The sequence below is a fragment of the Polistes fuscatus genome, unplaced genomic scaffold, assembly GCF_010416935.1.
Source record: "Polistes fuscatus isolate 324 unplaced genomic scaffold, CU_Pfus_HIC Scaffold11, whole genome shotgun sequence".
Lineage (NCBI taxonomy): Eukaryota > Metazoa > Arthropoda > Insecta > Hymenoptera > Vespidae > Polistes > Polistes fuscatus.
In genome coordinates this window covers 6,214,089-6,485,200 of record NW_025113009.1, presented here as the reverse complement: position 1 = coordinate 6,485,200, position 271,112 = coordinate 6,214,089, and the positions used below count along the sequence as shown (strand labels likewise).

Below are 271,112 nucleotides of genomic sequence, written 5' to 3'. Positions count from 1 at the left end.
AAAGACGAAAAGCCAATGAGAGTTAAGACGAGAAAACAGAGAGAGAGAGAGAAAGAGAGAGATTGTATACCCTTAGGGGATGAAAGATAGACAGAATAAGAGAGATAGAGACAGAGATAGAAATCTAGTTCTAGTGAAGTCTAGTCTTGCGAGTAGTTCGAAGGTGGTTTCGAATCCAAATTCTCAAGAGTTAAGCCAAACCGTCTTCTCAACCGGAACGTACTCTCGTTCTCTCCGCAGAGTCTGTTCTTCGGCAAGTCTGAAATGAGATCTGCCAGCTCGTACTGTCCTTGATTCTCGCATGCAAACGATCATGAATGCTCACTCAATATCCGCCAAGTTGCGAACCTCTTCGATAATCCTCGAATCAGTCAACAAACGTACGAGCGACTCGAGCTACGTATGTAAGAATGAAGAGAAGGGTTGAAAATTCAAGAGGGGAGCTAAAGTAGGATAGGATAAATCACGCGTTTCCGAGTTCTCTCCGCGATTTTCTCACCATTTTCCGGCTATTTCTTACCACGGTTACACTTTACATCGGTTATTCTATAGAAATATACGAGGAAGATGTTATCTACAAAATTGGAATGGGAAATTCAATTCTTGTGTTTTCTTCGTGATCACTTTCAAAATGATATATGTTATATTATCTTTCGACAAGGCTCATCGATAAGAAAATTATCCCGCAATTATATTTCATCGTTTATTTATTGATTTTCTTTTATTTTCTTTAATTTCATTTTGAACATCGTAGAAAGATCCGACGTATGAAAGAAAGAAAGAACAACAGTAAAAGATTTCTAACAATCGGTATAATCGAAATATGAAAAATTCATAGTAGCACAAGTCTCGGAAGACATTCGAAGAAAGTTTAACAATAATTGTTTTATTTGTTAGAAGTTTCCTTGCAATATCGATTAATAATTATCCGCGCGTGAAGAAGAACTTGTGTATGGTGTTTGTTTTTTGTAAATTTTAAATTAAGATGATATTTTCTTACTAAAACGAGTTTATCTCGTAGCAGAATATGTATAAGAAAGAATAACAATCCGGAAAACAAGACAACATCTTCCAGTTTGTTCTTTTTCATCCGCGTTTACATTAAAAATACAATGTGCTAATTGGATCATAACGGACTCACATAGATAGAACTTGTTATTTTTCTTTTTTAAAGCATTTATCTCATCGCGTAATAGCTATTCTCTCGTGTCCGCGAACGCATTGCTCGATATTGCGCGAGTTTATTTGTTCTCTGCGTTTAGTGATTTATTTCCGGTCTCGAAAAGCGTATACCGAAGTTAACCGAAGAAGGAAAACGATACTGCAATGCGGTGGTTAGTAATGCCAAATTTAAGTGGAATGTTAGCATGATACACATGGACCAGAAACGTATGAGAAGATAGAACAGAACGGGGTCTTTATCATTTTCCACCAAGCTAAATGCATTTACCACGCTCGAATGATTTTTTTTATACGCTCTCCCCTTGACTCGTACCTTCAGTTTTACGCTTGATTTGACAAAATCCAAATAAATAATTTATTACATTATCACCTTTTCTTTCTTTTCTTTTGTTCTTTTTTTTTTTTCTTGCTTTTAGTTGCATTATTTTTCGTATTAAAGAGTTACATTCGTTTCTCTGTAAATATATCTATGATGTTTATGAAGAAAATAATTAGTCAGAATAATTATCAATCAAGACTACTCGTTTACACCTGACTTCTATTGATTAATTCAACTCACGGTCGTGCAACCCATGCTTCTACCTATTGAAACGGAATGAGCTTGAATGAAAAGGAAAGCGTCAAGTAACATCGAATCTCGTGAGAATGTTGGAAAGTCGAGCGGAATGCAAATGTCGATCTTCGTTTCGCATACAGGATCCCTTTGTCCTTGATAGAAGCGTGTCGAGCTGGCGGAGGAGCACGTCGTAAAACGAGATTATTTGAGCCTAGACGAGACGATCGATGGAATGGATAGTAAAGTCTCTTCTATATGTTACCTACAAAAGCTAGAACTGCCCCTTCCTGCATATTGCAGTAGAAGCCTCAAAATTACTTTCCAACTCGATAGCTAATGCTTCAGCCCTTTAAATATTCCAATTCGTTACTCACCATCCCTATTTTCGATCCTTAACTTTCTCTCCCTATCTCTCTCCCTCTCTCTCTCTCTCTCTCTCTCTCTCTCTATCTCTCTCTCGTTCAAATAGCCGAACACCAAATCGAGATCAATTCTTCTACCTTTTCCCCCTTTTTAAATATTTCTACGATAGCTTATCTTTTTCTTGTTTTTATTTAACCCAATCCTGCCAATCTCTTTTCAACTTTGTCCCTTCTTCTTTCTATTTTTGCCATACGACGCGAAAAAGTTTTAACCTATATTTTCTTAATCATTTTATCCATCCTTTATTATTTACTTTAATATAATTCTATATTGTTTGTTTTAATCCTAATTTTACCGACCAATTAATATTTGATTAAGTTTATTATTAATCCAGTTGAATCATTTGAAAATTGTGGCATATGTCATCTCGTTGTGGTTTTATAAATAATACGACATTAAAATGAAGAACGACAGGCAGCATGGATATTAAAAACTTTCGATAAAATATTCTCAACGCGAAAGGTGTTCGCGTGCCTTTAAAGAAAAAAAGAGAAAAGAATATAAAAAAAAGGAGAGGTAATGAGAAAAAAGTAAAAAACAAGAAAAGGTAAAAAGAGAAAAAAGAAAGGAAACAGAAACTTTGAGAGTTGGAATTAGTCCGTTCTTTATGGCCACGTTTCTTCTGCACGACGAGAGCTAGTGAACGTCGTAAAGCTTATAGATACAGAAAAAACTTCCCGTTGGTCCATCGCAACATTTTTGCGTTCTCATTCCGACTAATGTCCGTGATATTTTACGTTAGCGATCGCTTAATAAAAAAGTTTTCCCTTACGATATGGAAAGTCATGTCGACTTTTTACGCGCGTTTATACTTGAATATATTCCGAGTTAAAAAGATTTCATCTTTCGATTCGCGAATAAAAATTTAAAAAAAAAGGGACCAGAGATATATGGCACCCACACGTAATAGCCCTTTTACGATAATGACTGAAGAATATTTAGGACAAAAATGTAATTACATTTAATATTTTCCTATAGTTTTATATTATAAAAAGAAAAAAAGAAAGAAGACACTCTTGAATATGCATGCTTGTATACTCGTATTTTTATAAAATATATGTAGATGCATTATATTATATTATATTTATTCCCTTTCTCTCTCATTTTCCTCGATACACCATTAATCTAATTAGTATCATTTATTCTAATTAATATCGTTCATTCTAATTAGTTAAAAAGGGTATACCTAAGTACATTGTTAAGTACAAGCTTCAAAATTCTTAAGGAACATCAAGGTACATCGAGGAACATCAAAGAACATCAAGGACAAAAGATAGATGAGCTTTAGGTATAGTAAATCTATCGAAGCAAATCGAATCGATTTAACGTTAATATTTGCAAACTATATTATATGTTACATCCGTTCCAACGTTGGTTGGCTCTTCATGAAAACAAAACGTAATTCTGGAAGCTTTCCATCTAAACATAATTTTCAGTAGATATCTAACGAGATACGAACACAGCTTTCGGATATCCATGTAATATGATCAAGATTAACGTTCATTTCGTTCGAATCTCTCTCGGATCAACTACAAACGCTAGAATCGATTCTAATAGTCAAGCAAGATTGAATTATCCTCAGGCTAAACACTGTTCCTGACAAAAGAATTCACGTGACTCTTCAGTGCATCCAGAGATTAATTCATCGATCGATCGATGCAACTATTTATTATTCGTTAGAAATTCACCAAATCAAATCGTATTCGATAGATATTTAAACATTGCTCATATATAATTAATACATTTTCTATTCGTTTGAAAATAAGCTTATTTTAGAAAAATAAAAAGATTCCTTTTTATCGCGTTCACTGATAAGAGAACTAAGTGCATAAAAATTAATTATGAGATAAATCTGTCGTATCGTGCTTTCTCACGTCCTAGTTCAACCGATTATAGGAAGGACGACAATATGAAATCATTCGGTCGGCGAATAATATCGTTAATTAGTCTGTAATACAGGTACGAGGTAATTAGATAGATGGCATTCAGGATGTGTTCCAATATAGAACGTGATACCTACGTGGTAATAACGAACGATACGTTCTCATTCGTCATATCATCTGTTCGAATCTATATTCAGGTAGCACAAATTTAATTTCTTTCTTTTTTTTAGTATAATTTAATTTATCATATCATAAAATATACTTAAAATGATCGATAATCCTTTCGTCAAAAAATATCGTTGGTAAATTTGTCGAGAGAGAATTTTCGTTTTCTATTACAAAATTATGGTTAAATTTATCATCCAATGTTTTCTCATTAAATTGAATAATTAAGATCTCCTGTTGTACGATAAAATATCAAAGTTTACGATGTCGTGGTCTTGCATATGCATCTTCCCAATTGATATTCCCTCTCGTGGGATTTACTCAAAATGAATTGGTAATGTAAAGTAATTAACATATATAGAAATATTTTTAATATTTGGTCAAAAATCGAAAATTCGATTTAATTCTAATCTTTGCAACATCTTTTGAGGAATGTACTCTAAAAATGGATGATCATCGTATAAGTAATCACAGTATTTTTATAGACATGTAACAAATATCATTAATATATGTAACACATTCCTATGCAATCCGATTATATTAGTTAGGTTCATTTGCATGTGCATGAACATTTTCAATCCATTATCTCGGAAATACAGTGGAGCTCATGCTGTCAGCGATGTTACGATTCAGCAATGTGGTATACTAGTGTAAATGCTAATGATATCTGCGCCATCGGAACAAGATAATAGCCAACGGGTTGACCGAAACGAAGGCGCTAATTAGTAAACGTTTCACGTTTATGGTTCAAACGAGAACATTAAATGTCGACGTTGCTTATTTGTAATAACAAGAAACGAACTAACATAATATATTTGTATATAGTTACCTATCCCTGTATTTTGCATAGAACGCTTTAAAATCGAACAAATATCCTAAACTTTACTCATAAGCTGTTTATTTGGTTTCGTTTGAAACGAATCTAAATAATTGTCTGCAAATGAAGAAAACTTTATTTTCCCCTGTGCTCTAAACACAGCCAACTGAAGCATATATTGCAGATTGACCGAGACCCTCTGGGCATTCTATAAAATGTCCGGATTTTCTATATTGTCCGTAACATATATAGATAAAAAAGATGCATCAAACTCGTCGTAGTTAGAAAGGTAACGTTTACGAATGCAAATTAACTTGACCAACAATTCTTTGAGATTCAAATCCATGCAAATGGATCCTCCTTGCGTCCTTCTGATGTGTTACAGCCGTGACGAACGTTCGAGAAGTTCAGAGGACACGAGTAGGAGTAAGGAAAAGAGAGATAGCATGGTAGTAGAAAGGGTAGGTATAAGTAAATAAAAAGCAGAAAGGACGACGCCAGACGTCCTTTCATTGACGTTTCTTTGGCGCCGAGGACTCGCGTCGATGACGCCAAAAGGATGGCGTCAATACGACGCCGTCTCTCTTGCCCTAGAAATATAGAAGTACAGATCGAGAGGGAAATGAAGGTCGTAACATATGACTCAATTCTTTTTTTCTTTCCCTTCAAAAATGTATAACGATAAAATCATCAAATTTATCATTTATAACAATTATTGCTATTAGATTTATGGATATTTTTAATTTTGCAAATTTTCGGCCCAAGTAAAAGACAGAATTTGTCCCTTTAGTATTTTGAAACGCGAACAGTTAGAAACAGAAGCGTATTCTCGAATCCTAGATCAACAACCGCATCCACAAACGGTGCGATACTCGCCTGAGATTCGGCTTACCGTCATGATTTCAAGCACTGTTGAATACCGCATCTGACAGATCGGAGCTGACGGACAGACCACGTTTCGCAGGCTACAAGCGTGTTCATCGAAACGCGTCATTTTCGAAACCAATTCAGCATAAGTTCGAGTAAAAGGTTCAATAGGATTGCCAGATATAATGTTGCGTCAAGTAAGAAACCAAATTTCCTATAGAATTACTAAGAAATATTACATGATACTATTACATTTATTCATATTTTTCAATGAATTATATAAAATATATTTTTCATCGAAAAATGTTTCATCATCAATTTCTCTTTCGGAAAAAAATCGATCCATCGAAGCATCATAAATTGCTAGATATCAAATTTATAATTTTATAGTCTTCCAAATTCTTGACGTGCATTTGGCTCTAAGAAATTGCCATGTCATCTATAGGTACGCGATCGTATCGGAACGATCGTATTAAAAGCGCGCGATAAAAATATCACACACACACATACAGACACACACGCTACTAATCAACAAATACGTGAGACTAACAATTTTCAATGTTTTAGATTTGTTAAAAGATCGTAGAAGTATGTGTATACATAATATCGGATAAATAAAACATAGGACAAAATGAATTGTCACTTGATCATACATTATTAAGTAGTCTACTTTTCCACGACTTAAATACAACAACGTAAAGCATTCGTAATCGAACGATTATCGTACGATCATCGTACGATATTTCAAGCAACTAAGCATGACCGTACGAATTGTACAATTCCAGTTATAGAAATAAAAACGTAACTCGATTTATACGTAACACGCATAAATATTTATTTATTGTATCTAAATAATGATAGGTAATGAAATGTTTTAATAGAAATGATTTATTTAATATATTGCAGTTTAAATTGAAAGCTTATTTGAACGTTTGAAATATAGTTTTGATTATTTCACACATTGTATAAACTTTATATAGACATTTCTGTTATAAATTAAAGCGATTTTCTTGACACGTAGCGACTTATCACAAGTCATAAGAAGAGTCCTGCAAAGGGATTCGAAATTTTCTTACTTCCATCGTATGCGCTGGTCTCGCGAGAGTGCATTAATATGCATTATTTCGCGGAGCTTATGAATGCAGCATAAATAAGAGCCGTAATAGTCGACAGTGTAAATTCTCGCGAGATCGCTCGTGGCAAAAATAGTCTGGCTTTGAGATTGCACCCGTCTTTTCAAATTACGTGTTTCTCAGACCGCTTTTGCGCTCGTCTCTTCAATTCTTCGCGAGTTCTCGCGAGTTTTCGCGAATTTTCGCAAATTTTCCCCGAATTCTCACGCTCCTAAGATCGGAAATAATTAATATTTCTTTCCCATTGTGTATAACTAAGGAAGTTCAAATTGAATTCGCGCAAAAAACACAATATTCGATTTGTTGGTTCGTTTACAATACGTAGATTTTATTGACGTAATAAACGGATAAACGATTAGAATATAATCTTATCTTCCGTTTATTTTTGTTTTGCACTTTTCGAAGAAACATAGCAATCGTCATATTTCGTACTAAATCGATAAGAAATTCTACGATTTTATTACGAAACGCATCCCGTAATCGACTAAAATTACATAAAACGTATCGATTTTTTAGGAATACAAATTCCTCTAAACTTTCTTCGATTATGTTATACGTGCTAGTTTATCATATACGTACGACTAGAAATCAAACTGGAATATTGAAATGTATAGATAAAAGATGTTATCTCTGTTGAAAATTATTTGTTGAAAAAGTTTCGGAATATATTTAAACTGTCTGATCTTACAGGTTCGATCGGTTATTTCGTCGATGATGTTCGTGCAAGAAACGTAACGTAGAAGGAGTATCTCTCTACTTGAAGCATTTTTCGTAGATAAGAGGTCCTTTTGCGCGGATGAGGCAAAACTCCACGGCAGCTCGTAAAACTTTACGAGTTTCGTTTTCTACGTCGAAAGAGTCGCTTGGGAGAAAGGCCTGCCTTCGGTTCCCGATGGCTTTTCGGCGTAAAAGCATTGCTATTTCGGACTTGCAACGTTTATAGTTATTTGTTTCATTTAATTCTTTCCTAGATATTCTTTTTTGGTATATAGATATATACAGGAATATATATACAAGTACATATACGACCAAGTATATTTAAGTTTCAAACTTTTTCATAGACAAATACAGAAATGGTAAATGTATAAACACAAATATGATATATGATCTAACCACGTTTATATACGTTCACGTTTGATATATAAACTCAAACAGATACATGATAGATTTATCGGAAATACTTGAAACTAAAACATACATTTCGAAGATAGTTTCATCGCAGAATTTTATTGCAAACTCGTTTATTCTTGTTTCCATCATTATTGGTAACAATTCTTTCTTTTCGGGTTTATATTATCGTAACAGATTTTTCTTTACCATCGAGTACTCTCGATATTAAAGGAACCGTGTGCTAATTTTTTTATCGGTTACATTTAATAGATAGACGTTTGTTAATGGACGTTGTAAAAAAGAAAAAACAAGGAAAAATGGATTTTATTTAGGGCATCGTTCGTCGTAAGAATTTTTCCGTGTCATAACCAGAAGACAAGACGTAGTTTCTTATTCGCAAATAGACAAAACATGTCTGGTTTAGGCAGTCGTTCAATAGATACCGTGCGTTCCTACAACTTGCTAGCTTTTTAAAATTCACTCTTCGAGCACTCCTGAATCTCATTCATACGAAAATAAGTTCGCGATGTCCTTGGAAAGCTTGTTCGGGAAAACGAATGGAAGTGGTTCGCGAAAATAAGAATAATGGAAAAGGGTGAGGAAAGCTGAATGACTTCCGAGAAATTATTATTCCCTTTAAGCGAACCTAATTTTATAATCTGTGATTATTGATTATAACTTTTGGTGTTCTGTTTGGTGGTGTAGGTGTTGCCTGTACGATGAATTCAAATCATTAAAAATATTGAAAACATAAATAAATATAATAAATTTGTTTAAAAGAAACATCGAATTAATTGCTGTGCCTAATACATATGGATGCAAACTGCACGTGCGATCAATTATCTTTAGTAAAGAAGCATCTTTCTCTCACTCTGTTAAGTCAGATACGGCATACTCGCGTTTCCGTGACAAACATAATCTACTTACGAGACAAATCCTCTTATCGTGTCACCGTTAGAATCTCTATTTGCCATATCACGTATCAACTCGAATAAAGTAATCGATTCGCAAGTGGTCGAATTTCAGAGATCTTTACTCCATCCAGATGTTTGCTAGCCAAAAAATAGAAAGAACGGAAACGAATTTAGTATGCTCGTTTGTTTGAAAAGGATTCACGTGTCAGGATTAAAATTTTAATACATTGTTAATATTATATCTATCATGTTTTTTGTAAGACCGACAATCTGCCATAATTTTAAATCGATGTATCATTTATATCATTTATCTTAACTCTTGTTTCATGACTTTTTATAAATACATATAATGTTAACAATATATTTATACTCGTACAAGTGTCGATGCTTTTTCAATATCGAAGAACTAAATCGACGGAAACTCATGTCACGTTGGAAGATGTGCTTTATATTATTTTGATTTGGATTTTTTGGTCAGTTCTTGCACTTTTATCACTTTTTCATAGCTCACGTTCGCGAGTAGCGACATAAATGGATAACAGAAACTCCTATTTCGACTTGATTTTCGAACTGAACTGAAATGGAACGGTGGATTTGCTTGCAGTACAGATACAGAGATCGATTGATAAAAGTCTACATACGTTTGTATCTACGTACGAATATATGTACACACATAATCGAATCGTATGCAGAGAAGAGCAAAGTAACGAGAAGTTTTCGTTAAACAAACGAGGCGAAAATCGATAGAAAACTTCAACTTACATTAGTTAAACTTTTAGTTAGATCATCTCTATTTCTTCCTTTTCCTTTTTTATGTTCTTTTTTCTTCTTCTATTTTCTTCTTTCTCCTCTTTTTGAAGTAAAGAGCCCGTAAAAATCGATCCACCGATGTTAATCGGTCGCGATCGTTTACTCGTAACGGTAGTCGTTACTATTCAAGTTAAATGAGATTTTCCCGTCGAAACTGGCGAGCTTCCATTTGAGAAAACGTCCCTGCTGCACCAGACGAAGACCGAACTAACGCTTTTTTATGTCAACAGAAAAGGATATTTTTGAAGGAGCGCATTGTGAGCTGTTCGATCAGCTCGTAAATCGCGTTAGGATAAGACCTCGCTGAATATCGATGAAAAGGTATTACGATTCTTTCCAACGATCTAACTCAATCCCCCTCTCGGTCCCCCTCACCCACCCCATCTCTCTCTTTCTCTCTCTTTCTCTGTGTGCCGAGTATGTGCCTACGTTCTTCAAACGTTTGAACTTTATTTCGAATCGCGACGTCGAACTTGGCACTCGACAACCGTCCCCGTTCGAGCAGCGAATCCGAGTAGCCGAGATATTCAAGGTTACGCGACGAAATTCGTCTTATCATCAGACTTAAATGCATTTATCTTTCAGGAAGTTTATCGTCATATAATTAGTTTATTAAATGTTATCTCCGTATTGTTAGTCGCGTAAACAACTAATTGAGGCTATGATTAAATTTAATTTATCGAACGTTTAACTGCGATTCTTTTATCTGTATTTTTGTTTAACAATAGCACGCGTTTAAATTGATTAAGGAAATTAACGTTCATTAAGTAAAAGCAATTACTTCGTTCGAAACGTAATTAAGAACGGATCGTTAAACCAGTAACAGTTACTCTTTTAATTTTCTTTTTTTTTCTTTTTTCAACAGAGCACGATGTTTTTGGTGGTGGCTTTTCGGCTAACATCAATTTATTATTCCATATGTTTTCAATTTGAGAAGGTAATATCACTGGGAATAGCATAATATAAGAGAAAAGTTAGTTGAAGTGGTACAGCAGCTGGTACGAATGCGTTAAAAATGACACTTAAAGCGTAACAGTACGATAATCGGCGTTCGTTCTCTTTGCATCTTATCTTACATTGCATGCTCCACATAAATTTTTATTATAATATTGTAACGAAATATCCTTATTTACGATGTCACATTTTAGTCATCCTATAGTCGTATCAAATATTTTTAGCAAATATTATTCATTAATTTTATTTCTCATTATAATATAAACGATCGAAAATATTGTATTATACGTAGAAAAATAAATTTCAACTAATATGAGCAGAATGAAAATAACAGATATTTTTTGTATCTTTCAAAATATCATCTACCCAATAACAACGTATTCAATCAGAGTTCATAGCTGAAGAACTTCTCATTAGTTTCTATACGAATTCGTGCATTTGTGTAGAAAGCATTATTCACGCATATATGATAATGATACACGGATATATATATAATATATGTATAAACGTCACTCCACACTATCGATTTGGGCAATCGATAATCATCGAAACTTCTGTACTAATTAACGCCGACTAATTCCATTCATTATAACGTGTTTACAATTAACAAGTATGCATTTTCTTTTCATACGTGTAAGCATATTATTTTTTTATATGTAATATGCATATACCTAAATACATGAGAATCGTATGATCTTCTTGACGCATGTTTATGCATCACGAGATTAACAAATCAGTATATTTATTTGCAACTGTATATAATACTTACGTGTAAACATTTCATTGCGCGCACGTTTCATAACTTTTCTTATGATCAATTACAAGGATAAATCTGACTCTCTCTCTCCCTCTCTCCTCTCAGCCCCTCTTTCTCTATATTAACAATAAAAGAAAAGGAATGTGTATGTAAATTCTTCCGAGAGATTTGAAAGTATTTTTATTTTTTAATATTATAATATAATCTTATAAATTGATTGAAATTCAAATACCAATAAATATATTATATTTGATAAGTTTTATATAATTAGTAATTAAATCGTTATTAAATACATCGAAAATGATTGCTACTTTCAATTATATTTATATACATGTGTGTGTATGTATGTGAATTATCCTCTTTTCTCTCTCTCTCTCCCCTCAGCCCCTCTTTCTCTATATTAACAATAATAGAAAAGGAATGTGTAAATTCTCCCGAGAGATGTGAAAGTATTTTTATTTTTTAATATTATAATATAATCTTATAAATTGATCGAAATTCAAATACCAATAAATATATTATATTCGATGAGTTTTATATCATTAGTAATTAAATCGTTATTAAATACATCGAAAATGATTGCTACTTTCAATTATATTTATATACATGTATGTATGTGAATTATCCACCTCTCGCTCTCTCTCTCTCTCTCTCCTCTCTCTATCCATTTCTCGAACCGAATCCACTCAACTTTGATTTGTATTATTCATCTCATTTAACTCGTAGATTCGTTCTTGTCAATGAAGAATTTTCACTTCGTTGAAATTATCCGACAGAATATATCCGAGTGTACCAATAACAGGTTGAATAATTATCGTTGCAAAGATGGGATTGACGAGTGTATCGAATTAATATTCCGAACATAGTATATGTACTCTAATGGAAAAGATATTCAGTATTTGAAGTGATAATAAATGAAGCTTGGATTCTGATATTACTTTGATATTTTATTATTCTATTATTAAATATTTAATCTATTTAAGTGATGATTATATCAATAAATTGAATAACAGCAGAAAGATCTAACGATCGAAATATGTTATCAAATATCAGATGTTCTTGACATTAAAGGAAACAGATACAACTATCGAAAGATTACTCATAAGAAAAAAAAAAGGAGAGAAAACAAAAAGAAAAATCAAATTTAAATTCCTAATTGAGTTTTAAAGCGACATGCAAATAAAAGATAAGTTCTTTGAAGGCTCGCAAATTGTGAAATGATTTCTCAAAGACGTAGTAAGTTTCGTTTCGATAAAGACTGATATCTCGTTCTTAAGGTAAACCGTAAATGATAGTGGCACCAGCATGTTTCGTTGAAATAAAAATAAAAGAAAAAAAAAAAGAAAAACAAGGATAGAGAGAGAGAGAGAGAGAGAGAGAGAGAGAGAGAGTGAAATAGCAAGAGCAAGAGCAGGAGCAAGAGAGAGAGGGAACGATAAAGTTAGAATCCAAGAGAGTAAACTAGAGAACGCGAGAGAAGAATGTAGGAGAGAGAGAGACAACAAAAGGGTGAAGAGGTAAGGAAAGAGACGGAAAGAGAGTGTTTGCCCCTTCCAAAGAAGTCCGGTGGCGTGAGCGATCGGCGCAAGCGCATTCGATCGGCTTCAAAGCTTCATGCCGCCAAAATGCATTCGCTACTCAGTCGTGCACGGCCGGTTGCAAAGTACGGAACTTAAAAGGTGCTTTTCAATTTCATAATACAATTCATATTAAACGTTTACCTATTTATTATAATCATTTGCGTTAATCGTTATTTATAATACGTACGAATCGTATAAGATTTCGATATATACAATCGCTAAATATATCGATCTTGTCAACACACTTGTTGTTTTTAGTTTTAAAAGAAGAAACATTTAAATAAACTCTTTTTCTATTTCTTTTTTATAAATTTGAAAAGAGTGACACGTACGGAGGAAAAACATTGAAAGACAAAGGGAAAAATAAAATCCAAAAGTCGTCAATTTAATTTCGACGAGTGTCATCACGTTTATTCGTGAGAGAAGATAAGGACTACGAGTATTTAAGAAAAGGAATCTAGAAATGAGAACACTTATGGAACACCAACTGTCCTGGTTCGCCTTGTTAATGACTGCAATCTATTCTCGTAAGTATCTCTCTTATTATTCTTTTTACGAGTGTCAAGGGTAATTTTATTTCTAGTATGGATGTATCTGAGGACAAGGGACTATAGGGGGATGATACCTTTTTAAATGATTCACTTTATTTCGATACGTGCGTTATTCGTATTCTCGTCTGTGATTGGCTTTATGCCCACGTGCTTTTCATCTCTCTTTCTCTTTAACTCGCTTCGTGCTTTCTTTCCATTTCTACCTTTTCGAATCGATGATTTTTTAATCCGATCAAACAGGAATACTGGAAAAAATTACCTAGGAATCAAGAAACTGCCGTTCGTATTACGGAGAAGATAAAAAATACATTTTCCCTTTAGCAGATTTCGTTCTCGCGCCCTTTTTACCTTACAGCTGGCTCGACCTTTAACGGTTCAACGCACTAACGAACGAATTAAGGTATCTCCTCGATTTTTCTCTAAGATAAAATTCGATTTGTCACGTGAAAATCATATTACTAGAATCTTCAAATTCGATCATATTTTTCTCTCTTTTACTCTTTTTTTTTTCTTCTTCTTCTACTTCTTCGAACATTCAACTCTTATTCTCGGATTATTATTTTTCGTTACCTTAGGGGAAAAAAGATTTCACGATATCGTAACTATCCCTTGAGAATTAATTCGTGACACTTTGAGATTGAAAAATAGAATGAAAGATAGATAGATAGACATAGACAAAGGTAAGATGAAAAGATCGAAGAGAAGGAAATGGATTCCCAAAGCGGACACGAATCCGAATCTTCCTTCCTTCTTTCCTTCCATAGATGAAGGAAAATTTCATTCTTTCGTTCATTGCTCCGAACCGAAACTCGCCGGTAATTAGGTTTGCCTCAGATCAGGACATTTAATTAACGGACGTGATTGATATCGCTGCGAGATAAGCGAATTTTATACGTGAATTTTCTTCTCTTCCCCCCCTTCACTCTATCTATCATCTTTAATTTTCTTTTTATATATATATATACATGTATATAACATCGTTTAACAAAAAACACAGATGAAAGTGATGATTCGATTTTGAAATTTATTGTAAATGAAAAAAAGAAGATAAAAATATCTGAAATAATATCATCCATTCGTTCGTTTCAATTAATCTCAATCATCTTTATGTTTCTTTCATACATATGCTAATAGATTATTTGTATAAATGGCAATGTCATAGAGTTTAAACGAGAACAATCATACGAAACTAGAGAGAACGCGTAACTTTGAAAACGTAACTCGAAAAAATATCTTCCGCATACGCAGCTAGACGAAAGCTGACGATAGTAGTTACGCGTTCGACTATTTTAGTCTCCTATCTTGTTGATCATCTTATTTCAACGATCGCCAAGGAATTCGTTGAAAGTATCCATATATATGTTTAAAGTATACCTGTATATAGCATAAACATACGAGAAATTTACGTGCGCACATCTCCGTTTTGTATATTTTTCCAATCTAAATTGCGACGAGGAAAACTTGTTTACGATTTTAATCAATTGACATCGTGTTTAATGTAGCCAACGTGTATTTATCTATATCTCTTTTCCGATCATAGAAAATGACCCTATCCTCACGTTGCATCGGGCTCATCCTTGAATGCAATCTCAATGAAATTATGATTAACGTTAGCAATTTTACAATCACACGATGAATGCTGTAAACAACTCATTTAATACTTGAGAAAAACGTACGCGACGTATTATTTTATTCAAATAAAAATAATTCATTGTATAGAAACGCGACGAGGGGGTTTAATAAATTTGCGTTAGAAAGTGTTTCCTCTTTCGCGATGAAATTTTAGCGCGAAAAAATTGAGAAGAATAAGTTTGACTTACCATTTTAATAAATATAATTAATTGTAGGGCGGAGAAAACGAATAATGTGTCGTGTTTGAGAGTTGAGTAAACAAAACGTTGATAAGTAAAAAGTAGTACCAGTAATTGTAAGAACAAAATATATTTCTCTTGCAATCCGCCGAAATAATCGCGCTCGCAACAAGTATTTCTTTTTATTCCGCCCACCGGATGCAGTTATTTCGCGTGGTAATATTTGCGAATTCCGCTTGTAAAACTTTACGCTTCTTATAATTACCACGGATTATCCTTCTAATTCGGATGTCTCTTACGACCATGTATATTCTTCATTCATTATGGAAAATATTATATATTCTCTCTCTCTCTCTTCGCGAAAATTGTATTTCCGGTCCGTATGAGGAATGAATTCATTTCATTCTGTCACTAAAGTACTGAAAAATCTCGACATTTTTCATTCGTCTACGAAAATTCCTAAATTACGGAAGCGTAACAGCTGGACGCGAGATCTTTTTAAAAAATCGCGTGTCAGGGAAATGTCAAAAAATTAAAAAAAAAAAGAATCAAAATGAAGAAGAAGAAGAAGAAAAGTGAAGATACACGACAGAGAATAGTTTGAAAACGAAAGGAAGTAGGGGAATGGGGGAGGAAACAAATCGCTTAACGATCATGCCAAACGTGGAAGAAAAATCCTTACCTTTAGTAGATATATTTCCTTGGAAGATATCAAGAAAAAAAAAAAAGAAAAAAGAGAAGAAAAGTAATCACGCGCGTCCTTAGAAATGCGATTCGCGTCTGGTGCAACGACCCATTTTCCACGTACGTAGTCTCGTATTGGGTATAATAAAAAAGTAATAAAAAAAAAAAAAGAAAAAAGAAAAGCAGGAGCAGAAGAAGCAGAGAAGACGAGTTAGCGAAATACTTTTCCTTATAAATCGCGTCAAGTTCGACGACGATAGTAACTAGATTGAGAAGGAAGAGAAGAAGATGGGGAGGGGGGAGGGTGGTAAGTAGAGGGTAAAGTAAAAAGTAAGAAGTCGCTAAGAAGTAAGTAAGTAAGTAAGTAAGTGAGTAAGTGAGTAAGTGAATAAGTAAGTATGATAGTATAAAAGAACAACGAAAGAGAAACGAGAAAGTTAAAAGAATGAGCTAGAGAGAGAGACAGAGAGAGGGGGAGGGGGAGAGGGAGAAGAAAAGAGAAGGGGAAAGGCACAGCCCTTGGTAGATCGTTCTAGAAGGATCGTTTTAGAACGATCTCGCGATTTTCTCGAGGAGCGATCTCGAAATAGCGCGGCGCTTAGGCCACGTGGGTGAGTCTCTCCGTTACATCGTACGAGATGACGTAGCAAGCTCCGATTGGACGATAGAATGGGCGTGCGCGCGCTCGTGTGTGTGTGCGACGGCGAAAGGCACGTCGCACGTATGTGCGTGTGTGTGTGCGCGCGCGCGCGTACACGAGTTGGCGCGGCTTTAATGTGTCCTCGCTGGCACGTACCTCCTCTGGTATCAAACTTTTTTTCCTTCTTCGACTTAATCTTTTTATTTCTCTTTCTCCCTCCTTCTTTCCTTCGTGCTCATCTTCTTCTTGTCGGTTACAAGGACTCATCGGAGGCCAGTTTCTCCCGAGGCACATTCCTTGCGGAGTTTAGGTCGAGCCCCCCCACCCTCCAGCTCTTCAATCACAATTTCTCTCTCTCTCTCTTTTTTCTTTCTTCATCTAACCGGTTTGAGGTAACTCCCAGACGGACGTCCGGCCAGCCGACCAATCGTTCCTCGTCCCCGACGAATTCCTCTCTGACGAGTAAACGTCGTTTGACGCCATTGACCACGCGTCGTCGTACTTCACGTATAATTGGATACTTGTTACGTGTACGCGCATATCCACATACTACATGTGTGAGAAGGATCGATGAAAAATCGATCCCTTTCTTCCCTCTATTTTTTATTTGTTTGTTTGTTCTTTTTTTTTACGAGCAAGTCAACACGTTCGGAAGTATATACTTGGGCATACCAAGGGGGATGCCTTGGAAAGTCGGCTTTCATGGGATATCAAGTGGAATATATACCTACTATCCCGAGGGAATTCCCTTGCACGGAGCGAATTAGTTGGCTCCGAAGCCACGAATCCTCTTTGGACCGACCAACCGAACGTTGGCACAGGTCAGTTCATCGGGAAACAGGGAGAAAGAAATAGAGTTCTTACTCTCTTTCAAACCAAACAGTTAACCGAGTTCGTAAAATACATTCGGAACTTTCGGTAGCGGATTTTCTCTTACGTAAGTAGTTGCGCTTAATTAAGCCTCTAAACAACAACGTTAAGAAAGTATACGAGTTAGCGAGTGAGATCGAGAGAGAGAGAGAGAGAAAGAGAGAGATAGATTGACTTCAACGAGTGTTTGCCAGTATAAGATAAGAAAGAAAAAGCTATAGCGAATTTAGATTTTATTTCTATCCGACAATAAAACCTATCCGTTTTCATTTATTCGATCTTCTCTTCCTATTGTTCTTACTTTTTGTTTAAATGTTATTACCGAAAAGAAAGGAAAATAAAATCATGAAAAATATCGCATCGTTGTGTAGCTCTGTTACTATTTTAAAACATAAAACTAAAAACTAGAATGATAATATAATAAGTATATCTGTATTTTTATTTCTTTTTGAATTTATAGACATAATAGATAAGAAAAAAGATTAGATACGATAAAAGAATAAGAAACATATTGTATATGCATATGGTAATATAATATTCAGAATAATCAATCGCGCGCGTAAAGTTTCATAAGAAAATGATATATACTCGGGAATGAAATAACAGTGATATTAAAATATAATAAGAAAAAATACTTACTGCAATTATAATTATATGCATTATTTGATACGATAAGGAAAATGATTGTGAAATCGTGGTCGTTGACGAACCATTAGTTAAATCGATACGCGTTGATATGCAATGATTTACATCGTGCACAGGGTGGTCCGCGTTTTCGAGGAGGAGGAGGAGGAGGAGGAGGAGAAGGAGGAGACCGCAAGCTTGTTCGATGTATTACGAATATATATTTTCTCAAATTCGTTCTCTGCAAACGAGATAGAGAAAAGCGGAAATCGATGGATCTTCCGGATATATCGCGGTTATTCCTCTCTTTCGACTATACGCTTTAGCAAATGCGACTTTAGCTGTGTATATAGCTGTACCACCTACCCACCTATGCATGTTTGTATGTATATAGAGATATGTGCATATACATATAACCATAAATCGCGAATGGCGTTGAAACTAGCGGCAACGAAGCGGCAGGATTTTGGAAAAACGTTATCGACGATCTCTCTCTTCCTCTCTCTCCCTCTCTCTTTCTATTTCTCTATCTTTCTCTTTCACTTGAATGTGCTAAAACATGTAACCAGGCACGAACTGTAACCCCGCAGCAGGAAAAGTTTATCGAGTTTTCGCATACGCTCGCGGCGAATTATCTTCGTTAGCGTGAACGTCATCGAGAGAGAGTGCAGTTTTGGCGAATATCAAAAGCTCGTTTTTTTTTTATTCTCTTCTCTCTATCCCTCTTTCTCCCTTTCCGTATTTCGATATGTCATAGTTCAAAGGATACGAGAACACTCGGAATGTAGTACGCTAAAATCAACGTTTATTATCACCGTTGTTTAATTTATCATTTACTATTAGATAATACTCAAAGAGAGAGAGATAACGCTTAGAGCGTTTCGTTTGTAAAATGATATAATACCAATCATCGTACTAAAATAATCGAGAGATCAAATTAACATTGGATGCGATACTTTCGCATCTCTCTTTCTCTCTCTCTCTTTTTATCGAGTACCGTTATGCTTTCTGATAGTAAAACTCGTAAAGTTTGATTCGTAAGAAATAAAAAATGATCTTTGAAAAGCATCGAGTTTTGAAGGATTTCATTAACGTTAAAAAAGCCATGAATAAAATTCGATTTTCTTTCTCTCCTAAAAGAGAGAAAACAAGAACGAGTAATAGAAAATAAAAGGAGAGAGAGAGAGAGAGAAAGGGGGGAAGAAAGAAAGAAGGAGAAATAAAGAAACTGGAGAACGATCCTTCGTAGTTGAGAAACGTCAAAGGAAAGCAGCTTCCTTTAACGTTATAAGATGGTGGAAAGGAAGAGAACATATCTACCTTCCGGTTTTCACACCTCTATCTTTCTTTCCATCTTTCTTTCTATCCTTCACTCTTTCATAGTCCTTTTGGAATCTCCCTTGGAAATATCTAGCAATCCCTAGGAAAAGTAACTTGATATGACGTCGTCGTCCTAGTCCTAGTTATATCGTCGTATCGTTCAAAAGCGTCGAACTGAAACGAAGATGACGTCGTTAGTTTCTTCATCTCTCTCTCTATTATTTCTTCTTATTTTCTTATCTATCTTATTATTATATATTTTACGTTATCTTATCTTATAACTTTATATTGTAGTAGTTTTTTTCTTTTACATATTTTATCTTTTTTTTTTTTCTACGTAAGTGAAGTATAATAAAAATATTTGTTATCTCGTTTCATTATTCATTAATTCCCATTCGTTAAATCAATATTTTTCATTTTCTACTTGTTATTTGGTAATTTTTTTCGTCCGTCCAAAAGCTCCGACGATCATAATTTTCATTTGGTTAAAATTCTTTCGTGTGTGTGTGTGTATATAGAGGGTAAATATTTATTAGATATATGAATTTGAAATGATTTGAAGGAATGAAACGTTCCTTTCTACCTTATTCCTTTTGCTTTCAACGTAACGTAGAAAGATTCGTAGAATATTAAGTGTCCGTGGCGTGATATGACGTGGCGCATCGTACGATATGACGTTATTCATGACACACATACACACAGACACAGACACACGCACACACCCACGTGCTCGTACACACAGATTTACACATACATTTATTTATAGATGCACGCGCATATTAAATATTTGTGATACAATTGAAACATATTAGTATTTCATTAAGTTCCCACTATGGGTACTAAGTATTATCATAATAAATATTAAATAGTAAAATAGGAATATGCTTTCTGCTACGAATAACGATAACTTGTTAAACAACAAATGAATATATATAATTACGAATGAAATTATCGGTTATGAGTAACAAGTTTATCTATAATATAAACGTCAATTTTATCAGTAATTCCTAGATAATTATATCTAGAAGACATCCCATTCTGTTAATGCAATATATCTGAATTATGGATAATTTATTTAATAAACAAGTAAACGTTAATGCACATATATCTACGTCAATATTTACAAATCTAATATACAGTAGTAACAATAAATGCAAATAAAATTGGAACAGGAAGAAATAAAACAAAAAATACAAAAATAAAGCAATCAACGTAAATGTTAAACTCTTATTATATAATACAAATACATAATATTGTCTTTTTAAAAATACACACCTAATTATAGACAGTTGTTAATTTTGACTTAAAACGATACGTGAATTCCAAGGTGCACGAAAAAGGTATATATACAGGTCTATGCGCGTGCACGTTCCTCTTAATCTTATTTCTCTCTCTCTCTCTCTCTCTCTCTCTCACACATGCAACATGACGCATACGCACGCGCGCACACAAATGCAAACTCTCGTTTTGCGTAAGCAAAGCACGCTTGAATGTATGTGCACAAGTCCAGTCTCTGGTTGACCGCGTGCAAAGGTGTGCAAAAGAGAAAAAAGAGCGAGAGAGAGAGAGAGAGAGAAGGGAGGGGAGAAGCTGGGAGAAAGAGAGAAAGGTGTAGCACCGCAAACTACGAGGGGAAAGACGCGTATTTATAACGAGACGGGAACATCGTACGATGCCGGTACGACCAATCGGAAAGCATTTCGTGGTCTGGCCTTGCGGCTCGCTTCCCTCACACGCAACACACCTTTGCGTGTGAACGAGCTCAAACGAACAGACGCACCTGGAAACGTAAAAAGTTCCTATTACAGTATTCATAAAGTTATTCATTTAGAAATTACTGATCTCCTTTTTTCCTTTACACGTGAAATCACTTTTTCTCGTATAAGCATCTGAAACGTGTATGCACATTACGTACATTACGTATGCATGTACGTACATTAAATATGACAGACGTCATAAGGATAAAGTGATTTATCGAATTGATAATTATGATTATTTTCAAAAGTGCAGGCACGCGTGCACGATAATTCAGATTTGCTTGATAATTAAAATGCATATCGATGACATTACCATGATTATTTTATAGCTATATCATTTTAGCGATAGTTATATAACATACAAAATATTTAAGTATGCTGAAAATAAGTATTTTTGAATTAGTTATTAATTTAGCGTATATATTAGAATAAATTATTTGAATAAATTTATCGATAAAAGAGTCGCGTGGATTCGAGAATGGGAATGACATATGTATAACTTCGGGTTCAAGTTCAAGAGGTTAATGGATATCGTTTAATCGAAACAATTAAATTCGCATTTATTTTATACTCCGATAACGATGTTTTGATATGTGAAAAAAATAATTTCAATCGTTATCGAAGCTCTAATAACAAATACGCGTAACTAGTTTTAAGAAACGATAATTAATTTTGACGTATACGATATTTTTGTGAAAATTTCAAAGCAGATAGTCCAAGAGCCCGTGAGTGCCAGACCTTCGGATTTTCATAAAAGCTGAAAATTTTTCTATGTGTGTCCCTAATACAGGTAAAAATGATCCCCACCCATGAAGCTGAGGCAGCGGTGGCTTTGGCAGGTAACAGGTAACAAAGGTGTATAAAATTCCATCTCAAATTTATCATAAAATAAAACTGAATTTTTTTATATTTGATTCATAATAATATCAAAACTCGCGTTGCGAGATTATAGAGAGATAATTAAAGAGAGGAAAAAAAAAAAAAAAAAAAAAAAAAAAAAAAAAAAAAAAAAAAAAAAAAAAAAAAAAAAAATAAATAAATTAATATTTAATTCAGTTTTATTTTATGATAAATTTGAGATGGAATTTTATACACCTTTGTTACCTGTTACCTGCCAAAGCCATCGCTGCCTCAGCTTCATGGGTGGGGATCATTTTTACCTGTATTAGGGACACACATAGAAAAATTTTCAGCTTTTATGAAAATTCGAAGGTCTGGCACTCACGGGCTCTCGTGCTAAGAGAATTAAATGGAGAATTAAAAAGGATTATTTTCAAATAAAAATAATATAAATGTGTGAAACCATAGAGAGAGAGAGAGAGCAAACTGTAATATCGTTTAAAATCCTATAAAAATGTTGTTCTTCTTTTTCTCTCTCTTTCCTTTTGTCTTGAAACTTTGGCCAAGGAATTTAGCTCGCTTTATTTCCAAATATCGTACGATAGTCTCGTGCATAGTTTCGTTATAAATTTTTTACCACGAGTAAAACTATTCGAGCAGATATATCTCGCGGCAATATAGGAAGAGACACGAAATTTAATCGAGCACGTTAGCCACCGGACTTCGTCGCTTCGGGCTGACGAACTTTGAGTTATTTTAGATCCTAGCTGGAAATCGAAAAAGCTTTAAGGAAACAACGAAAAATTGTTATTTCCAAGAAATTTCTTTCCGAACGTGAAATTTGCTACGTAGGAAGAAATCTAAAGAAATCACAATCCATCGAAATGTATCTTTGCGATATTGTTATTGAACAACAATTCCTTGTAAGTTTTTATAAATATAATTAAATTGATAAGAAGAAATATTGCAACTTAGACGAAGCCACGCAATATATCCTTTAAAGAAAATTGACTCTTCTTTTCCACAAAGTTATTAGCCAAACTCTTGAGTAGTATTTCCATTTTAAGCCAAGTCTAAACCCCTTGAGAACCCCTTCCACCATAACCCTTTCATAACCCCTTCATGCATCGCTTTACTTTGATCCATAAAACGTTCTGAAGCGTTTTCTTAAATCTCCCGAAGTCTTATACATTTTTCTTAGTTTTATAAAATCTTGGTAATAGTCGAGTATACGAGTCTACTATATAACGATGGGATTCTCGTTAAAACGAAGAACATTTTAAAAGTTCGAATTGTTCCTACTTTTTACAGACTTATAGTGAAACTTTTCGGAGAGACCAATAAACGTAGCGTGTGTGGTACGTTTATTAAATCTATCGTAGAGTAGGAGGAAATATAAAAGGAGAAGAAAATAAAGACTCGTAGAGGAAGGACCGTGACTATAAGTAAGAGAGAAAGGAAGAAATTTCTTCTTTCAAGTTAGACGAACACACATAACAAGCATCTCCGATTGTCCTCGCTGAAGGAAAAAGCGAGAAAATGAAAGAGTCTATCTATCGACTCGTAGATTCTACGAGTCGAGAAATAGGTTTACAGGTTGGCTCACATTGATGCTCCGGGTCACGATCTAGTGATTCCCTCGTGAACGGATCATCCTGCGTCAGCTTCCAAAAGGACTCCAGGAGTCGTTCTCTCTTCGTTCAGGAGATAACACAAAAATAACAATGCGATCGTTCTTCTCTTTTCGAGCGAATCGATGAATTTGCAGCACCGAATCATAGAATAAGAGAAAAACAACGGACGAGAATAAAATAGAAATGAATAAATGAAGTTTCATCGAAGTATTTCTCTGCGTGTCTATAAATAGGATGTCCAAAAATATTGGATCCAAATGTGTACCACGTATTACTGAATTCAAATAAATGAACAAAAAATGTGTATATCCTGGTATAATTTTGTAGAACGAATCTCGACAAGAATTTTGCTCGTAAATCTGTCGATGCTCGTATCTTTCCAATTAAATATTTTCGAGCATAAGTTCGTATAAACTTATAATCTCAACAATACGCGGTATAAATTTGGTTGCAACTTTTTTGGTTACCCTATATATGTATATGTATCAAGCCTTTGGCACCTATCTGCGAATTGACGCGTTATCAACGCGTTGATTAACGACCCGAATGTTTCTATGATCGAATACGTTCTCACGATTTTGATAACCGTAGGTATAGCGTGGAACAAAAAAAAAACATTTGCAACGTATATAGGGTGTGCCGATTTAACTTTAATATCGTATACTATACGTCCGTATCAATTTTTTTCCCATAGAATTTTTCACCAAGAATATATGGTTAAAGAAAGTCTTTTGAAATCTGAGAAAATATGATCTCGAAGAAAATGTTTCGCCTTTCGTAAGATTTATCATCCCTATTCGAACAGCTTCTTTTCGAGACAATTTTTTATAATATTAAGAGCACAGGAGGTATCAGGATAGTCAAGATAAATGGGACACCTCGTGTATACGCGTAGAAAAAGAGCAAGAGAGAGTTTTAAATAGAGAGAGAGAGAGAGAAATGAGAGGGAGAACAAATCACGTTCGGTCTCTTGTTTATTAAACGCAATCTTTCTTGCAGTAAAATTTCTAACTATCACGGGTATATAAATATGTATGTTAGATTCGAAGAATCGTAGTTGTTTTTTAAGCATCTAGTCCTCGATACAGAAAATAAATGTATTTTTGTTCACCGATATTCGATATACCAGTCATCCGATAATTATAAATCGTGAAATAAGCCGATTGACAAATTCGTAATACTTTCGCAGAGGTTTTCAAATGCAGGTTCTATTAATATTACATACAGTCTAACATATCGAGAATCCGTAGGTGAAGGAAACTTAACGGGCCAGAGAAAACGGCAGGGATGCAATATATTTGATGCGATGCACTTTTATGCGCTCTTTTCCATCACAATGGACGAACTAAATTTTCTGAGAATATAGTCGGAAGATTTCTCTACGTAATACAGATAACGCGGTTGCGATATATCATTCCGTTGGAACGATTTGCCAAAGGTACGATGTTGGAAAATACCAAGCATCTAAGTATATGTAAAAATGTCGGAGTTGGTGTTGCTGACGCTGTCGGTGGTGGTCTCGCATAAATAATGATCCTTCGGCATGGTTGATCCATTTACCTATGGTCTTCTTGTAATAGCTAAGATATAATATACTTTATTGTTGAAAAGTACAAAATAGTACGCCAAAGAGAGAGAGAGAGAGAGAAAGAAAAAGAGACGAAATAATTCCAATCAATTGCATTTCATTTTTTTTTCTTCCTATCTTCGTTCTATTTTATATCAATCATTCCTCCTATTTAGCATATTTGAACGAGTTCAATAAAGATTAGCATAAAGTAAATATTTAGAACAAATTAACAATTAATGTCACCTGAATTAGAAATCATATTAATAGGTATCACTATGTAATATGACTTTAAATTTATTAATTACAGGGAGTAATAATCTTCGAATTTAACATTATTAATGCAGATGTCATAGAGCTGTCGGTAAATTAATATTAATCCTTTAATGCGAAATTAATTGTTCATAAAAATCATGAAATAATGATCTCGATTGAAGTGAATATAAAGTAAAATGTATTAATTAACATTAAATCGATCTGGCTGAAAAGAAAATATTGGAAATAAATTTATAAACGAGTTGGGATAACATGTAAATAATTTTTCTAACTAATGTAAGATAAATAAATAACATTTTATCTTGCATATTTACGTAATATTAATTGAGCTATTAATCGTGTACGCAAAAATGAAATATCTTGGTGTTAAACGTAGAAAAGGGATCGAAATACAGTGGGCACAGGTCGTCGAAATCAAAAGGCGGACCTGTGTTGTAGAAGGACGTAGCCGGGACGTAGCATAGATGCAAGCGTTGAGAATTAACTAATGCCCAGTCGCATAATGCGCTCGTAATTTCGCCTTCCTCGGGAGAGTCATAACGTTGCCAAGGGATGCACTTTAAAATGGTGCTCGACTTTATGGACCTGTCGACGAAGTGTTATATTCACATATACATACGTATATACCTGTGCACGTGTATGCGTGTAAAAGTAATATCGTGAGGGAGAGAGAGAGAGAGAGAGTGAGTGTGATGCGCACCAGCGCACCCACCCCTACGAAAAGAGAATATGCACGCGCGCTTGCAACAAAAGCGCAACTACCGACTCGTCCAACCGTTACTCCTGCAATTAACGCGCGAATGAAGATGAAACGGACAATTGTTCGCATTTTCCTGCTGCTTCCGTTCTTTCTTTCTTTCTTTCTTTCTTGCTTGTTCTTCCTTTTTTTCTTTCATTTTGTCCCCAGCAACCCTCCTCCCCCTACTTTTCCTTACACTCAGATATTATCCCACTTTTGTCATCTACTTTTTTCTCTACCTCTTCTTCTTTCCTCCGTTATTTCCCTTTCCATAGCACCACCGATATAGACAAGCACCTTTCGTCTTTTAATTCTCATCCTCGATGTGTTTTCTTCGATATCTCATCGTCTACCACAATCTTTGCGTTCCCTTGCCGCGAAACCATTACGTTTCTCTATCTCTTTCTCTTTTTATCTCGTATCCACGCCAACGGAAATGCATTACGGATCGAGTATCGGTAATATCTCTTTCGTGATGACTTGCATGAGAAACTCTTTGCTCGAGAGTGATAAGAGAGAAGAAGAGAGAGAGAGAGAGGGAGAGAGATCGTTCGTCGAAATGCTTTTCGAATTGATCGTTGCCGTTGTAATGCGATATCTCAGTCATCCTTTTATAGAAATGTGATTATATCGAAGTTTCAGCGAATAACATACATGTCTCTCTTGGTAAGAAATGGTATTTAAGCAAAGTTGCCCATGTTTTTAGTTATTTACATGTAACGTCTACGTTGAAATTTCTTAGATGCATTCCTTAAAATTGAAATGTTTCCTTTATTACTGACAATGAAATTCACTCGGTAGGACGAGTCAGCGAGTTACAAGTAGCTACTACTTAACTATGTATTGTATTCATTTACAATCTCAAGATGAGACGATGTTCCCGAGCAGAAATATCTTGTACGTTACGTTTCGAATTCTCTTCTCCATTTCTCTTCTCCATTTCTCTTCTCCATTTCTCTCTCTCTCTCTCTCTCTATCTTTCATTCTAGGTTGTTCGCTCGTTAGACAACCACAGTTTCCGCACGAAATCCTTTAGCTTGTTATAGTGTCGTAAGCAAAACTAACACGCCGGACGAGTAACGTTTCAACGTTAATCATCTTCAAAAGGAAGATGAGTTTATAATATGCTCTTTAAAAAAAAAAACAAACAAACATATGTGAGGTTTTTTGATCAAGGTTTCTTGATTTTTAATCCTTTCGTTTGGATCAAATTAAGAAAAACACATACTACCCATACACAAACACATATATATATAGGAAATTATTTCGTAACAGTTGCGTTTAATATTCACCCTAGTCTTTATTAATAGACATCATGGCCATCGAATTTTCGAATTGCGAATTCACCTGGAAATACAGTCGACAGACGCGAGAATAATTCATGCCCATTCGCGCGAACCTCGCTTTCGTATAAGTCAGCTATATTTGTTCGCTTTTTATTGGGGTGCCAAGCTAAACTTTCCAATAATATGGAGATTTCTATGATTTTCTGACAAAATGAATTCCCATTTACATTTGGTCGGGAATAAAAATAGATTTCCCTTGATTAACGAATGCCTGGCTTATCGTGAATTAAAAATTGTTACTTCGTCGCAAAGATTTAATCGTAATATGTGCTTATTAATCGAATTGTTTATAAACTAAATTTATAAAAATGACATTTTATAAATACGCGAAAGTTTTACTTACAAATTGTAGATTACAATTTTTCTATATTCAAAGATTAATTATTCGATCTCGATTGTATGTACAACAAGTTCTTCCGAGGATTATGATTTTTCCGATGGTACAATACATATTATAACGTGATAGAGAGAGCATGAAACAAATATCGTTTTACGATATTGTTAGCCCGGGTACACGGGGACCAGAATAAAAACGAGAAAAATTGGAGGACAGAAGAAAGAAAAGGAAAGATATATATAAATAGAGAAACAGAGAGAGAGAGAGAGAGAGAGAAATAAAAAAGCTGGCAAAGAAGATAGTACTTTTGAAAATCGACGATAAAAGCACTCGATGAGTTCTTGATGATAAAGAAAAGGGGGAGTGACGGACAGGTCGTCGACTAGAAAATCCACCTTTATTTTTCCTTTTCCACCTTCTTTCCTTTTTATTCTTCTCCTTTTCTACTCTTCTCGATCGACGATCAATCTCTTTTATTTTCCACGGATCCTTTGTCTCTCTTTGGACATAATCCTCTTCCTTTCTAAGCTTACCATTGTACCTACGTCCTCGGCAAACATTAATTCCGTTCGTTCCGTGCTTGGAGAGACGAGGTTCGTGAGGTCGAGACGATCATTAAGATAACGAGACTTTTTTCCTCGATCGCTTGATAAAACTTCCCAAGATTTATTCGATACAGGTCCTACACGAAATAAAGATAGTGAAGGAAAGACACGAAGAGAGAGAGAGAGTGCGAGCGAGAAACGGAGAAATAAGGGAATAGTAATTAAAAAAAAAGCTAAAAAATTCGCTGGAAAAACAATTAATTCTAAGCCAAAGTAAAAAAAACTATAATAAAAGAGAAAACAAATAAGGAAGGAAATAAAGGATTCATCTTGAAAAGTAAATTCCAATGATCGAGTATTTTCTAAATACACTACCGAGCAAATACGAAGAGTAAACTTATCAGTTGATGAAATCGTGGAAGGAAATTGATGCGAGTTTCGCCTCTTATGACGATTAACTGATAAAACGAGAACATGGGAGAGATTAAACGAATCTATATTATAACCTACTGACTCGAGTATGGATTGCTTTCTCGTGTAGTCAAAGTCAGAAGTTTTGAAATAAAAAAGTCAAGAGGAGGAGAATAATAATCCTCTCGAAGTTGTTTTTTCCTCATTTTTCCTCTCCTCTAAATGATCTAGATCTAGATCTATGTTCCGCGTGTTTAAACAGTTTCAAGAATACACCGGACTCGAGAGCAAGAGTATGCGAAGATGTTTCGCACGAATAGCTGCTGCTGCTGCTGCTGTTGCTGCTGCATTTGCTTCTCGTAATTTCAAGTTGTTGTGCGTTAGTGTGTAGATGTGTATGTGTGTGGGATGATATCCTATCCGAACCATCAGAACCGTTCGAGAATCGATTGAACGATCATCGCTTGCTGATCGTCATCGCTTGCTCTAGGAGTTCTCTAACACACACGCACACACTCAAGCGCACAGATCATCCAATATATAGATTCTGTCTATCTCTCTTACACCATTGCCAATCTATCCCGACACGGTCACAACCACCCGCGTTTCGACCCTCTCCAATAATTTAGATAGTTTGTAATTAAATTTAATGACGCTCGTCGTTGAAGCCTCGAGGGACCAACCAAGCCCCGTTCGTACTCGAATTTCCCTCGAAATTCGTCCTACTAAAAGCGCGTTGTCCTACGTATCCGTCATTGTTCCCTTTCTTTTTCTATTTTCAATCTAACGATATATTATTTATTTATACGAACAACTTTCCTCTTTCTTAACTAAAATAATATTATATTAATAGGGTATTTTTTAAATTGCGTTAATGAATGCAATTGAAAAATGAGTAGACTGCATGGAATGTAGCTGGAAATTGGCAACTTGGTAAATTATTCTAACCATCTGTGGTTACTGTACGTGTCAAGGTTAGTGTTAATTGAAACATTTATTATGTAATCCTAGTAGTTTGTTCTTCTACAAGAATTATTTGCTCTTAACTGGCTACGTTTTTTTTTATAGATTGAATGTTAATGACAAAATTAAATTCTAATCGCGTATAGATAAATGATTTCTCGGTCAATCGAATGTACAACATTATTTTGTATATTTTACTTATTAAAATGATTAATTTTTCATCTCGAATAACGTCATTAGTTTAACGACGGTTTCGATCATTTTGTGTAAAGAAATATGTAGGAAAACATTTGCGTTACGTGTAGCAAAGTTTAATACAAAAGGAATACGGTGTCGATTAATTATAAAGCATAATTCGTAAGACTAATTAGTAACGAGCGTTACGTAAAACGTGCGATAGAAATTTTTGAATGGTTTTGCGATAGACACCTAACTTGGCTAGGTAGGTAGTTGGTAAATTATGCAACACGCTAATGTATGTGTCGGTAAAATTAGACGATATTATGTAAAGTTCGCGTTTGATAATGATCGCTTGGAAATAAATTAATCGTCGGTCGGAGAGTTCATCATCCATACGGATCTAAAAGAGTAGACGTACGCACTCCGCTTAATTTATTTAATTGGGGAAAATGGTCGGCGGTCGCTGTGAAAAGAGAATCGTGTGACCGTATTCGATGGGATGACAGGCACCGTTTTCAACCCTTTTATAGCGTTTAATTTAACTCTCCTTCAACGTGAAATACTAAATTGCTATGTCGATTTCACGGACAAAAATTGTTCTTTTTACAAATAATTCTAAGTAACGCGATCTTTGATATTTACAACAGAATTATTCTTAAATTCTAAAAGCTACTCGTCGTGCTTTCTTTTTCCCCAAAAATATTCAATAAAGTTTTACTCTATAAATATATGTAAAATATTACTAAATTTATTAATTTCATTTTTTATTCGCTTTAAAAAGAAATAACGTAAATAATATCGATCTCGCTTAACTCGATATTTAATCGTAAATTAAAATATACCGGAAAGATATCAATATAAAGAGCTTTGGGGAGGAATTAAAAAGTATCATTTAAAAGGAAAACGTTCAACATATTACACAAAAAGCGGATGATTCATTGCAATGTGTTCGCAATTCAATTATAAACCCAATCCTGTCGTTTACGAGATTCCCTCGAGTATTATGTTATGTATTATATTATATTTAAATGCAACGAGGGAAAAAAAGAGAGAGAGAAATGCTTGATAGCAATGAAAATAAAAAATAAAGAAGAAAATAGAAAAAAAAAAGTTTGGAAAACAAGACAAACAAGAACAGAGTTGTGGGTAACGCGCCGGAAAGGTTTCACACGTTTCTGTATTGGTAAAGAGGAGATGAAAACACAGGAAATGCATTCGTGGAACGCTAACGATGACAAATGAACGCTTATTATCATGCCGGACAGTACTAGCGTAGGACAAAAAACCATTCGTTCAAATTAAGAAGTTGATTTGAATTTAATGATGCTTTGTTTACTCATTTTCATGCATTTTTCGCACTTTCCGCATATTCGTCACTTTAATTCTGCCCCCGCTCCCACGAGACCAATCTTCTGACGAGTAAGAATTATGTATAGATTAGTATTTAAAAGACAGTTTTTAACAACCTTTCTTCTACCCAATATTTTCGTAACGTTCCAAGTTTCCATTCGATTTCTTTTCCTTTCCTTTTTCCAAAGAGAGAGAGAGTGAGAGAAAGAGAAAAAGTTTCGGAGAACGACGGAAAAGTTCGCAACGATACCATCGACCAGACGAAGAATGGCCAATCATAATTTGACGAGACAAATGGACCAGACGTTGAAACAAATGTTTCTTAGAGTACCGGCCATCTTTTTACTATGATCGATGTTTTATATGGGTCTGCCAAAAAAAAAGAAAAAGAAATTCGGGCGTAGGAGATTTGTCGTAGGTCAGGGAAAATAATTTCGAAAATTAATATCAATTTAAGTTTGTAGAAAATTCATGCATTTATCAATTCTTTCTTTTTCATTTGAGAATAGGTTGCGCGCGTGTGTAATTTTTTTCCCCAATTGATAATATCAATTAATTGACAAAATGATTCTATCGATCGTAAAGAAAATTGGTCTAGGAAAAAAGAAATAAAAGAAAAGGACAATAATTGTATTTATGAAATAATTGCCCGGTCGTCCGAGTTTCGTTGCATGGGGGGAAAAAAGGTTGTAAATGTTGTTCGTGTGTAGAAAAGACACTTGTTAAATACGCGTCACGTTAGCAAACCGTAAGAACGTGCGTTGTACATTAACGGGAAGGAAGGAAGGAAAGAAGGAAGGCTCGTTACACTCGGTTGGTAGAACCGGTCGCACGTAATCCGATTTAATCCTCGCAAAAAGGTGAGTCGAGGAGGGCTCAAGTGGATAAAGCCCGCCTGGTGTGTTGTACGGCCTGTGTAATAGTAATAGTAAGTAGTAGTACGTCTCGACGTGCACTCCTCCAAAGACCCTACGTAAAGACCTTGGCGCTTCGAGTGCCGCCGAACCATAGACTTTTGTAGAAAAGAATGAATGGTTCTCCTTGAAAAGCATTCTTTTCACCTCTTATCTTAAATTGCGAAATTTCTACAAGCAAATAATTGCTCCACTTACTGTCTATTTAATTCAACGTAAAGTACATTTAAAGTAATAACTTAACAAAAATGACAACAACAAAAATAGAGAAAACAAAAATTAAATCTTGAAAAAAAAAGACAGGATAGATAGAAAAATGGTTGTACAATTTATCATAGAAATTCGACATAAAAAAGGATTATATTTTACATACAATTTTTCTTCGTATATTTTTCCTTATTTTGAAAACTTCAAATTGCGATAAATATCTGTTTAAACCCTGTTTAATATACTCGTCCACTCGATTACTGTATTATTCCTATTCTATGAAGATCGGCATAATAATTTTGTCTACTCTTATAAAGTAGGTGTACGTTCAATTTATACTTTTATTGAATTAGAAAATGGTACGTTTCAGCAGCGTACCTGCTTCGAAAGATCGATGGGAAAAAAAGTAAGACGAAGTAAGACGACGTTCCCGTGCTCTTCTGGAAGGGTAATTGCGAGGGGTGGAAGCGAAGGTCTGTTGAGAAAAATTAATTTTTATCTACTTAAAAGTCGTCTCACGTAAACGTGTCTTCCTTAGCGAAGGGGTGGGTTGAGAAAGGTTCGCAAAGGGGTGATTCGATCAGAAGTCTATAGGATTAACCGGTAGTTTGCTTAGAACGAGGTCAAGATCGACTTTTCCCTCGACATCTTTGCCTCTCAAAACAAACTTATAACAAAAAGGTAGGAGGAGGAGGGAAGGGAGGCGACGATGGAGCTTACCCGGAAGTATCACTTCCTGGATTAACAAACAGAAACTCTACCGGTAAACTAATTTCTATCTCTATCGGGAATTTTTTCCTCGCAAAAATTTTCTTATTTTTGTTTCCTCCTTCTATTATTTTCTTGATCTTTCTTACGATATTCTCGTTTCGCTGCAATACTTGGGGGTTGGCTCTCGCAAACTCGCAGTTCATAATCCAGTTAGTCGACTGAACTCGGTTATATATTTCTTCCCTCTAGTGACTTTTGAATAAAATAAAAGAGGTTATAAAAAGAACAAGAAAAAGTTGAAAAGAGATACGCTTCTCTAATATCGACACAAAATTTCTAACTTGATTTTATATTATTTTTCTTTTTTCCCTTTTGTTTCTCATAGTTCTCGCAAGTTGCCGAGGTGAGGAGTGCGGGCACGAAGAACTTACGAGGTGCGCCAGACCTCTCAAGAAGATCAGCAACAACAACGATCTTAGTTTCGTCACGAAGAAAGAGGATCTTCAAGAGTTATGCCCGTAAGTTTCTTAACTTTATTCGATCGAGTTAACCACAGAAATTGGTTAATTGGCATCTAATTAAATGAGCTTGTTACTCTTACTAATAAGATAAGTTCAATATTTACTCGAGTATCTCGAATATTCGCATTTCTCTATACATTAGAAGTACCTACGTTTCGTATCAATTTATTAAATACACAAGTTATTTGAATTTGAACACAAGAAAAAACAAAGGTATATAAATACTGAAAAGAAATACAAATTTGTATTTCTTTTCTCTTTTTTTTTTCTTTTTTTGTTTTCGCGTTTTTCAACATCGTTTATTCAAAGCTTGCGATTAATATCGGCGCGTATATTGATATTTCACTTGAATAATTCGACCTATCGTCGATTAATTTATTAAATTGACTCGTTAGCTTGTTACTCTACACGCCAACGATACTTCTCATTAACATTGACCGTTATTGCTAACGAGTACATTCTAAACAAAGTAAACGTAATCGAGACTGATTAGACAAAACTGGAAATTTCCATGCGTATCGTTAACCGTTGAAAATCCATTGAATTATACGCGAAAAATAAAATAAATATCGTCATTTATTATATCGAACAGTGGCACCTTCTGTAGCTAAAAAATCGATACTCTTCTCTAGTCCCATAAGTTATGGCTTTAACGTTGGACAATATCTTGTCGAAGCAGCATACGTATATAGGAGGAAGCTTACATCGAAACGTCTTAAATCTAATTCTTTAAAAGCGACCTTTCCTTATGAGACGGTTTTCTCACGAAAAATGCTCGATTTTCTTTTCCTGCTTTTTCCACGGTAGTTGTTGATTCGTACCGCGAATTTTCTATTCGCATGAAACTTATCTTTGTGGAAATCGTCTTTCGAAGATTTTCCTTCTTATCCGGAAACTTTATTTTCATTTCTTCTTCCCCTTTCTATTTTATTTTCATTTATTATTATCATCTTTAACGGAGAAGAGAAAGGATTTCAATCGGATTATCTCGTACACATTTTCAGCACTTAAATGTGCCAGAAAGGTCCTTTAACCGCACCATCGATAATTTCATTAAAAAGTGAGAACACGTGGCTTGTTTGGCATTATAACTCGTAATCCGAGTACGCTCGAACCATTCCAGAGTATAATGGACCAACTCCGATGTCACACGAGTCCTCGGACCGCAATGAAAATCGCGTTAACGGACCGGACCTAGGCGATTATAGAGAATAAAATAGGAGAACGGCTAAATGGCGTCGACTATTTTTCGATTTTTATTCTCTTTTTTTGGATTATTCTTTTTTTTTCCGATTCCGTTGTGCCCATCTTTATTCAAAAAGAGAAATTTGTTAACGACATTGCAAACAATAAAAATAAATAAAAACGTAAAAATATATAAAGGAAGACCGAAAAAATTATACGTAACCGTACATCCTACGTAATCCCCGAATAACGTTCAAAAACACGAAAAAGAATTTTATTCTGAAAAATAAAATATCGTTCGAAATATTAGTTTCAATGAATATCAATGATAGGATTTGCATCTTTAAAATGAATATAGCCCTTAGGAAAATTGACTTATTGTTGAGAGAAGCTGACAAAGCATCGATGATATTTAATCGTTGTAAATGAAAATTTACTAAGATTATTTTTGTTCTTGTATAAAATTATAAACGACCTAATATAGAATGAAAAAATCAAATATTAATAATCGTTGTTTTTATTTATTTACACATGACTTTAATACGTAATATTTCAATTAAAATCATTGGCTGGTACGTTCGTTGAATTGAACGAACAATAAATTATAAATAAAAGTACTTACATACGGCATTTTCTTTTCTCAATGCCTCGGGTGGTAAGTCGAGTTTCGACGATTTTCTCGCGTGCGCGGAGGATTGAAATTGAAATCTGAAATTTAGATGCCTTTTCCAGCCCTTGGCAAGGTAACGGTTTGCTGCAAAGCCTAAGCTATTTTTCGCGCTATAGAGAAATGTAAGAGAAAGCACGTAGAATATTCCTTTTCAACGTATAACCTCGACTTGTGCAGTATTGTTCAAGGTCGTGCAACTACTTCGATACTCTCGACATGAAGTAGGTACCTAGTTATATTGAAAGTTCGAAAGAAGATGTAGATTGAATGGATGCAAGAGAAAAAAGAAACGAAAGAAAAAAAGAAATAAAGAAAGGCCCAATTCGTAAGAGAGAAAGGAGAGGAGCAAGTATACAAGCCTTTTGATGCACATTTTTCCATCCCTCTTCTCTCGAGCTTGCTTCTTATCTTATATCACAAGGAACACGATTTCCTTGATATTTTATTTTCTTTCATTTTCCTCCACAAATTCTACGAAACATTCATCGACGCCAAGATTAAAGAAACAAATCGATAGTGAATCGGAAAAATAAAATGAAAATATATAGATATTCGAAAGGAATGTATATAATCGTATCGTATCACCTGAAAAAAAAATAATAATAATAATAATAATAGAATTAATCAAAATATTCTCATTCAAATGACAATAAAATTGTCGATATCCATTTAAACTAAATTACTAAATTGTCTAATTTCATTTCTAGACGTTCTTTCGAATTCTTCAAATTCCAAGTTTAATACCTGGGTATTAGATTTTCTTAGTGGTTGTTCGTAACTGACCCTACGTTACACATACGTATCTACATATGTACAATTAAATAGAATAGGAGTATCCCGAGGAACCGAGTATAATGATACGGTTTCAATTAGACGGAAGATAATTAGTCGAATGAAATCGAGCGAATCTGAGAGTATTCTCCCTCAGAATATTAACCATATATATTCTATTTCCTTTTCTCTTTCTGTCGATATTTCTAGAGATATCCAGGCTGGCATGAAGTGCATCAAAACGTACACCGTCAAGTGCATGGAGGCCGACCAGAGGGAACACTTTAACTCTTTGTACACGGGGACAAACCAAGCGATTATGGAACTTTGCCAAGATGGTCCTTACCAAGACGGTAAGTGCGCTGGACCGTCTTAACGTTTGACTCTCGCGGCCGTGCAATTTCCACTGGAAAATCGATAAATTCAAGACGCATTCGAGATAGCCATTTTGCTGCTTACTGCGTCCTGTCCTTTACAGAATCGACCGAAATCCTTCCTTCCTTCCTTCCTTCCTCTCCCTCGGTCTCTCGTTTTCACCAATCTACCTTTGTACATGCCTACATACATACGCATGCTCGCGTATCTATGTATGTGTGTGTGTGTGTGTGTATGAGGAAGACGATACACGCGCAATATTCCCGTAATCTCGAGAGTGCCGAATGCATTATTGAGTCGAGTGCCGGTCGCTATCTCTGACCGTGCCGTATCCCTCTAATCTCGAAACACAGAGATAACTCGAAACTAGTCGCGTGATCTCTCCCCCATTCCCTTCTTCTCTACCTTATCGAAGATCTTATTGGATCGCATCGGTTTCGCACGAACAATGACCTAACCCTTTACGATATAATTTAATATACCACATTACTTCGCGTTTTCTTCTCTGCTATAATAATTTTATTTAAACTCGTTCCCTTATAATTATTCAATAGTTCGGTTGCATTAATTCTTCTTGCATTAATTTCTTTGAATATCGTTTTAACCACGCGACCTATTTAATATTTATCGATTCACAATGCGATCGCAATACTTATGCTCATTTGCATTCGATTTATTTGTGCTTTCAGAGTATCTACGACACGCACCATGCATGCACCATGCCAAGAAAGACTACGATCGCTGTTACAAGAGATACGAGAGAACCACTCAAGAAATCGAGAGAGAAAATCGTACGTCGGGTCCTAACGATTCTCTCAAATCGGTTTGTTGGTAAGTGCGAGAATCTATTAACGAAGATAAAGAAATGGAAGGAGGAAAATTTTCTCTAGAGTATGCGCATTATTATTTATTTAACTAATAATTAGAATATTTCAATTTTCCCTTTTTCATTTCTTCTTCTTCTTCTTTTTTTCTTTTCGTCGAGTTTTTTCTATCGTCTTGAAATTCATTTATCTTTTCATTCCTCGTATTTCGCGGGGAAAGAGATCGATAAATTAAAGTAGCCACCTCGTCGTTGACTCCTATTGCAATTTTTCTCTCTTCTCTTTTCTTCTCTTCTCCATTTCTTTCACGTCGAAAGTTTCACTTTATCAAACGCGATACGTTCTTCGAATCGAAATTCAATGACGTTTAATGTCGAAACACTTGTAAGATATCGCGCATGCACGTGCTCACATTTCTATGAAATTCAATCTTTAATTTATTTCGATGCAATCGTTCGTACATCATCACTGTTGTTTGTACTTAACTCTCTTTACCTTTGCTAAAATTTAACGAAAATATAATACTACTCGAAACGAGATTGTGCATTTCAATGATTCAAGCATGCACGTTTATTTGTAATTGAATATTTAACAAATATTTTTCGATCGAAAAGTTAATTACATTCCGTACGTTTTCAAATGTTCGTATATAACAATTATTTGTTCATCGATAACGTTTGCACAAAACGAATTTACCTTTTAATGTTATTGCATTCGAATAGATATTAAATTTCAACGATTATTCGAGAATGAACGGTCGAATTTACATTCGTATTACGAATCTCGTACGATACATTTTTCATCAATTTACTAACTTTGGAGAACATACATACCTACTATTCTATATAATATCTACATCAAATGACGTCGCGATGATGTTACGAAAAATTTGATTAAACGTAACAAACATAAACAATTGTCGAGTGATAAAATACGCGATCTATCCAATCGAAGGGCGCGTATACTTACTGACCATTTGGTCACGATAATCCTCTCTCTCTTTTTATTTTCTCCTAACCAAACACAAATTATTTCTAAGCTATTTCATTCACTACAAACAGGACGATTATTATCATGAAATATTACAAATATTATCTTCGGAATAACTGGATCATCTATTGAACGATCGAAAAGCAAATATCAATTTAAATAAATTTCATTCTATTATAAAGTCATATAATTCTTCTTTTTCTTTTTTTTTTGTGGTTCAACTCACGTCAGACCGGCCTTGACATCGTCTCAATGTCTTAATCGCAGTCGTGCATGGATTTCCATACGCAATGAATGGAAAAGAAACTTACGACGTCAATTAATTCGCGAGAATAAATTGATCGATAATAAATACCTCTGTCATCGTATATTTTGTCTTTCGAAAGTTAATTTTTCAACGTTTCCGGTTTACGCACGCGCACTCGCACAAACGATATTTCCACTTCCTCGGATCTTCTCTTTCTCTTTCTCTCTCTTTCTCCCAGAGGATGCGCGAGTTCAAAAGCTGCAACAGACCGTGTTAGAGATAGGCTAATGACATTACACTCTATGTACATCCATCAACCTGAAAACCTGCCTTGTGTATTTACACGCGGTTGTTCGAGAGATCACAACGCGACGGGAAAACTGAGATGGTCCGTTTTCTCCCTTTGACCAGGAAAATACATTTTTCCTCTTCGTATTCATCATCTATCATTTCAAACATTTTATGATCAAACTATAATATATATATGAGCCGTGTTTATTTTGAAAGTAGCCTAACTCCATTTGTCAATTATTTCCATTTACCCACGGTAACATGTACAGCTTCAGATTATCTATCAATAAAGCATTTAAGATTTTTTATATTCCGAGTAATTACGGTAATTCTGGACACATAAGTTTTCAGAGTTAGTTGAATTACTGAACCGTTTATTTTGAAAGTGGCCTAACTCCATTTATACTTACGAAGAAGAAGAAAGAAAGAATATATTTGAGAAGTTTTGGAATTTGGGAGATTTTAATAAACAAAATATATTGCTTTACGAAGCTATCGAGCGCAAAATTGTGAAACGAAGACGTCAAAAGAACGGAAAAGGCTCGCCAAGAAATTGGAGTTTTAGATATTTGTTAAATACTAAAAACGGAAAAGTTACCGTTTGTAAAAAGTTCTTTTTCGATACATTTAAATATGTTGGATGCGTTTTGTCAAAAATGAACCATATAAAATTTTCTATAAGACATCAATGAATGAGAACGAAAATTTTAAAGTCCTGAATTTAATACCACGTCGGGGTAGACAAGAAAGTTCGAAAATATTGTATTGACTGTATAAAACTATAAGACAAATTACAACCGCAAAATTCAAGGACATAATTGACTTATTACGATATATACCACCGGAACATCATGATTTCTTTAAACCCCTTTCACATAAACAAAATGAAAAAAAATAAAAAATTGTTTTGTAATTTATGTTTGTAAAAAATGTTTTGAATCGCATAATTTATGTTTTTAAAGTGTTATAAAGATATGTAAAATAAAATAAGTATTGTTTTTTCGCAATTTGAAGCATCTTAAATTATGTTGAATGGACTTCGGTTCCTTCAAATTTTATAACGAATCTGGTTGTTAATTTTGAAAGTGGCCTAACTCCATTCTTGGTAAGAAAACGCATATTATTCACTTAATAATTGCCATTATTTTAATAGGAACTGTAAATTGAACACCTTTAGATACACTTAAGCAACATAACTCATTGTTATTCTTTACGTATATTTTTAATTGCATTGAAACGCAAACCTTTAAATATCTCAATTTAAGGTTACATGGAGTTAGGCCACTTTCAAAATAAACGGCTCATATATGTCTCTAGTTTCTCGATTCTACGATAAGCGATCGATTTCAATCATTTGCAATATTATTATATATCTTATTGCTCGTTTTAAAACGAATTGTTAATAATTTTTTATTGTTCTTTTTTTGAATCTGTCTGTTGCAGTGCCTTCAAGGAATATCTAGAGTGTTCGCATCATACGGTACGTCGACAGTGTGGCGATGACACGGCGCGATTCACAAAGGAATTCCTCGACAGGATGTCAAATTCGCTTTTGAAGGTAAATATTTGCTACTTTTATCCTGGCGTGGAAAACTTGTCGCTAGAGTAGCTTCGTTTTACTGCATCAACCTCGCGTCATTTATTCTTCATCTTTTCTCTGTTTCTTTTTCGTCAATCTTTTGTCGCGCGCGAATCGATTAGTTGCAAAACACCGAGAGAGGTGACCTAAATTTCAACGATTCGAACGTTTTCTCTTATCTACGTCCAACGATCAACATATTTTTTCCCTTTTATCGCAATAATTTCTTATCTCTTAACCCTCCCTTTTTACGAGTTCGAATCCCTTCTCTGCTAACCCTTTCTTACGCTTATTCAACACTATCAAAAAGGTCGTATCTTTTTACTCCCTCTCTGGTGAAATCAACAGCCAACTTTTTGTCTTCCGTTTTATTCATCACGTTTTAAATAAAAAAAACTGGTAATCCAACGTGGCTTAATAATTTATTAATTGCAAAAGAAAAAAAAACAGAAAAGCAAATAAATGTATTTTAATTTTGTAGTTTAAACGAAATCATCAATTTTTCACGTAGAAACGAGCCCTTTTAAAACATTGTCCCGATCGATTTCGAGAGGGCCGCGCAAATAACGAGAGATAGTGGATAACGAAGCATTTTTGTTTTTCCTTTTTCGGTTTCAGATGCACTGTGCATCGTTCAGCCATGAAGAGTGTATAGCAATCTATAGCGGAGCCGGTAGAACGTGGAGTAATGTCGAGTTGATCGTGCCGGTGGTGGTGTTTGTTTTTCTCGCGAGGTATTTCACGTAAATGTCGCGATAGGTTTCAGCTTTGGTGGCCGTCACCTACGATGCCGGGGAAAAAAGGGCAATTTCCTTGCCTGCAAGGCCCCTTTTTTTCGATACGAACGAAAAGGGCTATCTTTTCGAAAGAAACGATATCAGTTTAGGGGATGCAAGATGATGCTGGAAGAAAGACCAACAACAATATCATTTGTTTTCTTACCTTTTATTCTTCTTTTTTTGGAAGATCAACAAGAGTAAAAGGAAATAATAATAAGAAGAAGAAGAAGCAGAAGAAGAAGAAAGAGAGAAAGAAAGAAAGAAAGAAAGAGAGAAGAATGATGACGAGATGAAAGAGACGAGCTGGAAGATTCTCTTCGTTACGAGAAAACGTCTCTCGTTTCTGCTCCGATACGCGTACTTGATGCGACTCGACGAATTTTTCCCGTGTAAAAAGTAAGAGAGAGATAAAAGTCGTGAAGAATAAGAAGAAGAAAAACTCTTCGCTAGCTAGAATAAAAACTAAAAGAGAAAGATAAAATCCACTTGTTCTTCTGGTTGCGTATTCCTTTCATTTCGTCCCGAACCGCGAAAAAGCGCGTTACGCGTTTGTTCCTTCGCGAGATGTTATCCTAATCTTTATCGTATATAATATTAAATATTATATAATCGTCATCGTCCTCTCGTCCATGAAAAATCAATGGGATATATTTCTGGACACTTTCCGTGATATCTTCCAATTTATTATAATTAAATAAGCAAACTAGTAAATCTCTCCAAGTTATTTCAAAATGTATTCGTCGCCGTTATAATCGTGTTAGATTAGATTAACCGTTTGACATACGGAACAACGAAAGGACCAGAAAGCCGATGATTAACTGCACACTGCCGATGATCAACTACCGATTGGTTCGATCGGCTAGCGCACAGATCGATTAAAATTTTTCTTTTCTTTTTTTTTTCCTTGCGATAAGAAAGAAACGTATTTGAAGATAAGATAGAGTGAAGAAGAATAAGAAGAAGAAGAAGAAGAAGAACTCGCACATCTTTTTGAAGAAAAATGTTAGCTACTCTACTTCGTTACCGAAAAGCCGATTCTTTCAAAAAGATCGTGAGTGGGAGAGAAATACAGATGTATATACCTAAATACATTTACCTCTCTCTTTATATATATATATATATACATATGTGTGTGTGTGTGTGTGTGTGTGTGTGTGTGTGTGTGTACACACATATACAACTATGTAATAGAAGGAGAAGAAAAGAAATACGTTCCGGCGTCGAAGCACGTGCCGTTTCCGTAGAAGGAAGAAGTAGCAAGGGGGTGGTGGAGGGAGGGTAGTGAAAAGGGAAAGGGGGCTAGACGAGTACGAAGAGGAATACTGATCTTTCTTCGGGAAGTAGCAAGTTTTCCACTAGGAACGATAGAAAAAGCGACGTATCACTCGAGCAAGAGTACTGGTATTGGTCCATTCGGGGTTATTCATCGAAACGACATCTTCTTCTTCTTCTTCTGCTTCTTCTTCTTCTTCGCGAGAACATAGATGGGTTGAAGGAAGGAAGAAAAAGAAATAGAAGGAGGAGAAGGAAGAACGAAGTTTTCTTTTTACAAATGTTCTTTCTTTCGATCTTTATTCTTTTTTTTCTTTTCTTTTTTTTCTTACGTAAGCAGATAAAGTCTCCCCTAACACTCGTCTTCCATTACCGTGCTTTTCATTCTCTCTTTCATTTTTATTCATCACCCTGATAGGAGAAAGAAAAAAGGAGACACGAAAACTGCGTACAAGAAGAATAAGAAGAATCGTTAATAGGAAACGTTTCTCCTGTCTCGATCACGATCCTAAATGCTTTTCTTCGATGAGATCTTTCTTTCCTTCCTTCCTTCCTTCCTTCCTTTTTTCGGATTCACTTACACGAACGTTTGAAAAACTAGTCGTCGTCTCGTTGTCATCGTCGTCGTCGTCGTCGTCGTCGTTTTCTCGTCTTACCGAAAATTCAAACTACTCGTTTTTCCTATAATCTCGCTCTCTTTTCTCTTTAAAATTCTACACGCGTAGAAATCTTTCGATCTCATTCATATATTTCCCATTTCGCTTGGATTTTGAAGAAGCTTTATGATCCTATGCTTTTGTACTTAACGAAAATGATTAATGCTCTTCTTTCGAGAATACTCATATCTAAAGAAATTTCTTACAAACTTTCCAAATAATTCTTTTATTATTAAATTAGAAATAAAATTAAAAGAGAAAAGACGGGGGAGGGGGAAGAGAGAGACGGAGGAAGAAAACGGCGACGATTTGAAATGGAAATATACGTATAACTGGACTCGAATTTTGTGGATTACGTCAATAAAACGAATTAATCTTCGTCTTGCTTTGTCTTTTTTTATGTTTTCTTATTTTTTTTTTTTAATTATTCATAGGATCTAGTCGAAAGTGAGAATGAATTAGAATGCGAGAAAGAGTAAAAGAAATGGAAAGTCGTATCTAAACGATATTTAAGCATGATCGCGTCTAATGCGCATGCATAAATGCACTGCGTTGCATCGTAATAGGGAAATTCGCGATGCTTTGTCGAGTGTACTTTCATGTGTATCCATGCGTAATGTCATTTAACGATGGTCATTCACAATCGGATTTTAAATCCCTCGTGACATCCCGCCTTTGCTCGAAGTCATTTTAAACACACACACACACGCGCGCGCGAATACGGGCTCAATCGGATACATATATTATAATCATTCTCGCGAAACGTTCGATATTTGACTATATTCATTTTCTAAAATCGACGTTCATCATCTAGACAAAAAGAAAGATTAAAAATCGCATAGATTATAATACATTTATAAAACAATAATTAAATAATCTAATCAACGAAGAGAATAACTATTGTCTTGTATTATTTCCTAGAAAATTCGTCCAAGGAATACTTTTCTCTACAATTACAATTTTCTACAATTTCTACCCCAACAACTATTTATTAAAATAATTTATGTCGTCGTCGATATCGAACAAATTTAATGAAAATTCTCAAATACGTTTTCAAATTTTTCTATCATTTTCTTCTGTTATTTATTAATGTATTATTTTCGTATAAATTTCCTCGTTGTATTATTATGCACGTCTGTCGGTTTTAAAAAAATTATTGTTCCGAGTAACATGATTTTTGTTTAACAAAAAAAAGCAATCGTGAAGTATAGAGAACATAAGTATGCGTGTCTTTAGGCATCCCACCGATTGGTCTTTATCCTATGATGGAGAGACCATACAAATAAATAAATAAATATATATATACATGTAATATAAATTGAGGAAAAATTCCATGTGAATGAAAAAAATAAAATAAAATAAAATAAAATAAAATAAAAAATGCTCTGTTACATAAGTATATAACGTATTTCTTTGGCAATATAAAAAAAAAAAAGATTAAACAATTTAATACTTCGTATTTGATCGTTCTCTCGAAAAACTTTTTCCTACGACGGATGCCCAACGTTTGTTCCTTCGTAGAAATCTTCACGACAAAGATAAAATGCTGACTCGAATAAAATGGGATGGGGGAGGGGGAGGTAAAGTGGGATGGTTACTCGAAGAAGATCATCGAAGAAATATTTAAAGTAAATGGGATCGTTCGAGAGAGAAATGTTTTATACGATATAATGCATATGTATGAATGTTATGTATGCACTTACGTACATTTACGTACGTTTACGTATATGAATGAATGTTATGTTGTGTGCGTGTATTAGCTAAATTATGATTGGAAAAAGGCAGAATTTTCTTTGCTCCTAACTTATATGATATGCATCTACGAGTGTAAGTGTAAGTGTAAGTGTGTTGTAAATATATTCTACGATGATGTGTATTTACCAATATTTTAGATCATAAGCCTTATAAAAAGAAAAAAGAGATTTAGATTCGTAGAAATACGTTATACGTCCTAGATTTCTGTAGATTTTAACTATAAGGAATAGTATTATCGCAAACGAAAAGCCTCGTAATAAGAAATAAAAAGAAAAAATGTACCTTTTACCTTAAAGTATGCGAATGCGAATGCGAATGCGTGAGTTAGATGAAAACAGATTTAGAAAGAGAGAGAAAGAGAGAGAGAGAGAGTAAACGTTGCTTTGATTTCCGGATATAAGAGATAGTATGAAGAGGTACTACAGCAATATGATAGGTGGAAAGCGAAGAACACCAACGATGTTCTCCTTTCCTATTTATTTATATTATGTATATCTAGATAAAAAGGGAGCATTCACTTCGAATGCGAAAGAGAGTATTTATTTGTAATATAAATAAATATATATATATTATGTATAAATATAGTATAAAATTGCTATGTACATACAACATAGAACAAACTCGTCTATGAGTCGATATAATTGTAAGATAACTTAATACATTAATACGTTCTCAATAAAAATCGATTATTTTTCGTTAATAAAGCTAATAGATTATTATTCCATCCTCTAATAAAATATCCAATAATATCTCTCGAACAAATTGAAATATATTAATCTATGCACCCACGAGTAATGGAAAATGTTCGAGTTAAGGATATAATAAAGAATTTTTATTTCATAAATATAATAATACTCGAGCAAAAATGCAAATGTTACAAAAATGTTCGTACAAAATCGCGAAGAAAAATTCGATTTTTCAACGAACATGTCGAAAGAGTTAGTATAGGGGATAGCTGACTCATTTTGATCTTTTTCGAAAAGAAGGAACGTACCGATGGGATAAGATAACTTAGACTAGAGAGAGAAAAATACTGCTCTCGCGTGTATACTTGAATCGTTTCACATCCTTACCTACTATACACTCGTATCCAGTACCTTTGGATATCCCTTTGGATTTTGATGGGAACCGAACAGGTAGATATATTCATGTATATTTATAAACGTATATGTAGATACATGTTCATCATATAAAACATATATGCGTATGTGGATAGGTATGGATGGGTATGTACCGAGAATGTATCGACTGAAATTTAGTGCGGTTCAAGGGACCAGTGTATTATTCTGTTCGATCGAGAAACGAAAAGCATCGAAGCACGCGTCGAATTTCACGCTTATGGTAATCGTGTCGAAAACGTGTCTCCTAGATTCGATGCTACAAAGTCGAGTTAATCGTTATAGAGTATGCTGAACCTGCGAAACGAACTGACAGAGAAACAGAGGTGGAAAGAAAAGGGTGGAGGGTGGAGGGTGTAATTTATCGAGAATACGTTACATTGGTCTATTCGAAACCAACTATGGTAAAAGCGACGAGTCGAATTACTGCGGAACGAGTGATGTATAGACGTATGTAGGAACGTTAGTAGTTTCATTTCTACAACAGGTAAACCATCTATCCTATAAACGGTACAAATTTCGTCTGTAGTTGTCCTCCTTTGTCCTACTACCTTTTTTAAAGCAATGAAACATAACATGCCGCACATGCTTCTTTTGACTATCCATATTAGAATTTATGGGACAACCTAATATTTCAAACAGTTCGTCTATATCGATATTTCTTTCTTTACGTTGGTTAACTTGGTTTTTAATAGATCAAACATATCATCAATTTGTATCGGAATGTTAGGTAATTATCGAAAATTATCCCCAGAGAAGAAACTTATTTTGCAATCCAAAGTTGCAAATAAAAATTCATTTCTATTTATTCGCCTTTTTTCTTTTTTTTGTTGTTGAAATAATTGTAGAACAAGATCGATGCAATTTTTTGTTCTCACAGCAATAAAAATGTCTTTACGTTGTACTTTCCATTACGTTCTGCTGGTCATATCAGTAAAATCGTTCTAGCATCAAAAGCTATCGTAACCAGCAAGGAAGACAGTTATATGTAATTTAAATTTAAATTAAATCCGTTCGATGTATGCTTTCCTGTCCAACCATTCGTACGGTCACCGTCAAGTACAACTTTTTAAAGGTTCAAAGAACAGCGCGTTCCAATTACTCGTTTCGAACACAAGCAAATAGTAGAAGGCAGGAAAGTTTGAAACGATGCTCGGTTCTCCCTTCTTCTTCTCTCGCGCGATAACGACGGTGACAACGAAATGCTATTGGAAAAGATCGATCTCTGACCGAATTCGATATATGACCGCAATTTTCAACGAAATTCTCATCGCGAGAATCTGTTAGGAAATATCCAAGAGATAGACGTCCCTCGCTATTTCCAGAATTTCGCTTAAACTTCACCACAAAGGTATTGTTTTACATCGATTTGGTACCGCGGTGGTTCGGATGGTATAAACGAAAGAGGGTGAAAGATAAGAGCTATATCACTAGGGTTGATTATAGGGGCTGGAACTCTAGGGAGAGCGAAAGGTAGGTCGATGAGCACACACACGTTATATTATATTCTCTTTCTTTTTTCCATTGTATTATAATTTATCAAACAAAATATATGAATCCATATTAAATCATTGTATTATACGTTGTATGGATAGTATACATTTTTCATTTGCAATATATATTTCTTTTATCTATAGATTTTACTCCCGGTACGCGATAAATAAGTTCACTTTATGTTTATATTATAATATTTAATAGCTATGTAGGGACTATAAAGGGGATAAATGAGAGATCGATAAGCATACATTTTATCTACCCTCCTTTTTTCCCGTGCAGTGAGTTATCAAAAAGGTATATTACGAATTCATACTAAACCGTTGTAATCGCATATAATGAAACTTTTTACACAATACGAAACATGCATTTTTTATATGTTACATAAACGTCCAATGCGTGTTACGTTTATAATATTTAACGGGAACCTTTCCTCTATGATTTCAAGAGTATCTGAAATTTTTTATGAACGGTATACGTTCTCGTCCCACGTGTTTCGTTTGCTACCTACGAAAATGATCTCTCGGGAATTTGATATTTCGACACTTCTAGTAGCAAAGAACTGCACAACCTACCGTAATTCAAATCTCTACGCGTAGTTTCCTTCCTCCTTTGAAACTATCCTTTCCTTTATAACGAAGAAAATCTTTCTAATATTCTCCGGCTAGAAAATATCGAGCTTGCTTGTTTATGTTATAATAATCATTATTTCTCATGATAAAAAATAACTCGATGCTAAAATGTTAATATTTATTTTAGCAATTTTCTGAAAATTTTAATATTAAAATTATGGAACAATGGTACCGTGAAAATGTATATTTTATATTACTTAAATTAAATACATACAAAGTTATTGAAGTTATTAAATAAATGAAATACATACAAATGTACTTATTCAAATCTCTTCTTCTCCGCACGAATAGTATATATTTTATATAGACTCGAATGGACGAGTAATATAGTACACATATGTACTTATATAGGTATTCCATGTGAGTTGGTTTCCCTCGCATATTCGCATTTACGCGAAAGCTGCTTTTAGCTTCTGGACATTTCCCCGCACGAATTAACCAATTATCGGGCCAGGTGAACGCGATCCAGTACGATGGCAATTAGCGCATTTCGAACACCGAAATCCTAGCATATAGAACAAAATCCTCTTTTGCGATGAACGAGGTCAGCATAGATCCGAAAACTGATAAACAAACGTTCCTCGGAGATTCTTGTCGCACGAATATACACGTACTGGGTATATAACCAAAGAATGTTATCACATTTGTTGGAAATGCACAAAATTTTTACACGCTTCAATCAATTTCCCTGCTGAACGATTCATTTGTTTTATTTTATTTTATTTCACTTTTGTATTTTGTTCAATCAACGATAAGCATTCGCATTATATTAAACCGGACTATTTACTAATTAAATACCACACTCCTCGATATTTTATTTACCAGTATCCAATTCCTAAAACACAAAAATAACTCGACAAATATACCACCTGTCAATTTATTCAAATGCAAATATGTGATAGATATTTGCTCGATCCTAAGTCGGGCATTAAAAAATATAATGAAGTAAAAATAAAGATATAAAAACATATAATTTAAAAATACGAACGAAAAAGTGCACTTTATACGACATACATAAATAAATTCCAAGACTTTGTATAGATCAAGAACATTTCTATATATTATGTGGAAAAAGAAAAACATGTTTATCAGCGTCTCGTCGAGAGAGAGAGAGAGAGAATGGACAGTTTCCGAATTAAAAATAGATGATCGTCTACCATAAATGTTTCGTCTAAAAAAGTGAACTCGTTTAATCCTTGTCTGCTCGAGGTCACCAAAATGCGCTTTTATTTATAGGTATTTAATTATTCAGACAGATCGGATGTTTATTACACATTTTACATTGCATCGTTCGAGCTCTGATAAATAAATAATTGCATAGACACAATTTTCGATTCTCTTCTTTGACATAAAATGAATATACAATTGTTAATAGAAATAGAAAATTTGATAAGCTACGTAAGGACTATAAAATGATTCTCTGATGAGAAATAAGTCCCCAAAGCGTTTGCCTATTCTAGTTTACTCGGCTTAGGAAATACGACATCGTTGCTTAAAACTAAATGGACTCTCTCTCTCTCTCTCTCTCTCTCTAGGCGAGGCAACGAAGCGAATCAGCGAACACGTCGACAACGAACAATGTCGTTACTTCCTTCCTAAAAATCTCTCTGTGCTGGAGGACTTTGAAAATTTGCCAAAATCAATGTAAGAGCCGAAGGACTAAAAAGGGCTTGGGGAGGGTGGAGGGTGGGGGGCTGGTTGTCGCGACAACTTGTGGAATTTGGCGCGAGTCCTCGACTCTCCTGAGTCATCTTCAATTTCATTCTATTTTAAATAGATAAGCTCGATCTCGGTCAAGGTAAAACTGCACAATAATAGGGAACATCAAAAATGAAGGAAAAAATGGAAGAAGGAAGAGGATTCTTTTTCCTGTTTGCAAAGGAAATCGCTGACACGAGGTCGAAAGTCGAAAGCGACTCACGTCCTTCCAACATATTCGCTTTTATCGTACTACCCTCGACGCTGATAACTGCCATATAAACCGCTTTATGCGAGCCGCATATATCCTCGATCGTCCTAGATACATGCATGCATAGACGATGGTATAAAGTGCCGCTTCTACGCAACCCAATTTTATCCTGACGCGAAATCAACCCCCTACGATTTTCGTCAACGCGATTTTTTTATTTTTCCTTCTTCTTCTTCTTCTTCATCTACTTTTTTTTTTTGTTAAATCTCTTTTTGTTTCGGTTTACCTCCGGTCCTCGCGGAGTTAGTAAAAGCAAAATCTGTAATCCATCTCTCTCTCTCTCTCTCTCTTTCTCTTTCTCTGCTAATCCTTCGTGATTTTTGTCTCTATTCTTTTTTCAATATTTATCTACGTATATTTTATATTTACATTCCTATTTATATTTATATTTATATCTATGCGTTGTTTACTCCGATATGATTTTCTTTCTATTTTATTACGTAAAATATAAAAATAATCCAAATAAAACTAAATATTTAAAAAAAAAAAAGAAAAAAACAGATACCACGGGTATGAATATTCCTGTGTTTTAATTTGTTTATTTAAATTGCTGGTAAATGTCTATCTTAGAGAATATCTATGATGAGTGAATTGTAAGCAAATTAGGCAGGTGTAACTTTAGAGTCTCGTCAATAAATGCAGAGTCAATTAAGGAAGTAAAATGTAATTAGACGATTATCCAATTAGAAACGAATAGAAAATTATCGGAGGATCGAGGAAACGGTTAAGTTTAAATGAAATTCAATGGTAAATGATATTACCGATTCGTTTGAAAAGAAAATCCTTATTAAAGTGAATCCTTCGTGTTTGGTTAGTTGCCTATCAAAGGAAATTCTTCTGCATCAATTTTGATGCGTAAGAATGTTGAAAAGATAGAGAGGGTACTTTATGAAAAATAATTTGCATCTCTTTTGGTGGAAGCAGCAGCAGCAGCAGCAGCAACCAACGTTGCTACTTCTTTATCGAGAGGATAAGGTTCAAAACGAACTTCTTAACTCGCATAATTGGAGAAAATTAATCGTTTTTATCCCTCGTCTAATGAGCACCGGCCAAGTATTCGGTGCCGTTAAGTTAACTCGAACTCTCGACTCTTCCTACTTTCTTTCAACTCTTTTTTTCGACACTTTCTTTCAAAATGATTGAAGATCTAAAGATCTTTTAATAAATATATATTTTTTTTCCTTTTGTAAATTTTATCATTACTGATATTGATGATATTTTGATAAATTTTACTTTTCTTCGCGATGAGACGAAATGTTTTCATTTATGACAGATATATGGAAAATTTGTACGTTTGAATATTTGATAAAAGAAAAAATCAATTCTTATAAGATAGTATTGAAATAATTGTATAATACTTCTGTTAAGAATTAACGAGGATAAAATAATTACTGATTGATTAATTAGTATATTTTAGAAACTACAAGTTCACTTTCGCTATTCCTAGAGGAAAGATACTTAGCTATTCTAAGAAATGTCGATACGAATAACGTTGCCTTCGGAGTTCAGTTGCGATCAATTTTATCAACACGGTTCGTTAACTTCTTCTTTAAGTTACTTAGTAGATTCAAAATTTATATTGGAAACTTAAATAATTTGCAACTCAGAATTCAAGACTTCCGATACTTATTGTTAGTATTAATTCGTCGTTTTATTGGACTCTTAACGTACTCTTTTAATTAAAACATTATATTATTTATCGTTCATCGAAACCTTACGATCGTTTTCGGTAATGTTAGTTAACGAAAATAATTCGTACTTTCTTGAACCAAAGTTGTATTTCTATTTCACATCTACGAACTTGTCGAACGTTAAAAAAAAACCATATAAAAAACGAAAGAGAAAGTAGAGAATTAAAAGGGTGAAAGAAATAAAGTAAGTATCAAAAGAATGATAGGTAGGAAGTTGGTGGGTCGACGTAAACTAATTGGTTTCTCTCTTAACTGGCTAAAATCCAGCTTGTTACGTGGTTTCCCTCGTCCAAAGTTCTAGGAAAGAAGAATATTTTCATGAAAATACCACTAACTACGACGAGGTTCTTTAAGTAAAATGCAGAACAAGATGTGAGAAAGAAATACCGAAATATAATCAAGAAAATAAATTCATTTAATGAATTATTAAAGAGACAATTTATTTTATTTACGGATTACCATAATGTAAACGTTGATATAATATAAGGAAATCGAAGAAAACTTTGCCAGTTAGATATTTCGGTGATTCGTAATGTTGGATAGAGTTATCCTAAATAAATTTGAAATCCAACGAAAATATTGATAGGTAAAAATTGGTAAAGGAAAAATGTTGAAATGAATAAAAGGGATCTGAAGTAGAAAAATAAAAATATAAGTCTTAATAATCGAAATACTCGATTCTTTCTATCCTCTTTCGGTCGTCTTCCAATAATACAAAAGAAAAAAAAAAGAAAGAATGAAAGAAAGAAAGAATAGAGGAAAGAAGGTTTAAAGAGGTTAGAAGCATCGACTTCCGACTGATCGATTCTCGTGGCCGGATGCTATTTCATCCCTCTGACCCCGGTATCCCCTGGCAAACTCTTTACCAAAAGACCCTCGTAAACTGCTTACGATCTTGTCGCCGTTATTAAGAGGAAAAAACAGGTACGAGAATACTCGTTCGTTCGCTTGTAAGCGCTAGATCCAGGTTAAACGATGGATCCTCGAGTACAAGTGGGAAAAGAAAGACTCGAGAATGAGGATACCAATATAAACTCTAAGAATTCGTCAGATTTTTATTATCTTGAGGAGAAAAAAAAAAAAAAGAAAAAAAAGATGACAGAATAATTCACCTCACCGCGAGAATCAATTAAGATTTACCTTTTGCTTCGATAATCTTTCGACGACCACTTAAATATGTATATCAACAGATTCATCCTTTTAAAAAGCGCCGATTAAATGGCAACCAATGATACTTATTTAACAACGTATACCTTCTTTATCGGAAGAAATTAAATCTCTTTAAGAAAGCTTATTGTTAAATAATAATCGAGGTATTGATTTACTATCGGAAGAACAAAAACCTAATATTTTCTTTATTTATCTTTGAAACTAATATCAATTAAAACGTTTACAGTATAATACAATTTTCTTTAGGTTTTATCTTTCGTATTATATTGTTTATTGAAATATGTATGCACTTATTATTTATATGGTAATATCGTAGATTGTAAAAAAAAAAGAACAAAAAAAGAAAGTTTAGAGTAATTAAAATTATTGTTAAATAATAATCGAAGTATTGATTTACTATCGGAAAAAAACTTAGTATTTTCTTTATTTATCTTTGAAACTAATATCAATTTAAACGTTTACAGTATAATACAATATGTTCTTTAGGTTTTATCTTTCGTATTATATTGTTTATTGAAATATGTATGCACTTATTATTTATATGGTAATATCGTATATAGTAAACAAAAAAAGAAAAAAAAGAAAGTTTAGAGTAATTAAAATTATTGTTAAATAATAATTGAAGTATTGATTTACTATCGGAAAAAACTTAGTATTTTCTTTATTTATCTTTGAAATTAATATCAATTTAAACGTTTACAGTATAATACAATTTTCTTTTGGTTTTATCTTTCGTATTATATTGTTTATTGAAACATGTATGCACTTATTATTTATATGGTAATATCGTATATTGTAAAAAGAAAATTTAGAGTAAGTAAAATTATTGTTAAATAATAATCGAGGTATTGATTTACTATCGAAAAAAAAAACTTAGTATTTTCTTTAGGTTTTATCTTTCGTATTATATTGTTTATTGAAACATATATGCACTTATTATTTATATGGTAATATCGTATATTGTAAACAAAAAAAAAACAAAAAAAGAAAGTTTAGAGTAATTAAAATTATTGTTAAATAATAATCGAGGTATTGATTTACTATCGGAAAAAATAAACTTAGTATTGTCTTTATTTATCTTTGAAACTAATATCAATTAAAACGTTTACAGTATAATACAATTTTTTTTAGGTTTTATCTTTCGTGTTATATTGTTTATTGAAACATGTATGCACTTATTATTTATATGGTAATATTGTATATTGTAAAAAACAAAAAAAAAACAAAAAAAGAAAGTTTAGAGTAAGTAAAATTGCGAATAATTACATTCCGCGTCGTCGTTACTATGTAAAAATCGACGGAGTTATCCTTCGAGTAGAATTTCGACAAGTTTTTCCGAACTTGGAGAATAGAGAGAGAGAGAGAGAGAAAGAGAAAGTCTAACTTGTTTTAACTTCTTTACGCTCGTTATCCACGTAGTCGGAGAAGTTCAAGTAATTAGGTAAAAAAGAAAAAAGCTTTTCGTGAGACATTTTAAGATTTTATCTGTCGCGTTAGGTAATTGTCAAAACCTTTCGTCGAATAGTCCAAAATAATATTTTTGTATCCCTAAATTTATCTTTTTTTACGTGTACTCGCACATATATATCACGTTTAATTTTGGATAAATAATTTTTAAGCGACGTATAAACGAAATAAGAGAGAGAGAGAGAGAGAGGGAGAAAGAGATTGCTAATGAAATTATTCGATCTTCTCTGTGACAACGTGTGGTTTCAGTCATAGATTACTTTAAAATTTCATAAAGTGAAAGTTATAATATAATCCGTTTTGCTTCGTCAACGTTAACGTATTTATACTAAGTAAATTATCTCTTTTTTATCCATAGCAAAAGCCGAGGGACTCATGCGACGAAAATATTATCAGGATATTTAATTATCTCAAGCACTTTTCAAAGTTTCCACTTTGAAAAATGTTGATTTGATTTACGTATACCGCTAAGTAGGTTAATTATTATTTCCAAATGAAAAATAAGGGACGAGAAAAAGGAAGTAAAAAGTTGTAAATGTTTTAAAATCATTAGAAACTTGTCTAGGTTTCTCTCTTCGATAAGGTCGATTTCGTATAACACAAAGGAGTTTACCAAAACAAACTATGAAACAGTTCGTTGCATAAAAAACTATCCAACGGGAAATACATGGCGAACTTAAAATATACACGGTCCGTTTGGCAGCTGTCGAATACATTTTATACGGAGTGTATCTACTAACCATTTGGCAAAACTACCGAATGTACAAAATATACTCATAAATTCGAAATTTCATTTTAAAAGGGGAAAATAAATACGTTGCTGTGATCTCGTAAGCGTATAAAACGATGTGATTATATTTTATCGATTATTCTTCGCTTAAATAAAATAGGCAGCAATGCTTAATAAAAAAGAAAAAAAAAACACAAGAAAAGGAAATTAAAAGAAAAACATTTTCTATATAAAATGTTATTGTTCAAATTTTACGAAACATTAAAATAAAGTAGAAATTTCAGCGACCTGTATAACATTTAAACAAGATCTTGCATTATCATATCATGTTACAGACTACTAAAACGAAACATTTATATTATACGTTTATATTTTTTGTTTAATTATTCAAAAAAAAAAAAGAAAAAGAAGAAAGAAGTAAAATATTTTTAAAAGATAATTATCGATAAAATAATATTCGTTCGGTCTTCGTAAATCTTCTTTCTACTTGGCTGTCAAGTAGAATATATCAACCGTAATTCGGAACATTTAAAAAGATTCTATTTTCCAAAGTAAAGACTGCTACGTCCAATATCGGCAAGTTATCGGTAATATGAATATTTTAACGTTGTTCTTAAAGTTTGTTAATTGAAGAAGAAAGAAAGAACATTTTCTTATAGTTAGCCTTTAGCTTTCGTGTAGACTTTCTTAAAAAGCTCATCCCAAGTTGCTATAATTAAAGCCAACCTTTTCGTTCTTTGAGATCGTACGAAATTGTAGTTTGCAATATATACGCGTAAGAAATTTTCTTTTCTCTGACAATTAAATCGTCGTAAAGAAAAAGAAAAATATAACTGGAAACGTTAACACTCGAAACTGAAATACGTAATAGTTTAAACGAAGATATTACCAAGAATAAGTTTTTTCTTTCTCTTTATCTTCTTCATTTTTTGCTCGTCTTATTTTCATAGAAATTAAGAGAAGGAGGAAGAAGCGGAGCTGTAAAAAGAGGAAAGTATAACGACATCAAATGAATATAATGAAATACAAATAAAACTGATGGAAGGAGGTGGAGAAAATTACGTTAAATTCTCGTAGAACGAGCTTCTGGATCGCAAACGCAAACTTTGACTTCCGGATGAATCGAAAATTACAACGGTCTAGGTTCATTTTTACTCGAGACAACGATCATTCATATCGTTAGTATTATCCAAATTGTGTTTGCTACTTTAACTTAATATACATAGATACGTCTATAGATGTAAAATGAAGTACTTACTTTTAATCGGTATATGTAAATATGTTTTTGTCTTTTACGAATAAACGAGATAAATCGTTCAAAATATATATTTTCTTGGAATATTAAACAATTTTGATCGAATATTTTTATTAAATGAAAATCTTCAACTCGAAGTCATAACTGAAACGTTCAAACAAATGTATTTAATCCTAAATATAATAGAAAAAAATATATATAAAATATAACACACGCAAATATATAAAAATAAAATAATAAAATAAAAAATATATAAATTATAAATAATCGTTAGTATTATATTATCCAAATTGTGTTTGCTGCTTTATTTTAATATACATAGATACGTCTATAGATGTAAAATGAAGTATTTACTTTTAATCGGTATATGTAAATATGTTTTTGTCTTTTACGAATAAACGAGATAAATCGTTCAAAAACATATATTTTCTTGGAATATTAAACAATTTTGATCGGATATTTTTTATTAAATGAAAATCTTCGACTCGAAGTCATAACTGAAACGTTCAAACAAATGTATTTTATCCTAAATATAAATAGAAAAAAATATATATAAAATATAACACACGCAAATGTATAAAAATAAAATAATAAAATAAAAAATATATAAATTATAAATTATCGTTAGTATTATCCAAATTGTGTTTGCTGCTTTAACTTAATATACATAGATACGTCTATAGATGTAAAATGAAGTACTTACTTTTAATCGGTATATGTAAATATGTTTTTGTCTTTTACGAATAAACGAGATAAATCGTTCGAAAATATATATTTTCTTGGAATATTAAACAATTTTGATCGAATATTTTTTATTAAATGAAAATCTTTAACTCGAAGTCATAACTGAAACGTTCAAACAAATGTATTTTATCCTAAATATGAATAGAAAAAAATATATATAAAATATAACACACACAAATATATAAAAATAAAATAATAAAATAAAAAATATATAAATTATAAATAGAATGCATTAGAGTATTAAAATAATTGTTAATTAATCGAAAGAAATATATATTGTTAATTAAAAGCACGGGGTATATGTCCTGTGTATCGTCTTCCTCGAAATTTCCCTTCAGACTGGCACATTGTCCTCTATGAAATTTCTTTTATTAAATGTTGTTTATATGACTTTTCTAAGAATATTATCGTTATCCATATATGGAGTGTTCGGAGAATCATATAAATAACAATCAATAAAAGAAATTTAATCGATCTTAATAGGTGAGAAAAAGTCAATCCAACGATTATCTCACATCCCTTACTTATTTTTTCATAAACAAACGTATTTTGCAATAACTATTGATCGACGTTTCTGATATATACAGCACATCTAACACTAGAACCTTCTATAATCTCATTCAACTGTCGATCGAGTGTAGATTTTATTTCGCTCTCTCTCTCTCTCATCAAATTTGATCGTTACCGTCGTCTGAGAAGTTTCGCACTTCGAAAAAGAAAAGTCTCGTTTCGTTCTCGGAGAGAAAAATGTTATTCTTAGAAATCTACGAATTGACATAATTCATTTTGGAGCAAAAATTGGAAACCTCAAAATACCACCGAGTATAACATCGAAACGTTAAATTTGTTTCTGCTTTGTATTACAAAAATAAACGAGGATAGAAGGGAGAAGAAAATATTTAAAAAAAAAACAAGGAAAAAATAAAACGCCAGGTTGGTCAAACAATACAAAACGAATTGAAACGCGTGTATTATACATGCAACGTCGACGCATTCTCGTTCATTCGGAATCACGTTGTTACCAAAACGCGATTAAACATTTTTAATACGCGTTATGATAATATGCATGGATGTTATTTTCTTTTTGAATTATCAATCTGACCGCGAATTGTACTAACGATTATTTACCTATATGGAAAACAGGAATCCGACGAAAAAGCGAAACATAATGAAAATAACGTGAACGATTGAAAGGCAGTTCAAAGGGGATAAATATAGAGAAAGATAAAGAGAACAAAAAGATTCGAAATAGGATGAGAGGACAAAATCAAAAGACCAGGAAATGTATTTCACTTAACAGAAATGTTTAAACGAACGCGAACGAATTGAATTTCGTGCGTGGAATCTCGTTCCTATATGTAGTTTTCACCATATATATATATACATATAATATGTATGTATATCTTTCTCTTTTGTACACGATGCGTCGAAATAATCGAAACACGTGTAAAAAGCCGAATGCAAAGTCGATCGCAAGTCATTAATTTACTTTGAGTTCGTTTCAATCTACCGATAAACCGATCGAACGAATGATCAGGAATGAAAGGAGACGTGAGTTTGGAAAAAAGAAACAAAGCTATAAAGAGCACGCACGCCCGCACGAAAATAAGGAAAAAAATAAAGGAAAAAATAAAGGAAAGGGATCAGAGGAGAGGTAAAATATAGGACTGCTGGTGACAGTTCGGTGATCCGAAAAATCTCTTCTATCGGATGTCCCTTTTGCCCCCTTTTGTCGTAGCTTCCTTTTACCCAGTCGAATAGGGTCTCTCTTTCTCTTTCTATTTTTCTCTTTAGGAAGACGCGATTGGTGATCGACGTTTTCGCTCCCTGTCAAGCTCGTTGTCGTCGGTTCGAACGCCGATTCGAACGCCGATTCGAACGCCGATCGGCAATCGTTTACGCGCGTCACTTCGAACGCCTCATTTCAATTAAATCGTTCGCTCTCTAGCGCGATATTAATCGACCGAATAGAATTTGCATTCGTTTACTTGTCAACTCGACCTATTTTCTTATTCGAAAATTCTATTCGACGAATCTTACCTGATCAAATATTTATCTTCTCCTCTTTTGTTTTTATCTCTATTATAAAATAATCTAGATAAATAAACGGAGAAATGAAAAAAATAAAACGTAGTATGAAAAAAAAAAGGAAGTATGAAAAAGTATAGATTAATTGAAACAGCGTTTCCCTTTGATCTACTTCGAAAAATTGTCAAAGATAAGTCAACAATTCTCGGTGCGATATGAATTCGAACGAAATTGAACGATGCGCTCCAACGAAACATTGATGGGCTTTCCAATGGAATGATTGAATGAAATAACGAAGGGTCCGAGATAAAAATGTACGACGCTTCTACTATGCTTCTTTCCATCGTTTAATCAATGCTACGAGATACTAAATAACAGAAATCTTCTTTCCATCTCCATTCGAAAAAGCAAATACGAGGAAGACGAAATTGAGAATTGAGAGGAAGAGAGAAAGAGAGAAAGAAAAATGATGGAAAAACTATCAAACATAAGCTTTTCAATGGCAGTCAAATTTTACACGCCACCGAACCGTCGTTTATTGAATTATTTCTTCATTTCGTGAACGTAATTTTCTGTTCATTTTCCGTGTAGCATCTACAACGCGAGAAATAGTAATCCTTCTCAGCAAGCAAACTCATTATCGATTACTTTATTACAACGTTGTTGAATGTCATGTTAGGATATAATTTGACTTTTTACGGTACACCTATTTGCATTTATATATTCTTTAATAATTAATATAAGAAAATATATCTTAGTTATCTGGAGCTCAATTAAATGTAATTATTTCACTGTACTTTTTACGACATACCTATTTCCATTTAAACACAGGTTAAATAATAATTGACATAAGAAAAGGAGGTTAATTTAAATAAAATTTATTTTATTTTCATATCACACACACACGGCAAAGAATAATAATCGACAAAAGTAATAATCTTTCTCGATAATTTAAATTTTCTTCTAATATAATTAACATTAATCTCGATTGGTATTACTTTTTCCTATTAATTTTCGATTTATTTTATTTATTTGCAACCCTAACGCAAACGAAAAGTTCATTAATCTCGTATTTTCAAAAGAACGAAGGACTAAAGGGAACAATCCTATGGCATTGTTTACAGGAATGCGAGCTAGCAACGAGGAGACAGGTAGACAGCTCGCACAAACGATCTATCTATATCCATGGCTTTTGAATAAAAGAGAGAAAGAGAGAGAGAGAAAGAGAGAAAGAGAAAGACAGAGAGAGAGAGGGAGAGAGAGAGAAGCGAACTATTAATTTTTTATATTTCGAAAAAGGGGCTCATCAATTCATTCTGTTTTGTCGATTCGCAGTGATGTTGGCCGCGCCTCGATCTATCATAAATATCGTTTTTCCCAAACATATCTATCATCGTTAATTATAGGTATATGATTGTTGTTTCTCATACGAAATATACGTATGGTATAGAAAGTTCGCATAAAATGGAGATGCGCGCGTGGAACTATTCTGCCATAAATTGGCTAGCAACAAGACCGCGGAGATGCGGGGACCGATTGAAAATTCACGATCGACTATGCTTTGAAATCGCATGAATTCGCTTTTGCCTTTCTCTATCGTGGAATCATATTCCGCGTGTGTTTGCGGGTATATTTACGTAAATATAAATGAGAATACGTGCGTTGGATGTATTGCAAACGTTCATCCCATTCTAATCGACCCTAACAAATATCACGAACGTTAATAGCGATATCCGCGCAGTTTTGGCTAGGGCTGTTTTAAATGATATAAATAAAACCATGTCAAAAGTTGGGGAGAGGGGGGCAAAGGAAAAGGAAGAAATAATGTGTGCTGGGCTTACGGTGCTACGGATAATCGTGGTATAAATTGTATTTCATATAATAATAAATCGTATTTTATATAAAAAAAAAAAAGCATAAATGAGATGGCTGCTCTGAAGAAGTGTAACTATATACATGCATGTATGCGTGTGTGTGTGTATGTGTATAAGTATACTGCTGACGCGTCGACAGAACCCCTCGTAAATCCTAAATTAGCCGGTGTGCTACCGTGGGATTCATTTATCTTCATTCATAGTTATCGCAACTACATACTTTTAGAGATAGGATAAAACGAGGTATAGACTATATAAGACCTCGCTCGCGTCTTTCCAACGACGTTCTTTCAAGCCACGTTCATATCGGAATATCTTTAATATTTTCTAGCAAAATTCGAGCTGACGGGGATTTTGAATAGTGTCCTTCTATATCGATAAGTTATTTTATTATAATATTATATTATTACTTATTATTTGATTCGTTCTTTATTACTAAGAAATTCGATAAATTTGTAATGAAAATGTTCACTAGGGTAACGTGTTTTTCGTATAAAAGTATCGTAACGTTCGTAACGAGAAGAAAGAAGTGATCTACCTAACGCGTCCCCCGGAAAGAAAGCAGTTTACGTAGCGCACGCGAAAACCTTCGTAGCTCGTATATTGTATCTAATCTATAAATCGATATACGAGGTACACAGAGAAAAGAACGAAAGAATCGCGTGCACTTCGTATAACGAAGCACGTAAATAGTACGTACCTATAATACTACGAAATGACTGCCATTCGTTTCTTTCCAAACAAAAATTTCATTCCCTTGCGAAAAGGAAAATAAAAGAATTAAGACATTACAAAAAATATGTCATTTAGATTAAATCGATCGACCTTTGCAAAACGAAATTCGTTCATTTAGTTCGAATAATCTACGAAGCATAGGGTAAAAAGTTAAATCCAACGTACGAAAATTATTTCTGAAATGTGTTCTCGCGTACGTTGAAATAAATCGTTTGAAATATTTTGTGAAGATTATAAAAAAACATGCTAGAAATGAAATTTGTCTGTTATACGATGCGTTCTTTTAAAGGATTTCATAGAAAAATTTGTGGAAATTTTTGTTCGAAAAGAATAATTACGATAAGCGCGCTGATTGATGAAGAAGAACGCGGGAAATAATCTAACGAGAGATTAAAAATTATTTCAATGTAAAATAGTAGTTATCTTCGCATACCCGTTCGAATAAAATTTAGCTCGCGTGCGGTAGATACTCGAAAAAGGGAAAGAGAGAAGAACGGGGGAAAAGAAATAATATTCCATGAGTTGTAACACGAGGAAGCGAAATAAAAGCAAACGAGAAAAGAAGAAAATAAAAGAGCTCGGTAAAGTTCTTACGATTCTCCGACTGTCGGCCGACATGCAAATCTACGAGTTGTTACGTCGTTCTAAAATTTCTTAGTTTTGACGATATAGTTCGCCAGTTGAAAAGTATAGGCTTTTTCGAGTGACGAATCGACACGCGAATAAAATACGTGATGTAAGCTGAAGGATCGGAGCTCGTTATTCGTGGATAACGAACGACGTACTTAAAATATCCTACACTTTAAAAAGAAAATTAAAAATCAAAGGTAGCCGAAAACACTGTTTACTGCATTCTGTCTCATTCTCTCGCAGACTAAATCCTATAGATGTATATGTTTGTATATGTTGAATACTAGAGAAGTATTCACTTTAATAAATCAAATGTCAAAGTATTAATCCTAAAATGTTAGTATCATTTTAATTAAATATTCCAAATTGTGTCGAGGTACTCTATTTCTGTATAAATTGTAAGGATAACATTGCAAGAATCTTAAGGTTTTCGTGGAAACATAGGAAAGATCTTTAATCCCTAATGAAATGTATCAAGAAAGAGAAATCCTAGGTAATACGAAGAGCAGTATCCGAGCAGTATCCGATTTAAAAGGCAGATCGAGTTTTCGCCGAGACGGTGCTCGAACGACTAAAGAAAAAGGGATTTCTTCTGTTAGGCGAAAGGAAGGGACATGTAGAGACTACTAGTCTAAGGAAATTCCGTATACGTGTTTACCGCGGTTGGATGCGCGATACGTGCTGTCGATCGTCGTTGAGAGCTAAGAAAAAGAAAAAGACGGAAAAAGATAGGACGTATTGAGCCACGTAGAGAAATTGAACGGTAGGAAGAGAAAGAGAGAGAGAGAGAGAGAGAAAAATATAGAGACCGACAGAAACGATGGGGTATCGGATGGGGTACAGAAATCGAGAGAGAAAGAGAGGATTCACCAACGTAAGCAACAAACGCACGTCGATTCTTGAGGATTCGCACAAAGATGGAATCCAAATTTAGTTTTCCACTCCGAGTTGGACCGACTCGCCGCCGTTCGACCGACCACCAGCTTTCTTCTCCATCGGTAAACCCTGACGCAACTACCCAACCTTCTTCTCTTCCCTCTATCTTTTCTTTCTTTTTCTTTCTAAAACCCTTACAACTCTTCCCATCTTTCTCTCTTTCACTCTCTATGATTTACGAGCGTAGTCGTGGAAATCACCATTTTCTTCCATCGCCGAGAAACTTGGCTCCTTCTTTCGTTATATCCTCTTTCACTACCTTTTTTCAACTACAACGAACAAAGAGAGAGAGAGAGAGAGGGAAAAAAAGAAAAAGATAGAAAAAGACTTTTGAAATCATGGTCGACAAAGCTCTTTTCGTGATGCCCGTATGCGGCGGTTGTCTTCTCAACGAGAGTGTTCTAGATGTTATCGTCTTGATTTTAACGAAAAGCTCGCCCGCACAAGCCTTTACCAACAAATGAGAAGACCAAGGGAGAATAAGAAGCAGGATTGAAGAGAAACTCGAAAGCGGACGAGATTAAACCGTCCACTTCGGAGATGTCAACTTTATGGATCCTATGCATCCTAGAATTGCGAGATGAATTCGATGACTATCTGTACGCCTTTATCTCTTTCTCTCTCTCTCTCTCTCTCTATCTTTCTACCTCCTGTCCTTCTCTTTTTGAATTACCAACAGAGAACGGTAGATCGAATTTAGCTCTTTATACGAGCGGTCTGTGGTAACAGGATACGAATGTAACGCAATATTTCCTGCATTTCTCTCGTTTCTCGCATTTTTCGCATTCTCGAATGGTCCTATGTATACGTGTGTCTGTGTATGTAGATATACAAGTCTATATAGTATATGTACTTACTACGTACCCCCTTTCAACCCCCTTTCGTATACGTAGTTCCAGCTATGAGAGAAACTTACTGGTAATAGGTTCAATGTAAAGCATATAAGCATATAATATTTCCAGTCTATGTACCGAAGTAACATGTTGTATCAAAAAGATGAGGTAAATTGCATGTATATACATGTACGACGAATTCTATCTCGTACCACCACTGTCAATGTAAAACAATTAATATTTTTGTCTAATACATGATTATTTTCAAATTCTTATGCGCAGAAACATATTTTCTCGGTTTACTTTCTTCTCTTCTTTTTTTTTCTTCTTCTTCTTCTTCTTTTTCTTTCGGTTTTTAATTTAAATCGCACTATTACACGCGATCGTCGTAGCGTCAAACACGTTCATTGATTTTGTACACAAAGATTTTACGAAAGAATCATCGTGCATACAGGTACTAGCGCTCATGCATATGCAATCGTTGGCGTATAGCTAACAGGAGATAAAAAGAATACATTGAGCGGACGAATGTTAAACATTTCATTACCTTTTTCTAGAATTTTCGTGAACAATGAAAATTCACGGTACGGTCGTTTTACTTGTCGAAAGCTCAACATATGCAGATATTTCATATAAACTCTGTTAATCTCGTTTACTGTTTATTACTCTTTTTTTAATTAATCCAATAGAAACAAAAAAATCCAATTTTTTTCCTATTCTTACAACGTATCAAAAGAGGAAAAGTGCTCGGTTTAAATAGAAATGTGCGCGCAAATTTTGCAACAATAATTTCTATTGAAATTCAATTTTCTACACGACAAATATGTCGAACTAATCTACATGAAATTCTATTATAATAACAATATCCTTTTAATGTTTATTTTTTAAATTGCATCCGGTAAATATAAGATCGTTTTATCGAAGATTTAATTAAAAAAAAAAAAGATTCACCGTTATCGATGATCGGATAACAAGAACGACTTATTTTCTCTATCGAAAAATCTTTTCTTTCGAATAAACAAAATCGTTAATCGTGTAGCTCTTGTCTTATCTTATCCCTCGAGCATAAAACAAGCACTTCAAGGTTGAATCTTGGCTCTCTTTCTCTCCCGATAATATTTCTCTTGGATAATAAGATTGATAGAGTATAAAGAACTGGGGTTGGTTTATTCAACACAAGAGTAAATTTCTTTCCCTCTCTTCTATTCCAAACAATTCTCTTTGTTTTTCAAAAATCCCTTGAAATTCAACTAATAGCAAGGTCCTTTTCCATTCTCATTCTCATTCCCTTCTGAATAGTTAGCCCTGAGTCCATTATTAAAGCACGCTGGCAACGAGTACGCGTTTCAAAGCACGCATCTAAAGATCCTAAGAAAACGCTTTTTTCTCTTTGGCTTCCTGAAAAGGCGGTGAAAGCAAAATTAGCCCTATGTTCGGCCTCCGAGCCCGAACTTTATCGAATCCTTACGGGTAACTTGGCATGGTAGTGAAAAAAGAAATGGAAAAGGAAAAAAAACATTAAAAGAAAGAGAAAAAGAGAGGGAGAAAAGAATAAAAGTAACCATTCGTCCTTTTGAACCACCTAGAAATATCGATTTCATGCTACATCGATGTTCACTAATTCGATAGCAAGGCGACTTTTTCGAAGGGTACAAGCGAGAAAGTAAGTTACGTTCATGAAGGAAAACGAGAAGGAAGATAGAATTCGAGTAAGATTGACGTTCATTCACACTTCGATCTCCTTTTTTTTATGTTTCTTTTTTATCCTTTTCTTCCTTTTCCATTCCCGCTAGATACAGCAACGCTTTTCGTTTTCTACTCTATCGACTCGAGTCCTATTTCGAACTTTCCGAAAAAGAACCTAAACTCTCAAGAACCTTACGACTACTCCTTAAGAGATTTCGTTGATTCATGTAGACACACACCTTGTCCAGGACTTCGAATTCATCGTAAATATTGTTACACGTTTTTTCCAACTTCCTCTGATATTAATTCTACCTTCTCTGGGCTTGTTTTCTTTTTATTTTCTTCGATAATGGTGAACAAGATTTTTTTTTATATCCTCCCCTTTTTCGCGTGCATTGATCTTGTAATACATTGGCACGATATGTTGTATCATTTGTCAAAGACAAACCTTCCAGAGACAGACGATCTTACAGGAGAGAGTATCGACATTGTTTGATGCATGCTTCGTTTGATCATAAATCATACGTATATTCGAGTACAGGACGTTATCGAGTGTAATGCTGTTGGTTATGATCGAGTAAGTATCGAGACAACTCGATAATTATCATTCATTTATATACTTCATGATTTATTTACAACTTGTCGATTGTAAAGAAAAAATTAATTATTGTATAATACAAAAATAAATATTCGACAATCTCTCGAAAGATTTTCATTTATTCGCAAACTTTTATTTGAAATCACTTAATCGTATTAAAATGATTACAAAGTCATCTACCTGCAATACGTTCGAGTGATCAAACTTCAAACTTATTACTTAATATATACACGTATTAAATTGATATAAATCCTTTTCTATATACTTTAATCTCGTAATAGTTTCATTGATATCTTTACATTAAGCGAAGCTTAAATTGTCAGGATAAAATTCTATCTTTTTCCATTTCTTATCTTGTTCTCCTCTTATTTATCCACTGAGACATAGAAAATCCTGACAAATACAACGATATAACGACGGTGCAAGAACTTATAACAGGCCGTGTGATATAATAAAATATTCCGAGTACGCTTTTCGAGAAATAGAGAGAAGAAGAAATTGAGAAAGAGAAATAAAGAAAGAGAGAGGGAACACGGAGACGGACAAAATGCGTGTATGTGTGGAAAAAAGAGACGTGCATCGAGAAAAAGAGAGAGAAAGAGAAAGAGAGAGAGAGATTGATGCGCGGTAGAAACTCAAGCTTTTTATACAACCATCCTGTTGTGTAGAAAGCGTTACGAGACACGTGAATAAGAGAAAGAGAGAAAGAGAGAACAAAAAGAGATATCTAAAGTTAGAAAAACAGAAGGAGAAAAGTGGAAAATAGAAAGACACTCGTGGGATCTATGTAGATAGGACAAAAGCCCTAAAAGGTCGCAAACTTATATACGGCGAGGGTAAAGAAGATTTTGGCGAGAGGACTGATTTCAAGACTTTCGCCAAATTCACTTTGAAATCTACAAAAGTACTGTAGAAACTAACCGCAAGAGCTTTTATTGGCCACGTACTCTAGCGAATAATCCCGTCAAAAGTTGATATTTTATCCGTTGCCACGAGGCTACAATACAAATACTAACGGGGAATGCTTTAAGTTACCTTCGAAATGAAACGATAAGGATTAGTATTAAACCTTATTGATACTCGGAGATATTAAGGTTTTATCGATTAGAGATAGAAATATTATTTTATATTATTTTTCTATATAATGGTAATGTTGAAAATGATCGAATCTGTTCAGGAATGACGTCAGTCAAGTTTCGGGTTCAAAAAATTGACGAATTTCTATATGTATTTGATAATAAATTATTATACTTCCTCGAGATTAGATTTAAAAAGTCAAAAGCTCGTTGCGTCGTTTCGAGAGTCTCCTGAAAAGATCTCGAGAGTTCTTCGTCGTATATTTTTTCTCTCTTTTTATATTTTTCCTTTTCTTTTTTTTTCCTTTAATTTTATCTTAACACCGCCGTGCCAAAAGTTTAACTTCCTCTGACAATAATTTTATAACGAAAGACGTAATGACGTAAGAGTCTCCTTATCGCGACGACAAAAAGAAGGACAAGAAAGATTATATTTTACGATTTAAATAACGAGAAAAGCTAACTTCCTTATATATTTTTCTCTCATTAAAAAATGATTCTTCTCTCGTCCTCAGAAATCTCTAATACTACGTGTTTCTTAACGATGTATTCTTTAAACGTGATGTTGCGTTTTTTAAAACGAGGAGGAGAAATGGAAGAAAGAAAAAAAATATAGATAAGATTGAAAGAAAAGTGGAAATAAAAGTGATAGAATTAAGTTAATAATGAAAGATGACACGTCCAGGAATATCATTCTTTTTGTGTCATATTCTATATTGTCCATAATTAAATATAAATCTATTACGATTTAACGATGTCAAAAGTCAGATAGTCTTAATAATATAATCAAGAAAAATAAGCAAATATTATCTTTGTCGTGATGTATAAAAAATTGTAGGTCATAATATAAAAGGAAAGAAACGCTTATATACGCTTTTCATCATTAATACTATGTCCTCCTATTTCGCGTTAGCACGTTCGAGTTAGGCGAGCACGTATAATAACCAGCGATAAATTAAATATAATGATGCGCAAGGATGAGTAGAAGATGGTTATCGAGAAGAGTAAAAGAGGGCTTTTCCCGTACGACCATAAATTCACGAAAGTGCTACCGCGTGAGAACAGAAATGCGACGTTACAGGGACTTCCGGTCGATCTGAGGTAGATTGCCTGTACTCGATCTCTGCTGCGGTCACAAATGAAATATGGCCGCGGCAACTGCAGCCATGGTGACATAGGGTGAGGCCGAGGGAAAGGGAGAAAGGGAGAAAGGGAGAAAGAGAGAAAGTGAAAGAGAAATTTCGTCCAACAAAATCGCACGGTTCATCTGTCCCGATACAAAAGTAATCACATTTATCGTATTTTCCATTGTGCCGTGTTTGTACTTTTCGATAAAAGCGTCAAATGTAGTTAAAGTATTTGAAAATTGTCATTGTACGCATTACCAATATTACCGGACGTTATCTAATCTTCACCGTTATTCGAACAAAAATAAAAAGAACGAGTTATTGAAATAAATGCATCGAGAAACGTAAAAACGAGGGAAAAAAAAAACTGTGTAAGAAATATTCAAGGGAATAATTGTAATATCGATCTAACGTCAATTTTATTAGCAATTTTTCTTACGTTATTTCCATGGAGATGTAGGTGAATTGATATATATCGAAGATATAGTTGTATTAGAATAATATGAATTGATGTGGGAACGAATAGAAGCTTCGGTGATACAAATGTAAAGTGAAAGCGAAACGAGAAGGTCGACGTTCCAGCTTAGGTTCCATCGTAAATTTCTTGGAAACGCGTTCGCGTTGGAACAGAGGTGTAAGGTAACGTCAACTTCCGCTCGATTCAAGACCAGACCACTCATACTCGATCTCTGTTATAGTCGCGTTACGTAAAATACGATCGTCCTGGCTCGGTTAGGATCCAAATATAGGAAGGTATCTTTGAATCTATGTACTATTACTCGTCTTCTCTAACTGCAATTTGAGAATCACGTCGCGTAACTAGGAATTCTCGCCAAGTTTCTCAGCTTTTCAGTTTTCTTATCGATGCGAATTACACGTGAATTTTGTCGATTAATAATCCGATTGGCAGGGTGAATCAATTCGACTAGTTATTATTTTTTTAATATCATTTCTAACGAGAGATCTAATTTTTCCTTTAATTCGTCGTCGTCGTAGTCGTCGTCGTCGTCGTCGTAAATGGAGAAAAAGCTAGGAAAAGTAGAAAGTATTTGACGAGAGGCAAAGCTCATTTGCGTAATGGAAGGTTGCACCGTTCGGTAGGTAGGTACCTATCTATATCACGAAGAAAAGAAAACGCAAATACACTCCGTGGAAAATCAATGAAATTGTAAAGTTAGGTCGATGGGAAATTCTCGTTGAAATGAGAAAGCCAATGCTCGGCCAACGTTTTAAATGCTCTTGCAAATGCTTCGACCACCTTTTCAAATACAACATTCGTGAGATATTATATATTTTTAATGTTACGTTTTAATTCATTTTTCCTATGGATCGAAAATTATTTTATACAATGATAATCAAACTTTTAAGGTTACCGAGTAAGTTTGTCTATGTGTATTTCTATAAATAAATGTATATAATTCTCATTACTTGGAAAGGCGTCTCTAAGCCGGCTGACTATCCTTAGAAAAGATAAAGAGGATCCAAGAGGCAAAAGTAATCTCACGAGATTACGATTTTACTTGGATTGAAAGTTGTTAGCCACCGCGAAAAACCTAGCACGTACAGTAGTAGAGATTCGTTATAAAGCAGACCGAGAAAAGGAGGACAGAACGTTCGTGGGCAAAGCAAGCGTTCAGTAGTATTACTCCTTTACAGATCAGACATATCCACATACGAGAAATTGTACACTTTCAATTACTCTTTGTGTTATCTTTTTTTACAAATATTCAGTACATTTGAAAAATATAAATATTTCCCAAGGAAAAAATTTATCCATCCATAGAGTTTGTTCTTCTTTTAACATTATTTTTGAAGATAACGAATCGAAAAACTTGCTTGGGGGAAAAGACAAAAATAAAAAAAGACAAGAGAAGTAGGCTAAACATTACGTTCCACGCTCGATGCGTACTTTTAATATTTGACTCTATTCGAGTTTTATTCATTTGTAGCGCACCCTGTCCGATACATGCTTTTCTTCTTCTTCTTCTTTTTTCTTTCTTCTTCCCTTCGTACCCTTTGCTCATTAATTATACAAAAATCTCATTAACGAGTCAGCCATATTGCCTGACATCACGAGGCAGATAAAAAATGAGGGAGAAGAATTGCGTCAAAATGTATCAAAGGCGTTTTTCCAACGAAAGCTTCGCTGCAGACGAAGAAACTCGATGTATAAAATAATGGATGATCGCAAGAATTCTACCGTACAGTCTCTCTCTCCTACCTCCCAGTTTATACGAATACACAATTCGCTATGTGTATATCTTGGCTACATCACATCGGTCTCTCGAAAAATAATAATTACGGTTATATTTTTTATTCTGCTTATCTCTACCTTAATCCCGCGTAGTTGTATTATCACGAGTTTCGTTTCGATGAGCTAAATTAATAACCAAAAAAAAATAATAAAAATAATTTAATAAACTTCCACGAATGGGAAAAAAAAAGAAACGTTAACAAAAACATTGTAATACCTTGATATTTCGAAAAGTATTATACCGTACGTTTCCACAAACAAATTTAATCAATATTATCAAATACATATACGCATTTACAAATGATAATACAGTTCGCATAACAAATGTGAATTTGGTTTTAATAAATAACGTAATGAATTATAAAAATACGATTGGTACGAGCATATCGAAAGCGAATGAATAAGTTGAGCGTAGAAAATCGGCTTGAAATAATGAAACAATATCGCGTTCGCGCTATTAAATATTCAAATATTTTAAATTAAAAGCAAAACAATTGATCGAGCGTGAAACGTGTATAGGTAGTGGATTTATAATCGAACGATCAACTCAACGATTTCGAAATTCTATTGATGATGTTAGAAAGAAGAACTAACGGGAAAAGTATAAGTAGATACTTTTTCCTATTAAAACTTTTGAAAGAGAAAATAGTAAAAATGTCTTGTACATACGAGGGAGAGAGAGAGAGAGAGCGAGAGCGAGAGAGAGAGGGAGGGGAGAAATAGAACGTTCTCTTGAATCGATTTATTGATCGAATGAAACATCTATACCTTGGTTTGATAAATGAACGATTATAAACGCGTATTCCAGGCACGAGTTTAATACTAATTGTAAGAAATATTAGAATTAATAAGCGCAGCGCTTTAATTTACGAGCGTTACGTAGAACGAAGGCAAATATTTGAAAACAGAACGACGCTAACGACGTGATCGTATCGCCATTGTTTCGGCCACCATTTCAAGCATTTCTCGTCTCTCTCTCTCAGCACTTCTGTGACAACAAGGGAGACCAGAGAACGAGTCTTCGAATCGTTGCAAGAGTGAACTAGCTCGCAGTGAAATGTCGTAATTAAATCGACATTAATTGAATCGACGCGGCCGTTCTCGTTGAAGAAGAAGTCTGAACGATAGAATGGAAAAAGAAACAAAAAGAGATAGACGGCACCGGAACCGATACGATTGTTACTTTTATTTGTTCCGAAATCCTTTTTTGTCTCGTTCGTTTTAAATCTATCAGGCCCTCCTGCCACTCTCTTTTCCATTACCGTCTTTTTCCCTTCACCTTTTTTACATCACGAAAATACTTCAGTCCCAATATAACTATTTATTTTGTTCCTTCTAACACAATGTTAAGTGATAAATAAAACATTACGCTCAACAATGATACAACTATATTCATCTTTTCAGTGTCAAGACCCCTTTAACATTTTGACAGGTGCACGTTTCGGTGAAAAAATATTCCCAACCACGCAAATTGTCTCTTGCATAATCGCAAATGTCTTTTTTTTTAGCTCGCTCGTTCGTTCGAAATAATCTTGGAAACGTATATATTTTTCAATTAAATATTACAGGCTTTCTCGTTTCTCATAATTCTACCGAATACGGGTAGCTAGTAATCTCCGCTAAAGCGTATTAACAAAACAAAGAAATAACAGTAAAATATGAGTGTAGGCATAATTAAAAACGTTAATGCTTCGACTCTTTTCGATTTTGTTCAAAGAAAGCATTTAAATATTTATTGAATTGTGTAAAAAGTTTCTTCATATTGTCTCGAAAAATAACTTTGGAGTAATTAAAAAGAAATGAATTGTGAAAAATGGGTCTTCAAAATGAGTGAAAATAAAAAAGAATTTCGATAGATTTTGACATTTTATTACAAAAAAAAAGGGCAGAGTGCAATTCAGGTTGGTAAAAAAATTTGTGATGACAGTATCAGTAGGCGTGTCAAAAAAATTGATTCGAACGTTTTCAATCTGTAAATTTGTATGTGAAAAATGTATCTCGTTTTTAGTCGAGCAATTATTGAAAAAAAAATAAAGAAAAAATTGAACAAAACCTGCATAGTTTCAATTAAAAGTATTTAGAAGAGGTTGTTGTGTATCTAAAATATAAAGAAAAATAAACTTGTATTAGTTTTGCATTGAAATAAGAAGAAACTTTTTCCTCGAATGAATACTTGCATGCAATGCATGCATACATGTGCATATATATATATATATAGTTATAGTTACGTTGGTAGATCGCTCGAATTTCATTCGGTAGAAGATTTCTGTGGGCTAACACGTGTAGGTAAGTAGAAGAAAAGTAAAGAGCGTATGTACAAAATCCAAAACGGAATGCGATCAGGAAAGCTTACGTCGACGAGCTGGTCGGTCTCAGATATTGGATTCATAAAGCCGTTACAGCAAAGCAAGAGAACACCATAAACGGCATACAGATCGAACAGGAGATGGGATTTCGAAGAAGAGAGGGCAAAGATCAGCCGTTCGGATTTGATATACGACGCTGGAACTCCTTTCTATATTCCTATGTGCCCTTATCGTGCACGATTTCAATCGTAGAAACGCTACCTTACCCAAGGATTCTCTACCCTCACATCTACGAAATCTACTTTCTCTCCTCTTCAAAGTCAGAGAAACTTACGATGACGAGAGAAGTTAACGATCACTTATTGCGTCCTCGAGAATATTTTCCCTTCGATGTTGACTCGATTTTATTCGAGAAATATATTCTCCCGGTCCTTTTTTCCCAACCTTTGATATATCATTTATTGTCGAATGATTATACTGCAAGAAATTTCTCTCACTTTTTTGATAATATATTTTATATCAACAGCAACAGCAACAACAACAACGATAAATATAGAACACTTTTCTATTCATACTTTTTTCCTACTCATCTCGTAAATGTATGCACATTATAATGAAATTACTTTTCTCTCATTATTTTGTTACACCTTTGTTTTTCTCATAGCATTTAATCTAGGTAAAAGTTATATGAATACAAATTTTTATATTAAAAAATAATCAAAGGAACGCTAAAAGAGAGAAAGTTTTTTTGAGATACATATTACGAAATACGAGACAGGGATAAAAAAGCCTACGGCTTAATGAAAGACATTAAATATTTTTATGGGAATGGATGAAGTGTAAGGAAGAAAAACAGAGAGTTTAAAAAAGATACAGGAAAAAGAATTGGAGAGCCAAAATAAGTACAAAAAAGGAAGCAAACTAATGCTGCTTGTATCGACATATTTACGCCTAGTTTTCTTGAAAAACAGAAACGCTTTTTCATGAACCATAAAGAAAAAGAGTACATATAACAAATCGATGAAAAGTTCCGTTACAAGATGGGAAGAAAGAGATAGAGAGAAGGGGAAGAAAAATTTTGTGATAACGATGTCACCAAATTCGAATGGATACGACATAGTGGATCTATCCTTCTGGAAACTTTACGATTTTCCTATTTCTAAGAACTTTTGGAAGGATCACGCAAGACATCTTCTGGTTGGTTCTCGTTGATCTTTCTCTCTCTCACTCTCTCTTTCTTATTCTCAAACGAGATTCGTTCGAATACGAGCAAAGTTCTCGAACAAAGACCAAAAGAATCGATGGAGATTCGTTCGGACGATTTTTCTTTCAATTCAATGTAAGGTAATTGTTAGAAAGATATCTACCACGTTTGTTATATTTCACTTGCTAACAAAAGAATCGTATTCTTCGTTCTTACTTTCGGGATAAAAATCAAATCATAAATCTTTCATTAATTATATTGATTTTCATTTGTCCAATGTAACGAGAATTATATTACGTATTTCCTTTTTTTTTTTTTTAAGAAAATAAAATAATGAATTGAAACTAAAATCATAAGGAAATTCTCGTAGCAATACATCATCGTAAAATTTCCATAATTCGTCTTCTATTACTTTTGACGTCTTACCAACACTACGGTTACAACATCTCCACACAACACGTAACTTCGCTAATTATTTCCGAAGCTTTAAACGGAACCGGTCTAAACGTACGTAGAAATAAATTAGCAAACAGTTTAACGAATAATTTAATGAACAACTTTACCAATACGCGTATAGAATTATCTTTAAAAAAAACTATATAGCTAGAAAATATCGATTTTGAATATCCATAAACTTATCAGAGTTCAATATTACAAATAAAAAACAATATAAGAAAAATATGTTAAAATCCAATATTACGTTAGATTGCATCTTAATTCGTTCGTTATCGGTATTGATATTTGAATAAGGTTATCCCTTTTTATTCGTTTCTTTTTAAACACAGTCACACGTTCGGTCGATCGAATATCACGAGACACCGCAAAATACAATACCTAGAATACTTGCTTAACGTGGAAAAATAGGTAAAACGAAAGAGTTGGTGGTGCACGGGAGGTAAAACTGGTGTTAGCCCGAGGCCGGATTTGTCATAGGAAATGCACGAGATAAGGAGGGAGCAGAAAGAGAAAGAGAAAGAGAGAGAGAGAGAGAATGAGAGGGAGAATCAGAGAGAAGGAAAAGAGGGAGGCCGAGCACGTAGCTTGTTACCACTTGTTTATCCTCTACCGTAGCTACCTCACTCTTGCCAACCTTAGAAAAGCAAGACTGTTCAACCCTATTCCAGTTTATGTCTTTACTCCCGGATGCCGACGACATACTAAACGTACGTTCTACGTGCACTCATTAGGCTTTCCCGAAGACTCTTTCTTTCTCTCTTTTTTTTTTCTTTCTCTCTCGCACTCTTTTCTTTACTAGCAACGCATGTATATATATATAGATATATATGTATATACCTATGTACCTCTTCGATTTTATTTCCTCTTCGGTAACTCTCCTTCCACCATTTTCCGTATAAAATCACGGTGAAAGGGGTCAGCCTCATTTACTTTTTCAACGGATCGACCGCGTTTCTATGACGTCCGAGGAATAACGCGAAACTTCCTTCCTGATTGCCAACCTATATATGGGCCTGCGAATATGTGACATTGAAGGACGACAATGCGTGAATGAAACAGACAAGTGATAAATCAACTACGCGATCCAAACTAGATTTTCTCTTTAGGAAAATAACGATTGTTAATCGCAAAAGTGCTATTTTGATTCATCTTTATTTTCTTTCCTTAAACAAAATATATACGCGATTATTGTTATCGCGATTCGTTCATACTAATTTAATATATAAACAATTTTTTTGATTAATCGGTGATTAGTATCGATTAATTTTATGGGAAACAAAAAAAAATGAAAACGAGAGAACAAATATTCTTCACTGCGTTCTATGCAATTTTGTATAAATTATGTCATTTTAAAAGCAACGAGTAAAAAGTTACTTTAGCAAGTAATAGTTATTGACTCGTTCTGTATATAAGAGGGTGATTCACGTTGTTATACGTAGATACACGAAACCCATTATACGTATATACGCTATAAATATATAGGGTGTGTGATTAATGTGACTTGTTACAAGCAAATAATTCGATCCTCGATAAAAATATGTACCAAATAATAATTAAAAATATTTGCAAAATAACACCGAACGTTTAAATAATAATTTGATAAATCAAATATATAAAATTTCATTGAAAGTGACAGATATCGAATCATAAAGGATTATTCGACTCACCCTGTACATACTCGTCCGCGTTAGAATAACGTAACGTCGGATTGTTGAACGTAACCGCCCGACATTAATTAAGACTTACGACTTTCGGACGACCGTTCCGTTTCTCGTTCGTCGTTAAACGACTCGTAAAAGGGAGAACAAGCTTTCCCGCCTTTTTGTTTTACGCCGATAGGGCAGGTGGCATAACACATACATATGTATATATTCTACGTGACTGGGCAAAGACAAACAGTACTAACAATTAAATATTTCCAACGATACGATTATTTCTAATCCAATTTCTAATCCGATATATCCCGTATTTATATTTAACAAACAAATTATTAGTGTTTTTATCTCGATTCGCGTTTGATGTTACAATCCAATAATACACGTAAGAGATATGTGGAAAAGTTCGTAATAAAAAAATAAAAGAAATTACAAATATTCGCGAAACAATCGAAGCAATATTAAACGTTTCGTTATAAAATGGTCGAGAGGAGCAACGTGAATACGATCTCCTCGTCGTCGTCGTCGTCGTCGTCGTCGTTAATAATTCCAGGTTACCGAGAGAACTCGACTATAAACGTGAAACGTCGTTATCGATCATACGAAGCATGCTATGAAAAGTTCCACCTATTTTTTCTCGCACGAGGACACAGATGTGGACTAGGATGAGCTTGCTCTTCCCTCCCTCCCTCTCTCTCTCACTCTCTCTTTCTCATCAACTTTCTAGAAAGATGTCGTTTTACGTCGACCAAACGACCAATACAAACTGTCGTAACGTTTTAAACCTTTACTCTGTTGCAGTCTGGCTCGGGAAAAAGCAAGGAGGAAGGACAGGTGAATGTGGGAGTGTGTAGGAAAGAAAAAGAGAAAAAGAATATATATATATATATATATATATATATATATATATATATATATATATATATATCCGAAGAAGTACTCGTGAAGCCAGTCGGGAGCAGCTAAACGATGATCTACGAGCATTTTTTCTCGCCACACCCGTTAAAAGTCACGAATAAAGCCACGCAGCACACACCAACTAGTTGGACAAAAAGCAGGATCGTACTGGGATGAAAAAGAGAATGAAAGAGGGAAAGAGAAAGAGAGAGAGAGAGAGAAAGAGGGTTAACAGGGTGAAAGCACGCCAGTTATTACTGTATTACCGATGGTAACTTGGTTTTGTGACCCATGGGGAGCATTCGAGGTTCCAGAAACGAACGCGTATAGCAGCCAACTAAGTACGAGCTAGCTAACGTGTTCGAGGTAACACGGCTGTTCAGCTCCTACCCTCTAAATACCAGTCGCGACTCGTTTATAAAATTCGCCTTTCCCAACTTGGTCGTTAGCGAGAGACCCCCGATGCACCGATAAATTCCTAAAGATATCGCTTTTACTAACACAACCACCACCACCACCGTTTCTACGCAAACCTTTTCGACTGTTAAGGTTCCTACTACCTACTCGACAAAGTTATGCGTTGCTTTACTAGTTACCAAAATATCCGACTCCTTTAAACGTGCAGTTTTATTATTACAAAGTTTTCTATGTCTCATTAATAAAATATAATCATTTTGATACATTTAAACGAACATGTGAGAATTTTAATTAAATTATTTTAATGAAATATTTATTTTCCATTTATTTAATCGATCATATAAATTTTTAACAAGTTCCTTGATCCTTGTTAATTAGATGTTAAACATTTTTCTTACAGCTGTATTAATCAAACAATTAATGATACGACACTTGTATAATATTTTTGGCATCACAAATGTATAGTGTTGAAATAAAAAAAAATACAAATATATATATATATAATAGATATAGATAATATTTAACGACAAACAAGATTGTTGACCCAATTTTTCAACGGAATGAAAAGCTCGAATCGTATCGAAGAATAATCCGATTCTCCAATTTAATGATACCTATATTTGTTCCGTAACGCTATTATTTCCTGTCTCTTTTTCTTTCCCTCTCTCTCTCTTTCTATCGAGAGCACGTTCTCTGTCGAAAAAAAGTGGGAGCGTTTTTATCGTTTGAATAAAACGCTCTGTTCCCGGGGCGACTATGAAATTATGATCGATTCGTTGGATCGATTTTTCAAGCGATACCGTTCTTCTAAAAATTGTTACATTTTTTTCGGAGTTTTGAAGATCTCTACAAACAATTAAAATTATTCTCTAATAAAAAAAAAGAACATACATAAATATATATTAATTATCTTTTTACGTAGTTGCAATGATTTATGTGTACAGCTAAATAAAAATGATAAACATCGTGTTACTTTCGTACATGCATACTTTCGTCGAAAATACTTTTTTCAAAAAATAAAGTAAAAATAGAAGAATAACCCCTTGTTATAACACGGCCACTCGTATACTTTACGAGTCACCTTCTGCTGCACGATGCGCTAGCGCAAATATTTATTGTTATATAAATTCACTTAAACGGACGCATACGTATCTCTCGTTCATTTATTTTACTCGGGATACGCATACGTTGAAAAACATGTTGGCTTTGACCGAATCCAAAAGCAAAAAATAAAATCTGTATAAATATTTCGTGATATCATATGAATACGTCTATCAAAGCAACAAATTATTTATTCCTACTGCAACGCGCGTGCATTCACACGGATGCACTTTTGATACTCTGAGATAGCTTATATTTATAACTAGCAAAAAAATAATAGAAAAAAAAAAATTTATATTAGCTTTCTCTTTTCTATACCGATAAATGCCAGTAGTTTAATGATAAATTGTAGATTCAATTAAAATGATAGCATAGAATTTTTGCATACAATAACAGCGAGTATAAGGCTCAACTCGTTTCCAACGATTATCGTTCACTTGCAAGGCAAGCTTTCGCGTTATCAAGAATTTGTCCTACTAACAGCCCTTTCGTATTTTACGCTAGTACGATTCGTCGGCATGCTTATGTCATAAATACGTGGGTATATAATATTCTTGATGCGGACTAACTCTGCGTGACGTTTATCGCGTGTTAAGCAGAAACATTCTACCTTGCCGATTCTTATATACAAACCTATTCTACAAACATTGCTCGAATCAAAAATCCAGTTATTTTATAACTTGCAAAAAGTTAATAAAAGTCTATTTGCATAAGAATAATTTTCAGATAAAGGGCACGCCACAAAAGAGCATAGAAATGATTAATAAATCATAGATAATAAACATGACTACGATTTATTTCAAACTATGATGTGTGTAACAATCGCGATTCGAGAGAAAGGAAAAATGTTCTTCTTTATTTCTTGGTATTTTTTTATTACTTACTTTTCCAGTTTCAAATAACGTTATAACAGATGACTGTAAAGAGAAATAATAAAAATTTTTAATATCGAACGTAAGAGATGAATGGACCAAGCGAATAGATCACTACATATATTGTAGATATATTAGATCTGTCTATAAAGATGCATCGACAATAAAAGATCCTGGAAAAACGTGGTATCGTCGAATCGAAAAATCAGATAAGACGATATCTCGATATCGTATATTTCCAACGAAAGCTTTATTTTTTATTTTCAAAAGTAGCACAGAATAAATCAAAAAGATTGGAAAAAATCCATAATCCTTCCAACTATATTTTTTACGGAAATTCACCTATTACTCTAATCTTTAATTTTCTTCTTAATCGTTTAAACAAAACATCGACGTCTCCAACGTTCTCGTTTTCTTTCCTTCGCGTCAAAGCTAAATAAGTTTCGTTTCATCTGATCTTTTTCCTTATTTTTACTACCGTATAACTTTTCCCTCATTAGCTCGTTCCTCTTTATTTTCTCTCTCTTTCTCTTTCTCTTTCCGTTCTATTTTTTTTTCCCTTTTACTTTTCACCCTTTCGCGGCTAACACTCATTATGTAGACACACACACACACACATATATTATGTACATAAGTATATATATGTAATCTCAAGCCGAAAGTGAGCTCGGCTCTTCACCTACAAGCACGTACACAGATTTAAGGCGAGAATCGGTGGGCGACCACGTACAAGGAGACGCTAATTTAAAGTTTAACGAGCTCCTTCAAGAGGCATTAATTACCCGTGTAAGGATGCTCTCGACATTTCTATGGAATCTCTCATGTCGGCTACACACCTTCTAGGATCACTACAATGTTCGAGTAAAGAGAAACAAGTTCTGCTTTAACGCTTAAACAATGTCATTATGCTTTTTAAATTCTAACGCTCGGACATGCGAAATTAATTCTATTTAACGCACGTGTGTGTATATTTTACACGTCGACACTCATTAATCATATCTATTATTAACTTTAATAAATTATAAAATCATTAAGAAATGATCGATTGAACGTATAATGAAACATTTCTATAAAATATGTTTAAATAAATGTTATTAAAAGAAATTATTTTCCTTCTTTTTTCTTCGAATCAAAATCGAATAAACCTCGTGTTGGAAGTTATCAGGTCTTAACAAATCCGAGCAGCAGTTCCTTAGAATATCCGATAGTTTCTTCCCGTAGTTAAATACCCGTCAGGACTTAGACCTTTTGAAAAATGACGCTTTTCGATGGCTAAAGTTTGGAAAGTTCGATGAAGGAGACTCTCATGAAAAGTTATATCCTCAGAATTCTCAACGTTATTTGTGTACTTTGAATACGTTCGACGAATATTTTGATCGTTCTTTGCTTGCGTTGCACCAGAAAATTCCTCCAGTATCATTTTTGAAATCGAATCTTTCACTCTTTGTCGAAGAGAGACGAACGTTTCTCCCCCTTTCTCTCGTAATGAAAAAAAAAGAAAAAGAGGGGGAGTAGAAAATAAAGAGAAAAAATAGGTCATTGCGGTACGTAAAGCAGGCTTTTCGTTTAGAACACATCGTCCCAAAGAGAAGCTTAGAAATGTGTACCTACATTCGATGATTAAACCTTTAGATCGCGAGAGTTTTCATTCGTTCTATTTTTCTCTTTTTTTTTTTCTTTTTTTACTTCCCCTTCTCCACGCTCTCTCTCTCTCTCTTTCGTTCATACGATAAAGAGAAGAAACTCACGAATATAACGATAATAATACACGGTACTTTGGAAACGTCCAGATTGTGTCGAATGTTGTGTCGGAAGAAGATTACGATGAAGTTCGATAAGAGTATGCGATTTTAGTCTATAATCCCTTACCCGTATCGAACGAAACACGAGAAACTATGGTTAAAATGAATCTGCCCCAGGGACGAAGATAAAAGGAAAAAAAGGGAAAAAAAAAAGAAGGAGAAGAAATAAGAGGAAAAGAAAAGGAAAGAGAAAGGAGAGGAGAAGGAGAAGGAAAAGAGGATAGGAAGAGTGGATGAGAAAGGAGGATTTACAATGGGGGTTCGCGGAAAAAGATAATAATTTATGATCACTTCGTAGCGATGATAACGGAAATCCGGCTGAGATATACTTATACGAAGGACGAGAGCGGAAGGGAAAGAAAGAATTTCAATTCCTTCTTCGAGAGGATCGAAGGGGGACGGATAAACGAGAACTCTTGCGAAAAGAGTTACAGAGAGAGAGAGAGAGAGAGAGAAAGAGAGAGAGAACATTTTCCAACGATAGTAGCTCAGATGCTAGAAATCGTAGTTCTCAATAAAATGGAGAACTCGGAGCGAGAGTGCACCGATCGATCCTTCTCTCGCAAATAATTAGTCGTGCCGATAACAATGATATCAACTGTGGAAAGAACAAAAAGAAAGAGATAAAAGAAAAAAAATAAAATGGAGAAAAAGAAATTATCGTCGATTCGGTTATTGGACACATCGTTGGACACGTCGTTGGACACAAAGCTTTTCGTCAGTCCGTTTCGTTTCTCCTTTTCTCTCCACATTTTTGTTCGTTTCCATTCACTCTTCTCTATTTCCTTTTTCTACGCGTATTTTTTTTTTATTTTTTCTTTTTTTTTTTATTTTATTTTATTCGCATTCCCCTCTTTCCCATCAAAAAACAAAAAAAAAACAAAAACAAATATAGAGAAAAGAAGATTAACCGTCAATCTTTTTCTACGAATCCAATAATTAATTTGTCAAAATCGAAAAGATAAAAAGCGTTTTGAAACGGCTCGCTCGTATGCTCGTCGGGAAACCAAAGCATTTAATACGCAGCGAGTGCCACCGGATCGAATTAGTTATTCATGGTTGTCGAGCGACTTTCTTGTCGACAAGGGGCTTATGTCAACTAAAGCTTTCGTAGACGTAGAATGGAGGAAGCTCGAATCGTGAATAATCTAGGAACGAGTGAACAAGCTCCTAAGCTTCTTATCGCAGTGGTGGAACCCCTCTCTCCCCTATCCCCTTTCTCGGACTCGACAACGAGTCACTTTACGACTTTTCGAACAAACATCTGTATGCGGCTAAAAGAAAGAACGAAAAAATAAACATCAAGAAAGAAGAAACAGTACAATTCTTCTACGATTGATATCTTTCATATCGAGCGAGTACGCTTATTGAACGTGAACGAATATTTATGAGAGCAAGAGCTTTTTCATCTATGTGATTTCATCGATATCTTACGATGTACCATTAATAAGAGTATGATTGCGTGTCGAAGATATCCATACGTTTATTAAAAATGTTATTCGAATTGAGTAAAAATATGTTTTCTTTTTATAACAATCTATTATTAATTGTTAACAATATTTGTTTTAAAGTTCTCTACGACTTTTAGTTTCAGAAATATCTTCATTCGAGTAAAAGGTGACACCCGTTGACCTACATAATTTTTTGGAAATAGATCATTGACTCACTGACCTAAATAAATACATCAAAGAATTTACGTGACCTTTAAAAAGTTTTCGTTACTACTACTGTGTTTACTAGGTTACTACGAACACGTGTACTATACGAATTATGAATGGCAATATTAAATCGATGATATCTTGAAAAAAAGAAGATCGATTTCAATCAATTTTCGTTGAAAATATCTTACGATATAAGGGTGAAATTTGTGAGATATCTTTTTAAATAAATTTTGCATTGATCTAGAACGGCAAGAATTATCTTACTTCATCGAACGATTGTAGAATAATTTATAAGCGACTATTAACCAGAGATAACAAAACTTGAAAAAAGTATATATACGTATCCAGGTCTCTAAAACTGCTTGCGAATTCGTCTGGGATCCGTCGAGAGAAATTTAGCATTCTAACAACTTGGTGTAGCGTTTGCGTTTCAACGAGCTTTACGAGAGAATTAAGTGAGAGAGAATGAAAGGGAAAGAGATAAAGAAGAAAAAAGAGAACAAATTAGCGTACATCAGCTTAGTAGCCTAATAAACGTAGCGACAAGAGAGAGGACGAACTGCAACGTCACAACTTCTCTCGTGTTTCGATTGAAAACTTTTGCTTGTTGAATAAACAAAATGGAGAGAGAAAGAGAGAGAGAGAGAGAAAGAGAGAGATAGAAAGAGAGAGAGAAGAAGAATTATTCCGTTCCCCCTTCCCCCAAGCCTCGAGTTGAAACCTGTAGAAGGAAAAGAGGGCCGACGCGATGGCGTTGCATCAAAACGTGCTCGTGTATTGGAAACGAAGAGACGCGAAAGAACAAAAGCGATACGTACGTATCAGGAGCTTGCTGTCATCTCTTTTTCTCGTCCTCCCTCTTGTTCCCTTCTACACCCTGTTTGACCCCAACATCCTTCCTTTTGGCCACGAATCGATACCGATATTCAACGTCAAAGGCGATAGGATCCCCGAAGCTCTCTCCCGAGAGAGAATGTCATTCAAGCTCGGCACACAAAATCAGTTTTTCCTTTCTCTTTCTATCCATCTACCTACCTTCCTTCCTTCCTACCTATCTATCTATCTATCTATCTACCTTTATCTCTCTTTCTCCTTCATCCATTCTCTCGTTCGCTCGTTCGTTCGTTCGTTTTTTCTTTCTCCCTCTATCTATTTTTCACCTTTTATTTTCCTCACTCTCGTTGATAAAGCAAGCGAATCTAGAGCAGAATTTAATGTCTCGTTTTCAGCGTGTTTACATCGTCCAGGGAAATGACGAGCTTCTTCTTACCATGAAAAGGCATAAAAAGACGCGGATGTTCGAGAGAAAGGGAGATTCTCTTAGCTCGTGTACTTCGACGTTGGTAACATTTCGAAATTGCTTCGACTATAGTTTTCGTTCGATATATCCCACAATGGAACTTTAGTACAATGTATTGTTCAATTTATAAATTAAATCAAAAAAAAGAAAAATATATATATATAAATCGCAATCCCCCGCATAAATTGAATACAATTCATTTATCGATATATCGAATGAAATCAACAAGGCATCAAATTATTTCCTTCTTTTCTTTCTCTCTATCTATCTATCTTTCCTGACTTATGTGACAAAAATTAAATTATCGTACAATTTAATACTCGAGAAAAATGAATTTCCATGAAAATATCTTCTTCGGAAATTCGCTAAACTTGTGTAAGTGTTACATCAAGCACCATCATTGTTTTACTAAAACGTTAATATGTATACGAAGACACGAAACGAATGAGCACGTTCTGCCAATTTACATTTTACGAGTTCAGGGTGATTCAAGCGTTTACAAACTTCTACAACGATCGTGAAACGTTCAACAAAGTTTGTTAAATGATTCGAAAGTTAAGTTTTAAGTGCGATTTTTGTTATTTCGAGAATACACAAAGAACGATCTTTTTAGATTTTCGAGCAGAAAGCATTCTAGAAAATAATATGAACGATCTAATTCTAATAGCATTATTAAAATAGATGGAAGGAGAATGATCGATCATGCTGGAACGACGGAACAACGAATTACGTTCGAGTGAACGAACATTCTGATTTGAAAAAGAAAAAAAAACGAAAAGAAATTCTCGCTAAAAATAGATCTCATTACTGCGATTGGTCGAAGAAACGAATAAATCTAGAATAATGATACCTTTTAAATACATGCGTATCCGAACATTTTTAAATTGTGTCATCGTTCTAACATTTTGATTAAAATAAAAAATAGAAATAAAAAATCTCAAAAAATGTATTCATAAGATGGTACAACAATTGTTTCTAGGATAAATTCGTAACGATAATTAATGAAATTGTAGAATCGAACTGATTCATTTCTCTCTAGATCGAATAACATAAGGCACGAATAACGCGTTATAATTTCGAGATCTCCATGAATTATATGTACGGTTATTTTCATATAAAAATGATGTCATTTAATAAAAAAGAAATTTCAACGTCAATTTATTTCTTGGGTAAATTCACATTTTTCCCTTTTTTTTTTTCACCCGTCATAGTTCTCCGTTCATCGTCGACATCGTAAAACGTTCGATCATCGTCGAAGTTGACCCTTAGACTTTATTTTCAACGATCGGTCGTACTCTTTGAAAGGCAGATGCATTCAGCGAGCGATAAAACTCTAGGAAACTGATTAAGTAAACGGAGGTTCGGTGTTAGATCGAAAAGTAGTCGGTATCAACGTAATAGAAAGTTCGTCATTTTATCTCCCGGCAAGTTGGCACGTCCTTTTTCAGAAGGGGAGGAAGTGAGAGAGAGAGAGAGAGACAGAGATAGCTTCGAAAGGGTCATTGGCACGTATTCACCCTTTTCACCCATAAGATCCTTACGATTCCATCAACAATTTCCTTTAGTTTGCGATCGTGGCTTTGGATCTCTGAGGAATAAAAATATTTCAAGAAAAAAGAAGGAACAAAAACAAACTACTCGATCGTTTTAAGCGATCATTAAATATGAATGATCGATGCACTTATGTATGCATTTAGATGATGACAGATTTGTATCGATCCTGTATTGAATATGAAATCCACGATGAAAGCAATAATACGATTAAAAAGCTTGCATAGACATAAATACAACTAGAGAGAAAGAGAGAGACCAATCTGGGAATAAATATTTTCTTCGAACTTAGATAGAAGTGCATATGCCGATCGATAAATTCGATGAATGTTATTTCGGATGACCTATATTCGAAAAATGATAAATATTTACTTACCCTCCTCCTTCTCACGAATTTATAAAATATTTTTGGATCTCTCTCTCTCTCTCTCGCTCTTTCTCTTTACCGAACTTAAACTATGTCGTGTGTTTCTCTACGACTGATAATAGAATAACAGGTCGAATTAAATGAATATGATATTAATGAGTTTATTGCGAGATTGTTATTTTACAAACATCCCACGCGATTTCGTTATAATTATGAATACTCGTCCCCAAGTTCAGGTTAGAAGTATAATAGAAAGGGCGTGATATTAAACTTTTCCCATCGTAGCAAGTTCGAGGTTTATCATCAAACTTTCTACGTTTATTAACGTCCTCGAGCTTTTTAACAAATTATTTTTTAAAAGAAAATCCAGATGAGATATTACTTACTTAGTTACCGATAAACACGAAAACAAATAATTAGATTATTTTAATATTACATGATATCGTACTATTAACTATTTTTCAAAGACGAGAATTTATATATCAGAATTTACTTAGAGTGCAATAAAGTCGTACGAATCGATACCGAAGTAATGGCAATAGTAGAATACTCGAAGCTTCGATTGAATTGCGATTAAATTAGGCAAATAGCGGGAAGGTATGCTAGCAAAGTTGTACCTACGTAGTAAATCTATTAACAGAGAGTAACATTCGCTTTGAGTTACGATCTCGTCGATCACGACTGCCCAAGTGAAACTTTTACTTACCATTACTACATTTTAATCTGATCGTACTATTACCTTTTACTTCACCACGTTAATAAAAAGAAAAGAAGGTTAGTACATTTAATTAACGTCATATTCATACGTATAACTTACGATATATATTATACGAGATTAAAGAAAATGATCCAAAACCTTTTCTCTTAGAGATATTAAAATATGACATTTGTTAAAAAAGGAATGACTATATTTTCAAATTATATAATTTTAATAAATCCGCACACGCGTACATAGTTACATATAACTGATGAATCAATTAAAAAAACTTGAAAGCGATATTCATTCAAACGTTTGAACGATTGTTTCATTGAGAGATATGAAGGGTTAAATAAAAAGAAGGATGAGCTTTCGGTAAAGTGCATCATCAAGATACATTTTCGTCGAAACGATACGTACGCAACAGGTACTTGGAGGACGCGGCAGAAGATACTCGTGCAAACGGCCATGGCGTATGAGTACTTTGTCCTGCAAACTGCCTCTTGCTTTTCGTACCCTGTCTGCATAGAGAAGTTTCGATTGCAGCCATTACTGCGAAAGTTTCTCCAGTACGTTACACAACAAGTAGCATTATTATGTTGAGAAAGTTAAAAAATGTCAAGTGTAAGAAGAACAAAGAGAACGATAACTTCAACGAGTATATACTTCCATTTTTTAATTACGAATGTATTAAACTACGGCTAAAGTAAAGGTACGATTTAATTAATCTTTGTGAGGTTTCATTGCTCTGTCGACATTTCAAAGCGGAACCATAACTTTTTTTTCTCCTCTCTCTCTCTTTCTCTCTTGCTCCTATTTTTTATTATCCTTTTTTTTTTCATCATCGTTCGCATCTCGTTCGAACTATCACGTAAGTCAGAGTTCCCAAGCGTACTTTTCTCTAGTTATTTCTCAAAGAAAAAAACTGAAAGTAGTGGATAGTCGTAGTGGTAGAAACGAAATGGCGAAATAAAACGAGAGAAAAAGCAAGAAGTAGAGAAAACGTGACACCCTTTCCGTGAATCTACGTTTAATTAAAACACGTTAATGAGATTGATGACTTTTTCTATGGCTTCTTTCAGAACGTTTTTAAGTACCATATTCACTGGGCTCGAATAACTTGACTGTTTCAGAAGGTTTTCACATTTGTACGTACTCTATTTATCTCACGTAATTTGCATGAGTATCTACCTGTGTCAAATTAATTGCGGTATATTTTTTCTAAGGTAACAATTAGCTACACCTAGAAGTATCATTTTGGGAAGAAAAGAAAAATTATCGCGAAAATGAAGATTTCATTCAGAATAACCGAATGGTTAGATTCATCAAATAATTACTAAATAAATTACATTCTACAACATTTGTTGAAATGTTAATTTTTTGTTTTGTGCTTTTTTCAAACGTTAAATGTTTAATTTAGCGCGCTTTCATTATTCCTCTCATACGTGCAAAATTAATTATAGTACAAATTCGAGTTAAAAAGGAGGAAGTAGATACGTGACGCGCGTTTATAAAAGCGTCACAATTTTGGACGTATACAAAACAAATGAATATACAATTTTTATACGACAATTATAGACGATGAATATAACGTGTGACATATTGTAAAAAAAAAAAAAATTTAAAAAAAACATAATAATTTTACGAACGAAAATGGAAAATATTAATAAGGACGTGAAGCAATTAAATTGTATACATTAATAAATGAATTTCATTTTCTTCTAATGCATTAATTTCCTCAAGCGGATCCACCTAATCTCGTGGGATAGAAATTAATCAACTTTGATGTGAGATAATCATGAGTCGCTTTGTACTCGGGTCGTTGCATGCTACGGAAGTTATGCGAACGATGTAGTACGAAGAGAAAAGCTATCCGCGTTGTAAGGTAATCGATCCTTCCGAAAAGTAATTCAATATACCATCTATTCTCGAAGACCATAAACGAGTTTGGATATAACGTTCATGACCACCATACAATAGACGAATGCTTCTCCGATAGATAATCAAGTTTCTATTGTAAGTAAAGTATAATGTGTTGATCAACTATTAATCAAAAAGAAATTTTCCTTTATTCTTTCAATCACGTGACAAATTATTTTACGTAGTACTAAATAATAATCAAATCAATCATTCTCGATTTATAACAATCATAATCGATAAGATTCGCGTTGATTTGATCACAGAAATAAAAAAATTTACTGATAAATCTTTTTAAAGAAGAAAAAAGAAATAAAAAAAATACTTCTCTAATGTGTGAAAGAAAAAAAGAAAAACTAAAAAAAAAATACTTGAGGAAAATGATGATTTTTTTTCACTCTCTAAAGCCTTCACATAAATAACACTAAGACGACGTATTATTCCAACCCTTGAAGTGTACACCTTGCCTTATTCGTTCGGTACCGGGTGACATATAAATTCAGCAGTTGCTCTCCATTATAATACGTTGGATGCGTGTTAGTAACAGGCTCGAGATACGACCGACATCGTTGGTTCGCGCTGGTGTAACGTGCTCTACGTGATGATGCATGGCAAGCATTAGGAAGATTTAGCATATATGCATAGACATCCTATGTACCACGAAATGGCATAGTATCCTAACATAAGAGATGAAGGGTTTCGGCCAATTTCTAAGATCAGAGTGTTCTCTTATGAAACTACTTGGCATCTTAACGAGCACGAGACTTCGTCTCTCGTGTACTTTGAAAGGCCGGATCATCTGTACTTTTATTTCAATTAGTCATGAATTCATTAATAAAGTGTCTACTTTTCTTTATCACTTTTTTCCTCATCCTTTTCTTTTACAAATTTCTTTGACAAAACTATACAATATATACTTTTAATCTTTATTTATTTATTCATTTATTATATATTTAATTATATCAAACAATTTATTAAATATAATTCATAAGCAAAGAGAGAGAGAGAGAGAGAGAGAGAGAGAGAAAGTAAAAGATAAGAATAATAATCAAGCGTTTCCATTTAAATGCTCCATCTTATATAAACGTGCTACTTCACTGAAAAACGACGAGGAAGTTGGCAGGTGTAATGTCGCAGAAGAACAAACAGTCGGTAGAGAAGAACAAAGGTAAAAAAATAATAAGCGGCAAAAGGATGACACTGGATAAAAAAATACAGAAGTAGAGACGAGAAAAGGAACAAAAAAGAAAGCAGAGATGGGATCGAGGAGGAGGAGGAGGAGGAGGAGAAGTTTGAAGAGGATGAAGATGAGAATGAGAGCATGGTAAGCACGAAAAATGAAATATTTCTCCTTTTCTCTCTTTCTCTCTCATTCTTTTTCTCACAATTTCTTTCATTTTAAGAAAGAAGGAAGAGAATGATATTCTAGGATCAACTAAAGGAGAGAATATCAACGAAGCAATGAAAAAGGAAAAAACACGTACAATCGAGAAAGACAGAAAGGGACAGAGAGGGAAGGAAGAAATGCAGAAAATGGTGAAAATGAGAGAAATGGTGGTGGAAGGGAAGATAGTATAGAAAGAGAAGTACCTAAAGGGTGAAAGAGGAAGAGAGAGAGAGAGAGAGAGACAGTAACGGTGGATACTAGCGGCTTTGGTAAAGTTATGCCTTGTGGGAATTAGACGGCGACGACTAATCAGAGTCTCGAGGGAATTTGCGCAAGACAAGATAGACTGAATACTCTCCCTCTCTCTCTCTCTCTCTCTCTCTCTCTCTCTCTTCCACCATTACACTATCGTAGACATCTCTTCGATGTAAAATATTTCGTTACAACGGTCCTCGTACGTTACTCGGAAGCACAAATGGGACTTACGACGCGAGGACAACGATTCTGTCGGCAATGGCGGCAAGCAGGCTTCTTCGTCGTTGTAAACCTCGGATCAACTAGCATTGAACATTCCACTACATATATGCGAAGGTATACGTATAGATACACCTACACGCGAACGCAGAATTCTCACATTTCCTGTGAGAGATACACGCACATAATATGATAATTAGTGACGTCGTTGTTCTCCCATACACATGTCAAATAACATTTACGTCATTTAACGAATCTTCCTTGTTGTTTTCCCATTCTCGAATTATCTATCTCGTATCTAATGATTATTCGATCATGATTATATATTAATATCCCGAGTGATATTCTCGTATTAATATATAAGTAATTTCATTATAAAAAAGAAAATGTTTACACACATATGCGCATGCATTATAAATATTTATGTACTTAAGCTTATTCGAAGTTAATTTCGGTTTGAAAATGATGCAGTTTGCGCGATAACAACAAGGAAAGTTGGAAATTTCTATTCTATCTAGGATCTAAGAGAAAGGTATTTCCGCGTCGATACACGTTCGATATTAAGCTGGCAAATATTCTTGGCAAAGTTAGGTGCACACGTACCTAGAACGATGCATATGCACGTATCGCGATGCATATATCGTAACGTTGAACGTGCAGTTTGCACGTGGAGATCTACATAGTTGTGCTGTTGTTGTTGTTGTTGTCTTTCTCGAATAAAAACGTACACAACGAACGCGATGATTTAAGAGCCGAAGAGAGGCTCGGCCTCGGCAAACCATTTCATTGGTCGAAACATATATCGTACGATCGTCACGAATACTTGACACCACTTGACATCGTCAAATGTTAGTGGGAATTAACCCGATGAAAGGAGGACACGGTCGGCCATACTAAACTTCGAGAATTCTCCTATACATATGCATGCATATATGTATGTATATAAGTACTAAATATTTAATACTTAAGTAAGTCGATTGAAATGAGTAAAATGATAATATTTTTTGATCCGATTAACATAATCTATGCTTTATCGATTTTAATGTAATTTATTATTCAAAACGAGTTCGGTATGTTTATTATATTTTTGATTAATGATGTTAATATGTAAAGATAAGTTATAATTATCAAGTAGCATTATTGAGAATTGATTTAATACTAATATTTCATGATTGGTTCTTTTTATATGCGAAATATGAAACTTTTTGTGAATATAAAAGATCCGATATATAGAATGGAATATATTAATAATACAATATTAATAACAATCTCGTTGATTCGCGAAGAGTTGATATTGTTTTTGAATTTCAAATGAACGAAAAACAAGGAAAAATCGATTCTCATCTTTCTCTAGTAAACTTGACCGTATGAATAAACTTCAAGGTAAAAATTGCAAAATCAAAGTACTCTCAAGAACGCGATATGAAGTGGTTTTATAATCATACAAGCAGACCACTTACAACTCCTTTGCATCTCTTATTAAAGTGAGCTTCAGAAAATAATTGTCAGGTATTTTCTTCCTTTTTTTTCTCTCTCTCTATCTCTTTTCCTTGAAAAGTAGTCATTTTTTCAATTCACTAAAACAACCAACCGCTTAACATCATTTTGTTAGAAAACATTTAATAGTGAAAAATAAATGATGAAGAAAAACCAACTTGAGTAGCGAAAAAAGAAAAGTTTTCTTTCTACGTTTGATTGCTCTACTTAAAATCGAGAGCTTAACAATTAGGAATTTAATTACGGTTCATTTAAATATAAATTACGAAAGACACGCAGCAGTATTCCGTGAAACACATAAGAGATACATTTATAGAAGAAAATGCAAAATAACATTTCATATCGATGACATGAAAATTACAAGAAACCTTTTAATTTATCATTGTAAACCATACTCCAATAAATGTATAGCAATAAATTTAAATAAAAATGTAAATTTATTCGAGCAAAAAATTATTTCCTACTTGACAAAAGTTACTTTTTCCCTTGATAAACAAAGAAACCAATTTGCAACAAATTACACGACTCAATCACCATCTTATTTATCTAGAAACTTCTAAAATAAAACGGAATGCGTACCAAAGGAAAATAATATCTGAACTTCAAGACATTTGATTCATTAGGAAGAAAAAGAAAGTTATTCAATCTGAAAAAAAAAAGGGAAAATAATTTCTTTACGTTTGTTCGAAAGAGAGACTGCAAAAGATTGGCCAGAGAAATGAAGAAATGAAGAAATCACTGAGGAGATGATACTCTTTCGCGAAGTTCGACTTAAGGAAAAGGAAAGCTCGTTTCCTGTGGCGTATCTTTTCTTCTAGCAGTCTATTCCGGATGCTATGTAGCCCGAGTGAACAAGTGAGCGAGCGAAGAAGCAAGCTTGCAAGCTTGCAAACTTGCTAGCAAGCAAGCAAGCAAGCAAGCAAGCAAGGGAGCGAGTGAGTGATTATTCGCGCGTGTATATATGCCAAAGCAAAGGATGCTAAAAGGCGTCAAGGGGGTGGGCTCAAGCTTTTTCCTCGTTTACCGTTGCCCGTAAAACGAGCTTGAGATTGTACTAGAAGGGAGTTAGAATATTTTCGTTGGAGGGGATAGTGCTACTGCTGGTGGCGACGGTAAAAGCCAAAAGAGCGAGCTCGATCTCTCTTAGTTGGCTGTTCAAGCTCGTTAGCTGAGCGAGTTCTTTCCTCTTTTGCCGACTGCTAATTATCCCTTCGCCTTACGGAATACTCGCTAAAGCAGAAGAAGAGAAAAAGAAAGGAACAAAAAAATGAATAAGAGTAAAAGAGATGGAACCATCGATGTTACCGGTTCATCCTCAGCCATTTTCACCCTTTTTCTATTTTTTTTTCTCACTTTTCTTCTGTTTTTTTTCTTTGAATACTCGTGAAATTCGCGATGATGATCATTTCGTTAAACAACTACTAGAGATTCATCGACCCGTGATACCGAAGAATGCAAATTATTTTTTTTTTCTTAATTTTGTCGAATAATAACAATTAACTTTTTCTTTTTATTTCCTTTTCTTTTCTTTAATTCTCTAAAGACGTTTAAAAAACGCTTTATAAAGGTAGCTTTTAAATGGCCCTGCAATAGCCCGGATTTTGGCCTTTTAATTAAAACTTGCAGACGTCGCACGCAGATTGGATTAGTGAATAGAGGAAAGAATATAACCGGATCGTTAAACGTTTAACCAATGTGATAATACAATAGATCGGAGACATTCGTGATTCACTTTTAAATGGTTACTCATGTTACTCCTGTAATTTACGATAGATTCGATCTATCTCTTTTAATACCTTTAATGTTAAATTATAGCATTCTCTAATACTAAGTATTTTTAAGCTATACATTAGTCAGAAGAAATTTGATAAAAAAGAAACGATGAGAAGTAATGAAATATTCGATAAAAATTTTAATGAGATTCAATTAACATTTATACTAGAATATAATACGATTACTGTAGTTAAAGTTGCTTCAATCGACCTAATTGAATTTAAACGAATTAATTCGGGAAATATTAAATAATAAGTAAATTAATTTGAAATTCGTATATCCTAATAAATAATCAACTCAATTTGTTTATAAAATATCCTGGTTCTTTTATAAAAGGTATATTCGTACATGTAAGATTAATTTGTTCTTCTGAGAGTATATTGTATTTAGATATCCTGTATATGTAATTTATTGCCTATTTTCTGACGCTGTCGGATATACAAATTAATTAAATTGTATAATTCAATTAATTCATGAAATAACTGAGCATTTTAGGGGAAATATACAAAAATAATATTATTATTCACTTATTTGCTTTTCTTTCTACAATAATGCTTGTAATTATCCGTTCTTATCTTTTGGGAAAATAATTAGGAAAATCAATGTTCCGTTAATCATGCTCTTCTATCGGATCTAAAATATGGATCAAATATCAATTTCACCCTTAAACTACGCGCCTCTCGTGAATTCATTTATTACTTAATTGAAGTATTTAATTCTACTTTTTTGTTATTTCCCGTAAAAGCTAGTTATTTCATGAATTAACGTTAACATATGCATATGTGTATTTTATAACAAACGTTATATTATCATTCGTGATATTGACGTGTATCGAATTCTTGAGCGATGCTCTGCATCACACCAGATTTCCATGTTAAACTTCAGATAGAATCCGCGACGAGTGGGTGCATAAAGCCGCGGTTACATCGTCGATTTATTTACACACTCTCATCGTATTTGCGTCAGCATACGTGCTTGCTTGCTTGCGTGCGTGCATAAGTGCATGCATACGTGCGTAGAACACATTTGATTCTCGAATTTCGACTCACGCTCGATAACGTGCATAATGCTTCATGTTTAACGAGTTGTCATCTTTTGTGTTATTCAATATTTGGTATATATACTTTGAATGTAATATGATAAATTAATACTGTTTGATCTATGAAATATCGAAAAAAATTGTTAACAACATTATTAAAAATATTTATTAATGAACAATACAACTAATTTACGTTCTCCGAGATGAGCGATTGCTATGCTAACACACAGTACTTTACAAAATAATAATATAATCTATATGGACATATAGCATTTCCGATTATATGGTACAATAGCAAACAACCACACCTACAAAACGATATTTATACTATTAATGATACTTTGAGCAATTGCGAATGCACTGTGGTGCATACAAAAAAAAAGTCACGAAAAGATCTATAATTTTGTACAATATCGGAAGAAATGTAAAGCAAGAATATAAATCATCCAAACGCGCTAGCCAATATCCCTTACCAAAAACACGACTAGATGATTAAAGAAAAAAAAACAAGATTAACATCTAATGATACAAGTCTAACAAGTGAGACAATTTCCATTACTTAAAAACTTTAATAATTTCACCACTACTAACACGACCAAAACACGAAGTGCAAAAGAAAGTGCATTAATAAATTGCATTTAATGAATTTTATATCACCTACATTTCTTGTTTCAGTACTGCTTTGCATACTCTCGGCATTCCAAATAACAAATTTTGTAATCTTGTAGAAGTAATTTGTTCGAGAAAATAATTAAAATCAAATTATATAGACGGGATCCAAAAATATGTAATCTACGCGTTAAAAAAAACAAAATTTTATTACCAAATGACACAATCAAATTGAACGTAATTATTAATTATTAGAACAAACAATCGATTTCCTATAGAAACACTAGCAAAAAGAAAAGTTGAAGACAACTTTCTACCGTTTTGTAAGGTGATAAAATAATTCTGACCGGAAGTGTATCGAAAAAAAAATTAAAAAAAAATTATAAAATAGAAGCTGATGAAAAAAATATGTTTCCACAATTCCCACGTCAGAAGAAGCATCCGCCTACGTATGTACATCTTGATCAAATACGAACTCATTACAGTGTATATATATATATAGTAGTATATATATATATATTAAACTATTTCGTTCGACATTTTTATCAAGTTTCAATAATATATGGTTAAATTATTAGTTAATCAAAGTATGGGTAAATAGATTTATGCTTTATGCATTATGCTATTTAAGTAGCGGCTCGCGAAGTAGATCAACTTTCTTATAATTCCAGAAATGGAATTATATATACTCATGTGCTCGTCAATAATTGGTTTAAATAAATACAATTAGTAGCTAATGCCGATTAGGACCTATCATCCTCGAAATGATTGAGCACCGGAAGAACTTTAAATTTTTGTACTCACACGTTACCAACTGTTATATCAGACATATGTGGCTCCAAAAAACGTCTATTTCGCAGCAAGTATTGCAGACTAATGATCAGAGAGCACCTCGAAATGCTGTTGAAGATGATCCATCGAAGGTCCTCCAAAAATCCATCGTCATATCTATCATATAAAATAGAACATAACGATAAGTTATCTGCAATATAATCCAAAATCATATAAAATAAAATCGAATGAAATATAAATAATAATAGATACTTACAATGCATTCCAATGGGATGAAATTCAATTGCACCATGGCGATGCACCTCGCGTGAATCTAATAACGCGGTGTAAACGAGAATAAGAAACTATAGATGAGTTTCTTATCGCAAAAACCGAAATTTTATTATACGGCGAACAACACTGATTCTAATTCGCGATTGATTTTAATTTATTATGCGCCCGATCACTGATTCTACAACTGCTTCCAAAGACTGCTTTGCACACAGTCAATGCAAATAAAAAAATCTTCATTGATGCACTGACTCTAATACGCGAACAGTCTGTGCGACTGTTTTAAAATAAAAATACAACTTTACTCGAACAAACTCTAATGCAATTACTGCTTTGGTCGCAGTTAATTTAATATGAAAAATTTCTAATACAATCGCGTAACACGAACGAATTGAAATAAGTGAACGAACGTGCTTCTAATCCGTGATTTTAATTATATTCAATCGATACAACACTCCCGTATATTGCTTCGCGCACGATTGCAATCTGAAATAGAAATAAAAAACAATACTATTAATATCATTACTATTACTGAAAACAATTAAAATGTTTGTTGAATTATTAAATACAAAAATATACTCACCTTGTATCTCCATCGATGAATGCACGATGGGTCTCCTACCCTTAGGATGACGATGACGATGACAATGCACCAACACTGATTCTACAACTGCATTACATGCAGTTAATTCAATTAACACTAGATTAATGAACTAACAATAAACCAATTGGACTCATATCAAATTTCTTTGCTACATATGCTACATATATATAAAATTTTAATATTATTATTTTAAAATATACGTTGATTTTTAATACCATAATGAAATATATGTAAATATTAATTCCTCCCCTCTATCCATTTCTTCATGCAAACAATTTTTGTAAGTTTTTAAAAAATAGTAAACGAAACAATAATGAAAAAATCTAGTGTTAAACGAATTTCCAAATGAATTTAATTAATAAATTGTAACACTATTCCAACGATGATCTGAAACAAAAATAAAACAAGATTATATAGACCATTGATATAAAAACATTATTATAAGTATTGAGAAAATGTTTTATATAAAAATTGACTTACATTTATTCTTCAGTGATGAATGCACGATGGGTATCCTACCCTTAGGATGACGATGAGCACACGTTTAAACCGAATAAAAGAAACTTACGGAGTTTCTTAACCGAGCAAACGAAATTTTTACACACGGCGAACAACACTGATTCTACTTTCCGATTCTTTTATATTTTATTTTATCGATGCAACACACGAATACTTCATTGCCTACGCACTCGATTGCAATGATGTTCTGAAACAGAAAAAGAAAAAGAACAATTAATATCATCTTTTCAATAAAAATCCATTAAAGTTATCACAGAAATGTTTGATAGAAAAATATACTTACTTTTAGTCTTCAGTGATGACTGCAGGATGGGTATCCTACCCTTAGGATGACGATGAATAAAATAAAATTAAATAAAACTCTGAAAAGCTGAAACATACTAAAGATTATATTATAGTACAATATTTCCTGTAAATCATTCCTGAAGGCAAGGCACACTTTAAAAAATATTCTATCATAAAGAATTGAAATTATTAAAGTAAAAGTTAAACAATATTTATGGAATTTATCAAAGTATGCAACTATTTGTTTGATAGTGCTTGCTTTGTATTTCAATATACAAACCCAAGCAATATCAGTTGCCTAAATCTCATTACTTGCATTAAATTGCATATAAAATATAAAATATTATTATTAATTATTAATAAAAATCTTTAAAGAAGTCTAAAGAAGACAATAACTGTAGTAGTAAACTCGATAAAGAATAACCTAACAAGTGTATCAATTGTTATACTATCCAATGTTATAATAAACTTTTTAAACGATTAATTCAATAATGATGAGATTAGAAATAAAATCAATACATAGTTTAATACGTCACGTTCGTTAGATCTTTACTCGTCGAAGGACGGAAGGGGAATGAGATACGTTACTACTTATCCTTGAGAGTGTCTAACGTTCGCTGCTTGGCTGTTTACGTTTTGTTTTCGGTTGTCTTTCTTCTGTTTTCACCTCGAGAAATTCATATATAGACAATTACGAATGTGTATGTATATTTGTATGAATTTCTCGAGGTGAAAACAGAAGAAAGACAACCGAAAACAAAACGTAAACAGCCAAGCAGCGAACGTTAGACACTCTCAAGGATAAGTAGTAACGTATCTCATTCCCCTTCCGTCCTTCGACGAGTAAAGATCTAACGAACGTGACGTATTAAACTATGTATTGATTTTATTTCTAATCTCATCATTATTGAATTAATCGTTTAAAAAGTTTATTATAACATTGGATAGTATAACAATTGATACACTTGTTAGGTTATTCTTTATCGAGTTTACTACTACAGTTATTGTCTTCTTTAGACTTCTTTAAAGATTTTTATTAATAATTAATAATAATATTTTATATTTTATATGCAATTTAATGCAAGTAATGAGATTTAGGCAACTGATATTGCTTGGGTTTGTATATTGAAATACAAAGCAAGCACTATCAAACAAATAGTTGCATACTTTGATAAATTCCATAAATATTGTTTAACTTTTACTTTAATAATTTCAATTCTTTATGATAGAATATTTTTTAAAGTGTGCCCTGCCTTCAGGAATGATTTACAGGGAATATTGTACTATAATATAATCTTTAGTATGTTTCAGCTTTTCAGAGTTTTATTTAATTTTATTTTATTCATCGTCATCCTAAGGGTAGGATACCCATCCTGCAGTCATCAATGAAGACTAAAAGTAAGTATATTTTTCTATCAAACATTTCTGTGATAACTTTAATGGATTTTTATTGAAAAGATGATATTAATTGTTCTTTTTCTTTTTCTGTTTCAGAACATCATTGCAATCGAGCGCGTAAGCAATGAAGTATTCGTGTGTTGCATCGATAAAATAAAATATAAAAGAATCGGAAAGTAGAATCAGTGTTGTTCGCCGTGTGTAAAAATTTTGTTTGCTCGGTTAAGAAACTCCGTAAGTTCCTTTTATTCGGTTTAAACGTGTGCTCATCGTCATCCTAAGGGTAGGATACCCACCGTGCATTCATCACTGAAGAATAAATGTAAGTCAATTTTTATATAAAACATTTTCTCAATACTTATAATAATGTTTTTATATCAATGGTCTATATAATCTTGTTTTATTTTTGTTTCAGATCATCGTTGGAATAGTGTTACAATTTATTAATTAAATTCATTTGGAAATTCGTTTAACACTAGATTTTTTCATTATTGTTTCGTTTACTATTTTTTAAAAACTTACAAAAATTGTTTGCATGAAGAAATGGATAGAGGGGAGGAATTAATATTTACATATATTTCATTATAGTATTAAAAATCAACGTATATTTTAAAATAATAATATTAAAATTTTATATATATGTAGCATATGTAGCAAAGAAATTTGATATGAGTCCAATTGGTTTATTGTTAGTTCATTAATCTAGTGTTAATTGAACTAACTGCATGTAATGCAGTTGTAGAATCAGTGTTGGTGCATTGTCATCGTCATCGTCATCCTAAGGGTAGGAGACCCATCGTGCATTCATCGATGGAGATACAAGGTGAGTATATTTTTGTATTTAATAATTCAACAAACATTTTAATTGTTTTCAGTAATAGTAATGGTATTAATAGTATTGTTTTTTATTTCTATTTCAGATTGCAATCGTGCGCGAAACAATATACGGGAGTGTTGTATCGATTGAATATAATTAAAATCACGGATTAGAAGCACGTTCGTTCACTTATTTCAATTCGTTCGTGTTACGCGATTGTATTAGAAATTTTTCATATTAAATTAACTGCGACCAAAGCAGTAATTGCATTAGAGTTTGTTCGAGTAAAGTTGTATTTTTATTTTAAAACAGTCGCACAGACTGTTCGCGTATTAGAGTCAGTGCATCAATGAAGATTTTTTTACTTGCATTGACTGTGTGCAAAGCAGTCTTTGGAAGCAGTTGTAGAATCAGTGATCGAGCGCATAATAAATTAAAATCATACGCGAATTAGAGCCAGTGTTGTTCGGCGTATAATAAAATTTCGGTTTCGCGATAAGAAACTCATCTATAGTTTCTTATTTTCGTTTATACCGCGTTTTTAGATTCACGCGAGGTGCATCGCCATGGTGCAATTGAATTTCATCCCATTGGAATGCATTGTAAGTATCTATTATTATTTATATTTCATTCGATTTTATTTTATATGATTTTGGATTATATTGCAGATAACTTATCGTTATGTTCTATTTTATATGATAGATATGACGATGGATCTTTGGTGGACCTTCGATGGATCATCTTCAACAGCATTTCGTGGTGCTCTCTGATCGTTAGTCTGCAATACTTGCTGCGAAATAGAAGTTTTTTGGAGCCACATATGTCTGATATAACAGCTGGTAACGTGTGAGTACAAAAATTTAAAGTCCCTCCGGTGCTCAATCATTTCGAGGATGATAGGTCCTAATCGGCATTAGCTACTAATTGTAATTATTAAAACCAATTATTGACTGACACATGAGAAATTCCTTCTTTGGTAAAATTATTGTCCAAGACGTTGATCGAAAGGCAATATTAGAATAGATCTCATCGAAATAGGGTACAAGGATCGCGAATGGGGGGATTTTGTGCAGGAACGGGAATATTAACGGGATTTGGTATTTGTGGCTATGAACTTTCGAGTTCCTAATGCCAGCAAATTATAATAATAATAATATATGTATAATTATGTAATATAAACCATAAAATACCCACAATTTACAATACATTATTCGGTTTATTCTATAACTTTGTAATCTATAACCGAATGATCAGTTATGTTACGGTTTAATATTATTTAATACTGCTGAATAGATTTTTTTATTATTTTGTTTTTCTATAATGATTGCATTTTATTTGAAACTCTTATTTCGAATTTGCGAATTTCCAATAGATATCAATTTATCCAATTAGTTTGAATCATTAATGAGGTTTGATTTTAATTATAATTTGACAAATCTAATGAGATTAATTCAGTGCGTTTTATATACACGTTTTTCTGACCGAAATAAATTAATTAGAAATGATTAGAAAGTAAAAAAAAATATAGAAAATTTTATTGCAATTTTTCTTTTATATTTTTTAAAAGTAATTTTTAACTTTATATAATCATTTTTATTTATATATTATTAAATATTAAATGGGTTTTCCTAAAGAGACAAACATTTCCATTTTCAAATTCGCAACACAACTATAAGGTGAATATACGATGCGGAAACACTTGCTGACGCTTGATATAAGCCAAAGCAAGACTCCATACAGGCTCATTCTTTGCTGTAACACCTGCTACATGGAACAACACGACATTTCTTGTTCTATCGCGACAGTTGCGAATTTGTACGACACTAAAAGCGACTGTTACCTTTTCACCAATTTAAATTTAACTAAAATATTCTTTCCAAAAGTTTACAATATCTTGTGATCTAAAAATATTTTTTGATTTTTCTTTCGATATTAAAATCGACTTACAATCAGTTTCATAAAAATGAATAATGATCGGATAATAATTATGAAAATGAATAACATTAACGAAATGAAGGACATAGAAAAAGAAAGACTTACGGGATACGGTAGAAAAATAAAAAAATAAAACCGTTCTTATGTGATAATCTAACGCGAGAGGACAATTTCTTGTCTATGCATTTATAATATATTTTATAAACTCGAGCGTAGGAATTTGACGCTTGGATTATCTCGAGAAGTAAATCCAATAAATCATTCAAAATTTATCTCACAACACGTTCTATCTGCATATTTTTTGGAAAGGAAAAAAATATGAAGAAAAATGAAAGAAAAATTGAAATGAAAAGAAAGAAAAAGAGAGAAAGAAATTTAAGAAAGTACGATGATAATACTACTGCATATTTCGAGAAATTGGTGGTAAACAAGAAGAGAGGAAAAGGAGGAGAGGGTGGAATAAGAGGGTGGAGAAGAAACGAGTAAGAAGAGAATAAATCTAGAAGGAAAGTGGAAATGATAGCACAACGATGAGAAAAAGAGATAAATAAGAGTATTTCAACAATGAGCAATTCAGTGTCGTCTAATTTTCTCTTTCAATGTTGTTCCAGATATCTGTATTTCTTAGAATCTTTCTCTCTCTTTCTTTCTTTCTCTCTCTCTCTCTCTCTCCATATATATATATATATATATATATTTCTAGCTCTCTTATTCTCAGTAGACGACGCGTATTCTATCAATTTTTATGATTTACCCTTCCACGGAATGAATGTGGCTCATTTGCGTGAAATTCTAACGAGATATCTTTGCTGTCGAAAACGATGTTATATTTGCATCGGTATATTCACGTTATAGTTCGAATAATTTGAAAAATCTCGAGAGGATACTTCTCAAAAGTTTATTTTCTTCATCTTTATTTTTCTTATGTATATAAATCGTGCATTATTATATCTTATGTATATTGTATTATATTTATACTATAACGAATAAATAATACGGACAATAAGAGGAAACCTCAAATAAAATTAAAAAAATAAAAAGGAACGTAAAATGAAGATAAATTAATTATCTAATGAAAATTAATTAAAATTATAATTGAATCAATGAGATCAAAGGAAGAATACAATATGTTTAATATAATATCTCAATGGGGGGGAGAGTTGGGGGAGGAAAAGGCACAACAGAGAATTAGTAATAAAAGTGACAAAATAAAATACGAAGATAATAAAGCGAAATTCTAATAAAAGGGTAATAACAATGAGTCGCCGGTAGAGATTAATTAAATTTTAATCAACGGAACAAAACTAAGAAAATGAACGATATTACGATTAAAGTTTGAAATTCTTATTTTATATATAGTCGTTCCAGCATCGATGTCGATAATTTTAACAACAATAAGAGAACCGAAACGAACTTCTTCATTAGCTTTGGAATCGAAAATATAATGGAGAAAACGATCTAAGATCGAGGATCGAAAGTTATAGACGCAGGAGTAGAGTTTGTACAATGAGAAACGTCTTCGTATTTCATTCTCTTCGATATTTTTGTCAATCGTGACATCGAGTTCTTACTCGACGGAATAATAATTTGAAGCGTGCAGGAGTAGTCGGTAGGAACGCGATAGGAAACGTCGGCCCCAGAAGGCCGGATTTGCACTTGGCAGGAACCGAGAGACAACTTCCTGAGAAACTTCCTCGAGTGCTCGAGTCTCCATCTATCTTTCGTCCTTTCTTTGTACCCCCGTTAGTACCCCCACTACTTCAACCTCGTTCCCAGCCCCCAAACCCCCATCTTCTATCTCTCTTTCATTTCTCTCCTTTCCCTCTTTCTATTTCTATCTTACCACTTGGTCTCTCACGAAGAACTCAAAGAGTAAAAGCCGTAGGAAACGGACGTGTTCGGAAAAATGTTCTCGAGATGGTGCATTAAAGTAAAGGATTCCATGGAAAACTTTAAGGACTGACTAGGACTCCCTTTGAACCTTCAATTCATTCTTCGGATAAAATACTAATGCCTTTTAACGATTTCTATAATCTTTGCATTCAACGACGATTTCTTTCTTTCATTTATTTTTTTCTTTTCCTTTCCTTTCTAACGTAGAGATATCTTTTGATGCTAAGTCAACGGATTATTATGCGTAAAGAAATTTAGATAGAGAACTACTCTGGAACGATATAAATGATCCCTCGAGACGTTTCTTCCATGCTTTGAGGAGACTTTAATTGACTCGAGAAAAAAAAATTAAAAAATAAAACAAAAATAAGAAGAACCAAAGAAATAGGGCTTCCGGTTTTTAATTCACTACGAAATGCTTCCGGTGAATCTTATCTCAGACGAAATGCTTTACTCTGTTTTCCGGTATCATAATTAGCGGAAGAAACTTGCCAGGCAACGGCTGTAGATGAATTTGCCTACCTTAACATCTACCATCATCTATATGTACCTATCCTTTAGGTTGAGAACTCGGAAGGAACCAAATATTGAAGAGAAACTAAATACTCGCTTCGTACGAATTTTTATATATAAATATTTTTAATTAAAGAGATAAGTGTGTATCTGTGTGTGTGTGCAAGAAAAAAAAGAGAGGAAGAAAAGAGAGAGGTCGAGAAACCTCACAGAGTACCCTATCAACTTGTACAATATGCTTTTATTCGACATATGTCACAATAAACGACCGAGGAAAAGACTAATCTTTTTTCTTCCCCTAAAAATATAAAAGGCGAGTCAGTAAAAACTATTATTTACTAATGACACCTCATCTATTATCAATTCTATCAAAACTGAATTTTAATTTGAAAATTTTCATAGCTATACCAAAAAGATCTTTTCTTATTTGAAAGAGTTCGCATATTCTTTACATTAAGTAAAAGAAGAAGAAGAAATAAAACAATAAGAAATAGTTTGAAAAAAAAAAAACAAATAATTCGTATTGAACTTTTCTCGAAGTTAGAAACAGGAGAATTTATATAATTTTTCTAAATGTTTCTCCCCATCCCCATCCTCTTCCTTGTTCGTTTGTTTAAATAATTTCTTGTTTAATCAAAGTTTCTTTCGATTTTTCGAATAAACGTAGGAATAAAGTATAATTAAGAACAATTAGGGAATCTATCGACATACGTACGTACCTGAGACCTCCTCCCATTTCCCACCCTCCGTTTTCCAATTCGTTATTTATATTTCATTCAATAACGAACATATTTCAATAGAATATTTTTGAAAAGTGTTTCGTCGTTAAATCTCTGGCAAGATTAGCGTAATTTGTTGCTACGAGCATCGTACCGTTAGAGACGATTTAATGATTTCATAAAATGAACGTTGCAAAATAGGTCGACAAAGAAACATGTATGTTTCTCTTTTTTAGAAATCAAAATAGATAATAACGAACGCGATGATTCATATAGGTTTATAAACTTAAAGTTTATTATTTTTCGAAATAAATTGTTTAATGGTCTTGATAATTTTCACATTTGCCTTTAAAAAATGATTTCTCTCATAAGAGAAATTCTTCAATCGTTTTTAACGTTTAATAATAATTAAATGACATTAGGATATAATATTGAAATCTAACAAAATGAAAAAGGATTGAAAAGATCATTTCAGTCAGTTATTTTTTTCTTTTTCATTCACGATTCAACTCGATTATGATAGCTATTGATTTCTATAACACGATAATGCGTGGCCTATTTTCGGAATATACTGCGAGCCAATTCTACTTCTCGTAACGAACATCGACGCGTAATTGAGCGCGCTGGTTTAAGTGTCATTACGTTGGTTCGCGATATAAGCCGATAAAATTCATTCGCGTAATATCGGAAACATTGGCGTGTACAGCACGTCGAATACGTTCCTCCTATCCTAACGACAACAAAATGACCAATATCGTTTAGCGTGGTCACTTATAGGTAATCGTACTTTAATTATTTTTCTCATATCTACAGTTGAACGTCATGAAATATGATATATTTTAAATAAAAGATTTAATTGCATTATATTATATGGCTTAATTAATTTAACCGGTAAAATTAATTAGATTCATTAATTATTTATATCGATGATCATTGTAGTAGAGTAAAAAAAAAGAAATAACAAATATGACGTATAATTTATTTTCAATAAAAGATGTGATTTATAAGAGGTTCGACTCGCTCGCGAGAGAATTGATGTATATATTTAAATGATATTTAAATCGATAATACATGCATACAGATATATAAATGTTACGGCATACGTCAGGTCGTCGAGGAAAAATACAAAAACGGGGGTTGGAGAAAGATAGCGGATAACCAAGTCAATGAAGTTTCCCGAGAGAGCGGATATAGGAGAAATGTTTGTTGAGAAAGAAACGAAGGTAATCCCGATGGAAGATTTAACTGTCGCTAGAATTTCTCGCCCGAGCTACACGGAAACGTAGCCGCGCCAAGTTTCCGGCCGGTTTTCCTCCTACAGGCAACCCCCTAAGGAAATTATAAATTGGACGGCGTACTCGACGCGTTTCTAACAAGTAAACGACAACCAAACGAACGAAAGTCGTACCGCGATATCGAGAATCCTGTAAGAATCAAACACGACGATCGTCGCGTAATCCTCCAACTTCGTTTCAATTTCTTCCTCAACTTTAACGCGAATTTCGATATATTCCAATGATATTCCTCTCATACGTATCGGTTCGTAATATATTTTCATGAAAGAAATATCAAAAAACGAACAATTTTGTTATTTACTTATTCTTAAATATCATAATTTATTTTATTTCAGATTAGATTTATTTTTGACATGGAAGAGACGATATATAAAGTATATGATACACAATTTAGCAAAGTATTTGTAATACAGGAAACGATATATTATGAAATCTAGCGAATTTATGATATCAAGTATCGTTCCCGATTTTATAACTAATTTTGAAGCATCGATGAATCTCTTGTCCATCTCTGCATTGGTTAACATCGCCTATATTTCGAACATCGAAAACTCATCCATTATATCGCTTATTATGAGTAGCAATTAATTCTCCAATCGAACGTATTTAACACGACGATAGCGTTTCTTTGACCGATTAACTAGAAATTAAAAAGTGCGGTTTAACTATTATCGAGTATGATTAATCGAGATGGTTGGTGATACATATTCTGTAATAATATGAATGCGTACGGTTATTATCGTTACTTTATTATACTCGATCTTCCGCATGGTCAGTGACGGATTTTCTTTATTCGAGATATGAAAGATTATTTAAAAAGAGAGAAATTTATTTTTAAAATGCATAAATAACAATCGCCAACGAATAATGTTAATTTACATTTGTTTAAAATACAATCGATATTTATATTATTGACATCCAGTAACAATTTCATAATAAGCTAATAATTATCATGCGAGATGACTAGATATCGTATTACGTATACGTTCGCAGCATTATCATCGTCCATTGTCCTATCAGTATCACGTTAATCATTATTTGTATCGATCGGACCAATGGACTTCTAATCGTTCAGACTTTACTCTAACGAAAAATTCGATTCAAAAGGTATGTTATATGATATAACGAATGAATGAATCTAATAATAGGAAAGCTTTGCTGTAGTTTCGATATATCCTTCCAATATTTATACACGTCCAGTATTCATTCAACCGATGAGGAAGGCACGTACAATTCGTTTCTAATAGATTCTCGATGAATAATGGTCTACCAAGCGAGAACGAACGCTTTCAAACAAAATTCGTTTCGTCGATCATTAATAGAAAACGGATAAAATACAACAAAAAAAATGATTGAATATAAATATTAGCGTAAATAGAATCATTTTTATACAATAAATAATACAAAAAAAAAAAGTTAAAAGATAAGCCAGACGTTGTCTTCTTTTTTATATGGAAAAAAGCATGATTGGTCGATAGATTTTTTGATCGGCAAATGAAAAAAAAAAAGAGAGACACGAGTTTCGAGCGAGGATTTAATGGGTGTAGGACGTGTCAAATGCGACGTATTGTTTCAGGTTCCGAAACATTCTGTTGGCCGTGTTCCGTTGGATTGACGACAAGTGGAGGCCTAGCAATTAAATCAACGCTTTACCACTACAACTCTCTTCCATCTCTCTTTCTCTATCTTTCTCTATCTTTCTCATACAGTCGTGCTCTCATCAATAGTACGTTGATCTACGAACGTACACTTTTAATTGAAGTGCGATTTTTTATCACCGATTAAAAAAAAAATAACACCCACACACACACTCAGCACTTTGTTCTTAACATCGTCACCGTTTCATCCTGCGAATTGGATCTTTCTTTCTTTCCTTCTAGATTCTCTCCTCGTTTTTCTCACTATTCTTCTTCTTTAACAAATCGTTCCCTAAAACTCGTTCAACGTTGATATACCTTTCAAAAGTTACACCTTTCCTTCCCATACGAAGTTTTTCTACGAAATCAAACTCAAACTTCTCGTTAACCTACGATAAGTTATCTTGATTTTGAGATAACAGACCCGTGTTCATACTTGTATTTTTCTTTCTTGGAAAAATCAGAAAAAAACTTTTATTTATTCTTATCCGTATTCCTGTATTTAATAAATCGGATTGATCTTTCATTCATATTTGAATTCGGTTCTGAAATCTGTTCGCGAACTTTTAGATTAGGGGTAAAACAACACATTTATAGAATCCTTAAGGCTATACGTGTTAAGAAATGAGAGGTTTATCGTAATAAATATATTTTACCATTCACTTATGGGATCATTTTAAGTAATATTCTATATATATTTCACACTTCATTTCTATAGATTACATTAATATTTAGGGATACAATGCACATTCAGTCTTATTACATACCCGGCCATCTTAAAACTCACTTCCGTTTTTTTCTTCTTTTCTTTCTATCGCTGCAACTATTGCGCACGCATTCCCACACACACACTCAACACACATTACTTATTACTTAGTTTGAGTAGCATACAAATTACCGTTCTCTTAACAATACGTTTGTATTAGGTTGTCCCATAAGTTCTTTCCGCGCCACGCTATGTATGATTTCGAGCCGGTTATGTTTGTAATAATGCAGGCTTATCTTTTGTCCGTTTATGACATCAATTTCAGTCGTCTCACACGTCTCACATCTTCCACACATCTATCGAAGTAGCATTAAAAAAAAGGAAGGAACTTATGGGACAACCTAATACCTATTTGTGTGGACACTTTTTATTTCTCGAATTATTGGTATTTTACGAATAATAAAATGAATAAAAAAATAGAATTTTATTCGTGATTTGTATGCATCCATAACATACGTATGTATGTATAGATTTAAAATACCTAAAAGAAGTAACGAGAAGGAACGTCACGTCTTTGAATGCCTGCTCGAGCCTGCCAAGTTATTCGACTTGCGTTTATGATATACGTGAATATATATATACTATAATATGAGCTTACGTGCTTACGTATGATGATACATATATACATACGCATAGAGATCTCTTCTATCACGGCTACCGCGTTCTATTCTCTTCTCATTGTCCCATACCGATAAGCGTTTGTAAGCTAGAACGTTATTCTCTATTTCTCATCCTAACCCTGAATAAGCGAAACGAAGGAACCAAAGGAGCAACGTAGTCAGCGATTTAAATTTTTAAAGTAGCTGCGAGATTCCCCATCGGAAATCTCGTTTCGTTCGATAAAAGAACCGATTTTAACTTATATGAGAAAAATGAATATATTTTCTATCGTAGACACCCAAATAATCGGTACGATCTATTATTCAAAATGTTCAACACTATTATACGTTTATTCCATTCCACCTGACCTCACAGATTCGATATATTGATTACCATAGAAAACTCCTGCCGATTTATAGATGGTTAATATATTTTTTTTTATTAACGATAATATATTATTATTTAACACAAATTTATATTCAATATATATATTACTTTATAAATTGAAACGAACATACCGGGCAACCCATTACATCATATGTTATGTCGGAGAGAAAATTTCTTTAAATTTTAATGCAAAAGTGTAACAAGTCTTTTTCCCCTTTTTGTAATAAATTTCTATTTTTCAATTTTTTTTGTAAATGATTCAATTAATATTACGGGAGTTATACGATCGTAAGATCTTCATCTATCGAGAAAATACGAAGAAACTTTTTCCCCGATCAAATATTTCTACGCATAAAAATATTTGATATATTTACATACATATGTATACATATGTGTATAAATATATATATTACGGGATAATAAAATATTTCGTAGAGTTTAAAGAAGAGGTTAGCAACGAGCAAAGATTTATTCACTTTTTGATGGTGAAAAATAACTTTGTACTTTGCTCCGTTCAAAGGGTGAGAATTAATTACAGTCGACGAAGCGAAATCTTAATTTGCCAGACCGCAGACGCTGCGAGCGGTTTGTCACGGTTGGTTCTGTGCTCTATAACGATACCCAGTGAGAAACTTGTAAGGAAAAGATAGAAGAGAATAGAATAGAAGAAGAAAGAGAAAAATGAAACTGAGAGAAAAGTTGACGAATATTCGTGGCTTTCAAAGAAAGAAAGAAAGAAAGAAAGAAAAAAAAAAGATAAAAAAGAAAGAAAGGAAGGAAGAATACCGAATTGCCGCGAAACATTGTGTAACGGTAGTAGACAAAGCGTTTATTATGGACGTCGAGCGTGTTAGAATAAACGAAAAATAGGTAAAAAATTGTAAACGCTAGAAAAATGGCAAAACGTGTCGCCGCTTGGATTATTTTATGAAAAAGAACAAAATACATATAAAACGTATCTAAATCAGTATAAAAAGTACATATATTCTCTCTCTTTTCGTTAACTCTTTTCTTTCCACATTCAACGAGAGACATAAATTTGTTTAATTGTTATATATATATATATACACAATTGTTTTTCTATGTGAAACTAATTAGTATATAAAGATGCACGTTGAAATTTATCCTTTCGTTGTCGTGCAAAAGGGTTGAGTTTATTGTTTGTACAATGTATTTTCCTAATAGACACGTACAACTGTGTAGAATTTAAAAACAAAAAATAGATTTTTTTGTAAGATCTAACAGGTAGGTTCTTTGTATATTAGCATCAAGTTTATCATACTAACGTAACAATATCTAGAAGAAGTTCAAGATTCAATATGGCGCAAACCACAAGCTCCGACCTTTTGAAGACTCTCTTGCGAAAGAGAATAACGACGTTGAGTTGGCTCGTTTGAGAGATGCGTGTGTGTCGAATATTTCATGCATAAATCGTGCAATCTGGTAATGTCGTGCAATTCACATGTCGCTAGATTTTACGTGAAAATTTCTCTATCTTTCTCTCTCACTCTCTCTCTCTCCCTCTCCCTCCTCTTCTATTTCTACCTCTATCTATTTATTTATGTTTCTCTATCCACCTATCTCACTTTCTCTATCGCACACGCGTACCTCATTTCAAAGAAGCCGTTTTCGATGGATGCACACAAACGTTCCGAACGTTAATATCTGTACATTAACGACCCTTCGACGAAGTCGAGTCTCTAAGCACAAGGTAGGAAAGCACACTGTAATAACACAACTACGAACTACGATTTCATCTTGAAATTCACCTCATTACGTTCTCTAATATATTATATTATTACACGAACGTGTCTCGTCAATGCTATCTTAATAATAGTGCTTCTCTTTAACCCCTTTCAATAGTTAGTTTTCATAATTATACTAAACTAATTTCCAAGGTTTTATCGAAATAAGAATCACGTCTATACGTGTAATAAATTAATATGTAATCCATGGCGTATTTAAATATCCAAATTAGTAAAGGATCATGATTACCTCTATTATGAAAAGTTTCAAATAACATATCAAATTCATCTGAATAATTATTAATTAAATTATATGCAGATTGTATATCTGACAAGGGTGATATAATCCCGGATGGTGGAGATAATTTTACGTGAAAAATAAATTTTTAAAAGTAGGATTTAATATGTTTTTATTCGAGGCTCAATTTATACGAGAAAATCGAAATAATACTATTTTTTTTCCTTCATTTAGTTATGTACATTATGAATGCAGGTTGTACGTCATATTAAACAGAAACCAAAAATTGATTTCCCTATTATTTGCGATGAAAAACTTTCTATTATATAGATAAATAGATAATCAGATAGATAAAGAAAAAGATTTAACATGAATCACAGATTTGGAATGATTTCTTTTTCTCGCGATCATTGACACGTAATGTTTTTTTGAAAAAAAGAAAAAAAAACAAAGACAAAAGGAAAGAAAAAGAACTTCACGGTTGTACGTGAAGTGTAAAATTCGAAGGGATGAATCATTGGTGGCTGGTGGAGGCACAGAAAACAGAAAAGAAAAAGAAGAACAAAAATAGAAAGAAAGAGTGAGAGAGAGAGAGAGACAGAGAAAAAAAACGAATGGAACGGAAGCGAAGGGTGTTTGAACGCGAACCGAAGTTCCCTTTACGCGAATTCCATTGTGATACGGAATATAATGGGGATTCAACACGGAAATGTAGCTCCGCTGGAAAATAATGGCATGCTATCGAAGAAACCAGCTCTAAAGCCAGATTATTTTCAGAATTGTGCGAAAGATGGCCGAGTTCTCTGCGTGTCTCTGATCGTTTCACCGAGAACGATTTTTATCATCGATCAAGGAAAGAACACGTTCAACTAAGAAACCGTATCCCTTAAAACTTTTCTTCTTCTACTTTTTTTGTCTTTTCAATTCTATTATCAGAGAACATGTAGGTCAATGATCGATCATCGTCTATTAAAAAAAACATCGTTATTACCATTAATTAATAAGATTATCAAATTGTACGATATAACGAAAATAACGTACTATTTTATCGGTTATCGTGTTCCAAAAAAAAAAAATATCACAGTTATGTTCAATCTTGAAAAGGATTATCCCAATAACTCCGACTGTTCGTATTATTTTGTGCAAGAGTGCAGGCTATTAATTCGAAATAATTTTATTGAAAATTGTACTCCGTTAATTGAAAATTTTCGACGCAAAATAATAATAATAATAATTTGCAATATTATTGTTGTTATTATTATTATTATTATTATTACCATTTTCATTTTGAAAACGTGTAACGCTGACAGTTCTACTACATTTACATATTATATGCGTATATACCTGCCTATCCATGTACTATATATATTCTCGACCTAGAAAATTTGTGGATAACTGTAATTTTAAACTATAGTTCGAGAGAACAAGATCTTGTTAGTTATCTAAAAGTACGTAAGGGAATCTAGAAACTAGGATAAAGTTATATATACATATACGAACTGTATCAAATATTATGAGAGATCAACAAAATTTATAAATCCCTTATGTAATCGAAATATCATTATAGAGTTCCTTTTTTTTTTTTTTGACCGTAACCGTAAGGATTCTTTATAAGACGCAAAGAAAAAAGACTTAACAGAGCTACAGATAAAGAGACAGAGACAGAGAGAGAGAGAGAAAAAGGGGGGAAAAAATAAAAAGAGAAAGGTAAAGATGAAGGGAATAAGAATAAGGAAAAGAAAAAGATAGAAAAGTCGAAGACGGAGATACTTGGGGATGTAATCATGGGCTCTTATCCATCCGGCTTCACCGACGAAGCTTAAAATTTCACTAAAGCTGAAATCCCGCAACTATCGTAGACGCCGTGGCGGAACTTATACCCGGCTTAACTGCCAGGCTTCGATGGAGGAACGGAGCTGCTTAACTAAAATAGAACAGAATTTAAGCTGAAGGTGGAAAATACATATGGAGTGCAGTGATATATCATAAAGTAATCGATAACTGCTAACTCCACGTACATCTCTATTCCGAGAATATACTTGCCAACTTATGGTCTTCCTCATCCACTTTTTCCTATAATTATTTAATAAGTCAGAACCTATTCGAAGGTCTTCATTTTTTTAAATCGGATGATCTATTTTTTTACCTCTTCGTATAGTCGACGTTAAGACGGTTTTAGCAAACTATTAATCGAATATCGGTCAAGTTTAAATGCGGTAGTATCGTAAAATAAATGTTTTTTAAAACGGAAAATGATTGAACTTGTATAAAGTTTATATTTCAATGTAAGATTAAAAGCATATTTTGAAATTTCTCTCGAATATCCATTTCGCAGAATAGGTTTTGAAAAAGTCAAGAAATCGTTTGAATATAGATTAATAATAGTAAGTAGGTGAAGAAATTGTACGTGCCATATGTAAGTAGAAAAAGAACGCAAAGCTAAGGGAAACGTTATATAAGGCAAGCAAAGGTTGAATATCTTTTGGGAGAATCTTCTTTCTTCGACTTCGACAATGGAATATCCGTATGTGCATATGTCCTGAAAAGAGCATAAAGATTTAGAAGGACAGTCGTTAAAAAAGGCCGAATCTCAAAGGACATTTCTTTGAGTCAAATTTATACGATCTTTTTTAACACAGAAATATATACACATACAATATTTATTTCCCTCTCTCTCTCTCTCTTTCCTTTTTCTTTTAGCTACATATTCATATATAATAAAAAATAGAAAAAAAAGAAAGAGAGGGAAGATGAATATAATGAGATAAATGAGGACACAAAAATCGATAACGAAAGATATTTCAGAATCTGATAAGAATCATAGGTGGATATATTTATGATCCTTGCTTTCAAATTATTTATTACTATTATTATGTTATTTTTATAATATAAATTTGAACGATCGATCCGATTCTAAAACCAACACATAAATGTTTGTTACGCGCGATCTGTAGAAAACTATAAGCACGACTCTACTTTTAACCATAATCCTCACATAGAATAAAATTTAATGAAACGCGCGTCTATGGGATTTGGAAAAGATATCTACCTTACTTACTCGAGTATAAGCAACATAAAAGTAAATTTCCTTCGAAAAGACCCAATTTCTACTTTTCTTTCTTTCTCTATTTCTTTATTTGTTTTCTTATTTTTATAAAATTTAACAAGTTTCGGTAACTCTTCCAACTTTTCTCGAGATAAAGTAAATGTAGAAAGTAAAATAGCGACAATTTTGATACCAAAAGGTGATAGATCATTTAATATATTTGTTAAAACTTATACTCACATTTTCTATTTATATTAATTACAATTTTATGACAATAAATGTTTTATGTATTTTAAACGATAATAATTCAAATAAAATACTAGTTGTAAAGTTTTACGACGCAAATCGAGGAGGGAAGTTCAAAAACAGAATAAATATCGGTAGGGAACAGAAACTAATTAACCGAAAGTAGTTAAACTGTGGTCATCGACAATTGTGTAGGTGAATTTCGACAAAGCAACACGATACGACACTGATGGGCTGGTATGTACGATTCGGAAAACTTAAAAAGACTGTGTACTATGATAACAATTTACGACCAACGAGATCAAAATGTCCAACCATTATGTGAAAGCTTCCGTTTACTATGAACTTCCATTTCAATAGACCGCACACCAAAGTTTAATGACTATACAAACAACCTGTAATTATCGATACCACGATTATTTCATCTTTTATTTGTAACAATAATAACAAAAAATGATTATTATTAATTTCACGAAGCATCGTAAAAAATTTCACTCATCTTTTTAACGGAACAATACTTTTAGATAATCTATCGTTAACGAGCGTAAAACATTTCTTTTTTAACGTTATATTTATTAATAAATAAGGACGTGAAAAATAATCGCACGCATGGGAAATTGCAATGGACACGCTCGAATGCATATAAAAGCATGTTCAAGCTAATTAGTTAGACTTGTGCTATTCGCTTTTACATCTTTCCTATCATCTTTACATATTTTCTCGCGTTGGGACGAAGAAATGAAAATATGAAAAAAAAAAATAAAGAAAAATTTTTCAAGCATATCTAAATATTTTTCAAACGATCGCGAATGAACGACGGAAAGAGGAAAGGAAGCTCCAACTTTCCAAACTAATTATTATTTTCTCTCACGAAAACTCTACTGCATAATAATATTAGTAATAATAATAATAATAATGCAAATATTACTAATAATAAGTATAATTCTGTTCTTATCATGTTAAGACCAAGTTATAGAAGGCAAAGAAAGTTAAAATCAATGGCAAACAAGGGAGGAATACTAAAAAGTAAATTGGCCATTCCTTTACGAGTCGATCAAAGAAAACTTTTACGAAACTTCATTCGTACGGAACAATTGTGAATCGTTGAAGGAAATAAATTGAAAACCAAGGAAGAACATTTTGCAAATAAAAATAGAACTTTTAATTTTCAGCTTGAACAATCGAATATGAAAGGGCAAGTACTTTAATAATGATTCTATTTGAGTGATTCGGTAATTAACGATAAATTCGAAAGAATGGAAAGGAAATGAAAAAAAGAAAGAAAGAAAGAGAAAAAAAATGAAAAAAAAAAGTAGAAGAAGAGGTAGAGTAATATATAGATATGTTCGTGTCAATGAACCATTTAAAGAGACCTATCGAAGTGGTGCAAATCGTTCTACGCTTACGGATAGCCGGGATCGAGTGAATACTCAACAAAATGACGGGGACCTATGAACTGCCTCGAGAAGAGATTCGGTCGAACGTTCGATGCCGAATATGAAACCAATTCTCTCTTTCTCTCATCCTATCTTTCTCTTTTTCTCTTTTAGCATTGACCCTTCGATCACATGCAAGCCCCCTTTTTCCTACCACCCAACCACTTCTATCCTCATCCCTTTATACCTTTTCTCTCACTCTTTTCCATGGTCGCGCTCACGATGCAGAAAGTTATTGCTTCAAATTGGATTCGAATTTAACTCGGTTACAAACAACATACGATATCTCACCCGCACGCGTACGCACGTACCAACTACAAACTAGATTCCCATCACATACGAACGGGATAATTGAGCGTCCACGAGTTTAAATGGACTTCGAATGGAAAACGAATTCACCTTTTTATCTCGATCTCCTCCTCCTCCTCCTCCTCCTCCTCCTCCTCCAACTTTCCTTCTCTCCTTTTCGTTTCATCCCCGAAAACGTCAAGGTCTCTTTCTCTCGTCCAATCAATTTTCCAATCCGTATTTTCTTCCGTTTCTGCCAAAATAATGATACTAAATAATAAATAACCGTTTTTTCGACGTACGAATAGAAACGTCAAACTGCTAGTGAAATTATTCATCGCGTAATACATTCGATCCATATTTATATTAATATTTCTACAAATATATACGATCTTAACGCAAAAATAAAAAGGAATATTATTCTTAAATATTATTTTTCCTTCTTATATATATGATTATTTTGAATTATTTCAAGAGAGAAAAAAAAAGAGATATAGAAAAACCGTCGACATATCAGACGGAGGTATTAAAAGGATCAGATGGGATGAAAAAGAAAATAATACGATGATACAAGGGAAAATCTTCGAACAATCTTATTGTTAGAACGAAAGGAGATGAAAAGCTTGCCATTTCCGTTGAGACGTAGTAAAAAGAAAAAAACCAAAGGGAAAGAAAGAAAAAAGGGGAGAAAAAAAAATACGCAAAAAGGATAAAGGATCGTTTCGTCCTGGAGAAAAAAGAAAAAAAATGAACGAACGTATGGGTGGGTTGACGCATGCTTTCAAAACGTCTCACCAACACATTTATCTAATATGCACTTTATTGTTGGCCAAGTACTTAGCTGACAGAAATAAACAAGAATGTGTACTTTTTCATTCGTCTTTTTTTCATGTGAGACGGCCCTGTTATTTTTTCTCTCTCTCTCTCTCTCACTCTCTCTGCATTAGACGTCACTCCGTTGAATACACGCGTATTTACAGGTGTAATATCGTGTTCTTACCCGTTCGATGCTTTACGCCTGTATATGTATATGTATGTATGTATGTATGTATGTTTTTTTATGTGTAGATGTTTTTGCTTGTATTTACGGATAGATGTGGATAGCGTTAATAGGTGTCTCTTTTTATGTATATATGTCCTGTTCTTTCTTGTACATAATTGTATATTGAGAGAAACGTGTGTGTGCGCGTTAGTCTGCGACTGATAAAAGTATTTAGATTGTATTATAGACAGATTAATTCGATAACTAATTAATCATTAATCAATCATTAACGTTAAGACAATGGATATATGTAATCGTAACGCTATTTATTACGCTGACTGACTTTTCTAGAAGCATAATACGAAATACGTTAAATCTCTTGTAACATTTTATTTTTCTTTTCTCCTCTCTCTCTCTCTCTCTCTCTCTTTGTCTCACACAAACACACACTCAATCTCTTATTCTTTCTCTCTCTCTCTCTCTCTCTCTCTCTTTCTTTAATTCATTCGCTTTCTCATACTTATTCTTTCTTTCATTCTCTTTCGTTCTCTCATTCTAATTCTCTCTTACTTTCTTTTATACACTTTCTTGCTCTCTTTTCATACTGAATTTTTTGTCAACATTCACGCGCACTCGTACGCACGGCACACTGATCTCCGTCGTTATTAAAGTAAGTAGCAAGGAAATATCTTAAAACGCAGAAATCTCTGTATATTCGATGGCCCTTTTTTGTAGAAAGATTAAAGCTTTCTCGTTTTTCGTTTATATATATATATATCTCTTTCTTTCTCTTTTTCTTTCTTTTTCTTTTAGAAAGAAAACAACCCTTTAGACGAGCTGACATTCCTTCTTTTCAAAGTGTCCAACATTATTAAGTGTTTCCCCTATATTATTCCACAGTTTGAACTTATCCGAAAATGGTGTTGCTTCGTAAACTTTCTTCTCGTCCTTCTCTTTCGCGTGTTTAATCGTTATCGATAAAATCTAACCGAACTTTACCTCTCATCGTTGAAACATTGAATTCATTAAAGGGCGATCGAACGATCGATCGATCAGTCTTAGGACGCACAAGCTCGTTTCGAGCCATGCAAACAACGCTCATTCATTTTACACAAAATTCAGGTGTAGAGTTTCCTTCAAGTATACCGACATATAACTGTGTGAGAGTGTAAATGTATAGGTATATACTGTAGAATTATTCTCTTCTTATTATTTTCTGCTTCTTTTTATTTTCTTCTTCTTCTTCTTCATCTTCTTCTTCTTTTTCTTTTTCTTTTTCTTTTTCTTTTTCTTTTCTCTTTTTTATATCTTTATCTTTATCTTTTTTATTCGCAAAAATATGCTACATGCCAACGTGATATAAGCGCCTTCAAAATAAACTACACGCGCAAATATGTGTGTATGTGTACGTTGTCAGGTCATTATTATTGCATTGATCATTATTCATCTATCTTACGACTATGACAAACGATAAGTTGATCATTCGATTCATTTTAAAAATAATAATAAGAAAATTTGTATAACGACAATATTCTAAGAAACCAACCAATCGGTTTCAAATTCGTTTCCTAGAAGATTGAGTATATGTAATCAACGATACCATCATTAGCTGTCTGATCTTTTTTGACATTGAATAATTGAATAATTTAAGATGACGAACAAGTCCGAGACCTGACAACGCGTTCCAGAATATTTTTCTCGATTTTTATTACGTTGTCACGTTTTCTTTCCTATATTCTTCTTTTAAACACATAGTTTTCTTTTTAATATTTTTTATTCTTATATTTATTATATTATTTGTATTATAATTATTATTATTATTCTTCTTATTATTATTATTTATTATATTATTAATATTAATATTATTATTATTATTATTATTATTATTATTATAATTATTATTATTATTATTATTATTATTATTATTATTATTATTATTATTATTATTATTATTATTAATATTATGGATCACTAAAAGGGCTAAACCCTTTCTTTTTCTTTCTCATTTTTTTTCCTTTTTTTCTCATTTTTTTGTATTATTTTTCTTTTTTTGTAATTATTTTTGCCTTTTTTTATAAACAAACTTCAGTCTGGCTGTCATCTTGCACTCACATACGCGCACACACCCCCGCCGATTACCTTACAAAAATCGCGTAGGAAAATATAAACGAAATTCTGCAGTATCTCTCTCTTTCTTTTTTTTATTTTTTTTTTTTATCAATTTTTTTTGTTTGCTTAAATCTTTTTGTCGCTTTTTTAGTTTTTTAGCTCTGAAATTATTTTCTCAGACTTTTGGATTCGAAACAGTCATGTGTCCTTTATTTGTTTCTTTTTTTGTCTCTCTCTCTCTCTCTCTCTCTCTCTCTCTCTATCTTCTCTTTTTTTTGTCACTTTTTTAAGTATCTCCTTTTCTCGAACTATTTGTTTAATCTGACTACGCGCGCGTGCGTTTTATCGATTAATAAAATATAATAATTTCAAACTTTCTAAGATAAAATATATTATTATTATCCGTTTCTTTCTTATCTCTTTCCATCTCTCAATCTTTCTTTATCTCTTTTTCACCGTTTCATTTGTTGTTGTTCTCCTCGAGTGTCGTCCTAATTTTGTTTTAATTTCGCAAAATGTACACGTTCGGTATACATATATATATATATATATATATTATCACGTTAATCCTAAGATTCACATGCGTTTTATATATTATCTTATTTTTTTTTTCTTTTTTGTTACCGCCTTATACCGCTCGCACGATCATCTCTCTGTAATATTATAACAAAAGTACTTAACTAGCACGTATATACTTATGCAAAAATTACGTAATATCTATGTTTTATAAAATAAGACGAATGCTTATTCTTGTCTCTCTTTCTCTCTCACTCACTCACTCACTCACTCTCTCACTCACCCAATTTTTCTCTCTCCCATTTACTTTTTTATTTTTCATTTTTCATTTACACGAGTAACGAGTTAAGAAAAAATTGCAATGGGGCAGCAGTTTTCTCGAGTTCGAGAAAAAGAACGCGCAACTTTATTATTACCGAGCATTCATTTGTTTTCCTTCCCTATTTCTATTTAGCGTATAGTCATGTTATGAAATTATAGAAAAATCTATATCGAGATGGGAACAAAAAATATATCATCGCCGAAATAAAAGATTTGGAAGTTTGGATCCACCCATTACGTGATCACACTTATAAACTATTACCCTTACGTGACAATATCTAGACTATTACCGAACGGTAATATTTCCTTCACGTTCGAACAGACCCCATCCTAATCCTCAATCTACCCCAAACTCACAGCCCTCACTCATATTATCATTTGATCTCTTAAAAATACGAATTAACGATCCCCATCCAATATTCGCGATTTAAACGCACGGAGAAAAGTATGGCTTTTCACCTTCGCGACTATCACTCCGTTTGATAATCATGTATTCTCATTCTTTCTATCTCTCGTTCTCTCATTCGTTCCCCCTTTCTCTCCCATTCGTTCTCTTCTCTCTCTCATTTTCTCATTCCATCTTTCACACTCGTTCGTCAATTGCCATATATACGTCTCTCTCGCTCTCTTTCTCAATATTCCATTCCTCAATTCCATGTAAATTCGAAGAAAGAGGAGTGCCAATAGGAAATGTCGATATCTTTTTAACGAACGTCCGTACAATGTGACAGCATCAATTGAGGTCTACTTTTTAATTCATATATACAAGGTTTTCTTTGACGTTGGACCAAGAATATTATATGTGTATATACATATAAGCATGGATTTTTGTCTTGTCGATTTGAAAAATGAAAAAACAACCCTTCCTTATTTACAAATTCGTTGAAAAACGTTTACCTTTTTTCCCCCCTTTTAATCCGTCGAAAAATATGAAAAATCCCTTATTATTTTATCGAACGTCGAAGACACCGACATTTCTTTTCTCATTGTCTCTAACGGTATATATGTATATTTTACGTACATACATATTTACAAATCTACAAATAAAATCTTGTTCTCTTTCTCTCTCTCTCTCTCTCTCTCTCTCAAAAAACCACTTTCTTTCTTTATCTCCCATCCTTTCCTTATTCCGTTTCTTGATTTCTTATTTTTTTGTTAACGTTAGATCGAATAAAAAACCATGGATTTTCCGAGGAGACGTAGAGAACAGCAGAAAAATTCGTGGAAAATCCTTGCGATCATCGATTCGATCTGATAATACACGCATACATACTGTAAGAATTTTTTATCTTTTTTTTTTTTTTCATCTATCTTATCTTTTTCACTTGTACTCTAATCCGTCTTTGTCTCTTGAAAGCTAGCTTAAACGACTGCATCTCTTTCTTTTTATGGAAAAATACTATGTAATATACATGTACGAATACATCTATACATAAATGTATGTATACAATGACACATAAATGTATGTATTATATATATATTGCATACGGATGCTACTCGTTCAAAGTAATCTAATCGATTCTGTTTTTATATTCGGCCATCTTCACACGCTCTATCTCTCTCTCTTTCTCTCTCTTTTTCTCTCCCTCTCTATCACTGCACTCTCTTTCGCACTGTATAATATTATCTGTACACAGCTATAAAGGATAACTCTTCGAAAATATTTTCAAAACGTATCGCGAAGATGGAAAAGACCACCAAGTACGAGATATATTTACATACATAGACTGTAAGTTTTGAATAACATTTCGTTTCACTTTTTCCTTCCCTCCTCTCGTGCTCCCTCTTCCCAACGTAATAGTGATAAACTATATATACGATCATAATTTGTAACCGTACAAATAATATGAACTCGTCTCAGTGTATTTTCTCTCTCTTTTCTTTTCTTTTCTTCTTCTTTTTCATCTTATGTACAGTGTACAGCTGTACTATTTATTTATTTACATGAAAAATTTACGTTTTCCGAGCTATAAGTACTTTATCTTTTCTTTTACTTTTTCTTTTTACTGTCTCTCTCCCTCTCTCTCTCTCTCTTTCTCTTTCATCAATCTTTCGTTCGATCTTTCATACCATTGCATCGTACGTATACTACATTCATACATATCATCAAACAAGTAAACACCTATACACTCATATACTCAACTCACCGACATTATCGTGTTATAATTCGTGTTTGTACTAAATCGTACGCTTGTTTAGCCTCGCTTTTGAAATAGGTAGTAGACAAGTCCGCATAATAATAAGATAATCTACGGAGATAATTAAAGTATGGTACCATTATTCGTCAGCATCGATCGCAATGTCCGATTACATTTTACACCACCTAACGTCTCCAACGTCACTTCCTGTTTATTCTTTCATTCCTTTGATTTCTTTTCTGTCTTTTCTTTTCCTTTTTTTTTTCTTTTTTTTTTTTTTTTTATTGTTTTCTCTTATTTTCGTTCGTTCCTTCGCAGGTATTAAATATAATATGTATAATAGTAAAAGTATGCCTTTTACACGCATGAAATTGAGTAAAGATAGGCTCTTGGAATTGTCTTAGCAAGTGTCTCATTTTTTCTCTCTCATTCATTCGATCATTCATTCTTCCATTCACTTTTTATCTCTCTCTCTCTCTCTCTCTTTCTTTCTTTCTTTTTTTTCGTTCGTTCGTTCGTTCTTTTTTTCTCAATACATTTTCATTGATAATGATATAAGTATAAAAAAGAACACTCGCTTAATCGTCTAACAAACTTGTACAAATATACGTGCGAATCAGAGAGAATTCGAAAGTATACATATAATCAAATCATTTCTATTTGAGCGTTTCTCAATAATCGCAATAATACTTTACGTACTTTTTACGGTCGTTTCTTACACTTTTATTTTACTTTTCTCTTCTGTTGGTTCGTTAACTTAGAAAGACTCAACACGTTGATAAGAACAACGATCATTGCACTATACATAATAGTAATGATAATAATTATAATTCTAATAACAAATAATAATAATAATAATAATTAATAATAATAATAATATAGTAATAATAATAATAATAATAATAATATTAATAATAATAATAATAATAATAATATAATAATAATAAAAATAATAATAATAATAATAATTAATAGTTAATGAAAAGAGAAGGAGAAGAAGTAGAAGAAGAAGAAAACGGAAAAGCAACTGGCAAGCATTTCGCACACACTGCAGAATGATATCACGTATATTGGGCAATAGTAAATAGTAATTAGTATTAATGAGTCATCAATAATGACAAATAACGATAGATATATGTATGTATGTATAGTAATAAGTAATAACGGACGTTGGTCCTCGAATGAATAAGAAACTCGCGTTTCTACAGGTGCGATTGTTAGATAATACAAAAATGATATATCTGCATTTTGTTCACTCTCTATTTTTTATCTCTCTCTCTCTCCATAAAAAAATTACTTAACACTAAACAGCTAATATATACGATCAAATACTAGTAGTAGCAGCGTGCTCGCGAGTTGCAACTCGGAGTCAATAACGGAAGCATATTTAAGCTTGCATACTTGAATAAAAACCTAATATTTAAGTATAATGTAACTTTTTTCTCTCTTATTCTCTTTTTTTTTTTTATTCCTTTTCCTTCTTTCTTTTCTCTAATTGTAAATCTTCATCTTTGTCAATCTCTGTCAACAAAAACAGTAACTCGAGCGCAAAAAAGAAAACAAATATTGCGATAGCACCTTCTTAGCTGTTTTTTCGTTTGTGTTTCTTGTTTTGTTTATAATTAATTTAATCTTTTTTTTTTTCATTCTCTCGCTCTCTTTCTTTTTTTTCTTTCTTTCTCACACAACACACACACAAATACTTTTGCTCACACTATTCACTCTCTCTCTCTCTCTCTTCTGTCTGTATATCTGTCTCTCTGTCTATCTGTCTTTCTTTCTTTCTTTTCTCGTTTTTCTTTTTATCTTTCTATTATCTTTTCATAGGAACGACACGAACGAACAGATTTATTATCCCTTAAATTCTAAGTACGCTTTCGTTTAACGTTAGCAGACACTTTCAGGTTTATCGTCGACGTTTTCAATGAGTATGTGTCTCATAAAATTGTTTTAAGCCAAGATTCGAAAAAAAAAAGGATATCCGCCTGAGCGTAGATTAATTCATTCTCGATCAATAATATTTACAATTACAAATTCTCTCTCTCTCTCTCTCTTTCTCTCTCTCTCTTTCAATTATATTAACCAATTTATACAACACACGTACTCGCGAAGCCACTGTTTGCGCATATATTTATATCTATGTATATTCAGGCAACTAGATCCACTGAGGATTTCTACTTTTTGTCTTTTGCTCTTTTTTTTAATATATATATATATATATCTTTCATACACACACATATACACACACTCGTCTTCGAAATATTCTCATCAAAATCGTCTCTCTTTTATCTAGATGATCGTCGTCGTGCCAAGCGCGACACATATTATTTATATTTTAGTCATATTTATATTATTATTATCATTTAAACGTTTCTTTAAAACTATATACAATATTTACACACACAAAAGAACGAAAATTTCTTATTAACGAAAAATGAATTTGCATTGTAACGTCCCTGTCACTCGTTTATTGCAACTTTCCTTTCGTTATTATGTATGAGTGATAAGTGATCAGGGCCGTAGTATCAGATCGGCTACAAAAATATCTACAAGAAGGATCTTTTTCTTTTTTTTCTTTTCTTCCTACGTATGTAAATACATTCATTTTCTCGAAGAAATACAAGACACAAACTCCTCCGATTAATATCGATTAGTTTTTTTTTATTTTTTCTATCGATTTCTCCCGTATCTTATACGTTTTTTAATATAAATTTATCCGATGGAAATGAGATTGAGTAATCTCAAGCGAATCATTCCCACCCTATATACAAATATGCTTTTTTGTTTTTCACACGTGAGATTAGATCGATGACACTGTCGAAGATAAGAATCTATTAGAATTCTAAAAAAGAGTTTATATCAGAATAAAGCTTCGCCAAACTCGTGAAGTACACTTTGGTCAACCTTTTTTTTTTGTTTTCTATAAGATAGCAGGTATACTGTATATATGTATATATATAACTATGAGACGTAATATAATGTGAATGCATATACGTATATTACATACACATACATACATCACATACGTAGAGAAATTAGTTGAAATATTTCATCATTAATTTGTTCTATCAATCGAATCGTTTAAAACGATCTAAAGAAGGATTAACCATCTTTGTTAATATATCTTTGAAATGGACATTATCTCGGACAGATAAAATTGTATTATCGAGAAATGAACGATACATCTACACGTAGATTTCAATTTCATCTTTCGTTCGTCTATTATTATACCGTCCGTTAAATTTTTTATCTCGAGCAAGCGCTATCACAAAACACTTCAGAAAATACACTAAATTAATAAATAACTAACATTTTGAGTTAATCAACGACGTACGTAGCACATCAATATTGAAACTGTTTCTCATTAGCTGACGTACGAGTTTAAAGAAGCAAGTATCGAGTTAGTAAGAGACTTATTTTTATTTATGCACGATAAAGAAAATAATCATGTTATTCGAATAACATTTAATAAGTTTCTTTTTATCGTTTAATGTAGCTGATTGATTAACAAGATTATTTAAGAACTTTTTCGCATAATTCTTTTTATTTTTTATTTTCTTTTTTTTTTTTCTTTCTCAATCATGTTCAATAAGATAATAGAGAGAAAAATTGGAAAGCGTTTATTGCTACAATACGTAGTTTTGAATTACTATTGGATAATACGAATTCCTTTTAAATTTGTTCAAGTTCGTGCACTTCGTGAATATTTTGTGATAAAACTTGCAAATATAGTGTGCAAAGATTACGGGAAAAATAGTCTTTTTTTTGTTTTTGTTTTTTAAAATACAACGCTTGTGCCTTGCATGAAATAATGAGACTTCTTTGGATACCTGCAACAACGGGATCCAATTCGCAATGTGTTAATGAATAAGATATATCGCAAAAGATTCTGCACAGCAGATTTCTTTAGACTTCTTTATGTAAGTTTTTAGATGGTAAAAATGAACTCTATTAAACATCGTTCTCATTAATAAATATCAAGAAGGCGTACAATGGGAATGCAATTGTCTTGCATTCTATCCTTTATTGCATTATGACTTCTGTGTTAGGAACATGATTCCTAAACCCAGTGTTTTGTTTTCCTCATTGTCGTTTAACACCAACGACAAGGTATACGAAGCTTTGTTAATTGTTATTAAAAACATTAGCTTATTGTAATTGAATTTCGCAAAATTTTTGGCTGACTACGATTAAGTGAAACCAGTCAACTTAATCGTCAGCTTTAGCTGTTCTCAAACAACCCCTGGTTGCATACGTAAAAGGTACGTGGTGGGATCGTAATATCCAGCCAAGTAGTAGATATCGTTGTTATCATAGATGGTAAGATATCTGTGAGGTTCTTTTCCAAGTTTTTCTGTATACTCGTCCAATGGTAGTACTTCGCATTTGTGTGAAATAGTTTGTACATCGTTTTCATCCATATGAGGTGATTCGAACAGAGCACCCTATACACAAAATATATATTAGAGAAATATATAATAAATTATAGAGAAAGAGATAATAATTGAAAGAGAAAAATTTCTTACCGGATATTTTAGATTGGTCGGACATCTTGCTGTCTCTTCGGGATGATAAAACCACTTAACTTTAACTATCATATTAGAACTGGATGTTTCCCACATAGATTTAATACGTCCAATGTATGGTCTATCTGGTCTACCAGTAGAAAGAAAAACTGCACTATCACCAATCTGGATAGTTTCGTTTCCCCTTTGAATGGCTCGGAAAAATTGCTTCTTAGCTCTTCCTTTTGCACCAGGTCTCCTGTAACCTCTGCCAGACCATCCCCATAATTGTCTCGCAGGCAGAAATGCAGCCATTTTACTTCGACTTTCAACAGATTCCTGTCTCTCTCGTACTTTCCCTTTTTTATCAGATTTTTTCGGCTTTTCTCTCTTCTCTTCCCTTACTATTTCTGCAATTGGTTCTTGAACTGGTTCGATTGGCTCTTCTTCAACTACGGCCATTTCTTCGCTTTCCTCCTCTTCCTCTTCCTCCGCTTCTTCTTCAATCTTAGCTGGAGCTTCTTTATTAGGTTCGTCTTCGCTTTTTTGACCGCAACAACTTTCCCCGCTGCTAAGAAACGTTCCAAGTATTAGATTAATGAAAGCTTATTAGTAATATATTATTATTATTATTTTAATTTCTTATGCATTGTGCAATTAAACTTAGAAACCAAACCTTATTTGACTTCCTTCGCTGTGGTTGCAGTGATGACTATGCTTGTGTTTGTGTTTCCTATGTTTCCTGTGCTTATGCTTTCTGTGTTCTTCGCAACCCTTATGCCTCTTATGTTTTTTTTTTCCTTCTTGAGCTTCGTGCTGTCTCTTCAACTTATCCTTTCTTCTCTTTTTCAAACGTTTACGCTCGCGATAATCATCCAATACTTTAGCACTGGTATCATCCGTTTTATGTCGTTTCACGGACGTTCCATCGAAAGATGAAACGAGAGAGGAAGTTGTCGAGGAAACTGTAGATGTTAAACTATTGATATTCGATGTCGTACCAGATATAGTATTAACAGACGATCTTTTATCGTCTATCGACACTGATGTTTGTCGACGACGTTTACACAAAGATGAAAGAGGATTTGGATCATATTCTATAAAGGAATATAAACGCGCATACATTTGATTATATTAACAAAGAAGTAGAATGTAAAAACATGAAGAAATATTACATACCAACAACAGGATAATCAGGTTGCAGTAGTCTGATGTCGTCCAAAGCGATTCTACCGCTGTCGCCGTCATCAAATTCAACGCTGACAAATTTCTCGTCGAGTTCGGGATCTGGTTCGGTAGGTTCGACCGATGTTCCCGGGTAAAAACATCTGTACTGTTCGCTCCAATGAGCGCAAAGTCTCGTACCCGGTGGTAACTCTTTTGTCGAGCTTGGACATACCTCTACGATCTGTAGTAAATCGATATTTAAATTGACAATCTAGAGACCGTAAAATATAATAATATTATATTTGCGAAATAAAATGATACCATACCGAGTCTTTTAAAATCTCTTCCCTGGAATGAATATGAGGTCTATTGCCTCGTTCGCCATCAAGAGTAATAGCATAAACATCAGGAGCTTCAACGGCACTAAGTCTGCCGGCATAAAAGAGCCCACCCATTGCCAGAAGAACTCTTAGTTGATCAATAGCCAAGTGAGCCGACGTTAGCTTACATCTATTAATAATGCTTTCTGTTCTTTCCGCTTTAGCAACCTTCGCACATTCCTTACAATCTTTACAATCGGAAGATTTTCGACGTTTGGATTCCTTCTTAGCGCGATCGTTCGATTTATGTCGACCTGGCGAGGACGAGATAGACTTTTGTTTCCTCTTTCTCGGTTTATCGTGCCTATTCCTTTCCACCTCTCTTTCCACTTTTTCCCTCTCGACCTCCACCTCTTTTTCTTTCTCTTCTATCTTTTCCTCTTGCTCTTCCTCTTCGACTTCCACTTCATTTTTCTCCTCTACTTCTACTTCTTCCTCTTCTTCTTCTTCTTCCTCCCCCTCCCCCTTCTCTACCTCCTCCCCCTCTTCCTCCTCTTCCTCTTCTTCTTCTTCTTCTCCTTCTTCTCCTTCTTCTTCTTCTCTTCCTCTTCCTCTTCTCTTCCTCCTCTGCCTCTTCCGGCTGGACAAGATTTTTATCCTGTAAACGGAATATCTTTAGAGATTCGTACGAAAGATTAGATTGAATATTTTTACAATAAGAATTTGAACCAATTTAAACCGCCAAAGGGTCCGTTTAATACAATAATAATTAATACTGAACGTGATTACCTCAAGAATTTCCTGGCTAATGGCATCCGTCGATATATTTGCAACTATTGTATTCTCGTCATCTTCCCAGGTTTTAACTTTTGCCTCAGCTTTTAGTTTTGGTCTTACCTTACTGCTGTGTTTATCCAACTTAACTTCATGGCTAAGTTTAGCCTTCTCCGCTATAATCGAACTGATGACGTTCTTATTGTGCAGCGGAGTTTGTTTCGCTGGTTTCGTCTTCGCCTTGACTGATTTGTGATTCTTGGAAGAAGCTTTTAAGGACAACATTCCGGTTTTAAAGGGTAGGGGAGTATAACCAGACTTGGCGATGTACTGCGGGGAGAGGAATACGTTTTACGTCGAACAAAAATCAGATATGACTGTCTACTACGCGTCTATTTATTATTTGTTTCGATTTATCAAAATCGTTTTCAATGTAATTTTACCTTTGTTTGAAGATGCCTATTTTTCGGTGACAGCAAATAACCCACGAGGGAACTTTTGCTTTTTGGTTTTTTAGCTACTATTGTTTCTGTAAAGTGTCTGGTATTTCCGGAAGTGCACATTAGTTTTCTGGGACGGCCGAATTTACGTTTTTTTGATGCTGAACTTGAACTTGCTATGGTTGGTGCTGGCGAAGATGTGTCATATTCCATCTAAAAAAAAACAAGGAAAGATGAAACTTGCTTCTACAGATTCGCTATTATCCCCACGCGGTGACTTGTTAAAAGGACAAGAAAATAATTACCCTTCCAGTACTTTTGTCGTCATCTTCTGATTGTATCTTGCTAGTAGGTAAGACCGTGATAGGCGAAGCAACCGGTGGTACTGGTATAGGTATACTAGGTATACTGTCCAAAAGTTTAATATGACTTCGAGGTTCGCCGAGTTTCACAAGATTCACGTTACATCTTGGCATGGCCAAGACTGCTGACGTTAACGGCGGTGGAGCTCCGTCAGGAGAATGTGACGGAGACTTTTGACATGGGACTACTGGTTCCAAAATGGGAGGAGAAGAGAGAATACTGTGTTCGGAACTAACAAAAATATATAATCGTATATACACACGTACATATATATAAATATATATATATTATTTCAATAAAATATAATGAATATCTTACCTCGAAGAATGACTCTTCTTTCTCGGTCTACCCGGACTCCTCTTGTCCTCTTTTTTCGGCGTTAACCTCGAAAGTTCCTTTTGTTTTTCTCTATACTGTCTTTGGATATCAGCTAATCTAACTCTCATATTCAACTCCATAGCATCCATATTTGGCCAATCCCCGTCTCCCTCCATATTAACTTTTTTACCAGCGATTATTTTGTTATCTAATTTTGCTTCTCTGTTTCTTTCCTCTGTAGATTCTCGTCTCCTTTGCATATTTACGTCGAGTTCGTCTTCCTCTAATCTCGTTGGAGAGGAAGTTGTCTTGTCGTTTTCGGTTTCAGAATCTGTCAAGGCATTTTCTTTAGAAACATCACGGTAACACCTATCGTTAGTGCAAAATCTTTCGTACTGAGGCTCGTAATGTTTCAAGGTTTCCTTATTTTCAACATAATTCAAATCGTTATTGTCCTTGTCGATTTTAGGAACGCATTCTCGTTCTCGTACGAATCTATCAGCCAAGGAAGAAGTTTCCTCATCGTCGATACAATTGTCCTCGGGGAGATCAATACTTCTCCTTGGTTTTTCTTTCACTCTGAAGACCATATCTTCTTGCAATCTAGCTCCGTGTTTCCTACTCTTACCACTTTGCTCGTAATAATATACCGATGAATTTTTAACATCGTTTTCTTCGTAGACAATGTCGGTCTTGAGTCGTTTAGATTTTTCGTAATTTTCATCGTCTCCTTCGGTACTTTTTCTTTTATCCAATCTTCTTCTTTCCTTCTCCAAACTCGTCCTTCCAAGATTTAACAACAGCTTACTGGCTCGAGATATTTCTTCGGAATTTTCGATATTGGGCTTAGTCGGCATTTTGTCTCCTTCGACCTCTTCGTTAAATCTCATCGCAGCCAAAGCACAGAGCAAATTGAGCCGACTATTCAGCCGATTATTATTACTCTCATCCGGAGGAGATATCAGTTTTCCTTCCTCGAGGTCCGGTGTCGTACAATTCTGTGCCTCGGGTTTCAAATGTTCTAACTGTTCGATGCTGTTCGAGAGTAATTCTAAGCCACTGAGATCAACGTTAAATTTTGGTTTCGCCGAAATGGCCAATTTCAATTTCGTACTTTGATTGTCGACAATGGCAGCTGATAAAATAACGGTGTCTTCATCGACATTTGATGTTCTATCGAGAAGACGACTCTTTTTCGCAAGACTCGCGTTTACCTTCGGCAATGCATTGTACTTGACCCTGGAATCGATTGAATCCACTGCCGACCTTTTCCTGCTGACATGTTCTTTATCGTCGATATTCTTGATATTATTATTGTTACTCCTACTATCGTTATTATTGTCATTATGCAGGTAATCCCTAGCACAAGCTAAACTGCAAGGATCTTTCTCGGAAGATCCTTCGATCTCCGATCGTTCATAATTTTCACGTTTCTCGTTCATCAATTGTTCATTCTCACAGGATCTCAATATGTGTTTCTTCAGTCCATTCTCTAACTTTCTCGGCATCGTTTCCGGATGCCTTCTAGAACGTAAATTATCGCCGTTACGTTCTTTAGACTCATCGATCTTTTGTAATGGACAGGACGATTCTTGCATAGCGGCAGCTGCATTTTTCTTCAATTTCTCAACAACGTTCTCGATACACGGATGAGATCGTTCTACCGAATGCCTCTTCGTCGAATCCTTTGGCTTATCCATAGACGATGGATTATCGAATTTAGAATTTTGTTCGTCGAAGGAACCGTCATCGGCTTCCTGCTTGATCACGACCGTTTCCACTTCTTGATCGTCGCAATCGATGTTGGGCATGTCGAAAGATTTCACACTGATCTGAGGTTTCACTTCGGAATTTTGCTGAACGACGACCACTTGCGGACGGATATCTCGATTTTTCCCGCAACTCTCGCAATCGTTGATATTTTGCGGAGTTGTCGTAGTCGTCGTAGTCGTCATCGTAGTTGTCATCGTAGACGTCATCGTAGTCGTCATAATAGTCGTCATAGTAGTCGTCATCGTCGTTGTAGTCGTTGTTATAGAAATCGATTGTGCTGCGTTATTCGACGTCGAATCGACTATTACTTTAGAATCCTCGTACATTTCTTCTTTCGTCTGTGACTCGCAGTAAGACGTTTCCGGTGGTACTTTAGCAATAACTTGATGTATAACTGTACCCCTCGATTCTTCAGCGATCCGATTAATCGCGGGCTAAAACGGAAATATTATTTATCGATCGTGTCAATAAGTTTATCATTTGATTTACTTTCTAGTTGTAGAAAAGATGAGGAGGATGTCTGTTACTGATTCGAAGAGGATGTAACTTCTTTGTCCATTTTTATTTATGAAAAAAGGAAAATATTTGTTTATATTGAAAATCGATGTCCTATAATAATATATTTATCATTTTAAAATAGATGCAAAACTATTTTTACGAGGAAAAGAAAAATAATAAAAAGAAGACAAATATCTGGAAAATCTTACCTCTTCTACAAGGACTTTTTTCTCTTCCTCGTGACTCTGTTGAGGTTGTTCCTGCGTAGTATCGACCGCGTAACTTCTCCTGCGATCTCGAATACGATCGGTCGAACGATCTCGTCTCCTCGCAAAGAAATCCAAATTCTCGTGAAAACTGTCACAGTTTTCCTCGGTGATTTCGATGATCCTGGGGCCAGTTCTCGCGTCTCGGCAGATCGGTGACTTGCCGTTGTCGTAACAATCGTCATCGTCGTTGATCGTTGACCGATCCTGCCTGGAATCTTCTTCCTCGTCGTGTTCCAAATCATCCTGACGACTCACGACGCGTTCGATCGTCCTGTCGATCGACGTGACGCTTCTGCACTCCCTCGTGATCGAATATTTCGGGCAATCAGCCATATTGATGATCGTGTTTTCTGCTTTATCGACCTTGCCGACGATACCGCAAACGGTCGGATTGACCGTAGTCGTAGTCGTTGTTATCCTGACGACGTTGCACATCTTTTCCGGGGCCGCAGCGACGATCTCAAAGTTCGTCAAATTCGTCAAATTCGTCGTGGTAGTTGTAGTAGTGAGATTCGTCGCAGTACTCGCGCATTGAAGCTGACACGGACTCAGATTCTGCTCCTGTTTCACCTGCGTCTCCATTGGTACCATTGCCGGAACATCCTGTTCCTGTTCAGTTTCCGGTGCTTCTGTTTGATTCGAAGCATCCTGAACACCGACCATCGGTGTCATCTGTGGTGGCTCGATTGCATGGATCGACGTAACTTCTGGTGGGGGCGTCAGACAGGATACCGGCGAGGTTGCCTTCGAAATAAACGCATTTCGCTGCTTTTCGCAGGATTTTCGATCGTCAAATACGGGCGTGCTTTGCGATTGAACGGATCAAGAGAGAGAGAGAGACAGAGAAAGGGGGACTGGTAGCATAATCCTATATATGATCGATCGTAAGTTTTGAAAACTCGACAATTCTTGTATGCTCTTTTGAACACTTGAACACGTATGCAGTTAAAATTTCGTCGAGAATAGTACTCGAACAAAATTCTCAATCTCGAATGTAGAAATTTGATTTGAATATTTTATTAACGTTAAGAGTAGGAAAATGAACGACGTTCGCTTGATAGTACTGGATGATAATGATCGAGAAGACAACAATGATAGTCACGATGAACATGTGGAAGATGGAGAAATTGCATTGGGAAGAAGCGAAGGGAACGAGTAGCTAAAGAAGGAAAACGAAAGAGAAAAAAAAAGGACGATGCAACAGCATCCAAGTCGGAGAGAGCGCGTTCCAGCGCCGACACGGATATTACGTAGCGCGGCGTGCTGGTGGAGCGAGCGCAATATCTATGCAGATAGCAATGCAAATCGGTGGACGGGTTTGCGCATGATTAATACAATGTGCCAGAACGTTTCCACGTTATGCGAATTGCTGAACCGCGCCCTGAGCGTGGCATAATTATTCCTAGCATTACGAGTTCCTGCCCCTTCTCCTTTTCCCGTTCTCCTCCACCTCCTTTCCCTCCCCCTTCCTTCCCTTCTCTCTTCATCGTTCTTCGAGAAGTCGAGATATCGATCGATAAACGATCGCTTTTCTATGCACGCCCTTGGAAATGATTATTTTGTTTCTCGCCTTGAAAAATCTCTAACGAGAAACGTTCGACCTACCTGCGACCTACAATGCGTGGGCTCCGTTTGACTAATCTGCACCAACGCTGGTGCATGTGGGTAGTAATGAAGAGTCGTTACGAGCGGTGCATCTGGCACGAGAGTGCCCGTCACCGATGTCACGCTCTGCAATGCCTTCGTTGATTCCGTCGATGCTGCAAAAATCGACGAAGGTGTTTACCACGATGATTATCGAACTACCGATTCTATCGTATATTAACTCTTTGAAGCATGCCAGAGTTTCAACATTTCCTAATTATATTTGCATTGTATGATATTTTGTATATTACCTCGACAAATGATTAGGTTTAAGAGTACAGAGCAATATTTAGAAATTGTTTTTGTATTTCTTACCTATAATTATTGAATATCGAAATATATAACTTTGTTTTAGATTTCTTCCTTTAATGTTATATAAAATATTCCGATAACGAAAATAAATCTACTGTGTTAAATTGTCTAATAACGGGCCATTTTATTTTTTTTTTTTAAATTCGGTGCTTCAAAGAATTAAGAAACATGGGTTAGTAGATTGCGGTCGTGATTAGGTCATTCTTGTCAATTCAGTCGTTGCCGTAATGTTTCTGAATGGAAAGATAGATCAATAGAAAATTAACATAAAGCGTTCTTATTTGTAATTTCCTTTCTAACTTATTTCTAGATCACATCGATCTAACTTACTGATTATGGTTGTCGGACTTGTACCGCAATCCGCCTCGATCTTTACGATCGGTAAAGTGTTCTGTTGTTTTCTTTTACTCTCGGTAAGGACCAATCTAGCACCGCCTATGTCGCCTAAAAGTTGAAGGGACGGTGGTGGCGGTGGTAACAAAAGGGACGGGGGCGCTACGTTTCCGCCATTGTGATTTGGATAATTCGGCCAGACCACAGCCTGCTGCATTTGTTCTGTCAAAAAACCACATTCGTTTCTTACCTCTCTTTCGCCTTCTTTTCTTTTCCCCTATTATTTTTTTTCCTTCTCTTTTTATTTTCTTTTACATATTACAGAGAGACTTACGCGCACACGTTGCGATATATTTTCTGAGACATCAAAATGATAATAAAAGAAAAAAAACGATTTAAGAAAAAATATTTAAGAAACTATAATAAAACGAAAATGAAAAAGATAAATAAAAAGAAAACGGAAGAGAAATCAAAGGAGAAATCAGAAATAAAATGAGCTATTAACGTACCGGCTGCGTGAATTAAAAGAAGATGACCGCTGGATGGATCTCTGACCAACTGCAGACCGCCCTGCACACCGACGCCCATCTGTGGGAACCCTACGGGTTCCATGGGCATCGCTATAAAACAAAATACAAATCATTCTACGCGCAACGCAAAAGGTCCGCTTCGAATGAGAGACCTTTTTAAAGTCGGTAACGATCGAGTTAGAATTCGACGAGATAAAGGTAAACACGGGTCTCGCGAGGCTTATGAATTTTTCAGCCCAGACGACAGCACCAGCGAATAGAAGTGATAGAGGGAAAAGACTACTGTTTTCAAATGTCAGTCGGTCAACGAAGGGTTGTGTCGTCGATTTAAGAGGGTAAGAAAAGTTCGTGACGAAGAAACGAAAAAAAGAATATTGCTAAACGTAGCAGAGCCAAATATTCCACTTACTATTATTATCTTTCGGTCAAGCGTCAAAATCTACAACGATTTTTCATCGGATTAGATATATATACTATATTATTGAAATGTCATCTGACAAAGGACAATTAATCTTCGTAAGAAAAAAATATTCGGCTTTGCTAAAAGCGAGATCGTACTAATTGGCACGAAATAATAAATAAGCGAGAAGGAAAGAAAGATAGATAAATAGATAAAAAAAAAAAATATATATATATATATAGACGAATATTAGACGAATGTTAGACGAATATAGACGATGGTCCGTTAATAATTCGTATAGTTTAGCGGAATAATCACTAAACTATATTAATTATTAGCAGATGGTAGGTGTATAAAATAAGAATGTAAAATAATTGAGGAAGTTGAAAGTTTACCTGCGGCTGCGGCGGCAGCAGCAGCGGCAGCGGCCGCGGCCGAGGCCGGATACTGCCAAAGCGTGGGAGGCCAAGCGGTAGTGGCCGCGGCCGTTGCGGTACTACCGAGCGTGGAATTCAAGCTGGAATTCAAAGTGGAATTCAGGCCGGAGCCAAGACTCGGACCGAGATTCGGACCGAGGCTCGAACCAAGGCTCGAACCAAGACTCGAACCGAGGGCCGCGTTCAACGAGGGCGCCAAAGCACCCGAAGGAATGGCGAGGTGGGCCGGACGTTCCTCCCCACCACCGCCGCCGCAGTGGACGAGCGTAGCGCCGCCTACCGTCATGGCCGTGCTCGATGAACCTGACGACAGGGCCCAAACTAACGATCAAACTAATTCCATTACTATTTCCATTACTATTTTTCAATTTTTTTTCATTATTTTGGAAAGATAGATGCATTATAATGCAGAAAAAAAGAAAGCAAACACAGAACGACTCGAACTTATCTAAAATATCTCTTTGATCTTGAAACACTTTAAAGTATCTTCGTTAAATGTGTACTATTGTATAAAGTACTTGTCAAATTTAAAGGAAATCAATGAAACGTCGCTATACTCTCTTTCTCTCTTCGAAGCGTCTCGAATATCTCTAAGCACAACTATATCTAATTATTGTCTGTCGATGAAATTCCCGTTCCGATCTCTCGGTGTTGCTCGCTATTTAGTACGGAACATCAATCATTGGCATCGAGTCGTAAGGCTGCTTCGATTATCGATATTTGCATATGCAATCGGCGACAGTCAATTACCACGGAGACGTGCGCACTCTGAAAATTACCCGGCTCGTGCAAATTACTGTCATTCTACCGCGCCGGCACGGAGGAAACGAAAAACGAGCGCCTCGGAGAAACGATACAATATCGACCACAAGAATTGTGATTATACGGTATGAATGACTCTTTTAATTCCTTCTTTACGATAGCCTTTCTTCTTTTTTTTTTCTTTTTTCCTTCTTTTCTTTTTTACTCATACTTCCTCCTCTTTTTCTTCGCTTCCGACCTTACTACTACTACAACCCTACTCTGATATTTCTCTTCGTAGATATTTTTTATTCGAATATTTTTTTCATTGAGGATCATTAAGATATAATTATTCGTTAGGTTCACTTACTTACCGCGTCTATATACCTTTTTTCTTTATTTTTAAATCAACGTTTGCAAGAAATTTCTACTATTAAATGTTATTAAAATATTCGAGTTTTATATTTTCTTTTTATCATTTTTTCTTTATTCCAACTTATCGAAGGTATGTTCATATTTTTTTTTCTTTTTACATATAATCAAATCATAATTATATATTTTTTTTGTGTCCCAATGCAATGCACGTACATTTAAAATATATATGTTTGTACAAATTTGAACTATAAAGTTGATTTTATTATCGTAACTGTCCTACGTTGACTCTCACTAGATATTTCTGGAGAATTCGAATAAAACGTCGGAATGAAAATTTGCCGGATGATTTGATATCGCGCAATCGGTTTTACCCTTCGCGGAACGGAAGAGGCATTTCGAAAGAATGTCCGCATCCCCCTCTTCGTCGTTCCTCGTTAATATTCCGCCCAGATGTTCGAGCCGCTTCTCGAATACCGATGCCTCTGCACATTGGCTCAAATGAAAACAGCCGCGTATCCGATAACGCTTATCCGTTCTATACGAGCGCGTACTAACGCATTGTACTCGCGAATACTCTTTTTTTTTTGTCCAACGAACGAACTAACGAACCTACTTAATTTAATATTTTCTCCTAATTACATTTATTCTATAATCGATCATCTATACAAATTTTAAAAGCATTTCTATTACTTTTATTAAAAATTCGGCGTTTAAAAAGATACAGCAACTAAAAGATTCGAAAAGAGAGAAAGAGATACACGACGGTACGAAATTGAGACACCTAAGTTTCATACAAATTTTATCATGTGTGTGAAAATATTCTTTCATATATTATATATATTTATTTATTTATTTATTGCAGTATATGTATCTGTTTGTTCGCATTTATTCTGTACGAGTTCTTCCTTCCAATGCATTTTTCATTCGATTCATGTTCAAGAGATATTTTAATTTACAATAACACAACGAATTCATATTTAACATTTCCAATTATTAGAAAGTTACAACATTGGAAAGTACTACTGACTATCATTATGGCAGAAAATCAATTGATTTCAAACATGTTTGTATTATTATCTATATTATATTAGACATAAATTGTGAAATGTATGTATAAACATACGTAACGGATATGTACTCTATACAAGATATACAATATATACGTGTAATACAGATACTCACCAAGATTGTCAGGTTGAAAGTGATGATAACTTGCGTGATGCGACGTATGATGACTGAGGGAGACATTCCGCATGGACGCCGAGGTTTCCTGATGCTGTGATCTCTGTCTTGCCATAGCAATTCCAACTGGTATTCCACCTGCGTTAGTATTCGATACCAGTATACCTAAAATGAAAAAGATTAAAGAGAAATATTAATAATAATAATCGAACGATATCACTCCACGCTGCTGCTTCGTGTGGGATTTAAATAAAATTACATTTATAACGAATCATTTTAAACGATAACAAATTTCTACACCGCATATTTGATGTAATCAAAAATTTTATCTAAATTAACTTTGCTTTTCAAATCTATTACCATAATCGAATATTCTCGATTAACGATATTTGACGAAATTATCCAAAAAGAAAAAAAAAAGAGGGGAAAAAACGAGAATTATATTTATCGATTTTACCAAAGTTTCAAATTTAATCGTATTATTATAATAATTCATTTTTTTTTTTTCATTCGGTGACTTCCTAAAAAAAAACCTTTTGACGGGGTAGATAAAATCAAAGGACAAATTTAATCAAAATAAGAAGAAATTTTTTAATTCAACCATAAACGAGTGTATCTAAAAAATATTTTCTCTCTGTTTTTCTCGTGCATTCGCACAAGCACAGAGCACAAGCACACTTTACTTTGATTAAATTCGCAATAAGGGGGTGTTCGTAGGCTGGCTAGCTGATAGGCCAAAGTTTTCACGTACATTGTCGCGGTTCGTCGACTAAGATACACGTATTATATACATCGTGGGTGTAGTTGTGAACGAAAGGGATAGACTCGTAGGGTCGAGACTCTTTCGAGCCACGCCTTGTGTTTGCGTCGCCATGCGTGCCACGCACCTCCTACTTAACCTTTTGCTGCTGCTACTACAGCCACGATTATATTTCTACGCTACGAAAAATGCTCAATTACTTTAATTGATATATATATATATATATAATAAAAATAAAATTTTGTTTATATATATATATATATGATTGTGTAATGTAAAAATTGTACGTGTAAACGTCGAAGTTTTCTTTTCAGGAAAACCGCGTTGTTATTTGTTTTTCTTTTCAGCTTAATTTTGAACACCCTGCATATATATACCAGATTGCTACTACAGCCACGATTATATTTCTACGCTACGAAAAATGCTCAATTACTATAATCGATATATATATATAATTGTGTAATGTAAAAATTGTACATGTAAACGTCGAAGTTTTTTTTTCAGGAAAACCGCGTTGTTATTTGTTTTTCTTTTCAGCTTAATTTTGAACACCCTGCATATATACCAGATAATATATATTTGTTCTATTTTATTCTTCTTTTACATTTTTATTACTATGATTTTGATTATTATTAATGATAACAATAGAATTGTGTTACAATATTGGTTTCGACTTTTGGAGCAGTGATGATGAGAGCCGAAAAAAAATATTTCAACTGCAATTGATTTAACGGTTCTGACTCGTATCGGTTTCGGTCCTTTCAAACCGATTTTATATCGGTTCCGTATTGGTTCTTTAACATTAAAACGGTCCTGTATCAGTTACGGTTCGGCTTAATACAGAACCGAAAAATAACAATTATAAAACCGATTTTAAACTGACGTGTGTGTATATATACATAGAAAATAAAACCAATAACAGTTCGAACATTTCCTAAAAGTTTGAAACAGTAATTATCAACACAAAGTTTCGTTCGACAGTATCGTAAAACGAAAAATAATCAAACAAATTAATAATATAAAAAATACAAAAAGAAAAACAAAACATTTGATTATTCGTAAGATCGAAAGTATAATAATACATCGATGAACTAAAGTGAGATGGGGTGGGGTGAGGGTTATGAGAATGTCGACTCCATTTTTGCTTCTTCTTTTTCTTCTTTTTTTCTTCATGGTAAAAGCAACGTACATAAGCTTTGATCGTCGAGACTGGCGTATTTCGGTGGCTCGATTAATTTCTTTTCGTGACAGAGTAGGGGAAGGAAAAGCCACGGATCGGGGGTTGAATGTTGGCGTGCTCGACCAATGGGAGGGCAACTTCGAGGGGAGTCTTTTCTCGAGTGTAATACGACATCGCATCGAAAGTGTGTGAAGGAGAATAAGAACAAGAAGAAGCTTGAAACGTAGCAGCGCTACGTACACTATTACAAGAATTTGTATGCACGTGTATACGCGTATTGCATATAGAAAAGTGTGTATATGTGTGTGTATACACACATAGAAAAACGTCTAACGTCGTGGATAAAGGGGTTACACGCGTATTGTACGTACTTACTTTAAGCAAGGAGAGAAGGGACTCGAGAAGAGAAATCGTTGGTTAACATCTTAGAACTCTCTTAGGAGCCTTTGTTTCGTCTATCGAGACAAGCGCTCGGATGGAAGCACGCGAGTGCCTTTCTAAGAAGAAAAGAGAACGAGAGATTTCCTTTCAAAAACACCTATCTCGGAAATTGTTAATTCAAACGTAATTAAACATGTAAATTCTAGAATTTGTTGAACGTTTAACGAAAGTAATTATCCAGACGATCAAATGAAATTGTATTTCTTGATTAAATCTCTAAGAATAAGAAAAAGAATTCGAGTATTCTTTCGCAAAGGTATTTCATTATTTCATTATTTCATTATTATGTTAATTATTATTATTATTATTATTATATTATGTGTTGGTAAAATATGTGCAAGCTAAGAACGAAGAAATTATATTTTATTATAAAGCATTTAGTGTTTGTTGTTTCCGTAAGAATTAAGGGGAATGGTTTTAACTTAATTATCTTTAGTATCATTGATCGCAAATTAAGTTTGGATAAATAAAAAAGAAAAGAAGAAAAAAAAAGATAGATTTCATAATTAATGGAATATCTTACAATTAGTTGTGGATATCGTATCAAAGTAAAATGAAAGCAATTTGAATCTTTGCCCGCAATTACTCGGTTGCGTTTGCTCATCTGCAGGAATACGATGATGAAACAGAGGAGAAACGCATCGAACTGAATTCTCGTGGTTCCTCTAACGTTCCAAGGACGCATCCGTCCATGCTTCAAGCGTGACGATGCATCAAGGAAGGATGGTTGGTTGGTTGGTTGGTTGGTTGGTTGGTTGGTTGGATGGATGGATGGATGGACGAATGTCATCGAGCTGGAGGTCGAGACGAATCGAGAGAAAATCGATTTTCGAAGAAAGGAGATGGGTGAAGAAACTCGATTACGTTTCCTTCTACTCATCCTTTTTCAACCATCTACTTTTACAGTCCTTTGGCAGATGTGATATTACGTCGCATACTTTTATGAAAGAAAGAAAACGATAGAAAAACTTTGTGTGTTCCGTGTACGCGTGAATGATTTTGAAAAGGAAAAAGGGTTATTATAGGGAGAAAATTAACTTTTTTAATAATAATTCGAATTTTTAATTTTAGTAATAGCAAAGAGAGATACTTTTCTTTTTTTTTATTTATTTATTTATTTATTTTATTCACGATTAAATACGGAAAATGAAATAGCATTTACCTTTGCGATCCATTAGGATTTATTTTGCAATTAGAAAATGTAGTGAAAAATTGTGAAAAAAGAAAAGATTAGATGATGGATAATTTGATATGGATTCTGATTAATAAAAGAGACGTAAGGAGAAAGAATAAAGAAAATTTTGTAGAATATTGAATAAAATAAAATATAAAGAATATTTGGTGAAAAGAAAGCTCTCGTCGATTGTTCTTCCCGTCTATCTATTTTTCGTAGGACGTTAACGTCACCATCATAATTTTCATTCGCACAACGTATTCCTATCCCCGTAAAATAACTTACTAATGCACCATGCATACGGTGCATCCGATAGGAGAGTAAACCAAGCGACTAATTGTAAGCCAAGCGTATAAGTTATTCCGGGCGTTTCTTTTTTAAATGACAGATCCGCAATCCCTCGGGAAAACGTCCGGCGTGGTAAACACACCGAAGAGAGAAAGAGAGAGAGAGAGAGAGAGAACAGTTTCCGGGGAACAAATGCATAACGAATAGGACACATCCTACTCCACGGTGTCGCTTGTCTCTTTCCTCAACCACGAATTCTCTACAATTATCTTGCATTTTCCTCCATTTCGCTATTTAACTTACAACGCACTGCTTAACGCGTTTATCACACCTTGTCAACGTCTTTCCTCAGGATCAAAATATCCTACCGATTAACTCATAATCGCGAATTCTCGTTTAAAAGGATATCTTCTTTTCTTTCTTTGTTTTTTTTTTTTTTAATTAAAAAAATTTCCTAATTCGTCTCACAGTATTTTAAAATCATCGGTGAAAAATATTTTCCATACACAATTCGACGTTCGTATTTTTGGGGGATCCGTTAAATTTGATCGTAACGATCGGAGATTAATTGTTTTTTTTCTGGAACATTTAGAACGAGCTTTTACACGAACGGTGATGATTCGCGCGCGCGATTTGAACGATAAACGAGAAGGAATAAATGCATGGATATTGGGATATTGGCCAATTAGTACTTTCTACGTTGCAGGATTCGTGGAAAGGATTATGGCCAATCGGATGGTCCTAGGTATAAAGGCACGGTTTAAGTCCTCGCGATATTCACCGATAAGCAGTATCAATGGGATTTTGCTCTCTCTCTCTCTCTCTCTTTATCTCTCTCCCTCTTTTCGATTACTGTATCGTCTGAGAGAAAGAAAGAGACTTTTTTCCCTCTTGCAGCCGGATAGTTACGGAACTGTGATTTTTGCATTAATTGCATATCGATGAAAATCGTGCCTCTCTATAGTAAGCTCCAATTCTTCGACTACCTGACCTCTCTTTTCCATTCGATCCCCCAGCAAAGAACTCACCCCATTAAAATCTATATAATAAAAAGGCCGGACGATGGAAATGAATTTTGTATTGGACCGTACGAGATAATCAATATTTCACGAATACCTCTTCTACTCATACAAAGCCACGCGCACCAAATGTAATAACCGGAGCTCTCGATATTCCAAACCAAATTTATCAAGGAAGGAACACACACTCGAATTTCTTTACAAATTTCTTTCCAATCGAAATATTATCTATTTCGATTCGGACATTACTTTTTTTTCTCCCCAATTTTTATAAAATACGAAAATTTCATTTTATATATTATGTACTTATATATATTTTTTGTTATTCGCTATGATAGCATGATATTTCGTAACACTCGGATACAGAAAGAACGTAGTTTACTAACATAACGCGAGTGCCGTCGTTAAAGTAAGTTTTCAAGCACAGATCGTACATAAGATAATTCCCGGTTCTACCCTGCGGAACTCTTTTTACGCGTTTAACGACCGAGAAAAGCTGATTTTCAAGGGAAACTTTTTGTTTCCCCTCCCCCCACCCATCCCATCACCGAAAGAACGTTGAAAAACCACTTCTCAGTAGCGCAATTCGAGAAAAATTTGTCGAATATTTTTCCTTGATAATATGGTAATTATTTCATAACTTTGACAGGGAATTTTTTTTGTTTTTCCTCCATGGAAGTATCAACGAAAGGTACGTCGTTGATGCGAGACAAAAGCTTCTAGGTATCTGCGTGGAAGCCAACAAAATTTCTCTCATTCGATCGATTTTGTCGTTAACGACATCGGGTGAAACGAAGAAAAAAAAAAAGAAAAAAAAAAAAGAGAGAAAATAAAAAAGGAAAATAAGGGAAAGAAAAAAGAAGGGGAAAAAAATGAAGGATCAAAGCGGTAAAATGGTAATGGCAATTAATCGTTCACGTAAATGTTTTAAAAATAATCGAAATTCATTAATTCATTCTTTCACTCGGTTCAAAGGTTCAATAACGAGCCGGTGAATGCATTCGCGCCTGTCTGACGCATACACGAAAACAAACCGTATATGACGAAATTAACTTTCGAATGGTAATTAAAAAAAAATTCGCAAATAACAAACCGGCGATAATGAACAACCTCGTAATCGCGACCGTTAATTGAAGTCAGATGTTTTAATAAAATCGATATAAAATATATGACGTTTGTCTGGTACATACAAAAAGAAAAGTAAAAACCAAAAAAAATATTTCAAATATCCTCTAACGATTTTATTATTTTCATCGTTACGATTATCAGATCTAATAATTAATATCTTTTAAAAGAATCTTCAAGAATACATATATTATTTTGATCAGGATTGCATGTACAGAAATAATCATACGTGGGCGAGTTGAAAAGTTTTCAGTCCAACGTAGAAACAATTTCCTTTTCAAGCAACACCCTCTCCCCCACCCACCCCCGTCCTATGAAACAACCAATTGCAAACCGAACGTTAAAAAAAATATCACATCCTTATCGATGAACTTTCATTAAAATTGTTACCTAACATAATTAGTAAGAAATTCGTAGTTCGTACGATTAACTCTGTATATTCATTTCTGAAAATGAAATAAAAAGAAAAATGGAATGCTGGTAAGCTCACCATTTTCCGATTTCGGGGGAACCGGCTCGATCTTAACGGAGGTAGTGGTTGCGTGAAGAGAGGTTGAAACCTCGGCAACCTGACAAGGTACAGAGGCCAAGGGTTCTCTCTTCACTAGGTTGTTATTATTATTCGTATTAGAATTAACGCCATTATTCGCATCCTGTCCATTCCAGGACGATGCGACGGGCAACGTCCTGCTGCAGCCAGCATCCGAATGGACCACTTTCGTTTTACCTATAAAATTAATCACATTATCGCCACTTAACACATTATTAATCTATATCGATTGAAATATCATTAACGAAGAAGTATTATCGATAAAACGAAAACTATCGATACATCTTTTTATTAAACCTAAGCCCCTCGTTTGAGTATGAAAAATAATCGGCCGTATTCATACGAGTAATAGGATTAATAATTTTACTTTCAAAATTTCTTCAATAATTTTGAATGCTTCATTTTTAATATTAACAGTACCAGCAAAAAAGTGTTTGCGAGAGAGAGAAGTTGAATAATACGAATATAACTCAATTCAGTTTCCACTTTTAGATTATAGGATATTAATCGATTTGCCGTAGGAACGACTCGCGTAATAATCAAATCAATGTTTCTTCCTGAACAAGAACTATATCCAATGATTAAAGCATAGTTTTTTTTCAACGGAGAACTTATTTCACCGATTCGATCTTAACTCTTTACCTGTCAATGTGGAGTAGAAAATAAAAAAAGAGGAAAAAAAAGAAAAGAAAAGGAAAGGAAAGGAAAAGAAGAGGAAGAAAAAGGTAGAGAAAAGAAAAAATTTCAGGACCTCTTCCACAAAAGTCTCTTTGCCGAGTTTCTACGAAGGTAAGGACTGGTTTTCGTGGGAAGTATCGACGTCACTTGGTGGCCAAGGAATGATTCATGGAAACGAAGCGTAAAACTGGCGTCGGAGACACCAAGGAGAAACGCGTAGAAAGAGAGAAAGAGAAAGAGAGAAAAAAGAGAGAGAGAGAGGGGGGGAGGGAGAGACGAGTCGTTTCTCGCATAGTAAATATAGAAGCGAGAGAATCTTGCGTAAGACTTGCTATCTCTTTCTGTTCCACTACTTCATATATCTATCTCTATCTGTCTCTCTCTCTTATACACATACACCGAGTTCCTTTCTTTTTTATTTTTCTTTTTCCGCGCCTCGTCTCTTTTTCTCCCCTCTTCTACTCTTTCGTTTCCCTTTTTATTTATTTTTTCCTCTCTCTCTCTCATTCTTTCTTCTTTCCTTCGTTCCTTTCTTTCTTTCTCCATCTCCGTCTCCTCCGTCCGTATTTCTTCTTCTCGTAGTAGTATTATAGTTGACGTGGACTTAGAGTAGAAGACTCCCGGAGGGAGTTGGTTTCAAGGTCGTCAATTGCATCAACAACGATGGCTAACTCCCAGCCCGTAGAAGTCTCGTCTTCCTGCTCCTCTCTTCTTAGCGTAACAGGTTCGTCGATAACGCCTTCGGGCCATCGACTAATACGTACGTATGTTGGTACACATGTGTGTTTCTACGTGTTCCAATTGAAAATTTCGATTGAAATCTAACGAGTTATTTGTACGTGATAACAGACAATCGTAACATTCAGTCTCCTCGCTAATATTTGCTTTTCGCGTAAATCTAACTACGTTTGTATATGGTGTGTGTGTGTGTGTGCATGTGCACGTGTATGTGTCTCGTTCAGAAAAATAAGAAAATTCGATGCGATCGAAGTCAACGATTCTCGCAAATGCATACAACACAACGCGTAATTCTTTTTCTATGCGTTGAGTTTGGAATGACGTCAGTGGTGGTTTAGGATGTGTCAGTAACTATTTCCAGGTGAAATAACTTTTTGTTCGTCTATAGTAACTCTCTGTGATTAAACGATTTCCGACTAAACGTTTAAATAGAAAATTGCTGATCAATTTTAGTGCGGTTTCTTTATTTCATCGCGTATAAAGAAGGAAGACAGTTTATTGCCAGTATAAATGTTATCTATCTTTATCGTTTTCTTTTCTTTTCTTTTCTTTTCTTTTATTTTATTTTTTGAGCAACGTTACTAAGATGCCTATGTCTTAACATGATGGACATAATTGTAGAACAATTGGATCGTGATAACTTTGTACAAACTACATTAGTACTCGAGACGTATCTATCAAATGAAGTATGGAAGGGAAGTAAAGAAAGAAAGAAAGAAAGAAAGAAAGGAAGGTTTACGTACCGTTGCTGTTCCTGCAAACGCAGGGCTGCCTCGTCGACTTGTTCTCCAGTTTCACCGGTTGACCTTGACTCGAGAGGAAGGCTTCTCGTTTCTTCGCGGTAGTCTGGACAACCTGGTTGCCACCCTGGACGACCATCGTGGTACTCGTCGAACTCGTTGGACATGAAGAACCGTTCACTGCGACGGAACAACCGGTGCCCGTCGAGCCTGTCGGTGACTGATACTCCTGGAGCAACACTCCTGTCGTCGGCACGACATTACCCGTCGAATTTGGGGAAAAACTATTGATCGTCAATGTCGGCGCGTTACCGGTCACCAGGGAGAGTTGGGGCGAAAAAGTGTTCTGATGTAAACCTTCTTTCGCGGAGAATGAAAGAAGACAAATCGAAAGAAATACGATTTAATCTTCTCGACTAAATCTCATATATACTTTTTATCAACTTATAACTATAAATGATTATCGCTAGATTCAATTATTTATACATAGGATAGATCATAATGATCATAATTGTATCAGTAATGCAACCCCTTTGCACTATGAGGTCATCACTGACGCGACACAACAGTATTTTTCCCTACAATTCTCGTGAGTCATCTCTCTGTGACACGACACAAATTACAAATAGAAGATTTATAGTTTATAATTATATTTGAAAAGTATCAATTTATATTATTAAAAAATTCGAATTGCGATGACTCTCTCAATCGACAAATAAATTCTAACGATTGGAATTAAGAGAAAAATATTATTTATATATCTATCCGTCTTATAATATTGATTAGAATTTAAACCATACCCTTGTGAAAGATGTTACCTACTTGCGATCAATAATGTCGTTTGCTCACCATGGTGCAGATGATGAAGTCCAGCGAGATTGAGGGTGTGCTGCGTGTGCTGAGTGTGCTGCGCATGATGAAGACTGCCGACATTAACGCCGACACCCTGAAGGCTCAACGCCTGTTGGGCGGGAGGCCCCAAACTCGCCAAATTCTTGGCGAGTAGTTCGAGCTGAGTCACGGGGACAGGGCTGTAGGGTGATCCTGGGGGTGGCGTGGGAGCACCCCAGGTGTACCCACCAACGCCAACTCCGACAGCGGCAGAGAACACGCTCTCTGAAACTGAAGAATTTCTCTATTTAATCGATCTTTCGAGTATACACCTTGAATTCCTTATTTTATTTATGTCGTCGATTTCTCTCCATTGTGTCAGAGTAAAACGTCACTAACGATGATTTTCTTTATCTTTCTTATTAAAAATTTCCATTATTAGTCATGTGTTTGTTAACGTTAAAACGATCCATAAATGATTTGAGTATTGTGTTAACTAAAATTACGAAATATCAATTTTGTTTGGCTACAGTTTGGAAAAAGTCAATGGTTAATAACGCGTTAAATAAAAATGTTCACGCGCGTTTGTTGTATTATTCTTTGAATTTTCTCGCGACTACCGAGAGATCGAAGAAGGTCGAACGATAAACGATAAACCTCAAGGAAAAGTCGCGTAAAATCGTATTGCGTGCGCGCGAATGCAGTCAGAATCAACCAACCAGCAACTAGAAAGAGAATCGTATAAATATTAAATCCCGTCGTCCGCGTCGGCTTCGGCCGATGGGCGAATTGAAATTTATCGCCGTTAGTTTCTCACTGGTTTCGATAAATATGCAATAAACGGACCGCTGGATAAATAAATGGAAAGTCTATGCAAATTCATTTTAATCGTACTTCATGTCCGAGAGAGAGAGAGAGAGAGAGAGAGAAAGAGAGACAGACAGACAGAATAAAGAAAAAAACAAAATAAAAGTAAAAGAAGTTCGAGGAAAACGAAGTGCGGGGGGAACGAAAAGTGTTGTCGATTTCCGTGGACTCGCATTCGCGCTTCGCGTTATCCTATCTCGTGCGAAAGACACTTAAACTGCTATTCGATACGAACAAAATGTAACTAAACGATGATTTTTCTTTCCACCGTACATATCGGCAAAAATATACAAAGCGTCGCAAAAGACCCTTTACGGTCCCTGTTAAATTTATACATTTGTTTTCTTTTTATTTTTCTTTTTTTTTTGACAGATATTTGCAATGGCAGATTCATATCTTTAAATGAAAAACAATGAAAAAAATGGATTCCAAGTTTCCGTCAGGAAATTAGAATGATCTAACGATCGATTAGAATGAAGATCTTTATAACAAATCGAAGGTGAAACTTTATCAATATTAGTTATATAAATCGCAGTACATATTCGATCATACGTCAAAACATATCGACAGGCTTACGAATGTTATTTGACATTTTGTGATGATCGATAAGATTAGTACTTAAAGTTGTACGATAAAGTTTGGATTGAACACTTTAGAAAAACACCTCGACGACTAAATTAAACTAAACTGTATTACGCTTATATCAGCAGACGACCAATAGAAACGTCAATTTCAAATCTGATCCACTCGATATCTGTCAAAAGCATTATCTTTTTATTTAACAACTATTTTCCATTCTCTAACCCACCTGTTCGTTCTGCGGCCAACATTCGACGCAGCGTGAAAAAAGAAAAAAAAAGGAAAAACAAGGATGAATTTGAAAATTAGTCATAGGTGCGTAAAAGCGTGTGGAGTTCGATCGAACAACTCGATGGAGAACTCGGTCATTCGACGAATATTCGTTCGGACGATTAATAGAGAAATACACGTACGTATATCTATATATATACACGCACGCGCATATATATATATAGACATATAGTTATTCATTAAAATCGATTTTGTGTCCGTGTAACGCCAAAATCATTTCGGTAAGCATTCGAGCGTGTAAATCGTGAAAGAAAAGCCGAGGAAATTTCTCACGGCAAGCTCAAATTCTCTAAACTAATATTAATAATTATAATATTAACAACAATACATGACTTATCAAACAACTAAGTCCTCGGTCTGTAACTTTGTACCTTTTGACAGATAGAAAAGAATTCTTCTAAGAAAAATGTGAGTTGCACATTTATGCAGTTGCATCAATACACTCTCTTACTTATTAACTAATACTAACAATTTATCTACATTTAGTTGAGGATATAATTGAAATCTCGTTCAAGTAGATTCGATTTTATACAAAGAGAGTAAAAGAGTTTGAGTAAAACAGGGGAAAAAATTTCCTCGACTTTCTCGTGGGTGGATAAATCGATTTTCTCTCTCTCTCTCTCTTTCTCTCTTAAAAAAAAAAAAATAAAGAAAAATAGCGTCTTCTTCTTTTTCTTGTTATTCCGGTGATGGTTGTGGTGGTGGTGCTTTTGTTTCTCTCTTTCCTACCTCAACGCAAATCCTCTTTTTCAGCGTCAGTACCTCGAACGTGGTCCTCGCGAGCGGTGCGGCGTTTAGGATTACACCTTGGACAATAAGGTCGTTAAGAGGGAGAGAGGAAACGAGAGGAAACGAGAGGTAAACGGGGCATATACCTGAACACGAGGCAACCGAGAACAGGAGAGAAGACGGGACACTCAAATTAATGCAAGCCGAGAAAAAATTCTATTTGACCGAAAGCATTTTCTCTCTCTCTCTCTCTCTCTTTATTTTTCTATCTATCTCTTTCTTACTCTCGCATACACAACACGCGGGGAAGACCGACCCCCGTCCCCTAGTTCACCGCTTTAATTGCATAATTGCGCCTTTGTGCCCTTTGCTCGCGACTGGGCCCACGTGAAAGGACAGATCGGAGAGGAATGGGGGAGGAAAAAAAAAGAAGAAGAAGAAAAAAAGAAAAAAGTAGCCAAGAAGGTACGGGGGTGCGCGCCTATTTGTGTATGTGATTGTAGTAGGGTCTTCAAAAGTCGTTCTTTAATTTTTTAGTTCTTATTTTGTATAATTGTCAAAATTAAACAAAACAACAAAAAATGGAATATAATTTTCTTCTACCGTATTTTGTGGAGTTTGTTTCGAATGGAGAAGCATATTACAAATTCTGATCGTTCAATTTGTAAGATCTCGAGAATGTAGGAATGTTGGTTGAATGAAATTTCGAGAAGAAAAGTACGCGAAAATCTTGATGCACAATTTTCCTTTGAAATGTTCATTCTTAATGACTTTAGTATTTCGATCTCGGCCATTACCACCCGCCTAACGTTTTAGAAACGCCTACATAAAACCTAAAAATCCCGAAATATCCAGACGAACTGACCTCCTCTAGAATAACTTGGCCTTTCGACGCTCTTAAATGATGATGCGAGAGTGGGCTCCGTACGTTTGAAATAACTTGCATAAAATGGACGGTAGTAATAATAACGTTTCGTTAAAATGATCTCCGTATTTACACAATGGGTGCGTGGATGTGGATAAATAAAAAAAAAACATTAGAGAAAAAAACAAAGAAAAAACTACAAAAATAGCAAAGAAACAGAGAAGAAGAAGAAGAAAAATGAAGGAGGTAGAAATTCACGTTGAAATTGTATACCTCCGCTAGATGTATTATTTATGATTTAAATCGATTAAGCGAGAAGGAGAAGTATTATTTCCTAATCGATATCTCGATCTTTTGCAAAGAGAAATTCTAAGAAGTTTTTTATTTTTTCCTTTTCCGTTCGACAAAATACTCCTTTCGTTTCTTACGATAGTAACTTCTTACGATATCTTAATGTTAAATCACCACGAGAGATTCCTTATTGTTGGCACAATTTCGCGAGTTGGAAAGAGTTACTTACAGCACGACGGCAATGTACAAATATTTCCAATTTTTTCGAAAGCAGCTGCAGCAGGTGGCGCACAAAACGTAATATACAATCGATGTCGCGAAGTGCGTATTATTTCATTTAGATTACATCTCAGCGATGCCAATTATAAACGATCGCGTGTTTACCCATACGCACGTGCTTCCAAAGTACCGAATTCAAATTACCTGGACATGTACATATATTCGGACATGTACAAGGTGTCCTGTAACTGGTGTTACAACCGAACGTAAACTAACTTTACATGAAAAACTAACTATGTCGAAAATGTGTAATCAAATTTATTCACACGAGGTTTTGTTTTTTCTTTTTTTTCTTGAGAAAAATATGTTGGAAAATATTTGTCAAGCTTTAACGTTACAATATTTCCATACGAAAAACCGAAATTAATTCTATATTCTTATCGTCTCGATCGTATCGTGATCGTTATTATACGAAAATAATCGAAATCATCTGCGTATCAAACATTGTAGTCGTGGTAAATCGATGAAAATTTTTTTACCTCCTTTTCTTTTTTTTCTTTTTTTTTTTCAAAACGATCTGTCGATGCAAACAGGTTTATAAGTACATAGAGGTGTACAACGAATAAGTATTTTAATTCGTAATAAAAAAAAGAAATAAAAAGTCTAATGTGAAAAATCATATTCATTTGAGAGAACAAAATAGCAATGGTCAAGGTAAAATAGGAATAGAATAAAATAAAACAAAATAGAACTGAATTAAAAGCAGAAAGAAAGAAAGAAAAAGAGAAAGAGAAAGAGAGAGAGAGAGAGTGGGATAAGACCCGATCCTAGGTATAAAAGTTAATGGACGATGCTATTTCGTCCGGTGATTTGCAAGACGTATGCACTTGAAAGAGAGAAACGTTCGCAGTCTGTCACAGATTTTCCGGGAACGAATAAATCTAATCTGAACGACGGGAGAAGCGTGGAGGCGAAGTATAGAATGAGAAATGGAGACAAGCGAACATTTGTGTTGGGAGGGTGGGGTGGGGGAGGGGGGAGTGGGTGAGTTGGGAATGGAAAGAGTAAGAGATAGATGTAGACAAAGACAGAGAGATTGAAAGAAAGATAAAAAAAGAGAGAGAAAGTCGACGTTGTCGACGAGTTGTTTAAGAGATGATGAGACGAGAACGAGACTAAAAGAAGGTGAAAGTTTTTATAAACTTACCCTTATGCGTTGTTGCGTGATAAGCGCGCGCGGGGGTGGGTGGCCCTGGGGTGGCGGGAGTGGCCGCGACGTAACTACCTCCGCCACCCCCGGGAAATAACGAGTATAACCCGTAACGGCTCACACCTGAAACATTAATAAAAATAATAGTAATAATAATAATAATAATAATAATAATAATAATAATAGTCGTCTACATCGTCGTCGTCTGCGTCATCAGTTTTACATCGTACAAACAATCGTCTAACCAACCGAAAACATTTCGCAAATATACGATACACGTGTTATTCATATTTCATTGACGAATCAACTTCTTCTTACATTTTTCATATTGCCAAGAGAATGGTTGTAATTTATTAAACATGCATTTCCGTTCACGAACAAGATTATAAAACGAAAGTTGAGAATTATTGAAAGAATTGTAGTTCGATATAATTTGAATACGTTGATCTTCTATAACGCAAGTTTTATCAAGTAAAAAAAATTTAGATATTTTCAATTAGAGATTCTAAGCTTCTTTTGATTAAAGAACAAGCAACGCGAGTTTGAAATATCTTTCTTTCAGTTTGAACAATCCTTTCCTTTCGCTTGTAACTTTGAATTTATTAATCTGTTTATACCAAACACGGAAACCTTGTTTGCGCATGCTCTTTGTAAAGCGTTGCAATATCCGGTGTATATTTAATCCTAATCACGTGTATACGGTGAATAACAATGCAATGATTTGACGTATGTAGGCCCCATTGTAGAAATATTTCATGTTTAAGATCGGAACGACTTTAAAAGAAAGTACCGATGATATTGCTGGTTTAATGAAATGTATTACGATTGCCTCAAGTTACAGTAGAGACTTTTACATTTACACTTGCGTCAGGTAGGTATCGCGTGAGGCACGCGATTATAACGCATGATGCATCGTAATATAAATGTGCACAACGAGATTTTAATGCGGTTCCGCGAATGAGACATATATTCGCATAAACTCGTTTACATCTTCTCCTTCCTCGCAAGATTCGATCGATTTCAGATATACGCGCAGGTAATTACGACAGTCGGTAAAATAAGAAAATTGAACGGAATTGATTTTACGATTTATATTATATCATCATTGCTAAAGTTATAAAATAAATCATCGAATAAATTTCGTCCATTTCTTGACTCGGTTTAGCTGTCACGATTATCGACACGTATAAATTATTTATAAAATAATTTAAAAATTTATAAAATAATATTATTCGTGAAGTATAATGGTTGGATATTGTAAAATAGAAGAAAAAAAAAAAAAAAAAAAAAAAAAAACCATTTGCCGAAACCCGGGATTGAACCGGGGACATTTAGATCTTCAGTCTAACGCTCTCCCAACTGAGCTATTTCGGCTACGAGATATACGCGTTTAGATAACTTTCATACAACGCAGTAAAACTTTATTAATACTTTTATAATTAAGAAACTTTTGCTACGTTTATAAACGTGTTTGATATTAGATAAATAAATTAAAAAAAAAACGCGATTTTATCGATATTACATATTAATTAAAACTATATTATACAATAAAATTTTCAACTTAGAAAACGTTACTTTCCAATACTAATATCGAAGTTTGTATTTCGTACCTTGTAAATAAATTTTCTAATCTCGCATTTCACAATTTAATTTTCCAATTGTACGAGTGTTTTGTAATTAGAACGAATTCCATGATATTTTGAAAAGGTGAGGGTATCGGAAAACACGAAAAAAAGAAAAAAGACAGAGATTGTTGCAATGAAGACAACAATGTAATGCTCAATTAATGTAAATTGAATTTTTAAATGAGGGAAATTCCCGCGTTTTATCATGTACCGTGTTGTAGAAAAAAAATCGGGTTACACGAAAACGGTTGCCGCAATATCCTTAGCGCGTTGTAAGAATTCGCATTGTAAAAACTCGTGGTATATGGGAGTCTAGTGTGTACTTTAACTGCCAGTAGATTTAATATTTACTTTTTAATTGAATAATTCATTTACCAAAAGAACTAATATTTTCTGTAATAACAGTAAATAATTAAAGTATAACGATATGCGTTTTATTCGATTATAAAATAATATGAAACCCAAACATATATTTTTCAGTAATAAAAACAAAAAGTATTGAATTTCAATTAACTTGCAACGTCATTCGCGTGCAAAGTACCTTGACGAGTAAGCTCAGCATCCCTAATTAAAAGATTAAACGATATCGAATATAAAATATAAGTATTTGATGTACCTTGATTGTGTGCCGGTGCAGGGGTAGCAGCCAAGGGTGGTATTCCTTGAGATTGTTGATTTGGAACTTGATTGGGCTGCGCTGGTGCGAGAGGCCATAGGGTTGCTGTCCCGGCAGGGCCGGACGACTGCTGGGCCCTACCACTCGCGTCACCAACGGGACGATCGCCCGTCCCGCCTTGGGCCACGGGAGGGACCAACATCGAACCACCCCCTCCCGAGGCTATACGAAACAAATAACAAAAAATACAAGCCTATTAATGATTGCAATAACAATTGATCAAACGATCTATCTATTCTTACGCTCTAATAAATAATTACCAACGTAATAATTAAATAACGCGAAGAAAATTCGGAAGAAATCAACTTTTCCCGTTTGATTTCGTAGTAGACTCGTAAAAATAAAAAAAAAGCGAGCAAGGGTCAAAGGTCAGATCGAGAAGGGATTATATTAGTCGTACCTGGGGGAACTACTACGATTGCTAACGACAAGGGTGAAAGTTACTAGGAGAAGAAGAGCTGAAGTGAGGAAGGAGAGAGAGAGTGAGATGGGACGAGAGATAAATAGGCGGATAGACCATATGCGATACGTAGATAGGAGGAGTAAGATGAAACGAGAAGGAAATAGTGATTCTAGAAAGAGAAGAGTATAGAAACTTTGTATATGTGTTATATGTATGTATGTGTAGAGAGAGAGAATAGGAGGCTTTCAATGAGGCGAAGAGAGCACGAACGCTCCATTTGGTGGTACACAGGGGGTTGGGCGAATGTTCGACGAGGTGAGGAGGGGTAGCAACAGGTCGGAAGGCATAATGTAGTCTCTTATATATACACATAGACGTCACGACGTCACGATGTTCGACTCGCTCTTCCTCCAACGACCTCGAGCGATCCTACCTATCCGCGAGCTACAACCTTCCTGTACCTTCTCTCATTCTCTCTCTTTCTCTTTCTCTTTCTCTTTCTCTTTCTCTTTCTCTTTCCCTTTCCCTTTCTCTCCCTCTATCTCTCGCTAAATACGTATGTACTACAACTTTGATACTCTGTCTTTACACGGTTACGACTAACGCTCAATCTTCTCTCTCTCTTAAACTGTATTTCTATCTCTCTCACTCTATCTTTTTCTCTGTCTCTCTCTCTCTTTCTCTTTCGGCAATGTCACACATAAATTCTGACAATTTCCTCGTGAAAACTTTATAACTAACAAACCACCTCGTTATCAAATATAAGCTAAATATATTTCCTAGTTTTATAAAGTATTATTTCATTATACAGCGTTTGATAAATAGATCTAATTTTACGGCGGTCGTAGAAAACTGCGTGTATAATAAATTTTTGTCTTTTTCTTTTTCTTTTATGCGATATATAATATAAGAAATTTAATGAAAGTTAATCTCTAGGCTGTTATATTGTAAATCTTTGAAAATTATTTTGGAACAATAATTAAAGTTTAATGAGTAATTTTCAGTTTCCGTTGTAACAACAATCATTCGAATCGATTATACGAAAAATAAGATCAAACCATTTCGATGGTTTACGATCGAAATGATCGCGTGCAATGGTTCCGTATAACTTCGTGCATCCTGTGCGTGTATGCGTGGCTCGTAGTTTCGTATAATCGTATATAATACGTAAGTATATATATATATGCATATATATATATACATATAATATATAAGCCTAAGGTGATGCTGTTGTCTTAAGTACATGGCGTAACAGCCGCCAATAAGCTGTCAATCGACGAGTAGGCAGACATTTGTCAGAAATCGTGTATGTGTAATACCTACGAGAAACGAACCGAATAAATTATAATAATTAGATATTCTGCGATCTTGAACCGGGTTCTCTTTTTTTCACGGCTTTTTGCTTAATTCTACGTACAAAGTATAAGTTCACGAATGTATAATTACAAGACCCACCTATATATACGCTACCTTTAAGTTATGTAAAATATATACACACGCACATATTCACATCTACGATACAAATACGTGTATAGTATTAAACAGTATGAGTGGGAGTCAATAATTATTATTATCTAAAATCACTGTATAACACAGTGATTTAAATCACAAAAAGTCTCTTCTCTGATACTTTTCTTACGATAAAAATGAGGACTATTACAAATATATCATCCTATTCCCTTCCCCCCCTCTCTCTCTCTATCTCTCTCTCTCACACACTTTCGTATTATTCGTTGAAAATACGAAATATTAAAATTCCCCGCAAGTTTTGGGCCGCGAGTAATCGCATCATTTGCGACGTAGGAATTTTTCCCTTGGGTATTTAGGATACAACCTCCGCGCGTATCCTCGTGCCCTACTATTTTCGGAGATATTGAAATATTTATACGCGACCCAGAGAGAAACACGTTCCTACGAAAAAGTGTCAGCCCATCGGTGAATTCGATTTTAAATAAAGATTTTATTAACGCGAAATATCAAACCAAAAGATGCTCTCGACTAAAATTCATCTATTCGAGTGAACTCATTTATGTATGGGAAAGGGGGGGGGATAGAAAGCGAGAGAAAACTATTTTCGTTTTTTAAAGGATAATATTTTTATATATATAATCGTACCTTAAATAATAAATTAACATTATTTTATGTCCGATCTTGATTGCGACCGATCGTTTGTAATTCTTCTCACGACAGTGAACGAAAAGAGATATAAGAAACAGGAAGAAAAAGGGAGGGAGGGAGAGAGAGAAGGAGAGAGACAGAGGTAAGAAAAGTTGGAGGCGTCGAGTTTTTAGGGACACCTGTTCACCATTTTCCAAGCTTAAAAAGAGGCCAGGCCACATCGTCAAGTAGTCACGCTTCGTAGGGCCCCTCTCGCATCCTACCGACCTGAAAACCTGTTCCTACTATCCCTTCACCCCTCTCTCTCTTTCTCTCCCTCTGTGTCCCTTGTCCAAGTACGGCTATCCTGCCACCGGCAAAAGCAATGGAAATTAAAAATTAGGACCTCGTTCGTACCTTGCTCTCTATTCCGTTATACATTCCAAAATTAGCCAGGATCCAAACTTGATTGTAAAATATCGAAATAGTAATAATAATATTCAACGAAATATCATTTACGTTATATAACAATTATGTATTATATTATTATTAGGTATTATTATTACTATTAATCATGGTGAATTAGAATCTATTTCAAATGCAACTGACGTTACGTAATAAATTGATAAACGTAACTACGATCGGTATGCAATCCTTGGCATAATGAAAAGAAGAATATTTGAATAAATTATTGCGCTCGCGCGAGAATTAGAAAATTTTACATTCGAAAAGTTTTTTTTCCGAGAAATCAAATAAACGTACCGAAGCTTCGACGTAATGTTGGAAAACTCGACTCGACTCGACTCGACTCAACTCAACTCAACTCAACTCAACTCAACTCGAAAGTCGTAGGTGTAGCTCGCGACATACTCGCTCACGCGTGCATTACGCGTTCGTTCTGGGTTCGTTCTGGGTTCGTTCTACGTTCTCTGCCGTGTGTGTTCCCTTTGCGGTTTGACTGGCCGCGAACGCGCGACATACGAATCTATAGAAAAATATATATACCTACACATACACATATACGTACGCATTTTATGTATTACTCGTGTATACGTGAGCGTATCTCATCTGTGGCGTAGCAGAGCGTACGCACGCGCGCGCACGTGTACGTCGGACGCAACAATTTATGTAGACGCAAACGTGAATGGCGTAGTAAATTCAAGTACATAAGGGTGCGGCCGGAATACGAGAAATAGAAAGAGAAAGACCGAGGGCAAAACGACGCGTAGAAGTTAGGGGGAAGCGTGAAGAAGGAAGTGGGATAGGATGGCGGGATGATAAAAGGGGTGAAGGTGAAAGGGGGATAGAGAAGATACAGGAAAGCCGAGTAAGTAGGAGAGAATCTCGGGTTATCTGTGGCGAATTCGTGGCTTTTTGCGTTCTTCTCTCTTTTTCCCCCTTTTCTTTTCTTTTCTTCTTCTCTTCTCTTCCCTTCTTTCTCGTATGCCTCTCTCCAGGACACACGGTAGCATTTTAAACGAAATTCTACAACGTTCTCTCTATGTATATGCATACGTATGTATGTGTGTACGTACGTAAAGTTAATCCCAAAGATACTTTTGCCAGCTGCGCAAAATGCATCTCGTTTTTGGCAAGCCCCGAAATTACGATAGGCAAGAAAAGTCAGAAGAGAGAAAGAGAGAGAGAGAGGAATAGAGAAGGAAAAGAATAGAATGGGTGATACTACTCTTAAAACGTTTATCTGTGCTATGCACCTAAGTATTAATGTGCTTGCATTATTATACCGATATTATAGAAGTTTGCAAGCTCGTATAAATCTTTGAAAGAGGATGTTGGCTAAAGTTTTAGACTACAGTTAGTTATGGTCAAAGTTTTTATTTGGGTTTCGTCTTGTTTTTTCTTTCAACTTTCTTTTGAAAAAAGTTTTCTTAAATATACACGACGATCGACGATTATTTTTGCTTTATATAGAACTGTTAATCGCAAGCAAATTCGTGACATAGAGATTCGATAAATCTATTTATATTTATTTTTAAAAATCTACGAATACGATCGAAGAAAATGTGGAGAGAAAAATTTAAGTCGAAGAAGCGGTGTGAGGGGGGAGGAGAAAAGAAGAAACGGAATCTAAGAAAGAAATTTCGCAAAGTACGGTAGATTTTCTATGAAAGAGAAATGCATATTAAGTTCTCGACACAACAATGGCCTCGCTTAGACAGTAGCCTTTTCCTCCTCCTAAAGAACAGCGGCAGAATCAGCAGCAGCATCACTACTACTACTACTACTACTACTACTACTATTATTATTATTATTATTATTACTACTACTACTATCAAAAGAGTAGTCTCTTGAACGACCTCTACTTCTCGCAAGGACCACCACGTTCTCATTTATTCTTTTTCTTTTATTTGCTTTATCATTTTTTCCGTTCATCTTTTTAATTTTCTTCTTCTTCCTATAATTTTTCACCATCTTCAATAACGCGTCATTTTTATCATATTCATTTTCATCCATTTCTTCTTTTACGAATCTCACGCACCGAGACGTAATGTAACACGTTAGTGTGTGTGTGTGTCTGTGTGTATGTTGGACGCAAAAAGAAAAGGTACTAACAATAAGAAGAAGTATAAGTAGAGAGGTGGTCGAGACTCTCTACGGTGGACGGTTCCGACACGCGCCTTCCTCTTTGCTGTGCTCCTCCTCGTTTCCCCCTTTTACTTCCCCCGTCAGTTCCCCCCTTACTTCCCTCCCACTCAGCAAGTTCTCGCTCATCTCCGCCTTCCTGGCGTCGTCGCCGCTGGCGGCGCCGCAAGAGTACGCGTTTTCCAATATAAACACTAGCCACCCACGAAACATCATGATATTCCTCTCTCTTCTATTTCTTTCGTTCTTTCTTTCTTTCTTTCACTCTCTTTTGCCCCTTTTTTCCTTTTTTTTCCAATTCACCTACTTGAAATTCCATTTGAATTATTAATAACTTCGAATATACTCTCTTTAGCATACATTAACGAAATGATTATTTTACCAATAATAATTAATACCTCGTCGTTTCGTTAATTTATTTAAAAAAAAAAAATAAATCAATCATAATAATAACAACGTCTCCGTGTATTATACTCTAAAAATATCATAAATTTATTATATATAAGAACAGGTCTTCGTGGCTCAAGTGGTAGAGCGTTCTTTCGGTATGCGAAAGATCCTGGGTTCGAATCCCGGGCCTTCTCGATTTGTTAAACAATTGAGCTCGAATTTATTGGGAGAGTTCTTCGAACGAACAAATGCGTCACTAAATATATTATATATAAGATAATTGTATCAGTTAATCATTAATCGTTCGGTCCATCTCATTCTATTTTATATATTTCAATGAAGTATATTTAATTAAAGGCTATACCAGTATACCTAATAATAAGTAAACTGTTCATTAACAGTAATTATACATAAAGGGTGTTTAACACAGACACCAATCGATGATTCAATATTTCATACTCGTCGAACAGAAAAATGTCGAAGAGATCTTTTCAAATCGTCGCATTTCGTATTCGAAATCAATTATCAAACGATGATCCAAATTCTTCAATTCTCGTTGCTCTCTCTCTCTCCAAAAAATTATTTATATCTCGCAGATAGGAGAGAAGAAAATCTATTTATTATTTATCATCTTTTTCTTCTTCATCTATTCGTCTTCATCCACTTAATCCACATCATCAAGATCATCTTCATCTTCATATTTTGTTTATCAACGACGAAGAAAAAACTGTGACCAAAGTTTCGATCGTATAAAAGAATAAAAAAGTGTCGACGTTTTTACACGAACTTTTCCACTTTTATATACTTCGACGATACATAGAACGTTTAACCTCTTTTCCCAGACATCTCCACTCCATCCACAAAACCCGAATACAGCACCGACACCCTTTGAACTTTCATGATACGACGGTTAACCGGATTTCGTTGATCGTTTCAAAGACTCCGACGGTAAAACGACTCAACCATTTTCGCATGTAATTAATCTTGAATGAGCGAACATAAACCGTGTCTACGCCGTGGAAAATGAAATCTTACAAAATACAAAAATAAATAAATAAATAAATACATATTATTCGTTCTTGAGCATAGCTAGGGGGTGCTCTTTTAGACAAATCATCTTTTATCTAGACTTCAAAGAAACAGTTCGAGGAAAGACATACATACGTGTGATTATTAATATTATTTAACGAGAAATTTCAATAATAATTGTATAACGCATAACAGTTGGGTTGAAAGTTCCTAGATGATTTTAAAATATCAACTACGCTATTTAGAAACTTTTCAGGTTAATCTTTTCTTTTCCAGATTGTTAAATTACGAGCCTAATTACAAGCTTAAAAAAGTTTCGATAAAGGGTCATTTATTTGTAAAATTACTCAAGAAGTTTTTACTCGGCTGTACTTATACTTACAGTATGTTATTATATATTTGTAGATAATTAAAATAATATTTAAAAACTTGTGTGTGTGCGTGTGTGTCTGTAATCTACTTGTACTTATACTGCACGTATAATACTTTAATAATTCATTCGATTATATCGTTCAAATGAATCAGAAAACTATACTTTTTAAAAAAAACATTACAAATTCGTTTCAATATGATTCGCAGATACGAAATCGCAAAGTCACAGTTAATTTCGAGGATAAAGAATTAGGATTTACCTGGTGAAGGATTTAAAATCTCTGAAGAACGACCACCGAAGGTTTATACGACCGAAAGCGAATATATTTAAGAACACTGAGAGATCGTTTGCTCCTCCTAAAATAACGAACGTAACCCAGTTTCTACGATAAAATTATTATCAGGTTCGTACAGACGAAAACATAAAACTGTATGCGAGTTAAAGTTGTTGATGATTGTGTTGGCGATGGCAATGGTGATGGTGGTAGTAGAAAGGCATGGATTAATGTCGCTAATACCGTCTCTATGAATGAATAATGTGATTTAGGGACTTGGTACACTTCTCTCTCTCTCTCTCTCTCTCTCTTTCTTTCTTTACTAAAAGATTAGAACGAAATCGTTCGTTGAGTTTCAACGAAAAGCGATTTCATTTCCCTAGATATAAGTTGAAGAGAACTAAAAGTTTCGTCTACGAGAATTAATCTAGAGTTCCTTTCATTGCCAACATTTTAACGATAGAAAAGTTTCACGGGAAGAGTTGTTAGAACGATCCTTGATATTTATCGAAGTGAGATTAACAACAAAAAAAAAAAAAGAAATTTTAAATCAACGTCACAAAAAAGTAACACATTTGTTCGTACCAAAAATATTGGAAATCTGAATATAAAAACGAAATACACGTAATTATCAACTTTTTCTAAATTCGATGAAACAAATACAAGATATACATGACACTTGGTGGATAGAAATTTGGAGAATTTTCCAATTACTATTGATTTTATTGAAAATAATTGCAGAAGTTAGAGGAAAAGTTAAAAACGAGCGTTAGTTATTGGCTTTCCTAACGAGTTTCATTACAAACAAATGAAAAATATTGCGTTCGAGCATTGACAATACCTACACGAAGTAGATACCTACATCTATCCTTCCATCTATCCATCTACATACACATACATACATATATACATACATACATACCTACAAACATGCATGCATATATACGTAAATACGTACTTAAGTGTACTCGTAAATGCTTGCGAAGAGGTTCAGCGAAGCCATGCAACGCGTTCAAAGCGTGCATCGGACTGTTCGTTTCGCGGTAATATTTCAGGAACATAATATCGCGCGCCTGCCCGTAGCAATGGAAAGGTGGTGGTGATGGCGATGATGGTGGTAGTGGTGGTAGAACTTGGCTGGTATAATGATAGAGTATATGTTTGTATATACGTATGAGCGCGGGCGCGTATGTATGTATGTATGTATGTATGTATGTATGTATGTATGTATGTGCGTGTGTGTGCACGTTACGGGGGTTTCCAGAGAAGGGAGAGCTTGAGTTTTCAGAGGGGTGGATCATTCTAGTAGTGGGAGAGAAGAGGGGTGGCACCCTCTCGTGTTCTCTCTCTCTCAATCTCTCTCAATTTCTCTGTCTTACTCACTCGAACCGGGTAGAACTGGGTGGAAATGACAGCCAGTTTGGCTATCCCCACTCCTAGGGGCCACACGCAAACCCTGAGCCACCCTGTGGGCCGGCTCCGTATATCGACCCATTTGCCGCGACACACCGAGCGTATGCGACCTCTGACACGCGTACAACCGAGTGTAAGTGTGAGTGCGAGTGCGAATGTGAGTGCGTGTACGCGCGACCTAAGAGAGAGAGAGAGAGAGAGAAGCAATCCTGCAGTTTCTTAATTCGAGAAAGAAAGGGACAAAGAGATCCAATAAACTTTCAGTCTTCGTATGACACGCGAAGTATAAAAGTGATCGGAGAGGATGATGATGATGATGTGAATTTCTTTTCCATTTTTTTTTTTATATATATATATATATATAACGAAACAAGCATGTCACTTCGTATTCTGTATTGTAGATAACACGATAGATAATAAAAATAACAGATATACTTAGGTATAGTGGTATCTAAAGATAAACGTGGAATACTTTCAAGCTCTTATCGTCTGGGTTGAAAAGAGTGAGGTCAGTAATATGTTATTCCATATACGATATTAATATGATAACACATTAAAACATGAGACTCGTATAACAAGAAAAATACAAATTCGAAATGTTGTTATTTCAATGAGATCGTAATAACTGACCACCCGCAGAGAATTATTCATATTTCGTTTGGAAAATCAGGATAATCGTATCACTTGTCTGTTATGTGCGTATGATTGAGAGAAGAAGATAAAAAATTAAAGAGAGAGAGAAGAAAACAGAAATAGTAGAAATAATAGGAGAGAAAATCAAAGGAAGAAATAAAGAAGAGCTTCTTTTTTAAGTGGGTTCAGTTCTCTCAATCTCTCTCTCTCTCTCTCTTCCTCTGACACACTCTTACTTTCATTCTCTTTCTCTCTTTGTCGCGGGCGCGTCTTCGAAGCTTTTTATCGCACGCGGTATGAATTTCTATCGGCGTCGCGCGACATGTCGGTAGTTCGAGCACGTGCGCGTTTAACGTCAGACAAAGAAAGAGAAAGAAAGAAAGAAAGAAAGAAAAAGAAAGATAGAGAGGGACGACGAAAAAAAAAGAAAGAAGAAAAAAAAAGAGAGATTTTATAACGCGGCACGAAACTGATGCTGCTGCTGTGGACCAATTTTTTTGCTCAATTTAAAATCACGTATTTCCTAATGCATATATACGTTTTTCATTATTATTATTATTATTATTATTATTATTATTATTATTATTAAATAAAACACAATTATGAGGTATACGTACGTGCACTTGTGTGCGCAATCGATAGGATTTTATTAAACGTATCATTTAAATTTATTGTAGACTAGAATTTAAAAAATACGTACAATTGAAGCACTTATTGTACAGTATATAAATAGATATGCGCGTGTATGTGTGCAAATGTGTGTATATGTGTATGTAAAGGGGAGAATGAGGAGTAACATCGGCCCCGTCAAAGCGACTCATGTTACGCGCCCCAACAACGAATTCTCGGAAAATGGTCGGAACTGTTCGGATGAATTGAGAACTGCGTTTCTCCCCCCACCATCCTACCAATTATTTTCCCTTGTTCATAAAAGGAAAGGTCGAGGAATCGAGATAAGGTATAGTCGAGATAATAATTCGGAGGGTAATCCGATAATAACGTGGAAGGAACTCGAGTTTCCCTTTAAGAATTTATTTTCGATCTGCCGGTAACCTTTTTCTCTTTCTCTTCCACATTTGTACTCCTTTAATTCCGTCGATTTATTCCGTTAATTCGACGACTCGTCGATACTTTCAATAGATTAAAAAAAAGAAAAAAAGAAAAGAAAAGAAAAGAAAAGGATAACGAATATTCGTTGCCAACGAAATTCGACAAAAAAGAAGGAAATATTTTCCAAGTAAATCCAACGTTCATTCGGGTTAAAACATTTGGATCAATTATCGAAATCGCGTGAATAATTAAAATGTGTTTAAAAAAAATGTTTGGAATGGATAGGGAAGAGAGTGAGTCATTATTGAATAATAAAAAAAAAGGCAAAGGAAAAATTGAAAGTGCGATGAACTTTGAAGAAGCTCTCTTAAATATCAGTAAAGTAAGTTTGCAAAGTTTTTAACGCATAGACTGTTGTGCTATTGCTATTAGAGTTGTTAGTAGATTACAAAATGCTCTTTCATTATCGAAGAAGTTGCAAGCAAAGAACGCGAGCGTTAAACAGTTCTACTACGGTCGAACGATATTATCGTGACACCGTGATGGTAGCGGCGGTGCAGCTTTTGAAATATAATTGGCGATTGGGACTCGCTTGTTATTCGATCGTGCAACTTCCCCCATTTCCTACTTCTTCGTTCTTTCGTTACGGAATCGAACGGGCTTTATAGAACCTGCCCCCATATACACACGCAACACACAACAAAACATATAAACGTATTTGTACATGTATACGTACGTACGAGCTTACTTACACATCATAACACACACCACACACACACACGCAAGCGCGCGCATACAAAACATACATATGGGCGATTTTAATCGAAATTGCCAACGGCTTGAACGAGAACGTCAACCCGATTTCTGTTGCAGCATTTCGTGCCCAAGCATATTTTGCTAATATTCGCCGAAAGGGAGTTTAAGCTGACGCTTTTTGTCCCGGAAAATAATTGGGTTACGTAGATTTCAAGGAATTTTTTGCCAACTCAAAAGAGCAAAAACGTTAAAGGTCTCTTCATTTTTCCTCCGTCCATCCTAATGGACGAAAAAGCGCATACATGTATTTACTTTCTGACGTGGAAATGCTGTTATGTTATTTGATTTCTTCATTCTTCGTATGAAAGTTCTTACTTATCCTTACCGAAGAATTTTACCAATTATAAAAACGAAAGAAGAATAAGAAGAAGAAGATTGCAACGAAGTAAATGAAATTGATCTAATATAACGAATAAATATTTGAATAAAACACGATAAACTTGATCCCGTGTTAGACAATATTATTATATCGAAATATTCTCTCTCTCTCTCTCTCTCCGAAAGTTTAATTAAAAATTCTGAGGAATTTCATGAACGGAGCCCAATAAATCCAAGCGTAAAAGCTTAGAATGTAATCATCGACACACGATCGTTTCACGATAAGCTGCTATCGATGAAATTCCAATTTCCGGGTAAAATCCCGAAGGAAGATGACGTTTGTTCCTATAGACGAAAAGAAAAAAAAAAGGTCCAAAGATGAAAGAGTACAGCGAGAGAAAGAGAAAGGGAAAGGGAAAGAGAGGGGAAGGAAAGGAAGAAATGTCTCTTTCGGGGCGAAAAATCGCACCGTTCGGTGATCGATTCGAACCTTCTATTAATGCGATCCATCGTAAGGGGGTGTAGTAGGCAGTGACGGAGCCCGAGGACACGATGCTTCTTCTTCAGGGCCGTAGACAATCTTTCGGAATAGTAGGGGGCTTTGGATGCCGGGGCACGCACGAGTTTCATTCGTGCTTCTGGCAACAGGACAAAGAATCTTGTCAAAGTAAAAGATAGAGAGAGATAGAGAGAGAGAGAGAGAGAGAGACAGAGAAATTAAGAGCATGAGAGTGAGAAAGAGAAAGAGAGAAAACAGAGTTTCCCTGCTACTCTGGTGCTACACTGCTGCTGCTGCTGCTGCTGCTAGTGGTTGGATCGATGTTTGCCCCGCTCTGCTAGAATTTCTATTTCATAGAGGGACGGCCCTGTGTGTACCCATCTGCTATTCCCCTTAATTCGAACGATCGTTACACCCGCAACGCCGGGGTGCCTCGGCTTACTCTCAGACCTCCAGAGACATCGTTTTCGAACGTTCGCGTTAAATATTTTTGTCTCGAAAATTCTTCAGAAAATAACACAGAGAAAGAGAGAGAGAGAGAGAGCTACGATAGAAGGGAGACGAATGATGTACAAAAGATAAAAGCGGTTGATAAGTAATATCGATATTCGTTTTATCTAATAGCTTAATACCAACGAAAGTATTTGAAAATCTTAACGTTGCTTTTCATTCTTCTTATATTTTTCATGGGATTACAATATTGGTGTATATGTAGAAGAAAATTAGTTGGACGAATTATGCGCTCGAAAGAAATATTCGATAAAAGTTTCGGAGTTTGGATCTAAGGTATATTACATTGGTTGTAACGTCTTGCCAATTACAGGAGCGCGCGACTCCGACTAATTAATTTGATGGCGTTCTCGCGCGCTTATTCTCGAGGAAAAGGCCACCCGGCGAAATAATCTCGCTCGTAATGCATCATCGATGGTGAACCGGGGTGTTGAACCGGTGCTGAACCGGGTGCTGAGTTCAGGAACGAAAGAGGAGAAAGGAAGTGGAGGAGGGAAGTTATAAGAGTAGTCGGTGGGATTGAACTAATGACGAAGTCGAATTAATTACGCATAGTTACGAAAATGAGCGTCCCCGTTATTAGACGGTGTAATTTTCGATAAGCAACCTAACTGTGTATTATATATATGCGTGAATCTATGCATGTAAGTACATATATACTTACAATAATACTTACAAAGTCTCACGGAAGTCGATACGAATTTACACTCGATTCGGCAAAGCCGATTAAACGTCAAACACTGAGACAAAAGACAAGGAGAGAGGAAGAGAACTAACTGGCTACTCGTAAACGTTGTTTCTCTTTCTCACCCAATCGTATTAATAACGGCCATTATGATCGTAATTACGCGTACTTTGCACATTCGTCAGCGGAAGTGAGTAATGGTCATACGAAACTGTAAATCGAGATACCCAACTAATTCGCTTTCAAAGGCTATCCTTTTTCCTTTTGTCTATTTATTTTCGACACATTAATTGTGTCTTTTTTACTTTCCCTTTTACAGGCTCGCTCGAGATAGTTCTCACACCTATCCAATACTACCTAAAGAGGTCGGATCATTTTTACCATCTCTTTGAATTCAACGGCGTACGGGTTTTTGTTTTTCCTGACGGGTCACCCATCTATTTTATTAACCGTATCCACGTTGCTTGACTTTAGGAACCTGACGGAAAATTTTATTGCGGTAAATCGACGCATTAATAATATTCGTAAATTATACGATAAGTATAGATAAAAAATACGTTGATATTTTTATAAACGTTAATTCTAAAATATTTTCTCTTTTGCTTATAATGTTTTTTTTTTATTTCTTTTTTTCTTTTTTATAATATAGCTCGATCACGGTAATAAAAAGAATAATGTTAAAACACGCGAGAATTTTCAACTTCATAAGCCCGAGAACGAGACGGCTATCAGAAAACAGCTATACCCTTATCAGGCTTATCGGTACAAGCAACGTTCTCTCGCTGTCTCTCGATGATAAACGCTCGTAGAATCAGCAGGCTTCTCTATTTATTCTTACAACACACGGAGACGCAATCGGACTAAATCGTTGGACATTTACCGATCTTTCTTTTTTTTTTTTACTTTCTTTAGAGTTAACCCCTCTCTTACCTTCAATTCTTTTCTCATTTACTCATTTCATCGTTTCAATCTAACATTGATATTATATAAAAAAATATCATATCAACAATTGTAACGTTCGTTTGGGAAAAAAATTCGAAAAATTTACGCGATATTTATGATTGCAATCTAATTTGATCTTTTTATTACGGAACACAAAAAAAAGCAAAGAATAGAATTAAACGGCTCATATAATAATCGCATGTTGAGAACATATTATATACTTTGTAACAAAAAAAAAAAAAAAGAAAAAAACAATTAAAAATTCACGCATGCACAGACACACACATACACACACACACGTAAAAAGGAAAAAAAATATACAGGTATATGCACTAGAGTACTATTTAATGTGCATACATTTCTCTAATCATACTTTATTCCCGCGATGAGCAACGTTGATAACTTTGTCTCGATCGCATCCTAATCGAGGTTTCGCAGAGTTACAGGATTTTATCTCTCGCCGACATCTCATGAAATTCACTCCACCTAACTCGTACCGATGAATCGAACGAGAAAATTTACATCTTCTATAAGACATCATTCTTCCAAACGGCGCATAGCAGTTTCTCCTCTTTTCTATCCAACCTCGATATCTAATACTCCTTTTACTACGCAGATAGGTTTTTCAATCCTATTCGATCATAAATCTTTCTACTAATAATACATTATTTTACAGGCGCAAACGTTACGTGCATTGTATATTACGAATCAAAATTAAATAAATACGGAATCAATGTAGAAAAAGTGTTTCACGAATTTCCATTGGATTCGTCCTCGAAAAGAATTAATAGACCGGAATGATATTTAAAAAAAAAAAAAAAAAAAAAAAGAATAAGGATAAAATCAAAACAACTACGTAAGTAAAAAACTTACGTAATAAAACATAAACACTTACGTTAAAAAAAAAGAGAAAAAGAAAAAAAGAAAAAAGAAAAGATTTATAATACTTAATTTTATCGATTGAATAAATTGATTGTCATAATCCATCTGAATATCTACTTACCATCTTGATTACGTAATGCACGGCAAGCACAAAAAATAACATATGGGAATTTTGAGAAAGGAAGAGAGAGAAAAGAAAAAGGAAAATATTGTATAAAATTCGAGTGACAATTCTCCGAAGTATGCGATATCGTCGATGACGTGCCAATTCTTGTTTCCCTTCTTCTTCTTCTTCTTCTTCTTCCCTAGCATGGATATAGCTGGTACGCATCAAAACTTCTTTATTTTTCCATCCCGGAAAACGCCTCGAGGGAGCTCTAGAAAGGAGGAAGGGGGAAAAGAGGGAAAAGGGGAACGTCTATCTCGATACGCTTAGGAGTCCCGTTCTCGTAGGAGTTACTACGAAAGGAAACACGCGTTCTCCTCTCTTTCTCTAGTTTTTAATCTTGAAAAAAAGGATAGCAAGAGAGAGAGGAGGCAGCACCCATCTTGCTATCATTTCCGTCCAGTTTATATCCTTACGTTCTTGTTCGCCACCGTTACTATCGGTTCCACCTTTCCCATCTCTCAAACCTATGATTTACTTATGTAGAACAAGGAAGAAAGAAACGGTGCAAGAGAAAAATATTTAAAAAAAAAAGGAGAGAGAAAGAGAGAGAGAGAGAGAGAGAGAGAGAATGAAAGAGCACAAAAAATCTAGATAGCTTAGCTAGCAAGGCTAGATAGATAGATAAAAAGGAAAAGAGACAAGTTGTGAAAGATAAAGAGAAAAAAATGAGACAGGTAGAAAAAGATAGTAACAGAGATTGAGAGAGGAAAGGGAGGGGTAAGGCTCACCCCATGGATACCGTTACCCGCTAATTGAGCGTCTGGGGGATTTCGCAATTTTCGTACCTTCCTCTTTCTCTCTCTCTCCTTCTCTTTTTAACACACGCATATACTAAATATACACATACTATCTCGGTCGCGTACACTCTCATCGTAGAACTCGCGCAAAATCTGTTCTCGCAAAGCACGCGTAACATCCGAACCTCGCGTTTCGATATCACTCTCTCTCTCTCACTCTCTCTCTCTCACTCTCTTTCCCTTGGTACCCTTTTTCGCAACGAAAAACAGAAGCTGTAGCAACATCAGACAACGAGGGTGATATGCGTCCATTTAACGCATTGCCCGTCGTCCAACCTTTGTACACGAGTTACACGTTTAAACCGATATATTTCCTCTTCACTTATATGCGAAAAGAGATTTCTACTTTGCTTTTACATTTACGTATATATATATACGTAAAATAATAACAATAAAACAATTACGTTTAAATAAACGTTTTAAGTAAAAACAATTACATAAAAATTGAAAGAATATTCAAAGGAGAACGTTATTTTATCTTAAATTTTATTGATTAGGTTGATCATTCCTTTTATACACATGCTTAACGTTCGGAAAATCATATAAACAACATTTAATCAAAGTAATTTGATAGATAACAATGTTTGATTTCAACGGAGAATTTCGAAGAAATGTCTTTTCTGAATAGTTCGCGTCAATATTTTTTATACTAAGAGTGAATAGATTTTAATGACTTTTATATTAAATTAAAGTACACTCTTTTGTCTACGCGTAGAGTACATTATCGAGTTATAAACTGATTTGCAAAGGTTCATAAAATAGAATAGAAAAGTTGGCGGGTCAGGCATTGTTCACATTACCTGGCGGAGGAGCCAAATCCCCCACTGACAATGCTAACAATGCCTGGCATCAGGCAATGTGAACAATACCTGACCGGGCAACTTTTCTTTGCCATTTTATGAACCTTTGCAAATCGATTTATAACTCGATAAGGTACTCTATGCGTAGACAAAAGAGTGTACTTTAATTTAATAATAATAAATAATGGTACAATTTACAGCATTGCATTTTCTGAAATTTTATGAACCTTTGCAGATCGATTTATAACTCGATAAGGTACTCTACGCGTAGACAAAAGAGTGTACTTTAATTTAATATAAGAAGAGTCATTAAAATCTATTCACTCTTAGTATAAAAAATATTTATCAAAACTTTTCAAAGAAACGGCAAAGTTGGTACAATTTATAGCATTTCATTCAGTGACATTTTCTGAACTTTACATGCTAAATTTATAACTCGACGAATTATTCTACGCGTAGAAAAAGGAATGATTCGTATATATATGTATGTACTACTGCATTTTAGCTAAATAATTTATTAAATTAGATCTCGAAAACACTTATTCCCCATTCTTTAAGTTTGGAGAGATATTTAATAGAAAAAAAGAGTAGAAATGAGAGTATAGATCTACTTGTACATATAATAAAATATTTAAAAACACGTATTATATATTTGATTATACAGGTAAACGTATATTTAAGCAACAAATTCGACGAAGAAAAAAAATACCCGCTTAAGATATTTTCTAAGGGATGGAAGATATTTTTTCTTTGATATACCATTCCTCTCCCCCCCACCCACTCTCCTGTTCTTGTTCGATGAAGATGCGAAATCATTGAAAGCTCTTAAGAAAAAACGATGAAGGAGCTCGGAGAAGGAAAAGAGGAATTGGAGAAGTGGGAGGAGAAGAAGTGGAGGAGAAAACTCGTGGCCGGAGTCGATCGATTTCGTTTCGTTCTCGTCGTGAGTCATCCGCAGAATGGAAGGAAGGTTCTTCCTCCTCGTAAGCAGCCGACCTTTCCTTAACCAAGGTCCCCTCTAACCGCAACAATACAGAGACAGATAAAAAGAGAAAAAAAGAGAAAAAGAGAGAGAGACTTGAGTACACAATCGCATACCTTCAAGTTCTCTTCTCGGTTTGGTCACTGCCAATGTGAACGAGGAAGGAAAATATTTTCCAAGTGTCCAATCGAAAAGGGAATTCTTAATCGGTTAACAGTAATAATCTTTCTCTCTAAACGTAGTAGAAATCATTTCTTAAAACATCGTCTCGTGTAATTCTCTCCTACATTACCTAAATATCTAAATATGATTGTCCATGTATAATAACGTCTATGTATAAGTACGTACGTATTGGTGATTATGAAAGTGGTTTCTTCTCGGTGAAAAAAAAAAAAAATTAGTTCATTGCGTGATTCTTATAATCAGGCCACTGCCATATAAATTGCGAAATAAAACGAACTTCTTTTTACGTTATTTTTCACTCGTACTACTTTCATTATCAATGAAATTTTATTACAACTTCGTTCCCACACAGTTCTATCTTCAAATATCATAGAAAAGAAATTTGAAATTTCTCGCATGAACTTTATCGAGACTATGAAAATTCTAGACGAGCTAGTGATCGAACAATAGAACGATTGTCATGTCGATCGACTAATATTTTATTCCAACCAAATTTCATTACACACTCTTTTTAGTAAAATAAAAAAAAAAAGAAATTGCAATTGCAAAGATGAAATAAATCAGATGTAAGATCGAAGATACTAAAGGGAGTTTACGACAATGGAACAATCGCACGGTTGTCTTTGAACCCTGTTCTCGGGCGTGATCATGCTCGATTATTATTGTAGACCCGCGACAGAGCAACAGCAGCAGCAGCAGCAATCCTCCGAGCAACGAGCAAGGAAAAAGAGGTATATAACGTGTCGGGAAGAGAACGAGGGGGATAGGAGGGGGATAGCAGTGGGATAGCAGTGGGATAGCAATGGGATAGCAGGGGAAGGTGGGGAGTAAAAGAAAAACGGTAGGATGGACGAGCGCAGCGTGGCGAGTTGTCCCGCGCTTTGCTACGTTCACCGCGTTAGCGATGTCTCGCTAACAGTCCACTTGAGTCAACAGACGACTGATTGTTAGGGCAAACACGCACACGTAAGTACGCGAGGAAGACGAGGAAAACGACGAGGACAACGACGAAGACTACGACGACAACGACGAAGACGACGACGACTGCGACTGCGAGTCTCACAACCCGTTCCTCGTTCTTTCATTTTCTTTCTCTCTCTCTTTCTACCTTTTATCTAGAAACCTTTATCGTGACGTACCACTCGACCAGGAGAGAATACCCAGCTAAGAGAGACCTTTCCTGTTCTTTCTTTTAATAAACAACCAAATTTCGTCTTAAATTCAACGCGTGAGTTTGCTACCTGACCTACCTGCCCGTGGTCTTCGTTTTTGATAAGGAATTTAGGCAACCATTGAGACTCGGAACAATCTATTCTTAATACGTTATTGGAAATAATTATTGGATAATTGTTAATCATCGCTATTCTCGCGTGTTATCGATTCGATTATTCTATCGAGGAAATTCTTCAATTTGTTCATTAATAATCAGGAATATTCGAAATATTCTCTGATACAATTCGTATTTTGTTTCTACGTAGTACGAGTAGACATTTGCATCTCTTTCCACAGCTTCAAAGGTCTTCGAGCCTTTCATTATACGAATGCCGACCACGGAGTGCTCTTCTTGCTTGAAGGTGAAAGCTGAATTTCTCGCGAATAAAGGGTAATGCTTACGTACGTGTACACCACCTACACGTATTGTATTTATGCATACTACACACAATGTAGGTATATATAGTATATACATGCACACACACACATACACATACATAAATACATATATGCGTGCCATAGTCATTTTTCTACGCTACCGACCAGAAGTTAGGAATCATTTTGCTGATGAGAGAATATCACAAGGCACGACAACTGTTCGTGCTTCCAACCAACGAAATAAATCCAATAATAATTATCGGTTTGGCCCTGTCAAGAAAATAAGAATTCTCCGCGTTCATTTTCATTTCCTCCAAGTCGAAGGAAAAAATGATCCCTTCTACCATTCCTTTCCACCGTAACTTATTTCGGTACCTTTGTCTAGGTTTTAGCCTAACTCCGTAAATTTTAAGAGTCCACACAGTTTGGGGTCTAGACCATCATCTTCTTCTTCTTTGGCCCTTTGGACCGCCTGGGCTCTTTATTCTTTTCAGGGACGTACGAAGCACGTGCTCTTTCCTTACAGAATTTTTCACGAGGAAAATCCATTGTTCTCCTCCCCCTGTATATATATCGTCTTCGATGACTCGACTTTTCTTATTTTTTTTCAAACGATTACTCTTATTTGCGAACGTCATTAATATTCTAGTTTCCTATGTCAAAATGTATCTTTAAATAGGTTTTTTTTTATTTTTTTTTAAAGCATATATTTCCACCATTTTTATAAAACATTAATTTTAAATATTTATTCGTTATGAGATAAATCGAGTAAAGAATGAAAATTTGTAAAGAACGTGTCACGAATAATGAAGAGTTTAAAGAAAAAGAATATGTAATACGGTAATTAACTCAGAAAATAATAATAATAATAATAATAATAATGGTAATAATAATAAAGGTTTGGGCCCTGAAAGCGGCTGCTCGATTTGAGCCTGATGGAAGAAAGATATGCCGTTAAAATGGACGGCCCTTAAGCCGATGGTGCCTCGTCAGGCCCGTAGGGAATACGAAGGCCCTTGGTTACGGGGATGTTAAGAAGAAGAGGGAGGCTTTACACACCGAAACACTATTCTCGCTCTCTTACTCTTTCTCTTTCTATCATCCCTCGTTGCTTCGACTCTCTTTCTCTCTCTCTCTCTCTCTTTTTCTCTCCGTCACGGATCATGTATCTACCAGTGACACTCATTTCATCGTAAAACATGAAACATAAACCTCGCGTATACATTCTCCCCTATTCTAACAAATTTCATTGTTACTCGAATTTAAGTTAAAACGAAACGAAAGATTAATAAACGTTATTACTTATAAATATAATATCTTTTCCACGAATAATACATCGTTGTCTAACAAAAAGAAAATAAAGATTTGGTAGTTCGTAGAACGGATACATTTGCGAGAAAATAAAAATAAGAAAAAATCCGATAAGAATGGGGTTGTACGAATAATAAAAGTTGCGTGCACAAGTGGTGACACAGTGTTCATTTATTTCTTGCAATTCGTGGAGATAAAGGAAAAGGGAGAAAAAATCATTTGTAAATAAAATGAGAACCTTATTCTTGGGATCGGAGAGTGAAGAGGCAGCAGCAGGATTCGAGAGAGGAAGAGAGATGGAAGTTGAAAGAGAGAGAGAGAGAGAGAGAGAAAGAAAGAGGTGGAGGCACGTAAAACCTTGGCTCAGGGGGACGAAGGTAGAGGATAAATAAACCTGATGAGAAAGAAAGAGAGAGAAAATAAGTTGAAAAGAGTGGGAAGAAGGTTAGAGTGGTGGGAGTGTTCCTGAGTGAAACAGAGAAGGGGGAACAAAGGGAAGGAAGTAGAATGAGATAGATAGATAGATATATATGTAGATAGGTAGAAAGAGAAAGAGAGTATGGCTTTGAGCTAGGCATAGCATTCCAGAACCCAGTCTTCTGTATTCATCCCCTTGCTAGTATCGGGATCAGAAACTCCTTGATAGGTAATGGGGTCTCTGAACATCCCTTCGCTAACTTGAATCACTTGAACTATATGTGGGCCAAATTGCATTTTTCAATAGTTTAAGTGTTACGAGAAAAAAAATCTCATCCTTCATTGCTTCCCCCAGATTTTCACAACTCCAAAGATATTTTTTATCTTAAATATGAAGTTTTTTTTCTATATAAGTGCATCAAAAATACATTTACATCTGATACATTTCATTGATGTCTAATAAACTCATAAGAATGCTTGTATTAATAATTTCGAATAAATTGAATGTATGTGTATTGATATGTACGTGAATGAAGAGTTATTTCACCTGAGCATAGTTCTAGATCGTTATATCGACTTACGTACTATGTCTCTGTGTGCTTTTAATAAATTCTAGGGTACGTAAATAGTTACGTAGCGTAGAATACAACAAAAATCGATAGACGAAGAAACCGAGTCGTAGAAACAATTGTATTTTGTTTTTTTGTTTCGAAAAAAAATGACAAATGTCATTTTTCGATGCAGTTTGAGAAAAACTTGTTAAAAACAATAGGCTCAGAATTTGTACAATTAAAGGAAAAAATCCTAAATAAATTCGATATTTGTATATGATATGATCGTGTATATGTGTTGCGTGTATGTGAAAGAACACGGTCGAAGGAACGATCGCGTTATAGGTATCAACGATAATCGTTCAGAACCATAGATGATAATAATGATTATTTGTAACGATCGTAAGTATATATGATGGTCGCGTTAGAAAGGTTCGACTTCTTCAGAGCACGCGAGTTTGATCATAGCCGCTCCTGTTTCCACGTCGGCCAAGTGAAAGTCTCCCTGGAAAACCGTACGGAAGAAGAATCCTTGATCCTTGATCCTTGAAAGGTTTCAGGGAGTTTAAGAAAGTAACTGGAAAAGCTAAACGAGCCTACATACCTATTTGTCTTTATGGAATAGAGTTTTGCTTCTCTTGATGATTCTCTTATATACGTTTTTTATATTTTTATTTTATCTTATTTCTTTCTTCTCTCGGTCATAAATCAAAATATTAATTTAATACTAACGCAATACGATTGCAATAAATAATTTCTTAATACACACGACGGATGCGTTTTTTTTTTTTAAATATCTTTTATATGATCTTTCATGATTGACAGTGATATTTTTTTGCGATCTAAATAATTAATAAATATGTTAAAAAGTTTTTTACGAGATTCCCGATGTTGTCTCGATCACAGCTTGGCGATAATTGAGAAAACGAGAAGGGCGTGTCGTTGTGTATTTATTATACATATTTGTTTTCTATCGTAGTTAATATCGATGCAACGAAAAACTGCATTCGCGAGTTTGTGTGTTAGTATTATATTATTAAATAATACTTATTAAGAGGTAACATACGATATTACTTGCTCGTAGACATTTATAACATCCTGTGCATCTAAACGAGTTATAACCAGACTTAAAAGTTCCAGATAACAAAAATAATCGCGATATTTCTCTTTTTTATTATTAAACGATCTATAAAATTTATTAAAGATATCTCAATACTTACAGAAAATAAAACTGATGGATGATATCTTTGAAAAGTACAATGTACGAGGTTCTTCTACGCCAGTATTTTACAATTTGTATATTAAAGTTGTCTTTCGTGTGATTTAAATAGAACTAATTGATGAATAATAAATAGATTAAGAATATTTTCGTGGTCACCTATAGAGAATTCGTATCAACCGACGAACAAAATGGCAGATTATTTTTCCAAAGTCGAAAAAATAATTCCGACAAAAATAAAAAAAAAATAAGTAATTTATCGACGAATAAACGAATCCTCCTCTCGTTCAAGGATCTACGGGGATTGAAAAAATAAAAATAAAAAAATAAAAGAACAAAAACCACGCGGAAAAAACAAACCAAACAAACAAACAAAAAAACAACAGGCAACGAAGGTTTAGGGGAGGGGGAAAAAAACGATTTTGATCGTATTTCCCTGGTGTGTTTCGGTGAAACGTTTCTGGACGTTTCATTGTTTGTAAATTATTTGGCTGGTTGACCGGAATAGGTGGAGGATAGTTTCTAGGTCAGCCAGTGGACAAGGACGACGAGGTTATAGTAATTAAATCGTCATTCCAGGGCCGTAGATGGTAAGCCCGATTGTGTTATTTGTCGTTGAGTTACTACGCTACTACTATCGTTCTTCCTCACCTTCGATGAAGAAGAGGAACAGAGAAGGAAAGATAGAGGGAGGAAGAGAGAGAGAGGAAGAGAACGGGAATTTGGCCCGTCAAAGGAACGGAGCTAGAAGGGAAAAGCTTTGTATTTTTGTACGGTACGGTAAACAAAGTGAAAGAGGAAGTGAGAAAGAGAGAGAGAGAAAGAGGGAGAGAGAGAGAGAGAGGGTGGTGGTGGTATGATAGGAAGGAAGAGTAACGGCCGAAAAGTGGGTGGGTGGGTGGTGGTACGTGGCTTTCCAGGGGTGGTCGCTAGGCAACAGGCGCCCCCCGACCTGGGGCCACCCGGGGGCTACCCAGCACCACTGGCATCACCCTGCTTCTTCTATCATGCACGCCCTGTCCCGTGTCTCTACTGTCCTGTCCTGTCTCCTGTCCTGTCCTTGTGTCCCCTATACCTGTGTATCGTCTCCCATTACTCATCCCTTCTTTAATTTGCATCCTATAAAGATATGCTGTATATATGGTCTTATTAATAATTTCTTTTTTTAGTTAATACACTTAAACACATTTTGTTGATGAACGTACGTCGCTCCTGTTAATATTATATAAAGTATATTGTGCATTGTATAAAATAATATTAAAATATGTTAATATAATATTTGATTATTTTAATACAAATTGAGATACAATTAGATTGTTTAATCATTATTTGTATTGTTTCTTAACTTTACTTTTACGAATAGAGACAATCTGGTTGTACTTCCGTTAGGTTGGAATAAACGAGCCAAGAAAATATGTAGGTTCTTTGTAAAAAAAAAAAAAGAAATAAAAAAGAAAAGAAGAAAAAAGTGAACAAACATAAAAATAGACGATGCGTTAATCCATGAATCGGAACGAATCGTAACGTCTCTTGATTGCTTTATCCGCATGCATCGATCTGTTATACCGTGACCGTTAACGCGAGCACGATCGAGCGGAAAAAAAAAAATCGTGTTAAATTTCTTCTTCTTCTTCATCTTCCTGTACGTGCATGTTACTTTTTTCGATCCGTCTATCTATAACGATTTCAGATATCGATGTTCGATCATACGCACTCCGTACGTGTTGTACGTGCAACACGATGTATAAAACGAAAGCTTAAAAGCTTTTCTACGTTTAAAATGCAGTACTTTTACGATCGATATTTAAACGACGAATAGAAATAATTTCTCAAAATATGTGCGTTTATATAGTAGTATTATATATATATATACCAACAACCTATAGTGATTCCTGCAAATTGAAATCTAAACGCAGAGGATTGTCGATTCGCAAATCCTCGAGAAGTGGGATTTCGGGGTAATAGGGTCTATGATCACAAAACCGTTGGAATCGTGAAGTGGTGTGTGTATTAAGGGTTCTGTTCGATTCTCTGCTTCATTCTCTCTCTTCCTCTCTTTCTATCTATCTATCTATTTATCTATCTATCTGTCTACACTACTAACCAAAAGTTTGTAAAATTCCTACGTAAAATCAGTGCAACACAATATTTGTAAGAAAAAATGAATGCCTTTAGGGTAATGATGTACAACCTTTTAATTATAGAGGGTCGTTAATTATAAAGTCTGATTTTTGCTGCCGGCTGCATCGTAAAATTGTTCGTGAATTTTTTAGAGTAAAAAAAAAAAAACTTCGGTGGAAAAAAATTACGATGACATGTTTTTCTTTTTTTTTTAGTTTTGAAAGGGGGAACATATCGATGTTCCCAGCGAGTAAATTTGAGAAAATTAGTATCGCATGAAGAGGGGAGAATCAAATTGCGAGCTAGAAAAATAATCATCGATCGTGAATGAAGAAAGAATATATATAGTCGTGAGAAGAAGAGAAAAAGTGAAGACATGTAGAAAATGAATCATTGAATGTGTCGAAATATAAGAGGAGTATTGGGAAATAAACAAACGATTCGATATTAATGATGATTAAAAAGAAAAGAGCTGCAAGGGAATGAATCGTTTTGATTAATCGACATTCGGTTTAAAAAAAAGAAAAAGAGAAAAAAAAAGAAAAAAAAGAAAAAGAAAAATTGCAAAGGAGTGTCGGCACGATTATCATCGTAGTCTTTATTGTTGTTTCACGCCCTCCGCAACACTTCATTCGCAGAATGAAGAATAAAATCTTGTTGTGCAGGTAGGAATTAAACGCGATGTGTATTCTCTCATATATGCAACGGTAATACAACACACAACAGGCAACACGTAACGCATGCATTTAAGCACGGAACTCGAAATTGCATCATAGCTGTTATATGCAACGACCTATAAGAGGCAAGTTCGCGTGGCAAAAGTCACTCGCGTGATCCCTCCTAGTCCTTTGCCGAGAGTACTTAATTGTTATTTCGAAATCGTGGGGCAGAACAAGCCCTCTAGGATGAATCTAACATAAGATGGTTCTATATTCTAAGAAATACAATTGAGGACACCTATAGGAATTACCAATCCAACTAACAAACCTTGATACAATATTTTTTAAGAAATACGATCGAGGATTCCTGTAAGAATTATCGATTCGTTCTATCGTTTAAAATAACAAAAACTTAGATAAAATATTTTATGAATATTATCTAAATAATAGAAAAGAATTTATATTTCAATAGTTTAATTGATTACTTGTATAGAGTATTTTATTAATTCCTTCGGAAATAAACTTTTAACTTATTTCATCATTTATCGATCCACGTTATTGAAATATTATTTTAATTTATAATTTTACTCTCTCTCTCTCTTTCTCTTTGTCTTTCTCTCTCGGTGTTACATTTTTAAAGAATTTTTAAATGGATCAACGAATACGAGAATTCAACGGACAGGATGATCTTCCAATCCTCGAAATATCATTCGCAATATTAACATATTTAACGTCTCGACCAATTTCAATTTTGACCAATGGCTGCCATTTCCTCCAATGCTTCGTTACTCAACATTGATAATAATTAATACCTGTGCAACGTAATTTATGAGATAGCTTAAGTTCGTAAGATTGTAATTAGCTTTAAATAATAATAGGAAAATGTATATCGAATAACATGAATGATAAAATGTTATACATAACTTGTAATATACCTTGCGATTGATATATCGCAGTATTACGATTAAATGTTATACAAATACGTGCATAATTCATTTAACAGGAATAAAATTAAAAGCATGAAAAAAAAACATCATCTACCGGTCAAAGTATATTTCTATTCGATAAGAATATTAAATCGATATTTTTCTTTTCAAATGGAAATGAATCAAGTTATCGATAAGTTACCGAACGAATGAATCGTAATCTTTCGATAATTATACTTGGAAAAAATACGTCAGGAGGGGGACGATAAATAATTGATTGGTTTTCAAAAGAGAACGTTTGAAACGATCGGAAAAGTTAGTATACTTTGTATCTGTAGGAACTAAACGAGATAGTTCGAATGACGAATGGTTCGAGAGATTACTCGATTCTTAAAGTCGAATTGTCGCGTTGAGAATGAAAGTATATTCGGAGAAGGAAAACTTTTTATAGTTTCTCTGATACATAACTAAAACTCGATTAAATATATATAATAAAAACGAGTGCATATATTTCTGCAATCCTGAATTCAATGTGTTCTTATCTCTCAGACAGAAAAAGAAGAAGAAAAAAAAGAAAAGAAAAAAAAGGACAGAAAAGTATGGAAGGGCAAGGAAGGAATAAAAAGGAAAATCGATATTAGACGAACGTTCGATAGAAAGAAGAAGAAGAAGAAGAAGAAGAAAAATAAAAAAGGGAACTTTTCATATCCATTAGGGATCTCTTATTGAAGAAAAAAAGAAAAAAAAAACTTTTAACTCGCGCTTTTACTTATTTAATACTTTCGCGGATATCATCATCATACCGGCGTACGTGGATCGAAATGAAACGGAAAGTTGCACGAATCGAAAAGAAAAAAATAATACGAAAGAATATCAATTTGTTGTAGATTGTGCGTTAGGCAGCAGCGTATTATCGTCACGAGTATTATTGTAGTATTGGTTGGTAACCGTTGGTTACAATTTTCTCTCCGGTTTTCTCTCGAAGCAAAGTTCTCTCTCTCTCGTGTTTAGTCTACGCACCACATGGCAATTCTCTTGATGGGCGAATGGGAGCCACCACCAACGTCTTTGCAGACGGTTTATCGCGCGAAAGACTTATGCTTTGAGAAAGAAACAAAGAGAGAGAAAGAGAAAATGAAGAAACATGACGGGAGTGGATAAGGGGGGCAAAAGAGAAGCGAGAGAGAGAAAGAGAGAAAGAAGTCCAGAAAAAAGGAGAAGAAAATTATGAAATAACATTAGAAACGATAATACCAGAAAAAAAAGGAGGAAAGGGGGAGAGAGAGAGAGAGCAATAGTTGAAAGATCCAAGTGGTGTGTGTGTGTGTGTGGGTGTGTGGTGTGTCGTGTTGGGCGTGCGTGAACGACGGTTAATCAGCCGCGTACGCGATTTCCCTTTTCACCCTCGTTTATTTTTCTACCTTCGTGAGATGAACTGCTCCAATTAAGTGCTAAATTAATGCGCCGGCGTCTCATAATTTACGGTTAGCTTCGTAACGACGCTACCGACGTCCCTCCACCCCCCCACACACCCCCCGTCTGTCGAGGTTGGCTAACCGACGACTGTCCCGACAAACGTCAAATAAAACTTAACTCTTTTCTTCTCGATTCCGACTTTGACTCTTCGAAGATGACAATTTTACGAATAATAATCAACAGTTTCGATCGACGAGTTTGCTATGATTACGATTGTAATATTTAACACGTTCGTTGCACCATCATCCCTACTCTCATAATTAGGTGACATCCAATAGTTGAATACGTGGTTCTGAAAAAAGTTTTAAATCTGATTAAAGTTTGTCAACACTTTTGGAAAGAATGGAATTTTAGAAAAGGTTGAGAATTACTATTTATATTTTGTAGGTATTTTTGTAAGTTTTAAAAATAATTATTTTCAAGTAATTTACTTGACTAAATATCTATCGAGACAGTTTCTTTTTTTCTAGAACCATCTACGATATTTATCCCGGTTTAATGATTAATTTATATAAAAACGAAAGTTTATATATTTTTATTATAATTAAATTCGAGTAAGAATTAATCCCCCCGGGTGGCGGATTAAATAATAAATCAAACAATTTGTCGATAATAAAAAAGCAACATTTATGACTAAGTTTGTCATAAAGTCAAATAAAAAAGGAACATTAATGTCGAATGAAGAATTTTTAATTGAAAAAATTAGCAACCTATGTCGAAATACGTTTAGGATTAAATATTATGAATAATAATATTAAGAAGCTTGATAAAAGAAAGAAAAAAAAATAGCTTAAGCTTGTATCGATTTAAATAATAATATCTTCGTAAACGATATGAAATATCAAAAGCGTTGCATTTTTGATTAAACGCGAATGGAAGAATAACAATAGGATGTTTAAGCAAATGATATTATTTTACGTTATCGTTGAGGATTAGTCAAAAGTTACTCGTTTAGAATTCCTTTTGTTGACTATTCAATTTCACGTTTATCGTGGGATTAAGCTTAGCGTTAGCGGTCGCGAGAGAGAGAAAGAAAGAAAGAAGGAAGAAGAAACGAGGCTTTTTAAGTAACAAGCTCGGTTCAAAACGTTTGTGTTGTTTCTATATAGATACGCGTAAGTGTAGGTGTAAGTGTAGGTGTGTGTAACGTGTATACATACTCCAAGAGAAAAACCATACCACTAGGATCTGAACTTTTAAAGCCGAGTAACATCTCCCCCCTCAGCATGGGTTAAATGCATTTTCTCTCTTCTTTCTCCGTGTTACACGCGTTTTACACATTGCTCACGCAACTCGAACGCGTTATCCATCCCTCTTCCTCGATTTTTCTATACAGTGTGTTTAACGTATTATTTTATAAACGATCTTATTGTTAGTAAATCGTTAATTATATTTCCAATGGAATAACACTATAAGAATAATTATCTAATAATTCGTATCAATATCGTAAGTAATACGAAAAAATATCACACACAGTAGGAACTCAATTTTATAACGTTATCTGTAAAATATATTACAGAACTTTTCGTCTCTCGTTTTAAAGAAGAAAAAAAAAGGCTCTTCAACGCAGGATCGAAATTAGTTGGTTCAGGTACGTCGTTCTATCGTGGTAATAATCGAACGCGTGGGTCAGTTAAAAGGTCTCGTAGGCGCGACTCAAGCAAAATGAACGACCTGCTTCCAAACAATATGCGATTTATTTTCGCCTTCCGACATAATCCTCCTCTTCCGTTCCCTCTCCCTTTTTTCTCTTTCCTCTTCGTCCTTTTTTTCACTGCACTTCACCAAAAGCCTGTATACAATCATCCGGTAATCCTAATGCAATCGACCAAAGTGTACATCGAAATCGTTTAATACGATTTCAATATATGCACAAGGACTTCGTCAAATAAATGACATAAACTATATTAAACGATATTAATTAATTTCTATAAAAAAAAAGAAAGAAAAAAGAATACATAATTATTCATAAATGGGTAATTTGTTTAAAAAAAAAAAAAGAACGTCTCTTACGTTCATTGATAAACGAATAAAGATTTATAGCATTGCAAAAAGAAAAACTAATAAAAAGATGTAAATCGTGTCATATATTAAATAAAGAAAATTATAAGAATCTCTTTTGTGTCATTATATTAAACACAAATTTATAATAATTATAGACACGATGGAGTATTAAATACGTGTGACACTTAGTTGATTCAAGCGTTTTCGATCTTGAAATTTTAGTGTCAAAGATACACCTCACTTTGTGGTCGATCAATCATTGGAAAAATCGACGAAATCTTAGGAAACGTTAAGTAAGATCGATATGTTAACAGTCAGGATATCGGATAAGAAACTAAAACACATCGTGCAGGGAACAATTTTCAAAATCATTTAAAAAAAAAAGGTTGCATCTAAAATATTAAAAAAAGACTACGTTTTTTATTTTTTTACTTTCGTATTAAAATACGAAGAAACTTTTTCCCCGACATTGGATATATATCGCTGTTTTTAGTTACGCAATGTTTAGTAAGCTTCGAAGTGGTCTAAAAACGAAAGCTTCTTTAAAAGATATCATCTAGACGTACAATTACGATTTATTTTCTCAAGAGATATTACCATCACCCATTGCCGGAATATCACCCTATATATCTACACTACTCAAAATTATGTATACTATTTGGCCGCGTACCATATGCCCGTATCAATCTCGAATACGCGGGACACTTTTATGCGTCGCAAGCTTCCCAACATGTTCTTTCGCAACGCCTTCCTCTTCGTCTTCTTCTTCTTCTTCTTTGATCTCAAGGAGTATGATATCACGTTGCGTTATTGCAATAGGTCAAGGATTATTATTTTTATTGATCATAGAAAATTCATAAACAAGATATAAATATTTCATTATATTCATTTGATTTAATCGATCAGTCATAGATTAATTTTTGTTCCTTGTCGTAAGCTCAAAACTTTTCAACCCACCCTTATATATTATAAAAACAATCATAATATATATAACTATATTTTATTGTAATTATTATTTAGTAAATTAACGAAAAATGTATTATTCTCTCAGATTTCGTTGTTATCATCGTTGAAATGCCAAGTAATTTGGAGTTAGGGATAATAGCATCGTTGTTTAGAAACGAAGCAAATAACTTTTAGTAGTCGTTGTTACTCGTCGTCGCCGGTACGTCGGTGTATTTCTCTCTTTCCCTATCTATCTCTGTATAAATAACGGTACACACCGTTGCTGGACGAGCGAGCAAAGGAATGTGGGATTTTTTTCGAGAATCATGATTAATCGCCAGAGCAAAAAGCACGCTTTAAGGTCGTTTGCACGTTAGTTATGGCTCGTACCGGCGTTACCACTTCAACGCGTTTGGGGTGCAACACACCTTTGCGTTAAGAATTTCAGAAGGTTGCGGCGTTAAACTTTTCACTTTAGTCAAAGTAATACGTTTTTACGTAGACGACGTTAAGTCGTCGTCGTCGTCCTCGTCCTCGTCCTCGTCCTCGTCGTCGTCGTCTTTAATCATTTACGTCTCATTTCAATTCGGTAATTATATTCAACAAATATTTCTTTTCTATCTATTTTTAAATAAATCAAACGTTTTAATTAAACAAACGAATACGTGCACGCGTAAACTGAAAAATGTGTGAACAAGTATATCTTCGCGATCAAAATTCTACGACGAATCTTGAAAAAAGAAGACAGAAATTCGTATTATTTTATGTTAGCGAAGAAATCACGCGAATTAGAGAACTATATTATTACAAAAGTCTCTAAAGTAAAACCATCTGTCACAACGAATTTATTTATTCCTAATAAATAACATATATATTACGTAAATATCAATTTTAACAGGTTCTAAGTTTAATTAAAATAATAAATGTATACATAAAATTTGCATGAATTCTTGATTTCTCGTTGGATGTTATAAACCTTCGAAACGTCACCTCCTAGCGTATCTTAAATTGAATGTGTAATATAATTTGATAAATTTCTCTCTCTCTCTTTCTCTCTCTCAAAAAAAAAAGTTATCCAAAGAAATATGTCGGAGAATCGCAAAGCATACAACGATATACGTGTCGAATAATTAATTCGAAGTAAGAATCTCTTGTTTATCAAAGCGAAAGCTCTCAAGGAAACGCGAGGAGGTTCATTTAAATTTGAAAGCATTTATAAAGCCAGTAAGAAGGGAGAGGAGATCCTTTCTCCGAGAAGATGGTAAGGGAATGGAAGGAGACTAGGAATTTGGTAAAGTAATATCAGGATTCTCTCTCTCTCTCTCTCTCTCTCTCTCTTTCTCTCTTGCTTTTCAAACCATGTATACTCCTCCTTCCTCTCTCGAATGCGTAAAGCTGGACGTGATGTTGACGGTTTGAATGAGATGACGTTGACGTCACTAGCCAAAACACCATTTTAACATGAGGTATAGTGATCGATATCGCGATGGTTCCGTGTACCTACCAACTCATTAATCGGCTGACCAACTTGAAAACGAAGCTGAAATCGGCGAGGGTCGTTCGATGGGAATGATAACAACGTTTCGGATAGATCGGAAAGGTAATCGACGGAATTTCGTTATTATACTTGATATATGACTAGCCTAATTCATTTTCATTGATCACAATTTATCAACGTTAATTTCTCCTTTTGATTATGTTGTTCGATCAAAATCATTTGAAACGAAAGAAAACTCTATGCAGATAAGAATGAGAAGATAAAAATATGAAAAAAAAAAAAAACGTCGATGTATTTTTCTTTGTTCGGGACACCCGTTATAATCATCACAATTTCAACTAATAGTTTGGCCCCACGTTTTATTCTCGAACATAGGCCTTGACAAAAGGAGTAAGCTAACTCTTGATGTCGAGTTTCCGAGGGTCTAGCTGCCGGCCCTTTGCCACCATGATCGTACGTTAATGGTTAATTCTGTCCCTTTTCCTACCAACCAGAGCCCCTCTCTCTAACTCTTTACTCATTCCTCTGCCTCCGGTTAAAAGTTACGACTACTCTTGAAAAAAAACACACTGGACTCGCTGGATCTTACAAACATTCATTCAATCTTTGGTATTATACACAATTCAATTCTACGAAAAAATAAAGTATTCCACGATAATTATATTTTGTTCTTTTCATAAAGAAAATTAATAAAACATATTTAGGAAAGTTTTCATGCATACTGTGTATAAAATAAATCGATTAATCCTTAACTCGATCTGTCGACTATTTCGAAATACATTTTTCTTATTTATTTTTATAACAATTTATTGTCTTGACAAATTATTTTCTATTTTTCTATTTTGTTTTTTTTTCATTTCTCTTTCCATATACTTCCTCTCTACTACTTCCTACTCTTTCCATATATTTTTCCTATTTATTTTTATAACAATTTATTGTCTCGACAAATTATTGTCTATTTTTCTATTTTGTTTTTTTTTTCATTTCTCTTTCCATATACATCTTATTACCATCTCCCAATCATTAGCGTCACATTACACGAGAGCCAACATTTCAAAGATTTATCTCATTTTGTATTTATAATACGTAAGTATACTTACTTATACTTATCAACATATATCTGTAGACAACGTAGAGATTAGTTTATAATACGATTTGTTCGCTTTTCAAGGGTACAACTTCAATTATCGAACGATTATACCGATCGCGTTATCGTCATTTTTATGAACCGCAAAAGAGGTTTCTCGTTAGAACCTTCCTCGGTACGGCTATGGAAAAAAAGAGAGAAAGAGAGAGAGAGAGAAAAAAAAGTGTGGTGGCTTCTTTTTACGGCATCCCACCTGACTCGTCGCTGATTCACGTAATCTTTCCTCGTACGTGTTCAACGTCATTAGCGAGGAACGTAACGTTCGTTGGTAACACTTTAGTGATATTCCTTCTCTCCTATGGTTATATCTTGAAAAAAAAAAATATCCTACCGAAGGAATTCGTACGAAAATAAGAAGAAGAAGACGACAAAACGTAAAAAATAATTTCTTTTTTTTTTTTTATTCTATTCAAGATATTACAGACAGATAGACAATAGAAGTATCACCGTATCAATCATAGTCATTTAAAATTCATTATAAAACGTCATCTAATCGAGTCAAATTATTTTCTAAGAGCACGTATAGTAACCGTAGAAATCCTTTTGATGAGAGACTACTCATTTTCTTCTTTCTTTCTTTCTTTCTTTCTCTCTTTAACTCACGTATTCATTGCGTATAGATACATCCACTTATGCTAGTTGAACGTACCAACGCCGAGATCTCACACTCCGACAAGGATTATTGCGAGGATTCGGTAAGATAATTAAGCCAACTTAATTAATTAAGCTGCAACATCGATCGAGATATACGATGAGTTCGCGTTATATCTTCTCATTGTTCCTTCTTAAGTTTCTCTCTTAATAGTTCGCAGAGAAACGAGTTTAACCGAGTTGCTGATAAATATTTATATTGTTACTTTACTTCTTAACAAAAAAATAAAATTACGTTTCTTCAAATTTATGTTATCCATTGTATCCTTTTCCTTCTTCTCCTTCTTCTTCTTTCTCAATCTTGAATTCTTACAATAAAAAGAAGTAAAAAGGGAAAGATTTTAAATATTATCGGAAAATTCGTTTATCCGAAACCTTTTAACGTTGGATCTTCTTATCGGATCGAATAATGCAAATTCCACTCTATCGGAATCGATCAAGCACGATGGAACGAACGTGTGTCGGTAATCTTACAATCTGGAACGTAAAAGATCGTCCGGTCTTATTATATCGGATGAACTACAAACCAATCTGAAAGAAAGTAATTGACAGGAGCTTATAACGCGATCGACAGCATATAAAAAGCATCGAGAACTTTATCGTTAGGATTTTACATTGACAATTAAATTCTATTTTTGCTAATTATATTTAATTCTCTTCGATGGGAAATTATTTCAGGAGTACCTACCTAATTAAAAAGAAGCGAGATACATAATTATTTCAGGAGTACCTACCTAATTAAAAAGAAGCGAGATACATAATGAATGAGTCGTATTAGATAGTACGAGTAAAAACTCGAGGAAAATAAGAAAACATTAATAGCTTCTGAAAGAGGGACGCCGATGTAGAGGTAGGCATGGTGGTGCGCGCGCAAACTCTGGAAGCAACCTTGAATCCGATCATAATACATATATATATATATATATACTACGAAAAATGCGAGGCAAGATATTCACTCTTTCTCTCTCTCCCTTGCTCCTTTTCTTTCTTCAACAGATGAGATGCCAAGAAGAAGTAGAAGAGGAAGAAGAAGAGAGTGCTAAAGAAAGATGGAAAAAGGGAAAGGGATAAGGAAAGGGCCTCGAGTTACGACGAACGTAGGTTAGAATCTACGTAGGATACCCGTAGTAGGTATATACCCTCCCTCTCGCGCCTTGTAATGGGCGGAACTCGTATCTGTGTTCATGTAAAGAGAGAAAGAGAGAAAAAGAGAGAGAGAAGGGTGGGGAGAAAGAAGCAGATAAAGAGAGAGGGAGAGAGACAGACAGACAGATGGAGAGAGAGAAAGAAAGAGAGAGAGAGAATGAGAGAGAGAGAAAGAGAGAGAGAATGAGAGAGAGAGAGAATGAGAGAGAGAGAGAGAGAGAGAGGGATGGATATATAGGAAGTATAAGAGAAGGGTGAGGTGGAGAGAGGAGGAAAGAAGACAGATAAAGAAAGAAAGAGATAGGGATGGATATATAGGAAGAGAGAGAGAGAGAGAGGTCCTCCCCGCTTTTCTAAAGGGGATATACGCAGGAGTTTGGATATAGAGGTCGTAGGGAGGCGGTGGAACTCACGAAGAGCGTTCTATCTGCTTTAACGACGAGTTTCAAAGCGCGCGGGGCGCTTTCTGCCTCCACCGTCACCCAACCCTCTCTTCTGGGGCCCTTACTCTCTTCTGCTGCTGCTGCTGCTACTTCTGCTGCTGCTGCTGCTTGCTTCTGCTGTCGACTCTGCTTCTTCTTCCTTTTTCTTTCCTTTTACTTATCCTTTCCCTCCCCCCTCCTCCTCCTTTTTTTTGTCTTCATCTATCCTGCAAGTTTGTCACCTACGTTTTTTTCCATCTCCACCTACTACCTTCCCCTCAATTTCGCGCCCTTTACTCGAAAATTTCGAAATTTTCTAAACCGATTCTTGTTTTTTTTTCTTTCTTTTATTTTATTTCATTCGTTCGTTCGTTCGTTGATTTCTTTTTTCATATATAGTCTAATTTGTATGAATCTTCTTTTATTCATTGAAAATCTTTCATAATTTAATCCCAATCTCGATTCACGGGGTACTTAATTAATAATCGTTCAAATTCTGAAAACTAATCAATTTTCTTTCCCTTGGAGTTTCAACGAGTAAGAGAAAACATAAGTGAACGTATAGAAATACATAAGTAAATATATACTTACTTATACAAAGAGAGATCGTAAACGACTCGAAACAATAACTACACAACGAAGAAGAGGAGAATATGTATACCCTACGCGAGGAGACATCAAAGGAACTGAGAATGAAATCCGTGAAATTAACTCGAGATTGAAGGTATAAAGTTCGACTATGTTTAAAAACCATTTTCTATTTTCTCTCCCTCTCCCTCCCTCCCCCCCAACACCCCACTCCGCTCTCATCCCACCTCCTTATCTTCCTTTCTTTTTTTCTTTTATCTCTTTTAATTAACAAAAAGATATCTCTGACGTATATTTTCTTACTGTTGTTTTTGTTATTTTTTTCTTTTTTTTTATTCAACTCTTCCACGAAGAAAGCAATCGAAACATTTCACAGTTGCTGGATCGATTTTCAAAGATTCGACTCGGATAGATTTTTCAATGTGAATTACGCGACCGCGTCATGGTTTTGCCTTGGACTTTTGGTTTCTCTTCTGTCCGACGGCAACTATGATCTCTCTTGTCTTTCTTTGACGAAACGAAAAGAAGAAAAATCCAATTCGAACGGTAAAATTGAGAAAAAAAAAAGAAAGAAAAAACATCCAATCGAACCTTTTATTAGAAGGTAAGTTTAATTTTTCTAGATAAAATTGATTTCCATAAATTATTTGATTTCATATTTATTATTATTGATCAAAGTTTTGGACTTTAATTAGATTAATCGTACATTGTGATTTAGATTGCAAGATAATGCGGCTTTCGAATAAATATCAAATTAGTATGAAACTTTGGTTTAATTATTTGCTCGTATTTTTGTTGCCATATTATTGAACAATCGTATTACAGAATAAAATAGAATGAAAATCGGTGAATTGATTTCCTCTCGTGCTACTGAAAATAAAAAAATGCTTCTCTTATCAATATAATACGTATGTTTTTTTTTATATATAAAAGTTCGATGTTACACAATATGTATGTATAACATCGAGATACAACAACGTTATCGAACAAATCGATATCTCGTAGATTCGTTTTTCCACAGATTGCGTTTCGTACGTTGTTGTATCAGCCAATCGTATACATACCTAATAAATAAAAATCCTTTCAATCTTATTTTCGAATCAAATGGAGAAAAATGTGGAAAGTACTCGAGAAGTGAACTATATTCCAAACAATTTCTATGATCGCGAGTTATGAATAAAATTTAAACTTTAAAAATACGATAGAGATCGCGAAGAATAATAATGAATGAAATTGAAATAACTTATATTTTCAAGTTAAACGCGTATATTTTATATATAAAAACATTTATCAGAGGTTATATCATGATTCCTGTTGTGGGAATATAACGAGACGACGCGGATCAATTAAAAAAAGGATCGAACCTCGTGAATGCACGTTTTATTTGTCGTACGAATCGATCGATGTCAATCGAAACTACGATCGATTCGTTCCAATCTTCCCTCAATGAAAATTCTACGACAATAATAGACGAGGAGATCGTAGACAAAAAGAAAAGAAAAGAAAATAAAAGAAAAGAAAAGAAAGTGGAGATTCCGTTGTATGAAAAAAAAAAAAGAAAAGTTCTCGTTCATCCCGCATGCGGAACAATGGAAACGACGCGGTGATTCCATGCTTCTGGAATGCGTGTACAAAGGTGCGTGTCATTGCGTACAAGTGGGAGGACAACGTCGTTCAGAATCAACTTGGTTCATTAAAGAAGAGGTCAGCAATTATAATCGATACCAACGAGACGAGAATTGGAAAGAAAATAACAGGCGATCCTAAACAAATTTTTGTCTACGTCGTTTTCTACATTTCGCGTTGTCTGTCCGTCCCCCTTTTTCTTTTTGATTAGATTCTTATGGCATTGATTTTCTACGATATAACATTAAAATCGACGTAGATGGTATCGAAACTGGATCCACCCACGCATCGTCGTCGATTAGCCCCAGAGTTCGCTCGTAACGAACGCATTTAACGCGTTCACTGTCCGCTGACCTATATATATGGGTTAGAAGAATTTTTATTCAGAAACTCGTGCCTCGCATATCGATCGAGACTGTTCTTATTGAAAATACGCTATCTCGGAACCGTGGCTCGTTCATACGCGAACGCACCTTTACGTACGTACAACGCGTTTAAAAAAGAAAAAAAACAAAAAGAAACACTTGACATTGACAGTAACGGAATAACTTAAAAATGTATATTTTTTTAACACATTTTGACTCATTACAAAAATTTGTTTACCGTATATATATAACTTAAATATTATTTTTTCAAAACATACGTTGGTTTTTAGTTATTTAATTAAATATACGTAAATATTAATTCCTCCCCTTTACTCAATCCTTGTTTCAAGTACTCAATCCAATGTTTGTAAGTCATTAGAAAAATAATGAACAAAATATCTGTAAATCTAGTGTTAATAAAATTAACAAAAAATTTATTTAAATACAATACAGATCATTTATTATTTCTATATAACTTGGTCCCATATTGTAAGAATAAACCGCAGTTATCAAATTGTATTACAAACGATTAAGTTTAATATACAACGCTATTACAGAAGGATGATTTCGTCGCATTTTATGAACTCTTCTTTCGAATTCGAATTCGTCGAAATCTTTTTTAAAGCTGACAGCCATACGGGAATCGTCTTTTCCCGTAATCACCCCAACACACAACAGAAGATGAGAGAGAGACGTAACAGAAGTTCGTGTTTGAGTCGAAACAGCACTCATCGATCGATGTTTCGGTCTTCGGCTAATTAAAAAGCTATGTTTCTATCGCGTTTAAACTCGTCGTCCTCGTCTACAAACCGGAAGTGGAGAGTTTGGTTTGCAGTTGTCACGGTGTTTCCTCTTTCAAATGTTCAACGATCTTTCACTTTTTCTCTCCTTATTCCTCTACTTCTTCTTATTCTTCTTCTTCTTCTTCTTTATCTTCCTTTCACTTTCTTTAACTTTTTATTAAAAACAACCATCCGGCGAATGACTTGGCGCTTATCTTCTTCCTTTCCAAAGAAAATAAGAAGAAAATAAGAAGAAGAAGAAGAAGAAGGAGAAGAGAAAAAATAAGAAGGGAACGTAGAATAGGCCCAAGGCAAGAAAGAATAAATACGCGAATGAAGAAGAAAAAATACGAATGTTTTTGCAGAAATTCTTTTAGATACTCCTCCTCCTCCTCTTCCTCTCTCTCTTTTTCTCACTCCTTGATCTTTTTATTTTCTTCGTTTCCTTTTCTTCAAGTTGATCATTTCCTTTCGTTCTACCCTGATTAGTTATGGTTTTATCCTTCCTTCTTTTGCTCCTCTTCTCTTCTCCACTTCCTATTTTCTTTTTTATCGATCCACCGATCCTATCGATCATCGACGAGCTTCGAATCTGTACTTGCTTGCTTACTTACTTACTTACACACATACAACGATATCTCACGTATATCATTTCCGCGAGTTTCGTAATCTTCATAGTTCGTTTCGCGTAGTTTATTTTCTTTCTCTCTTTCTTGCAGGGTTAGTTCAATTTTCAATTTCCAGAAAAGATCGATCAAAGATCTAACGCGTAGACGTAATTCGTTAAAGTAAATCAATTCTATTTCCCGAACGAATTCATTTCGCGAAGTAGCATCTTTACGTAATATGTGTTATTAAAACTCGATGTTATACGCGTAAACGTGTCAAATGAATCAGTAACCATTGTTATCTAAAAGTAACTTCTTCATTGAATTATATTTTTCGGTAAAAAGGGGTAAAAGGTGAAAAGGGGATGAGGAGGAGGAGGAGGGGGGGAGAAGGGATGAAACGTTTCGTATATGTGTACATACGTATAGATATATAGATATTTGAACGTTTTCATTAAAACTCGTTTGAAACTTTAGAGAAAATCCGATAGCGTAATCTATTGCTAGTAGCTATAGGATCGTTCAGAAGAATGTATGGATAGGAGAATAAATAAAAAGTATCGGACATATCAAAAGAAAAATATCGAGATATCTATGTCTGTATATTTCTTTTTCTCTCTCCTTTTTTTCCTCTCTCTCTCTCTCTCTCTCTCTCTCTCTCTCTCTCTCCTCTCTGTGTCTCTTGTTCTTTCTCTCTATCTTTCGGTAACAACACAATCGCCATAACTTTCAAGCATCGATACCATGTACCAACATATTTCACATTTCCATACGTAAAAACGATTTAGAGAAGACAAAGCTAGTAAACTAGGATGAAGGAAAGGACAAAGAAAATAGACTCGAATTTCCATATAAAGGTTTAACGAATAGAGAAAGAGAAAGAGAGAGAGAGAGAGAGACAAAAAAATAGAAAACAAGGTGAAGCTCACTTTAATGGATATGTTCTCATAAAATTCACATAGGGTAAAAAATGTAAATAAAAATAAATAAAAAAACTGGTGTGTTTACTTATGTACGCACGTAAGAAGTTATACTTCTTTGCCGTACCAAAACGAACATAACCTCAATAATCTCAAAAATAACTTCAAAAAAAACTTCAAAGAAAAAAAATAACTTAAAAAAAAAAACTAGTGTGTGTACTTATGTACGCACGTAAGAAGTTATACTTCTTTTGCGTACCAAAACAAATATAACCTCAATAATCTCAAAAATAACTTTAAAAAAAAAAGAAAGGAAATATATTTTCAATCGATCGATATATTATATATATAAGAAAGAATATAAAACAAAAAAAACAAAAATATCAAAATATAAATATCAGTCCATACTAAATACATATAAGGGAGATATATCGAATTACTTTATGCGGCAACGGCCATGGCGCTGTGATAGCATTGGTTCCCGCTCGATCATTTAAGTCAAGCAGCGCTGAGTACGATTAGTTACTTGGATGGGTGACCCGCTTGAGAAAAAAAGGGGAAGAAGAAAAGAAGACAACTTCACGCCGTAAAATTGAAATCGTTTTGCCGCGCGTCGTAAATACTGACAAACTTCACGGTGTCGGTTTTCCAGATGCTCGGAACAAAATCACTCCCCATTACATTTTCCCAAACGCGCCAAAAGAAGTATAACTTCAAAAATAATATTATTAATAATAATATATATAAGAAAGAATAAAAAAATATCAAAATATAGATATCAGTCCACACTAAATATAAGAGAGATATATCTAATTACTTCACGCGTCAACAGCCATGGCACGGTGATAGTATTAGTTCCCACTTCGATCATTTAAGTAAAGCAGCGCTGAGTACGATTAGTATTTGGATGGGTGACCCGCTTGCGAAAAAAAGGGGAAGAAGAAAAGAAGACAACTTCATGTCGTATACTTGAAATCGCTTTGCAAAATACTGACAAACTTCATGGTGTCGTTTTTCCAGACGCTCGGAACAAAATCACTCCCTATTACATATTCCCCAACGCGCCAAAAGAAGTATAACTTCAATAAGAGTATGCATATGTATAGAAGAATACACAGGTGATTTTTCATTGCTATATCGAGTAAAATAGGGTTCGGAAATATCCCTGTACAGGTTCAACGTAAGAGAAAGAGAGAGAAACACAGAGAAGAAAGTAGGGAACGAGGTGGGAACTCTATTAAATTTGTTCCCATAAAATTTGTCTAGGGTGAAAAATCTAGACAACAACAACAAAATAAAATATTACATATATATATACGTATACAAAATCTATACAAGTGAGATCTGTCATTACTGTATAAAATAAAATAGGGTTCGTTCCAATGAGAAAAGGAGAGAGAATTTAGAAGCAGATTTAACGTGAGCTATATAGAAAGAAAGAAAGAAAAAAAAAGAAAGAAAGAAAGAAAGAGAGTTAGTTTCTGAAGAGACACGACTAGCGGGATCCCAGAACGAGATGTAACGCTTAGAACGAGGAGAGAAACGGATGACGTTGCGGATGAGGAAGGAGGAGGGAAAGAAGGAGGTGATGTCGACGTTTGAGAGAGAGAGAGAGAGAGAGAGAGAGAGAGAGAGGAACGAAGATGGATAAGAAAGAGAAAAGGAAGAAAAATCGTGAGAGGGAGAAAGAGAAAGAGAAAGGATAAGCTATGGGGTGGGAGAAGGAAGGGGGGAACTCAAGAGAGAGGGACGGACGTTGCCGAAGCACGATTCGAAGATAACGCGAGAGAGAGAGAGAGAGAGAGAAAGAAGGGGAGAGAGATTAGATACGCGATGAAATGAGAAAGACGATACATGTGCCGTTGAGAGAGACGGATAAACGTGGCTAGGAGGAGTGTAAAGAAGAAAGAAATAGTAGGAGAAAACGAGCCTGTTATATGTATGTGTGCGAGTATTTACAGGGCTGGGGGAAGCGAATACGAGTGGAAGAGAGAGAGAGAGAGATAGAAAGAGAACGAAGGCCGACCGCTCGTTAAACGTCTCTCTCTCCCAGAGTGTAATTCTTACTCTCAAAATTTTATCTATCCTTTCCCTGCAGCCGTTTCAACTTCGAGGAGAAATCTAGGTGAATTTTAAAAGACGCAAAGGAGAGAGAGAGGGGCTTGGCCCAAGGAGAGGATATATCGAAGTTCTCGCGAATGAATCGAGGCAACCTGTTTGTTGCCAAACAACATTGAAAAGAAATAAATTGTATGATACTTTTAATGTTCAGGAAAATATTCGAATTATTCTAGTAGGGAGGATTAAATCTCATTACATTATACTTTTAATAATTATTTGTAATATATTTCCAGTAGTTTGTACGTAATTACGATTTTAATGATTTGTTTAATTTTTTGTAGTCGAAGCAAATGTTAAAGCGAGATTACGTTTGATCATTTAAATATGCTAATAATATGGAAGCTTTTAAATTGCGTATAAGATTCGTGTTAATAACCAAGAGAAAAAGAGAAATAAAGAATTGATAGGTTATACAAAGTTTGAAAAAGACGGAGATCCGATACCATTTACCGACGGTATTAGCAGAAGGAATGTCCGACTGTGCGTCTACCATGCGTAAGAATGTCGTGAGAGCGAAAAACTGGTTTAAGAGTCGAGTAAGAAGAAAAGGCTGACTAATTAGATCGTATCGGAGGGAAGGCCGCAGCTGAGAAAGATAGAAAGAGAAATAAAGTTACTTATTAGATACATACAGTGGTAAGAAAATATTTCTAACTCTCTAAGATACCAACAACCATTTGTTTCCTAGCTTAAGCAATAGACTTTCGATTCATTCCTAAGCTAAGTGCGTATAATATGCAGTAGTACCCCTAGATTTTCTTAAATATACAGTAGACTCTTGTATAACTAGTTTAATATGTTACGAGTTCGTATTTTTAAAAATCGCGCGCGAAGAAGAATTTCCTGTTCCTTTTCTTTTCTTTTTTTTTTTTCTTTTTTGTTTTCGTTCGACAGCAATGAAGACAACAACGTGATATACTCAATTAAAGGAAATTTAACTTTTAAATTCGTTGAATTCCCGAATTTGATTATACAACGCCGCGGTTGTAAGAGAGAAATCGCGTTATATAAAAACAATGCTCGAACCAATTTCTTTAGCGCATCGCAAGAATTCGCGTTATTAGAAAAATATATCTTTTCGATAACGATAAGGACAACGATCGATTGTACGGCGCGTTTTATACGAAAAAATAGTAATCGGACGATATATCTTTGACTTGTAATAAGAATTCGCATAGATATTAGATTCGGAATAACGCTCGATACTGTGGAAAATCTTTGATTTTCATCTCCGTCCAAGCAGATCTTGTGAAAACGTTCTATTTCGAGGCTTTCGCGTAGCGAAAGTTGGCGACACTTGGACATCCTTTGGTTTAAGACGGCGAGCATTAAAATAATGCGAGACTCGTGCGAGCTCTCGATCAAACTGACGGTTTTAAACGGTTCGTTGCTTCTAAACAACAACCATTTGCTTTCCTGCAACCTACTGCTACTACTATTGGCCTTTTACAATTACTTCTTTTAAACGATTTTTTCATTTTTTTTTTATTTCCTCTTTTTTATTATCATCATCGTTATTATTATCCGTCATCGTAATCGCGAGTGAATTTTTTTCCCGTTAATTCGTTATCCTAATCGATGCGCGACAAATCTGATGCAAGGTTTAAATTCAATCCGATTGAGAAACTATGGGGGGAAAAAACTTAATAAGTCGAACGTTACGCGAGCTACGAAATAATAAATGATACACCACCAATCGATAAACAAGGACAGTTAAAATAATTCAACGTCCAGAAAGTTTTAGTAAAATGTATAATATTAACGCGAATATCGTAGTTCTTGAAAATAATCAACTGTAATTCCCAGTTTATCAAAAATTCTCACAAATATTATATCATTACCGTTACAAACATTGCATTGAACCGCAGTATTATATAAACAAATGCATTGATGCAAAATCAAATGTATTAGATAAACAAACGCATTGTACTGGCGGTGACGATTACAAACAAGCGTGTAGTATTGGATTGCAGTATTGCTACGAACGAACCTATTGGATTGAAATAAATGTTGATAAACGCTGTTTGAGAAAATGAACATCCAAATAGAAATTGTTCCTAACCTTTTGACACGTCAGATTTATGAGCGATATCATCCAAAGTTTCTTTTCTATTTTCTCTTACTCTCCCTATTTCTGTTCCCCTACCACAAGCAAACGCGACGATCTAAGCTTTCGCGGAAATCCATATCATGGTCGGAGAGTGTCGGCAGACGCGATAACTCGAACGAACGCAACGTCGTGTTGGATAGAACAGCTTCGTTTAACTCTCCTTTGCTGTTATTTCGAGAAAAAAGAAAAAAAAGGGTAACAAAATCGGAGCTTGCGAAACGAGCATCCTTGGAAAAATTCTATCCTTTCTTTATTTTCCTCCTATCGAATATACATTTTGTCTTTGGTTTTATTTCATCGCACTTTCCTTTTTTGTCGTTAAATAACGGACGCACGTTATACAGCATTCGTTCGAGTACATTTCTGAATTCGTTGGCTCTTTGCAAAATCGTATAGTACAATGGCGTACAATGATGCTCGTTACCGTGAAAAAAGGGAACGATAAGACATCTCGAGAGGAAAAATCGTCCTCTCAAAGTATTGGAAGGGGGAAAAGAAACGGATTGAGTGTATTCTCACCAGACACTATTATTGCTTTTCACCGTACATATACTGAGTGTCTAAAGATTTAACTGACTAACTTTGTTGAAGTATTCTACAGATATATTATATAATATACATCATTGACACGTAAAAGGAACGAACATATTCGAAGGTATTCAAATATTAAACATTTGTTCGTTTCGATAAAAATATTTCTTTTTATTTTCACACGCCCACGCCCACGCACACGCACACGTACATGCATATTATTGGCCATATCAAAACTGGGACAAAATTATCAAAGACCTTTTGTATAAAAGGAGAAAACTAAGAGGAAGTTTTGAACGTCAAGGGACGACTGTGACTTTATACGTTCGTGCAGTACAATTAATCGAGTGAAATGGAAGAGGCGGGCCAAGAAAACGATGGCGGACGGTCGTAAAGTCTTCTTTAGACATCGGGATAAACGAAGGAAAATTACGTTGAAAAGCGATCTCGGCTACGTTTAACGCCGAATCTAACATAAGTAAACCTCTTTCTCTCTCTTTTTCTAGTTGTTGCCGCTACCGCCGCGAGGTACTCATAAGTTTCACCCTTGAAATCGACGTCTTTGCAACACGATACGATTTAACACACCCACCACTTTATATCGTACGCTGATTTATGCGTGTCCAGAAAGTGAAATGATTTCGTGGAAAACGCGAATCTCGCATTTCTGACAACCACAGTTGTTAGATCAGCAGTTAAATCTCCATCGTAATGCTATATAATATACCAAATTGTGATGGGAAAACATTATAAGTGGAATAGTAGTTTCGTAGCTAGATGTCGGATGCTTGGAATTTATATGAAATTTACGTTTTAGCGAAATGCTCGATAAAACTGATCCGTCTACAAATACTCACGCGAACTTGACTTCATTAAAATTCAAACTATTGCGCAGATGTTAAATAATTAGATCAGGAAAAGGTAATAATAATTTCGTTCTATTATCAAAATAACTCTCTGTTGTTAAAATAATATAGATATTATTTCGAGCTCGATATAATCGCAATTTTGAGGTTCTATTTCAAACCAATAATAAAGTATTCTCTCTTACGCGAATTTATTTTCCTTAATAAACTAATATCTGTTTGTGTTTCGTGATAACTTTTGCGATCGACAGTATAGATCTTCTAATTACCCGTTATCCGAGTTATATGTTGGAATACGTTTTTCTACAATAAATCTACAACCCGCATGAAAACATTTCCTGCGATTAATTCGAACAAACAGAACGGACTAGTATAGATAACCGTCTTTCGTATGGCTTGAAAAAGAAGAAAAAAAAAAGAAAAAGAAAAAGAGAAGAAATTTTCGTTGCTTTTATTCGTCAGGGAGTAGTAAAAACGTAACGAGCGTGACGACGAAGAGGAGAACAACGAAAACAGCAGCAACGAAGAAGAAGGAGACGTTGAAAATCCTTCTTGGGTGATTCGCAACCGGTCAACAGGAAACGGACTTCACCTCCACCCACACTTAGGCTAACCCTATCACCTCCACCCCCGCCTCCACCCCCGCCACCACCACGAGCACCACGAGCACCACTTTCACTTGGTTTCCTTCCATCTCGTTCTCTCTAACGCGAATCGTGAATCTCAGGAAAGGTAAGGGCCTTCGGCCTGTAAGGGCCGCTCGTTCACGTGTCGTGTCGTGTCGTGTCGTGTCGTGTCGGCGAAACGGAAAAGCACCTTTAGGGGTCGCCTCGAAAGGAGCATCCAACCACGCGCGCATTACCACCCTATCTCCGTTGTAGCACTATGTGCTATGTGCTACGGGGTGGTTAGCCCTTATCAGATCGCGCGTTAAACACAGGTGCTGCGAGTAACTGTGGCTCCTTCTGCTTCGTTCGCTTTCACCTTATATACGAGGAGTTATCGTAAAGCCTTACCTAGTTTACCTTTATCTGCCACCTCCTTTGTACATACTCTTACTTTATATCTATCACTCGGATTATATTATTATTAATAATAATATTAAGAAGAAGAATATGTTGGCTCTTTTTACTTTGTCCCTTTTGCGTTCCTTTTCTTGGAACAATTTACTGACCAAAAAACAATATATATATATGTACAAAATCGTCTAGAATTTTGGAGTCGACATTGAAGTCAATTTTTCAGCCATCCATCATCCTAAAAAAAAAAGAGAGAAAAAAAAAACACTATACTTAAGTTCAAAGACCGGTTACGTAGTCGGCCGTTGAGAGGACAAATTTTGGCAGCACAAATAAAAAAGTCAAGTACGAAGAGTTAACACATACTTAGAATGGCCTTGCTTTTGCGTAGTATGTATTATACTTGTCAGTTCTATCTTAGGTTTCCTTTCTTTTACCATTCTCGCAGTCACGAATTCTCGACGATCACCATCACCAGTCCATATGCGCATTACTTGTCCGTTTATCTACCAAAGTAATCGCACGCGTGTACTTTTCATTGTTAAAACATTGTCACGATGCACGAGTGCAGCACACTCGAACGATGGAACGTTTTCTACATAAATTAAAAAAAAAAAAGAAAATAAACTCGAGTTCTCTTAACACATCAAAAAAATGACATTAGAATTTATATAATTTATGCGTGGTATATTATTAATTGTAAAAAATAAGAAGGAAACAGTTGGACGGTGGTGCGGTTGTAACGATCCAATTACTTTAGATTTTGTAGGAAAATCTTTTCAATCATTTTTCTCGTCTCGTCTGGTTTGGACGCACCTTAACGAGACTCAAATTGGCTCACCCTCTCGAGACGACGATTAAATAAGACCCAAGAAGAAGCATCTTTCTTACTTTTTTTTTTTCTTCTTCTTCTTCTTTTTCCTGCGTCATTGTTCAAAGAGGAACCTTTTGTCTTTCGCCAGCTGAGAGGATCACGTTTGTTTCGTGTTTCTATTCTATTTTTTTTTCTTGTTTTCTTCTATTTCTTTTCTCATTCCATTTCCGATTCCTCTCGTTAAGGAAAATTTTAATTATCACGTGTTTATTATTACACAACTGACGATATTTCTAATTATTCGTATTTGACAACGCGAAATACGAAAAGAAAATATTGCGGTGGACGGGGGAGACTACGAAGAAAAGAAAGATAAAAAGGATGGCGCCAAGGAGATACAGGCGTTTCGCCGATGGGTCGATTGAAGATAAGCCGCAACTAGGTTACTCCACGCCACGTTGCACCATCCGGCTTAATTGCTCGACGAGAAAGAAGGTAAAACGCGGGTTACGCGCCTATAACGTTCACGCATGCGTATTCTTTCTTTCTATCCTCAAATTTACCCTTACAACAATTTTCATGATATCGATGCTAAAGAAAACATCGTAAATTCTAGATAACGATGATATATGTTGCTAATCTAGATTTCGCGTATAAAATTGTAGACATCGAAACGGTCAAATCCATTAGATCATCGAATCATTTAAAAGAAAAAAAAAAAGACAAAAATATATATGGAATGATAATTTATCGATACTATTAAGTAAATCATTTCTATCGTTAACGCGTTCTTCTTATTTTTTCTAAGTGCTAAACTTCTGATCACATTAGTTTATTAATTAATACTCATAACCGATAATTTATTTATAAAAGTTTGCTATTTGAGAATGTTGATTGATCTCTTGCATAAAGGGGTTCACGTTTTTTCTAATAAAAGTGTTCACTTGATCGGTATAAATAGCGAAAGTTTTAACGATCACGATCATAAACTGCTTTCATTAGTGTAACGTTCTAGTAAAACGTTTAACGATAGCGAACACTGTTTCACCCTACGAATTTCTCTTCGTTATTTTCATTGGAATCGTTAAATTGATAGATTTGGTTTATAGTGAAAATTGATGGAACGATTTTGCGAACGAAATTTTACTCGAAATCGAATGTCAAGTAGAATCGATCGGAAACGGGCTTTCCCTACCGCGACGACATATTCCTGTGAAAGTTTTAATTAGAAATGATTTAGAAAAGACGAGCTATCGTGCGACTGAGATAATTGCTTCCAAAAATTTCTAAACGAATGTGATTGAAATATACGGGATGTCAAAAAATACTATACTATCGTTCGCTTACACATTATTGCAGAATGTTAATGAAAACTATTTTTATTATGGTTTCCAGTGAAAGACTTCGTATATCTAATGCATTTTCTAACTACCGAACGCGATTAGAAAACACATTGTGAAAGAAACAAACGGTCTCTCGACACGGTTGCAGCTTTTAACGGATATGTTCGGACATGTTCGGACAAAAGTTAGTTACACGATTTTAAAACGTTAAAATAAAGAAACCAGAGACGATGAAAGAATTAGGATAAGAGTGGTGGAAGAAAGAAAGAAGGTTTTCTTCCTGAAACGAAATACCTATTTTCTTGGAAACGATAAAGATACACCAAATGTTACGTTTTATCTATTTCTGTGAAAACAACGAACAATAAGGACGCCATTTTCTTCCTCTCTTTCTTTCAATTACTTTCCTTGAGAATTGTAGATACATATTCCGGAAGTAGTTTAAATGAGATCAAAGACTTAATAAATTCATTTTTATTTTCCTTTCTTTTATTCAACATAAGAGATCTATATATTAGAAAGCTTCATTTGATATTTAATACAGTTGAAAACAAACATTTATAATAACTATTTTTGTTCTCTGCAACAAAAGTCGGGCCTAATCGTATTGTCCGACAACTGTCTTGTTTTTTTTTTAATAGTAAACGTAAAATAATTTTTCGATACTCGATCTCAAGAGAAACGTCTCAAATTAAAAATAAACACCTACGCCGCTCGAGTATAAAAAATATCTTTTATATTTCGAATCAATGAAACATTAGAGATAATCAAAACAAAGGAACGGCATTTTAATCTCATATCAGTGCCAAAGCCACTCTCTTCTCTCATAATCACTCTATCACATACATACACACACACATATACATATCCACGTATCTCAATTGTTGTGTTAATCTCTTGACGAAACGCAAACGTCTCGCGTTTCTTGAGCAAGCGCGGTCGGGTCCTCTTCTGCCGAAGTCTAGCGATAAGAAAGGACGTCTAATCTTTCTTCAATCCACCTTTACCACCAACCCAACCCAACCCAACCAAACCCCCTCCTATCCTTTTCCTATCTTTCTACTTTTATCTTCGGTTAGATAGAAAATTTTCTGAGACATTTTTCCTTCAAAAGGCCAGAGAATCGCGCACAAAGAAGGAATGTAGAGACCAAAATTCGGGAAAAAATAATCTAAAGATGAGGAGAAAAGAAAGGCAAACAGCGAGAGAGAGAGGAAAGGAAAAAATGGAAGAAGAGTAAACGATAAGTATCGTCGTCGTTCTTCTCTCGCAGGACGAGGCGGTCGAACGAACGCGCGACCACGCCGTGTGCGTGCGTGTGCTTACCACCGAGAGGGGGAATAAAGGGTGGCGGTGGTGGAGGAGGAGGTGGAGGAGGAGGAGACGGAACAGGACGGAGATAGCGTAGGCATGCAACAAAAGTAGATACCACGACGCGATACGACGTCGTCTCTCGTGTGCAAGTGCACGAATGCACCGAATGCGAGAGGGAGATGATGCACTCTTACTTACACACACCGACAACAACGCACTCACTCACACGCGGGGACAGATAAAAATGCTCGTTTTGTGAAGGGGGGGCACGCTCGCGTGTGGTGGGAGGCGCCTGAATTCGAGCCCTCCTCCTACACACCGCGAGGAAGAAGAAAACCGGTGAACGAGGAGGCCAGCAGCCACGTGTGCGCGTGTGGTGAACACACAACACGAGAGAAAAGTATAAGCGCGGCCCACGCCGCCGACGGTGTCGCGTCTGTGTTCTCGCGTGAGTAAATAAATTTGTGTGCGTGCCCACATGGGACGGTAGAGAAGCGCAAAGCCTAGGGCGTCTCTTTTTCTTTCTCTTTCTCTTTTTTCTACAGAAGACCTCGGCCCATCAACGTCTTTCTCTCTCTCTCTCTCTCTCTCTCTTTCTCTTTCTCTTCTTCTTCTTCTTCATCTAACCTTGTGGGCCGCGTGTTTTGTGCAAGAGCAAGGGAGACCACCGCTGCCTCTCTTCTTGTCAGTAGGACACATGTGTCGTGTTTTTATGCTATTACCTCTTGACTATACTTACTCAGGACCCCGGCGAGTCAGACTCTGGATGGATCATTCCGACTCTCCCCCAAGAAAGAGAGGAATGGATGATAGATAAATAGATTTCTCTACCTCGATGTTGTTCTTAACTAAATTAGTCAAAAATTCGTAAAAAAAAGAGACATTAACGATTGAATTGTAACGGTAATTTATGTTAATTTGCACAAATAGAACATTTATAATTCATAGATTTAATTGTAAATTCACAATCCTCGTATAAAATGATTCTACGATTTAAATTAATTTATTACGATAACGATGATTGACAATGTAATGGAAAACAAGAAACCTTTCGTTAGAATTGAAAGGGGAAGAAAAAAAAGAGAAAGAAAATGAAGAGTTAGAAAAGGGAACGTTTTGATAGTCCAACGAACCAGCAGTAAGCATCGAATTTGTGGGACTTCCCTTCGAAGACGGGATTGACACGATTCTCGTACCGTGAAACTACCAACATATGTATACGTTATGTACTTACATAGATACATATCTCTACATAGTTATATAGAACGTGTTACGTTTGTTTATTTACTAGTGTCCATTCGTTCTGAAAATCATCGATCTTATGGCAAAATTCCAAGTAGAGTTAGAGATATCTCGTCTAGCCGCCTAGTCTACCAAAGAGCGAGTAGTACTACCGGATAAATCGGGATAGATCGGACAGAAAGAGGAAGAGAGATAGATAAAGGGAAGAGAAAGGGATCAAAAAAAGTCAGAGAAGGTCCTCCGAGTAAAAATATATTCTCTATGAAGGTCTCCCGTAATAGGGGAGGAAAACCTTCTAACGTTTTATCCACGAAGCACTGCTTCTGAAAGTGGACGATATCATAACAGAATACGAGAACTTTCGTATAATGTACTAGGTGTTCCATTTTAATGAATGCATAGAAATACCGTAGAAATTCTGAGCGGTACCATAGAGTAAAGAGAGAGAGAGATAAATTTTCAAAAAAAAATCTTCCTACACCGCCGGTGATGGGGTCCTTTTCTCTCGTACTTTTTTAATTCCAAATTTATATCTCAGAATTACGACCTATGTGTTATATAATACGATCTTGAAAAACAACATTCATCATCCTGTTTATATATATAAAACGAGACCGCATTGAAAATGTTCATTATCGATTAATGAATAAACATTATCTTTCATTTTAGGTGGATAATAATTAAAAAGGTAATATTTCAATTAATTCATTAAGTTTAATTTATATTATAATGCATTTTCCCTACGACTTTTTACGTTTCCAAAATGAAATAATTTATATAAACATATATAAACATATACGTGTGTATGTAATCTAGTAATATTATACCGTCGACTCTATATATAAATATACGTCTATATATTTACCGATAACGTCGGCGAAACACGATCGAGCGTTTCGGCCATCCTGCCTACGTATATTTCGTATACCAAGGCCGGATATTACCATAAGCCGCGAAACGTTTGCATTTGAGTCCACGTGGTGCTCGCGATAATCCTGGCAAACCATCTCTCTTCCTCTCTCCCTCCCTCCCACCCACCTTTTCCTCTCTCTCTCTTTGTACAGCAGAAAAGCATAGAATTCTTCGTTCGCTCCCCACGTAACACGTACAAACATCTATATATACGTACACATACGTACGTGTATGATACGTGTATGTGCTCTGTCTCCTCCACCTCCGCCTCCACCTTCACCATCACCTCCATCACCACCTCCTCCACCTCCTCCTTCTCCTCTTCCTCTTCCTCCTCTTCTTCACCACGATCTCTTCTTCGTGCTGTGCGAACGTATACGAGTCTTCGTTTGTATGGGAAACTCGATATGTTCCGATACAAAGTACTGAATACCGTCTGGGCACCACTTTGTCCGACTAGCTCGTGATGTATACCGTTGCCACGGGACCGAGGGAAACGCCATTCTTTCATTCTTCCTGGTCCAATTACGGACTTCTTAACCTTTGTGCACCAGGTCTACACACCCGCGTACACGCGCGTTATTTTTCTTCCTCGGCGACAAACATTATAATCCGGTAATACAGAAAATACGAAAAATTACGTCCCCGTAATTTCTTGCGAATATCTTATCGATTATAATATTATCTTTCTATTTCGTTTTTCAATACATTTTTCAAAGAATATTTTTTTTAACATTAATATTAATACACTGTACGTATCGTTTTTTCTAAATGTAATATTTTTTTTCAACTATAAGACACGTACGACAAATTGTAAGGAGTACCCCTCCTCCCTCCCCACCTACTTTTGAACGAAATGAAATAAAACGAATAATCGAAAATGAAATAAACGCGATGATAGCTTCTTTTCGAGTAGGCGAAGCAAAGTGATCTCCTTCTTCTTCTTCTTCTTGCTGCGGCAAGATCTTCTCTTGAATTTAAAAACGATCGTTACTTCTCGCCACCACGAAAGAGAGATACACTGAGAGAGAGAGAGAGAGAGAGAGAGAGAAAGAGAGTGTGTAAAAGAAAAAGAGAAAGAGCGCGGAATAAAGAGGCGGCAGGAGGAGCGATATAAGAGAAGATAGAAAGTACGACGAAGAGAGATAGACAGAAAAAGAGAGAGAGAAGAAAACGCGAGACAGGGAGGTTTCGAGGAGAATGAGGAGGGGAAGAGGGGGGAGGGAGAGACCAAGAGGAGGCGTGAGGATTGCTGAGTTAGTCTCTCTCCGCTTCAAAAGTTCACGAGGTTCAACGTTGTACGATTCGTCAGTCTCGTGTTACGTGAAAAAGATGATTTTTATTTTATACGATTTAATAAAAAGAATCCCCTCTTTTATGAGATAATTTTTCTATAAAAATAAAAGAAAAAAAAAAAGACTACCCGATTTTTCAGATTGACTATTAATTCAGAAAAATAATAAAAAAGGAAGAAGAATAATTGTGCCTCCTTCATTCTTCCATCATCCTCTTTTTATCTTTCTCTATCTGACATTATTTTTTTTTTTTTTACATCGTCGCAAAGTTTAGAAATAATTTGTCAGCTCGACGTAAAAAGATATATTCACTTATCGAGAGTATACGTAGATATTAAATCGTATTTGCTACTTGTCGAGTAGCAAGTAGTCAATAACCATAATTTTCCAGTTTGTATGTCCAAGCAAGAAAGGAGGGAGGATATGTAGGAATGAAAGAATGAAAGAATGAAAGAACGAAGGAATGAACGAATGAACGAATGAACGAGCAAACAAGTGGAGCAGCAAACAACGATCGGTGGCGTGGCTCATTCTCTCTCTCTCTCTCCAAACCAATGAAATCGGTGCAATTACGATACGCCGATATCCGTCATTACGTCGAACCACACGAATCTGATTCCAGTCGTTGCGAGGAGTCTAACCAGTATACGTAGGTGTTATATTACCTTCTCTCTTTCTCTTTCTCTTTAATCATCTTTCTCCCTTTTCCGTAGAAATCAAATTATTATTCGAAAAGATTGCAGATAGCGCTTTACTATCTCTATTCATTAATATCGCATACGGATAAGAATATTTTTATTATCATTATTATTATTATTAATATAATTACACGTAGAGATAACTCCTCTTCATAGCCGGTAATAACGTTGTTGTAAATAAAACTTCGATATTTAAGAAAAGTTATATCTACTTTTACGTGCCTATCATTCGACAAGAAATTAATTACCTAGATAACTCTGCTCTTTTTATTCGTCAATTTTCATGCATAATCCCATCTCCGATTACATACGACTATTATATATATATATATGTGTGTAATATATGTAAATATATGTAATATATAAATAACATATATGTATATACCTGTCTCATTTCGTAACTTTGTATTCGACGATAGGTCAGTACACTATCGACTTTCAAATTACTCCTCGTAAAGATAAAGTTCAACGTAGTAATCGATAAATCCGAACGAACTACGACGAACAACAGTACACGACATTTTTATTCTCCAACAAATGAAACGAATCGCCGATATTTTCAACGAACGAACCGTATTCCTGGAGCTTCTAGTGCGAATTGTAAAAAGAGAAAAAGAGATACTATCGGAAATTCATTCGTTCAAGGATCTATTATCGCGAGTAGGTTATTTCCTTAATATTTTTTTCACGCGAACGGTCTAATCGTTACGCAATTAATCTCTTATCTAAAAGTGACCAACCGTAGTAGCATTTTTTTCTAATCGATTCTCCCGATCAATGGGAAAAGCGGGAGAAAAAAAAGAAGAAGAAAACGAAGCGATTAGACGATGACGGTGGTGTCCATAGAGTATGTACAACTAATACATACTTATGCATATACTTATACATATGTGTATGTATGATACATACGAGAGGAATAGGAAAATGTAGTAGGAAAGTCAACGCTGAGGAATAGTGAGGAGAAGTTCATTTCCAAGCAGTTAACGACTCTTCTTCTTCTTCTTCTTCTTCTTCTTCTTCTACCTCCTCCTCCTTCTCCAAGTTTTCCTGTTCCACCACCTCTTTCTCTCCCACCCTTTGGACTCCCTCACTCACCGACAACCTTCCCTCCACAAACCGAACGTTCCCTCTTTTACTCTCTATCCGTGAGCCATGTTAAGACGCGGGGTATACTTCGGTATAGAAAAGGACAGAGAAATGGCTATAGAAAACGAGTAAGAGAGAGAGAAAGAGACCAAAGCGAAGGGAGGAGAGAAGAGAGAAGCCTCGGACCGCATCTACAAGAAATCTACCACCTCTTTCTCTCTCTCTCTCTCTCTCTCCCTCTTACTATCTCTCAGTTTCCCTCTCCCTTTCTTTCTGTTTTCCCCTTCTCCTCTTTCTAGACGGCTCCGCCAACGAGATTTCAGATTAATTGCTTCGACGTTAGTTGCAACTTAATGAGATGGCCGAAGCCCGACGGAGCAAAGGATTCGAAGGACTTCTGGAGAAGATCCTCGAGGTATACAAGTTGCAAAATCGAGCTTTGATCGAAATACAAATTTGTAGATTTTCAACTTTGCAATTTAATGGTCAAAAGTGGGGTGTGAGTGAGAGGGAATGAACGTTTTGGATCTAGCTCAGAGAAGAAAGAGGAGCAAGAGAGGAGGGCACCTTCGGGGACGGGGGAGGAGGGGAGAAGAAGAACTTGGCGCACGCAACAGAGTCTCTCTCTCGCCATTTTAAAACGCTTTTTGACTGGTCTAACGAGAACTTTACTTCGAACGTTCTTGTTCGCGACACTTGCTCGAAGGGGGGACAACAAAAAATCTCGGTTAAAATATGTTCTATACGTGCTACGACAAATATTTTTAAGATATTTAAGAAAAAAGAAAAAAGAAAACAAGAGATGGAGGGGAAAATTTTGTTTGATTCTTGTTTCAAAAGAAAAAAAGTGACGATGCATGGAAAAGCTATTAACGAAATTATTAATTCAACTTGTTAAAAGTTTACCTTGACTTTTTTTTTTATACGAAATAAATCATCGAGGAGTGTGCTAGAAAAATTAGGATCATCGCTTTCATCGCTCTCGTGGGATCTATGATTTAATGGAAATTCCTTCGCAAATTTTCCTTTGGCCCTTTTCACTGGCGCGAAAAGAACACCGAACGAGAAAAGGCCGTTTTAAAAGGGGAATTTTCCTGAACGACGAATTACATTGTTTGCCGGGCGCGTATCGATATCCGCTGGAAAAAGCTTTTCTTTTTGTTTATTCCTCAATTAAGTCTAGGCGAGTGTTGAAACGTCGAACAAACGCCCGCTCGTACGCCTACGCTGTAAAAATTTGCGGAATTTTTATCTCCGTGGAAAAAGAAAAAAGAAAAAAGAAAGAAAGAAAGAAAAAAAAGGAAAATTCCGAAAACCTCTCTCGCGAACGAACGTTCACGATCATCTTGATTTTATTTTATTCTTTCTTTCTTCCTTTTTCTTTTTCTTTTTCGTTTTCGTCGACGATCCTATCGGTCAAAGGGAGATAAAAGGGAAATTCGTGGATGGTTAAAAGAATTTAGAAATTTAGATTTATTCCGTGTGTGCGTATTAAAATGAAGACAAACAAATTTTAATATTCTTTAACGATCATTTCGAATCACCCCCGTATACACATATATCTCTCTGCAATATAAAGTATAGATAAAAAAAAAATAAAAGAAAAGAATTAAATATAAACGTCAATCTAAAGTTTTACCTCGACATTCGTGTTTACGAAGAAAAAGAGAGAAATAGGATAATAGAAAAAGAATATCTATCCGTTGAAACGGAATTTTCATTATTCCATGTTACCGTATAGCTAGCTCAGCGCGGAATATTGGTTTTTCAAATGATCACAAATCGCGACACACGGTTTGAAAAATCAGAGGACCGGGAAAGATGAAAAGAAATCATTCGAAAAAGTATTCGAGATGGGCAAGTGCATACACGTCTGGTTAAATTTATTAAGTTTTCAACGAAACGAATGATACGAGATGGCGCGTTCTTCTCTCGTCGAAGGTAAAAACAAAAAAAAAAAAAGGACAAAAAAAAAGAAATGAAATCAGAAGAATTCTTTGAGAGAACGACAAAGGGTGCCATTCGGATATGCCCAGGCGCTTCAAAGGTGTCTGACGTTTTAGGGAAGTTAGCGGGACTGAAGAGAGAAGTGGTACGGAATTGGAAGGGAAAGACGACGAGCTTAGAGGGGAATTTCGGGGGGGGGAAAGGGAGAGTCTTGTCCTTTAAATGATTGACGGCTAGGCCGTATAATCCAGTGGTTCTCAAAATCATTCTCTATAAACGTAATATATTAACCTATCTGTAACTAAAATAAACCCCCCGCACGCAAAGAATAAAATTTTTCGAATACTTTCCACGTGGGTTTCGAGCTTTGATTCAACAATGGAAAATTGACTATTTTTCGCGAAGTTTAGGTCGTTTTCGAGTTGTCGGATGAGTTTACGTCGAGTAAAGTTTTTCGTAAAAGGGTGGTGGTGGTGGTGCACGCCGCCCCCGCGGCTGACAAGAAACAAAAGAAAACTTTCGACTCGAGTAAAAGTTTGCAAAAATTAAATTCGACTTTGGCATTCGATCGTAACTAACTATCGAGGTCGTCCGACCTAGTACTTTTTTTTGCTCTTTTATTTCTTCCCTTGTTTTCTCTCCTTCTCTTTCCCTTCCGTCAACAAAGCGTAACACGATTCATTCTTCCTTTCTTTCTTTCTTTCTTTCTGACTCGAGGATAAACTTTTCGCATTTCTTCGAATTGTTTCTTCCCAGAGCAAAAACCGTCCTTTAAAGGTACATAAACAGCAAACTTTCCGGCATTACGTCTCATGGTTCTCCCGCATCGTCCCGCATACGGGACGAAGGTCAAGGCCGACGAAAGGGTGAAACCTAGAGCACGCATTTAGATTCTTGGCATCGGGACCGTTCCTTACAGGACTACGACGACGACTACGACGACGAAGAAGATGAAGAAAAAGAAGAAGAAAACTACTTACGTGCTAACATAAGTGACGACACGATCTATCTCGACAAATATATAAAATCCTACGAGAGAATCCAGACTGCACGTCGTCTCGTTTACAAATTTTTGTCTAAACTTGCTCGTAAATCGTGCACACATACGTTTCTTTCTTTTTGTTAAACAATAAGAACGGATAGTAAATTTCGTGAAATTTTCGAGAAAAAGAGAAGAATTTCGTATGAACATTTACAGAATAAAGAAAAAGACAATAAATAAAAAATAAAACGATATCACACACCGAATGAATGTTTATTCGCAAAGTTGAAACTCGATCGAGTAAAGACCGCAAAACTGGGAAGTTTTATTCGCGTATCTCGCGGAACGTGGAAATGTTCCAAAGGACTTCTCTTTTCAGTCCATCCAAGCAAGAAAATACACCGAGCAATGCTGCTACTGCTAGCCTTCTCGAAGCATTCTTCTTTACGATTCTATCGATTTTGCATTGCAAATCTTATTCAGCCGCCGTGAGTAATCCTTCTTTTCTTTCTTTCTTTCATACTACAAAATACTTTCCATATTTTCTCTCTTATAGTCAACTTCATATTTGTTCGATTATTTTCTTTACCCCGCTGTAACCTTAAATATTATCTAATAAAAAAAAAGAACAACACGCAAAAATAATAATTAAATTTAACGGGGATTAACATTTCCAGATAACATTTTATTTCGATGATCGTATCTCAAGAAAAAAACAACGATGACCAACCAATCGGATCAATTATCGGTTAATAACAATCGATAACGAAGAGTATATCGAAAAAAGTATTATATTCATTGGACAGTATTAGTACCGGGGTCAAGTTAAATCCGTGCAAACAGGAAACAAGACTTACGTCATGGTCCCCGAGCGGTAGCAACTCGTTCGAAAGGTAAAACCTAACGTTCTTTCCTTGCCACTTTGCGTATAGTTTAGGTACATGCATACATAGTTTTACCTATATCTCTGTGATATGTACATGTACACCTAACTACATATATATATACATATATACATATACATATGTAAATGTACATAAAGTTTCGTCCAGTAACGTTACGCACCGTCGAAGAGGAAAAGGGTTCTCTCTCTCTCTTTTTTATTTCTCTCTTTCTCTCTTTGTCTAACTCGAGTCCTTGAGACGTTCGGAGGACGACAGAGAGCAAAGTCAGCGTTCGAGCGCGTTCCATCGAGAACCCCAAGACACCCGATCTTCCTCAGTCGATGTTCATAATACAATCGTATTTCTCTCAAAACGTTTCACTACTTTCTATTGAATTCCTAATATTCTAATTCGTCTCTTATAACAAATTCGAAGAAATATTTCATAAGAGTGAATAATTAGAATACCTATCTACTATAATCGTTTGTATAATTTATATCATTTTATATAGATACAAATATAATACAATTTAAATGAAAGGAATAATATATTTAGTTTCCAAAGTAGAAAGATATTCAAAGAGTATATTATCTCTTCGATAAATATATCTCGTAGCTCTCTAATTATTCTAGGAATATCGATTCAGTATTATTTGTAAATATAGGATATATAAGATCATTATATATCAGTATTATATCTTTATTATACTTTCTAACTAATCTATCGATCGACAACATATATCTATCATTCATTATATATAGAAATATTTAAGTAATATTCCATATAAATGGAAATTGAATACTCATTATTAAGAAAGCTACGATTTGCTTTTGAATTTAATTGATTAAGTACGTATTCTCAAAACAAATCGTCTAATCATTGTCATATCAAAATGCGATAAGAATGATACGGCAATTAATCGATCGGTCATTTGTCAATTTTACATTAGAAAAGATGTAACGCAACGATGATTATCTGATAGGGAAGAAGATATGTAACAAATGTGTAAGAATTATGAAAATAATGGTCAAAAGAATGTTGTTCTTTTGGACGTATTACGACTTACTCGAGGCTGCTAACTCACAATTCCTTCGAAAATCGTTGCTACGTGGTAAAGGAAAGATGACGACGACGACGACGAAGGGTAAAAGGGAAAGGATAAGAGGGTCGAAGAGGCAAAGAAGGAACGACGGACAGTCGCACGTGCACGGTGGCTCCTTTCTTCGTGTCTGTACACACCAAGAATAAGAGAGAATAAGGGAGAAAAGGATAGAACGATCTCTACATCTATCTATCTCTTTCCCTCTAATGCTGTCGGTGCATTTTATGTTCTTATACCTGCGAGACGACGTGAAACGCCACAAGATGCGGACGAACGAGGCGACCAAGGGGATCCTCCGAGTCTTTCTTTACGTTCTCTAAGGACGAACCGGTCGAAAGAATCCTCTCTATCCTTCTTTCCTTCCATTAAGTATTACGAAATTTTCTTAGATCTATAATCAGATCTATATGAGATACTTCTCTCTCCAAGTTCTCTTATTTATATTCTTCTTTTTTTTTTTTTTTCAAATCAAGACAATTATTTTTAATTCCTTTTTATTCATTAATTATAAATTATTTACATATAGTTTATTTTTGTAATATATTCACTTTTTTTTTTTTTTTATGTAAGTGTGTGTATATATAGTAATTAAATATCTAACTTCCGTGATTCTAAAATATCTTTCAAATGTGTACGATTGTAAAGAAACTATCGGATATTTCTTCTCTATTAAATGAAAATTTTGTACGCATAAGCCTACACACACACACACATGTTTATGCATGATAAAGTATATACTTACTTACATACGTTTTACTTTCTCTCCTTTATCTCTCGCCTCTTGTGTCGCATCTTGTTTTTCAGTAAAAACGAATTCCCTTTTTTCCACGGCAAAAGGATGCGAGTAGAAAAAAAAAAAAAATATATATATATATATATATATATATATATATAAAAAGACCCGGGGAAAGAAAAGGTCAGCGAAAGTTCGTCGTTCTTTTTCGAAGCTTACTCTTTCTACGTAAATATCTTTATACGTGTGAGCATGTGTACGTGCATATACATGCAATTCCGTGTTACTAATTGCAGGATTATATCCTTTAAGAAGACTACGTTTATCTCTTTTCCCTTTTCTACTTGCGATCACGCTTACTTAACTTTTTCTTCATATAACCTGTTGCTATTTCGATATTTCTCGCGTCACTGAAAAGCAAACGACAATGGGTAGGAGGAGTAGGAGGAGGAGGAGGAGGAAAAAGAATAAGAAGAATAAGATGAGATTATAATATCATGTTTGGAAATTAAACGCTTTTTATACGCATTCTAATATTTAACTTATCGTTAAATTAGTCTTATAAATACGAACTATACTCGAGAATTGATTTTATTCTGACGAAAAGGCATATGCATAATCGAAACTTTTCGATTTATTACGAAAATATTTAATAAAAAAGATAGCTTATGATTATTTATTTAAATGAACGAAAAGAAAGATACACACGCAACAATCGAATCTAATAGAAATTATTCGTCGTTTGAAATATTTCGTTAAGTCGCGTGTTATAATTTATCTTTATACGACAACAAAATATATTATTAACACAGAGAGACACAACAATCGTGCCAGTTTTCAAACTATTCGTTTATATATTTAACGTCACGTTTTGTAATTTATATTTAAAAATAAAAATGATAGAGAAAAAAGGCGAGTAAATAAAAAAATTATTTTTCTTTTAAAACAAAATATATTATTATCTGACTTGAATACACTTGTGTTAGACCGAAACGCGTATCAGCTATTTAATAAGGAATAATATACGACTAAAGCAAAATTCAAAAATAGAACTACGTTTAGGTAACATTATAACTCGTTCGAGAAACGTAAGAAGAAGCTTAGGTGCACGTGCGTGTACGCGTTTTTAGATGTAAGTGAACGAACGAACGAACGAACGTGTGTGTCCCCGAGAAACGTGACACAGTTTCGAACGAATACCCAAACTGGAACAGAATATATTTTATTCGTTGATCGAGGGTAGAGGAAAAAAAAGAGGAACAGTGGAGGAGGAAGAACGAGAAGGCCGCAAAATGATAAAAAAATAACCGGAGCCGAAAAACGAATTTTTCATCGTTGATCGTTGATCGTTTATCGATCGATTGATCGATAAACAGGTAGCTCGTGTTGAAATGGGGAAAGAAATTTTTGTATGAAAATAATTCACCCCGTTTGGAGAAAAACAAGAGATGTGCGATAAAAAACATTCTGGTCTTGTAGTTTTCTTCAAATTTGACATAAACATCGTATTTCGTTGTTTCAGATGATCTTACTGAATATTACATTTATCGATCGTACTATATTTTGTGTCATTTATAATATTTTCAACGATAATGAGATTTTTAAACTTAAAATGAAATTTAGTACACACTTTAAATATGATATTAAATGAATAATAAATATATTCGTTATATATTAAAAATGTAAAGAAGGAGGTGGTGAGATAATTGTATGCAGATAATTGTATCGCATTATCCTGTATAAAGACAATGGTAATATAAAACCGATAGATCAAAATATAGTCCTACACCCTGGTATAAAAGCAAAACACACTTATGTATTATAGTACTCGACTAATCGTAATCACGATACGTTAGAAATTCTTCTCGCACCTACGACTCGGGTTTTACCGGTCGCAATATGCCTTTCATAATGTGTCGTTTATTAATCGTGATCGTTCGAAGATAACGATGACGGTCGTCGTCGTTGTAGCAAAGTGGTATCAAGCTCGAAAAGTAACATTACTCGTTGGCAAACGCTACGATATTAGCCTGAACCCGTGCATTATGCATCGACGATAAAATAGAATTATCGAAATAATATATTTTAAGAGAAAGTCGATTCTAGCTTTGGAAAGAAAAAAAGAAAGAAAAAAAAAACAAAGTATATCGAAGAAAAAAGAAAAGGCGTCACAATCGATACTTTCAACATTTTTTTTCTATTCCAAAATATTACTATTTTCGATATTAATTATTATCGTTGAAAATTAATAATGGAAATATCGTTAGAAATTAGTAAATTTTGTATATAAAATCAGTTGCAACAATTTGAAGAATTTTTAATAGAATTTAGAAAAGTTCTTGCGAAAACAGCAGCAACGAAACCAGCAACTTTCTTCTTCTTCTTCTTCTTCTTCTTCCTTCTTCTCTCTCTCTCTCTCTCTCTCTCTCTCACATCTTTTTGTCTCTTTTCGTTGTAACTAACGTTAAGAGAAAAGTTGCGAAAAGTGAGATCAAGCTTGTAAGGATAGACGGTCGGGATGGAGTAAATACGAGGAGCCTTTCTAATTCCAAAGACGGACCCACCACTATCTCCTTCGAGAAGTCCTTGGTAAGAAGGTACGAGTGGTGGGGCGTCGTCCTTGACACCTACCGTAACTTTTGTTGGACGGCTGCGTCTCGAGAATTCTTTCTTACCGCCCTACCGCCCTACCACCGCCCTCCTACTACCCACTAACCCTTTCGATTTATTATCGATCTTTCGACTCTATCGAAATCTGCGTCATTTTTTAACGCGTTTCTTTATCCAATCGCGATCAATTTTAAAGTGAAAATAAAAAAGAAAAAAAAAATAGAAAAAATAAAAAAATGTTCTCTTCATTATTAAACAAATTTTTGTATTTTTAATGCACGAAGTATTTCGCAACAGTATTGAGTGTAACGTATTTTTTTGTATCGATTCGCGATCAATTTTAACGTGATTGAAAAAAAATGGAAAAAAAAATGAAAAAAGTAAAACACAGGAAAAAACAACTTCCATTAGATAACTATGGCGATGTAATTTAAACGTTACATTTGATATATATATATATACAGATTTATAATAATAAATAAGTTCTATCGATAAGATTAGAAAATGTGAAAAGAAGAAATAAGTATTTCGTGTTGGTAAGGAACGTGTTAAATGTTAGAAGATTCGATAAGAAACTCACGCACATCGTAACACGAAGCTTTCCTTCGATACTCGAAATAAGAATAAACGGGATATCGCTCGTCGTAGATAGGACGCGTGTCGATGTCACACCTATCGATCTTCGTAAAAGGTGCAAACGATATTTCTTCGTGACGAAATGAAAAGAAACGAACGAACGAACGAACGTCCAGGAACGAACAAACGTGCATGTTGGATCACAGAAAAGGATAGTAGATACATAGATAGCTATCCGAAATCATGGAACCCTCTCGTGAATCCTTTCGGTTCAATTAAATTTCACTTTGTTCATACATATTCATGTACAAATCGCTATACCTTCTCCCATTTTCTTCCCCGACACAATTCCAAATTAATCCAACACACTTTCTTTTCAATTAATTAACAATTTTTTAAACTATATCTCAAAAGAAATCTAAAAACTTATTCGTCAAAGTAAAACGAATTACTTATTATTTTATTATTTTTTTCGTTGGAAATTAACATCGAATAATAATCAAAATTAAACAAAAAAGAAAAAAAAACAAAGTACGAATAAAATTTGATGATCCTCGCATAACTTACTTTATTAATAACCCGATCAGTTCCGACTGAAAAAAATAAAACAAAAAAGGAATAATAAAAGATATTATTTGCGATAAAGTTTCTTGTTTTCTGGCCAATAATTGTCGCAATGGCACGAATCTTGTCATTCGTATAAAAAAAAAAAAAATGAAATTTGATAACGATCGGATTATGCGAAATGTTTTACATACGTTCACTCGATATTGGTCTCGTAAAAGAAATTTGAAGCAGTTGTTAAAATACCATTTTAGAGCTTCTACGATATTATTTTCCAATCAGTTGTTCCATTCCGTTCGGAAAACACGAACGTTTTCAATGTTTTTATCCGTGCTTTTTATTATATACGTATATATTTTTTCTACGTTTTTTTTATAACAATTCTACAGAAAAATCTTCTTATTTTCCATTGTCTTTTTCTCTATTTCTAGAATTATCAATACAACAATAACAGTGTAAAGAACATAGCGTGAAATCCAATGGTTATTTTGTCCTCGGTTGAATTAAAATGAAAAAAAAAGAAAAAAAAGAAAAAAAAGAAAAAATAAGAAGAAAATTAGAAAAATATATTTTTCCAATTAAAAATTGCACATCGTGTTTATCGTTCGAGATATATAAGTAAAGTTCTTTGATGTAATAGAAAATAGGTGATCGATGGACGATATACAACCCAACTTTACGTTCACACGAAGTATTAATGTCGATGGTAATAATCGATCGATTATGCAATAAACAATACAAAAGAAACGTTTTCATCGTTCGCACGAGTCCACGAGGCTTCGCTAACTGACGGATTTATCGATAATTGGAATATTTAGAAGCCATGCGGTTTAGATAGGAATAGAAAAGAAAGCGTTACAAATAGATTCTAAACGAACGAATATATGTTAATCATTTCATCTTTCATATTTATTTTCTTCCGGAATTTTTTCATGAATTTTAATTCTATTTTCTTTTTCTTATTTCATTATCTCTATAAAAACAAACAAAATTTTATTTTCTCGTACCGAATTTTTATTTTCATATACCGAAATAAATGCTCAAAATCATCCACGGAACTTTGCAACTGGACAAAGTTAATTAAAGGAACAATAAAAATATGAATTTTTATGAAACAATTAGTTGTTGATGTTAACGTCATTCAGGAAAAGAATAAAGTATGGTTAAAAATGAAAATTCGTTGAATTAGCGTGAAATTGATTTCACCTAAGGAAAAATTGGCCTAAAACAATTATGTCTTCACGTAAGTTAGACAAGGAAAGATCTACGGTCCACTGTAATATTTAAATTTCAAAATTTATAGATCAAAAAACAAATGTAATATACGTTACAATGATCATGAAAATGTTTTATTAAAATTTTTAAACTTAAAGATTACAAAATGAACGCGAATGCATTGAAGTTATTAGTAAATTTACGTGAAATCAATCAAAAGATACAAGAAAATAATAAACAAATTTGTAGAAAATAATTGTACGACAAATACTTTACGAATTCGTTCGATCCGATCTAAGATAAAATTACCTCGAATCGAAGATAACAAAAAGAAATCCTGGGAAAGGTATATACGACGTAAACAAAAAATAAACACGTGTCGTAGAACACGATCAATATATCTAAATAATAGATTTTCAAATAAAAGTAAATATCTCGAATCGAAGATAACAAAAAGAAATCTTTAATAAATTTCATGCGATATAAAAACAAGAAAAAAACACAACATGTGTTATAAAACGATCGAATTGAATAATAAATTGAATAATGAAAAATGATATCACAAATCGAAGATAAATTGAAAATTAAAGTATTTTCGATCAAAGATAACGAAAATACATCTTCAAAAAATTATTTACGATACAAAAATCACGTATCGCAGAATGATCGATTTAAATACACAAATACAAACTTTGATATACGTGCAATTTAATCTTTGCTCATTTTCAAAGATAATACTTGCGTGTATCGCACGTGCTTTTCTAAGAACGCATACGCAAGGTTTTTAATCTCGTATCGATAGAAAGTAAATAAAAGAATGAAGCAAATGAAACCAACACACGAAGAGTACCGTCGGAGAGATTCGAACTCTCTTCCGTTCTCCTCGCGTTGAAAGTTAACACGAAAATATTTCATCTTAAATAATTATTACCCGTCGGACAAGAGAGAAAAATCATGAATTCGTGATAATTATTACAAAAAGAAAGAGAAAAAGAAAGAGAAAAATAAAGGAGACAAAATATGTCAGGATTGTAGTAATGCTAAAAGAAAACGAACCCGATGAAATCTAATTTCGAATATCCGACAAAGGGAAATAACACTTAAACAGTATTAAATAATACAAGGATGCATATGTATATACAGGGTGTGTCTGTTTTAAACAAATCAAAGCAATAAAATTATTATCCGATCAAAACAATTTTTTTTTTTTATCAAAGTTGTGATATCTATGAGATTTGATAAAAATGAATAAATTTATTAACGATTTCAATGAAATTTGAATTAAAAACAGGACACCGTGCATAAGTATTTGTCTAATAAATAAAATAATTAAATCATGAAAATATTATTACCTGCAATTAAGCAGAACTCCACTGTGATGACTAGGCGTACGTCTCCCGAAAATAGAATCCGATCATCCTGAAGACCGAATCCACTATTTGGTTGTTAATATTTTTCTTGACGAAATTGGCAATAAATCCTCTTTTCACCAAAAGAATTCACTCATTCTTTTTCACAGTAAGAACGTTAGAACTCTTCTTGTCTTTGCATGTACCCACGGAGAGATTTGATTTCTTGATCAAACAATTGCGGAGAAAAATAAAATAGTAAAAAATAAGAAAGAAAATTTAATCTCCCCTGGTAAGATTCTTCACCAATTACACGATATTACATTCGTAAAACGTCGATCACCATTCACAAATGATTTGATATCAACGAAATATATATATATCTGTGTATATGATAGATACGAATGAAATTTTCGCGAATACGTTTGATCTTCTTATTTCTTCCCTCGAGGCACCTTGCCTCCCTCGAGGAAGGTCAATACTTTAGGGCCATCGCGAGAACTACATCTTCGTCCAGAAGAAATGATAATCCAAATGAATGAAAATTTAGGGAATACCGAAATATTCTTTGGCGTACGTGATAACGTTCGTCGAGCAAACTTTCATTTCTGGTTTAATCCGTTAAAGGGAAAACCCGATCCCGGAAGTGATCGGACGCAAATCTTCGAAGGAACCTTCGAGGGTGAACGAAGACAAAAAAGAAAATGAATTGAGAAAAAAAAGGAGCGGATAAAAACAATTGAATGAAATAACAGATAAAGAATCGAGATGTTGAGATGTGGTCTCGTTTAATAACTATGGGAAATTCGTATTAACAAATGTGATTTGGTCGGAAACTCGAGAGAGTTCTCGACGCGCCGACGCTTTCGTTCTATTCCCTTTAAAGCGGGCGCCGGCCGGCTTAAAGCCGCGAAGCCGGACGACGATTCCTTTCGTTCCTTCGTTCGTTCGTTCGTTCAGGTCCGTAAGAAGCGTTGATGAACCCTACGCGAATTGCGTATTCAAATTTTTCTTTTCATTCCTTATATTTGAAAGAAATCTACGATGTAGGAAAGATCGAAACGAAGATAAACGTTCAACGTCGCTATATTCTCTAGATTCGATTCTATTATTTCTTCCCTTTGTTCCTTAACTCGCGTTCCGTCGGCGAGAACGTAGATACACATGCACACACACCTCACACTTACGCTCGAACACACAGTTGCGCGCGCGCGGGAGGGAGCGATATGCAGGGGGGGACAGAGCGGATAACACACTAGATTCTTTTTCCGTCAATCACAAGAAAAAATCACTCCACGTCTCGTTGTTCTCTTGTTTATTTTGGATTTATTTTCAAATAAACAAATTTGTAGGTTGACGCGGTACCGGTATACGAAATGCCGTCGTAAAAACCAAGGCTTCTTCACTTCCGGTAGAAGATAACCGCCGGTAACGCGATATAACGCAACGCAACGTGTTCACCGTAGAACGACTAAATTGTGACTGCGGCTTGCAGAGTTCGACGGCATCTACCCCTACCAAAGCAAACCGCCCGGCCAGCCTCCTCAAGCCCCGCCCCCTGTCTACCGAGAACGTCCAATTGCCACACCCATTATTCGACTCTGCCCATCTCAAAGCCTCGAATGACCTGCCTCCATCCTGGTCACCCCCACCGTCGACGTGGCTGACCTCTCGGTCACGCCCAATCAAGTCGCGGCTCCTTTTTCCTGCGATCATTTCTCTCCGCCGCACCGCGCCAAACCGAATAGTCTTCCTCCCTCTCTTTCCTCCTTTTTCTTTCTTCTCTCTCTTTTTTTAGTAACCAACGGGCAACCTTGTCTTTTCCCGCGCTTTTAACTCCGTCGTTTGAATCTTCTTTATTCGATAACTACTCGATCCAACAACCGAGATTAACATTTTCACTCCAAAGATTGATTTTGTTTCCCCTATTATTTATTTTATCTTTAAAAGTATAGTAACTTAGAATCGCATGCTCGAATATTACCTTGTGGTATTTGCAGGATCTTTAGATACTAGAACCTGACTGTAATTACAAAAGATTATTGGAATTTTATTTTGATGTTGATGAGTGATAGTATTGTAAACCGAAACGACTTGTAGGAAAAGAACGATAGTATTAGTTACACGATTTCGGTACATTTTTTGAAAATAATGACCCTTTGTTTTCACTCGGACCTTGAAACTACGTATTTTAGGGCAAAAGAAACTTCTAAGTAATCTTTTTTCCTACAGATATTTTCGATCTGTTTAAACCGTTCGAAGAAATATACTTTTTTACTTACTTGCTTCAAAGCAAATGCGTTTCTTAGGTTTTTCCATTTAACTAATGTAAAATACCATCATTGTTGTTGACTTGTCAAAATGTATCCTAATGTTTAGATTTTCTAAACTTTTAAAACTGCTTTTCAACCGTAATATGATATTCTGTATAAGAATATCAACTAAATTTCTTGCAGTAACATTAACACAATAGATGAAACTTATTCTAAGACCGTATACAATAGAGTTACGATAAATCATTTATGGAACTTCAAGATTCCTAGATAGTTAAAAAAGAAAATCTGCTGATATTTTAAAATCCGTAATTTATCTATTGATCCCATCTAACTAACGAAAAAATGAAATCATTCATGAATGACAGAATAGAGAAAAGTTTGGTACACGTTCGCTGTTCTCTCTCTCTCTCTTTCTTTCTCTTTTTTTCTGAAAAATTCACTGTCTCTCCACTCCTTCCCCATCCCCTTAAAAGAACTAGAAAGAAAGAGAAAGAGAAAGAGATAGAACGGCGAAACCAGTGACGTCGTATTCCGTGTGGTTTTTTGCAGCGAGCAACACAGTGCCAACCGGTGCAAGTTCGTCGGGAATTGGCCACGCCTACCGACACCATCGCGGCCACGCGAGTTACCGGCATTGCGCATGCGCGCTGAACAAGGAACTATATACGCGCGCTTTCGAATTACCCTCCGCCATCTTTCACGCGCGGTACGTCGGTGAAACGCCGCTGCTTGCTTACTAGCTTGCTTGCTTGCTCACTCGCTCGCTCGCTTGCTAGCTAACTTGCTTGCTTGCTTGCTTGCTTGCTTCCCTCCCCTTTCTCCTCCTCTTCCTCCGCAACCTCCTCCTCCTCTGCCCCTCTTCAACAAACCATCCACCAGCCGCTTTCTCAGCTGCTACCGTTCCATTGCTGATACCACACGCGGTGTTGTACGTAGTTTCACAGCGTACAACTAGCGATATACTGTACTGAGATAGAGCCGTAGGACTAGTTACCAAAATGGCGCTTGCTGCCCGCGATATATGCTTTTGCATTCCTGATAGTAGCAACTGCTTGAAAACTTAGCTTCAAATCTTATTTAAATATATTCTATTTTAAGAAAAAGACCTCTTCGTACTTATTTTACCTACTATCGTTCTGATTTTTCTAACCTTTTCTCCATATCAATTTAAATCCATGTATATCGTTTCGAGATACGACGTTATTATTTATCTATTAAATATACTTTCACTCGTTTATGCGTCGAATTCATCAATTGCATTTCTTCCTTTGGGTGCAACGATTGTTACATAGAATCCCGTACTTATTTGCATACAGTCAAAAATCAGAGCGTAAGATCATTATAAGTACGATAACTTATCGACTTTTATGTATTTCTTATATATCGTACATTTTATCAAGATCGATACTAAAATATCGCATGTTTTATTGCAGTTTTATATGTTCGCACTATTTTAACATAATGATGCTTATATTATCAAGCGATCAAATTATTTCGTCGCTTTGAATTATTGTTCTGACGTAATTTAATAAATTGTTACAAAACAATATTATTTCTATGTTTATTTAATGAAGAAACAAGTGAAAAAATTCTGCAATCATCCGTTCTTGCACTAGGAATGTAAGTTACTAGATATGCTACTCCATTGTATGTAAAATTCGCGCTAAATAGTTTTTATGTACGACTTGAAATTCTCTTAATAAAAAATAAACTAAATTTTTTATTAATCTAATAATAAAAAGAAATTACATTAGAGGTAAATAAAATTTAAAAAAATCATTACTTTTTAATCGACGACTAAATCGTGTAAAAAAAAAATTTACCTCTGCCGAAACCCGGGATTGAACCGGGGACATTTAGATCTTCAGTCTAACGCTCTCCCAACTGAGCTATTTCGGCACACATGGTATGATGGGTTTATTACTAATTTTAAAACTGTTACTTAATATACTTCATGTTTTTAATTATATACATATATATATATATTTTTTTTTTATCTGTATTTTATATTTCAATATTGTTTCGTAACGACATGTCTTATTGATTATACTATATTGGTTATGCCAATATATTCTAAATTATCTATCGACCATAATTTACATATTTATGTAACTTTGACAGAACTCTAAGCTTTATATTAAGTTCATCAGGTAAATATATCTGTGCATTTAATTACTAATAACTTTAATCTATATATAGCTTAATAAGATTTATAAACTCTATTAATTATTGTTACTCTGCATTTGGTTATCTGTTATAAGTAAATATTTTATTTTCATTTTCCTGTATATAAGAGGTTAATGATATTATTCATACTTTTTTTAAAATAAGCATATGTTTTTTAAAAAATATCCCTATAAATACATAATAATATTATTCATAATCTAATTTTTTATTATTATTTTATAGAATAAATTTCTAAGAATTTAACATGCAGAAAGCTTTGCTTCCGATAAATAATGTCCAAACTCAAGTGATAGCGGAGGGTCGATGGGTTGAGGAAAGTTTCCCACAAGGTGGTAAAAAAGATGTAGTAATAGTTTTTCCAGGAAATCCAGGAGTTCCACAGTTTTATGAAGGTTTTATTAAATCTCTCAACTTAAAATTACCATCGGAAACTCCAGTTTGGATTGTTGGACATGCTGGTCATATCCAACCGCCTAAAGATTTGGAAATAAATATGCCTAGCAACAATGAGTGGCATAAATATTATGGTTTGACTGCACAAATAGAGCATAAGGTTAATCATCCCTTCTTTCTTTTTCCTTTACTTTTATTTTACTATTAATAACATATTAAAATATATGCTGTTTTATATTATATAGATACAGTTCATAAGGAATTATGTCCCAAACGATGCTAAAATATATTTAGTAGGTCATTCGATTGGATGTTGGTTTATATTAAATGTACTAAAAGATGAAGATATATCTAAGAGGGTAGAAAAGTGTTACCTACTCTTTCCTACGGTAGAAAATATGGCAGACACTCCGAATGGACGCTTTCTAAAAAACTTTGTAAGTTTCTCTCTCCCCACTACTAATTTAAAAAGATGCATCTTTCAAAATGTATACACATTAATAACAAATTTAATTACAGATTTTACGTATAGTCAACTTATTGCTTTTTCTAACTTGGATTTTTACATTTTTTCCTTACTATTTGAAAGCATTTCTAATACGTTTGTTTGGTATATTTTATGGTATTCCTGCCAAATCTATTAACGCAGTGATTTTATTGTTACATCCTAGCGTACTTAAAAGAGTATTTAGACTAGCAGATGAAGAAATGAAACAAGTAAAAGAACTTGATCACGATATCATTTCTCAACACATTGGTAAACTTTGGTTTTACTATAGCGAAAAAGATCAATGGACTCCGATCAGTTATTATAGAAACATGAAAGCTAAATATCCTAATATAGAAGCTAATCTCTGTAAGCATGGCTTTGCTCACTCTTTTGTATTGAGTCATGACAAAGAAATGGGTGAAATAGTAGGTAATTTAATTAATGAGAATATATCAAAAGTCTAATTATTGATCAGGAGAGTAATAACTTTATGTATTAATCTATTGGGTTATTATATGACAACAAATGATGATAAGATAATAGGTGCAATTATAAGAGATTTAATCAATGATAATATATCTCATAAAAATCTAATTAATTATTAGAATAATAATATTTTGGATTTTATATAATTATTTAATCACATATCTAACATTCCATTAATAAAATATTTTGTTTTATAAGCACATATAAACATGTACATTTATACTAAATATTATAATTAATAACGCTTATTATATATGTTTTCTATGACGAAATCCAATTATTGTTTGTACTTTAATCATTCCTATAATTTTTAAATAATGGCGCCTTAGAAAAGATTATCAAAACTTCTTTTGATTGGTCTCAAACGATCAACGACATCTGCCGGCATCGATTAATAAACAATTACGAATTTAACTTAAAATCATGTGGCGCTCTCTAAAAGAGCGTCTGTCATTTAAGTGAATAGTAGAAAGTTGTCTACCTATTCTGTCATCAAAAATGTTTATTTCCATCAATGTATTAAATTTTCATCGACGTTTAAAAATTACTCAATTATAAAAACAAATTCTCCCTCCTTAAAGATCGACATCCGTTAAAATGTGCGTAATCATCACAGGGGACTGATTTTCATCGATGTATTGATAGTATAGATAGTAGATTAAATATAATGAATTGCAATAGTAGATTATACATGTATATGTTTACCTCCGTATGTGTATAAACGTGCGTATCAATTTTAGAAATATATTTATTTCAAGAAAAAACTAAACAAGAAGAAACAACAGTGCTATACATTTAAATTAATGAAGGAAGTTGAAAGAAAAAAGTAATATACTTATGTTTTATATATGATTTGTCCGATGACAATTGTCAATACATAATATCACGTGAAACTTTATCCGGAATGTAAATATTTTATTATTGATTTAGAAAATATATATTGAAGTATATATTTTATTATTGTAAAGTTTTGAAAAGAAGATTATACATATACCAATATATCATTAAGTAGTGACAGCTTTATTTAGAGACGTCATAATTTTTATTGTTTATATTTAAATTGTATATCTAAATATATACAAGATTAAAAGAAGATGTTTTCTATGTCTTTTAACATAACGAAAACAATAGAAGATATTATAGGTAATATATAATTTATATTCTTTTTATATTCTGTTTTATATATATACTTGAATAGCATGCAATGACACATTTATAGATTAATATTGGCACATTTATTCTCAATTTGTTTTAAATAAGTCAATATTTTCTTTCTTTTGATAATAATTTATGTTAGAATAAATGTATGTGTTATTCATGTGTCTAATCTTTAGAATATATATTGTCGTATTATTAGAGTAAACAATTAATTGTTGTTGTTTAATTAGTAAGAAAATAGATGAAAAAGAAAAAGAAATTGTATAAAATATATTTTCTAATTTTTAGTTAAACACATTGATGTGGATTTTACACTATGGCTGTCTTGGCTTTTACTGCCGTTACTTATAACATTTTTACTTCCATTTGTAATTTTTCTTCTGCTATATTTAACTATTTTAACGTTATATATATACAGATTACACAGGTTAGTATATAGAAGTAATGTATTTATCATTCATTGCATATATATATATATACAATATATATTTATTCAAGTTGAACCTATAGTAAATAATAAAATTAAATATTTAATAAAAAAATTATTTTTGCAGAGGAAGAATACAAAATGCTTATGGAACTGATTGGAAATTCGCAGCTCAATCTGTTTCTGGTGCTATTTGGGATGCGCATGGATGGATTTGGCATGGTACGATTTGTATAATATAATTCAATGAGTAATAGTGAAGTAACAAAAGTATGTGAATGTAATAATTGTTGTAGAAGTGTATAAATAGACAATCATTAGTTATGATATTGCTCGTAATAATAACTATACTAAAAAAATCTACCAAAATTTCTACATTATTGGAATATACATGTTTTTTTGTCAGGGTATGAAGTTGTTGGTATAGAAAACATACCAAAGAAAGGTCCAGCATTGTTGATATTTTATCATGGAGCGATACCCGTTGATGTCTATTATTTTCTAGCTAAAATATTTCTATATAATTCAAGATTAATCTACACAGTAGTAGATCGCTTTCTTTTTAAAATTCCGGGTTGGTCTATTATGTCTGATGGCTTGCGTGTAATACCTGGTACAATTCAGACCTGCTCATCCATTTTGAAAGAAAAACATTTACTTGCTATTTTACCAGGAGGTGTTTATGAGGCACAATTTGGAGATTCTTATTATAAACTTTTATGGAAGAAAAGGATAGGTTTTGCTAAAGTTGCATTAGATGCTAAAGTGGTACGTCATGTGATGCTATATAATTAACATATATGATTAAATCATAATACTTATATAATATTGTAGGATATAATTCCAATATTTACAAGAAATATCAGAGAAGCATTTAGAACAATAACTTGGGGCCGTAGAATATTGTTGCGTCTATACGCAGCAACAAGATTACCTGTAGTTCCAATTTATGGTGGTTTCCCTGTCAAAATGGTAACATATGTAGGTAAACCAATTCCTTACGATGGAAGTCTTACACCAGAACAATTACAGAAGAAGGTAAAAATAGTATTGAAAAATTAGATATATCTTTAATTTAAGTTATTATTCTAAAAAATAGATTATTTTTCTAGTATATTAAAAATATAGTAGAAATAATTTAATTATAATATTTAGGTCGCTACAGCTGTAGAAAATTTAATAAGTGAGCATCAACAAATACCAGGAAGTATTACACGAGCCTTGTTAGAAAGAGTTTTACCTCCGAAGAAGAAAACACAATAATCGTGGATTTTAGAAACATATCCAAATGAATCCAGTGAAAATCATCCATATATGATATTTCTATATGTTACTATAGGATGCAATGTGTACTTCCTCTAATTTAATATCATTACTAATTTTTTTAAGCATAAAAAAAAATTTCCTTGTTTTGAAAATAAGAATTCTTTTAAAAAAAAGTAATATTTATACGAAAACAAAACTTTGTCAGTACTGGAGAAAATTCTATGTGAAATTTATATTTAAATTAGAGGCCTTAAAGGAGATTCCATCAAAATAATACATAATTTTATATATCTTGTATTTTCCAATGTGCTTTTATAGTATACTATAGTACATACTCTTCTTCAAAATGAAATTTATAAATGTTTTTATCATTCTTTATTTTATGGGTATATAAGTTATGGTTAAATATATTTAATTTTTTTATTTGATTGATATGGAGCCATAAAAGATAAACAATTTTTAACTTATGGCGCATATCTTTCTTAATATATTTATATTTTTTTTATACAAGAGTACAAGTACATTTATATATACATATATATGTACTTGTATAATTATTTTTAGAACTATTTTTATGGTGCATAGTATTTCTAAGTATTTGGTTATGCTTGATGGGTACTTAAATATTTAAATAATTTAAAAGATCTAACGTTACTCTTAAGTGCTCTCTATTCTTTTATTATTATGTATTTTACTTTAGTTCGGAAATTATACTCTTTCAAGGTAATTTTTATTTTTGACAGGAATAAAAGAAATTCTACATTTAAAAAATTCTCATTTATATCGACAAAATATATGTTTCAATTTGTACCATTTTTATAAAGTATTATTTTTTGTGATACAATAGTGTGATCTAACTAAACAATATTCATTATATCAATGTTTTAATTCTTATATATGTATATAAAAGAAAACATTGTAAAAGAATAAAATAATAAAATATCTGTTGATAATATATATATATATATAAAAGATATTCTTTAAATAAACCGATTTTTTTAACGTAATTAAATGAATACGTATTAATAGGAAAAAGTAACGATATGAAAAATTTAAATGTTACTGCAAAGAAAATAAAGCCTTGTATGAACAAATTTTATTTTACAATTTTGACTTAGCTTTTTATGTAGAATCACATCCTGCTTGCTTGTATTACGTGTTACAGGCCATCCCAAATACGATAGTTTTTAAATAAATCAATTTTAATGTATCTATATAAAAATAGGAAAAAGTAAACAAGTAAAAAATTAAAATAGAAATTTGAAATGTTAGCGCCAGGAAATGTTAACATCGATCACTATAATTCGAGAGGAAGTAGGATCGATAGTGGCGCCTCTATCGGCGTCTTTAACAATTGATATTTCTTTCCTGGGGGGTATTCAGGGGTATCTAAGAAGACTTTATTTTTTAGCAAGCGGCATTGGCCCAGGATCGTCTCCAATCGTCTTTTAAGGTAGCGGAAGCACGTTTATGCAATTTCTGCTAGCCGGTCTTTACGATCCCGTCCGCTCTAACGGATTTTAGTTAAGACTTTTTATCGAAGAAGTTAAGTAATCCCGTAGTGAAAAATAATCATGGGCGTGGATGTCGAGATTCTTATTCACGGTGATGGTAATTATTTTTTCTTATTTCATATATTTTTCCTACCATTTTATAACTCCATTCAACTGAATAAATTTTTTCTACAAAAAGATATATATTCCTTTTCGATATATTACAATACGTAATGCTGGAAAATGCGTTTCAACTTTGATCCTCCATCTCGATGTTTTTCGATTAAAATTACTTTTTTTTCCTACACGCACAGTAATCACTTATTACCACTAGTCGAAATCGAAGTTAGAATACATTTATGCCAGTCATCTGTTTAATAATAATTATTGCCCATAAACATGCAATTTATTTACATTTCCAGGCCAAACTTATCCCAAAACAGGACAAACCGTAGTTGTTCACTATACAGGTAAAATATCATTTATTAGTTAATCAACATAGTAATTGTATTATTATATATATATAAATTTATAAAATTTTATGAATATGTTGAGTAATATCACTATTTTAGATAGTATTCTAATTTTTTTTATAAATATATTGTATTATATTTTATTTTTTTTTTGTTATTTTAAGAAATAATAATGTTTTATATCGTTCAAAGATATGATTATATTTTTAAAATGATTAGTTCAATTATAATATACTTAAAATTATATTATAGGTACCTTGAGCAATGGAAAGGTATTTGACTCTAGCAGGGATCGTGGAAAACCATTTAAATTTAGAATTGGTAAAGGAGAGGTAATTAAAGGTTGGGATCAAGGTGTGGCTCAAATGTGTGTTGGAGAACGTGCAAGGCTAACATGTTCACCAGATTTCGCTTATGGTAGTCGAGGACACCCTGGAGTATATCCTTTAATACAAAGATAAATAATATAATATATAAATTTGCAGTATATTAGAATGATTATTTCTTGTATTCATTAGTATTATTCCATTACTAATTCATAAATAATTATTTATATTAACCTTGACAAAGACACACTATTCCACCTAATTCCGTTCTTATCTTCGACGTAGAGCTGCTGAAGGTGGAGCCTTAGGATACTCTACAGAGTCTATTTGTACCGACCAAACACCTAAATATCTGAAAACTAAACAAAAAACGCTTTGAAATTAATTACGTTAAGTAGTCATTGTACAGACGGCACTTTGTACACAATAATTCAATCGCTCATATTTTTACAAAAAAAAAAGACATATGTAATTTATCTCTTTTTCTTTCTCTTTTTTTGATTATAGTTTACATTAAAAATATTAACAAAAGAAAGGTAAAATAAAGGAATTAATAAAAACTAAAATTATACTTACACTATGAATTATATATATATATATATATATTAAGATTATATGTAATTATACGCGGTTTTATTATCTTAATACTACTTAACTTGTGTAGTTTGCTTCAAAATGTTCCTGCAATGAGCGGTTGAATAATTAAATCTTAAAACAATTTGAAAAGTAATCTACAATCTGTGTTCATTCCACTTACTTAGCATTTGGTAAATAATCATTTGCATATTTTGTACAAAAATTTTCAATATCACACCAAGTGTAATTGTACTAACGATGTAATAGTCCTAAATATTTACAATTTAAAATTCAATAAAAAATTGAACTTACTGAATAATTAATATAACTTTCTTATGTTAGATGGTATATGGATAATAATTATTAAATATCGTAGTACATTTTTCAAAGTTATTTTATAATTATTGTTTTTTTCATTAATGCTTGAAAATTAATTTTCTATTGCGTTTTCTTTTAAGTTCAGCATTTTCTAATTTACACGGAAATGAGTACAACTGTACAATAAAACATAAAATAATTTATTTCATAAATTAGCAAACATATTTCTTTTTATCTTTCCGTGTTTGTTTTAAGCGTCGATGTACATACATAGTGACAATAAATACACAATGATTATTAATATGTGCAAGCGTGGCACTTGTACTTAGTGTTTTACATTCTACACTATTATTGTTTTACAATATGTGCTGAAAATAAATACCTATACAATAGAAAAACTTGGTTACATTCTATTCCCATACTAAATTGATACTAATACTAAATTTCAGCTATATTCTAAATAACAACGTCAGTGAGACAAGGAAACTTAACATATAAAATAATATTAATTGTTATGATATAGATTATCTTATATGTTGTAACTGATAAATAAGTTGGTGTTACATTTAAGCCATAAAAATATTCTTGTATATAAAAATATTATGTATCACAAGTATGCATGTATGCTTATGCATTGTAGTACAATAATATAAAGCAATATTGTAAATTGTAATTGACTTCCATGAGTGATAATAACATTACTTTGACGAACAAACAAGAGAAGCATATATATACGAATATATTTACCTTTCTCTAATAAACAAATAATTCTGGAAAATGTATTTCGTAAGCTGGTGTTTGATTAGGTTTGGCATCCGTTTGTGGACCTCCTGGTATTATATTACGTGGATCAACTGTTAATGTATTAAATATTTCTGATAGTTTACTTTGTAAAACGTCATGCTGTAATCATAGAAAGTTAATACAGTTTAGTTATATATGCATCGATGATTAATATATTGTATTCGAAACAATTTCTTTTCATGATACCTTTGGTTGCGTTATCGACACAAGATCTTGGAATGGTGCACTTCGGAAGAATTGTGAAAGTTGCATTCGTTTTTCCTCTTCTATTATATTATTGTTATTAGTTTCAGTCAAAATTCTTTTCATGCTCTCGAATGTCAACTCTTCACCAGGTAGTTTCTATCAATATGAGAAATAATATTAGTATTGTTAATGATAATTATTACAATAATTGAAAAATATACTTTTTGGACGCCTGGAGATGATCCACCACTATCCAGTTCTCCAGTACCAGAGTTAATATCGGCTAGTGAATTTCTTCCTGTGCCATCAACCCAGGAATGCCTTTTGAAAAGACATATACATGTTATATACGTTAGCTATCAATTAAATACGAAATAACAATAATTAATATTATGTTACCTGTGTTGTAGAGAAGTGCTACTATAACCAGATCCTTGTTGAAGTTTTCCGCTATCGAGGCCAGCTCCTTTTAGACATTCGCTTACCACAGTTTGATCTACTAGCAATGTTGGTGCTAATCTTGGAGATAAATTACTGTCATATTGAGAATGTAAATTAGGCAACAGATGTGGGGCTTCTTTTCGGCGAGCTTCAACAACCTAAATAAATATTTTACAAATTATTGATTATAGTAATATTGTCATAATTTGAGTATTTTTTATTTATACCATATAACATACTTTATGCGCATAATCCATAAGAGAAGTAATATTGCAAACATAAGAAATCAAAACGAGTAAACTAATAACAATAGCATGTAAATTGAATTTCAATGTAATGCTTATTTGGCCGCTTGTCAGTGCTAGATCTTGAAGACTCAAAACTAATCTTAATAGTTCTAAAATAGTATCCTCAGAAGCGAGTTCTACGACTAGTAGAGCTAAAGTTGTATATATAGATTCCACATTTTCAACAGAGTTGCTCGTCAACTCTAAAGATTCATAAAGTGCCAGATAAATTTCAGGTCCATGTTTTCGAATAAATATAATATCAGGTCTAGATGATTTCTCGATTACCAAATCGAGTTCAGCTACGTTCACGCTGCCAAAGAAAAAGGAGAATATTTATAGAAACACCTGCTGCATAACGATTGATATAAAAGCTTAACTAACTCAACTTACGTTGGCTTAGCAAGTTTAACTATATTATTATGTCTGTCGATTAAAGTGTGGAATATTTTTTGTACTAAGAGTCTCATTTCAGCATCTGCTGCTAAGGACATCCTAAGCAATGGTTCCAAGAAACTTGGTGGGAACGTCGTATTTAAATGGATCGTTTTATATTTTGTACCGACCTATTATCAATATATATATATATAATGTATACAAGTTATTAATTATTTTTATTAAAACATTTTTTTGCTATATATCAAATAATTCATAATATGAATATAGTTTACCTTCAATAGAGATTTCAAAAGAATACTTTGGAGTAAAACATCTCCTTTACCAACAGGAATAATACGATCTGTTTGATTATACGGAACTTTACTCATTATGAACATCATTATTTCAATCTTTTGATAATCTGGGAGATGATTTGCAAATTCTCCAAGTGCATTGATAAGAGCTTCTTGATATAGTTGTTCATCATTACTGGATGATTGGTTTCTCGTTACACTAACTCGTAAATGAGATAATAACGAGTTGATTATCTCCAAAACAGAAGGACCTTAAACACACACACACATTTAAATATATATAACAATTGAATATTTCAAATATTTTTGTTCATATATATAAATTAACATCTATATCTTACCAACACTTTCTCCAGCTGCTATTGAAATAATTTTGGACAATGTGTCCGCAATGCTTGTTCGTATTTTCGGTGATGACTTTGAGTGATCATCAAGATGAGTCATTAAAGCTTCGACAACTGTATAAGAATATTGTGACTGGAAATAATGATTTGTGTTACAAATAATTAAAACTTATAATTAGAAATTAAACACATAATTTAATATATAACCAACCTGTATAGAAAACATTATAATCCTAAATACATGAATAGCAAAATAATTAGGAACCCATAGTTGGTGGTTATCTAAATGTCTGAAATCAATTTTTATTATAATTTATATGAATGTTAATTAATTAATAGGCTTATTTATAAAAGCAACAATAAAATTATATCGAACCTTAGAACAGGTCTAATAACACATCGAATGTGTCCAAATGAAGCACGACCAACAAGTTCTCGCATACAACTTTCTGCAAATTGTGGTGGTTCAGGTCTTTCTTCAGTTGGACAATCAGGTGTTGCGTCTTCTTTGTTGGCATATCTGTAAAATAAAAAATTTATGTTTCATAAATATACTTTGTTTCATTTGATTTTTACTGACCTTGTATTTTGCATATTGTATAATAACGAAGGTACTATTTTATCCATATGAACAGGTTCCCAAATATTTTCGACCAAGTCATCAGAAAGAGTTTTTCTCACAACACCCTGCACATAAATATTTTTAATTAATTACATTTATCAGAAGTATACGTATATGCACATCGATACCAAATTATACCTGCAATCCTTGGATTCCTGCGAGTCTAATTTGTTTGCGAATAGTGGCGTCGTCATGGTTGGAGTGGCACATTGCAGAGTATTTTGATACAAAGAAATCGTAACGTGTGTGATAAGACGGCGTGTCTTCTTCGATGTTGGCAAATCTGACAAACTGGAAGAAGCCAGGACTTTGTTCAACTGAATTAAAACATATAATTATTATGTATTACTAATGAACATAATAAAAGCAAAATGATATCACTCCCAATCACATGCATACACGAAAAATACTATAAAACAAATGCAACATTTATTGGTTAGATATATTTTTCAGGTATCTTGTTAGATATCAATATTTTTATTTTACATTATTTCTACAATAAACGTTTACTTACAGATTGGGTAGCAAGAATCTGTAATTGAGGATCTGTTGATTCCAGTAATTTTTGGACCATTTTTAAAAAACTTTCAACGAAAAGATTAAGGGTTTGAGCATGGCATGCAACTAAGAGTTGATCCATGGCTTCCATGGCAATAATCACAAATCCATTTCTTCTCCTGTTAAAATATTTTCATTTCATTTAGTGTAATCAAATAATAAATTATCAGTACTTTTATTAATTACAGTTATTTAAAAAACAGTTTAATTAAGATTCCATTACATACACAATAATAATTAAACATGACATAAGAACAAGAATGACTAGCAATAAATAATCATTATTTTTTGTATTCACAATGACATACGTTTATTCTAGTAGGAATTATATAAAACTTACCTATATATGTCTCTGGAGGCTCTTTGAAACAAATATTCTCCTATTCTATCCAATTTTTCAGGACTGCTCAATGAATAAAATGTCAGCTTTTCCATATTATTTTTAACCAGGCCATCCTACATAAAAAAAAAAGATTTTGATTTAACCATATATAGATGACTATACTTTCAAGCCAATATTGATTACTTTTTGGCTGATGCCTATAGTTATAGAAACCAGTAGATATCTATAGTTAACAGGTATGCATTTATGACATTAAAGTATAATGTCTCTCTCAACTATATCTTATATACTAAAATTTGATAAAATAAAAAGAATTATTTAATTTTATTAATTAAACAATAATTCAATAGTTAAAAACAAATTATAAAAAATGAAGTACCTGTGGGTTAACAGGAAAAATGTTGTCAACCAGTCTCTTGTATCTTGGGCGTAATGCAGAACAACACCAGCAGCAACCTATTAAAAGTGAAAAAACATTTTTGTCAAATAAAATCTTCTTGTACGAAATATAAAATAATGTCACGATGAAGTACGATCGAAATTGGAGAACTTTTATGAATGGAAGATAGAAAAACGGATAAAAATACTTGTGAAATTGAAGTATTTACCAAACATTTTGACAGGAATATCTTGTATGCACTCAACACAGACGACCTTCGATTTCTACTAACTTTATCGGTCGAGCAAAGTAGCGACAAAGAAAAGAGAAAAAGAAAAATCAATGATTTTCCTTTGTAAACTGCATTACCAACAGATTTAAATTATTGGATAAAGAAAATATAGAAGTTCTAGATAGTGACCAGCTTTATCGATTGTCGGTAATTATGGTAATATAATTGTAGTTCGTACAACGCTCGATCGATGGCAGCAGCATTCTTGTTCCAATGAATGAAATAGTTTTGAATGAAATAGTATTTCTTTGACATATTTTCTAACGATCTTTTTATTTGTCTGTTAGAATTTCTTGTAATAAGATTTTTCTGGAATTAAAAGGGAACAATGTGAGAGATGGAATGTATTAGAATCGTATCGAGCGAAGGTTTATATGCAAATAGTAATAGCACGTACGACGAAACGTCATGAATTAAACATTAACGAGAACTCATTGAGAATTAATGGTATCACCAAGTAGATTTATGATGAATAAATTAATTATCGTCTTGGTGCACGAGACGAGTGCATGGTATTGTTAACGGTTAAACCCATAGACTATTAAGTATCGTGTCATTTTTTTAGTTTAACAGTTAAATGTAAATTAAATTTCTATACGATTGTATACGTGTACGTACTTACACATAGTTACACATAGGTAATCAACGATAAGAATGATGCTTTTAGACTTGAAAATAGCCATGGGGGTTTTACAACGTCGATGTAAGTCTTCGGAAATCAATAATAGCTCTCGCGCACATAGTTTGAACGCTACTTAAGACGATTGGTCATCCTTGCAGAAACGATCAATAATATCGTGAATAGACAATGTTCTGCTGTTGAAAGATAATACGAACGCTTTTCTTAAGATAATACGACCACTCGAGATAAATATTGAAAAGCATTATCTTTGTGAAACGTGATTATAATCTCCAATACGACATATAAAAAAACATCGACTCTTCATTTCTTTCCTCCACATTTATTTACTTCAAATCCTTTTTCCATATTCATTAATTTATATTCTAATGATATTTTATTAATTTTGTATGTCAAATGACGATCGAAATTTTTTTTATAGTTTTCTATTTTTGTTTTTAATTTATGCGAATAAAAAACCATAAAAGATTATGACATGAACGTTCTATTTTCTTTTACTGTTAAGACATGCTCGATGTTAACAAAGCTTTTGTCATAGCGATCGAATACCGATGCGTGTCTAACAATAACTACAGGCACGATGATCGGACTAAACGCACCTTTTGAAATCGTCGCACGTTTCAAGACAAGCATACTCGAAAGAATGAAAAGTATTTTAGTGCTCAGGGTTGCTCGTTCATTCATGAAGATATTTGTTAACATTGAAGATCGTAGATAAAGTTCCATTTCATTGACCTATATATAGCATTTCCAGAGAGTTTCGATATTTGATCGTACACACACACACACAGAAAATACATTCATGACACTATGCAAACGTGCTTGTATTATAATTAACAATTCCATCAAGGTTCGAACGGAAACTGCCGTAGAAATAAAAACAGAAAAATTTCCTACAATTTTTTCTCTTCGAAAGAATAATGTCTGTCATTATATGCCATTGCGAAAGAGAAAGAGAGAGAGAAGAACAAACACGTCGTTTATTTATTTTTAAACAAATTATCAAAGAAAACGAAGGTAACAAAATGTATAAGAATGCGACTCGCATTGCAATTTTAATTAAAAAGATAAATAAAAAGAAAGAACAAAATGTACGAATATCATTGTATTGAGAAACAGAATGCATAGTTTTTATAAATACGTAATTATGAATATTAGATTTACTTACATAAGTATGTTACTTGCTCTATTTATGTCAACATGGAAGGTAAGTACTTATGCAAGCTGATTATAACTTGTCCATATTTGCAATTATTTAAATACACACAATAATGCATTTAAAAATCTACATGCACTACCGATCGAAAATTGAAGTACATCTATTGCATTTGCGTTACACATTTATGAACAAACTATTAGTTTGAATTAGTTGAAAATCAAAAAAATACTTGTGGATCCTTTGAAATTGATCAGTGTTCTGTTTTTAGCACGAGTCATTTCATATTCACTTGGAATGAAGATGATATTATGGATGTAAATGATCGATTAAATACTCACAGCCAGGATCGGTGCACTTTTGTACGAGTGATCCAAAGATTTCAGGTGCCTCAGCTTCGAGACAACATCTGACTAGTGCCATATCTTTCCAAATGCTCAGCTTCCATGAGTTTCCTTTTCTTCGAATTTTCTTCCTCCCTTCTCTTGACTTCTCTTCAGTTTGATCTGAAGATTCTTTATAGAAAAATAAGAGTTCTCTGACGACGACGCGTGGCGTCGCGACGCCTGTGTTCTACTAACCCGCATGCACAGCACAGCACAGCACAGCAAAGCACACGAGGTGATCTCAACTACCCTTGATAATACTTTCTCTGGTTACGTCATTCGACAGAAGGGCGCCTGTGCCAAGGCTTGCCGAGTTGGAGGGGTGACAACGAACGGCTGAATTACCACCCTTTTTAAAAAAACAAAAGCATTACCCAAAAATCCAGACAAATAGATCCCTCGATATTTTTGTACACTCGTCTTTTCTTTTTTTCTATTTTAACATGAACAATTATTGCAATATTATTATTGTATATAATAAAATTCTTCGATTCTTCAATTTTTTTTTATGTTAAATGCATGCACGGGCTTATGTCGACGTTTCAAATAAATAGGAAAATTAATTTTTAAAGGATTAATTGTTTTTGAATATCATTATTATATGTGAGAAATAGAACATAGTTTGTTCGTATTCCTGTATCTGACCCACATATTCCATCATACCAAACACAATGAGGACACTGAAGCAAATGACGTCATGGAGCATTCCGACGACATTAATTAATCACGTTAGTCTTCCATACTTTTGGTAGGTTTGCATCTTCGATCGATGAAATATTTGGAATTGATTTTGGCACGTGTAGCTTTGAACGAAACAATTATTTTCAAATTTTCAATATTTTTCGATACTTCGTATATAAAAATATCTTTTATTTATTCTTCACTATTAATTTAAACAATAATTATTGAAGCATGTGTGTGTTGATGAAATGAAATGATAACATTTAGAAATTTTATATACTTGTCTCTTTTCATACGTAAGATAGCGCTTTTCTTTTTAGTTTACTAGATGAATTTGAATTTATTCAAATAATCGGCAAACAACGATAACACACGTATTCATCTTTTGTATAAATCTGTTTGTTTTAGGAAGAAGCAGCTGCAAATCAAGGCTATTGATAAATTATAAATTACAAGTTATGTATCTATGCATGTATATATATACCATATAAGGTAAGAATATCTTCAATCGATCAGCTTAAGTCATTGGAACTGTCATCATGGCTCGTTTTACAATGTCCTATTTGGCTTTCTTCGTGGTCTGCCTCCTTGCTAAAGGTAAAAAAGAAAATATAAAAGAAACTACAATTGGTAGAATAGAAATTCTTACGACGAATTAAGTCGTAATTATTAATTATAATTGTATTCGTTTGTTTAAAAGCATTTGCCGAACCACCCGAGCGTGTAGTAGGTGGTACTCGAGCTGCTGTTGGCGAATTTCCCTATCAAGTTTCCATAAGAATTGGTAATCAACATACGTGCGGTGGAAGTATCATCTCTTCGAGACACATTTTAACTGCTGCACATTGCGTTAGCAATTGGGGTAGTGCTCCCAGCAGCTTTTATACCGTTGTAACTGGAACTAATAGTCTTAGTTATGGTGGTGAAGTTCACGGTATCAGTTCTGTTTCTGTTCATCCCAATTACATAGGCAGTCAGCAAACCTCTTGGGTCAACGACGTTGCTGTTATTGCGGTAAATTTGAATTCAATATTATTAGAGAATATTAAATCATCGATGATTCAATATTATATTTTTAATAATAATTATTCTTGACGATATTTTATTATTCCAGTTAAGATCTCCTATATCGTTCAACAGTCTTCAAAGTGCTGTTTCATTGGTCGATACGGAAGTGCCGAATGGTAGTATGCTCGGTTTGAGCGGATGGGGTAAAATATCAACGAATGGTCCACTTTCTAATGCATTCTCTTTTTACGCTGAAGTGGTGGTCCACAACACTTACACTACCCATTCCAAGTATTGTGCTCTAATCGAGCAAATTGGTCTTGCCAGTAAAAAGGTGTTCAATCAATAACGATTATAGTAGACGTTTTTTTATAAATCGATATTTTAAACAATTTTTTCTCCAAAATACTTATTTATAATTATTATTGTCTGTAATTTCTTTAACACATTCAAAATAAGGAAGAAGATTCAAAGACTTCGATTATTTCAATCTTCGACCTAGGATAATGATAGGACAATCATTTTCCTGAAATATTTGTAAATTTATTAACAAACTTTATCAATAAAGATATATTATATATAATTCATTAATTAAAAGCAGTGTTTTTATTTTTATTAAGTATGATAACTTAATAACGTGTAACATTGACGCAAATCTTTACAATTACTAATTATAAAAATGAACATATTCGCAAGATATGAAATAATAGGTCATTCTATTGCAGATTTTCAGAGTAACCTCTCCAGTGCAAAGGGTTAACTCTAAATTTAATTTTACGATATTTATTACCATACTTACAAAAATGATAAAAATATTAAAAAAAAATATTTAGTAACGCATATGCTATGAGAGAAATTGTTTTAAAAATATTCAAGGAAATCGATGAAACGGATTATGTTAATTAAATATTTATTGCATATTTATTTATTAAAATATTTACTGAAAATGTGTAATCATAACAATATACCGTAAGGATTCTGTTTTTGTTCGTCAGAAATGAGTAATTAAATTCAATCAAAGAGTCATTGCGTATTGAATAAAATTAAGATAACTGTAAACGTTGGTGAAGATATCAGGCATTCCACGAGCACAAGGAATTCCTCCAGAAACGACACCAATCACTTGATTATTGTAAGCTAATGGGCTGCCACTATCACCCTGTAAATGATAAATATTTGATTAAGTTTAGTAATTAAGACTAAGGCATTAAAAGATAATATTTTGAGTTATCAATACATACGGAACATGTTCCAACATTCTTTTGTACGAGGGTGCAGATCTGAGATGATTTGATATTTATGTTGCTGAAATAATTTTGGCATTCGTTTTGAGACAATATTTTGAGATTAAGTTTTCTGAGCAAAGGAGAAGCTCTTCTTGGGTACGTAGAGGTTGCACCCCAAGCACCGATTATGGCATTAGTGTTGACTGGTGGTTGTTGGGTTGGCAGAGCAATAGGTTGTGCACGATCATTGAATTCGATCGGGTCGGCAAGCTGTAAGAAACAAATGATTTTTAGATGTAGAAAATTTGGAAAATTTAGAAAACATTTTCGTTCTCTAGCCAATTTACCTTGATGATACCGATGTCGTTGTACCAAGCATTATTCGCGTCAAAGTCATGGTGGCGAAGATAAAGACTAGGTTTGTAAACCTGGCCACCGGAGTAAAGATTGTTCGTGCCAGTAACAATGGTTACATCATCAGGGTCTATGTCTACCAAAGGTACCACACAGTGAGCTGCAGTAAGAATGTGATATGGACCAATGATACAACCACCACAGTGAAGGTTATCGTTTATCCTTATGGATACCAAGTATGGAAATTCGTTATCTCGAGCGAGTGAAGCGCCGACCAAAGCTTCAGGTGGCTCACAGTATACTGTTCAAAATATTCAAATATGTTTGATTCAAATAAAAATACAAAATTTCCAAATGTTCGATCGAAAGAAGAAGATCAAATATTTATATCTTTTAAATTAATTCGACTGCTTACCGGTGCTAACGATAGTTGCGAAAAGGCAAGCAATGATTGCCTTTTTTATATTTTTACGTGCCATTTAATTTTTATTTTCTCTCGCGTAATCGATGAGTCTGTCTCTACAAAATCAGATCCGCAAAGTATACCGATTGAATGTTTCATGCAATTTATATCAAAATACAATGTTTACTTAAGATCATTATGAGCACTTGTGAACATTCTATAAAATTGAAAGCAACGTAGATTGAAACATAATTTCAATAATGTTTTTTCGATAATCAATATTTAAGTAACGAATTAATTAATTCATTCATTCGACATGTCTACGTTCATATCTAATTTTAATCATCGAATTAACAAACGAACGATCTTCGCGAAAATCATCATCGTATCTAAACAATGAAAATATTTATTCGATTGTACGCGTATCTTCTTATCTTCGATAAGTATCACGTCATATGTGCATTTACGTTGCACAATGCACTCTGGTACGTTCATTATTATTATTATTATTATTACTATCATTATGATTATCTGCTTAGCATATCAATTTCAAGAACCCATTCGAAATGTTGAAATCTTCTTTTATAGCTCGAGTGGTGATGCTGGTTCGAAAGGATAGGTCGGTTAATGAGAATCTCAAGAAGAAGAAGAAGGAGAAGAAGGAGAAGGAGAAGAAAAAGAAGAACGATGACCCAACCGACCCCCCACGAAATCTTTTGCAATAAACGCGTATGTTCTCGCACGCATACAAATTCTTGCGGTTAAATTCGAACATTTTGGAATTTTTGATCGTCATTTTTATCCGTTACATAATTATATATTATAATTACACGACAAGGCAACGTTAAGATTATTTCCTTTTTTATTTTTCCACATTAATTGGTACATATATTAATACGTCAAGATCAAATTAAAAAAAAAAAGAAAAGGAACAAATTCCGAAGACAACAAGAACACATTCGAAAGTAGTTTTTTACGTAATACTCGTAGAACAAGTAAGTACATTAACATTTAATGTGATCGTGCATTTGATCGACAATCGATTTACAAATACATATACACAGGTATGTAATATATTGTATATACTTCTTTACTAGATCCTTCGATGTTACGTAAATCAACGTCTTGTGATAAATGAAATCAACGAATTCGTTCTCTTAGCATGCTGTTTGAATAAACGTAGATGAATACTCATGAAAGATTCCCTCTCTCTCTCTCTCTCTCTCTCTAACTGTCAGGTTCTTAAATGTCACGTGAAATTTAGATCTCGAAATTGGCTATCGAAGATTAAAATCGGAGATAGTAAGAGCGTTAAGTACTACTTTGCAGGAAGAGAAGAAGAATTCACTAACGAAAAATACTCAAGAGTGGGTACACGATCGAAGATCCTTCGATCAGTCAGAGAAGATATCAGTCGGTAAACGTATTATACAGCGAATACTCATTATTCATCGGTGCGAGTACCTCCAAAGGATCGACTGTTTCTCTTTCCTCCCCTCTCCTCTCCTCTTCTCTCCTCTTCTCTCCTCTTCTCTCAACTTCTCTCTTCACTTCTATCTTTTCTCGCTCACTCCTATAACTTGCGGTATATACTATCGCGCGATATAAGGCAATTAAATCCATGGAATGTGCACACACCATATGGTCTATCAATGGCTCAGCTACCCCGCTCGAATCAGCAACCATTATTATTATCGTGGACAAGAAGTAGCCGGTAGGTACGGCTACTGGGCCGAGACTTCATCAACTCTTACAATTCTCTTCTCGTTCATGGAAAACAGAATATATTTTGGTCATCGTTACTCATAATTCAACTATGGGTTATTACTCGAAAAAGATTTCGTAAGAATTATGATTTTAATCGAGAAGATATATATATATTTATAACTACTTCTCGAAGTTGTTCGAAAAATTAATTACACTTTCATTTAGATGCAAGATACGAAACGTAGGTACACCTATGTTTCTCGTTCGATCATCGACGTCCTTCTTTGGAAGCTGACTACTTTAAGAAGAGTTATTATTTACTAGATTATTGAACGTCTCTCTCGTACAGGGTGTTTCTAAAACGAAACGATTACGTTTGAGTTATTTTATTATCATTGATCGTAGATTGATTATTAAAATTAATAAGGAATAAGTAATACGCGTGTGAATAAGATTATTTTTTCTTGAAAAATGAATCTTTTAATTTGTTAGTTTAATGAGTTAATAATCTTTAGGAACATCCTATACAAATTACGTGTCCAGAAAAGATACTCGTATATATTTATATATATATATATATATATATATGTATGTACGTATGTTCGCCGTCGGTTAAAATAGAAAGGATCGACGGTATGATTGCTTCCTTTTACGTGATTCGAAACTAATTCCCTGCGTAATGACGTTAAAGTCTTACAGAAGGAAGGGAAGAATATTTCCCGTTCCATTGCGAAACGGTTTATAGATGGACTATCGAAGAAATTAGTTGTACCTAACATTTGGTTATAGGAAAAATCTTCTCTTCTTTCGTTATTCTATTCGTTGTATTTTTAATGATACGAATGAAAAAAATAGTTACGATTAAACGTTATCAATTAAGATGTCTTTACACACCTGATCATATATAAAACATCGCGAAGAACATTTACGATGTTATTGAATATTATTTTGTATGCTCGATGAAAGACGACGCATGTAATTTCGGATTTCATAATGTTTCATAGATAATAAACGATGTGTGATTATCGAATTTGTGTCATATGCCGAACGATGTGAACTTCAGCTGTGCAAACTTAACGATAATGCGATGTGCGTCGATTAAATATGTCTGTTTTCTTTGAATGTCTCATTTAGTTTTTAAAAAGACATCGATTGAACATTACACTTGGAAATTTTAGTACCTTGAGATTCCTTGATATAATCCTCGTAAGTTAACAAATCTCTCTCTCTCTCTCTCTCTCTCTCTCGTTAGTTAATATAACATCATATTTCTTATATAATTATAAGATTTAAAGATTTTCCTCTTAATCATCGTATAATCATAATAATTCCAAAAACTGAGGCCTTCCAACTAGGCTTTCTAAATAGAATAGGAGAGTCTCTTGATACATCAAACGATACAATATTCTTAGAACGACATAGGCCGTCGTTACGATACAATCGTACATCTCGGAGTACATCTCAAAGAGCTAGAGAGAAATAGAGAAAGAAAATGAGGGGGGGAGAGAGAGAGAGAGAGGAATCCTTCCACCCTTTTATGATTCATCGAAGGTGCCACAGCTAGTCGGTTCTTTTCGTAGAAGAGAAGACACGGTAACGAAGCTCGAGTCCGAGGTACGAGTCGAGCGAGTGGGTAGGGTTAAGAGGGCGCATTTACGTTCGTTTAAGAATTTTTCTTTCATCGAACGGAACATTGAAATCTTTCGAAGAGGCGGTGCTCGATGGGAGCTCGATCAGAAGAGTACCATGCTCTTCGTGTGTATATATATATATGTATGGATGTGTTGGAGGTCTTTGATCGACTGGAAGCTTCGATGGTAACAAAGAAAGGAAACGGAATGAGAGAAATAAAGAAAGAGAAAAAGACAAAGAAAGGGAGAGAGAAAGAGAGAGAGAGAGTCAGCGGCCGGAAAGTGAAAGAGCCACTTCTTCATGGTCACCATGTAGCAGCAATGCCATATCTCGGCAGTTTTATCACAGGCGTCATTCTCATTCGCGCGTGCATCGTGCCGCGTTAACGGCTGTATAATCGAGCTTTAACCTGTCTCCCTAATGAGCGCGAGCCTCGTTGTGCTGCGGAAACCGTCACGAAAGTGTCAAACCATACGTCGTCTCCTCTTTCTTTTCTTGTATTTTTTGTTTTCTTTCAGAGAGAAAATGTGTATGGGTATATATGTGCTTGCTTGCTTGTTTTGCGTACGTGCGTGCGTGTGTGCTTCCCTAGTAATACGAAAAAAGAATGAGATGGATTCAATGGGAGCCATTATTCCTAGTCTACTCTTTTGAGCTCTTCGTACCTTTCTTACTTTCCTCCTCTCGTCTTTCTCGTCAATGGACCTTTACTTATAACTATACAGTATATGGGTGTATGTATGTATGTATGGATGGATGTATGTATGTAAGTACTGCATATTCGCAGCATTAAAACGTTTACGTCATTGTTTGCACGCCCGTTAATTTGTTCGAGGACTTCACGGACGATTCAAGCCGTCTCGTCGTCTATTATCCAAAGCAGCTCGCGAAACACTACCTGTCTGGTAGTCTCGAACATTTAAATACGTTCTTCTCGCGTTACTAATTTTATTTTATAAAGATATTGACGATGAGCGAGGAACTCGAGGGATACCAAAAGGTACGAGAACTTACGAAAGCATAAACTTCGTATAGATACGTTGTGGGAATAGTGTTGCTAGGATGTATTATCTTTAACACACATGGGATTTGATATATGTACAGGGTGTCTTATAAATTGTGCGAAAGTGGTGCTTCTGTATGACTAACATATAAGCGAATCTCAAGTATGTGAATGTAAATGTTCTCGTATGTATACTTACTTATGTTAATGTCGTTTTCATTCTTTAAAGTAACAAATATTAAACCCCTTTAAATATGAACCTATGATAATATCGTATATAAAGCTTTATTTTCATTATTTTGTTAACATAGAATTATCATTTTCTCATAGAAAGGATCATAACTGAGTATCACCAGGACACCCTGTATAGCATACCGAAGATTTATGTATGCACTTTACTTCTCCGGCATTTAGATGCGAGGGAAGGGAACGCGCTTCCTTTGGAACGGAAAAAAGGAGGATTAACGAAAGGTACGGTCGGGAAAGCGAAACGTTCGTCTTAAGTCGATTTGTACGTATGGCGTTCATTACGAGAAGAGCGCGAGTGTAATGACTCTCGGCATGATTTCTCGCGGCTGCATCTATTTCATTTCTCTCGGCACCGAACGAACGCGAATACGATGCTGTTGCTCCTGCTGTTGCCGACGAAGAGAGACAGAGGAAGAACACACTAAGAAGGAGAAGATGAAGAAGAAAAGGAAGAAGAAGAAGAGGAAGAAGAAGATGAGGAGGATAAGAGGAGAATGAGGAAAGGGTGGAGGAGGTGGTGGCGGAGGACGAGGATGAGAATGAAGAGGTGGAGGAGGAAGAAGAGGAAGAGAAGAAAAGGACGGTAGTGCGACGAATGCAAATACGATGGCAGAAACGAACGGCAGTTAAGAGCACACGGCCAAAGATATTTTCTCGTTTGCCTGATTAAAACGTGGCCGCGAGCGGTCTCTCTGTGTGCGTGTAACGCGCAATAATTAAATATTACGCCCGGTTAATTGTAATTGCCGCTCGCGAGAGGACGGTACCACAGCCGCGCTCCTTCTTGCGATAATCTACGCGATCTTCCTCGGAGGTAATTCTTACTTCTTCTTCTTCTTCTTCTTCTTTTTCTTCTTATTCTCCTTCTACTTCTTCTTTCATCTTCTCTCTTCGACACTAAACTGACCGTTCCAACGCGTTCGTTCTTTTCAAATTTAACGTAGATTAGTATGTACATATATTTTATCACCGTTATTTACATACATTCAAAAATGAACTAAAGATAGATTCATATTATATGCAAATGTACGTATCATTCTCATTATTAACATGGATACTTCACATTCGAAAGATTCGCGTATCATCTGATTAAAGTAGATCAATCGATCCGTCCGATCGGTCTTTCGATAACGAATGAATTATTTTCTATTTCGGTAGACCGAATTAAATTGTTGTATGAACTATACGCTACTGTTGGCAATAAGAATATATGTAAGATAAAAATAAAGAAAGTGAGGGGGGGAAAAGATCGAAATGGCCGATCTACATCGGCATTGAGATCAGTATCAGGATCGGTATCAGGATCGGCATTGGCAACGAGACTCCACTGACTATCAAGTGCATTGATGATGAGTAATGATAATTTCAGGTAATTACATATGCCACAGCCCCCACACACGGAGTAATCGCGATGTAAGTGATTTAGGACATACAATTGCTTGTGTGTCCGGTATTAGCCATTTCTCTCTTTCTATTCCTCTCTTTATGTATGCCACCCTTCGTTCCTTATTCCTTCTGCTTCCCTTCCTCTGTACCACTGCGTCGTCGTACAGTGTTATCGTAAACGAGAATGACTATCTGCCTACCTACAGCACATAAAAGCGAGAGCTGCAAACAATCAAAAATTAAAGAGATCCTCTAATTTTTATTACTATTAATATAACTATAATAAAGATACTATTCGAGAAAAACAAGTAATCGTAATATCAGGTTGTAGTCAAGATAGCAGTACTATCTAAACTATAATATAGATAAATATATATATTTTTGTAAAATAATGTGGTTACTGCACATATGCAGTTCACAAATTAGGAGTATTTATATTGTATGAGTATTATAAGGAAATATCGATTATAACAGAGAGCTTTTAGGGGAGGTCGAAAGATGACACCTCGCTCACGTTCGCGAATTGTTCGAGGACAACGCTTCCAGAGGGTGAGATAGCGGACGATGGCAATGCCGTGGTAGCCTGCGAGTAAAAGCGCTGTGCACTGCAAGCGGCAAAGTGTTCTTATCTCTCTTGACAGAATGGGGATTACTATGTTTCCTATGGGGTACAACCTGTTAGCCGATAACTTCGTGCCGATAAGCGGAGCTTACGGTCTACGGTTGGGTTCGAACCGATTCTTGCGATAATCATTCATTACAGAAAATTCTCTAAGCTTTCGCACCTGCAATGAGATTCGAGAAAAGGATAGAAGAAGAAGAAGAAGAAAAAGAAAAAAACTAAAAGTGACTACAGGAAAATAGGATAAGTCGATCTTATCATTATATATACCGCGTAAACTCGTGCCAGGACAGAATTATGAACCATTTTCATTAATGATTTCTCATCGTACTTGTATAGCCAGACAGATAAAGAGAAAGATCAGCCTTGCTGATAATTGAATACTTATGACTGTGAAATGAATGCGTACTCGTGATAATTATTTTGAAAAAGATTGGTCATTAAAACAACTTTGTACCTACCGGTGTAGAGTAATAAAAGTATTTCATATTACATTACATCGTTGTCGCGATTAGATCCATGTGGTTACGCGTATGATCGAGAATAACATCGTACGAATTCTATCGATCATTGTGGTCATTCGAAGGACAAACCGTTATGGAGGAGGAACATTTAGATTGGAAACTCGCAGTACACTCGGTATTGTGTCCAGTGAGGTGTAAACCGTGGGTGAATGAACCTGCACCAGTTGAAGTCGAGATAGCGCGCAACGTGTCGGGCGTGGACCACCTATAGTGCCTCCGGCCTAAACAGCGAGAACTTGGTTTAACCCATCGCGCTCGCTGAGATGAGTCGAGAGAGTCTACACGGAACTGTTACACCTGGACGGCTGGCTCATCCTCGCTAGATTCGCAATACTCTCGTGCGGAGTTACTTACTTTTTAAAAATTCTATTCCTTGGATTATAGTCTTGATTTTCTTCTCCCTTCGCAAGTAGATAGCTATACAATTTTATTCCCTACGATCGAGTTTCTTGTTTACTTATGCAAATTAAAACAAAAAGAAAAGCGCATGGATTTCGCATGCGACCGAAGCGAAACTTCTTCACTTTTTTACGTTGATAACGTTATTGAATTATTAGAATATTAATTCGTTACTTTCTATACGCGTTTATTATGTACCGTACTTACAAACTACAATTTAAGAAAATTAATAATTCGATGGATTTAAATATAATGCACTCACCTAAGCGTACAATAACTGAAACATAATTATTTTTTGTAATTTACGTTTAATAAAATAACGTTAGTAGATCACGCGGAAATAATTGTTTTTCTAAATATTAATCTTAAGTAGTGTATCAATTTTTCATAGACGTCAGAGAATAGAAGATACGATAACTCATGTGGATCTACAATTTGAAAGGTATAGTTTATTTAAGAAGTTTCATTTGACTCGACTGGTTAATGAAGCCAAACACTACCATTTGTTATTACGTTGACGTCATACCTACGTGCATACATTCGTCATCGTACTAATTTGCTCGAGATATTAGCGCATTATCGTTCGTTCCACTCATCAATGTACTTTTCTCTTTCTTTCTCTTTCTTTCTCTTTCTTTTTTGTAGACTTATTAACGTTCGAACATGGGTGTATAGACACGACCTCCCTCGACATTCCAAGACGAGCGTTTAACTCGTCGATGTGCTTCGAGCACCGGATACATAGCCGTCGGGTAAAAGAAAAATGGACCCGGTGTTATTATCGAGGTGTTGGATAGTATGTACCGCTAGTTGAATAATGCATATACGATACTCCTGGGACCGAAGAGCATTTAGATTAATAAGGGCTGAGCGATGAAAGAGAGAGAGAGAGAGAGAGAGAGAGAATACCGGAATTATCTGCAAACAGGTTGAGTCTTCCTTTTTGTGCGGCTTCTAAGAAGATTGCGTTTCCATATTACGGAAAATTCTTCCTTTGTGAACATGTACGTGTGAATAGTTGTATTCAAATTTTATATGATTCTTGCTATATTCATGCTGTAACATAATATCTTTATTAAAAAGTTTAATATAGTCAGAACGATTCATTTTTGATAGAAATGTAATTATTTTTGTATTATTTTCAAATGAGAAATACCTGTATGTTTTAAAAAATAAAATAATAAAATTAAAATAGTTAAAGAAGGTTGGGATATCGTTATTATTGATAATTTTCTATCTTGTCGATAAAAGTTCTTACACTTTCTTGAAAGATAAGTATTATATTTACTTTCGTGCGATCTCGAGCGAAAAATTCCGAATACTTTGCAGTACTCAATGAAGGTAAAAACGCGATCGCGTGAGAATGCTATCTAATTGTTCGTTATTTAAATCTTTGCTCTCTTCGTGTTTGCCAATGTTAATAATAAGAAGAATGGAGAAAGGAAGAAGGGGCATGGAAGGGTTCAAGGATATAATCGTCTAGTGATGAGTCGCTTTGATGCATTTTCCATTGTCATTGTACTATGTTCTTTCTCTCTTTCTTTCTCTCTTTCTTTCTTCCTTTCTTTTTTCGAGATAGAAAATACATGAAGCAGAACGTTGGGTGCTCCGCAGGAAGATGCGCATGGTTTGATGTATATATCCAAGCGGCCGTATGCGATCGTTACCGGTCCATCGTTATCGCAGCAAATACGAAAGGGAATCGAGAGAGACAGAAAGTCATGGTCAAGAAGAGCGAACGTCCGCGTGTCATCTCGTAATACCGTCTACCGTTTCACGCTCGAATCGTTTTATGTTTCGAGATCGTTACATTTGATTATCCATTGACGTGAAAGAAAAAGGGCTCTCTCTCTCTCTCTTGCGAACGGATAGAAAAGAGGAAGTTATATGAAATAGGATCCAAAAGATTCTCCCATGAAAGGTTGACCTTATATATATATATATAAGTGTGTGTACGAAGAATCTTACTAAATTAAATTAAATTAATTAGCTTAAAAAATCGTCAATGCAGTACAATTTCACGTGAAATCAGAAATACAGGTACCATCAAATATAAGAAACTCTGCATCTTATTCTACTATTAATAGCAATCCGAGATCTTATCTTGTCCAAATGTGAAAATATAATGAAATTCAAATAATTCTTGATTGTTTTATGCTGTACCTGTAAAAATATAAAAATTATTAAAAAACATTATAAGGTAATTAGTTTCTATAGATGTAATGGATAAAAGGAACCAAGGCAAAAGGAATAAGGATATGATATTAATTAGGGATTCAAAAGAAACTAATTACAATTATAATGTTTATGGTAAGCGGTCTTTGGCTAGATTTTACTTGCAATGGAATGTTTAACATATAAAATATGTTATTTATATAATATGTTGTTTTATACTGAAAGTAAAATACCATTGCCCGGGTCTAACCACGAGGAGGTAACCGCTTCTGAAGACCCGGGATGTGCATCCTGAAGATGTCCCCATCCGAATTAAATTGAAACCATAGAAAATGAAAGCCCCGAGAACGTTTTTTAATGAGCCCCACTCTTAGGCCCCATCCTAAGAGTTTTATTCGGAAAATCCTTGCAATTATTATCAAGAATGAAGAGAAAAGTTGGAATACCAAATAAGAAAATTAATAACGATGAGTGCATCTAAATAGAATTGAAGTAACATCGGTGATTTTACTGAAAAGTAACACCCCATAGTACAATTTTCAATATATGCATATACAGGGATTATATAAATTACGAATATTTTATATTTAATAACTTCCAATCCATCTAAAGTATAGTATTTATTACAGTATAATTTGCACTGATCCATGGTATGTGTAAAAATATGAATCATTAACAATGTGTGCATTAAAAATGATTTTTCTCGCGAGAGAGAGCGATGCAATATTAAAGTAATAAACATATTAAAATACTACCGTTTACTATAATTCAGTCGACTTCTGGTCCCCCTTTCACATAATTCATCCTATCAAAAAATATTAAAAATAGGATTGTTTGGTAGCGGGGGTGGAGGAAAATTCTAGGTAAGGACATGATTCTATCTTTGGGAATAAGATAGAATCAAGGCTCGCGTAGGCAGGGTCGCATCCCTGAAGTAGATCTTTCTTTGCAAAGAAAGAATCTACCCGCTACCCATTGAAAAAAATACTGGAAACGAACCGGAAAAAGAAAACAGAAAGATTAGTTTAGATTTGCGAAGAACCAATGAATGCATCGAAAGCATATTTCTTTTCTAGATCAAAATCCAATACTTACAAATGCATTGGAATTAATCATATCCTAAAACAAAATAAAATGAAAATTAATTAAATATATAATATAATAATTGATTAAATCTTAATACCTAAAACAATAAAAGAGACATTAAATAACATTATAAGATAATTAGTTTCTACGAATGAAATGAAGTATGAAAAGTGGGGAAACTATATATAATAGGAAATTCGAAAATGATATGATATTGGAGCGGGAATTTGGGAATGGTATTGTATTTTATCATGATTTTAAAGTATTTTCTATCTTTTAAATGAAATATCATTTAAAATCAAATTTTGTTAATACTCGATTTATTTTTAGGAAAAATTATGTTTGGTGTTTGGTGGGTGGTATAGCAAATCCAACGAAGTTCACCTGTAACAAAAAGAAAACTATATTAGTTACTTCCATTCTTAATAACCACAATAAATTATTGACGAGCAAAGAAAAAATAAACAATAAAAAATATCAAATGACCAACGAACTATTCTCTCAAGATTCGATCATGCTATCGAATCATAGAAAATAATTCATTAAGTCTGTAGTTGCCCTCTTGAGCCACAATTAAGTGGGGGCCTCTTCGGCTTTTAGCCACTTCTTTCTTCAAGCCTACTGTCGGACATTCCCTACGTGCGAGCATGAAAAGAATCTTTGACCAAAAACGTCAATCGTTCCAAAAAGTATTCGCATAATTTGGCATATTACAACGATTAATGATATAGAATTAGAATCGTCTCTGATTCTATATTATAAAAAAAACCTAACCGACCCTAACACAACCCTGAAAAAAAATGTGATTAGTAAAACATCCTGAGCTTTTTACATAGAAAATAATTATTACCTTTTGGTCGAGAGATATCTCATCGCCGAAAGGAATATTATTAACTATGTAAAGTATCGATTCTATTCTAATACCAAACCGTTATAATATGCCAAATTATGGTCGTACATTTAGAAACGACTTCAAGACATTTTCACCCAATTACTCTCAACTGCTTATATACTAATATAAATGAAATACATTTCACATTACAATATATATATGAAATAATTCCATTTATTTTCTTTCATCATACATCTTTTGCAAATAATTCCGATGTTCGTTAAGGGGGTGACTCTATTTATTAATTATTACAAAATGCATTCGCGTTTCCCGTTAGCTATCCTAGCTCGTGGACAATCAACGAACTTAAAAGTTCATCGATTGTGCACTATTACACGAGCACATTTAATCGAATGTCCGAGCAGTTAATTATGCTAATCGATGACCTAATAACACTTCGCACTTTTACTATCGAGTAATATAATCGAATTGAAATAAAAATAATACTAAAAATGCAATGCATTTCTTTGCAATATTTTTATTTAATTTATTCTTTATATTAAATTATATGAAACATTTCAAAGACTAAATCGCGATAGTGCGAAGTGCTAGTTATAATACTTAAAACTAAGTATCAATTCATCAAAGGTTTTGCGGATTTGATTTCGACTCTATCTCGTTCGAGATACAATCGAAATAGAAATGAATTTCTTAAATGGTTGCAAATCCCTTTGAATCATGATACATAATGCATATTACAGAATTGTCACAAAAAAGATTTACAAGTCAAGCAAGATAGAATAAAAAAGATATAATTTTGTGACAATTCCGTATAAAACCCGGAGGTGGGGACTCGCACTGAAAAGTGCAAGTATGCCACGTGCCATTCCGGGGTCCTACCTACTTATAATTAAAGTTTACATTCTCTCAAAAAAATACACATGCATACCCACCCACACACTCCACGGTTCTCACACATACCACCAGGGTGCAAAAGCCTAAACTAGAGAGCATGCCCCGGGGCACCTCCGACACCCTAGTTCAAACGCGTTTTCTAAATTTATGGGAGTACGTACCAATTGCTGTAATCGTCTGCCAAGGCTAGTGATTATTGCATAAATGACTAAGCAAAAATACAAGTATAAACTAGTATATATTGCATACTAGTTATATACGAGTATATCATAGTTTCCACAAATAAATGCGGTAACTCTACTATGCAAAACGATTGTTAAAAAAAAAATTTCGTATCGTACGCGTGACTCTACAAGTTATTTTTATTCAATAACTTTAAAAAATAATAAGCGCGGTATTACGTATCGCGAAACGATGTACAATGCACATTCCTAACCGCACACACACATGTGCAATGTACACCGTGCAATCACTAGCACAATGACAGACGCCAAATGGGGGGGAAAAACTTAAAACTAAAAACCTATACTAACCGTTTCTCACCCATACGTGTAACACCTGGGCACACGCATAAATGAGAACGCAGAAAGTATAAGGGGGAGAAACGGGGATTAGTATATTAGTTGCTGAAAATCCTAATCTAAGATTTGATTAATATATTAAAATGTTCTCTCATAAATCTAAGCGGGCTATGACTCTACAAGTCATTTATAATGACTTTCAAAAAGATTTTAAGATATTTAAAAAAAAAAAAAATCTCGGACGACTCTTTCATTAAATGGCTGTTCAAGTTAAAGAACTGGGCTTTGAGCCACCACTTAATTGCCAGAATCTATCCGTCGCGAATGGGTTTGTCTTCTTGCTCATTTTTTGATTATATCGAAAAATAAAATCGCGATTAAATAAACTAAGTACGAAGCAATGCATGTAAGACATTTATTACATGCTTTGATGGACGAAATCGAGTAAATTAATACTCGATTTCACCACTACTAAACGCGAACGAAACACGTAATAAAAAGAAAAGTGCATTAATTAATTGCACTGTTAATTAAATGAATTTAACCGATGAGACAAGAAGACCTATCCTGAAGTAATTATAACATACAATAAAATATACAGTTTCATGAGCAATTTCAAAAAAGGATTAATCCTTTTTGGAATAACTCATGTGCTCGTCAATAATTTTTTGGAATAATTACAACCAGTAACTCGTGCCGATTGGGACCTTTATCCTCGGCATGATTGAGCACCGGAGGGACTTTAAATTTTAACTCACGACCTGCTAAATGTTATATTACATATATGTGGCATTTTAAAATAAAATGACACATGTATGCAATATGAACAGATAGCATTAGAAGTTCTGCGGTGGCTCCAAAACACTCCTACTTCGTAGCAAATGGTCCAGCTGCATCCCTCGTCCACCAGACTCATCGGAGAATTCCTCGATGCACTTTTCCCCGCACTCCCGTGACTCTAATATCGCGGTAAACGAATATAAGAAACTATAAAAGAGTTTCTTATCGCGAAACCGAAATTTTTCTTATACGGCGAACAACACTGAATTTACATACGCGATACGATTTGAATTTAATTTACGCCCGGTCACTGACTCTACTTCGCGATTAAAATGTTACTTTAATTATTCGTACAAACACTGATTCTACAATCTAATTCAAAGACTGCATTGCACGCAGTCAATGCAAACACAAAAATTTCACTCCCGATAGACGGTCACTTCACTGATGCACTTCACTGACTCTACTTCGCGAACAGTCTGTACGACTGTTTTAAAATTAAAAAAACTATAATTTCATACGAACAAACTCTAATGCAATTAACTGCATTGCTCGCAGTTAATTTAATATATAAATCTCAAAAATAACGCGAACGCGAACGCGAACACGGACGCGAAACGCGACCGAATTTATTATTAACGAGCGAACGTGCTTCTAATCCGTGATTTTAAATTATAATTATAAACGATCAAACACTCCCGTTACATTGCTTCGCGCACGAATTGCAATGATGTTCTGAAACAGAAAATGAAAAAGAACGATTAATATCGTCGTCGTAATAAAAAACCATTGAATTTATCATAGAAATGTTTGATAGAAAAATTATACTTACTTTTAATCTTCAGTGATGAATGCACGATGGGTCTCCTACCCTTAGGATGACGATGACCGAATGCATTGACTCTACTTTCGCGATCAAAATTTTACTTTAATTATTCGTACAAACATGATTCTACCGCGATAAAAATTTTATTTTAATTATCGTAAACATTATTCTACTTCGCGATCAAAATTTTATGTTAATTATTCGTACAAACAATGATTCTACTCGCGATCAAATTTTATTTTAATTATTCGAACAGACAATGATTCTATTTCGCGATAAAAATTTTATTTTAATTATTCGTACAAACACTGAATCTACTTCGCGATAAAAATTGTATTTTTTAATTATTCGTACAAACACTGACTCTAATTTTTACAACTGCATTGCGTGCAGTTCAAAAATCAAACACCAACACTTGCTTACATTTCTGTGAAAGAGAGAAAATAAAAAACTATTAGTATCATTGTTACCATTTAAAAGTTACAAGTAATTATTAAAGAAATGTTTCATAGAAAAATTAATTTACCTTTTATCTTGATTGATGAATGCCCGATGGGTCTCCTACCCTTAAGATGACGATGCGTAGACGGTTCCAACGAGAATCAGAAACTTACGTGTTTCTTATCGCGATCACGACACTGATTCTAATTTTTACAACTGCATTGCACGCAGTTCAAACACTAACACAAACACTTAGCCTTCTGAAAAAGAAAAAGAAAAAACAAAACGATTAGAATCGTTGTTATCGTTTAAAAATTACAAGTAATTATTAATGAAATATTTAATATAAAAATTAATTTACCTTTTATCTTCAGTGATGAATGCCCGATGGGTCTCCTACCCTTAGGATGACGATGGCACACGTATAAACCGAATAAAAGAAACTTTCGGAGTTTCTTTACCCGAAAAATTTCCGATTTTTGTTTAACGATGCAAACACTCGAGTACCTCATTGCCTACGCGCTCGATTGCAATGATGTTCTGAAACAGAAAATGAAAAAGAACGATTAATATCTTCGTTGTAATCGAAAACTATTGAAAATTTATCATAGAAAATGTTTCATAGAAAAATTATACTTACTTTTAATCTTCAGTGATGAATGCCCGATGGGTCTCCTACCCTTAGGATGACGATGGGTGGACGGTAACGAAAATAAAAAACTATAAAAAGTTTTTTATCGCGAACGCGAACGCGAACGCGGCCGAGACGTGCTTTACCGACCGCACTGCACGTCAAAAACGTCTGAAAGAATGCACAAGATTAGTGTTCCTAGAAAATAAATCGAGTATTTTAATGTGGGATATAATATGAAGGTAGTATTAAAGGGAAAACAATGTAATGAATTGTAATATGATATTAATTAGGAAAATGAAAGAAACTAATTATCATTATAATGTTAGTGGTAAGCGGTCTTTAGCTGGATTTTACTTGCAATGGAATGTTTAACATGTAAAAAATGTTAAACATTATACTGAAAGTAAAATACCATTGCCCGGGTCTAACCACGAGGAGGTAACCGCTTCCGAAGACCCAAAAATTGATTAAAAAACAATATAAGTAATCGGTAAACTTTATGTTTATGTATTGGCTCAGTTACGAAATTAAGTTTAAAAAAGTCATCTAAAGAAACATAAAATAAAAATATATTAAAATTATTTCTATTGAAAGTACGTTAATATGTAGGTAATGTTTAAACCAGTAGATATGTAATTAAAAAATCTGAAACATAAAGAGAGTGCATTAAAATATTAAAATAATTGTTAATTAATCGATAGAAGTGTCTATTGTTGTTAAAAAGTTCGTAATATATGTTCGGAGCTCTGTCCTCTTCGAAATTCCCCTTCAGACTGGGCCTTTGTCCTCTATGTAAATTACTTTTATTAAAAGTTGTTTATATGACTTTCCGAACGTTACGCATGTGTATAAAGGGTGTCATACATCTAATACATAAAATTTAAAATTGTAACGTTATGATTTTAGCATTTTTACATTTTTATGTAATTGTTTAAACTAATGTACATTTTTTTAAACGTTTCCACGCAGTGGTGACTTTGGAGGGAGAAATTTTCATCGAAAAGAATATCTCATCAAAATTATTTAATACTCAAAAATATGTTAATAAGTACGTAATGCTTATACTAGTGCATATATGTGTCTAAATAATCTGAAATATAATGAGAGTGTATTAAAATATTAAAATAATTGTTAAATAATCGATAAAAATGTCTGTTGTTGTCTAAAAGTTCGGTGTATAGGATCTAAAATCAAGTTTAAAAAAGTCATCTAAAAACATAAAAGAAAAATATATCAACATTATTTTCTATTTAAAATACGTTAATAGGTGATGTAATATTTCAATCAATATATATGTGTTAAAACAAACTGAAATATAAGAAAAATGTATTTGTGAATTAAAATAATTGTTAATTAATCGATAAAAACGTCTATTGTTGTCTAAAAGTTCGAAATATATGATCTATGTACCGTCCTCTTCGAAATCCACCGTTGAAATGAGATGTTGTCCTCTATGAAAGTACTTTTATTGAAAGTTGTTTACAAGACCTTCCGAACGTTGCGCATGTGTATAAAGAGAATATTTCATCTAATAAATAGAATTTAAGATTATAAAACGTTCAGAATTTAGCATTTCTTTATTTTTTATACAATTGTTTTAAAAAAGGTATATTTATTTTAATGTTCTTGCACAGTGATGACTTCGAAGAGGTGGGGTAAAATTTTCATCTAATAAAACATCAGATCGAAGTTATTTAATATTCTAAGTACGTTAATAGGTATGTAATGTTTAAACCAATGCATATGTGTTTAAAAAATCTTAAATACAAGTAGAGTGTGTTAGTGTATTAAAATAATTATTAATTAATCGATGGAAGTGTCTACTGTTGTCTAAAAACTCGGAGTATATGTTCTGTCAACCGTCTTCCTCGAAATTCACCTTGAGACTAGCAATTTCTCTTCTATAAAAATTCTTTTATTAAAAGTTGTTTATATGACCTCCTGAACGTTACGCATGTGTATAAAGGGTGTCATACATCTAATACATAAAATTTAAAATTGTAACGTTATGATTTTAGCATTTTTACATTTTTATGTAATTGTTTAAACTAATATATATTTGTTTTAACGTTCTTGCGCAGTGATGACTTCGAGGATAAAATTTTTTTCTAATAAAACATAAAATCGAAATTAATTACTATTCAAAGTACATTAATAGATATGTAATGCTTAAATCAATATATATGTATTTAAACAATCTTAAATATAAGTAGAGTATAGTAGAGTATTAAAATAATTGTTAAATAATCGAAAAAAATGTGTATTGCAATTTAGAAGTACTGGGTATATGTTCGGAGCACCGTCCTTCTCGAAATTCCCCTTCAGACTGTGCCTTTGTCCTCTATGTAAATGCTTTTATCAAAGATTGTTTATACGACTTTGCGAACGTTGCGCATGTGTATAAAGGGAATAATTCACCTAATCAATAAAATTTAACAATATAACGTTCTGATTTTAATATTTTCTTAATTTTTATGTAATTATTTTAATGCTCTTGTATAGAGATGACTTCCAGGATAAAATTTAGCTGTAACATAAGAAAAGTGCATTAGTGCATTCACTGCTAGTGTCCATGCAATTTTTATACAATTTTTTAAATAAAACTACATTATAAAGATGTAATTATTATAGATAAATTGCAGTTATACAATTGCAAGTATTGAATGAATTCTAACTAACAGAGTAACGTCTAAGAATTAAATTACTTTTTCTCGCATTTATTAACGTATATGTAACTGAAAAAAGAAAGTACATTTCTCTTAACAATTATACAACCAATATATTGAAACAATGTATTAATAATATACTAATGTAAAATGTGAATTATTGAAGTTTACCATTATGATAGAAGAAAGCTGAGGTGTTTGCTCGTTCAAATACCAAAACATATTTACTGGATTCTTTTTAAAATCTTGTAAGTTCTTCTTTTATATATGTGCTTTATACATGAAACGATAAGAAAGCCTAATTTATGCTGTGCTTTTCCAGATCTTCAAATACTTGCAAATCTGCAAATCATAAGATTGTATTAGTAAAGTATCAAGTAAACTGAATGAGTCTTAATATGTATATTTATGATTTGTGTATAAAATGATACTCTCCCTCTCTCTTTCCCCTTCTTATACTTTTTATATTACTCTTCCTTATGTTATAAAAGAAAAGAGATAAACCTACCACAAGGAATATGAAGAAGATATGTAATATAAAATGTAAATATAATTATAAGGTTAGGTATATGTAATCATACTGTATTCTCTCAATATTTAGAAAACTAAAAAAAGTAAAAAGTAACAATGCATTGGTATAATATAAAAAAATCAAATATAAGTACGTCAACAAATAAGGAAGAGAATAAAGACAACATACACAAAAAACTATATCACACCGCATAGAAAAACACAATCGTATAGAAAAGAAACCTCGTCGCAGATATTTTTAAAACAATTGACATAAGGCACTGTAACCATCCTTAAAGAATTAAAACAACAAGAATTTTTCCATATCGATGCAGATATGGGAATTTATACTTTCATAGTTGGCATGAGAGATGTCGATTGTTTTATTTCAATTGATTTTAATTCTTTAAGGATAGCTATAGTGCTTTATGTCATTTGTTTTAAAGATTTCTATAACGTAGTTTCTTTTCTATACGATTGTGTTTTTCTGTGCAGATTTTTGTGTATACTCTCTTTATTTTATTGCTTATTTTTTTAATTTTATCAAGGAACGAGCACACCTAATAGGAAAATAAAATTGATTTTTGATTTATTAAATAAATAAATTATGTGTTTTTTTGTGCGTTTGTAGTACATATTGGCATTATTCTTTTCGTTATTTTTTAAATATTAACAAGATACGTGTACCTTAAATAGAAAAATAGAATAAATTTTTTATTTGTTTTATAAATAAATTATCATATCAAGCTTGACTAGCGTGGTCATGAAGAAAGCCGAGTTACGTACGTGTGACGGGGCAAGCTTGTGTGCGTGAAATACATTTCTATATGGTTATTGGGAATTTCTAATTGGTCACTTTACGTGTGAATAATTATCTGCCAATCAGCCAATTTGCCGAAATAATTATCAGCCAATCAGGGCTCTTTGCTGAGTTTCCTTCTTTCTTTTCGCGGCGTCGGTGCTGGAGATCGCACGGATACTATGTCGTCCCGTTAATCTCAGGTAATTAAAAAATATTTTCTAACGTACAGCCTTCTATTATATATCAAACGATAGCTACAAGTAAGATTTTCATACGTGAGTGTTTTCAAAACGAAATATTAAAAAGTTTAAAAGATATATGTGAAAATGTAATTATCGATATTTCTCGGCGTCGCGTCAAATCTCACCAATGTTACTAAATAATATATTTTTCTAATTTCCACCTATTTTTCATGGTATCGATACTTACTATCATCTCTAATGATGCTCTAATTAATTATTTTTCATAATTATGTATTCAAAGATCGTATTTCGTATTAAATTCGATTCCTGTCACATACACACACATACAGGCATATATGCATAAGTATAGGTAGCTCGTACACATACACTCATATATTTGATTTTCTTTATGTTATACTAATGTAATCTTTTTTTTTCCTTTCTTAGGTACCGAGCATTAAGAGAGTCCAGCAGGAATACATATACTCAGTCTAACAATTGTGTTTACTCTTTTTTATCTTCATATTCATCGAGGTAAGCGTTATTCTTTTTTTTAAACCATACAGAATGTATACAAAGAGTGAGAACGAGAGTGAGAGAGGGAGAGAGAATAGAAAACAAAACATTCACCTACAGACTTTTATGAAAGTGTATGTATATTTGTAGGAATTTCTCAAGGTGAAAATAGAAGAATAACCGGCGAAATCGAAACGTAAACAGTCGAGCACCGAGCATTCGATACCTCTACGAGATGTACGCAGAGAGATCTCATTCCCCTTCCGTCCTTCAACGAGTAAAGATCTAACGAACGTGACGTATTAAACTATTTATTGATTTTATTTCTAACGTTTTCTAACGTTTAATACTTCTACATTCTAACATTAAATACTTTAATAAGTTTTTTATTAGATAGAATAATATAAAAATGTTTTATTTTTTAGGTTACTCTTTATCGAGTTATATATTATAACTTAAAAAATTTTCAATTAATATTTTCAATAACATTACATACTTTGTATGTAATATTATACAAGTAGTGAGATTAAGGCAATTAATTTTGCTTGAATTTATATTGATTCTTTATGATAAAATATCTTTGAAAGTGTGTAATGCCTTCAGGAATGATTTCAGGAAATATATTGTAATATTTAATTGTACGTAATATAATTTTTAGTATGTTTCAGCTTTTCAGAGTTTTTCTTTTATTTTATTTTATTCATCGTCATCCTAAGGGTAGGATACCCATCCTGCAGTCATCACTGAAGACTAAAAGTAAGTATATTTTCCTATCAAACATTTCTATGATAATTTCAATGGTTTTTTTATTGAGAAGATGATATTAATTGCTCTTTTTCTTTTTCTGTTTCAGAACATCATTGCAATCGAGCGCGTAGGCAATGAAGTACTCGTGTGTTGCATCGTTAAAAAAGATATTAAAAAATCGGAAATTAAAGTCAGTGTTTTTCGCCGTATGTAAAAGTTTCGTTTTTTCGGGTAAAGAAACTTCGTAAGTTTCTTTTATTCGGTTTAAAAGTGTGCTCATCGTCATCCTAAGGGTAGGATACCCATCGTGCATTCATCATTGAAGAATAAATGTAAGTCAATTTTTATATAAAACATTTTCTCAATAATTATAATAATGTTTTTATGTCAATGGTCTATATAATCTTGTTTTTATTTTTGTTTCAGATCATCGTTGGAATAGTGTTACAATTTATTAATTAAATTCATTTGGAAATTCGTTTAACACTAGATTTTTTCATGATTGAATTTTCATTTACTTTTTTTGAAGTTTCATTTACTATTTTTTAAAAACTTACAAATATTGTTTGCATGAAGAAATGAGTAGAGGGGAGGAATTAATATTTACATATATTTCATTATGGTATTAAAAATCAATATATATATTTTAAAAAAATAATATTTAAATTTTATATATATGTAGCATATGTAGCAAAGAAATTTGATATGAGTCAAATTGGTTTATTGTTAATCCATTAATCTAGTGTTAATTGAATTAACTGCATGTAATGCAGTTGTAGAATCAGTGTTGGTGCATTGTCATCGTCATCGTCATCCTAAGGGTAGGAGACCCATCGTGCATTCATCGATGGAGATACAAAGTGAGTATATTTTTTTATTTAATAATTCAACAAACATTTTAATTGTTTTCAGTAATAGTAATGATATTAATAGTATTGTTTTTTATTTCTGTTTCAGATTGCAATCGTGCGCGAAGCAATATTCGGGAGTGTTTTATCGTTTAAATGGATAATTAAAATCACGGATTAGAAGCACGTTCGTTCGTTCATTTCAATTCGCTCGTGTTACGCGATTATATTAGAATTTTTTTATATTAAATTGACTGCGACCAAAGCAGTAATTGCATTAGACTTTGTTCGAGAAAAGTTGTATTTTTATCTTTAAACAGTCGCACAGACTGTTCGCGTATTAGAATCAGTGCATCAATGAAGATTTTTTTACTTGCATTGACTGTGTGCAAAGCAGTCTTTGGAAGCAGTTGTAGAATCAGTGATCGGGCGCATAATAAATTAAAATCATACGCGAATTAGAGCCAGTGTTGTTCGCCGTATAATAAAATTTCGGTTTCGCGATAAGAAACTCATCTATAGTTTCTTATTTTCGTTTATACCGCGTTTTTAGATTCACGCGAGGTGCATCGCCATGGTGCAATTGAATTTCATCCCATTGGAATGCATTGTAAGTATCTATTTTTATTTACATTTTATTCGATTTTATTTTAATATAATTTTGGATTATATTGCAGATAACTTATCGTTATGTTCTATTTTATTTTACAGATATGACGACGGACTTTCTACCTTATCAAAGATGTGGGATGAATTCTTCGATGGATCATCGATGGATTTTCGATGGATCTTCGATGGATCTTCGATGGATCTTCAATAAGCAGACTACAATACTTGCTGTGACGTAGGAGTGTTTTGGAGCCATCGTAGAACTTCTTATGTCGTGAGTTAAAATTTAAAGTCCCTCCGGTGCTCAATCATGTCGAGGATGAAAGGTCCTAATCGGCACGAGTTACTGGTTGTAATTATTTAAATAAATTAGTGACGAGCACATGAGTAATTCCTTTCTAGGAGTTACTCATGAAAATTGTATATTGTATTGTATATCGAATTGTATATTTTATATTAGTTCAGGATAGGTTTTCTTGTCTCACCGGTTAAATTCATTTAATTAATAATGCAATTGATTAATACACTTTCTTTTTAATTATGTGTTTTGTTCGTGGTTAGTAGTGATGAA

General features: G+C 34.2%; 8 protein-coding genes, 2 long non-coding RNA genes and 2 other non-coding genes across 13 annotated transcripts; 6 read left to right on the top strand and 6 right to left on the bottom strand.

The window, feature by feature from the left end:
• The first annotated feature begins 13,180 nt into the window (after positions 1-13,180).
• Positions 13,181-41,857, top strand: LOC122526227. Of its 2 annotated transcripts, XM_043649502.1 has the most exons (7): positions 13,181-13,250; positions 13,472-13,678; positions 33,814-33,946; positions 36,786-36,928; positions 37,640-37,781; positions 40,746-40,860; positions 41,500-41,857. In XM_043649502.1, exons 2-7 carry the CDS (start codon positions 13,615-13,617, stop codon positions 41,626-41,628), a joined length of 726 nt encoding a protein of 241 aa, XP_043505437.1. In that variant the 5' UTR covers positions 13,181-13,250; positions 13,472-13,614; the 3' UTR covers positions 41,629-41,857. The 2 variants fall into 2 exon arrangements, with proteins under 2 accessions (XP_043505437.1, XP_043505436.1); XM_043649501.1 differs by having other exon boundaries at positions 13,200-13,678.
• On the top strand, positions 32,934-33,397 carry LOC122526228. The gene is made up of 2 exons (XR_006306008.1): positions 32,934-33,190; positions 33,256-33,397. It is a non-coding gene; the product is annotated as an uncharacterized LOC122526228 (long non-coding RNA).
• An 83,791-nt stretch (positions 41,858-125,648) lies between the features above and the next one.
• LOC122526434 lies at positions 125,649-226,741 on the bottom strand. Its single transcript, XM_043649834.1, has 22 exons — positions 225,262-226,741; positions 157,065-157,286; positions 154,821-154,946; positions 151,448-151,456; positions 149,791-150,063; positions 148,945-149,301; positions 146,726-146,962; positions 140,249-140,413; positions 137,909-138,253; positions 137,093-137,203; positions 136,581-136,805; positions 135,900-136,054; positions 134,235-135,038; positions 131,755-133,961; positions 131,379-131,667; positions 131,077-131,286; positions 130,694-130,963; positions 129,866-130,303; positions 129,552-129,780; positions 129,049-129,469; positions 128,394-128,943; positions 125,649-128,312 (listed from the first exon to the last, which is right to left on the bottom strand). The coding sequence occupies exons 2-22, from the start codon at positions 157,264-157,266 to the stop codon at positions 128,100-128,102; spliced, it is 7,836 nt and encodes a 2,611-aa protein (XP_043505769.1). The 5' UTR covers positions 157,267-157,286; positions 225,262-226,741; the 3' UTR covers positions 125,649-128,099.
• On the bottom strand, positions 156,125-156,197 carry Trnaf-gaa. Its single transcript has one exon. It is a non-coding gene; the product is annotated as a tRNA-Phe (tRNA).
• Positions 226,742-227,962: 1,221 nt separating the features above from the next.
• LOC122526494 lies at positions 227,963-228,268 on the bottom strand. The gene is made up of 2 exons (XR_006306081.1): positions 228,219-228,268; positions 227,963-228,009 (listed from the first exon to the last, which is right to left on the bottom strand). It is a non-coding gene; the product is annotated as an uncharacterized LOC122526494 (long non-coding RNA).
• A 1,092-nt stretch (positions 228,269-229,360) lies between these two features.
• Positions 229,361-229,433, bottom strand: Trnaf-gaa. Its single transcript has one exon. It is a non-coding gene; the product is annotated as a tRNA-Phe (tRNA).
• Positions 229,410-231,773, top strand: LOC122526255 (lipid droplet-associated hydrolase). Its single transcript, XM_043649548.1, has 4 exons — positions 229,410-229,684; positions 229,944-230,274; positions 230,360-230,551; positions 230,634-231,773. Exons 2-4 carry the CDS (start codon positions 229,966-229,968, stop codon positions 231,066-231,068), a joined length of 936 nt encoding a protein of 311 aa, XP_043505483.1. The 5' UTR covers positions 229,410-229,684; positions 229,944-229,965; the 3' UTR covers positions 231,069-231,773.
• Positions 231,774-232,144: 371 nt separating this feature from the next.
• Positions 232,145-234,305, top strand: LOC122526254 (transmembrane protein 68). The gene is made up of 6 exons (XM_043649547.1): positions 232,145-232,233; positions 232,537-232,675; positions 232,803-232,897; positions 233,082-233,443; positions 233,510-233,713; positions 233,831-234,305. The coding sequence occupies exons 1-6, from the start codon at positions 232,185-232,187 to the stop codon at positions 233,936-233,938; spliced, it is 957 nt and encodes a 318-aa protein (XP_043505482.1). The 5' UTR covers positions 232,145-232,184; the 3' UTR covers positions 233,939-234,305.
• Positions 234,306-235,288: 983 nt separating this feature from the next.
• On the top strand, positions 235,289-236,740 carry LOC122526256 (peptidyl-prolyl cis-trans isomerase FKBP1A). Its single transcript, XM_043649549.1, has 4 exons — positions 235,289-235,552; positions 235,857-235,904; positions 236,160-236,346; positions 236,484-236,740. The coding sequence occupies exons 1-4, from the start codon at positions 235,516-235,518 to the stop codon at positions 236,539-236,541; spliced, it is 330 nt and encodes a 109-aa protein (XP_043505484.1). The 5' UTR covers positions 235,289-235,515; the 3' UTR covers positions 236,542-236,740.
• Positions 236,741-237,311: 571 nt separating this feature from the next.
• On the bottom strand, positions 237,312-244,516 carry LOC122526253 (protein EFR3 homolog cmp44E). Its single transcript, XM_043649546.1, has 16 exons — positions 244,213-244,516; positions 241,784-241,860; positions 241,402-241,517; positions 241,018-241,180; positions 240,642-240,794; positions 240,462-240,568; positions 240,258-240,401; positions 240,093-240,171; positions 239,879-240,014; positions 239,517-239,788; positions 239,239-239,411; positions 238,798-239,158; positions 238,517-238,716; positions 238,339-238,438; positions 238,118-238,273; positions 237,312-238,030 (listed from the first exon to the last, which is right to left on the bottom strand). Exons 1-16 carry the CDS (start codon positions 244,292-244,294, stop codon positions 237,881-237,883), a joined length of 2,469 nt encoding a protein of 822 aa, XP_043505481.1. The 5' UTR covers positions 244,295-244,516; the 3' UTR covers positions 237,312-237,880.
• Positions 244,457-246,295, top strand: LOC122526410 (serine protease SP24D-like). Its single transcript, XM_043649802.1, is given in 3 exon segments — positions 244,457-244,570; positions 245,599-245,952; positions 246,053-246,295. Coding segments are annotated over 3 exon segments (711 nt in total).
• Positions 246,296-246,961: 666 nt separating this feature from the next.
• Positions 246,962-248,005, bottom strand: LOC122526409 (chymotrypsin-2-like). The gene is made up of 4 exons (XM_043649801.1): positions 247,942-248,005; positions 247,520-247,827; positions 247,188-247,442; positions 246,962-247,105 (listed from the first exon to the last, which is right to left on the bottom strand). The coding sequence occupies exons 1-4, from the start codon at positions 248,003-248,005 to the stop codon at positions 246,962-246,964; spliced, it is 771 nt and encodes a 256-aa protein (XP_043505736.1).
• Positions 248,006-271,112: the final 23,107 nt, after the last annotated feature.

What these genes read in the sequence shown, in the direction of transcription:
- LOC122526227 (XM_043649502.1), top strand. Translation starts at nt 13,615, where the DNA reads ATGAGAACACTTATGGAACACCAACTGTCCTGGTTCGCCTTGTTAATG. An exon ending in AATGACTGCAATCTATTCTC is followed by an intron (nt 13,679 to 33,813) that starts GTAAGTATCTCT and finishes TGTTTCTCATAG; the next exon opens with TTCTCGCAAGTTGCCGAGGT. An exon ending in TGTCAAATTCGCTTTTGAAG is followed by an intron (nt 40,861 to 41,499) that starts GTAAATATTTGC and finishes TTTCGGTTTCAG; the next exon opens with ATGCACTGTGCATCGTTCAG.
- LOC122526434 (XM_043649834.1), bottom strand. Translation starts at nt 157,266, where the DNA reads ATGTTGGTCCCTCCCGTGGCCCAAGGCGGGACGGGCGATCGTCCCGTT. An exon ending in CTTTCAACCTGACAATCTTG is followed by an intron (nt 138,254 to 140,248) that starts GTGAGTATCTGT and finishes CCCTGTCGTCAG; the next exon opens with GTTCATCGAGCACGGCCATG. An exon ending in AAGATGACGAGAATACAATA is followed by an intron (nt 130,304 to 130,693) that starts GTTGCAAATATA and finishes GAAGAGGAAGAG; the next exon opens with CAAGAGGAAAAGATAGAAGA.
- LOC122526255 (XM_043649548.1), top strand. Translation starts at nt 229,966, where the DNA reads ATGCAGAAAGCTTTGCTTCCGATAAATAATGTCCAAACTCAAGTGATA. An exon ending in CTGCACAAATAGAGCATAAG is followed by an intron (nt 230,275 to 230,359) that starts GTTAATCATCCC and finishes TATATTATATAG; the next exon opens with ATACAGTTCATAAGGAATTA. An exon ending in GACGCTTTCTAAAAAACTTT is followed by an intron (nt 230,552 to 230,633) that starts GTAAGTTTCTCT and finishes ATTTAATTACAG; the next exon opens with ATTTTACGTATAGTCAACTT.
- LOC122526254 (XM_043649547.1), top strand. Translation starts at nt 232,185, where the DNA reads ATGTTTTCTATGTCTTTTAACATAACGAAAACAATAGAAGATATTATA. An exon ending in GCATGGATGGATTTGGCATG is followed by an intron (nt 232,898 to 233,081) that starts GTACGATTTGTA and finishes TTTTTTTGTCAG; the next exon opens with GGTATGAAGTTGTTGGTATA. An exon ending in TTGCATTAGATGCTAAAGTG is followed by an intron (nt 233,444 to 233,509) that starts GTACGTCATGTG and finishes ATAATATTGTAG; the next exon opens with GATATAATTCCAATATTTAC.
- LOC122526256 (XM_043649549.1), top strand. Translation starts at nt 235,516, where the DNA reads ATGGGCGTGGATGTCGAGATTCTTATTCACGGTGATG. An exon ending in GATTCTTATTCACGGTGATG is followed by an intron (nt 235,553 to 235,856) that starts GTAATTATTTTT and finishes TTACATTTCCAG; the next exon opens with GCCAAACTTATCCCAAAACA. An exon ending in CGTAGTTGTTCACTATACAG is followed by an intron (nt 235,905 to 236,159) that starts GTAAAATATCAT and finishes ATTATATTATAG; the next exon opens with GTACCTTGAGCAATGGAAAG.
- LOC122526253 (XM_043649546.1), bottom strand. Translation starts at nt 244,294, where the DNA reads ATGGCACTAGTCAGATGTTGTCTCGAAGCTGAGGCACCTGAAATCTTT. An exon ending in CAGGAATCCAAGGATTGCAG is followed by an intron (nt 240,569 to 240,641) that starts GTATAATTTGGT and finishes ATTTATGTGCAG; the next exon opens with GGTGTTGTGAGAAAAACTCT. An exon ending in GTTAAACTTGCTAAGCCAAC is followed by an intron (nt 239,159 to 239,238) that starts GTAAGTTGAGTT and finishes TTTCTTTGGCAG; the next exon opens with CGTGAACGTAGCTGAACTCG.
- LOC122526409 (XM_043649801.1), bottom strand. Translation starts at nt 248,005, where the DNA reads ATGGCACGTAAAAATATAAAAAAGGCAATCATTGCTTGCCTTTTCGCA. An exon ending in CGCAACTATCGTTAGCACCG is followed by an intron (nt 247,828 to 247,941) that starts GTAAGCAGTCGA and finishes TATTTTGAACAG; the next exon opens with TATACTGTGAGCCACCTGAA. An exon ending in AGAATGTTGGAACATGTTCC is followed by an intron (nt 247,106 to 247,187) that starts GTATGTATTGAT and finishes TATCATTTACAG; the next exon opens with GGTGATAGTGGCAGCCCATT.